The sequence below is a fragment of the Oenanthe melanoleuca genome, chromosome 1 (assembly GCF_029582105.1).
Source record: "Oenanthe melanoleuca isolate GR-GAL-2019-014 chromosome 1, OMel1.0, whole genome shotgun sequence".
Lineage (NCBI taxonomy): Eukaryota > Metazoa > Chordata > Aves > Passeriformes > Muscicapidae > Oenanthe > Oenanthe melanoleuca.
This window is the reverse complement of record NC_079333.1, coordinates 52,576,851-52,865,208: the sequence shown is the minus strand read 5'-3', so window position 1 is coordinate 52,865,208 and position 288,358 is coordinate 52,576,851. Positions and strand designations below refer to the sequence as shown.

The following is a 288,358-nucleotide window of genomic DNA, read 5'->3' as shown; positions in this document are numbered from 1 at the left end:
TTTTTGTTAAAGCAAATTGGTGTGACTCAAAAACTGCTGAGTATCCTTTATACCGGAACATCCTATTCAAAATATTAAAGGGAAAGCAAATATGCAGATTTCAGACTTATTTTTGATACACTGCTTTAGTCAGCTCTGTGTTCCTTTGAAGATATCTCAACCACAACCATCACAAACTGCCATGTTCATGGCCAATAAAAGACAGCTGTTAAGTATCACCAAACATTTTGCACAGGTTGAGGAGAACACATGATGGGGAAACAGTCTTGGAAAATACTTCATTAACAAGTATCAGGAGCTAAATGCTAATTCACCTTGGAGAGTTATTCACACTGAAATTATTCATAGTGTTGCCTGTATCTCAGTACATCTTGATTAAAATAGGCAGCTGACTCCCATTAGAAATAATTTGGGAATGGCAGTGATATGTTCATTTGAATCTCTTGCCCAAAACACTCTGGAGGTCAAAATTTGGAGTAACCAATGTGTGTCTGAAAAGTCCAATGCAATCAGCTGCCTGTGTAGATGACCAGACACTGACAGCAAACATCACAAAGAGAGAGGAGGACCACAAAGTAGCAAATGGTGGTAGTAAGTTCTCAGAAACCTTCTCAATTACTATCATAGTGACCAACAGATATGGTTAATGAGAGATCTTAATGCTTAAGAGAAAATGGTGAGTACACAGATAAATAACAAGGGAAAAAGGAGGACCCTGCTGATAAACATTTCTAAACCCAGGTCATTCTAGCAGGCCAATACAGCTGTTATAAATCAGTGAAGCACACAAGCATGTCACCTGGTAAGCCAGGAGGTCCAACAGCAGTTAAGGACAAATCCAGTGCCCTGCATCTTATTGCTAAGCATGATTTTAGCACTCCTTTCACATTTCAATCCTAGGACATAAATAGGATAAATAAGATTAGAAATGCTATCCCTGCTGCCTTATAGGAGAGCAGAATTTGCATTTCCAAACCTTGTGACATATTGACATGTTGAAGCAATAAAGATTTCATACTACTGAGAAATTGCTAGTTATTCCATTAGTTTTACTGTTTTGATTGCTTTAAGTCTTGGTCCCTCAGCTTAAATGTGTGCATAGTTGTTCACCTGAGATGCCCTCGCCCATAGAGAGAAATCCAACAAATGTTCAGGCTAGAGGGAATTCATGTCATGATGTAGAGTTTTACATTGCTGACCAGATCTTGGGTTTTCTGGAGAGTGGGTGCAATAGATAATAAAGGTTCACTGCTGTTCTCAAAACAGTAGAATTACTGCCATTTGAGGGGAGGGAGGAGGGGAAATGAGGGGAGAGGGGGTTTCTTTTTACCACTCCCACAATTTACTCAGCCTGAGCACTGTGCAGGTTTTAGCTTGTTTCACTTTCTCAGCATTCAGGGAATATACTGGACTAGGACTGTTCACCCAGTGATTTTCTGGCATGAGTAATGAAGCTGCAGGAAGCCATATGCTTTTTCTAATTATCCATTATCCTCATTATTCAGCTACTGTCTGATTATTGATTCAAAAAATCCATCTCAGCATTGAGATTTAAATTCAGCAAATTAAATTTTCAAGTTGCTTTAGAATAACCTAAAAAGAAAAAAGAAATCTCACTAGCCAGCTATACATTTATTAAGATAAATTACTGTGATCCTTCTGAGACATAAAATTGAAAGTAATGTGAAAAGTTAAAACACAAGACTTGGAGATACTTCCACCAATTTTTGCAATTTTTCCTGATGCTTCACGTCTACCCGGGACATTCACTCCAAAAAAAAAAAAAGCATTTCCACTCAGAAAGAAAGAAATAATTAAGGGGCTTTACTAGTAAACACAGAAATGTGATCATCCCACTCACACTTGTCAGACCTCATCTGAAGGACCATGTCCAGTTCTGATCCCCAAAACTCAAGGAAGATGCAGACACACTGGAGAAAGTCCAAAAGAATGCCATGAAAATGATTAAAGGGCTGGAGAATATGGCCTAAGAAGAAAGACTGAAGGAGCCAAGTCTTCTCTCCCTGAAGAAGAGAAGGCTTGGGAGGACCTCATCACAGTTCTCCAGTTCTTACAGGGTGGATAGAAAGAGGAGGGAGGATCTCTCTTCATACAGAGAGGAGACACATGGCAACAAGGCTGGGCTTCATCTTGGTATAAGAAAAATATTTTTACAGTGGTGAAAACAATCACTGGAACAACCTCCCTAGGGATGTGATAGAGTTCCCATCAATGGAGGTTTTCAAGATGTAATGAACTGTTGGACCAGATAATCTTCCTAGGTCCCTCCCAACCTGGGGTCTTCTGTGATTTGTGAAGAAGCACATAATGAAAGTTGTTAGTTAATGCAAGCATGTTTTCCTAAAATATCCTAAGCCATACCAATAAAGTCAAACAACTGTCATCAGTCATGAACTTTCTCCTCCCTCACACTGAGCATTCCTCTGCCACACTGCATTCTGATTCAGTGTCTAATTTTGACTGATGGATTGCTTTTCTACTAAAATGTGGAAGAGCTAATGGGCTCCCCCATTATAAACAGTGTGTTACAAAACACTCAAAGAAATGAGCATGCATCTTGGAAATAAATTACAAAAGTACAGCTGAGAAAGAGCTGCCACCATCAATGCAGAATACAGTGTTCTCTGGATGTGCAATGTGCTTCATCTCCTACACATGAAAGGATTTAACAAAGAGCCAAGTAGCACAGATGAGAGATGCTGGAAATGTACTAAAAGTAATTGCCCATCTCATTCTGTTTTCATGAAAGGGAAAACCAGTCCCAAACTATTCCTCTGGTCTCTTTGCTGAGTGTTGTATGATGAGATGTACCCAAAATGAGGATGGGGTGCAAAAACAATTTTCAGGACATAACAGGTTGCACTCAATTGCCAAAACTATGGCACCTTCTGACTCCAGTCAGGAAAGCTGTCCAGGATTACACAGCTGCTGAGTTGTAGCCATATTCCAACTGCATTCACCGAGATGACAGAAATACTCAGGTCTGGATAACTGGGACTAATCTCTCACCAGTCTGGACATGAATACTCTCTATATCATCCACTCATCCCTATGAGTTACAAAGAACATTCCAGAAAAATTCTTCCAAATTCTTGTTTAGATCCCAATTCTCCCAGCTAAACGATACCACTATTTTAAAATAACCATGGAAAAATATTACTGAGAATAAGGTGGGGAATATGCAAGCAACATTTAGTTCAAAATTCCTTTATCCTTTTCTTATGACCTCACAGGCTGTCAATCTCATTCATACTTTATAAACTGAGATTTCTAGTTTTTTATCTTTTTACAGGTATTTTGACATCTTTTCTGGAAGCTTTGTAGTAGTGTACAATGAAGTGAAGCCAAATATGACAATGAAGAGGTGGGGAATACTGGAAGGCAAGATATGAGTTGAAACCCAGGAAAGAAGCTTCTCCATGACCTCCCACTAATTTCTGATATCACTAGGCAATGTTACTCAGAGATGTTTGCAAATAAGCTGCACAGCACTATCCCAGTACATGCCATTCATGCTGTGTGGTGAGAAATAGAGTCATGCCTTTGCTACTAGAACATCTTCCTTGTACCTACTCAATGTGATTAAAAACCCAAGCTAAACCTACCTGGATTCCTCCTTAAGTCTTCACAATTGTCTTAAACAGACACAAAACTTTTACTCATCTTTCTGGACTCTGGGGTTGTACTAAGTTTTGATTTTTCAGAAAAGGAAATGCATTTTTTCAAGATTTCATATAGTAAAGATTGGTCCAAATGTATTTTCCACAGCCAGAATAAAGCACACATTTGTCCCTCTAGATTGTTTGCCAGCCTTAACTTGTAGTTTGGTGTCAGAGAGAACTAGAAATTATATCTTCCAGTGAGCAGTTTCCACAGCACAGTGTTAAGAAAACATTCAGATGTTTAATTGATTTCTGTCACTTTTCAGCTATTTTGCTTCATTAAGGATTTCCTCGGATCTCCAGCTTGTCGCTTCTGGCTCCTAAAACAATATTATTTCTCTTGGAGAATTTGCCAAATCTGACAAGAACCACTTGCCTTTCAGTGAAATATTTTATGGGTTGAACACTTCAATGGTATTGCTGAGAGGGCTCTTGAGAAGTGTTTGTTATTCTTTGCACTTTATTGATTTTATGTTACAGTTATATGGAGCTCTGAGAATAAAAACTTTTGCTGGAGTAAGCCTCAGCGACTTCCCACCTTGTAGAGTACCTTTTGATCATATCTTATTTCACACAGTCAGTTTTTCTGCTTGGAATAATATTTTTTACATGAAGTCAGATTTTCTTGACCTGGGTTTTTTTGTTTTTTTTTTTTTTTATTAATAGCATTTGCACTAGACAGTGGAAAGTCAGCAGAACTTTGCCAGTTCTTTCCACTGCTTTGAAAGGGGCTGACAATTTTCAGAGATTTTCATTTCTGCTGCAGCAATATAGCCATGGACTGACAGCTGGCTCTCCAGTTAATGCTTTGCAATGAACCATTTGAGCATTCATAGTTGGAGCCTAGAAACAGAATTTGTGGACATGAGATCTATCCTAACATATGCATAAAAGGTAAGTATCCATCTCATTCAATCAGCTGTGAGACAAAATATGCTTTTCTGAAAGTGTGGCACTCTTGCTTCATTTGCAAAACACACAGACAGGTCCCTCCCCAGGCTGTGCCAGGGGACACAGCTGCCTTGTGCTGTGATAAACCAGGGCCAGACTCTGGCTCTGTTCTCCCTGATTTTGCCCTGGAGCTGTCCTGAGACATTGCAGGTCTTTCCCAGTCAGCTTTTGTTTCCAGCATGGGCCCAGGGGAGCAGAGGAGGTGGGCAGAGAATGATGGAGCTTGGCTCAGCTGAATGCATGCACAGGATGGGTGTGAGGCTTAAGGCATCTCACATCTCAGAGGGACATGGGAACTGAAGGAGCAAGGGTACCAGAACAGGAACCTTTCTGGGGTGAAACCACCCAAGAACAAGTCCTAGCTCTCCAGAAATACCAAGCTGGCTGAGGGGCAAGGTAAGAAGTAGAACACATGAAGGATAGGGACATTCAGCTGCCCTGCCCAAAGCACCTTCCATCTTTTTTCTTTTATACCTCCCTGAGCTCCACTAATCTACTCTAGCCCTCTGAAACACTCCTGAAACAGGTTTCACCTTCCTCCCAAGCCACTGACATGGTGAACTTTGCTGCTGTCATCAGTGGGCTCTACACTCTCACCATCAGCAGCTCCAAGTCAGTCACAACCACAGTGCTGTGTGGCACATGGAGACATGGCAGGAAACAGAGGTGGGAGAGAAGTCAAAACTTTTTGGATATTCTGAGTGTCTTGGTTTCTTCAGCATAGTTCCTCACCTGTGAAGCATAACCCTTACACACAACCCTCCCACACACTGCAGAGCAGCCCCAGCTGTCCTCTGCAGTGTGTCCAAGCTGTAGGAGCTGACAGTCATCTGCTGTCCTCAATGAGAGAGAGGAGTAAACTTCCTTCAGATCATGGAGTGCAGCACTTTTTCTGAGCTCTCTTTTTCAGGAAATCCTTATTCTTTCCAATGCCAACACCTGTAGGCATTTTCTGCAGAAGAGGGAAAAGGCATGGATGGAGTGCAGTTTAACATCTGCAGTAATTTTGTCATGTAAGTGCAATTTAGTCAGAGGAGTTTGTTGAGCCAATAACCACACATCTATCATTCCAGATTGATCTGAAGTGTCCTGTAAGCTGTTCTGCAAGTTTAGATCAGTTCCCCAAACTTAAGGGTGCAGGAAAGTTTGAGATATCATTTGTTATCCTTCATGGGCTGTATTCTGGAGCCCATTGATGCCAAGCTCTTCCACCTTGGTGTGGAAAGCTACAGGAGCCCCAGCAGATCACTCCAAATTTTCCTTATTCATCTTCCTTCAATCTGGCTTGAAAGTGTGTAAAATCAATATGGGACTAAAGTAAACAAAACAGACATCAAATTTCCATATGAGATCACATCTTTCCAAATACCATCTTCCTCTAATAAGTCTGGGCAAAAGTGGGCCAAACTTTTCAGTCCTGTCTGTTGAGACAAGAAAGAAAGAAAAAAAGGCCAAAAAATCCTTCTTTCCTGACAGATTCAGTCCAATGCTATCACAAATTGCCTGCATTCCTAGATCCTATTTTGGCTGCCTGAGGCACAGAGGAGGTACTGACAGACCATGTCACCCCATACTACGAGGTTCATATATCTTGTTGCTTAAAGTAAAAAATAAGTTTGGGTTTTTTTTCCCCCAAAAGGGATACTTAATTGAGGTAATAAAACATTAAGACCAACTGCACATTGCACTTCAGCAACACTGATGAGCAGATCAATTTTTGCTCACTCAGAGTAGTGCTTTTGATTTCTTTGCTGAGGCTTCAGTTGTCTGAAAAAAAATGCATTCAAAAATTCCCAGGATGAAAGCTGTTGTAGCCATATTATACTTGTATTAAAGATGACAATGAAAGCATCTAGAAAAGGGGTACAACTTGTTTGTGCAGAAAAGACTGTCTGTGGGGACTGAGTGAGGTACTGAAGTGAAGTATCCCATAATCGGGACCTCTGTAACCCTGACATGTGGGTTCCAGACAAACCAGGTTGCTTTGACTCAACTCTATACACATAAATTCATGGAAGTATAAGTTTCTTTTTCTTTTAAATCCCTGTAAATATACATTTATTTTTCTTTAAAATCCCTTCTGGAACAAGAAATGTCACTGCATTCGTTTCCATTCCCCAAGTGCGGAAAGGAAGAGAGAACAAACAACATATGGCAGATGTTATTCGTACTGTAAAGGGCTGTTGGAAGACATTTAGATACTGAGTGCTAATTTCTATAAAAATCTTAATAGAAAATACTTCATCTATGGCCCAACAAGAAAGGTGTGTCAAGGCTTCCTTTGCAGGTAGTGCCTGATGCTCAGGGGGGAGGGAGGGTGGTCTCAGGCACCAAGGACTGCACAGGAACATCCCTGTTCCAGGAATTCACCATGTACTAAGAAGCTGTAGGTCAAGGGAGAAGGAAAATCATGATACAGCATAGATCTCAATTCTTTTTAGTATCCAGCAATATTTTGAATGTTATTATCTTGATTTGTCTTTTGAATATTGCCCTGACTATGATGAGATATTCATTTAATGAATAAATAAATACTTGCAATGACATAAATCCTTCAAACCAGTAATGCTGACTTTGTTTAATCTGACTGCCATTCCCCACACAAAACCAGTAGGGTTGATCCTCTTTCAATTGAAGTCAGCAACAAAGACCTAAAACTGCTCCAGAAGGAAGAGGATTAGGTCCTGAATTAGGATGAAGAACACTGTTCATTCACTTGTTTCAAACATTGCTCCTTCCACCATACCCAATATCATGTAGAATGGCTGAATTTTTCTTGAGCAGTCATTTATAGTATTAATGGGTGCCATAGTGTTCAAAATTTAATGCAGGTAGATACAGCAGTTTGAAAGCAGAAGGTTAACATTCTTGTTGTGTTCTTGACTTTTTTTAAAATTAGAACTTCCTTTTTAACAAGGAGATGCTTATGACTGAGCCAAGTGAGAATGGATGTACACAAAAGCACAGCAATAATTCTCTCCTGATAGCCTGGTCACTTGGAACAGTCAACAAAATAACCTTTCTCAACAATTCCTGTGTTGCCTCAGAGCCATGGTTAATAGCTGGGAGCCAAGCCTAAATGCTGGGTTGGAACTTTTGCCCCTTTCTTGTATCTCATAAAATTAGATTTAATTTCCAAACATTATCTTTCTGTCTTGAAAGAAACTATGGAATAATATGCAACTATTTAATCACTATGCTTAAAACTAGGGCAGTGAAAGCAAAGAAATTTAAACCAACATAGCAAGCCAACTAAAGACTGAGGCTAAAGAGTTTCTATCTAAAAGTCTTTAAGATTCAAAAGAGAAAAAAGCTAGATTATCTCTTTTTTTTTCAGATGAAGTCAGCAGATTTTCTCAGATCTCCTCTTTTGCCAGAGGAATTAATATTTCCTTAAGAAAAAGATTTTCACTGGATTTTGGCAATGTTTCTAAGTGCATCTCTGTTATTGCCAAAACTGTAATTTCTTCAGCTTCAGCTTGGATATTTCTCTTATGAATTTTGCATATTCTGCCTCAGAATATCTAGCATTATAATTTTCAAGAAATGTAATGACCCAAAAAAAGAAGAGTAGCTGGGAAGAGCCAAAACTACAGTTTTCTATTCTAGGAATTCTTCAAAATATCAAAGCAAGACAGAATTACTTATGATACTTTACTCTTTGAGTGTGGTTTGATAGGCAAAACATTTTACTGGATGCCAGGAAAATTTTCTAATACTGTGGTTGATAGAACATAAGTAAAAGCAATGTGCATCTACTCTAGCATTTGGGGACAGGAATACACTTTTAAATAAATTTCATGCTGATATCTATCACACTGCAATCCTGGGGGTGTGAACCCAATCCCTTATGGATGAGACAAGGAAAACCCAAACAAGACCACTGTCTTATCAATTTCAATCATTTATTGTACATCCCCACTTATTTTCTCACATGTAAGTGGCTGCCAACTGAGAATTTTTGAGCCTAGCAGAGGAATGGGAAACCTTGCCATGAGGAACAAGAAGTGCAGAATTTCTTCCCAGATATCTTTCAATATTTATGCTGTCAGTCTTCAGACCCACACAACCCAGCCATGTTTCTGTGCTGTTTATGGGATCTCTTCATGAAGAGAAGAGCATATTTAGGATCATACTTTGAGTGACAAATGGTTGAAGGCTGGGATAGCACTCAGAGAAGGCCATATATATATGTTGCACTGTCCATATGGTCTCCTCTGTGTATCTGCTTTTTTCTGCTGTAAGAGGTGGGCCCAGGGTCTGACTCAGCTTGACCACTGGTGTTACAAGAATTCCCAGTGAGCTCTGAACAATACCTCACCCTGGGGATGGTAGCTCCAGTCCTGGTACCATTGTCACTGCCTCTATCACAAAGCAGATGGTGTTAAAATCTCTGATTCCCTCAGCCTCTCAATTTTTGCTATATCCCACCAAAAAAAAAAAAAAAACAACCCAAAACCAAAAAACAAACAAACTAAAACAAACAAACAAAAAAAAGGCCTTGAATCTGAGGCTATTTTTCCATTGTTGATTTTGGAAATACATGGTGAAATAACTCTCTATATTCTCTAGTTTATTTTGGTTTTATAGGACCTACAATATTCATGATCCTGATATTTCTCCTTCTGTTAGAAGAAAGACAGCAAGCAAGCTAAGTCATCCACTATGTTTCTTTTTGCGTCCCAGGCATGTTTCTGAGCACTTTCACCACATTTGCCGTTTCAGCTGATCAATCTCAGCCTGCAGAAGTGACTGCTCACTCTATAAAATGAATGGATGAAAAGGAGGTACAGCTCCTTTTCTCAGAGGTGTTTGCCCACATTTTCCCTTGATGAATCAAAAGGAAGAAAATTCTCAGAGGGACAATATCAATTTGCTCAAGAAGTTTGTTTTAATGAGTGAAAATGAGAAAATGTGTCTTTTAGAGAAGATGAGTGAGGTAGCTTTGCTTAATCTATTTTATTGTAAACCTTTCTGTTTCTTAAATGAGCATTTTATAATTTGCCATTCCTATGACTGTAAGGCTGATATTTGATTTCTGTCAAAAAACTGCCTATATTGGCTGTAGGGCATTGGATTTGTTGCAGGAAGGAGAGATAAGAAGTCACTTCAAAGCAAAGAAAGTGCATTTGTTAAAAAATATTAGTTGCAGTGTTATTCACATACCCATGTGAGTGATCTTCAAGACAATTTTTATTAATTGCCACACTCTTTCAGAAATTGTCTTTTTCAAATATAAGAGATGCTTCTAAACTCAAACATAAAAATACTTTGAATATATTACAAGCATTTGGCAATAGTCACTTCACATTGGACAAGTTTCCTCCAAACCTAGTGGAAAAGTTTTGCTTTATTAGTCAGGGTCCAGAAGAAGCTGAAGGCTAAAATGTATTTGCACACATGATCATCTAGATTTACAAGGAACAGACCTATTAATAGTATAATTTACACAAAGACAGCTCTCAAGCAGAAGAAAGACAAAAATATAACAAAAAGAATTGTTTTCTGCCAATTATTTCTCCTTCTGGTAATTATAGTGTGAGAAAATAGATTGAGCTTGAACAAGAGCACACAAGGCTGAACACTGGGGGAATTTCCCTAAGTTTTGTCCGTGACAGTAATTGATGAGTGATGTCTCCCAGCCCTTACCTCAACTCATGAGCCTTCAGCTTTCTCTCCCCTGTCCAGCTAAGGAGGGGACTTACAGAGTGGTTTTGCTGGCTACCCAGTGTCCAGCCAGAGACAAATCACCCCAGGGCCACAAAGCCAACCAGAGTTCTGGAGCCCCTCTCCTATGAGGAGAAGCTGAGAGAGTTTGGGTAGTTCAGCCTGGAGAAGCAAAGGTGCTGGGGATATCTTACAACAGCTTTTCAGTACCTGAAGGGGGCTACAAAGAGAGCTGGAGCTCATGAAGTGACAGGGCAAGGGAGAATGGTTTTTAACTAAAACAGGAGGCATTTACATTGGATGTTAAGAAGAAGTTCTTTACTCAGAGGATGGTGAGACCCTGGCACAGGTTGCTAGAGAAGCTATGGATAACATTTCCCTGGCAGTGTTCAAGGCCAGGCTAATCACCTCCATGGGGCTTTGAACAACCTGCTCTAGTGGATGGTGTCCCTACTCATGGCAGGGGTTTAGAGCTTGATGATCTTTAAGGTCCCTTCCAAGCCAAAATATGCTATGATATTTGCAGCTTATTTTCCGTATAGCAGTGCTCCAGCAGAACTCTTCTGTCAGGATTGTGCTTGGCAAAGTTTAACACAGTTAGGAGCAAAAATTTAAAGGAAATAGCAGAAGTCTTAGAATTTACAGTCTTGTCTTAGTGTTGATTTACTGGTGTCTTTGAAACACAGGCATAACTACCTGATTAGACAAATCAGAGATGCACTTTGTTTACAGTCATAAAGCTGTTACCATTTGTTTTCTGTGTGTCTGTGTTTTGAAATTCACAGATGGAGTCATAATATTGGAGTTCCTGGAGGTCCTGGGGTTTCCCAGTGTGTAGCAGATCTGTTCATGTCAAATCTTTATCAGCACCATGCTGTGAACTCTGACGGGAACCAGCTTCAGGAGTTTATCAATATTATGAAACTAAGGGAAGATACCCTGCTGTTGAGCATCTTTCCACCACCTGCTTTCTGTTTCCATGCCTACATCTTTCAGAGGCCACCACTTGCTCTACTGAGATCACCACCAGGTCCTCCTTCATCCCAGGCTGAATATTCTATTGACTCTTCCTGACAGCTTCTCCCACCACCTCTCCAATGTTTTCAGTCAAAGTGCTCCTTCAAAATGGGATCTGTCGTGTATGGTCTTCTGTTCCAACAGGATATTGAGAACAAAGAGCATGTCACAGTGAGTCATCACAATCTGATGACAAAAAAGCCACATCAACATCCAACTGTCTGAATCCCAAAGGCCCAAAGACAGTTTCCATTTGTGCTCTCCAATAAGCTGCTTGGACAGAAGCCTTTGGGTACAACTATCACATGTTTTCCTGTGGGTTATTACCTCCTGTCAGGTCTCTGGGCATTAGCAATCACACCACACATCCCAGTTCACACAAAACATCTTTGAATGTCATATTCTGACATTTCCCAACGTTCTTTCCCACTGCACATTATCAACATGCTAAGCACAAAAGCCTGAATGGGCTTTTGTTAGTCCTTTGGAAGACTGCAAACCTCCTGTCTGCTAGTCTGGTCTCTGAAAACTTTTCCAGAAGGCTTGCAAGCTTCCCTTCAGTCCATTTCCATGGCTACTGATATTCTGCTGAACAGTCTTCAGACCTGACTGGGTCAGGTATCCAAATTTGGAACCTCTTCATCCTATTTACTATAAAATACATTTAAAAGGGTTCAGTGTAGAAAGCCTTTTGGCCATTGTATAGACCTAAAATGAATACAAGAATTTACACCATGAACATGCTTTTTGCAAAATAGCTTCTGGCTTTTAGAAAAAAAAAACCTAGAAAAACTTCTTTGCTTCAGATAGCAAATTATGTAAAAATGTTTCTATAATGTGGGGGTATACCACTCAGACCCTTTAGATTAACACCTATTTTGGCTATGCTGCTTTGACTTCATGCTCTTCTTTCTATTCTATCATTTTGGTAGGAGTTGCTGACAGGTGGATTGATGTGTTTGGTCACAAATTATCAGTGAGATTCCTCTGTGACTTCTTCATGAGGAAAGAGTGGAAGGTAGAAGCTGAACAGAATATTTTGGAAAAAACGGAAGTAAAGTTGTGATGAATATTAGGTGTACATTCTGGCAGAGTTCTCCTCAGTAAGATGAAACTGCTTTGAACAAGCTCCTTTCTGGGTTTCAGATAAATTTGAATTGGCCTGGTGAACACCACCAGAGCTTGCAGCAGCCTGCAGCTCAGTCAGCTAAGGTGAATGAACTGCCTGGAAGGAGAAGATTTCATTTAGCTGATCCTGCTCTTCCCTTCCCAAGTATTCTCAAAGGAAAGCAAACAAATAATTAATTACATATTCCCTAAGCAGGGATGGGTTTGGGGACATGCCATGGCATTCAGGACATGCCCAACACAGGTGGGCAGCTGCAGGGCAGGGGATTGATGATGAAGCCTGAGAAAAATGAATTCCCCAAGCTCCATCTCTTGCTCTTAGTTTACTGTGTCTTACAACATTTGACTGAGCAAAGGGAGAGCACATGTCAAACCACAGATGCCCAGATCCACCCAAGCTCATGCAGAGATCAAATCCAAATCACAAACATCGAAGATACTTTTGCTTTCCTAGAAAGAGGAAATATTATTTGATATGAGGTAATCATTCCTCTCTCTTAAAAGCTCCCAACCTGCCCAGAACAACACAGGATACACTCTGACACTTCTAATAGACCAGAGCATTAATAACAGGCAGGGACTAAGCAAACTCTCATCAGATTAAAACATTGGAAGACTTCCAGCAGATGCTTGATATGGATCTTGCTGAAATACATTTGACATAGACATACACTCCTGCTCAGCAAATGATATCAAAGTAATAAATTAAAGATGCACTTCACATTCTCCACTGTCTGCCTAATAAGTTAAATCACTTTAAAGGTCTTTATTTGCAAGGCCCATGACTGGCCTGGTAGCTTTATCCTGTCCTCTTCCCTTCCACTGGGAGCTGCACCAGGCTTGAAAGTTCAGTCTTGGCAGAGAGAGGCCAGCCTAGGTTTGGTGGCTGCTGAAGAGCCACTTCTGAGCAATAAAAATCTCTACTAGGGAAGAGTGTCTATTACTGAGTAGATGAATTGCTCATTGAATAGCAAGTCTTCACACTTACAGATTTTTTTTCTGAACTTAGAAGGTGAAGAAAAGAGTTGCCCTGGTTTTGGCTGGGATAGATTTCTCTTTTTTCCAAAGTAAGAATGCATCTCTAAGAGGTGACTTTTTCACCATCATATGTTTTCAATTAGATTTCAAAACTCAGCTTTGTGCCTCCATCTATAGATTCATAGTCAACAATTGGGGGGAAGTGAACTTCTCTCATATGCATTTTAGAATATTTATAGTATTCTACAAATACTTTTTAACATAAAAACAATACTACCAAGACTGATAACTTGTTATCTGTATGCAAAACAACAACAAAAGCAGTATTTATAATACTTTACACCCGCTGTATATGGACAAAACACTGCAAAATAATCCATAATTATATACTTTTATTGCCTCAATAATAAGAAGAAATGACTTGCATTGTCATTCCTTTACCATTTTAGCTATTACAGAAAGTACAAAAGGTACTGAGTACAATGTATATTTTTGTGAAGAAAATATCTGTCTTCTGTTTCCAAATACATCACCCAGTTGTCCCTTGTGTAAACTCTATGAGGCAGAGACAGGCACAAACACAGAAATTATGGACTAGGACACATTTAGATTAATTGCTCTTTGTAACCCTCCTCCCATTTTGGATTCAGATGCTTTAGAAGTCAATACAATAGCTGTAGGATTCCAAAGGGAAGGGAGACTGATGAAAGTTGAATTCATTTTAACTTCATTATACAACCTTCAGACAATTTCTGAAGAAAAATAAATTGATCAGCAAGCTGGAAGTGTAGGGGAATTATTGGTTTTTTAAACATATAGAAAAGAGAATGAAGGGAAAAGATGGAAGTTAAAGATATTCCAAATGTATTTTGAAGAATATATTTCAAAGTTACCTTAATACATATTACAAAGATGAGGTAGAGAGAGATGAAACACTGCAAAGGAAATGTACACATTTACAAGCATACAAAGAAATACATGCTGAGTGAGAATTTGCTAAAGGTTGTTGGAAATTACTGATTACAACTGAGATGGGGGAAAAATAGAAAAAATCATTTACAGAATATTTTCCCTAGTGCCCAAATCATCACAGTTCAGGCAACAGTATCAGTATCTGTTGTGCTGTAAATAAAACAGCCTAAACAACAAAACTGAGAAAGTTTATCTCAGAAAATTATTCTAATTTGTGACTCAGTAGTAGACATTTCAAAGCATCAGTATGCAAACCAAAATAAAATGTTGCAATGTTCCCTAGCACCTGTTTGTTTCATCTAAATCTGTTCAATTCCTTCTAATGACTGCAGTTTCAATCTTTCCACACAGTAATTCTCTCCAGCAGGGCTCAAACACCAGCCATCAACTTTGAAGCTTGTCAGGACAAATCTGTTTGTCACCTGCCCAGAAATTTTCACGTGGACTGGAGGTTTGTACAGATAGCAGGAGTGAGAAACTCTCTCATGGAGTTGTTTCTTCTTTCCTCTACTGTTGTTGCCTCCCCTATTTCCTTAACCATTCTGTAGATGCTTTGTTCTCACTGTTCTCATACTGTGAGAAATGTCAGATTTCTAGCAGGATGCAAAATATTTCAGAAGTTCAGGATGCTTTATCCAAAAAAAACCCAGATGCTCAGAGATCTTCATTAAGTCTTTTCAGGACTTTGTGACAGTCCAGCTATTATTCTGCAGAGATCCACATGTGGATTTACAGTGGGAGGAGAGTTAAAAGGAGCTTTCCTACTCCACATCACACTGTGAAACTACAGCTGTTGACTTGTCCAGCCCTAGCACAGAACAGCAGGATCCAGCACTATGCACTTTTTGGTTGTTACAGTCTTGTAGGCTATGCCCAGTCAGGTCAATGCTGTTGGGTCACGGCTTGACCCCATCCAAAAACCAAGCCCCACAAAACCACCCACTCACCCCCTCACCAGCAGGATCAGGGAGGGAATCAGAAGGGTAAAAGCTGGAAAACTCATGGGCTGGGAGAAAGACAGTTTAATAGGGAAAGCAAAAGCCACATAAAGCAAACAAGGAATTAAGTCACTGTGTCCCATGGGCAGGAAGGCGTTCAGCCATCTCCAGGACAGCAGGGCCACATTATATGTAATGGTGACTTGGAAAGATAAATCCCATCACTCCAAATGTCCCCCACTTCCTCCTCCTTCCCCCACTTTGTATATTGAGCATGATGCCACAAGCTCTGGAACATTTGGTCAGCTTGGGTCACCTGTCTTGGCTGTGTTTCCTCCCAGCCTCTCGTGCACCCCTAACTTCCTCACCAGTGTGTCAGTACAAAAAGCAGAAAAGGCCTTGGCAATGACAAAAACATCTCTACACTATCAACCCTGTGTTCAGAACAAATCCAAAACACAGCCCCATGCCAGCCACTGTGAAGAAAGTTAACTCTACCCCAGCACAGCTGCTTACAATCCAGGCTGCCTAGAAGTCACACACCTACTTTTGGCAGACACAAAGAGACATGAGGGACCTGCTGAGAGGTGCCTTTCAAACTGCAAATGCAAATGCAGCAGCATGGCTTATGGGCACGTTGGCTGAGCAGCATGCACAGGCAAGGGACCGTGCAAACATAACGTAGCCTAGAAGCATTGTGGGCTCATCGTGTTCAGGGCCATCTTCTGTCCTGTTGCTAAAAGCTTCTAATTAGGTCACTGGCACTGAAAAACAATCAGACAGTAATTACCAGCCTTGAGGAAGTCAGATTGATGAGCCGTTTCTTATGAAGTTGTGAGCTTGGTTTGAGAAGTGAGAGATTTTCAAAGGCTATAATGAACCTCAGGTTTTAACTGCCAGGCTTTGTTATAGAGCACATTATATGATTGTTAGCCCCCTCCCAGGACATTTTTGCTACTTATTCTTCAAGTCTCAGACCCAACAGAACACAGACAGTTGGGCTGTAAGGCTGCAGTTTATTTTCTAGACTTAAAATCGAGATTTGTGAGGATGTGCCATGTTGTTTTATCCTTTACGCCAGCACTAGTGTCAATCAGTTCACTAGATTTCATTTGACTTCAGCTACAAAGTGTGAGATTCCACCATCCAGATCGGTGAAAATTAGACCCTCTGAAGGAAGAGTCAACTTTGAAGAGACCAGCCTCCTGCATTCTTCCTCAGTATGGTACATTAAGCTGTCCCTCTGTGTTTGCAAATGTGTTTAAGAAGAGGAGAGGCTCTTCTCAGCTCTCTCAAAATGACAGGCTTCACATGAAATCAAATCCTGAAGTAATTCTGTAAGTCCCACATCAAAACATATATATTGAAAATGTTCTTATATCACTTTCCTAGCATCAAGCTTAACCTCATGTCCCACTGAAGTAGGTATTGCCAAGACACCTACTTAGCTCAAAGTGCACATCAGTACTCTCCTGAGTACAGATGTGTTTCTGCACATGCAGAAGAGTTTTCTTGGGTGGGATCTGCTAATTTTAAAAAATGTCTTTGTCTTTGTGGAAGTGCAATTAAGGACTGTAAGACTGTATCATAGAGCCTGCTGCAAAAATTATATGGCTTCCTATGATATCACTGGATTTGCCATTCAGCAGAACCTATGTTATCATAAATTTGTGTGTCTTTACAATCTAAAGGCAATTCTGCAGTGAAAAGGTTTGTCTGCAAAGTATCAAGGAGTACTGACTGTATAGACAATTTTTAAGTTACTCCTTGTAAAAATATTTTTGTCTGATGACAATTTCAAGAGTTGAAACAAAGAATTTACCAAAGTTCAGTTACAAATTTATTCTTTACCTGTTCTAAATGTTTGAAATAGCACATAACTGTAACTGTTCAGCAGAAACCCATAAAATTTTGCATTAAAGCAAGAAGCAATCTTTTTTTCTCAGTGTGCCTTCAGGTCTTACTTTGTTTTCCTGTAGCCTCTGACCTCACTTGTATTCAATATTTCTGTAGTATATATTCACACAGCAGCTTGTCCATCAAATTGATTTACAATACAGTAGAGTGTAAATAACCAAGTGATAATTTTCTATACTTAAAAAATACCCTGTCAAGGACCAAATTCAAAATCTCCCTGATGACAAAGGGAACATTTCTACTTTAACCACTGAACATTAAACTGATCTTAGTTATATTGTTCTGGAATGAGACCTACAGCCAATGTGGAAAAGTACAGGTCTAGCATTGAAAGGTACTTTATTTTAAGAGACCTTCACACATAAAATTTACACTCACTTTTCCTTGAGGAATGTCCTGTTGATGAAAATGTACAAAGCCAACATTCAGCTGCTCAGTCCTGGTCCTGTATAGCAGAAAAGAACACAAAAGTTTTCAGCAGCAGATCATAGGATTTCAACCATAGTACAGAAAGACCTGTACAATGACAAGGATCAGAGGAACTACTCATTGATTTTTCTGGCTAAATCCCCTCCTGCTCTCAAATGAAATATGGTGTAAGTCAGAGCAGAACAAGTTCATATTTTCTGTTCATAAATCCAGGACATATGCAAAGAGATTTTATGGCTATTCACAGTCAACCTCAAAGAAAAGGAACTCACTTCCATTCACATTTCCTTGAAGACTGTGTTATTAGAACATCTCAGATTTATGAGCTTGCAATTCTTCTGCCTCAAAATTGATTTACTCTGCTGCCTGACAATAACAATAATTCACATGGTGTCACTGAATCAATATGTAAGGCAGTTATACCCCAGAGTACTGAACTTTGGCTTGATCCCAAGGTTAATGAGCCAGATTTCTGGTGTTACTTCGGGCAAGGCTTTGTCCTACCCCCAGGCAGCTGAGAAGCATCAGGCTTCACACAAGGAAGGACTTCAGCTGAGTTTTTGCCATCAAATACTAGCCTCAGGCCTTGAAAAGTTGGAAACCAACTCTCTGCCACTATTACCTCTCAATTATTACTCTTTAAACCTAATTATCAGGTATCTAGGGCATCCCCACATACTGCCAAAGGAAATTAAAATTTTTCTACATTTTCTAAAGGGTGAAGATGAAGCAGTTCAGCACAGGATGTAAGAATATACCAGACAAAGAATGAATTTCTCCAGCTAGCAACTGACAATGCCAGTTTGCTGATTTTGAGACTGAGATTTTTATTCCATTCCTGATTATCTTTAGCTGAGGATATTTGCAAAGATTACTTTCTGTCCCAGTTAAAATGTAGAATTTGCATAGTCAGAGAAGTTGCTGTCATAGAGACTGTGCCCATTCAGAGACAGGCAGGCAAGAACAGTGCCCACTGATGTCTCTGTGCCCCCAAAGCAGCAGGTGTATTGAGATATTGTGTGCCAAGGTCTTCCCCTGCAGGCACCTTCTGCTGCCCAGTCCATCAGTCTGTGTGTGGTAAGAAGGCAGGTGACATATCTTTGCAAATTTGTTTCTGAAGAAAGAATCCCCAAGAGGTAATGTTAATCAACAAATTCAGGGTTGTGTGATGCTCTGTAAGTAAATTCACTTAACACCTTCCTCTGCTCCCTCACAGCTGTAAGTAACCATCAGGAAAACCTCTCTAATAGGCACTGGCCTGAACCATCTGTAATACTGTCCTAAGACAGTAATCCAACAAATTCCCAAAGTGACCTTTCCAGTTCACACCTTTATGTTGTTTTTGCTGGGTAAGCTGGTTAATACCTACACTACAGCCCAGTTACAGAGAATAATGATCACTACTCTGTGCTGTATCAATCAGTTTAAATGCTGGAAAAGGTTGTGATTTCTGCTCACTGACCTTTCTAGAAAAAGGATAATTTGTTCAGGGTTTTCTTAGACAACCCAAAGTTTTTAGCATTCTCAGTATTTTTTTCTGTATGGTTCCTACACATTCTCATCCTACTTTACTGGTACTTTTGGTATCAGTACTCCAATTGAAGTCTCACCAGCACAGTAAAGAGACATACATTTATTTCCATGTGCTTTGCACATTACACTTTTTGTAATACATTCTCAGAAAGGATCCAACTTATACTTCGCTCCAACTCTCAAATGCTTTTTCACAGTACAGCTGCACTGGCAGATATTTCTCATTTGATAGCAGTCTTTTACTTTTTTCTTTCTTAACCACAGTTCTTTGCTCTTGCCTTAGTTGAACTGCCTCTTGTTGATTTTGGATCACTTCTCCAAAATATCTAAATTATTTTAAATTAAATCTGGCCCATCAAAGTACTTCCAATTCTTATCAAATTTGTTTATTTTAAGAAGACTATAAGCATTTGTCAGATTCCATCTTCCAAGACATTAATGTCTGTACTGAGTAAAACAGGCAGACCTCCACAAGACTCCACTTGAAATGTACCACTTATTTAAGATGGAATTATTAATAGTTTTTGGAGCAAAGTTAATGCAATTATTCACCCCACTCATCATTATTTCATCTAGCCCATTCATGACTTGCTTATGCAAGACAGTCTTGCTCAGGTCAAGATGTATTGCACCTTTAAATTCCCCTTAATCAGCCATATAAATGTTTTAACATTACTTGTTCTAGACTAATTCATATTAGCTAACTTATATCACCAAATGAGTGTCTGTATGGGCCTTTAAATTGCTTTATTTAGATATGGTGCTCAGGGACATGGTTTAGTGGTGGACTTGGCAGTGCCAGCTTAATGGACCTCTTAGAGGTCTCTTCCAATTTAGGTGATTCTGTGATTCACTAGATCCTCCTTTTTCTCCTTCTTAGTGACCTGTGCAGTGTCCTTTTCTGGACCCCAGTGTGGAACTGAGAGCATCAATTTGCTCCATGTAACTGCACTGCTTGTCTCTTTCCACCTGAAGTCATGTAGCCTGTTTTTGATGCCTTTCACAAACCTCACCACTTGTCAGTTTGTGTGACAGCCTTTCTGTTCTTCCCTCTAAGCACTTTATCCAAGGGTAACAACAGCTACCCAGGGAACAGGGATCAATATTTGGGCAAGGACAAGTACATATTGGAGAACTTCACCTCAAATGCACATTTGTGTACCTTCTTTTCTCCCATTCCTGTTGTTTTCCTGTAACTTTTCCTGAGTTCCATACACATACAAAGGGCAGGCTGCTTTCAGCAGTAATCTGGACACAGGCTGCTGCAGATGAATCTGTAGTACTCAGCAATCAAAACACAGCTAAGGCAGGAAAAAATTCTCCAAATGTAGCTTTCCATGTAAATTCATGTTGGCAAAAATGAAGTTGCATAGGCTCATTTTTGAAATATTACCCTGTACTGTAAGCATGGAAATTTTAGCAATAGAGCCATGCCTTCTTTCTGGCCAGAAAGCATCTGAAATGGCAAAGGAAGGACATTACTGGCACAGAGTATGTTAATACAACTAGAATTTTCAGGCCAAGCCTATTATCTCTGCAATTCATTCTGTCAGTCTTAAAAAATTGTAAAATTTAATTCATTTTAAAATTTAAATCGTGCATTATGCAGTGGTTATATGAGATGTAAGCACCTAAAGTTTTGCTGATCAACAAGTCTTGAGGACTGGTACCAGTCAAACTTTTTTTTTACAAAGGTTTTACAAGGAAAAGAAAATATTTTGACAAACCAGAACCTTTATGTAGGCACATATCACTTGCAGTGAAATTTCATTCGGCAAAAAAAAGAGAAAAAGAAAGAAAGTCAGTCCTCTCGGGACTTCTGCCAATCAAGTTCTTTCAATACTTTTTAAACCACTTCAGACCAGGTTGGAATTTTCAGCTTGAAATGACATCTGCTTTTGCAATGTCATGGTATTAAAAAGCAAAAATCACTCTAAGCATTTTAGCGTTACCACTAAACTGAAGCACACAAGAAAATTTCCAAATATTTCTTAGCTATTTTTGTGGGAAACTGGCAGTTTTAGTTAAAAATAAATTTCAGCATTTTGCAAACTCCTGCAAAAAAGACGATCTGGTTCTCTTCTATTCTTCAGTGGGAATGCTTCAAATAGCATTTCAGTGTAAATACATTAGAAGGACATTCATGAACTCCAAAGTTTCAATTTCCTCAGCTAATCAGTAGCTTCTCATTTCTGATAAGCCTGTTGTGTCCCTCTCTACCTGCAGTTTTGTCAGTGACAACAAAAACTGACTGGGAGCTGGCCCTCAAAAGATTTTTGTTTTCAGTTGGAAATCTCAGGAAAAAAAATCAGTTTTCCTTCATTTGTGCTGAGTCAGACTACATCTTCACACACCTAGGACAATTAATTTCTAAAGATACTTTCATTCTTAGATTAAAGTTATTTAATTTAATGCTATAATTAATATCCTTTGTTCTTTGAACTAGATTCTATCTTCAAACATCTTTTCTTCCCTCTGAAGAGGACAAGGTACTCAGCCACCAATGAAGAGAGCAGCTCTGAAAAAAATACACAGGGCTGGGTTTGTAACACACAAAGGAGTAGAATATCCCATGTCTGCAGGACACAAAGTCCAGATTTGTAGACAAGGCTTGGACAACAGCACAAAATACCTATGACTACTTAATTTGCCCTTTGTTTGCTTGAAAAATTCTTTCCAGGCTCATTCACCAATTAAACTTATTTACCAGTGCTTTGCAGCTCAAGCTAAATTTTCCAGAAGTCTGCTATTAAATTTTTCTAACATAGACTTTATTCTTGTTTCTTTAAATAATTCTATTTTGAAGAAAGAACATTGCCTTTCATTTCCACAGAAAAGCTAAAATATAAAAATAAAATAAAATAAAAAGCTGACTATCAGCTATTTTTAAAAAGCAGAGACTAAAGCACAACTTTGATTTCCTCTTTTAAGTGGGTGGAATTAATTTTTCATGGGAAATGTTTTCTATTCAGACACTAGCAAAATATATTTAATGCTATTGTAATTACAAATTGATTCATTTCCATCCTGCTCCTATTGACACTCATTTATGCAACCTTCATAGGAAAAATAATAAGTGCTGCTTTAAATAAGCTGCTACAGTTTAGGCCTGAATAAAAAATCAGACAGGTAACAAACACAACTAGCTGTTAAAGATAAAATATGCAATTACTGCAAATAATTTTAGCAAGAAAATATTTTAGCAAGAAAATATTTCACCATATTTATTTGATATTCCAGTGACTGTTTAAACAACCTTTGCTGAGCACTGTTTTGTTTTTTTTTTTTATTTCTACTCCTGTTATGGTTCTGGCTGCCAAATGATGGTGAATCACCAGCACTGGGTTCAGAAGTTCAGACTTCCCCAGACAAGTGGCTTGCCTGAGCTGCTCACAGTACCTCTGCTGGCAACAGCAAGGGCTCTACCAAACAAAGAGCAAGGTGGAATCATCACTTCTCTAGACTAGATGATCTTGGTTTTCTTGGACCAGATGGTCTTTAAAGACCCTTTCCAATCCAAACCATTCTACAGCTCCTGAAGAAAGCAGCCAATACCAATACACAGAGCTTCCAGCAAAGGGCAAAACCTTTCAAAGCTGACTTTTGCTGCAATTGAGTGATGAGCCTTCATCCTCTTCCTTTGTTTTGATAACAAGCATCTTACAAAACCTTGCAAGCATTGTCCATTTTTGTGTAACTAACCTAGAGGTGCTTAAAACACTGTAAGTTCTAGAAACCTTGAACTTTAGGAAAGCATGAACAGCTATTCCTGTTGTCACACTGTCTCTCTTGACTTTAATCACTACTGGTTGAAAAAAGACCTTCAGTGTTTATTTGCTTGTGTGAATGCCTCTATTCACCAGTAACATGGCAACTTCCCTCCACAACTTCTCTCTCAAAACAAAGCAGAATTAAAAGTCCTTATAAGATACTTCAAAAATAGCAAAGCCTTTCTTCCCTCTATAAGAGTTGTCTTTGTCAAATCAATTCCTAACGCTGCCCCACTCTTGAATTTCCTGAGACTTTTGCAGGCTCCTTGGCAGAATAGGCAGGTGCAGACATTTTCTTTTATTACAAAAAGGAATACCATTGCCAGAAAATGGTAACAGATTCCCCTGGTAGATTATGGGATGGCACTGCAGCATCACAAAGGAAGGTGGGAAGGTTTCAGGGGGTTATAAGATCAAGATCTACATTGACAAATATATCTAAAAAGTATCTTGAGAACTGGCAACAAAAACATACCCTCACAAGCATACTTCTCACTTTACAATCCACTTTCAACCCACTTTACAATCCATTTAAGTTTACACCACTGTGATTATGCAAGGACCTGAGAAATCACACATGCATTTCAAGCATCCACCCCTGGGCCTCTGGCTGCTGATGGATGCAGCCTTCTGAAGGTATTTTTTGAAACTGTCTCTTGGGTGCTCAAGGGCATCTAAGGAAGCACTGCATACCCATGTCTGGGCACATGTCTCACATGGAGATATTTCACAACTTGCTGCACCACATCACAGTATTTGGTTATCTAAGCATTAAGTACATGTTTACAGCTGCTGATTTCATCAATGTACCAGTACCTTTCTAAAGGATTTAGATTTCAACACTTTCTTGAAATGCCTGGCTGAACTGAGGCTCATGAGAACTGTTTTATCAGAAAGTATCAATAGCAGGTTTGCTGAACTGTTTCCAACAAAAAACAGCCATGTAAAAGCCCTTTAGGCAAGCCAAGAACTCAGTGATGAGCCAACAAGGTGCTTTGGTGTCCATTCACACACTTCTTTCCACTCCTCCAGGTACGTCCAGAGCCCCAGGATTCCTTCAGGGGAAGTCCGCAGCTCACAAAAGCCACTAAACAAGCAGCTGGCTCCCCAGGCAACGCCCTGGCAGAGCTGCCTGCCCAGCACACACCACAGCTGAGCTCTTGCCCAGGGACACAGGCAAGGCAGCCTTCCCCAGCCACAGTGCTGCATCTTCCATCTTATCCTGGGACAGCAGAGAGCATCTGCTCTCACTGGATTTGCCTGTGTGGCACAAGGCAGGGAGAAACACCACCATTAGGTATGTTTCCTACTCAAAAATAGGTCTGTTCAGTTCCAGTTATGCCCTTGGTACTCCTTTGAAGGTCATTTCCATGTGCTAAATAACATAAAACTATTTAGCAATGCTGAATGTTTTAAACCTTTGGCTTTGAGTTTACATGCTAATTTAACACATCAAAGCACATGTTTTCTCAGCAACTGTAAAGCTGTAGAATTACCTTTACAAATGTTGCTCAGCTGTTTGAGTGCTGGCCCTGTTCCTTGTTGCTTTGTTCTATTTCAGTGCTGCTGACAGCAGCACCACATCAAATATTGGCCATTCCATCATCAGTCAATTCAGCTGTATAGCAAAAATTAATCCTGTTCTGGGAAGATTCAGCCAGCCAATACTGTCTGGGATTTTTTTTCCCTTATAGATAACCAAGAATCTAACATGGTGTACTACTCTTGTCTCACTCCCAATGAGTTGAAGGTAGGGATTGCTTCTTGTTCAGTGATTTTTTTTTTTTTTTTTTTTTTTTTTTTTTTTTTTTTTTTTTTTTTGTAGTACATCTGTGCTACAAATGCACTTCAGAGTTGCAAAAATTTATAAATCAAGAATTTTAAACTACAATAGATTTCTTTAAGGGAGGAGATTCTGGGAGCAGGGTTTGTCTCACCCATCTGTAATTTCACAGGCAAAGAAAGGGACTTGATCAGAAACCCCAGAATTCCAGATACAAGTGATGACTATCAGAATGCTCCATACCAGCTTGATGAGACCAAACATTAGGTGACATTTTCAGCTTTGCACAGGACTGGTTGCATAACACAATTTCTGTCCCTGAATATGCAGAGGCACAGAAGTTTTCAAGACCTGAGAAGGAAGATTAAGGAGATTAAGCAGTCTCTCCCCTCTTTCACTATGATAAAAATGTGTCTGTTTATCCAGTTCAGGGGTTTATACACCTGCAGACATAACACCAGGGTGTATTATTTACTCATTCTGACAATTCAAAATAAAGAGCATATTTCTCCTAAAGAGGCTTTTGCTATTTTTGGAAGTGTAAGGAAGATTCAGAAATTTAAAAATACAATGTGCCCTTAAGGATAAAAGTGAACTTGCTAGAAAAGAAGTGCAAAACCTCAGCTCTAAAATAGATGCACAAGGGAGAAAATATCTTGCAGAAAAAGACCTGTGAAACTCTTTAGAGAATGTCAAATTCTCAAATTGAATTCTCTATAAACTAATCTATAAATTCAGAACTATACTAACAGAGTTGGTCTCTTGTTATACTTACAACTGTGATACTTGTAAAATTCTCAAGAACTGTGAAAGCTGATTTGAGATAATAATTTCATTAATTAACTATACAAATGCTCCCTGGTGAGATAATAAAAAGAATTGGAAATATGCAACTATGACTTCATTGTTAATAAAATCTTTTCACTAGATCTTGGCCAATATAAGGAATCACAGACTCTAATTAAGCAAGATATTTGAATGTGTAACTTGGAGATATGAGTAGCTCTATTAGCTTCAAAGAAGCAACCTGATTGAGGAAAGATATTAATTGGCCAAAAGTGAGGCATATGATTGGGTAGATGAGGGCCATGGCAGATCAGATGACGTGTCTCTAGGGTAATTTCACCTGCAGTAACAGACCAAAGAATGGGTTAGCTCCAGACTAAGCTTCACACTATTCCAGCATATTTTTTGAAGCTCCCAGATCTGAATCCACCACCTCTATTTCAGCACATGAAACAGAGCTGCCCCTCCAAGATTCAAGGAACTCCCAGAAACTTCAGTTTCAGATTCTGCATTTCTTGTGCCATCCTGTACATGCTTTGAACTTCTAAAACTCTTATGTCACAAAGCATGTGACAGTGGTGTCCAGTGCTTGTGGGAATAGAATCCCACTAAGGTGGAGACTGAGGAGGGGAGGCAAAGGAAAGGCTTTGTACAAACACACACCTTCTTTCCAGGATTAGCTCCTATAAGAGGCAGCATCCACCCTAAGGTTCAAAATGCCTCTTATCCAGATGGGGACAAAAGATTATCACATTCTGCCTCTGAAAATCCTGTAGTAAAGATCTAGACCTAGGCCAGAGTGTGTGGGGGAAAAACAAATTAAAACAAACCCAAACCCAGCCCACAGATCAATTGGCATTTGTGGAAACAAGCCTATTTGTTTTCTTTCAGGGTCTGACCTCTCCTTTCCAAGAGTACAGGTAAGCAGGGCTAGCCAGGCACATGGCAGAGATGCTTTGCCACAAGCAGCCTCTCTTTATTGGACTCCAGTCTGAAATGGTGGCATCATCTTTGAAAAAGTGCTTTGTTTTTATGTAAAATAATTTGCTTGTATGACAGAAATATATGTAGATGCCAAAACTGAATCTAATTGTCTTGGAAAATAGGTCATTTATCTCCATTTTATCTTCTAGTTAATGGCATAAGTCTTCAAATGTCATTTTTCTAACAGAAAACATCAGAAGCTCTTTGCAGAGCCAATTAGCCCTAGAAAGACTTACCTTGATCCAGTGCAATGACAAACCATACAGGGCAACTCTTCTGTCAGTGAAGAAATTCAGATTGTGTCTTGAAACACCTTGGCATCCACAGATTATTGCAGAGTCATTTCCATGGCTCACTGAGGTTTAAGGAAACAGAACAAGCACTTTGCAGTCCTGTAGCTCTAATTTCTGCCAGGAGAAAAGCTGGCAGTGGTGGGAGAAGAGCAATGATACACAACAGTCAGAAATCAAAAGCAAACTCTGACCTTTAACCCCAGTAGCCAAAGAGAAAGGAATATTGTCAGTGCCCAAAAATAACTGTTTTCCTATCCCTGGTGGTCTTAAAGAGAAGAAAGAATTAGCCATCTGTTGCTAATGCTGAAGAAAATCCTAGCTATGCCATGTTTCAACAAAAAAATAAGATAAATGCTATTCCTTTGTCATAACTGAGTGGTAAAAACCCCTTTTAACTAAAGGGTGTTAAATAAACTTCAATCAAAATAATGTTCTCTGGGACATTGTATGTGGAGTTTCTCTATAGTCATGCATCCTTCTTGTTAATTTTATTTTTCATCCTTGCAAGAGGTGAGATGCAGACATGAGGCAAGCACAATTATGGTTTAGTGCAAGGAGGGATACCCAGAAAGCAGGGAGAAAGAAGGAGGCAGTTAGCTGGTTACAATGAGGAAAAGAGTACTGAAAACAGTTGAGAAAGAGAAACAAGGTAAATCTGAGTGGTATTTGAGAGAAAATATTTTTCTAATTGAGCATGGAAAGAAGCCATAAGTAAATCATAACAAGGGAGATTTTCAAATGTACATTGGCAGCTTGCATTGGCTGTTATATCTGTGAATTCCTGTGATTCAGGGAGAGGAGAGGGAGGAGATCCACTGGCTGAGGGAAGACCATCCCTACCCTCTAGGTGGGCACAGTAGCAGCCCACTGCTCCAAGAGGATTTGTCAATGCTGTGGATGGCTACACTAATGAAAAGCTTGTCTGGCAGGAGAAAAAGGAGTGATGCTCTACCTCCCCCAGGACAGAGCAAGGTGGTAATTGCTAGAGCTAATGAGTCCTGGCTCTGATTTCAATGGCATGTCATTATGTTGGCATAAACCCCAAAAAGGAGATGCAAACAGGGGAGAAAAACACGAAGCCAGAATATCAGATGCAAAAAATGGTTGTTGTATATGAAAACCAAGAAATATATGAATACATTACCATTAACATAATTAACATAGGAGCAGCACAGCCATAAACTAAGACAAATACTCTAATCTAATCCTGTAACTTTACAAGTGTGTCATGTAAGCAGCAGCAGTCCAGAGAAGTGAGCAGTAAAGACAGTTTCCTAATAGAACTAACTGTGTAATTCACTTGAAGAGATAATCACTGCACATGAGATTATCTTCTCTGCTGGATCTAAAGCACCAGTTTGCCCAGAATTCATCTTTCAAAGGGGAATATAGCTTATTCTTCCCAACTGAGAGGGAAAAATGATAATTTGGTTAATCAGATAATCATTCAAGCAGAAAAAGTCTTTAGAGAGATATAAAAACCCAAACAAGCAGTGGTCCAGGACAGACCAGGCACATGCAAGATTTACTCACTTAGTGCTCTGTCCAGGGATTGCTGTGGCATGGTATCCTAGTCTCCTTGCTCACATGAAGACTTTCACAACCATTTGGAATAAAATCTGACTTAAAGTCAGAATTAGCTCTTTGCAGGTGTCTTGAACCAGCTTGGATGGGGCTTGAGCAACCTCTTCCAGTGGAAGATGTCCCTGCCCATGGCCGGGGAGTTGAAACTCAATGATCTTTAAGGACTCTCCCAACCTAAATCATTCTATGATTTTATAGTTTTGTGATTTAAGTTGATACATGGCTTTCAAAGACACTGCAGTATATACTTGAAGAAGTATTTGGGCTGCAGGTTTTAGGAAAAAGAAATACAGAAAATATAACTTTCAGTAGTCCTACAGCCACCTTGCTTAAAGAAATTTAGAAGAGAGGAATAGTTTGGAGATACTAATGCTCCACACAAAAGGCATTCCCTTCACAATGGACATATTTAGAAAAGCCCCAGATGAGGCTGAGCTCAGTCAACCTATTCTGCCAAACCTGTAAATGAGCTCTTTCATGTAATGCAATTTTTACTTCAGTACATAATTCTGAATTGATGCAAAATGGGCCTTCAAAATATCTCCTGTTAGCAGAAATAGTTTTGATTATTTTTTATTGTGGTTTGAAATCTACATCTGCTTTATTTACTTCAGCTGATATTTGAATTTTTTTAGGGTTTGTTTGTTTGTTTTATGATTTTTAAATTTACAAACAAATTTGAGTGCTCTTGTTCTTTTCTCTCTGCTAACTTCCAGAAGGGGAAAAAAAAAAAAAAGGCATGTTAAGGAAAACAATTTTTTTCCAGAGGTATTATAAATAAGTAACTGAGTTTACTGGTAGGCTGTTGTGAAGAGAATACCTTAGTCCTCCACTAGTCATTGTTACTTCATTCAGCAGCCATAGAATGGTGGAAATCCACAGGGTTAAAACTCATAAAAACCAAATAGACACATTCAATCCAGTGTTTAAACTCCAGTCTTCTATTTAGCCACTGACCATCTTCTTTGGAATGTTCATTAGTGGATAGAGCCTTGCTCTGAGAGTAGTGCCCTTCAAAGGGAGCTCTGTGGGGCTGGTACAAAAGGTCCAGTGAGGATGGGTCTTTGTCTTATACTTTTTAAAAGGCTGGAAACTCTGTTCAAATGGGACTTACTGGTACCCTTGGGATGTTTGTCCAATTGTGGTGTGTCCTATGTGCACAGAGGGGGAGCCACCTGCAGAGCACTGGTCACCAGCAAACCAGGAAAGATCCTTGCAGCCATCACTGAGACATTCTGCTGATGAAAACTGATGAAATTAAAACCTTTACAAAAGCAACCACCTTACTTTGAAACCAGGCAGTCCAGGTTCAAACAGAGCATAGTCTCTGGGAGCAGGGTGCTTGTGACATCCAGTATCCCCACGTGGTTTCTCCAAATCTCCACAAGTCTCCTGTGCTGCCAGCTCTAGGATGATGGCTGGCTGGTTTAAGGCTGCAAAAAGTTACCTGAAGCAGACACAGTCACAAGTTTTGTTCATGGAATCTTAGAGAGAAAGGGCAATTCCAAGGTAAGGAATTTTACCTATTCTATCTTTTTCCTAATGTAGCCAGATTTATGCTTAATCTGGAATGTGTACTCAGATATGGAGCTATTCAGCAACTTCCTTCCAAAAGACAATTGCAGGCGATCTTGCTAATTAATTTCTTTTTTTTTCAACCAGGTGGTTCTTAGGAGTAAGAATCTACCCCCAGGGATGTCAGACTGAGACAGAGGTAGTCAGAAAACAGAAATAGAGGGGATTTTATGATATATTGGTTTTGTCCACCACCCTTGGTAGAATGTGTACTTCAGCTTCATAACCTCCCTTTTCAGGCTGCCCATGGTTTGCTTCTATTTTATTGTTGCTCTGTTGGGGGGTGTTTAAAAGTTCCTGCCAAGAAAAATGACATCTATGAAACACATTGAGATGCAAGCACTAGGGAATGTTTGAATAAATGAGAACCAGTAGTTAAAGGATATCTCATGTGTGAATAAAGGACCAGGGCACAAAAATTTGATGTTCTTGATGTTAAAAAAAAAGCCTCCAGCAGAACTGAAACAGAGTCCAAGGTCTTAAGCCAAAGCTTTCCAGCTTAATCACAACAGTGTCTTCTCTCTCACTGACAAATCCATCCTTTGAAATAGAGAAAAAATTATGTTGTTATGAAGCAGATCCTGGGGCTTTATCCTCAGATCCCTTTCCAAGATGACTGGTGAAGCTGAAACATCATGTCTAAAGAGTAGTGAACAAACCTAGGCAGTTTATCAAATATTCAAAGCATCCACTGAGACCCAAAGTTACATGTTTTTCTCCGTTTAAATCTCTCATTTCAAGATATTTTTCAGGTGTAGGTTAAATAACATCAACCAAATACAACCTAAACAGCACTAAGTGACCAGGTGCAAGCCATCAGATGAAGTTGCATGCTCAGAGCAAGGCGCCCTCATTCCACTTAGTATGAAAAAAACAGAAGAGGCACCTAATCCAAGAAGGCAAATGGCATCCTGGCCTGGATCAGCCATAGTCATGGTCAGGCATTAGAACAGGCTGACCAGGGAAGTGGTTGAGTCATCATTCCTGGAAGCATTTAAAAGATGTGTGCATGTGGCACTTACAGACCTGGATTAGTGATGGACTTGGCAATGTTGGGTTAATGATTAGACATATTGATCTTGGACATCTTTCCCAAGCTAAACAATTTGATGATTGTGTGATAATCTCAAGTAGCAGTCCTTCTACTCCTGTTTCATAAAAATCATATTATGCTACTCCAAGCTTAGCTTGTCCTTCAACTGATAACAACACAGCTCCAAAAACCATAAAATCAAAGAATTGTGTAATGATTTGGGTTGGAAGAGACCTTAAGGACAATTTAGGTCCATGCCCTCCCTGCTGTGGACAAGGACATCTTCACTAGATCAGGATGCTCAGAGATCCACCCAGCCTGTCCTTAAACACTCCTAGGGATGGAGCATTCACAGCTTCTCTGAGCAACCTTTGCCAGTGCTCATGTGGGGTTACAGTCACCCAAGAAGGTTTCCAGCCCTGAAGTACTGTAATTGTGTATTTTATTGTGTATGATATATTTTATTGTATATTACAGATTTGTACTTTAATTATGTATTCACCGAGAAGGTCTGTACAATGCTCAGGGGTCACCAAGAAACCTCAGAAGTGTCTGTGGACTACATCAGCAGGAGACTTCCTCAGTCTGGGCACAAAGGACACCTGGGTTTGGATTCAGGCACAAAAATGCTGCCCAAGTCACACTTGGGGTGTCTAAGATCTTCAGGGAATTTTGTGCTTGGCAGGTTTGGTGATGGGGTGAAGAGGCATCTTCCTTCCCCTGCAGCGTGCTCAGCTTGTCCCAGTGCTGGCAGGGGGACTGTTCACTAACCACACAAGGTTATTGTGCTCCAAGCACCTTGTCTTTGGGGAAATAGGATAGGAAAACACACAGAGCCTATTGCTTTGAAAGCAGCTGCAGCTAATTTTGGGCTTTCCCATTTCATATTTCTACTCATTTAATGTCATTCTAAGTGCCAGGTGCTAAGCTACCTGAGCCATGTACATGAAGGTGATGGTGACGTGTGCTGGCAATTAAGGTACCCTTGATCCTCACAGCTGAAGGGTGCTGCCCACGTGTGCCAGCCAGCACAGCAGTAGCTTAGCAACACTGCCTGCACCAAGGTGTGGACTTACAAAGTCCTGCTTGTTCTTAACAAAGAGAGATAGCAGAGAGACATAGTCGTGGTGCAATTAGTACACACCTGTCATTCCCCACCATAAATATCAGACCTTTCAACCAAGAAATGATGGGAATGATTAAAACTCATATTTACAATTAAGTAGACAAAGCAAGAACAACTTAGCTGGGTGAAAAGAAATCCATAAAACAGGCAGACACTGCCTACAGTAGTGTAATTATAATTAATCAATAAAAAGCCAGCACAGACAGGGAGGCTGTTTATTGAAACTATAGCACTTCACAGATCTTGCATTCCCAGCTCAAAAGCCCTTGCTATACCCAGCAGTATTTTACTACAGAATGTTATTTATCTTGCAAGGCACTTGAAGCAACATCCATTGTCAAAAAGCAGGCTGGGAAAATTACAGAGATAGAAAATTGCTTTTCTGCATTAGCACTCCACTGAACACTTTCCTTATTAAAGTAATTAGACATTTAAGACAAAGGAATGTAAAGCCCTTGAGGTGTGCAAATTTCAAATGCAGTTGACATGGTTTTGGTACACAATAGGATTTGATTAGTAGGTGCCACATCCAGACCCACTATGGAGCACGAATAACATTCATGATAACAAAATCCAAGATAGGTAAGCTCTTGGCTTTAGTGGTATTTTAAAATTCATTAAAAAAAAATAATGGATTGGGAAATATTCTTTAGTGGATGCATCCTGAGAATTTAAACTGGAGTCATAATATATAATGGTAATTTTGAATGGTGCTTGGCATGTTACAGTGCATGAATGCTGTTAGTGTAGCTACAGCTAGAGAAGTGACCTACTTTGGAAATGTTTCCACCTGGAAATTTTCTCTCTGGCATTGCAACCAAAGGACAAATCAAAAATAACAATCAGCACCCCTGTCAGCTTTCTTGTTTACCTTGGATAAAGTTACAGTCTCCCATGTATTAAGTGCAGCAATTGGACCTGGAATTGGCCAAATCCTTGACAACATTACTTAAAATATTCAAATGTTCACTGCAATTTTCACTTGCTAGTAGCTAGTTATAAAGTGTGTGATTATACCCCTTGGTTCAGTGAAGTGAGAGACAGTCATTCCAAGAAGGCATCCAAACCATTCACCCGTGTAGTTGCTGCAGGTAAAACTCTCTGCTCCCCAAAGTGGAGCAGCAGCTGCGAATTGATACAAATTGCTCAGAAAATGACCAGGCTCTTGCTAAAATTTAGCTCCAACACTTGTCAGCAAAGTGAAAGGCAAGTGCATTTACAACTCACGCCACTCCAACTGTTTGCTTCTTCTTTTAACATCCTTTGTTCTTCTATGCCTTTTTGTGCTCCTGTAATTAGGTTTCAGCAATAATTAAAACCAAGGAAAGCAAGGGCTTAGAAAATTTCCTGCTTTAATTGTGTTCCTGAAGCATAAAAAAGTACTTCATTTCTTCTTTAGGAGGTATAATAAACCCATAGTAATTGCTTACTGTATCATTTAACTATCCTAATTATTGCAATAAAAAATATAATCCTTTTCTTTCCTAGAAAACAATTAGGCAAAGTGAAAATGCCAGGAATGAGTTGGTATTTAGATCTACCCTGATGAATCAGCCACAGTTGGGGTTTTGATGTTCAAGGTGTGCTCCCCGTGGGCATCTGCAAACTCCATTTTGGAAACCCATAATAATGTCAATACAATGACATATGCTAGGTATGAATACACAGAGATTTCCAAAAATACATATATATATTAAAGGATCTTAGCTTCACATTGAGCCTGCTGGAGACTTCAGCTCAGGAAAGCACTTGAGCTCATCTGCTGGATTCAGCCATGTATCTAACCAGGAGCTGAATTCAGTACTGCTCAGGAAGACACCTGAAGTTGAACCCACACCTAAAATCTTGCCACAGCTGTGTTTCCCACTGCTGCCATCATGCTGGGAGATTATCTGGGCTCTGGTGGGGAGCTGGTGAACTGTGAAGCACAAACCGATCCCCAAAGTTTACTTGGACAAGGAGCATGGAAGTGTCTGCTGGATGTCCATTTAGGAAACAGAGCTCATTGACTAAAAGGCACAGAAAATGCTGATGAATGTTTTTCTAAGTGTGATTTTAAAATACCTTTTAAAAAGCGGATATAATTTTTTGAAGTTAATTATATGTATAAAATACAGAAATAGAAGAAGAAATTTCTTGTTTTCAACAGGATGGAGACACTGCATTTTGTTGTAGCTAGAACTATTATCCTGTAAAAAGGAAGATGAATATTTTGTTGAATGCTAAGAAGTAGTAAATTAAACATTCAGAGCATTAAAAAGAAAAAGAGCAATAAATTTCAAAATTTAAAGTCTGACAATTTGGCATCTGCTTGTCCAGATTACTTTCTCTTTTTTTGTGCTTTGTTGCAAGCTGCAATTTTTGCAGCAACTGATTAGAATTGCTCCTCTCACAGCAGCTGTGATCTGAGCTCAGACAAAGCTCCTAGAACTCATGACTCTCCACATTGTGCTCTATAGTGCAGTAAAAGAACCCCCAGCTTCCTCCACATGCAGATTTTATCAGTCAGCCCAGTTGGCTACCCCAGAGTGCTTGTGAACATACTTGACTGCTTTCTATCTCAAATTACATCCCATTTATAAAGCTATACATCATTATAGCACTTTATCTGCTATCAGGGCCAGATGAAACACATTTCTCCTTAAAGAGGGTGCTTACCTTGAAAAAAATTTTGAAGAAGGAGCCTGTCATAGAAGAAAACTATAAAGGATTTTATAAAAGACATCCTATCTGCCCATAAAGAATGTAAATGGTTATATTATTACAGTTGCTTCCCCCTCCATAAAATTGCTTAAGACTTCTGCTGAGCACTTTTAGGAGAAAGGAGAGGAGGAGGCAGCTCTACTCACATATGACTGAAATTATGTCATTACATTAAGATGTGTTCCTTAACACCTCCCCACCCTCCAGGTTCTTTTTTATTGTTTTCCTTCTGCCAACAAAGAAACAAGTCACCTATACCTTCTTTCAGGTTGTTTATCTCATTTATCCTCATCTTCCCACTATTCAAGTCCAGGCTGCCTCCAGTCCTCGAGGTAAGGCAAAGCCAGGTGTTTTTCCAGGCATAGAATGAAGAAAGAGGCCATTATAACTATTGCTTTCCAAAGTGCTTTCTCCTCTTTTTCCCCTTGAAAATTTATGAGCACAACATCCACTAAGAATTACTTTCACTGCTGGCTAACTCAAACCTGCAATGTGTTATTTTTTATGTAATTGGGTTTTTTTTTCTAATCTAGTTTTGAAGCTAGCCCTCTTTTTGAGCAGGAAAATGGACTTGATTCCTCCCAAAGTCACTTCCAAACTGAAGTATTCTGCAGTTTGGGTTAGTGCTTGTCTTGCTGAAGCCAGTGACTGTATTTCAGATATGCCTTTTTTTGGATCAATTACATGGAGAGAAGTGCTCATTCTAAGCAGGTCTGCATTAAGAAGAGCTGGGAAGAAGACAACGTTGAACAGCTGCAGCAACTTCAAGTATTTGTGCTAAACTTGTGTCAAGAAAGATAACATGCAACCTCCAAAGTGGGACTGTTATGAAATCTTTTCCAACCCAGTTAGCCTCTGCTTTAAATTCTTTTTGTTATAGCACAATTACATTTCATCCGTGGTGCTTTCCTTTTATGCTCTTTGGTCTTCATGAAAAATTAGACACCAATCTCAAACATAAACTTTCTGATGAAGCAAAGCACTTTCCTCTCAAATTGTTCACAATAAAATAACAATGCAGATGTTGCAGCATATAATGAGATGAGAAACAAGATGATATGTGTCCCTCATGAAATATTTGGTTTCAGTCCTTTTTAATAAGTCTTGGCTGGGCTGCATGATTTATGGTAGAAAGCATCATCCTGCCAGCTGGTGCTTTGCTCTCATTCACAGGCCCAGGCTCTCCTGTTAAACTAAGAGTGTTCCCTCATCTTTGTCTTCCCTGTCTCTCCACATATATCCATCCCTACTCTAAATCTTTGGGCAGTGCAATGCCCAGCACGTTTTGGCAGAGCTGTCCTAAGGCAGAGAGAGAGATGTTTTGTGATGTATGCAGGCAGAAATGTGACAAAGGTTGTGTGCCCCCCTCTGACAGACATCATCTGTCATTCAGCTGCAAAAAGCACCAGAGTAGCTGGAAGGAAGGGGGAGAACTGATGAACTGTACATGCAAGAAAGAGCATGCACCTGATGGTTCCTGCATTGAGCTCTTTCTCAGCTTGGAAAATTCCATGGACCCTTGAAACAGTGGGCTGGCAGTTTTTGAAGTCTTTTGTGCATACAGTTTCTTTTCTGATGTGCCAGCATTCTTTCAAACCACACTTGAAACCTTAAATGAAAAGTGCTGTTGTGTTGGAAACCCCCAATGTGAGAAAGGGAAAGTTCATCAGACCCTCTCCCTCCCCTGCCTTGGTTATGCCTTTGGCTGTAAATGATGGCAGAGGAACCCAGGGTTTCAAAAGCAAAGAGTTCCAAATACATTTCTGCTGCTTTTCTTACCATGCAACTCTGCAAAAATAGCAGATGGGAAGCAAGCCAGTAAATTGCTTTCCTGCTGTAGGTACAAGGAAGAGGGGAGAGCAGATTGACAGCAACCATCACTATTTGTGTGACAGCAACCATCACTATTTGTGTCACCAAACAACCTCTGCAGGAGATGCAGCCTTCACACCTGCTCCTACCCTGACAGTTCAGAATTTATCCTGTTTAGGAGGTTCACAATTATTTTGTGATACAAAAACAGATCAGTGCATTGATACAGACTCATCATAATTAATGACTTCAGCGTGTGCTGCTTTTGGCTGGGGTAGAGTGAATTTTCTTGCTAGTAGCTGTTATGGAGTTGTGTTTTGGGTTTGTGGCCATCAGAGAGCTGATAGCACAGGGATGTGTTTGTTACAGCTGAGCAGGGCTGACACAGGTCAGGGCCCTTTCTGCCTCTCACCACAACAGAGGGTTGGGAGTGTGCAAGGAGCTGGGAGGGGACAGCCTGGACAGCTGACCCCAACCAGACAGAGGGATCTCTTCATTGTCAGCATATAAATCTGGGAGGAGAAGTAGAAAAGGGGAGGATGTTTGGATTGATGGCATTTTATTTTCCCAAGACACTGTTACACATTTTCCTAGAACACCTGCCTGCCCATGGGAAGTGGTGAATAAATTCCCTGTTTTGTTTTGCTTTGCTTGCACTTGTGGATTTTACTTCACCTGTTAAACTGTCTTTATTTCAACCCACAGGTTTCCAGGCTTTTACTCTTCCAACTCTCTCTCCCAGTCCACCAGGAGAGGTGTGAGTGAGCAGCAGCATGCTGCTTAGCTGTCACCCAAGGCTGAAATCATGGCAGGAGAACCAAAATCTTTCCCTCATTCTTCAGGGTGTCATCTCCAGCAGCATCCACAGGCTCTGCACTTCTGCAGTGCTAAGATGCAAAGGCTGTCCAAAGATAAGGGGCTCTAATTGTACCCTGGAGAGGCCATAGGGCTGTGAGAGGTTCTAAAGTACAACATATACTATGTTCTGTTTACTCAAAACCAAATTATCCTCTCTTGTAAGGATGTAAACACTTGAGGAAAAAAATTTTAAAAAAAAACAACAAAAACAACCTTTTGCAGTCTAAAACTTTTCCCACACACATATTTACATGTTTATAGACAAATTCAACTGTTCATATCATAAAAGAAGTTATAAACTTCTGATGAAAACACAAAGTACTGGGTATCCAGTTGTATTAAATTCTTTCCCTCCCCTACTCCTCCTGGAGGAAACTTGTGGACTATTCTATGTGGTTCCAGTATGACATATACAACACCATGGTGTTTCTGCTTTCCCCTTTCAAGTTCCCAGGAAATAACCTACAGTTTTAGTATACCCAAAAAGCTTGGGGGAAAACAAAACAGATGGAATGGGATTAGAATTGTTCATGAAATGAAGTGCTCAAAGATAAACCTTTGGCAAGGCAGAGCAATTTATGCTATTTATTGGGTGACTAAACTTAAAATTAAATGCTATTTAAGTCCCAGTGCACAGAATGGTCTTTCACAGAAATGTCAGCAAATATATTCATGCCAGGTTTTTAGCAGTCGATTTAAACTACACCACAGAGCAAAGGACATTTTAAGAGTTACTCTGAGTAATGTCATGCCTTTTACCTCATACTTTCACCTAAGCTATTTCATTTGTGAGTTGATGGCATGAGATAATAGAAAACATGTAATATAAATCTTGCAATGTGTGCACTGGATGCCTTCTGAATGTGAATGTCACTGAAATTTGCAAAGTAGACAAATGCTTTAAATAAAAGTGTGAAGGTCATAAAAGGCCAGAGAAGCAGAGCAACAACTTCAGTTGCTTCCCAAACCCTGAGACAGAAATGGTTAAAGTTGTAAAAATGCATTTGCAGTTACTGCTGATTATTCAGTAGGACAAACAACCATGTAGAATCTGTTTGTGCCAGTAAAAAAGTGTCACTTCAGGGGAGGTCAGATCCTTGTGCTATTTCTAACACTGCATATTCCTGAGTCATCTTCTCTGCTGTCCTGTCCTTCTCATTTGCCCCTTACAAGCTCTTAATAGCTTTGCAGAATGCATTTCTTTCATCCAGTCAGAGGCTCTGCATGTCTACCTGGGCATCAGCACTTGTTTCTCACTTCTGATGATTTTAGCAGTCCTCTTACTTGCATCTTGTTCCTGCTTCCAGCTGCCTTGCTCCAGCCTATGGTGGCATGGGGTGAGGCTGAACAATAGTCTAATGTGCTTCTTTAGAGACTCAGCCCTCCTACTTAGCTCTGTGTTCAGCAGCTATCTGTCTGTATTACTTTAGGGCTTACATTCTAGATTTTAGTCACTTCTGTGATGTCTAGATAACAATACTTTAAATTTATTCTCAATAGCATTTGAGTCAAAACCACTTCATCTCAAGTACAGTTGTCATTAGTTGCCTATGCTATGCAACAGCTTCAAACTATTTCAGTGAGCAGGGAGAAATAAATGAAGATATCTAATCAATATAGCAGGCTGGACTTGAAGTACCTATCCTTTATTTAAGCTTCTTTGCTGACAGCCAGTGTTTTATTAATCTTAATCCTGAGAACTGGGGTAAGTTGAAAGAAAGTAATTACTGACATTAACTACACTTAACCAGGAAAGTATTCCCATACTGGGAGCTCTGCAGGAATATAGACACAATTTGAGGAACAAAGGGTCATCATCAAAAGGTGTTTCTCATTTGAAAAAAAACTAAAATATCAGCAATAAAAACCAACATCAGGATGCAAACAACCATGGAGAACACAACCCATGCTTGGTGACTGTGTACAGCCACATAACTATTTTCCTTCATACATAGCTCCCCATCTGGGAAATATTCTCAAGATCACATCATGCAGGTGAAGAGAAAAATACCAGGTGCTCAGATGTGTGACTTTTAGCCAGGTGTTATGTCAGTGCAATTTTCTCTGGAAAGGTATGAAACCACCACCTCCAGAGGTGGGCAATCCTAGGAGTAAGTATTTGTGCAGCAGTAATTGCCAAGCTTATGTTTGAAAGTAAAAAGACTTTGCATCATTTTCCCCCTTCTCCTCACCAGTGCAAAAGCAGAATTAGATCCTTATCCTGATATTTCAGCCATAGAAACACAGCCCACTCTGTTGTGGCTCAGCCTTGAACATGATGTCTCTCATAACAGCGTGGAGGGATTGCTGCGTGTGGGTACAGAACATAATAATTCTGCTAAGTATCTGTTTGCAGATCAAATCACACTGTGATTTGTTCCTCCAGAATATTAGTTTAGAATGGTGTAACAGAAATGCTTCCAAAATAACCAGTTACCTTCATAGTAATTTCCACATGTAGCTCAGACACAGGATTAGGAAAAAGATGAAGCTTGCCTGACCAGTGGTATCTTTGCCATAAAAAAATAATATTAGATTGTCTATGAAACAGTATCATAAACAGACACAATCACTGCAGTTACAGCACCCCACCTCTGTCGCTGTCTGTTTGGGATAGTTGGCTTTTTCTCCTGGTGTTTCAGGGAACTGGTGCCAGACAATACCTTTCCCATCTGAGTGCAGGCTGAGCTTGCACTGGTTATGAATGTATGGGGGTGGAATATAAATGAAATGCCTTAAAAACTGCTTGAACTCCCTGCAGTTGCATTTGTCTCATGCCTTTACAAACGACCTGTTTTACTTTCATATCACTGATTTTCCAGAGAAGCTGGAAGTCAACCAGGAAGGAAGGAAGGGTCCATCTTTGCACATCTGTAGCACAAAGAAGCCCTGGTGCCCATTCCTCTTCACTGTGGTACCCCAATAAACTGTGGCTGATGACAGCCTGAACAGAAAAGGCACTGGATGACTCACATTCCAAAAGGATCTGGAGAACTTCCTTTTTGTGTGGATGTGTAACAACAAGCTGTTATCCAAGTGCTTGTTTCTCTGGTAGTACCACAGGCCACAGCTTGGTGATCATCTAGTTATCTGGGACTGGGAACCAGCTGATTTGCAGAATTCAGTCCACAGACAAGGCTGGGAAACAGTGAACAAGATCATCAAAACTTAGACAAGCTCACATTTATTCAGTTTTACTGGGGAATTCATGTTTATGCATTTGAATCTAATGGACCACTTCTTCCAGTCCCCTGTGATCAGGCAACACTTTGAATGACTAAGACATTGGAAAAGATTTCCACCACACTGCAGCCTGTAGGATTCATAGAACCATAACACAATTTGAGTTGGAAAAGACCTTCAAGAACATCAAGTTAACCTAACACTGCCAAGATGTCCCTACATCTTTATCCATCCCGAAAGTTATCTACATTTATCAAATTTATTACACCTACAGCAGGGTCTCATCTCATAGCCTAGGACAGGTAGAATATCTTCTCTCTGAAACCACTCATCCCTGCTTTGGATTATAGAGGAGACTGAGAAAAGTGGTAGAATGCAGCTGCCTGACACTTATACAGAGCTGGCCAGCAAACTCTGGTCTTTACTTGTCATTAAGTAGCTGAATGTTCCCCCAGCTGATTGTTCCTCTCTTCCTGGCCACGCTGTTTATTGCCAGCTGTATACAGGAGCACAGCTCGAGCTGCTGCAAACTGAGAGATATGTGTTCATGATGTGGGGAGGACAGGGAGAGAGGAGGTTTGTTGCTGTGTTGGAAATAGAGTTATAAATGCTGATAAAAGCAAATTGAACATTACCTTTGGCAAAAAGGTCTTATTCAGTGTCCTGGTTCTCATGCCAAAGGCTGATAAAGAAACTTGAGGGATGTGTTGAAGCCATACCCACAAGGAGCTCAGTCCTGCAGTACAGTGCCATACAGCTCTGTTTGTGGAAAGCCAAGTTCCTACCTTGTCTGTGCACACAGGGCTAGGAAAATCCATGGGATGCTGAAGACACAATTTTCTTCCTCTCCCCGCTCCAGCTCTCCACATGCTCCCACTCACATTTCACACATTGTCTCACCATCCCTTCTCCATCTCACTGCTGCTGGCTCTCTCAGACCATTTCTAGTTTGCTGCCTGGTCACACCTGCAGGAAGAAAGAGTTAGGCTCTGCATTAGCACTTCCTGGGGCCAGATCTATGTGTCACCATGGGTGTGAAGTTCCTCTTAGTTAGGATAGCAGATCTGTGATCCTGGAAGGATGAGAACAGCAGCAAAGACAATTATCAGGCCTGCAACCCCATCCTTATGTCTGTAGCCTTCTGGACCAGAAAGCTAGAAACCAAATCCCTTCACCCATTGCCTAATCCCACAAGCTTCAAAGAGTAACAAGCCTCTCTCTCACTTCTGCTGTGTTAATAATTCTGTTTCTCCATATGCTGAATGTTTCACACTCATTCTGGGATCCAGGAACTAAAAAATGTTACACTTACATAAAATTTCAGCCAAAAAAAAGTTGGCATGCCACAGAAGCCAGAGCACAGAAGTGCCCTGCTTTGACTGTTGTGGGAACCAGGAGGGAAATATGAAATTAATATCAAACTTTCCAAAATCCCACATGGCACAAAGTGAGCCAGTTGCCCTACAGGGTAGCAAAGCTAAATTTAATTGCAAATTACATTACTTTCTGGAGGAGAATGCAATGATACTTTACATTATCCAGTGAATAAAACTGCCTGAAACACCCAACCTGATGCTTCATTCCAGCATCAAATGTTGCAATTGAACTGGACTCCATGTTGCAAAACATCTGATATCCTAAGTCACAGGATTTACCAGCTTCCATCTCATTTACCTTGTTTTAGTGAGAATGCAAGGTGCAAGTTCATTCCAGCAAGCCTAAGTCTTCCCAATTAGGAGGCTAATGGAAAGGCATGAGGTTCTTTAGAGGACAATTCTGACCTCCACTGAAGTGAGCCACAGTCCCTAGAGGAGCAGAAACAGGACAAGCTTTCATAAAAATTCCTGCGACAGATTAGGAGCTACTGTCTGGAAATAATCTAACAAATTCACCACCAAGAATTGTTGTTAGCATAAAATAGAAATGTGATAATAAAAAAAGCTACAATAGCATGTTTATGTTTATTTCTTACATCCCCACTTTCTGATTATGTTTTGTATTCTAAGTTATTCTTCTTTCACTCACCCTCTTCCCCTCCTTTCTGACATTCCTTTATTTCTGTCACCAGATGCCTCTCCAATTTCTCATGTTCTCAGGCACAGCTCTCTCCTCCCCTCTTTTTCCTTTTGCTGTGAAAGCTGAGGCTCTCAGCCTGGTTTGGTGCACCTCTTCCTTAACAGTGGTTTTTGGAGCAGTTTATGGAAATGTGCACTGGAGAGCACACAGTCCCTTTTCATAAAGCCTTGCATGGAGAAGGAATAGTCACAGGTAGAGTAGCAGGATGAGAGGTAAGAAAATTTTCTGCACAGCCATTGCCCCAAATGTGGAGAAATTCCAGAGCTGATCTCCACAACAGTTCTTTGCATACACAAAAAGAAAGAGGCACCTACACAAAGAGTATAAATTCACAGAGAAATTCAATTTTTCTCTCATCCCATGAAGTCCAAGGCAGGGTTCTATCCACTCACTGCCATTCACTCTCAAGCATGAGCCCTCCACAGTGCAGGATGAGTCAGCTTCTACATCATTCTCTCATTCACCACTTTTCTCATCTTCCTACCCAGACCATCACACTCAAAGACTTCCTGCTATGGCATTACAGGCACGCATTTATGCAGGATCTGTACAGGGCATACAATGAATCCAGCTCTACCATCCATCACCAGCACCTGGCCACTCTGTGGGGATAGCATCATTCTGGCAAGCCTTGAACTTGAGTTAATGCCATCATCCCTTGTTTCTCTGTGACCTATGAAACTTAATCAGATGGGAAAGATCTTCAGCCTGAGGAATTTACAGAATATTTCAAGAAGTTGAAAGCAAAACAAAGCATCTGAGCAACAGTGCAGCAGTGCTGTGGAAAACATTTCCCATTTCAATAAGTGGGTTTTGATACACACAGGCATCCTGGCAGCAGGTAGATCACACCAAAGGAGCTGAGACTGGAAAGTGCTCTCACCATTGTAAACAGATGAGACCATGCCACAGAGAAATAAGAGAAGCAAGGCAGAAAGGCTGGTCTTGTCAATGGTAAAAATGGACAGGGGTTAGGAGGAATAGGAAAAGGATGGAGAAGATAGAGAAAGGCATATCGGTGGGAAACTCTCAAAATTGTGGCTTTCAAGGTCTGCAAGGAAGAGGAACTCTAGACTAGGTCTATCCCACAGGAAAAAGGGTCCATCCACAACTCCACTGTGTCTCTGTGTTAAGTTACTGCATAACCTTGCAGAGTGGTGTGACCTTCTATCACCTTAATTTCCACCCAGGTGCTCCTGCTGCCAGTGCAACAGAGAGAAGAGACGAGGGCTGGTGCTTGGTGGTGGAAAGAACCATTTTCACCTGCCTCACAATGAGAGAGCCACTGTGTTTACCAGATGGATCAACACTTCCCTCTGCCCTCAGCTCATAACAAGCCCATCCTGGGAAAAGGGCACAAAACCTCTGCTGGCAATGTCTATGAACTCACCAAGAGACCCTGCAGTCCCCAGCAGCTTTGTGCCCTGTGTGCCTCAGGAAACTCCCTAATCCAAGGAGGCAGAATCCAGAGGACAGAAAGCAGAGAAGAGGCAGCACGTCACACAACAACACAGCACACCCATGGATGTGCCTTCAGCAAGGAAAAATGTCAGTGTGAGGAAACATTGGCTGAACTGGGTCCTTGCTGCCTCCACTGCAAAGCCTTATCATGGCATTTGCTAAGCCTAAAAGTCATCATGGAAATGACCAAAACAGAAAAGTCGGTGGAGCTAGCAAGGAATCATCTATCAGTACACATTAAAAATGAATAATCAGCAAAAAAAGGTTCTCTCTTCAATGAGAAGATAATGATGGATGGTCAGATAAAAAATTAGTAAGAAGACAGAAAAGAAATTTTCAGTCCCTCCTGCAGCTCAGCAGTCATAAGTCTTCCATTAATTTTAGTTACAGAGAGATGATGTATTAATTAGGCATTGCCCAAGGCATTACACTTTAATTAAATATCTATTCAAACTAGAAAAACAGGAAAATGGTTTATTTTCTTTCCTAATTCCTCATCAAGAGCTTAATATTTTCTTACATAATTTCAAAGAATAACACACAACTTCTATTAGAAGTGAAGTCTGACATCCTTAATGAGGCACAGAAATTAAATCACAGCCCAGAACTGTAGAATACATGGTTTACAAAGATTGGTTGCATGTTTAATTGAGAAACCATCAGCTTGTTTGAATAGTTGTATATTTTATATGTGATGTGAGCTGAAATCCCTCACAGTAGTTGAAATACCACGGTGCTTTCTGTGAGCCTGCAATTGCAGAATTGTGTAAATGACTGGTGCCATATAAATGCTTCCAGGAGGATCTGACCTGCTCCAAAATAATGAGACAGCCTGCCAGGTAGAAGCAGAGTTCAAATTGCTGGGATATGACTCAGCTCCTTCATTCCTGCTGCCCTTGGCTATAAAATACCGAAATTCAAAAGCAGTGGGATGAAATATTTCACATCTGAGTTGTAGGTGCTTGGACTAGCCCCCCAAAATGCCAGAGTTCCCTGCTAGAGCACAGAGAAGGTGTCCTCAAAGGTCTTCAGAGGAAGAGGATGATGCCTGCACGTCTGCCTTATCACTGACATCAGAGAGAGGGAATATCCCTGTGGAGATCCTCAAATTAAAATATAATTTGATCTTTGGGGCTTCCCCAATCACTTTACAGGAGTACTTTGCTATCATCCCTGTTCAGCAGAGGGCAGAGTGTCTCTGCCAAACAGTCTGCCCAAGAACCCTGTTCCTGCCTCTCTTGCCCTATATGCTATGAGATACTGTTAATCATCCAGAAATTATCTATAAGAGGAGAAGAGGAAGGCTCCTATTTAGAGGAATAAAATTGGAACTAAAGTAATATGTGTACAAGATGGCCAAAAGTCAGACTGCTTTATGAGCTGTTCATTGGTGGGGGGTGGGGGGAACCTGTAAAATAGTAAAACATTTTTACATAGAACCTTGTGAAATGGAGCCAGGAATCCCACAAAGACATCTACACAAGGCAAGTGGTGAAGTCCTGAACCTGAATTTTTACAGAAACCTTCAGTGCACTTTTAACAAGATTCCCCCCAGCAGGAACATGAAAAAACTTCAAATAGAAAATAAATGTGGCTCTGGCCGTTCTGTTCTCAGGGGGGGAAAGGGAAGGACAAAAAAAGAAAAAACATACATTCTATGTAGAAAAATTTCTGTCACTGGTTAGAGTAAAACTCTTCAGAATGAAAGCTGAAGAGGGCCTATCCAAGGAGTCTGGTTACAATGTCTGTGATAAATTGCATCTTTTCATACTTTGCATTTATTTTTGTAGTCAAACATCATTCATTTGGTCCTTGTGATTCATGCCCTTCAAAAAGCAGTTTGATTATTTGTGTTTATTCCTTAGTAGGGGGACTTCAGTAAAGTTCATGGAAAATAAACTAATATAGTGATTTGATCTTTTTGGATAACTTAATCAAATCTGTTTTTGAAAGCTGCATGTGAAAAAAACTGGCAGCTCAAGGCTTATGAAGAAGATTAATACATTTTCCACAACACATCAACCACTGACACTTTTCCCATGCATTTATCAGAAGGGAAGCTGCATAAAATCTTGTTGTTTGTCAGCCTTATTAAACCAGCTGACAAAGAAAGTCACTTGCCAGCAAAGCAGTTGAGCTCTGAAACACTCTGCGTCTTTCTGCAGCCATTGCAGTATTGTGAATTTTATACACACACACACACACACACACACATATACATATACATATATATATGTGTGTGTGTGTGTGTGTGTGTGTGTGTGTGTGTGTGTGTATATGTTTGTTCTCAATAGGGCTGGCCAGATGTATCGAGAAAAGAGAAAAGAAAATCAAGCAATGCCTTTTCTAAGATGATTTTATTTTATGAAGACACTATATGTGTGTATAGTGCACCTAGCCAGCAGGTTAGCTAGGGCTGCCCCTACTCCTTCTTGCTTTTGGTTTTCTCCACTTTCCCTGAACTTCTGGCTTTTCCCATTGGTAAGCAAAAAATCAGCTTCATGCCCCCAGTACTGCTCTTGTCTCCCTGACTCCAGGACTAGCTGGACTGACAGCAAGACCCTTCAGCTATTCTTCACCCTTATTCTCTCAACTACACTGCAAAGCATCAGTGATGAAAAATACCATAAGGCCTCAATAGCATTGCACAAAGCTTCAAATTAAGCAGAACAACTGACAGCAATGCCCATGCAGGATTATGTTGTGGTGCCATGACTAGGTAAGGACAGCCTAGAGTTTTTTGGAACCTGCTGGAGGGACTTCTTAGGTGCACCTGAGAGAAGTATTTATGCATCCTGAAGTGTCACTTCCTAAAATCTACATGCCTGCAGAGACAATAAGTCACTGGAGTTAGAAGAGATTGTGCCTACCTGGATCACAGTGGGAACTCATGCCTGTGTGGCTTTGCCCAAAGCACCTCAGTTTAAAAAAACTGCTATAAGACCACCATGGCTTTCCTGCAACAGTGCTGTTTTGATCAGACAACTTTTCAGAAGTAGAAAGGACCTGGCCATCATTACAGGATATCAGCTAAATGTAAATCCAGAAGATCTGTTCTGCACACCCAGAGGCTGAAAATCAGCACCAACAGCTGCACTCAGCTTCAGGAAGGATTTACTCACCTACTCACAAAATCACTATGTTTGTCCTCAGGTATAATTGTGTAGGTGATCAATGCCACTGAAAACTCAACAAGATACCATGAGCACTTGAAATGGAGCCATCTCTGAGTGAAAAAATAAGATTAGGCATCTTCATTTTAATCACTCTGATCTTTGAACCTCAGCAGATGTGGTGAGGAAAGAGTAAATTGAGTGTTGGAAAGTTTTCTTTTTCAAAGCTGATTGATCAAAAGCATGGAATTGTCTTACATGGAGATTTTTTATTATTTTTTGTTCTAAAAGGAACATCCTTAAGAAACAACTCTCTTGGCAATGACTTTGTGCAAGGAATTGCATAGTTAGGGATGTGATTGTGCTCTCTGTAAAAGTTACAGGAAAGAGGAAGAGAGACAACTCTTTCCTTTTGCTTAGAATATCTATTTTTAAAATTATCTACAACCTATAATGAAACATCCCTAATACAGGCTAGCACAAGAGTCACAGATGTAACAGTGCTTGCCTATTAATTTAATCAAACCAGAAATGCTTCTTGCTGAATGGAATATAGACTTGTGCAAAGGATTTTGTCAGATATTTGCAGAATTGTTAAGGTCATTCATTTGGACATGACCTCATTACACAGATGTCTAAGAGTTAAGAAACAGATTCCTTGCTATAAACCACATAATGCTTCAAAACTGCTTTTTTTACTGGGCATTGCTGATGACTATATCTAATCAAAGCTGCTTCTCCTCACCAGATGTACAAGAATCCTCCACTTCAGATGTATTATTTGCAAAGCATTAGGGATCCAGAATTAGATCAGCTGTTCTTGAAACAGGTACCATCTATACCCTTACCAATAAGGACACACTTTTCCCTCCATTTACCTTCCACCTCTGAACATTCTGTGTGGAAGTAAAACAAACAAAATACCTGACACGGCCTGCAGCATTTTTCCTCTAGTAACTCAGAAGATAGGAATTTTACTGTAGAGAGGTGCAAAACTTTCCAGGGCACATAATTATCATGGTTACCTCAGTTCCTTGTGGTCAACTTCAGATACTTCTTACAACTCTGATGCAAACATTTTTCCTTAGAAGTCAGATCCTCCAGCAGGTCACAGATAGAAAGCCTAAGGCACATAATAGAAATAGCTGCTGAATGGCAGCTTGTGCTTGTCCACACACATGCAGGGCAGATGACCAGTCTTGACCTTAAAAAAAATTTCCTTTTGAAAAATAATTAGTGAGGGGAGAAAATCAAAAACTAGCTAAATTGTGTCTAATATGAGAGTGATGACCTTGCTTTGAGAAGGAGGTTGCACTAAAGAACTCCAGAAGTCCTTTCCAGCCTGCATCATCCATGATTCTGTGCACAGCTCCTAGTGATACCTCTACTCCACTCTCAGGGATACTAGATACAAAATCAAGGAAATTCACCTCCAATCAGCTCAGAACAACTCTTGCTAGGCACAGGGTTTGCCAATGGAAATGAAGAACTGAGGGAAACAGATCCAGCTAATTAAGCCAAGCTATGGCAAAGGACGTGGAGCTTTCATCACTTGGAGCACATTTCCAAGAGTTAGGTCAGCTTGCAGCAGAGTCCCCTGACTGGCAAAAGGGTCAAGGGAGAGACAGAAGAAAAACTGCTCTAGACTTCAAGACTGCCCTAGTGCTTCAAACTCTAACACTGGTTAGTGTTAAACTCTAACACCCACCTCTAGGTTTCCTAGTGAAGGCAGGTCCTTTGTCTTAATTTGGCACTGCTTAGTGACCTGCAGTGCTGACCTTGCCAGAGAGGGAGTTGCATTTCAGCTACAACTAGCTTATAAGAGAGAAAATAATAAAGCTGCCTTTATTTGGACATACAGCATCTTCCTGAACAACAAAACAAAAAGATGATTCCACAAAATTAGCATGGCTTTACTCTCATACTGCTTTTCTACTTCAAGCTCTATTGTACTTGTTAAAGTTTGATCCACTGGAGAGAGCAAATATTTGTTTTAAGTGACAAATATGTGTTTTAATTAAAGTAAATTTAATTAAAGGATTCTTAAACAGAAAATGGCTTCTGCTTTGGTTCCAGGCAATGTAGAAAAAGATGTTCACCTCTGCAAATACTGTTGTTGAGAAAGCTTTCAAAAGGAAATAACTGAAAATAATTGTTGTGATTTAATTCTCTCTGGCAATTAAGGCAGCCACTTGTCATTCCATCCATACTCTTCCTTCTGGTGGAGAGAAGAATCTGAAAGAAAAGGTAAACCCTGCAGGTTAAGATAACAATTGTAATAATGATTGTAATGATGAGGAGAAAGAGAGAGAGTAACAGAAGCAAAACAAGTATTGCACAATATAATTGCTTATCACCCACTGACCAATGCCCCAAACTGAGCCTGGCCCCAAACAGTGATCAAAACCCTTCAGGTAACTCTCCCAATTTGTGTGCTGCACATGATGTTCTGTGGTATGATATTCTAATATACATGATATTGTGTGGAATATCCCTTTTGTCAGTTCAGGTCACCTGTGCTGGCCATGCTCCCTCCCAGTTTCTTTTGCAGTTCCCCACTGGCAGAGCATGAGACACTGAAAAGTCTTTGACTTAGGATAAGCACTACTTAGCAACAGCCAAAACATCAGTGTGCTATTAACAATATTCTCATACTGAATCAAAATCACAGCCCTGCAGCAGGCCCTAAGAAGAAAAAACTCTGGCCAATCCCAAACCTGGATAACAATCTAGCTGGTCTTGCTCACATATGCCACAGGTGGCCTGAGAAAAACTGCTGCATTCTTTTCTTGGAATAGCTTTTTTAAAAAATCAAGTTTTTAATTACTTCTCTTATTTTAGTAAATCTGTAAGAGGCAGATGCTTTATGCTCTGCTATGCCAGGGAATGCAGAGAGGACACATGAGCAGGTTTCAGGAGGAATGAAAACAAGCACCCAAGGCTGGGGCCCACCAAGCAATGCAGCTGCCATGTGTCTGCAAAGTGAGGAACTGATTTGCAATTCTCTAAGCCTTCACAGAAATATGTTACAAGGGCAGCACAGAAGATTAGAAAAACTTTAAGAAAAACTGAGATGATATAAAAAGAGATGCATGGTGGATTTCTCTTTTTTTTTTTTCCCTAATTCTTTTCCCAGTCTCACCTCACACGAGGAACTGAGCAGCTGCCAGCAACTAAAAGTTAAAGGTGTAAACTAAAGAGTTATCTCAAGAACACAGCTGCTGTGGAAAATGTGTTACTCTTGCAAAACTTTTGAGGAATACTAGTTTAGACCATCAAACTCATTCGGGTGCACACTTAGAAGCAGTGATGAATGCATTCACCTATATGCTTTGTCACCACAGGCAACAGAGAGAAAGCTGGGAAAAGGTTTAGGTCTTGTATTTTCTTAGCTGCCTTTATTACTGTTATTCTTCTGGGTTATTATTAGAGCTATGTTAGAAAGTCCAATTTAAGTATGGTTTTTCTGGACAGTCCAATCTGCCCTTGAATTGGTCTGGCAGTGAAGAGAGTTCACCTGTTACTAGTGAAGTGGACACCCTATGAAGAGACTCTTCTGATATCTTTTTCCAGCATCTTTCTGAAAAGTTATTGATTTCAGAATGGACCCTTGGATTCCAGTGTGTGCCTGACAGGTCAGGCACTGGTAGTGACATGTCCTGATCTGCTGGTGATTCCAAGATAACCCAAGTTCCCATCCCTCCACTTACCCATGGAACATGATTGCTTAGAGCCAGCTTGTTTCTTTCCTAGAACAAATTGAAACATGTTCTTAAAGTGTCCATTTTTTTAGTAGTAGTAGTATTCACTATTCTGAATACTCTAGTAATGTTTGAAAAAAGCACTAAAACCAGAAAGAAAACTTTGTAATTTCCAAACTAGTCAAACTATGTCAGCATGTACTGCAGAGCATCATTTTAAAATGACAGCAGTTTGTAAAGGCAGGGCATAGGGCCTTGTGGACTCCTCCACCCCATCCCTATTCAGGGACAAATCCTTATAACTGCAACAATGTCTTTTTTTTTTTCAACTTTTGGTAAAGAAGTAAAAGAAGTTCATTTCCTTCTCTTCCTCTTTTCTTTTCTGCAGTGCTTCAGAGTGAATTTTAGCATAGTGCAGCTGTATAGGACAGCAATTTCAGTGAGAAGTTTACAACAGATGGAAACCATGAGCTCCTTCCCCTTTCAATATCCTTATTTGGAGAACCAAGAGTCTTGCTCAAAACACAAAGAAAACAAGAATCCAGAAGAAAGTAGTCTTGTGCCATCAAGGGTGACTGGGAAAATGAAAGAGTAGCAAAATTCACCATGGTGAAGAAATATAAAGTGTTTTTATTAAAAATAAAGAAAGACATAAACAAAAAAAAAAAAACCCACAGAACAAACCCTTCTGAACAGTTTTAGGTGCAAAAGACTTCAGATATAGATAGTAAAAAAAAAAAAAAAACAAACAACCCTACAAGACAAATACACAGCCATGTGCCAGTCTATTTGTAACCATAAGAACCTAGATGAAGTCAACACAAAGTAAATAAACCCCTAAACTAACTTCAGGACACACTTCACTTCCTCAAGCACCTGTTGCTGCCCTAAGGGAGAACAGCTGGGGAGCACACAGCAGCATCCTGGGAAAGGTGCAGCAGACAACAGAGGAAAGTGCAGGATGCATTTTACCCCTCCTGTTTGCTTTCGTGCTATTAGTGTTTAACCACGAAATTTTATGGGGTTTTCTCACCTTAGGATGCTCCTCCCTCACCACACACACTGGAAGGTGCTCAGCCTGTGAGCAGCAAGTCAACATGTTGATCTCTCGCTGCTGCTCACAGAGCTCAGCCCCTGACACACAATGCAGGGCTTAAGCCCTGCCCTGGCCACCAAGAGATTTATATGGATCCATCATTATCACATCCACTTGTTCACACTACACCCCTTTGTGTCAAAGGAGCATTTTCCCATTTCAAAGGTGAGAGGAAAAGCCACAAGACAAGACACCAAGGGACATTAGCAAATTTCAAGTCCTCACATTGAGAGACTTAAAGTCAGACCATTGAGCAGTTGGTATTAAATAGCAATTTATATGCACAGTCTCCTGACCAAAGCTTCAGCTCTTAGCATGCTGGCTCTGACCCACAGTTCAGCTATCTAGAAAATAAAGAGCAGAGGAACAGGGCAAACTTGACTGAAAAACATTCACATGTTATATCGATGGCAGAGGCAGGGGCAGGATGCAGCTCTCCAAGGAAGCACTGGGGCTGTTGCTGCATGCTCCCTGTTTTGCCAATTGCACACCAGCCAACATTTCCCACAAAATGCAGTTTATAATCCCAACCTCATGGTCTTTTCAGAAAGTATTGCAGAGATTTTGTCTTCAAGGTTTTATATGAGAAATCCTGGAAAGTATGTATAAAGCATTCCCTGCTGACTTTCACTGAATGCAAATATAGAGTTTCCAGCTAGAATTAAACTCTTAATGCACAGATAAAATGAGAATGGGGAACACTTCTCCTAATATTTAGAGAATATGGAAATAACTTGGAATAATTCTACCTGGGTCCCTCACAGAGCATTAGTCTGCCACAGTTACACATACAGGTGGTTTTTGCACACCATCTGTATTTTTTTTTTTGTGGCAGACAAACATAAATATCTCCTGTCTTTCAGTGGTGTCTGCTCAGTTCTCACCATGAGATAACGTTTAGAGAAGGAAAGGATCCTAATGTCCATCCTGAAGACACTTCAAAGGTCTCTCAGCAAACAGATATTTGGCACCTCTGCATCCAGCATCTACCAGTGCTTGAGTTAAAAGAAACAAGGCAAGTGATCACACTTCAGCAATAACCCAAAATTTTACTCTTGCCTTTGCAACTGCAGGAGAGTGGAGGCTTTGCCTGTACCTCAGTGTATTTTTTGTGCAGATATTCTGGGATTTGTGTGCTGTAGTAGATGGCTTCTTTGTTCATCCATTTGAGTGAATAATACATGAATGAAGGACACTAGAGGCTCCTTGTGCCATAATGAAAATATGTCCATTATAGCTTGCTGATTGATTCTTGAACTTCAGCCTGGCAACCCAAACAAACAGGACAAACAGAGCCAAAAACAAAACCAAAGCTGATCAGTTGGCACTCCTCCACTGCCAGCCTTCCCAAAAGAGGGCTGACATGTATTATTGCTGCAAGTCTCTCTCCAAGCCCAAATCCAAAATTATTATGTAGACTTTGGAATGCTTTCAGTGATGCCTTATTATTCACAGACTTTATTACTGAATAGCATCCTCAAATGCCATTGTATGAACTTTGCATCAAAAGCATCTAATTATTCAGTCCAACAGCCCACTCGAGCACATAGCAACCTCTCTTCTTGTGTTTGCAACAAGAGAGACACAGGAGAGCTGCTTTGAACTGTCAGCCTTGGATTTCCAGGCTGCTTTAAAGTCCTAATGTGAAAGCAGGGAACTATATAATGCATGGCCATGGGCTGTCTCCATTTCGAATTTTCTCTGAGGACACTACTCAGACAACAATGAAAAAGGCAGAGCAGCTGTTGTTGCAAAAACTCGTCTCCAGGCTGGATGAAGAAGGTGCTGATCTCCCTCACTCTCCCACAAAGGAATGAACACAAAGAAGTTGGGAGTGCTCAGTTCCTTTGATGAGCCACCTGCACCATGGGTCTTTGTCAAAAAGAAAAAGAAGACCCACTTCCTTCCTAGCCATGTGATTTTTCTAACTACTCCACACTGATTGTGTCCTTTGGGGTGTTCAGTATCCAAAGCTGCTTGTTGTAATTCAAGTCATGCTACAAATCAAAAATGTAGCTCTGATTAATGGGTCAGTGAGCCCACACAGCATGCTGTAAACAAAACTAAGGTTTATAGTCCTTTTTGATTGCAACTGTGTCTTATGCCTCTTTTATAAAGGTATGGTCATGCAAACCTTGATCTTCATGCAAACTTTGAAGGTCAAACAGAGGATGCTGGTAAGCCATCCTCACTACAGAAGTGAGTCATTAACTACACTCACCTTCCAATATTACATTTTCTGCCAGTGAAAATCAAACCAGGGTATGATTGCATGATGTAGCACTTATTCCCTGTACTGCCCACAGCCAGGCTGCTGCTTTTCAGTCAAATATTCTTGCCACAGGATGCTCCTGGTGTTCTTTGTTAGAGGGAGCTCAGTACCTTAGGAGAATAAGAGTTGCCCTCCCTGTACATGGGAGCCTTGAGCAACCAGCAAAGGCCACAGGAGCTGCAAATGAGGGAGAACCTCCCTGCTCCTCCTCCTTCCTGACCTCAGCTGGCACCTGTGTCAGAATCAAGGCTTCCAAGCAGCTGTCAGCAGCATCTTCCTTCTGTGGAAACACCCAGCTTAGGGTCAGTCAAGGCAACAGCTCCTGAGCCAAGCCCTCATTCCAGCAGTGCACTCTGTGTCACATTTTGTGGCTTTGTCATCCTGTTCTACCCCTCTAGAACTGAGAGCAGTCAGGTTTTGGGTTAAATATCCTGATGGATGTAGGTGTTGAGGAAGGTCTGCTCTGGGCTGATAACACAGCAGCTCTCCTGAAGCAAGTTTCTGTCTCCTGCTGTCAAAATTTTCCATCTCTTGAAATCTGTTTATAGTTGCAGCAGTATCAAAGTGCAGCCTTTGTAGCCATCTTTTCCATGGGATAAATGGATAGTCCTGAGGGGATGCTTTTTTCAGTTATTGTTGTCTAAAAGTTTTAGCAGAAGTGAGAAAGGGGCAATATAGGTTCAAGTCTTCATAGTTTGAAGAGGATGTAGAAAACATCTCTTATTTCCTGACCAAGAACTTAAATAAGCTTTACTAATATGATATTTTCTCACACCCTCTCTTCTAAAGATCATAAAAGAAGGCCCCAATTTATGCACATCAAAGAGCAGGTGTAAATACCACAGTAACGGGTAGAGAGTTATTTCAGGAAGAGCTTCAGTTCTTTCTCATTTCCCCACTCAGACTGATGAAGGATGCTAATCCCACTTTGAGACACCCAGCTCTCCCTCCTTCCCTGGTTAGGTGCCACTCAGCCTCGTGAATTCCCCTCCTGGAGACATAGCTCTGCTCTGGGCACTGCAGCACTTGAATATCACACCATGAAAGTCTGCTTTTCACACCTTTCTTCAGACAGCCACAGGAAGAGAGTCTTATTTTTGATGCTAAAGATGCTCTAAAGTCTTCTGGCTTGAAGAATGTTGGCAAGGTCTACCAACCTTCATGCTAGAGAGACACCAGAATAGAATATAAAAATTCATGAAGTGGCTGAGAAATATAAAAGACTACTTTAAAAGGAAGTAAAGAAGCTGGTCTAGAAGAACATCACAAGCTCTTTTGGGTAAGTAGGTTCTTGCTGCATTTTTTTGAAAAATGCACTTTTTAAACATAATTTCCAGCTATCAGGGAGATAATATTATAAATTCTGACTTCTCTGAACAAAAATGGGGCAGGTGACTAAAGGATCTAGAAGATGGAAGAATCAACAATAAACTTTGTATCAACAATAACCTCTAATAAACACAGCAATTAAGCAAGAGAACTTCTAATATGTTTATATGAGCTGCCTTTCTCCCTTGTGCTGTGTCACAGCAATAGCTGCATATTTCCTGATGATTCTTTCCTTGTGCCTTCTTTCTTAATAATGCTGTGTCTGTGCCATGGTTTCAGTTTTCATTAATTTCCTTCCTTTCTCCAAGGGAAGTTACATTCCCACTGCCTCTTTTCAAAGCATGCATTAGGTTATTGTGCCCATAATCTCATTTTGCACTACTTCTTTTGGACTGTGATTCACAATCCCCTTGGAATGGAAGAAGTCTTTGAACCATGTTATTTAGCTCTTGCTTGGCTGCACTTAAATGGGAAAAACCTGAAGGAGCACACAGCCTCTCAGTCCTAAACTCATATCTCATGTAGTGCTCCACTGCATTATTCATAAATAATGACCTCCTGCAGTGTGGTCAGGAGCAGAGCTGTACAGATAATGCTGGGATGTGCCATGGTGGAACAATGAGCCTTCAGCACAAAAACCTTTAGAAAAAGGTGAACTGGAACCTCAGTGATGGACAAAAGTGATGGAGGGGAGAATAGTGGGGGTGCAAGAAAACAAGAGGAAAGGTAAGGAATTAAAATTAATTCATTTAAATATACAGGAATTTAATAATCCATGTTTGACTATTTCCTTCCAAGAAACCAGAGGCATGGGACTTCTCATTTCTTTTATAGACTGGGGATCTTTTATCACTTGAGTGAAAATTACATTGACTTTATATACAGAACCTGAGAAACCCTGTGTGCCACATAGCTCTAGCAGAGCAGAGTAGAAATCCTCCAGTAATACTAAAAGCATTAAAAATGGAGTTTTTTACTGAATAAAACATGACGATGAATAATGTAGTCTGCACAGTATTTCTTGTGTTATTAATTTGATGGTAAGTTTAATTAACTTAATGCTGCCCTATATTTTAATTTTCATTCTGCTGCAGAATCTCAAGCTGGAAATGCCAAAGGGCTTTACAGAAGTTTTAGAGAAAACACCGAGTATTTGGTGAGAGTGAAAAGAGGACAGCTGCAGTTTCTGGGGATGTAAGGCATGGGCAACTGTGCAGGAAAGTGGAGCACAGAATTTGGTACCTGGGTCTTCCAAAATCACCAGCTACTAAACAAAATGCAAGGATAATGTTGGGAAGGAAGGGGAATGCACACCACAGAATTTATTTCTTATGCCAGCTGCAGCAAGCTGAGGTAGACCAGAAGGATGTGGAGAGCCTCGTGAGCCTATGCTTAAGGAGGGTTCCAACTGAGATGTATGTTATTGGAGTCACATGAGGATTAATATTACAAGGAAAATTTACATTTCTGAGCCCAGTTTGGTGGCCAACTCATCATGAACCCCATGGAGATGACAGGTGTCAGCAGGCAGGAGGGCCTTTTTTATGAGGAGAATTGCCAAAAGGAAGCATGCTCTAGCAGCAGGGACTATCATTAATAAAATGATCTCTTCCCAGTTGCTTGGATGTGAGTGTCCTGCTGATGGAGCTCTGAGCTCCTGGCAGTGCTGGATCTGACAGGTTCTATTCCCCAGAGGATTTACTCACAGGGCTGGAATTGTCCTCCTGTAGCTCACACTGGTGTCTTTGGGTACACACATCCAGGCCCTAAAGGTCTGCTGTGGGGAAGATTTTTTCACTTGTTCTCTAGGCACTGAGATGCATCCCAGGAAGGAACATTCAGAAAATTACTTTTTTATCTGTATGTTTGTTTGGTAGGGCTCCAGCTATGTCAGGCTAGAGCCAGTCTACCCTTCCACAAAGGGCAAGAGCCTGACTGCCTTAAATCCAAGGAGGCCCAAGGTGGTCCAAGAGCTGGCATTCAGAAGAGAAGGGACTCAGGTAAATGCAGAATTACTCTGTGTACTCTATTCTAGCCATTAAATTTGATATGGTTCAGTAAATCTGAGTACACAAAATATATTTATGTGATACTTCAAATCTTTCTTAGATTTTCTGCTGCAAGGAGAAACACAGCCTGCTGTATTGCAGACCTGCTTTCTAGCAAACTTCCCCCATTTCTTCAAAGTTTTCATTGGTAAATTAAGTAGCTCTGCTGCTGGCTGGCTGCCAAGCAGCTCTTTACATTCACAGTTACAAAGCAGGATCTTCCTAAAAAGATCTTCACTGACAGCCAAGAAATTACTTCTGTCTCAAAAACAGTACATTTGGCTTTTTGAAGAACCAACACTTTTGCCCTGGTTTTCCAGGCTAGTGGAGCAAAATTACAGCATTCTCATGCACATCTGTCTTGCTAGGTTTTGATTCCCAGCCTTCATCCTTCCAGCATCACATCAAAAATGTTTGGTCCCCATGTTCGGCCAGTTGGTGGGTGTCTCTTCCAGGTCCTGCTAGAACAGCAGTTTCACTGTGAGGAAGAAAAGCCACCACAGTTGTCTCCCTGTTCCTCTCTGTCATGGTACAGACATGGCCTGGCTGCTACTTCCATGAGCAAGGGGATAATCAATGTGCCTGCTCTCAGCCAGAAAATAGTGAAAAGCCTCTCCTATTAATCCCTCATATGACTTATAGTTTGTACAGTATGAGGAAATATAAGGTTAAAAGCTTAAAAAATTGCAATTTGCTATTTCCACTTTGCCTTCCCAGGGACAGAAGACTCCTTCAGCTCTTGGTGGATTAATGATTTGTTTGTGAACTCTTTGAGAATTTAAGAGATCTGCCACAGCAGTGTGAGCATTTCCCTATGGATGAGGCATGACCTTCCCCATGCTTAGAGATCCTTCAGGAATGGGGGTGAAAGGGGGACCTGGGGAAGATTAAAATCCAAAGGGGATCCCACAAAGACCTTAAAGAAGGGTTTGAATACTAGCCTGTATAATCTGTCTTGGAGTGTGAAGTGTGAGCTAGACGAGCAAGCATAGCCAAGTACAGAGCAAGAAGGAAACATGATTTTGGAGTAAATCAGAAAAATTTCGTTTTCTCCTGTTTTAAATATATTTCTATAAACCCATATGACAGATTTTTCTGGGTTGGGTCCATTAGTTAGCTACTTTTATTTGCTTTAACTATAACCTGGCTTCACTTTTAGGGAATTTCATTTTCCATCAGCAGAGGGATTGACATTTTGAGGGTGTTCATGTAAAGATCCTGAGGTCTCTCCCAGACATCCAAGGGCATCGCATTACATCTCCACCTGGGCAGATTATCTGGAGGGCTTGCCCCTGCTCCAGGTATTAGGTGTTCTCTACTCCCAGTAAGTACCAGAGATGTCTCCAGGAAATGTGTTGAGTTCACAGTAAAACCAAAAAAGGGCAGAGGGCCTCCCTGTTAAAGATACTTAGCTACCCAGAAAAGCTGCCAGACACTGGTGGTTGCTGAAATCAAAGAGAAGCACTAAATCTGATGCTGATAGTCTCTCACATCACCAACAGGGACAGGCTCCTCTTAAGCACAGATTGAGGACAGGGGCCTTTTGGAAAACCCCAAAATGAGGCTGCTGCTCCCCTTGATCAAGCTCAAATTTACCTGCTGATTATCAACAGAACCAGGCACACTGGCCTCCTGCTGCTGAAATTGCTTTTTGTCTCCTGCTTGTCCCATTATGGCATCTTGCAGGTGCAGAGCTATGTGCTCTGTGCAAGCAGCCCTCACACCTTGAAAGCAGACTTTCAAAATCTGTAATGAATATGTTTTAACTCAATAACTTAAATAACCTCCTCATTTAGGGTCACTCTAGTATTAACTCCAGTGTGAGCAGTTTCCTTACACAGGAGATCTACCCATAGCAGTGCTTTGTTTTATGTATTTCAAGCCATTCTGTTTGCAGGGTTATAATAGCACTGGCTTTCCCTAAAACTAATGACTGCTGCTTCTTTTAAAATTTATAATTTTCATTTAGTTCCTTTTTCATGAAGCTGGTGGGTATTCCTTCTCCTCACCACTTCCACAGGAAGGTGAATAGCTCCCTCAAGTGCCCCATTCAGTCCTTCATCTGATGGAAAACTAGAGTTGACACTTTCCTTGGGAATCCTTCCCTCTGTTCTGCAATTCAAACTGCTTCTTATACTTCATCAGACAGAATATGAATCAAAAACATAGCCCAGGAGAGCAATTGCCATCCAAGCTGCAGCCTTTCCTTCTCTCCTGTTTACATGAAATAAAAATGGGGAAAATGCTCATCCTAAAGCCTGGAATTTTGAAGACAGAAACTTGGCCCCAAAGTAGGCAAAAAAACCCCAAAACAAACCACTAAGGTAATATTTATATAATTTTTTTCACTGTACATAATTTTTCTGTATCTTATTTTGCAAACTTTCATCTTGTGAAAGTGACATTACAGACATCAGTGGTGTGCAAATCCCACGCTTGAGGCTAAAGAGTCTTGGTTCAGTAGGAAATACTGTTAAAACAGATATGGCAAATAACAAATACTTTCAAAAAAATTTAAAAAGCTATTTGTTTAATTGGAAAAGAATTCTTCTTTTCAAGATTAATTTACCAGGGTGCCAATATGTTTTTACACTAAAATTCCTTTAACCCAACAACTTCAGAGGTTGCTCAGCATATGTCCTGGCAGGCTTTTAAAATATCTCCAAGACTGAACCTCTCTGAGCAACCTGTGACAGTGTTTGACCATTCTCACAGCAGAAAAGTCTTCTGTTTAAACAGAATTTGCTGTTTTAGACAGAATTTGTGTCCATTGTCTCTTGTTTTTTACCTAAGCACTAATTAGCCTGACTCTGTCTTATTTATTCCTCCCATCAGGTATTCATCCACGTGGATAAGACCCCTTGATCCATCTCTTCTCCAAGATGATGTGTCAGCTCTCCAGACCTCTTGTTAAATCAGAGATGTTCCAGTCCCTTTATCATCTTTGTGGCCCTGCTCCAGTATGTCCATGTCTCTCCTGTACTGGAGAGTAGGGGAGTTTTCCTGGAGCAAGCTCTGTGCTGTTCAGATACCCCAAATAAGGAGACTCTGCTTTTTCAATAGCTGTTGTGTGAACTTGGGGCTTTTTGTTTATTTTCATTATCACTCCCAAATTGACTCTGCTCAGCATGTGCATGTGAATGTCTCTGTGGATCAGACCTGGTATAATACCAAGAAAAGGCACTTGCTGACAAAAATCTGACTCTGGAATGTGATCAGAAGCTCAGTCTTGAATTCAGTCAGGATTTCAGTTGTTTGAACACGACAGAAAACGCAAAGGAGGCAAGTGTCAAAATTTCCTTCTGGCCGTAGTCATTTTGAACACTTACATTTGCAAGTACATTAAAAATTCATCTGAGCATCCTTGTGTTTGAGTCACTCAGCGTCATGTCATCCCAGCTCCTGTCTTGGGGTCAGTCTCTCTCTTCACAGCTGTCATGGTTGGACACAAAGCACCACACAGCTGCTCACTCACTCCCCATGTCAGGATAAGGGAGAGAACTGGAAAAGTAAAAGTGAGAAAACCCATGGGTGGAGATCAAGGCAGTTTAATAGCTGAAGCAAAAGCCATGCTTGCAAGCATAGCAAAACAAGGAATTCATTTACCACTTCCCAAGGGTGTTCAGCCATCTCTAGGAAGGCAGGGTTCCATCATGTGTACTGGTGACTTTGGAAGACAAATACCATGATTCCAAATGTCCCCCTCTTCTTACCTTCTTTCCCCAGCTTCATGTGTTGAGTATGATGGGACCCCTGTGGTCAGTTGGGATCAGCTGTCCAGACTGTCCCTTCCCAGCTCCTTGTGCACCCCCAGCCCTGCTGCCACTGGAACAGGGGAGACCTCAGCCCAGCAGCTGCTCTGCCCAGAGGGCTGCATGGACAGAGAGAACTGGAGCCAGAGGCAGAGTGCTCAGGCAGAGCCAGCTACTCTCAGACATGGTCACAGGTTCCTACACTGAATGACAAGGTGAGCTGGGAAAGCAGGAAAAACTTCAGTAAAATATTTGGATAGTACAACCTGAATATGATGCAGTTAAACCCAAGGGTCATCCAGCTGTAGTTCCAGTCTGCTCACCTCAATTTTTTCTGCATAATTTTCTTTTTACATCACAGTGGTTCTCTCTCAGAGTAAATCCTCTGTGATTAGGGAGTGCAGACTGGGTTTTTATGAGCAGTCTCAGGGGACTTGAGGGAATTTAATTTCTGCTGTCAAAGATGCTGAAAATCTGAGGGAGAAAATGAGCTTTCCTGCCTGCTAGAAACAAGGAAGCAGAAGGGATGTGTGTCATGGTGGAAGCAAGATCTAAAGTATATCTGCTCTGCTAACCAAGTCGAGGACCTCTCACTGCCCACCCTGATTACTTTTTAGGTTGCTGCCTTTCTGTTTTAGACTGCTCTGAACAGCTTTCTCCAAGATGTATCTGCCCTGAAGGAAAGCAGCCCTAAGAAGGGTCACTGCAAAACTATCCCTGACTTTTTATAATAAGCATAGATATAAACATGGAGGCCAAACTGTCTTCAGCAATGCCCAATCTGGAATACAAAGACAGTCTAGGATGAAATAAATGCAGTTTCATGAGGAGGTTGCTCAGAACCTCTCAGCCCTGAGCTACAGGCTTCATCTGGAGGATGGAGACAAATCCACCCCCACAGCTAGGAACATTCCACACATCCCATTAAAAAAAAAGGGAGGTCAGGGATGGTTGTCTTATCAGCATCAGTAAGGAAACAGTTCCTCACTGCAGTTAAACACAGAAAAACAGGGTTAAAGGAAATTTGGCAAGGTCTAACCCACCTCCTCTCTCCCTGTTTTTATAGGTCTCTGCAGGAAGGACCCAGCAGTGCCCCAGTCAAGCTGTGCTTGCCAGGAAAAGCTCTTCCCAGTATCTACTCACAACCTGAGAGGTTATGCTTTAAATCTGGTGCTCCTCATTCCATCTACCACAAACATGGAGAACAGATTATTCCTTAACAGCCTTCATAAACTTTGTATTGCCTCACACTTCCTCTCTAGCCTAAACAATTCCAGTGTTCTTCTCCCTCTCCTCCTAGGTCAGATTTGTCAGACCTTAGATCACTCATGTTGGCCTCCTCTTCACTCTCTCCCACTGAGCTGCATCTTTCCAGATAAGCTGGAAGCTGCCTATGTTACTTCACTGAAGATACTGAGTAGAGCAATACTTCTCTTTATTCATCCCTGCAGCTGCCATCTGGCCACTGGTTCTCTGGTGTTTGTTACCACTGTTCAGTAGAAACAGCTGGTTTTGTGTCTCAAATTTCACCCTTTAAATTAATTTTGAATTTTGCTCTCATCTTCAAGTCCACATGTGGCCCTTCCCAGATTTATACCATCTGTGCATTTAATGTGAACATCCTCCCTTCACAAATGCAGTTAAAGTTAGACCAGGATAGACCAGAGCATGACCTTGCTCCCTCTTGTGCAGGATGTTCTTCAGGGAATACACATTACCTCTACTTGGAGCAGTTACCCACCAGCAAGGGAGGCCAGGAGGGATTTTGGGTGAGACAGCACTTCAGAACCAAAGGTGACCTGGCTTCAGCTTTACTTTTAAGAAAGGACAAAGAAAGTGGTTGATAAACAGAGGGTAGCTGGGAGATGTCTTGACTTGTGAAGATGAATGCCAAAAATTGAAGAAAAGTCATCTGCAATGAAATGTGAAGAGAGCAGGAGCAGCTAAAACAAAGGGGCTGGGAAGAAGGCACTGTGTTCCTATTATTGTCCCACATCACTCCCTGGCATATGTTTCTTTTGCTCCCTCTTTATTCTAGTTTAATTGAAAATAAATGAGCAGGAACTGTGTATTCCCATCTATGTGCTATGGTTAAGTAATACAGAGCCCTGATTCCAACTAGGACACCCAAGCAAACTTCAACACAAAGATATGAAGGAAATGAATATGTGATGGTGTGGTCAAGCATACAAAAAAGAAGAGAGAAAACACTCTTGATGCCACATCATCTAGCACAAAACTCAAGCACACACTGAGATGGACAGGTCATGTTCAAGTGTGGGTCAATTGCTATAAAAATAAGCAATTCAGATCTCAATGGCCCAGTCTGTGCCAAGTCTTAGGTCAGGGGAGTTAAGTAATCATTTTCCCTTGAAGCACAGCCTGTGACTTCAAAACAGACAGCACTAGTGTCTAGAAGTTTAACCACACAAAGATAGGTGGGAAATAGGCATTTTTCTTTTGACCTGAGAATCACACCAACAACTGCTGTGTAACCTAATAAATATCAAAAAAAAATCCAAAAATCCAAACCAGGAACCTTTACTTTAAGGCACAGCTGTACATATTTAGGAGAAAGCCTTTTTTAACTTAAATGGGTCTTCACAACATACTTATTCCAAGTGAGCTTTGAAGAAACAGTCTTTCTGATGGCTGGAGCAACACATTTCAAGCAGGATCTTTCCACAGCTACACAAGCATCCACACATCCAGTCGGGCCCCCTCCCCAGTGGGAGGGGAGAAAGAACAGGGTGAAGAAAAGCAAAAGATTTCGTGAGCCAACACAGAGACAGTTTATTAAGTGCTGCAAAGGCAGTCACTCACCACCTCCCACAAGCAGACTGATGCCCAGTCATGGAACAGAGGTCAGCTTGGGAGACAAAATCTTGACAGACAGATGTGGGGGGAAAACAAAGCTACATAGAGGACACATAGAGGCAAGCTGCCAGAAAGCAGCAGGGAAGTCAAGGAAAAGAGCAAGCAAGGAGAGTAGTGTGCTTTAAACACACAGAACATGTAGTGGAGCCTCTATAAATGCAGGGAACTAAGACCAGAAAGCAGTCACACGGGAGGGGGTTGGGAGTAGACAGGTTTTTCCTGTTTTTCTTTTTTAAAGTAGAATAGTATCTAGCTGTAACAGTGTCTGACAGAGAGCTGTGCTGTACTGGCATTAGTTTCCTTACAAGAACACCAAGAACAGGAGCTGCTTTAAATCCATTTTCTTTGAAATGGATTTGCTCCAAGTGATTTTATTTCAAGGACCCAGTCTGATTAGAGGTCATGACTGCAATTCTCTTGGAGGAAAGGAAATGGCAGGTGTCAGAGGTAATCATCTGTGATCTGCAGACACTGCTCCTGGGGCTCCAAACTGCTACAGACCTGTCATGACAATGATAGGTTGAGGTCATGCCAGGGAGACCAGGAGGGCAAAGGGTACATCAGTCTTGTGACAGTAATGAGGGCACCATTCAATATCCCACAGCTGCATGTTTCACTAGATTTAGCTCCTTTTCTTTTGCTTTTTTTTTTTTTTTTTTTTTTTTTTTTTTTTTTTTTTTTTCTTGTTTCTATTGCAAGGACACCACTGCAGATCACTTACCTTTGGGATCATGGTAAATTAAAGGGAATATAAGGAAAAAAAGTGCTATCTTCCTGAACAAATTACATTATTAGTTCAGAGAAAAGGGACAAACAGATAAGTAAATACTGAAAATCACTGCTGGAGTTTGCCAGCCAGGAGCTTTAGGTCTTTCATCATCACTCAACTTTGCAAAGACCATGAATGCTGCCCCCCTGCCCAGCCATAGTGGGTAGACCCAGCCAAGCCAAGCAACCAGATGACACCCCACACCTGGTGTGAGTCCTTTTAGTGAAAAGATATGATGTTGCCTAGTTCAGGAAAGGTCAAAAGTGTAGAAACTCGTGGGACTGAGGACCCCCAAATCTGGCTTTGTCTTCAGGTATGATGTTATTTTCCAGTGAACTCCATTCTTGCTACAGCCTGAACTTCCCAAGTGCTGAGCACACTCGAAACTACCAACAGCTCTGCCAACCCACACCTGCTGCAAGCAGCACTTAATCAGGTAACAAAGCTAGCAGGAGCAGAGAGATACAGCATGCAAACAGATAAACTGTTCACAAATTCACATGTATTAATCTCTGCACCTTTATACATACACATGTACATATATGCACACAGACACACAATTATAAAACTACTGGCATGTTCTCACACTCAGAATATGGGTGAAGTATAAAAACAACAGTAAAAATACACAGTAGTTTTATGTTATTTGCAGTGAAGTATTTTATTCAGGCTGTACCCACTTGGATCCCTTCTCGTTTCCCTCGAATGTGGCAGAGACTGGCCACCATTGCAGAGAAAGGGACAGACTGGAAGATTTCAATCAGCAGCAGAAGCCACAGAAAAAACTGCAGGCAAACACAGGAACACAGATAAGGCCCCTCGGTGTTACAGAACTTGGGTGCAGATGGAGTACAAGTCCAGAAGAAAGTGAGAGCTAGAGAAAAAAAAAAATACTTAAACAAAAGAAGATTCCAAAACAAACAAAAAAAATCCAAGACTGTGAATTTCCCTTTAGGAAACTGAATTATCAGTAATGTTGGAAAGTCTAGCACATAGTGATCTAGGCTCTCTTCCTACACTCTGAATTTCTGCTTTCCTAGAGCCAAGGAGCTATTTACTGCCTGTGAAACCAAAGACCATCCTGAAATAACCTGCCCTGCAGACACATAAGACCACAACTCTTTATCAGGGAAAAACTATCCCTATTGTTATATATCTATTGCTTGCACACTTGCTCTGTCTCTTAGACAGCTTGAAGTTTCTTCTATTTTAACACATTAAATTTGGAGTCAGGTAGAAACAAATAAACCAAAAAAACCTTTGTCAAAAATCAATTTGCAGTAAGTTTTTTTTATTTAGATTTTATTCTTGTGAGTAAAATTTTTTACTGGCTTCGTATCAGCCACCACAATTGGGCAACTTTACTCCTCTGTTCCCTGTCCTTTATGGTAAAAAACATGATTGCCTCAAGATTTCCTGATCATTAAAGTTTCTCAGGTGTAAATGGAAGAGGGGGAAAAAGTCACAAACCAAGCAATAGAACTATGTGCATGAGCCCTTCACTAGCTTCTTGCACTTTACACATACTTGAAGAAAATCTTTCACTACATTTTAAGAATTGCTTAATTATGACATACCATATCTTACAAAACGAATAATCCCAATTGTCTTTTAAAAATGTAATTTGTTTTGCAGGGTGTTTCAGTTATTCATCTGAAATGAAAATAAACATTCTTGATGTGCTAAAGCTCACCTGCAGAATAGAAACTCCAGGGTGCCACCAGTGCCAGTTTTGAGTGGGTTTTGCCTCATTTGTTTCTACCTCTGACTAACAATACTCCAAACCCCAAACCAGTGCTGAACAGGTGAGTGTATTTGTGAGGCATCATTGTTACTTACCTAGATCTAACACCTTTCTGTGGCATCCCCTACTATGGCAGCATTTCACCTGACCCTTGAAGTCAGGCCCTGTGATGCAAAACAACAGAAAATCAATTTCAGTGATATTCACATTAAGTTTTGCAGTCAGTATGCATCAAGGCTGCCAATGTCTATCCAGGCAGGCTGGAACAGCCAGGCTTCAAATTAAATCTAGTGATGAACTCTTCCTTTCTCAGGTGTTTGGTACTTCAACTGCAGGCAACTTGCTGGGAAGAGAACAGCTGATGTCTCCTCCTCCTCCCCCTTGGCCCTAAGCCTCTGTTCACTAGGGAGGTCAAGCTGCACCTTTTTCTCTTCCCTATCTGCCCTCACAAGATGAAAACTATCTAACACATCTTTCTCAAAAACCCAGCCAGTACAGACATTTTCTTACACTTCAGCTTCCCTCAACTGGGGTGCAGCAGTTGAAGACACCACCTGCAGTGACAGCCTCTGTTAGGCAAAGAGGTTAATCAGGCAGACTGAAATCAGGATTTAGAAGCAAGCCTTGCTAGAGTGAGGCACAGGTTCCTCACTATAAAAGAGCAGCAATTCACTACTTTCTGCTGCAGTACCCACACAGCTCAAAGGTGAGCTACTGCTGCATATACATCCTACATTGACTTTCTCCTTTGTTTGTACCAGCTTGACATTTGAATTTAAGTAGTTATTTTTCAATAGTGTAGTCTTACCTTGCAATTAAGCCTCCATTAAATCCAGGGCTACTCTTTTACCTGCACATGGTAAGAAGCCAGCTAGCTATTTGAAGTTTAAGAGTTTCATTTCCATGAAATAGGAGTTTTCATCCTTGCTGCAGGGAGTTTTTTTCATGGTGTTAATATACAGCCTTCCCCCACATTAAATGCATTAGACCCATTAGTAGTTTGAAATGCAGCTTTATTCCCAACTCCTCCAGAGCTTCATTTTTTATACTTTTCTTCCTAGCTGCTCAACACTGGAATCTATCATAAGAATTGTTTCTATATCTATACTATCACTGCTTAAAATCCTACTCCCTGCTTTTCTATGAAGGTCAACAGTTTCACCAAAGTATCACAGTAGAAAGTAGATTAATACATTAAATAAAAATTGGTGGAGTAGAAAATACATTAAAAAATATTCAGTATTTTAGGAAGTAATTTAATACTTAATATTTAGGAAGTATGCTTGACCCTTAAGTTTCACCAGAGCTTTCTTCAAACACATTGGCCACAAAGTGCCCTGAGTCCAACACTTGGGGTTGCTGTAGAACACAAGACCAGCTAATTTCTGAATTTTAAGACTGGTAGTGGTTACATCACTCTTATGAAAAGATATTTGCTTTCATGGTATTTCAAAAACAGTTACAAAAAGCCTCCACTGGTAACAACTGCATCAAAAGACAGCAAATCATGTAATATAAACTACTGCCATTAAAATTCCTGCTCCTCTGAAGCTCTCATCTGTAAGAAGTTGTTTACACATTTTTCATGTTTTGATTACGTTGTTAGGAATTTTGCTTCTGGCTGTACAGACTAATTTTAGCAAGTCTCTGTTCCTACACACCTTTTGATTATTAACATTGCAATACAGTACTGGTAAGGAGGTTGTCTATAATTTAAATAGATTCTGATACATCAGCTTTGGGCCTTTAAATTATTAACTACACACCAAATCAACTAACATTGCTTGGTTGCAATGTGCTTTGATTTAGGCAAAACAGTCTGAAGAATGTTTAAAACTTACATGCAATTAAAAGGTCCCATAGCACCCTTATACCTTAATTAAAGCAATTTCCATATGCCTACTTAATTTCAAGATACTCTACCACCCATCAGTCAAGCCCCAACTCTGTTTATTCACCATGTGAAATAAAGCAGAATGTTTCCAGACCCATCACTGGAAAGAGCCATGCCTGACACCTATACACACCCGGTCACAGGTGTGTATGCTGTCCTGGTCACAGTCTTTCCTATTACTGGTCACACATTTCCCATTCTCTCATCCCATCTGTAACACCATCTGCAGCCCCTTACTACCAATTCCAAAGGGAAATTCCACTTTTTCCAGATAGGAAGTATTTGGACTACGAATCTCCCACAGCTATTCCACATCCATTGTTAAAGGAATACTATAGGCTTTAGAAATACCCTAATTGTAAAATACTGCTTTGACAAGTCTGTTGCTTGTAAACACATTACTGAGAATGTCAGTTATTTTACATTCCTCTCAAATCTGGACATGACTTGGCCATGGCTCCCTCTCCCTTACTCAACACATTTAACAATTCAAACAGGGTATAACAAATTCTGCATCAACAGCAGGATCTAGTTTTGCCTCCATTCCACCACAGATCTGTGTGAAAAGATAATTTCCATTTAACATTAGCAGTTCACAAAGATTTCAAAGTAAATTAAAAAAAAAAGAAGTAAACGCACATGCTAAAAATTAATTATATTCTCTAAATTATTCAATGCTTAACAGATGTATTCAAACCAGTCATCTCTGCAATTCAATTCAAGGCTACTGAACAAAAGCAATTCCAAGCACATCCACAAGGCCCATTTAGCATGCTGGATAAACAGCACACAGTATTCAGTTGTGAAAGAATAGTCAGGATCAAAAATAATCCAACCGAAATTTGGAGAGAGTTAAACTTCTGCTGATTTTCTTTACTACAGCCAAAAAAGATCACTGAAATACACCATGCTAGTATAAAGTTCTCATTTAATACCCCACTTCTTCATAACCACACAATTGATTTTCCCACATTTCATATAATCCTTTTGAGTCCTTAGCTCATAACTGTATGATTTCCTATTCTGAATTCCCACCACAGAGGCGGCTTCATTATTTCCAGATAAAACTATACTACCATTAGCCAAGAAAATAACATTTCAAACAAAAAAGCCTAAATACAAACAAAAATGAGCGTTCATTTGGAAAATAACCAGTAAATGGATCATCATCCAAGTTCCAAAGCCAGTGTGATGTGGAAATCAAGTCACAAAACTAAAGGGATTTTTGTTAGTAGAAGCAGTACTTCCCCAAGAAGTAACAATTTTCTGCATATTTATTTGTGCAGAGATGAGTTACATTTTAGTAAGATATTTTATGCATGATATATGTCCAAGCTTTTCAACAAGAGTTCACATGGTTTTAATCACACAATGCATTTCAGGGAAGAAAAAAATTAATGTGTGACTATACAACTTTACTCCTAAAAAGGTTTTAGTTTGCTGTCTTAAATTATGGCTTAATCCCTGACTAAATGCAATTTATCAAAATGGTAACATATAAAAGAAAGACAGTAAAAGTTTTGGGAGATATTTTATTAATGTACAATTTTATTAGCGATGTACAATAGACATTTTAATTCTCTATTTATCCTGTCTCCTTGAAGCTCGGTAAATGCTTGTTTGTATATAAAACTACACAATGCTTTTTCATAAGGACCAGAAATTGTGAAAATCTAAGTGCTACAGTATATTTTGTAGTGATTTAACACGTTGCCCAGAAGAGTTACCAGCCACTTCAATGAAGGACTTCCAAAAATATTTCTGATGAAGTTCAAATGCATCTGTTCATAAATAATGATTGGTTTGCTCATGTCCATTATACTGCTAAGTACAAATGTCTCCAACATAAAATACCGTTTCAATACATTTTTCCACATGGACAACTAGATAATCCAGTCATATTTACTTTTAAACAAGGCTAATACAAATTTACAAGTAAAGTAACTTCAAAATTTATTCAGAATAATTATTTTTTTCAACCAGAAGCTTTACTTTGGACAACGCAGAAGTATATTGCAAGTGACATTCTGCAGCAGAAGCTGGAGGCTTGAGAATAACAACTAAGAAAGAGTAAATATCAGAAATACACACTTTTACAAGAATTCTGACCATTCTGAATGTTAACATGAAAGACCAGATGCTTCAGTTTGTGCGCCTGTCAATCAAAACCTCCACACAAAAGAAAAATTAAAAATTTCCCACAGAACACAGTATTTCAGAGAATGTGTTAGACACTGGCATGACATTTCCCAGATCAAATTGGCAACTGAAATTTAACATCCACGTGAGCTTGTTTTGCTAAGCTTACTATTTCAGACAGCTTCACCACCTGAAAAACAGAAAATAAAGACTTAATTTCAAAACAATTCTCACTTGACTTAGCTGGATCAATCTTTTTAAACAAAATAATACCAGGGAATCATGAGTAAGATACTAGAGGGGGTTAGGGGTAGGATTACTATTTAGCTCAGTACTTCTTAATCACTTTTCAATGAAAGATAATCAAGTCTTCTAGAAAACATCTCATGGAGTTAAAAAAGTCTGCTTCTCATTTATAATGAGGTATCTTGATAAAATGCTAAGTTTTAAATTTAATGTTCCACCTTGTTATTTTGCAAGGTCTTGAGGTGGTCACTCAAGAAATTCTATATACCTAGAAGCCATTTCTCCCCTGAGTTTTTGTTGCAAGCATTTCTGGATCTTATTTTGATACCTTAAGAAGCCTCATCTTCTCCTGCATAACGACTCTAAATTTCTCTGAATTATTTCCTGCTTAGAATAAAATGTTATAACTGAGTAAGTGGTTCTTTGGGGAAAAAAAAAAATCCTAAATTTCCCCATGACACATAATCCACCAGGTATCTTCTAATTTTTTTGCTATACATTTCTGGTACAACTTTGTTTTCCACAAACAAAGCAAAGCAACACACACACACACAAGACAGCATATCTGAACATCTGAATATCTAATTATCTTATGAGGCCACATGATGATCAATTATAATTCATGCACACTGAAATACAGTGGTTGATAAAAGAAAGTGTTACATTGCATTTTTCAGCCACCTCAATTTAAGTAATTTCTCCCAATTAATAAAGTTAAGCTCTAAGGGGATTGGCTGACCTGATCATTGATCCAGTTTTGGTTTGTGAGGTTTAATAGCTTTTGACTGCATAGTTGTTCCCCTGACAAATAACGCACCTACTAACTTGTGAAATATTTCCTTCAGGCACTGGTAGCAATCGGCACTGGGATTTATCCTGAGCTATCTGTAGTTGATTGAATGAAGTTTTGACTTTTCACTACTCTGCAACAGATGCTATGTTCTGAAAAGAATATTCATAACCAGCTCTCTTACCATTTTTGCAGCTTCATCCAAGTCATCACAAGCAAGGATTTTGAGGCCACTAGCTGTTATCAAAGCTTTGGCATCATCAACTCGTGTACCTACAGAAACAGGTAAAATGCCATTCTTATTGAACAGGAGATTACTACTGCTACTACCTACTAGTCTCATACTTCTACAAAGCCTGTTCCAAAAGTGAGTTAATAAATCTGGAAAACAACATTACTAGTTAAAAAGCAGGAAGTCTCTTTATTAACTTGCCAATCCTCACCATCTAAATTCAACGTTTGCTTTATTTCTCCATTGACTTCAACTCACAGGCAGCTTGCTACACTGTATATAAGCTCAGTAACACCTGCCAATTAGAGAGAAATACATGAAAATACACACGAAGCACACTGACCTTGCAACCGTACCACAATAGGGACTTTCAGCTCCAAATCCTTTACTGCCGTAACGATGCCTTGTGCTATAACATCACATCTCATAATGCCACCAAAAATATTTACCAGAATAGCCAGTACCTAGAGAATCGATGACAATATTCACATTAAAAATGGCCAGAGACACATCAAATGAAAGCAGCACACAGCCTTCAGTCTAAGGATAATTCAAGATCTTTAACTGCATTAAGGAACTCTGCAAAAGACAGAACATTTCTGCTCTATAGAACACCATCAACCAAAGTACAGTACTGTAGAGTCACATACAGCAGAGCAGTTACTTTAGGAAATGGTATTTGTCAACTCTATCTTTCCATTGCTAACAGTACTCCAGCAGAAGTACCCCCACACCAGTAACTCCAAATACGGAAAACAGAATTTTTTTTTAAAACTCATACACAAGACCCTGTTTGCACAGTTTACTTAAAAGTCAACATGTGTAGAGCTAAAATATTTGAAAAACATTTTATTCAGGAGGATTAAGCCAGCAGTTAAGGGAACTCAAGTGGTAGAAAAAAGAAGGGTAGAAAGAACCATGATCAGAGATGAAAATGAAACAAAGCAGGAATCAAAATGGGTAGAGAGCCTTAGACAACAAAACAAACTCAACAAAACATTCCTGTGCAACTGGTTCACAAACAGTAACTTGGTTATCCTGCAATTATATGAGATAGTCTGATCTATCTCATCTGTGTGGCATTGTTCTTGGTCCTGCTATTAATGGGCAACTTAGACTGGTAAGTCAGAAGGCTGGTCCAAACAAGCCCTGAACTGACCCCTGAGTGCAGGCCATGACACCAGTGGGCTGCACTGCTCTGTGAGTTTCAGCACCAGGAATCCCAGCTATAGCTTTTTATTGTTTTATTTCTGTTTTTGTTTTAATAAAATAGTGTGCAATTGAAAGAAAGCAGAAAGGAAAAGTTGTCTTAACAAGTCTGTTTGGATACCCTCTGTCCATACATCAGCAGAGAATTTGCATTACAAAAACTTTTCCCAAATCAGCAACCCTCAGATGCTTCCTTGTTTCTTCTCTTCTCTCTGTAATTCAGGTACTCTGTGACTGTGTCCCTCATTGCTCCCTCAATTTGCTGAAAAAACGTGAAAAAAGAACAAGGCTTATGAGGATGGGCTGATGGAGCTGGAGGGGTTTAGCCTGGAGAAAAGGAGGCTCACTCTCTACAACTGCCGCAAACGATGTAGCAAGGTGGTGTTCTCTCTCCTCCCAAGAAACAAGGAGTAAGATAAGAGGAAATGGCTTCAAATTGCACCAGTGGAGTTTTAGATTGGATATTGGAAAAAAAATTCTTCCCGAAAAGGGCTGTTAATCATTGGCACAGGCTGCCAAGGAAGTGGCTGAGTCACCAACCTTAAAGGTATTTAAGACTTGTAGATGTGGCGCTTAGAGACATGGTTTAGTGCAGGACTGGGCAGTGTTAGACTTATGGTTGGACTCAATTTTAAAGGTCTTTTCCAAATGATTAAATGATTCTGTAACACTCTTGGAGCGTGTTACAGACCCTGCACTTCACAATAAATCTTTCCACTGAGAAAGAGACTAAGCTCCTCACGAATACCACTCATGATTTGTTTCTGGCCTTTTCCAAAGATGAGCAAGCAGTACACAAAATTGTGGTGCAAAAGCATACCATTAGCAGGTCTCACAAGTCATTCCCACCTTTTACAGCTGCCCCTTATTTTCAAAAACCCACAAACTGCCCAGTTCCCCAAGGATAAGCATCTCCATGTAGACTATCAATCCAGCCTTCATATTATTTTTGTGGGAAAGCCCTTCTTCTAGTTTCAACCAATTTATTATTTTAATAATATTCAAGAACTTCTGATAAATTTTAATAGGATAAATATTAAAGCCCTTCCAAGCCTCTTATGAAGTTGTTTTATCTTACATTACATAGAATCAGTACCTTAGAAACTTGCTTGTGCACAACACAGCAAATATTCATCTCTACAACTCTACAAAAAACACAGACCCAGCTGTAAAACTGGTCAAAAAAAAAAAAAAAAAAAACGGAAGTGCAAAACCAACTGAATTCTGCTTTCTGTTTAAACAGCAGACAGTGAGAGTTTGAGTCCAAGGTTTCTGGGAAGATTCAAATACAGCTGTAATTTCAACCAGATGACATGAAACTGTCTACTCACAGCCAAAAACCCGATTACTTAAAAAGGTAAAAAAATTCAGTAGATCATTAGGCCTCCTTCATCTGCACCAAGATTAAGCTAAGATTTCCACCTTCTTTCTTTCTAGTTCTGTGCTTATAAAAACATGTTTTCTGGAGAACATGCACTAAGCACTGTCTTCCAGATCATAGCCTGTTTTACCACTGTGTAGGACCTTGATATACCAACTCTTCCCTCACCTTTTTATCAGAGGTAATAAGCTTAAAGGCTTCTGTCACTTGCTGCACTGTAGCACCACCACCAACATCAAGGAAGTTTGCTGGAGTTCCGCCGTGAAGTTTAATTATATCCATTGTGGCCATAGCCAAACCAGCACCATTGACTATATGAGAATAAAGATAACATTTAGGAATTCAGTTTATACATACACTAGGCCATTTAAAATTCATTAAATAGTACATACCTAAGCAGCCTATGTTTCCATCCAACCCTATATAGTTGAGATCTGCTTTTGCAGCATCCTTATCTCTTTGGTCTTCCTGTGTCCAATCCTGCATATCAAAGATCTTCTTCTGACGATAGGCTGAATTGCTGTCAAAGTTTATCTTTGCATCCATACACATCACTGAAAGGGAAAAAACCCACCGTTACTAACCATCATTTAATATTAGAATACATGAATGTGTCAAAGTATGTTAAGTCAAACTTGGCATGCAGTCCAAACAAAGTTTTGCTAAAGACACATGTACCACTGTCAATAAATACAAGATTTTGTCCAGTTTCCCCATATAATCAGTTATGCACAAAAAGGGAAGACAACTGTTTCCTGAGACACTCTAAACCCAAAAAAGCTTACAAGCTGTTTGTTAAATCTTGGCAAATTTTCTCACATCACACTGCAGCCTGGAAAAGAAGTGGGAAAATGGACCACCATAAGTAATTAGCATAAAACCAATCTTTACAGAAGATCTCTCATTTGAGGTTTTTTAATCCATCTTAGTTTTTTCTTTTAGAATAAATATATGTAATGTGTGCATGACTGTAAGCACACAGAAACACAATGAAGAGGTGCCTGAGCTGGAAGTAAAAGTGCTAGGAAATAGCACAGAGAAGTAAATTTACTTAAGATTTAGCAAGCAGAAAACCTACAGTATTCTTTACATCAGAACTAAGTTTCTGTCTGTATAAATGTATCACTTCATTTCTATTCCTCAGTAAAAATGATATTAAAATAACAAGGCATGAGAAACAGATGGGAAAGACAGGTCTGTACTGATCACATAAGCATTATTTAAAAAAAAAAAAACAAACATGAAAAAACCACCCCAGTAACAGTAATTACACACTTCGATGAAAGAGACAGTTTCATATTTAAATTTTAAACAGTTGTATCTGAGTTCAAGTACAAATACTCTCTACAGGCTTATTTTTTGTAGAGTGGAATTGGTTGTGATTGAACATTAAATAACTTCTGCAATTGGATTGCTAAAATCCTGATAAACATCAAGATATTATTTAAACCCCTACAGTCTTTCAATATATCACACTCCATCAGTTATTCAAATACCTGAGTCATAAATGCAGAAGGCTTCTTGTAGTTGCTGCTATTCTGGTTATCATCACAGTACCAATTTCGGATACATGAGATGGCTCAAGTTTCAATTTATGAATTTTGAAAACACCTGATTTCTAGTAATGCCTCATTCTGGGTAAATGTGCTCTTTATTAAAAAATTTAAGAATTAAAAAAGGAAGTTACTTACACTTAAGATTGTACTTAGCAATTAAGAGCAGATTCCTACTATACTTAGATTCTCAAATTTATCTGCTTTATTAAATTTGTTTTTCAACATATCATGTTAATGCTAACTCCCCTTGCTGTATACAGATGAAATTTCATCAGTAAGAAGCAACCATGTCAAGATGTTAAATAAAGAGTAGGAATAAGAAACATTACCAACTCCTGATGCATCTTCCACCATAGGATTTATTTCTATCATGGTAGCATCATATTTCAGAAAGAGATTATATAATTTGATCATATTTTCAGCTGCTTCATCCACCAGATTAGGAGGAAATCCCATTTTCTGGGCAAGCTGAAAGTAAAAGAATGGTTATTGTTAACTCATGTTCGGGTGTCTCAGTTCAGCTATTATCTCAGTGTTATTTGAATTTGAAATGCCCTGTCTATTGGGGGAAAAAAACACTCTTCGGTTTGAACAGATTGTTTTCAATACAGAACACTGCACTTATCCTAAAAAAGAGCTAATAAAAATTTATCATGATGTGCCTTTGCACAGCTGTATAAAAGCTAAATAAAGTACTGCCATGCAGTTTGATTTACACTGATTCATCTCAAGATCTAGTTTTTTTTATCTAGTTCAAATCTGTTGCAAACAAGGGTTTAAGACAACTCAGCAGTTGAATGCACAGACCCTTTACAAAAATTAGAAGCAACCCTCCCATCCTCAGTAATGTGTACTTTCCCACATTAACAATTACCCTAACAGCTTGCTCCTTTTTTATGCCTTCTACTATATCAATGGGTTCCTTAATTATCGCCTCAGGATTCTCTGCAGCAACATCTTCAATATTAACACCACCCTGAGAACTGCCTATCAGCACAGGACCCTAGAACAAAAAGGAAAAAAAAGTGTAAGTACATTTATACCACACAATTGAAACTTAGTTCTTCCTATAAGATACTTCACAGCAATAAAACTTTATTTGTCAGAAAAAATTTTATTTGAGCATTTTTCTAGTATTCTCTGAAGAGAGTGTTACTATCTACTCAATACCTCCATACAAAACCTTTTAATACTTTCCAAATGTAAAGTGTATGTGAGGTCCACCTTCTTTTAACAAGGAAAAATATCCTCTATAAAGCACAGCAAAACAATTAACATCGACATCCTATTTTTAAATTTTGATAGAAAGATTCAACTTCATAATCACACACATTTTATCTTTCAGGTGTCATCAGAGAAAGTGTCACTACCTTCTCACCTCCATCTTCTTCACTCACTCCTACACAAACACAGATTGAATGCCAGGCACCCATTCATTCTTTCTGCCACGCTTCAACTCCAAGGACAAATGGAGGTCTGCAGAACTTAGTGATAAATTACTGCAAACCATACCTGCTCAGTAGGATCACAACGTTCAGTAACGAAAGTTATTGAACTGAAAGTAAGTCATAGCAAAACAAAACAGCCCAATTACTCATTAATAAAAAGAAATTAAGAAACCAGCACTTAAAACAGCATTTGCAGCTGAGTTTATTTTTTAAAAAGCCGAATCTCAACAAAAACATGAAGGACTCACTGCCATGGAACCTAAAATCTCTCCTCCAGTTCACAGTACTTGGATCCCTTCAATCAACCTTCCCTTATCACCACCCAGGCATGGATTATGACCATGGGTGTACTACAGCAGCATTTCCTATCAGCTGAACTCAAAGACTAAACAGCCTTATAACTGCTAACAATTAATTAAAGAAAATGTGCCACCAGTTCAGAGAACATGCTTAATAACCACACCATTCCTCTCCCATTACCATCCTTCCAAACAGAAATACATAGCTGGCAAATTATCCTGCATCTAATAACAAGGTTCAATTCAATGAACATTTTTGGATATTCTTATCTTGAACTATCAGTCAGCTACAAACTGACCATAAAATAACTCACTGTTCCATAGAACTGCCCAAAGTGAACAGTTTTGCTTAAAACACAAACCTCTACAGGTGAACAATATTCAAGTCATAGAGTCCCAGTTTCAGCTGACTATTTTAACCATTTTTCCCCTCCTTAAAGGAAAAGGTTTTCAACAACATCAGGAATAAACACTGTGTGCTATTCAACCTTCATACTTCCTTCTTTTGAAAGGCATTTCCTCATCCTAAGCATCCTATACAAGTTACAGTAATTACAAGCACATCTAAAAACATGACTTATACTGTCAGCAGTAAAAACAAAGCACATCCCTATCAAAAGGCAACAACCCACACAGTATGATCAATATGTGCTAATAAATTTCTTTTATGTAAGAGCAAGAACAAGTCATGAAAACATGATTCCCTTCTTTATCTAATTTGCTGCAATCAGTTACAGTAAATTTTATTTCCATAAGCATCCTTGCTTATTGCTTACACAATTTTAAGTCTAAAATCTGTTCACTTACAGCATTTTAATGCCACCTTGTGGTGCATACAGTAACTTTTGAATCTTCCCTGCTCTATTCCAGCACACATCACAACACAGGTGCCCAAATCACATAATTCAACACAACTGATACTTCCCTATCAAAAAACACTACAGAGGAAGAAAAATGAACAAATATTTAATTCCTAATATGGCTACCAAAAAAAGAGTAAGACTAGTTTTCTCATTCCTCCACAGGAAATTATTTCATTCATACTTAAATATCCCCTAATTACCAAAACCAGCACCTCTGCAAACTCTTAAGCATCTGAACAGACCAAACCCAGTTTTTCTGAGCTTCAGCAAATAAAGTTCCAAGATCTGTTCCAAATCTTGGCTTCATTAAATTAATTAGCAATTCATCTTCTATGCTCCAAATATAACACTTGCCTGTCAGAAAATAGACACATTTCAGTAACCACAATTGAACTGTAGCCTAAAAAACTATACAGCCACACATACAGCCCATACATGCAGAAAAGACTGGCTTTCATTTTCCTGAAAGCTTTGAAGACAGAACTCTAGGCCCAAATCTTCTTGGCCATTTCCTGGAGAGCATTAGTATAAGCAAGCTACTAACACTCTCAAAATCAAGAGACACATCACCGCACCTCTAGGAACCTTCACACATTGGAGAAAAAGTATACTGGATTTATGAAGGACCATTTGCTCTTCCACAACACTGTCTCTGATCTTGTTTCTGATACTCCAAAATAGGGTGTACATGCACATGCACATATATAGCTCTGTTTTTAAAATAAATTGCATAATCTGGTAGGCAAACGCACATTAAAACCAGAATGAAAATTATCCCCTTATTCCACCCATCTCCCCTTTGGCCATGTGTCTCTGAACTTCAGTTGAGGCTACCAATACCCATTTATTATTCTGTAAATTCAAATTGTAGCATTACATCTTTATAACATTTAAAAACAAAGTCAGTCATATAGTCAGATATACTGGAAAACAAAATTTAGCTTGTATACTTCTAATTTTCAAAAGCAAGTGAACAGTAAACAGTTTTATTTAAAAAAAAAATTCAGTAGTAACAAGTTAATTAGCTAACTTCTATTTCTAATATTACTCACTTGAAAAGACCTTTCCATTGTTATTGCAAAATAGTATTCTCTCCTGGGATATCTGCGCTCACAGATAAATACTTGGTTGCATATCCTGCCCTTCTCTCCTGTCTGCTTGGTAAACAACTTCTTTCCAATCATTTGGGAGGAGACAGCTTTTGCTTCTTCTGGACTAGAATAAAAGAAGGTCAGAATGTGACAAAGAAACTGCTGTAAAAACAGAAGTAGCATTAAAAAAAGTCTTATCTAATTTCTGTTATTTTAAGGTTAATAATTAAAACACTAGTTTTAAAGAAAGCAACAGGTTCAATCTATAATGTGAAGCATTGAAGTTTTTCCACTGGATTGGATAATTTAGAAAGAACTTACGAAAAAACTATTTTCACTCCTCCTTTGAGGCCACCTTCAAATGTTCCTTTTCCTCTACCACCAGCTAAAACCTGTGCTTTTACCACAATATCCTTTGAACCTAGAATGAAAGAAAATCCAAAAATTTGTCATCTGACTACTAAAACAAATTACTGACTACTAAAACAAATTAAATCTAACAAAGGAGAAGAAAGCAAGAACAAGATTATGGTCTTCAGCCATACCTGTGATGGACAGAGCAAGAACACATCTGCATGTAAATCATTCATTCTGGTTTCTGCTCTACAACAGCCAAAAACAAGCACCATCTAGCAAGGAAGTCAGTTTTTTAAAAGTGCAAGAGTAAAAGACCCTTCTTTACATAAAATATAAGGAAGCCTGCCAGGAGAGATGAAGGAAGAATAGAAGAGTCTTTAAAACTGGGCAGAAGTATTCTGATATTCTTAAGACAAAAAACATGAATGCTGAGGGAAAATGAGGAGTAATGGACTCAGAAAATAGGCAGGCTAAGAATTGCCCAAATAGTATGTTCTTTTGTTCTTAGGCATAGTCGCAGGCTAAATGCACCACTGCTCTGATCCTGGAAGACATTTCTTTAAAATGTTATTATTACACATTATAATATTTTGTCAACATACAGACATCCAAAAGAGTATGAGAAAAACAACTTTTAATTTTTCACAATCAGTTTTGGCTGTAACAGCATTGGACTAACCCTTATGCAACACCCGAGTCATTAAATGAGCAGATTACTAATGATCGGCAAATTGTTTTCCTCTAGCACTGCAAACTATCTACTTGATTGCATAAACAAGTTAGAGGTTTATTTGAGCAGCTATGCTTACAAGCAATTAAGCTGCACAGATGTACCTGAAACAAATTTAAGACAGTCCCAAGAAAACCATAACCCATCATGCAGAAAGTTCATTGTTCAATAAACATTTTTTCCCACAGCTCCTATTAAAAATTATTCTAAAACAAGAGGAAGTGTTCGGTCACACACCTCATCTACAGTGTTCCAGCAGCAGCACTGTCACACAATCTGACACAAGAAAGGAATGCTGATACACAGTAACCCAAGAAAAAAATTTGGAAACCAGCAGCTACCATAGTTTTCTACTCCGTATCAACAGTTGTGTCCTTGTATTTTGCTTTTGTGGCTTTGAAATACTGCTAGGCTTGTGTTTCAATGAAAAATAGCAGTTTCTGCCCTAGAGCAGATACCCACACACAGTTTATGCCAGCAAACACCACCAGAAGTCCCATACTGCCTCCAGCCCTCAGCCTTTCACTCATTTCTTGTGCCAGTAGAAGCACTTGTGCTATCATGCCTTGAAGCATACCAGAACAGTGATTCCCTGAAGGCAAATGCTCATCCAGCAGACAGACAGTGCTTCTGCAGATTTGTGCACCATGTGACAGGCACACAGGAACTTCAGTGAGCAGGACTTCAGCTTTCAGCAGGAGTAACAAATTGTAAAGCCTTAATATAGGGCACAAGAACACCAGTACAACTCATGTGGGCAGGCAAGCTAAAGGCCAGTGCACGAATCTCAGAACAAGTATTTGGTAAGCACCACATCTCCATGTTAATGGCAGTCAGCCCTAAAAGCACATATAAGTACAATAGCCTGAAAAAACTAAGAAATGCTTAGAAAATTAGGAGTAGATACCAATGAGAACAGGTGTCTGAAATCAGAACACTGATTTAGCATTAATCTGTTCAGGACAACAAAAATCTATACATTTACTAATACTACAGGTTTCACCTTCAACAATCATTTATTAACTAGACAGTGAGACAGTTACAAAGTCAACAAAAAAAAAAAAAACATTTTCACTTCTATCAATACTATTATCTATTTTTTTGTAAGGAGAAATTCTATAACTTAAGCTTTCAAACTGAGAGAAAGAAAGAATGCAGGCAAGCAGAAAGACACCCATGAAAAATACAATATTCTAATAAGCTTACTAAGAGGCAAGAAGGGTCATTGTCCTACTGTATCTCTGAAGTTTCCTGTGCAAGTGGAAAGTCCAATGATTACAGCAGATAGGCCTGATTAAAAGGTTCTGCTTTACAAGTTTCCATTTTGACTTTTGTCAAATCACATTAATTGTCACTTCTCTGCCCAATACTATCTGTAGCAGAGGTACTGCTTTCCACACATTACAGACACCTTCAGAACAACCAGACAAGCCTAATCTCTTCAACAGTAAAGGGCAGTGACAAGTTAGCAACACAAGTGTCAATCAAATTCTCAACTACCATTCAACTGCAAACTTATCCTGAGAGAGACAGGCCTGTAACTTTTGCTTCAGTCTGTTTTTTAAAGTTCTTGTACCAGAAAAGGTAACCCTCCATTTATAATACAAACTAATATTTTCTTGTTGCACAGATACAAAAATCTAAGTTCAAACAATACAGGTGTATTTACTGGCATTTAAGAAGAAAAAAGATGGGTTTCTAACTAAAAACAGAAGTGTCAACATAAATAATATGCTGACCCTAATTCTGTCAACAGAGCAGAGAATCTCTTCAGAGTACACTCTCTGCATTTCATTAGTAAGTATAGCTATGGGGAATTTTAACTTCAAAATCACGTTTTTTCAGCATTTGAAACTTTGAGTGTTGGAAAACACACTGCATGGAAATCAAAAGTATAACTATTGAAATGATTATGTGCCAGGAACCATCATACTTTCACTGAAAGGACCATATCAGTCAGGAGACTGAAGAAGATGTTTTGCTATTACAAAATATCTTCTACACAAATAATTCCTGACATTAATCAACTGCATCAAGTTCGTCATCAGCTCACAAGACAGGTTTGGTTTTGGCAACTCCTTAATTAAGTCAAGCAATTAAAATACAGAGGTCAAAATGTGAATGTGCTGGTTATGCAAGTTGATTTTAATTAGTGAATTGTCATCAACTATATGTTTTGATGCTTTAACTTCAAAGGAGTGAAGTGCTACAGAAGAAAGCAAAGACTGAAGAAAAATGTAAGATACAGGTGCCAGAAAAAAAACCCATTTGTCAGAATGTAAGTAAATGTTTGGTTTCTAAATTATTACTGCTGTTTATCTAGAGATTTTGACCAGGTAAGGAGGAACATAATTGAATGATTTTTTTAACACCTGGGCCATTTCTGCTTAAGTTTGCTGCCTCAGATCATCATCTATGTCCTAGACAACTGAATAAACACTCTGGTTTTCAGACAACCTAAAAGACATCAGGAACAGAAACATAATTACCAACAAGGAAAACTGATAATGGCAAAACAACCAAAAAAATGCTATAAATAAAAATATGACAGACATGAATTTTCACTATGACATAGACTAGAAAACCCCAAAAACTTAAATTAGACAGCCAAGCTGGGTGTGGCATACACTAAGGAGAAAACCATCCCAGCTTTTTGCCACAGTGCCTGGAATACATCTTTTAAGGAGCTAATAAAGGAACAGTTAGCACTTTCCTAGAAAACAATTGCACACATTCTACTAAGCTTTATTTCTGACTACATCAAGCCTAGGATCAAAAACTCTACTAATAAATCTACCCAGCTTTACACATTACTTTTTAAAGTTTTTATAACAGATACAAGTTGTATGTTTAAACAACAGATGGAAAAATAAATAGCAGTGAAAAGTACTTAAATAATTTTAGTAACATTGAAAAAAACCTAAGAGGTCTGAAAAAAATCTATTAATCACATAACTGTCAGCAGGAACACAGCCAAACCAATTACTGGAGCCATTCTGTAGAAAGCACACCAAAACAGAACACTGTTTATAAACCACAGGGACATGGAGCTGCACTGGACCTCAAACTCCAACAGAAACAGTAGTAGACTCTATTCCAGGAACTTTCAGTCTCCTTTCAAGAATTCTGATGTAGAAAGCTGAAACATTTTGCACTCACTCTCTCAACAACTTTTTATTTTATACAGCTTTATATTTTACTAAAATTTGACAGTCTGCCATGCACATAAAGCTGTGGGATTCATTACCTGAAAACGTGACAAAATCACCTGCACATGAAAGCAACTTCAAGATATTAATGTCTTAAAAAAAGTCTTACTTCTCAAATCATTATGAATAGAAATATATGCTATTAAAAAAACCCCAGACAAGCACAAAATATGTCACTGCCTTCCACTCAACTGCTACCAGAGGAAGGTACCAGGAGACATCAAAATTTGAGTTACAACAATACATTGCATATGGACATATGGAAGTGTCTCTTAACAAAAAGCAATGTCCATTTCAAATAGTGTGTGCTGCTTAGCTATCTGCATCATCCTGATCAAACATCTGTTCACCAAACAGTCTAGGTTCATTAGTCATGTTCTTGATAACACACACATAAGAGCTTCTCAGCCAGAACTGGTCACAGTGCTAGCTGGAATGCACACATGGCTAAGAGCAAACCATAAACTTGAAGGCAATCAAGGCATGCTGCAGTCTCTTATCAAAGCTTTGGAACAGAACTTACTCAGCTCATTTTTTCAAAATTTAAGTGAGATGCTTATGTAACACTGATTTAGCTACAGCCACAGCTACCAATGGTAATATCTGTTAATGAGAAGTCTGCATTTGCTATACATTGGGATAAAAACTTACCCATTTCTAAGGGAAGTATTTGGAAAAGGGAAAAAATCCAATGCCAAACTCAACCTTTAGTCAGAAATCTGCCCTGTGTAAATTTACCAGGAACATGTGGATCAACACCAGGGAAACTGAGCAGAGAGTATTACCAACTGTCTTTGTGATGGTCCAGACAAATATTTGATAAAACAGTTTAGCATATAAAAAGAAACAAAGAATAATTTCATATATACTGGCAACTATTCCTAAGCAACAAAAATAAACAATGAGCGGGTGGACCAAAAAAGTTAATTTTTTCATTCTGACAGAGATTTGTTTGTTTTGGTCTGCATTTTGTTGATTTTTTTTTTTAAAGTACTAAATGAAAGCCAGCAACTAAATGCCTACAAAAACAAAGAAATCCAAAACACCAGAGCAAAGAATAATATGTCTCCACTCAGAATGAGTTCTGGACATGTCTGAGTAATGCCTCAAAACTTCAAGCTCCTTCAGTGTGTGTTCTCCTTTTGGGAAGTTTTCCCTTCCTCATCTCAAGTACCAAAGAAAGCCACAGCACTGACTATACATCAACTCCAACAAAGTATCTGGCTGACAACCAGAAGCCCTGAATTCCTTTACCAAAGGATGCAACTCACACACTTCACAACTTCATCCTTTTGATCCCCAAGAAATTGCCCAGAGTCCCATACTCCAGATAAGAGGCATGCCTGTGATGTCACAGGGATGACACAGAGCTATAAACCAGCAGCCAGACATACCCACACTGCTGTAGGAGCCCCCTCTGAGCAAACACAAAATAAAGGAATCCTGACCTATGAGTTTCTGGGCTGTTGATTAAAGAGCCATAGAGAAAGGTTCGCTCCTTTTCCTCCAGCAATATCTGTTCAGATATTAAAGTAGAGAAAAGGGGCTTGATTTGGGAAGTTTTGATCATGCTATAAACTCACTCTTATCAGAAGGTAAGGTTCTGAAGTTTAAGCCATTCTCAGAAGTATTTTAGCAACTTCCTTGCATATTAATGAAAAGTTTACAATTTTGTATCACTTACTGTCTAACAGAAACAAGATAAAGAAGGTATCTGACAATACCTGGGACATAATGTCTGAAGTAAAAGCAGCTTTTCAATTCTTTTCTACATTACAAAGCAGCATAATTTGCTCTACAAGAAAAATTACCGTTTTTTCACATCTCATTTCTCACATTAAATCTACATACAAAACAGAAGTGAATCCAACAAAACCTATGATTTCAGGAATCACTATGAATGTATCCATTTGGAGGTGAATAGAGATTTGAGCATTTGCATAGGAGAAAGGAATATGACAACCAATGTCCTTCACTAAAACTTTGTGACAAGCCTAATATGTTTTTCCAGGGAGGAAAAAAAAATTCCCAGCCTTTAAACTAAGAAAACCCCCCCAAACCAACAAATCAACCAACCAAAAAAAACCTTCACCTTCTAACGCCTGACTCAATAGAAGCTGACTTCCATATTAAATCCAAATTTAACAAGATTTAACTACAAGACATTGTAGGTAAAGTGGCAAATTAACAGGCAAAGTCAAGTCCAAAATTAAAGCTCAATTCTAAATTAAGTATTTAAGCACCCAGCAAATGAAACTGGATACTTTTTCATCAACAAGCCAGGAATTTATTATATAACTACAAGCCATCAAAGTCCTCCCCTCCTGTATGAAGTAGCTGCATTCGGCCAGAAAGGCACACTCAAAAAGGAATACAATTTTACACTTCTTTTGTAGTCTAAAGAAAAGTATGGTTTGCATCTTCTGTTCTACATGAGATCTTGTCTCCACCAATTAAACTCTTCACACAAGATTTCCTCTAACCTTGATGGAAGCAGAAAGAAATCCAGGATTTGTACAGAGTCTATTACTCATCTCAAAGAAGTTTAAGTAGTTATATTAGTCCAAGCTAATAGAATTCATACCTGACCTACTCCTTCTTAACAAGAAGGTTGCTTCACAGGGAAGGCTCTCTTAAAGAGAAGGTATATTCAGAACTCCAAGCAACATCTTACCAAGCAAGACAGAAAAAATAGGTACAGCCTGTATCAATCCCGTGTCTATGTGTATATGTTCTTTTTAATATTATACCTATTTCTTTTGCTATTTTGTAAGCTTCATCTGGCGTATTGGCAACCACTCCATGTGGAACAGAAATGCCAGCCTCCTTCAACAGTCCCATGCTCAGGTATTCATGGAGTGATAGCCTCCTCTGTTGCTGTTGTTGCACTTGAAACCCATGATTATTGAGTATTCCTGGACTTCCAGCAAGTACCTGAAGGAAAAGAATAAAAAGGAAAAAAAAGAAAACAAGAAGAATGTGACTGTTGTGAAAAAGGTTTAGGTTTAAAAAAACCTATATATTAAACAAGTATACTATAGTGCACCAGTGCAAACACCTGAACATTTAATGCTACCCTTCCACATTAGTCATTCATATCAGGCCCAGCATTTGATTTTGTGAGGTTTTATTGGGCAGGGGGAAAGAGCTGGTGAAGCTACTAGTACTGACAAGGACTGTCACACAAAACAACAACAAATACAAAAGTTTGCTGCATCTTTTGTGTTTCACTATATGCAAATAACACCTTAATTTTATATACAAGCAAAGCAAGAAACCTACTGAATTCAGCTAATTTATTAACATAAATGATATCAAAAGACTCACGGTAAAAAGAATACAAAAGAAATTTACATACAAAACAAACTTTTTGCATTTATTTTTATTTTTTTAGCATGTACCACTGGCACAAGCACTGCAAAAATCTGCCTGTATTGGGAAGTTTTTAACAAGCTGGATTTTTTTAAGGCTCCATTTCACTTCAACTAAAGGAAACAAGCAGACGACACATGAGCTTTACTACAGCATTCCAAGCTAGCGAAGCGACAGGGCCTGGGCAGCCTCCAAAGGATTCCTTCTCCAAGCAGGACGTCCTTTCCTTGGCACGACCGCAGGGAAGGAGAGGCTGAGCGAGCGGCCGGCCCCGGGAGGCTCCGTGTAACTGGAGAGGGGCGCTCAGGGCGAACGGAGAGAAAGGGGCAGCGGCGTCACACGCCCTGTCACACACACCGCAGCCTCCCGAGCTCCTCCGTGTCACCGCTTCCCGGGGCCGCAGCCAAAAACAAGCCCGCACCCACGAATGGCACCCACGGGAACCGAGAGCAGAGGCTGGCGAGGTGCGAGCTGGAATTAGAGCTTAGCTGGCACAGCCCGACCCCTCCTAGGAGCAAGGTGACGGCGGAGGGGGAAACAGGGGGACGGGGCCGCTGGAAAGGAAGGGACAAGGAACCACGCAGGGAAGACCTGCCACAAGCAAGAACAGCGGCTGCGGGGGGCGGCACACCAGAGGTGAGCACAGGGCTGCCAGCCCCGCCGTAGGGCAGCGCAGGAGGGCGGCGGCAGCGGGCTGAGACGAACGCAGGGAGAGACCGCGATCACGGGCCCGGCCCCGCTCCAGCCCCGGCCCGGCCCACCCCCGCTCCCGAGAGGCCGCTACCTTCCCCGCGGTGGAACCCAGCGAGGCGCGGAGGCCGCTGCCCCTCAGCCCGGCCGCCACCCGGCTGCAGATCATGGAGGCCGCCATGGCCGAGCCCCTTCGCCCTCGGGTGCCCCTGGCAGCGCGCACGCGCCGCTCCGGGCCGGGCAGGAAGCGCTGGCGCGGCCCCGCCCCCGCAGTGACGCCCGCGCGGCGCCGGGAGGAGCGGCCCTGAGGGGTCGTTCCCGGCCTCGCCTTCTTCCCCCCCTTTTGGTTTTAATAAAGTTAGCTTTGCTTCGCGAGGGTCCTACATGGGGTGTAATCCCTCCACACAACCTTCCGACCGCGTCGGTCTCGGTTGGCACCACCTCTGTTAAAAGGGAGAAAAGGAGCACGGCTCCTTTGTGCCACGCCCACACTCCCGGTTCAGCCTCAGGATGGAAGAACTTTCAGTATTTTCACTCTGAGGATTACATTTTTTGGTTTCGTGTCTCAGGGTGTTTCTGTGCAACAGCGCAAACATACCCATTCTTCCATAAGACAAGGGAGAATTTTTTTAAGTGAAAGAGGGCAGGTTAAGATGAGATATGAGGAAGAGATTGTTGTGACGGTGTGAGGCACTGTCACAGGTTGCCCAGAGAAGCTGTGGATGCTCCATCCCTGGCAGTGTTCCAGGCCACCTGGTCTAGTGGAAGGAAGGTGTCCCTGCCCAAGGCAGGGGGCTTGGAATTAGATAATCTTTGGGTTTCTAACTATCACTGAGCACTAGTATATTTTGCAGCCCCTTCCCTCCACTCATCCCAGGCCCCTTCCCCATGCCACAGCCCCCATTTCTACCTCACACAGCTCCAGGCTGCGCATCCCACTCTGCAGTTCAGTGTCTGTACTTTTTCTTCAGTGGCCTTAACTCAGGTCACTGAGGAACTGAAACAGGGACAGGTGTCCCTGAAGAAACTACTGACCAGACCTTGTGATTCACAAGGAGGCAAAGCTTTTTCCTTGAAAACAAAATGGTAATTAGGAAAACAGCACTGGCCACTTTCAAATAGTATTAACATCAAAGCAAGATCTGATGTGAAGGAAAACCATGTTGGAGCTGTGATTCTTCTTGAGTCTTGTAACTTGAATTATCCAATAAATAACTGGATGAGTTCCCTCTTTTTGTTCTGAAACTGAAAATGCATTATCATAACTTCTCCTTGGGTAAGTATTGCAAAAGATGGAGTCATTCTGGTTGAGTTATTTTGCTCCTGGGCCTCTGCTGACCTGGTGTTATTGTCACCTGTTAGCATTGCAGTGAGCTCTGCAGAGTGCTTAGCTCTGCACCTCTGTGTGCAGACACACAAGGTAGGAGTACACATCACTGAACCTATAAGCAGCTGCAAAATTTTGATAGACCAATCAAGATTTCCCACCACAGCTGATAAAATATTTCTTCTTGCCAAGGGAAGGGAAGAAAAAGCACTTTAACTCTGTGCTCTTTCTGCCCTCTGTATATACAGTGGCTCTTCAGGACAGTACATGGATGCCATTTCCACATTCAAAGAAATCTAACTCCAGGAGACTCCCCAAAATGACCTCCGCCCTGGAAAGGATTTGCAACAACGTTTACAAGAGGATGTAATGGATCTTGGCAAAACTTTAAACCTTAAGCTTAAAAGCCCAAAGCTACTGTTCACAGAGAAGTACTGGCTGAAGGTCAAGAAACCAGACTTATTCCTGACTCAGCTACTTGCTGCTGCAGGGAAATTGGACAACTCTCTCTGGGCTTATAATTAATTCTTGGCTTAGCAAAAGGCTGTAAAACATTCAGATTACAACTACTACTGTATCTTCTTCTCACCAGGAGTGACTTATCCTTCCAGTTTCAAGATGAACATGCTTTCTACCTTATACATCAAAAGAAGAAATGTCACATGGCTGGCAATATTGAAAGACTTCTAGAAACATTGAGAAAGCTGCTGCCATTATTTATAGTCTGATACATAGCTGTATGGAGTCCTTTAATTATCTGGATGCTGTATTGTCTGATTTCCTTCTTGGCTGTGAAAACTCTGACTGGGACGGACTATAAAATTCCTGGATTTCTGTCTGATCACCAGTGCCACCATCTGGCTCGGACTGTCAGCACAAGGTGGTTGTAAGCCCAACTCAGAACCTTAGAAACAACAGTTCTTGGAAATGACACATTCACCTTTTCTTCACTTTGTTAGAGACACAAAAAAAGACAAAAAATCTTGGCTACAACCAGGAAAACTGGTTTATACAACCAGTATAAAATCACTCAGATTGATATAGGCTCAGTCTCATTCAATATCTGACCTGCAATTGCAGAGACTGCATGAGGAATGCACTGCAGGATTCCAACAGATATAGATGTTTTGCTAAATCTCCAGAAATAGATTCCATCCTATTCAAAGTTTAAAATTGTGAGATTTCTTGCTAAAGTCAGAATAAGATTTTTAACACAGGATCAAGGCCCTCTCTAAAAAACTGTATTTGAAACTATAAAGAAGCAGGGGAAAAGTACATTACAAATAAGATAGAAGGAGCCAAGGAGTTTTAACAGAGAACAGACAAATGATAAAGCATCCTGTTTGAGGCCAAATATAGCATTCTGGAAGGCTCAGGCATTATGACTAGACATGAATTTGCTTTATTATGAATTTATCACATTTATGTAGTGACAATAGTGCAGTCTTATTTATTTCCCAGATCTTGTAAGCTCCACTGGTTGATACTTTATGGTTGAAAAACATCAGGAGAGAGGGTCTTGCCAAGAACATCAGAATGAGGAAGTGAAAGCCTCTGCCAAGGCCATAAGTTCAGAGGGTAGGAAATTTCCAAGAAGAGATTTATCAGGGGCTTAAAAAGCATCCCAGTACCTGTGAAGAAAATCACCCTGAGCTTTCCAGAACATTTTTAGTTGAAGACAGGAGGGAAGAGCCCACTTTTTTGGTATGGTAGATGAGTAAACAGGTTTAGCTAAAGAGTCAGCCAAGGTCAGAGGAAAAAAACTGACCAGGGAGCAAAGTGAGAAGAATCCTTCAGTGGTGTCTACACTGCCTTACATTGCACGTCGTACATATGGTGAATTGTCTCTGCCTTGCTTGTCTGCAGGAGTACCATCATGGTTGTCTCTGGACAAGCTCTGGGTGTCTAAGGGGATCTTCAGGCACATCCAATAACATGAAACTATTCACTGCACCCATTTGAAATATGAACAGTTTATTCCATCTCTCCTCCAAGTCATACAGAAAAAGACAATCCAGGGTTCTTCCCTGAAGGTGTTCTGGTGTATCTCCTGCAAGGATTCTGACATCTGTGCTATCAAACAGGCATTTAATGTGTGCACTCTCAGGTCTGGATAGGTGCAGTTTTTTACAGAGTACAGTATGACCATTAATCACTAAAGCACCATCTCTTCCCAACCAGGGAACGCCGGCAGGTGAAAGGCTCAGTGAAAGCAAAAGGATTTGGTTTGCAAAAATGATCTTTCACATAGCTAAGCTGTGGAGCACCTTGCCACAGATGCTGCAAATGATGAAAATTTACATGTGCTCGAGAGGAGTCTTGGTAGGTTAAAGAAGATAAACAAGAAGAGGGTTAGCACATATACAGAAGCCACTTCTGCCTTGAGAAGTCACTAAGCCACAGATGGCTGTAGACTAGTAGTCTAAAACCCTGTCATGATTTCTTGCCTATTGTATTTTAGACATCCATTCTGGACCTCCAGGTACTATCCTAGATGGACAAGGAACAGACACTTTTTTTTTTTTTAATATTCTTCTGATTCAGGGTCCCCTGGGATTGAGTACACCCAGAAGTTTCATCGAAGCTGAAGCACAATCCATCTTCACCCACCTGTGAGTAGCCCAAGGTCACTTGAAGTGTTAAGGACAAAGCTACAAATAAAACAGAATAGTTTCAGCATCTCCACTCATTTCAATGACTCAGTCCTATCTGTACACAGCAAACAAGCAATGAAGACAGCACACCTGTAATACAGTTCTAATTTGTCCTACTGCTCTTGAACACACCATTATTCTCTCCATATGTAAATGTGATCAGAGGTTATTTATGTTTCAACATAAAAAATACGTATCACACTTTGCCTAACTTCCACTAATAACACTTATGAAGCCATAATATTACAGCAAGCAATGATTTATGGTAAAAGACAGCTATGTGGTGTCATGGAAATAATTCAGCTAAAATAAAAGTGAGGAAACAGTTAACAAGGTTACATTTTCAGTATCAGGGTTCAGGATAACAACCAGCTGCTTGAATGCAAGAGAAGAAAAATCTTTCAAGTTCAAGTTTCAGCCAGGGTGCTGGCAGGACTTTGGTGTCATGCACTGCTGTCACATTCCACCCAGTTTCTGAATGCCAGCTTTGCAATGTAAAATATTTAAATATAATCCTTACATCTTCCAGTTCATACTTCTGCTAAGCAAAAAGTGAGCATATAGTAAATTCCATAGCCAGGAAACCATGTGTGTGAAATTCTCAAAAAAATTGATGTTTTTTGCTTGTGTAGCTGCTTTTCAGTAAGCTGTTGTACACTGTATGCTTTTCTAACCCACTTTCCCTATGTGTCCTCTTCTTAGGGAACAGCCATGTAATAATTTTAATCTGACATAAATCTGGCCTGTCTCTAACATGGTTAGTCCCACCATTCTTGCTCCCAGCTGCTCTGACTCACTGCCTCCCTCATTTATGTACCTGAGCTGTAATTTGCGTCAGAGAACACATCCTACTAAAATCGTAATCTCTGTCCCAGTTTGCTGAGTCAGGTTTGGCTTTGTACTGTTTAATCTGATTGAACTCTGTCCCATCCCCTCCCGTGCCACCCACAGCATGCAAGAAAACAGATTAATGAAAAAGAAAAAAAAAAAAAAAGTTTTTTTTTTATTCAGATCAGCTCAGACATACAGTTCAATCAATAAAAGCCTTAGCATAATGAATGAGGGATTGGGCCTAAAAAATATCTGCCTCTTCCAGTAGCTCCTGGACACAGGCTGCTTTAAATACACTGTTTTGGCTGTTTGTCTCACAGTACTTTCTCAGATAAAATATTAATAAACAAGTTTACAAGCATATATAAATCATAATCTTGCAAGCTTTTCAGCATACTATGTGGCAGAGGACTTTGCTACTTCCTCATTCTTGGTTTATTCCCATATCCTTCTTCAGTGGATGTCTGTTCACCATCAAACTCAGAAAACCAGCCAGTATTTACCTCATGATCTGCAAAATCTGCTGCATAGGCATGTCCTAAATAAATCCTAGAATGAAATCAATAAGAACAGATTCAGACAACAAAATGCTTCTTTTCATACAGTATTCTCTGTATTAATGATCACAAATATAAGGTGAAAAAATTGAAACAAATCTAAACATCTGTATACAACCAGATTTCAAAACCTTAACAAAAACTTAGCCATTTTAAAGTTTTGTAAAAAGGTAAAACTTCGCATCTTTGTTGTGATCAAGAGGATGGTAGAGAGGAAGGGAAAATCTTGGCATACTAACTTGGATATGGCTTTTGCAAGATCATTGTCTTTTTAAAATGTAAGTACAGAAGTGATATAACTGATATGTCTGGTGTCTCATCTGGAGATTGAGGTACTCCAGCTGTACTGGGGAAACAGATACAAATGAATGAGCTTGATTTATGAAAAATCTCGCTACCTTGACAATTTGCCCAAGATTATTTACTATTATTATTTACTAATGTCAGTAATTCAGGGTGTGTCCTGACATTACAGTTAAGCAGCACAGCCAAACACTGTCAAAGGGGAAGCTTGCTTCTAGTACACCCAGCAATTCACTCCTGACATGCTCTTCATGCCAACACTGGTACCCATCTGATGCTGTAATGAGCCACTTCAGGCAGTTAAACCCCAGAAAAGTGATCTCAGAAAATGTGAATAAACTTCAGCCAGTTTGGCCCTGTGACCTTCATATTTAAATAAAAGCATCTGTACATAGATATTTTAAAACCTTACAAAGAAAAAAAAAACAACAACAAAAAAACCCAAAACCAACCAAACAAAAAAAACAACAAAACCCAACCAACCAACCAAACAAAAAAAAACCAAAACAAACAAAAAAAAAAACAATTTGAAAGGTCTGCAAATAAAAAACTTCTTTCTTGTGATCAAGAGGCTAAAGAAGGGGAAAATCTGACAACCTTTACAGTTGTTTATAAAGAAAATGAAAGCTTGTATCTTGTATTCTACATATCTCTGTAATTTATAAAAATGTAAGAATGAAGATTTGCCAGCAGAAACTTGTATTTCTTCTTTATCAGCCAGGAACTGTTATTCTGCCTGCAAACCTCTGCTCAGCTAAGCTTGCAGTTTCCTTTTTAAATAATTCCATCGTGACACTTCCGCGTCACTCTTCACAGACCAGAAACGGAAGGCTAACCGAAGAAGGGCCACTTTGTAAATTCTGAAACAAATCTGCGGTCAGGGACCGACTGGCTCCTTGACGTTCAAAAACCGAGCCGTATCTTGTTTTCAGCTGCCCTCATTGGCACAACGCCTTTTATAGTCCCGGTGAGCTCAGCAGTGGCTGCGCACTCAGAGGCGAGGGACCCGAGGCGAAGAGCAGGACAGGGCACCTCTCGGTCTGCAGCCTGCCCTGGCACTCGCCACCTTCCTCCCCCGCGACGTCAGCACCAGGCGCATCCCGCGCGCTCCGCTCGCCCCGGCCAAAACGCGGATCCCAAGCCCTGATTGGCGGATCCGCGGCCGGGACGCAGCCTCGCCGAGCGCCCGGCGCGGCCATGGGCGAGCAGGCGGCTCAGCCGCGGCGGCCCGGGGTCGGCGTGGGGGTGGTGGTGACCAGCGCCGCGCACCCCAACTGCGTCCTGCTGGGCAAGCGGAAAGGCGCGCTGGGCAACGGCACCTACCAGCTCCCCGGAGGCCACCTGGAGTTCGGGTAGGAGCCCCGCGCCCTCCCTCCCCGCCCTGCCCTTGCCCTGCCGCACCGTGCCCTGCCTGAGGCGGCCTGCACTCCCGTCCCTTGCCTTGCCCGCCCGCAGGGAGAGCCTGGCGGAGTGCGCGGCGCGGGAGACGCTGGAGGAGGCGGCGCTGCGGCTGCGCCACGTGCGGTTCGCGTCGGCCGTGAACGCGGTGTGCGCGTCCCAGCGCTACCACTATGTCACCGTGCTCATGAAGGGCGAGGCCGAGCCGGGCGCCGAGCCGCGCAACCAGGAGCCCGACAAGAACGAGGGTCAGTAACCACCTAGTTCCGAGCCCCGTGCCACGGGCAGGGACACCTCCCACTACATCAGGTGGCTCCCAGCTCCATCCAGCCTGGCCCTAAACACTCCCAGGTATGGGGCATCCACAGCTTCTCTGGGAAACAAAACAACTACTCAGGCAGAATGACTCTCTGTGCAACAGAGAACTTGTCTTTGCATTGGTATTTTCTATATGATCCATCTAGACTCGCAGAGGAAGAATTATTGTATCACAGACACAAAGAATATCCTGAGTTGGAAGGGGCCCCCAAGCATCATTAAATCCCATTCCTGACCCTGCATGGGGCAACCCCAGCAATCCCACTTGTGTCTGAGAAGGCTGTCCAAACATTCCTTGAGCTACAGAGCCTATTCCAGTGCCCCACCACCTTTTCCAAGAGAAGCCTAAATCTCCCCTGCCACAGCTTCATGCTGTTTCCTTAGGTCCTGTCTTAACCCTATATACTCTGATTTTTCTTCCTTTTTTTTTTTTTTTTGTTTCCTCTGCAGGCTGGGAATGGGTCAAATGGGATGAATTTCCTCCAGCAGATCAACTGTTCTGGGCCTTACGCTGTTTAAGAGAGCAAGGTTACAATCCCTTTTCAGAAGAGCTGGATCATCTAAAGGGGTACACGGGAAGTCACCAGTTGGAGTAAAAAGTAATTGTATGTTATGTAAACATAAAAGACATAAATCTAAAGGACAGACACACTTTTTTTGGCGTAGAAGAAAAAAATATATAAAGTGCTCACCCTGCCCGTGTGAAAATACTGTTTTTCTCAAAGAAGCACATGCCAACCGTAACAGTGCTTTTCCCATATTTCACACAACACTTGTCTCTCATTCCAGACCCATTTCTTGGTCTAGTAGTCAACAATTAACAACTGCTTTTGCAAAAAACTCAGTGTTTTTTATCTAGTTAATTTTTATATGGATGAACAGCCATTCGGAAGTTGGCACTAGCCAGGGAAGCTTATTGACTTAAAAGCAATTGCAACAAAACTTACTTGTTTAAACCCACTTTCCAGTAATTATTGGACCAATTTTAAAACTTAGCCTTGTCTCTTAGCTTCAGTTATGAAGCTACTGTCATGAACAAAAGCTACCTTTAATAGAAAGTGCCTTTTTTTCCTGCAAACAGCAGTATACACTTGAAAATCAAAAGAGTATTAGAAATGTGAAAAGATTGTAATGATTTATTGCAGGGAATGAAAATTCTCTGACCCTTCTGGCCAGTTGCTTTCATAACAAAGTTCTGTTTAGAGCCTCAGTTACACTGAATTTATTGCAGAAGTGTGTCAGATCTCTGCATTTGATCTCAATTTGGTATTGAACTCTTGGAATGGAGAAGTGCCTACTCTACTGAAACAAATCTCATTTATAGGTGTAGCTCCATGGCAAAAATCATACTTTGTGGCTAATAAGAGTTGTCAGTATTAAACAGCACAGATGGATGTAATTCTGTATGGCTGGCTATTAAGATTTGGTAAAATTGTGCATTTTCAGTTTGACTGATTAAATAACTGCATTGTTAGTGAATGAAATAACAGCACCCAACAGTACATACAAAACCAAGGAGTTCATATTTTTAATTTTTCTAGAGTCTGTAATCAATTTTGATTCTTTTCCAGCTGTAGTCACTAAGATATCAGCAATTGATTTTAGGATATAAGTTTTAAAGAAATCACTACTTGGCTCATTTTTTTTTTCTCAAGGTTCTTTTATGGCATATATCTTGTCTATTTCCTTTATATATACTCATTGTACAAAACTGTTGTAAGATATCTTTAATTTCTTTTGAATAAAACCCAGGCACAATACTGAGAAATTTAAATTGCCTGAAATTATGAATTGACTTCTCAGTTCTTACATCAGCTTGAAAGGTTTAAAGCTCTTCCTTACTTTGTACATACATTCTTTTAAATGGAGATGGCCTTCTTGCTGAGAAACAGAGTGATGAGGTATAAGGATGCTACTGCCCCTGGCAATCCTCCTGCTTAGTGTTTGAAGTATTAATTATGTGCAACTTCCCATAGGACAGACACCCATTCTCTGAAGTGAAGAAAGAAGCAATATTACACAGCAGTCTTGAAATGGGAAATATCACCAAAAAGTCCTTTGCTACAGTACCTTTGTAAAAAGCTTATAATCCTATTCAAAAGTGGAGATTTGCTTCCTGAAAGCATCCTTATGTACACTGAAAATTATTCCGTTCAGCTGTCAACAAAGAAGCTGTAGGAAGGGCTGACAGATGTCCTGTCCATCTGTCACAAAGAATAATGAAGAAAAAAAAATTATTTAGTACAATTTTAAATTTTAGAAAATATCTAGGTTCTGATGAGAGAACAGGACCGCTCTAAAATGCTCTGTCATGCAATAAATTCTTTCTTGGCATATTTTGTTAATGGCTATATTCATTCTGTCCCTTGTAAATACACAAGCAGACACTGAAATGAGGACACAAACAGTATCTCCATATGTCAGCATTTCTGTATCCTTTCTAAATTGACCAACTAAAAGACTACAGTGCATTACTGCAACCAGCTGTCAGCAATCCCCAACGTAAATAACTTTCTTTGTATGTATCACACATTCACATTTCCCACCCCTCCAGAAAATGTGGTTCTCAGTTGACTTTTGCTGCTAAGATTCAGTCTGTTCAACTAAGTCTTTACTCTGATTTTTGGTACTTTTGCTAAATAGGGAAATGTATTATGTACATATCTAAGCCACTGAATAACAGAACACTCAATTACCGTATCATGGTTCACTAAATTGATTGTAACTGACAGAATTCACCTAAAATGGCATTAGAGTTAGCTAGCATTGAGAAACATACTCCTGAACTGTATACAGGTTGGAGCACTGATGCAAGGAAACTGATTAGGATGCATCTAATACCCAGAGTTTGATTTTATGCTAAGCAGGCAGAGCTGTTGCCTTAGCTATTTCTTAGATGTAATACCTTAGATGTAATACATTGGTCACATTTAAATATTTTAATAGAGTAACTAACAACCCAGCAAAAGACGTGGTCATTGCTTCAGTTCCCTCTAATGTCAAGAAACAGTCACTCACCTCCACAATATTTCATTTGGTGAATTACACGATACAGCCAAAGAAGAGTTTTGGGTAGACTGTAACACTACACTACCCATGAGTATTAATTATATGTTTTTGTATTTTGTTTCAAGAATGTCCTTTTAAGTTAGAAGATAAAAGAGACTGGTGAACTGTGTCTGTGTGATGTGTTAAGAGAGAGGCATTTAGAAAAAAAATACCAATTCCATTATACAAAGCATTAAGAAACCACTTTGCAATATTGTGTATGATTCTGATCACATGTTTTAAGACAAAAACTAATGTGAGCTAGAAGAGGGGTAGGTAAGGTTAATTAGGATGACTGAGACAAGACACATGTATTGGGATTAATGTGAATTAAAAGTGAAAGACGTTGGAGATAAACATCCAAGAGGAAAACAATATTGAGTAAAGGTCATGTATATATATGAATAACTTTAGACTGTGAAAGAGGTGACAGTTTAATAACTCTGAAAATACTTCTAGAAGGAACAGCTGAGGTAAAACCAAATTTCTCATTTCTCTGAAAACAAAACCCTCATATTATGTGACTGAATGTGACTGAAGTCCTCCTTTCTACATCCTTATAGGATTTGTCACAGGTGACAGGATTATTGACAGCAATGTTTGAAAGATTACTTGAGCAAAGGAGGAATTACCTGATTCATCAGATACTTCCTGTGAGGAATCTACAAAATGGAAAAGGGAAGAGAATTGTGATCTGTGCTGCAGTGCAGAAGCCTGTAGCTGCCAAGAGCAACAGCTCACATGAGTTTTGAAATTTTATCAGAGAGTCACCTAAGAGAAAAGCAGCTGTCATAAAATGACTCCTTAAGCAAAACAGAACAAGGAAAGGAAAGCCAAGGGAAGTGCTTTTGGAAAGACAAAATAACATTGCAGCTGATGCAGGAAATGCAACTGCCAAAGTAAATTAATTAGTAGGTTCAAAGAAGTGAAAAAATACAGATGACAAGAACAAAACATCCTTGAGCACTCTGATCTGAAAGGAGTTAAATCTGCAGCATGTCCCAAAGTTGCCACCTCCAGGGTCCCAGGACACTTAACCAAGTATATGGGGCAGCCTTGTGGGTGGGCACTTGCTGCCCCAGGGTCTGCCCAGCTTTGTGTATACCTGGGAGGGCTCACCTGAAAAGCAAGGACAGGCTTTCCACTTCTGACTCCTCCTCAGCCGCTTCTAATGCTGACTGGGCATTTTGCACAGGGGAAAATGGAATACAAACTTCTGAAACTCAATCAGAATTCAACCACATACTGGGATAAAATGTGCTGAGTATTGAAGTTACATGGCAACTCATCTAAGATTCAAGTTTGGAAAATTCAAGTTAGATCAAAGCTGAGTTTATTTATAACAAATCAATCATTATATATTACAATAATTACAAACTCTTTTATTACACCTTATTGCCATATTTTTGTTCTTGATACACAGATAATCAAGAACATGGATCTAGGCAGTAACAAAAAAAGATACTAAAATTACAAACTTCATGTTTCATTTTTGTGGCATAGAAAAGGCTATCATCAAAAGAGTAAAGTTACTAACAAACATACAAGGGGATTCCCCTTACACCTTTTTTCCCAGGAACTTATGTTATCTAATGTATAGTAAATACATATATATAAATATATATTTACACATCTCTTGCAAACATACATTTACACAATCACTGAAAATCTGACATCTCTCCCCACAGCAGACAGCTCCCAGACATTTCTCCCAGCTCCCAGAACATCTAATAGGAAAAAACAATTCTATAGTCCATGGTTTAAAATTAGTCACCCTATTTCTGAGCCAGCTGTTATCTTCTCCCTATACAGGGCTGCTGGTGTAACAAAACAATATTGCAGTTTGTGACAAACAGCATCTAACCTACCCTCTCCACAGGAAAGGTCTACTAGGAATACTGTCTCCCTCGTACCTAGTCTGAGTCACTGCTGCTGCTTGAGGAGTCTGTTGACATAACTTCTACATCATCTTCATTCTCTTTATTGTGTCCTGGAGGCTCTAGCATGAAGTCATTACTATGATTAGGAGGTAGCATGTTCATTGACATATCACTTGACTGCCAAGGATACTGAGGAGCAAGCACATCTGGAAAAAAAAGAGGCATATTCAAGAAAACTTTCAGTTTTGTATACTGACAAATTCCAGCTCAACCAAAACTTCAATTTAAAATCAAAACAAATCTTGAAATCTTTTCTGAATTTTGGACAGATTAAACCCTCCAGTAACAGCTGGAAAACATCTCATGATGGAACAATTCTCTAAGTGTGAAAGTCTGCTCTGCCAGAGAGGCCCATTTATGTAGGTGGCTCTTGGTAACCCATAGTCAATACAGAGCTTTTCACCTTCAAAGCACAGTTTGAACTGATCTAGCATTCACAACTACTGGGAGTATAGAAAATTAGCACAGTCTGTCAATATGCAAAAAAAGATTAAAATATTAGATTTAAAAAAAAAAACATTCAGGCAGACCGTAAAAATTCAGAGGAAAAGCCTTTATCTGAACAAGCTCAGAATGGAAGCCAGTGTTTTACATTGTTTACACAGCTTCAATGCTAGAACCAGTCTGCTGTTAAACCAGGCTGAATGTGTGTGCTGAGCAACCTCAAAGTTTGGAGGCTACCAAGCAGTCCAGAAAGCCTGCACATTCACTAAGGACATCTCTGCAGGAGTCTCCAAAAGGACTAGATCCCATAATAAACATTCTCAGAACATGCCTCCACACACTAATACATTAAACATCCCTACTTAAAATGCAGTTTCAACTTTCTTGTAAATTAATGTCTCCCTCTTACCTTGACAGTCTAGTTATCTGAGGATTTAACCTGACAGAGGAGTCCAAGACTCAATTAAGAACTTTACTGGAGGAGTTTAAATATCACATTTTCCAGCTTCTCAAGGAAAATTCCTAAAATTCCTGAAAATTCCTTTCAGTTCTTAGAGAGACAGCACTCAAAAGTAAATGGATCAAGTCTGCATCCTCTAAGGCAAAGGATCAGCCAGAATGGGCTCCACCAAAACATACACAAATACATGCTTAAACTCCATTAGGAAGTCACAATCTTAACATTTCTGACCTCATTTCAAAAGGACAGAAAACCCATGTGGGCCAATCTTCAGCATTATTTATTTAAAATATATGAAGGTAACTGAGTTTTGTTTATATTGACTTAGCTATAGTGTCTGCAGTTTAGCATGAAATTTTAAAAAACTGCAATTTCTAATTACGTCTCTTTACTAGGTCTTCACTGCTAGGGAAGAACATTAACCACAATTTTCATTGCTTTACCTCTCACTTGGCTTTGCTAAGGGAAATGTATAACTGTTGTGAATCTATAAACAATAAAGAAAAACAAAACAAAACTGAGTTTTACTTACCTGGAAGTCTGCCTGCTGCAAGTGCATCCCCTGGTAAGTGTCCATTGACTCCATTGGTGGATGGGTTGTTCATCTGACCCAAGAGACCGCTTCTCATTTCCAGATCTGTAGGATATGGCCTACGTGGGTCCCCTTTAAGAAGAAAAAAAAAAAAAAAAAAAAAAAAAAAAAAAAAAAAAGAAAAAGAATGCTTTGAAATATTTAAAATTTGTCTTGCAGCATTAGCTTTAGCTTCAGAACCTAGTTTAATGACCAAAAAACGCCAGCAGTGGTAGCTTGAATGAGTAACAAGCATCACACCTGTTTATTAAAATCCAAGTCTGTCTTTCACTTGAACTTCTTTTGTTCATTCAGACTTGGCAGAAAAAGCATGTTAAAAATCCCCCCAACAACCCAAAGCAACTAAAACAAAACACCCATCATGTTTAATAGATATCTTTGCTCTACCTGCTACTTCACAGCTAAACAGCAAGGATAGGAAATGGACCAAACACATTTTCATTTTGGACAAAAAGAGTAGTACCCAAAATTAAAACGTCATAGTAAAAGTTCTGCTTCTGACTCCACTAATGTTTACTAACATTCTCTGAAAGGATATTTTAAGGGGCAAGAGGGAACACAACCAATCACATAGAAAAGCATTTAGCATACTTGGCTTTGACTTGTAATCACGGTAAACATTCAGGGGAAAAGGCAAACAAAGAGAACAGAGGACACCAGTCTGTTAATGAAAGCAGACAGTTTCATAACCTTTTGGAGATGTATGTGAAGTCCACGGGACTTTGAATATCCATCTTTGTTGAAAAATTAGATATAACAGCTGAAAACAATGTTATTCTAATAAACCCCGGTGGTTATTGCTGTATAAAAACATTTTAAGACCAGGTATTAACCATGACTTGTTAATAAAAAAAAATCTACTGTCGTAAACATAATAGTTACCTGGTACCCATGTCAGAGGGGCACAAACAGCATTGCTAGCACTGATCCTGTGGGCGTATTTAATTATTTCTTCAGAGGAAATGGCACCTGAAAGAATAGAAAAAAATGTTGCTGCATTCTCAAGAGACTGCATAATTTAAATGTTACAGAATACTGGCCACCAATATCTAAAAGACTGGGAATGTGATTTTGCCAAACATTAAGAGCCTGGTTCAAATGCAATGACTGTTTATAAGATTCTCAGACTATGCAAAGATGAGCTTTGCAGTGAACTGATTTTACACAAGTGCAAATGCAATATCAATAGTTCTTAAACAAGTGTACTTGACAAGCACAAAAAAATTGCTAAAACTTCAACTCCAGCTTTATTATACAGTTTTCTGTAGCAAAGAAGTTTTTTTGTTCATTTAGTAATTACAGACTGTACCCAGAGGAGTCCTTCCAAATATGTGCCTGTACAAGATTAATAGAAACTTTATTAAATTCCTTGATTTTCTACATGAAAGAGGCATAACAAAATGACAAAAGAAACTGTAAAAAAAAAAAAACCCAAAACAACCTAAAGATGCCTTTCCCCTCCAGGAAAAATAAAAAAAAAAAAAAAAAAAGTTTTAACTTGGTAAGTGCCACAGAATGGCAGGAATTGCTATAATTACAATCTAGTATCACCAGCTAGTCAGTCCTTCAAATACAGTGCATATACACACAAACATTCTCTTCCTTTCCTCAGCAAACTTCCTGGGACAATTTGGTAAGGCACTTAGGTAATCAGATATACTATTATCAGTCCAAGAAGACTACTGAGACACTTTCATATTAAAATACATTTGCCACAAAAACATAATTCAATCCTGCCTTTATTCTGAAGTTTACTGTTTCATAATGAAATGGAAATTTGTTTACACACAAAGCATCTGAAATCTGCGATAGCAGAATTTAAAAAATTAAAAAGACCCAATTTGAGCTCACTAACAACTTTATTTAGAATAGCATTTACATAGTATGTACAATCATGGATACTCACCTTTTCGTGCTTTTTCAATTGATTTCAGTTTTTCCTTTGCTTGATAAACAGCCGTTGCCTAGTTGTAAAAAACAAAAACCACAAAGTAAATCAAACCTTCAATGCATCTTTAATTTATAAACGTCTACATAAAGTCAGCTCTGTGAATAAGCCCTTTCATTTAATTGCATTTTAAAAGAGAAACTTCCATGAACATTTTCAAAATACATAGAAATAAAGTAGATTTAGAAGAAAATTAGCATTAAAAAAAACCTTAATACCATGATAACTAAACAGTGTTTGACTACTGAGAAAAAACCCAAACCACTAAGCTCTTATGAAGTTTTAAATATTTAAATCTTCTCAAACTAACACAACAAACACCACTTTGCCCAGAACCACCTTTTCAACCAGAAGATACTCAAAAGCAAACATATCATTATGAACTTACCAGTATGTGCTCTGCTTCTTTCAGCTGTTTCTGCAGCTGCTGAATATCATTATCCCGCTTTTCTACTACCTTTTCTAAAAGCTGCATTTCATGATGGATTTTCCCCTGATCAACTGCCAACTTCATTAGCTCTTGAAACTCGCCATCTCTCTGAATCAGCAGTTCCAGGATCTATTGAACAACAGTTTTGTAAAACTTTTAATTTGGCTAGAGTAGCAACACACCCTCAGTCATGCTACAAAGAAGAGCAAATGGCATCCATAGGAGTATTTTTGTTTGAATGAAAAATTAAATAAAATTTCTTCCTGTTTGCAGAAACAGCCTATGAAGCACATAAAAAATGTGCAAATAAAGGTGCAAAAATGTACACATAAAAAAATCAGCAACAGGAGAACCAATAATGCCTTTGCAGAAGGGCCAAAGCCCCATCATGACCATTAGCTTGAATATAGACAAGAACAAAGGGAGAAAGTAAAAACAAACAAAAGAATGAAAAAAAAAAACCTAGAAGTGAAGCATTATGCTTACCCAAAGAAACACAATTCAGAAAGTCAGCTTACCTGGCTCTCCTCTCCTGGTTGTGGAAGCTTTTGGTTTCTTGAAATTGCCAGAATTTCAATTAGTTCCCTGAAAGGAGAACTCCGTTAGCATAATTTTCTAAGGCATTACCACATGAAGTCATCCCAAAATTACCAGGGTACTGGTATCATTATGAAGGTATCTGTGGATCTGAGTATTTTATTTTTTATAGTACAGTGTGGGCAGGGATTTTTCAACTAAGAAAGTACATTTTTTAATTTGTTATTTGAACTCATGAAGCCCTCATGTATTTAAACTCAAGAAAGGTGCTAAGTTTCTGTTAAACCATAAAAGACATAAGCAGAAGCTGAGGGAAGAAACAGCATAATGAAGTGCACTCATCCCCTTCTTCTACCACCTTTGTTTGTTGGAAGAGGATCTCCACTGTTTTAGTTCTCCACTTTTCTCCATTTTTTCCCCAATACACTTGTAGTTTAGAGCAATTAAGTCTACACTTTCAAATACCAACAGAGTCTGTTATGGAACCACTTTTACAACAAGTATTTCCGCAATGGTGTATTAGCTGTGCAACAAGCACACAAAAATAGAAAAAAAAAAATGGTAATATTCTGGTGCTAGCCTAGAAGTGCTTCTCAAACAGATCTCTTGATCACTGTTCCCAATATCCAGATACTCTGCCACTGTTCTGAAAAGCCAGCAAGAACCTCTGGGTACCACAATGCAAAAAGGCATTTTCTGCAAATTCAGCGAAATTATTTGGCTTCTAAGGCACTGAATGGCAGTTCAACCCCAGGCATGAGTAACTGCCTATCTGGAGACTCTGTCCTTAGAGGAACTGATTCTTTACTTGGTGTAAAGCAGCTCAGTGGGGTGTGTGAGTAATACAGCAGTGGGGCCAGAAATGTCTAAAAAAAAACCCCAGTAAAGCTCTAATCTTGGTCTATGTCTCTTGGTACTCCTGAACACTACTATGATTTTAAACAATTAGAGAATAAAGAAACTTGTCACTGTCAGCTGACCAACACGGAGCAGTAGCAAATAAAATCCATTTTAAGTAGGTCAGCTACCACCACCAAGGGTGATGTCATGAAGCGCTGTAATTCTACCCTGTGCCAGCCAGATAATGCACAGATGTAGATTCAAAACTATAGAAAAGCTACAGATTAGACATCTGGCTTAATTTTTACCCCTAGCACCAAACCAATATGGTGACTGAGAAAGGTCTAGTCCCAGAGTGCTGCAACACTGCTGATCAACAGGAAGATTCCTAAATCAAAATTCTGCTCTGGGTTCATTGTGGTAGAACACTAGTTCCAGCATAAAAAAAAAAAAAAAACAAAAAAAAAAAAAAAAAAAAACACAAAAAAAAAAAAAACAAATAGAAACTTAGACAAAGGACAAGTTTGTTTTCATTTTTCTATAAACACATGTTTTCCAGCAACCCTTATGTCATAATAAAATCTGTGACTGAGGATAAAACTAAACCAGACACAAGAAGACCAACTCACCAATAGCTTATCCTACTCTTGGTAATCATTGAGAAAGCGAGCCACAGGGATAGCACAGGTTATTCCCTCTGAAAATATTTTCCTAAGATCCTGGTCTCCCTGAAGTGTGGAAAATAATTAGGTACCCTCTAAACTTACTGCCAGCTGTGCCTCCACCACATGGTTGACTTGGATGGGGATTACCAGCCTGGACTCAAGACCGACCATGGACTGAGTATCTGAGCATGTCTGTCACGCTGAAGACGAGCTCTGCAGCCTGCTTGGGGTGAATGTAGCACTAATACAGGCAACGACCAGAACAGCTTATGTCACGCAACACTATCTATTTCTGACTTAAGCATAATTTTTAGTGACTAATAAAATGCCTAAAATCGGCGTGTGAGTGTGCACTTCACAGGAAACACAGGTGTGCACCAAGCGAGGAAGGCAAGCGGGAGAAAAGGAAGCGCTCCTTCTCTGCGCAAAGGGGAGGCGAAGCACGGCCGACGCTTTCCCAGCGGGATGAGCGCCGGGAAGCACTGCGCAGGGCCGGGCCGACCCCCGGCGCAGCACCGGCCCCTCTCCCGCAGGAAGACAGCAGGGAAACGCGCACCCGAGCCCGGCCGGGCCAGCGGGCCCATCGCCTCCCATCCCATCCCAAGCTCAGGGGCTCCCGCTCCGCCGCCGCCCCCGCCGGAGGCGCCGCGCACGCACCGCGCCGGGAGCCCTCACCCCGCCCCCGGTGCCCCGCCGCCACCCGGGGCCGACGGGGGGCCGAGCGCGGTACCTGGCCAAGAGCTCGAGATCCTCCAGCGCCGCCAGCAGCCGGTCCCGGGTGCTGCTCCGCTCCCCGCCTCCCCCGCCCGCCGTTGCCGTTGCCCCGGCCCCGGCTCCGGCTCCCGCCGCCGCCATCGCGATCCGGGCGAGGCCCGAGCGGGAACCGCCCCCCGGGAGGCGCGGCGGGCGCGCGGCAGCGGCAGCGCCCCCGGCGGCCGAGGGGCGAGCGGCAGCGGCGCGCGCATGCGCGGGGCGGAGGGGCGGATCCTTCCCGCCGGCTCCGGGGCCTGGCGGGGCTCCGGGGACAGGGGTGTGAGGGGAAAGGCGGTAGCTTCTGCCTCATCGGGACTAAATGCGCATCTTCAGCGCCCTGTCTTGAGGCCGGGTCGCCGTGCTTGTTGCTCTTTGAATTACAGGGTCGTTTAGGTTGGAAACGACCTCTGCGATGGAGTCTGAACAGCACCGTCAACTAGACCACGTCCAGTCCTCCCTTAAGCACCTCAGGGATGGTAACTCCACCACCTCCCTGGGCAGTCAGTCCCTTCCTATGTTTAACCACTGTTTCTGTGGACAAAATCTTGATGACGTGCTACTTAAACCTTGCCCCACCTGGATATACCATTCCAACTGGAACGCATTTGTGGATTCCCTGGGTCTCCACAAAGAGCCTTCAGATGACACTGATGTGTGCTAAAGACACAGAAAACAGGATGCAGGTGAAGTGTGTGCAACTGAGTTACATTTTCAGGGGTTAACTCACTTTTTGAGGGTCTTGGTGTCCAAAAATCCCTCACGTGCCTTTGATTGGGAGGATGAAATCACAGAATCACTGGAAGGGTCGGGTTGGGACCACAGGGTCCCAGCTCCCTGCTCAAGCAGGGTCATCCTAGAGCACACTGCACAGGATTGCATCTGGAAGGTTCTTGATATCTCCACTGAGGGTGACTCCACAACCTCTCTAGGCAATTTGTTCTAGCTCATGGTCACCCACACAGTAAAGAAGTTCTTCCTCATGTTCATGTGGGGATTTTGGTGCATCAGTTTTTGCCCATTGCCTCTTGTCCTGTTGTTTGACACCACTGAGGAGCTCCAGGCTCCATCCTCTGACACCTCCCCTTCAGACATTCATATATGGCATTTTACTGACAACTAGAGGTTAAGTGTCTGATACTGAAAGCATAACAAAAACCTGAGCTTTAAACCAGACCAAGCCCAGGGTTTTACCTGGGCTGGCTATCCCATATATGACCAGAGGCAACACTGAACTCCTGACACTGCCCGTGTCAGGCAGTGTGTCCTTGAAGGCTTGGTGTACATCACAGACCTCTACACACAGTGGCTGAGGCAGGTAATAGGCACAAATCCTGCCCCCAACCCTGCTATAACCTACTAACCCAGTCTAGTTATAGTTAAAAAGTCCTGCTGTGTTGTGGGGGTTTTTAAATGCTGCTCTATATGGGCAGGTAAAACGGGCCTCTGCTTCTGGGTGGAATCACAGTGAAACCACTGGAATTTTTTTATATTCATGAAAGTTTCAGTAATGTGGAAAGACCCTGAGAGGCCAGGGTGGAGGGAAGATGAGGGAGTACAGAGTGAGAGCTAATCTGGGGCCAGGGTTTATTAACCAGGGCAAGCACTGCCACAGAACAACAGGGAGCCCCAGACCTCGTGTCCTTCTGCTGTCAGCAAGCAGCTGCCAGTAAACAGCGATTTTCTTCTCCCCTGATTAGAGAAAGACCTACATGAACAATAACATCCCTGACTGCTCTGATAATTACTTTGATTATCTGTTACCTTCTGCAATAAGTATGTTCCTGAGAAATTTACATTTATTTAAAGAAGAAAAAAAAAATACAAGAAACTAATTAGTCAATAATTATTTGAATTGTGATTTCAATAAGCAATTCAACATAATGGGATTTGTGATAAAGCAATGAGATTTGGCAACTCTGAGAAAAAACCGTTGCCAACAGGAGTTATTTAAAATTCCTTTGCAATGCCCAACAACCCTCAACATTCCGATTGTAAATAGTTTGGGAATTATGTTTAAACTGCATAGCAGATAAAATCTCATCACATAATTCTTCCTTTTGAATAACTTTTGCTTGCTTTTTCCCCCTCCTCTATTTTCTTGCACTTATTCAGGGAAAGATGTAATCAGTGATGGTGTCTGGTTGTGCATCCACTTCACTGATTTGTTAGTGTCTGTATGGGTGCATAAATAGAAAGAAATAGCAACCTCAAAAACAAAGCAGTCCTTCCACTAAATCATTTTCTTCCTCATACTCATTTTGACATCTGAATTATTTAGACTTGAAGTACTTCTGCTATATTTCATGGCAATAATGCTGGTTTCACTTGAGCTAAAAGCTTGCGGCATTAATAGGACACCCAAAGTTGACAGATGTGCATATTGGTTATAAGATATTTCTGTAGCCTGATCTTTCATTCTCCTTGTGCCTGGGAGCTTGTTCCCTCCCTCTTGACAGCAGCACTACTCCCACCCAACCAGGCCAATATCCCCATCTTTCACTTTCACCCTTTGCTCCCTACTCGTCAAATTTCTGTCCCTCTTCCAGGCAACATGGACAACTGTCTGCTTTCTACTGCCCAGTCCTTTCCTTCTCCTTGCCCTGGCAATGCAGCCATGGCTGGGGAGTGCACTGGAATAGGCAGAGACTTAATTGTGCTCATGCTTCTGAGTGGGAGGACAGGGTGAGACCAGAGGTATCAGGGAATGCCTGCCTGTGCCAAGACACAGAGAGTCATTCAGACCATGTCAGAGGGGTCATCTCCTTCAGGACAAAGGGAAAGGCTGAGTGAAATGGGCTCATGCCCCAAACTTGTCCCATGGGCTGATTACTTTAAGACTGAGTGAATAATTTGCTGAATAGACTTCTGAAGCATTTGCCTATTACAACAACAGAGCCTGTGTTCCCCCAGTGTTGGTTCCTCTGTTCTTCAGTGGTTTTTGCCTTCTTTCCCCTGGGTAAACTTTTTTCATAGTTGTGTTGGTTTTGAGCCAGACCTGCTTCTTTAAAGATCATGCCCCTCCTGAATAACTAAGCATTGTTCTCAATTTTTTCCAGTAGTCTGAGAACATTTTAGTTTGTGTGGCCACACATGGATCTTTGCACAGTGAGTTTATTAGACATTTCAGAGCTCTTTCATTTCAGATTGTCTCTTCAATGGCATACTGAATGTATTGTTAAGAACCTGCTAGCACAAGTAAAAATGGCTTATTTTATCTTGTTCAATTGAATCTTAACCTCTTCCAGAATGGGCTTCGAAGTGATGATCTGCAGGGCAAACTGATTCCTCTAAACAGGTCTAGGAGCAGCTGATCTGATCTAATAGTTCACCAAGGCCAAGAAGCTGAGATGTTGCTAATTTGTCATGTCAAAACTGCAGATTTTCACCCGACCTTAGCTCCTCCTTAGTGTTTGCCATGTGGTCCATAAGCCACTTCAACTCAATAACCAGACTGAAGAATATTTAATTTGGGAGAGGGTGTTCATTTCCTTCTGTGTTACAGAGTGAACTCTAACCTATCATATGGAACCATGCCTTCAGTGCGTGGCTTTAGTTACAACTAATTTCATGGGACTGTGGGCTAGTGCTGAAAAGTGAAGTCTTCCCCTTCTCTTATGCATAATTCAGTATAATTCAGACCTAGGATTTCTCTAGTGCAAAGCTTTTTCTTCCAACATAATATTGTGATTCCTCAACTTAAGGTGTTCCAACCTCTCTTTTCATAAACTAGAACATGAGCTGTAGAGAATCTCACCAAGAAGCCCAAAGCAGGCCTGTGCTTCAGTTAAAATCTGTGTTTTTTCTGGGCTACAGTGCTTTTCAGCTGTCTCCTAATTTAGACATTCCAGACACTAGACATCAAGTGTTCAGTTGGCAACAGCTGAATTTACCACACCTTATAATAATAACGAAAAATACTGACTACAGAAGATACATAACTCCGGAAGGCTCTCACGACCATGTGTAATAAAGCATTGCAATCACTATAAATAAAAAGGCAGGAGGATAAGCAAGGAGAGCATGAAGTAAAAAGGACAGAACAAATACTCATTTCCTCTTCCCCTAGATAATGTAAAAATAAAATTATTTCTGACAAATACCAACTAAAATAGAAATCAAACATCTTGAGCACTGTTTGGAAGGATTTCACAGCTGTACTTTGGTCTGTGAAGATGAATAATCGTCCCTCATTTATCAAGATGTCTTTACACCATTAATATTTTGAAATGTGTCTGATAAATCATGCATTTCTTATTGCTATTTTAAAAGAAATCTATGTTTCCCTGCTCACTTATGTTGGATAGCGATTTTAGACCAATGAAAAAAGACAGGAAATGAAAAAGGTGGCTTTGCTTAACTGGTGTAATTTTAGAATAGGTTATAGATGAGATAAAAATAGATAATACTATGAGCCAAAACTTATTTTTGGGGGGGAAGGAGTGTGAAACACTAGTACATATGGCCAAAACCAGAGTTTGGTATGCCATTCCAGACTGTTTCAGCACAGAATTAGCTCTGCTTTGAGCTACATTAAACTTTAGTTACACTGATTTCTTCTGGTGTAAATTTGGGCACAGAGCCCTCAAGACAGGAAGTCACCCAGGCAGAAAGCAGTCCTTGCTTTCAATCTGCTGAAGGGCTTGTGGGGACCAGTGCTGCCTCTGAAGTAGGAGGTGTTGAGTGGGAAAGAGAACCAAAATTGGCCCTGGATAGTGAGGGGAGGGAATATAAAGAAAAAAAGAAAAAAGAATGTCCTTTGAAAAGGAAAGCTTGGCCACTAGAGATATTCACAATCCTGCCAAGTCTTCCCAGGAATAAAGGAAAATTTGAAGGCAATTAAATATGAGATTTTTCCCTCACCAAGCTAAAAGTTAATGCTGACTACTTCATGAAATAAAACATGCAATTAGAGATAATGAGACTCCTGGGGTAATCCCCCAACACATAGTAATTTTGAGACTTCATTAAGTTAAACTTGTTTATTTTGGGGAAAAAAAATCTCATTTTCCTGGTGGCTCCTGCTGTAAAGTGTTTACCAAAAACTACTGGGACACCCACACAAGCTTCTGTAGAAGCCAGGCTGAAATTTAGAGTTGTTTACTTCCCCTCACAAAAAATCCAAGGGCAATGATGACAGCTGCAGTCCCAGCTCTCCCACACGCTGAATTCCAGCTAGGCTGATAGGAGTTGTAATTTACTTAGAACGAATCTCTTCCCACATCTCCCTCATCCTTTTATTGTGCCCCATTGCGTGCTAAAGATAAAGCTGTCATCTCTTCCCATTTAGACTAGGTCACCCGTCTTTTAACTGGGTGAGTTCATCTTCTAATCTCCAAGATACTGCTCAGATTTTCACCTGCTTAATGCAACTTCCAGACAGGTTTTCAAATACCTGCAGCTGACATCAGCATCAGCTTCTGTCCTGAGATTCAGGAAGAGCAGAACACCCACCAGAAATAGAGGTACCTGGCTTAAATTAGTTGTGAGGGACAAGTTCTAGGGTAAAGATAAAATGGAAGATTTATTTAGAAACCTACATGAGCAAAAATGAAAAAAGTAGTTTCTTTCCTAGCAGTTGGAGATGGGCAGAGGTAAAACTCCTTATGAAAGAAAAGTCTTGGGAGAACTGAGGAAAGTTTTTACTGGCAGCTGAGAAAACAGTATGATACACTATTCCAAAAGCAATTACAGAATTACTTATACTCAGCAGCTAAGTAGGATCCCACGGGACATTCTGAAACCTAACAAACTACTAACAGTGCTGGTTCCATGTGAATTGAGGGGAGAGTTCATAGCTATTAAGCCTGGGAAAGAATACAATCAGTAGTGGTCTGTCCTTTGTGAAACAAGCCTTTCGTGGATCTCTACTTCAGGGCTCTGCCATTTATTTGAATATTAACATATCATGCAGAAAGAAACTGTGCTGTCATTTAAGTGCTGGCAGAGTTGTTGTGTCTGTAGATGAGTTGTTCAAGGGTTAGTGGTAGGCCAAGTGAAGAGTTGTTTCTGTAGTTTTGATCATCCACAAGCATCCACAAGGTGCTGAAAGCCCATTGAAAAGACATTCTTCAGAAGTGATTCACATGGATGCTTTCAGGTAGCCAACAGAGCACTTTAGAGAGTCCCCTTATCTGCTTCCAGAAAGGATGAAGCCACTCAACAACATTGTCATTGAAGAATCAGAGACCGTGTCTCAAAGGCCAGATTGGGCACCTAATCCAGCTGAAGGTGTCCCTGCCTCTGGCAGGGGGTTGGAACTGGATGGTATCAAAAGTCTTTACCAACCCAAACCATTCTGATTTCTAAGATGATTACTATGTTAAATTCACACCAAACTCCCCTCCAGTGGAAAAATCCTAACTACAGCTCATGTTTACTCATATCACATCTCCTTTTTAGCTCAAACTGCAACATAGTACTGACATAAGATCTTTAAAAGCCATGCAGTCTTACCATGCCACCTTGTGCTAGATAGGTGGCAGTCAATGAAAGTAATCTGATAAGAGTTCATACATGATTAAGATAAACGTATCCCTGATCCAGGGTATTTTGAAATTATTCTGAATTTCTTACCTGCTTAATGTAAACTTCTTGTGCTAGGACTTGTTTCTTGTGCCTTGTAAAGGCACAGAACCTTGCTCAGCCCCATGCTGCCTGTCAAAATTTCATATGTCATGCAAATGACAATGCCAGCATTGGAAAATACTTCATTAAAAGCTGCTTTACAGGCATGAACTTGAGCACATAAGGCATATATGCTAAATGCACATTGGAATGCAGAATATGAAAACCAACCTGTACAATCTGTCACATCTTTACAGGCCTTGAAAAGTGTCATGACAGAAGAATAATTTACATGTTTTCATTTCTCTTAACCTCACCGAATGTGTTTCATAATGCCTGCCTTGCCCTGCCCCCATCCCAGTAAGAGCTGTGTAGTCACTACCGTAGGGAAGGAATGTGGCCAGGCTGGGATTGCACATATTTCATGTCCCCAGGTGCTTCATAAATGACACTTAGGTTATCTGGTAAATAAAGCTGGCAATTTAAAGAATGCCATAGGAGTGAGTTATAAGCATTTGCAGGTAGTGTGGCAAGGAGCTCACCTCAGAGAACCCTCTTACTCAGTCGCTCACTCCTTCCCCCACAGTATCCCTTGCGCTTCTAATTCTCACTTGTCTCTGATTTTGTTCTGGTTACTCAGGGCCTGAGTCATACACCTTGAAATAGCAGTCACCCTAATTTCCAAATTCAAGGCTCAAAGACACATGAACAATGATGGTACTTCAAGAAATTAAGGTCCAATTTTGCTAAGGGTTGACCTTGTGAAGCATTGAAGGTTTTTTCCCTCAGTTCAATAGCATGGCTGTCCCTGTGTTTAGCTTTAGACTTTGGGCTCGTTGCTTGCAATAAAGAATGTATTTAAGATGTTAGGTAGATTATGGCCTGAGTATACAGTACCTGCCAGATTCCTCTGTCTTGCAGGACAGAGTAGCCGAGAACACATTTGTGCTAGGACTGCTCAGGTACATTTATTCTAGATGCTGATAACTGCCAAGTGCTTCTGCCTTCCAAGCTGTGACAATTTGTCCTTTAAAACAGTGTAGTTCTACCGTTCTTTGAGCATTTTCACAAGAATGGAAGTGCATTCAGCATGGATGCAGGCAGGATGTTTATAGAATTGTAGGCAGTTGTATGAACTTTTTGGGTTGCTTCTGATGCAACCCGTGCTGTAAAAATCCTGCTGCAGTCACCCAACAGCTCCAGCTCCCTACCTGGCCAGTGTAGGTGACAAATTAGTGCTGGAGATGGCACTATGCTGTGCCTTCCCTCACAGCCCCAGCTGTACCTTTCTGTTACCTTCAGCAAAATCAAACAATCTCCTGGGGTAAATACCAGAACACAGGAGTGCCTCTGCAGTAGTCCCAAGTCCAAACACATATCTGGTATGTCAGGGTGAGTGAGCCTTGGGTGTGCACCAGTCTGTCCTTTTGTCTCACCCACCTCTTTGCACCTTTGGTTCTTGGGAAATATACTCAGGCCAAAAGACAACCATGACACATTCCTCCAGACCCAGAAGCAAAGAACACAGTGTTAGTATTCCAGACATGCATTCTGCATGTAGTTACATGTCTTGTGTTGGTTTAGGGACCTTAGGCCTTCTTTCTCTGTTAACTCACAGTACCTGTCTTATGTATTACACAAATATATATAATACAAGTTTTAAAATGTATTTTTCAGGAAACATTTCATAAACAGGCTTGTTTTTGTCTCTGTGAAAAGGCTGTCCTATCTCCATGGGATTTCTACTTCTCTCAGGCTGTCAGATGCCTGCAAAATTGTCCCTTGCTTCTGAGAGACCACACAAAGCTCCTGACTTGTGAATTCACATGTGCCACTGGTTCTGTCATCTTCCTAGACAAACAGTTGCCTCTCTCTCAATCCAGGTCCTAAGGTGCAGTTGCAAAACAAAAGACTATGCCAGACTCTGCAGAGATAAAATCCTGAATCCATAATACTCCCTTCTCACCAAGCTTCTCTTCCTGGCCTGAACATAAATGTTGAGGAAAAAAAAAAAGAAATTATGAATTAAATAGTAGCCTAATGCTACAGAATTTTGTGAGCAAGCACTCAACACAGATTTTTTAAGATTGTTGATGTAATTCTGTTCGGACACAAGCAATTAGAAAAGGTTTCAGAGTTTGATAAATTCTGCCATTAAAACTTCAAAATCTTAAACCTTAAATTTCTTGCAGAGACTGTAGTTTTGCCCTTTTTTTACTACTATTTTAGTGCCTCTTTATTGCAGTCCTTATTACAAGTGTTTGATGTTAATCTCATGTGCCTGATTACCTCAAGGTTTGTTTTTATGAAAACAAAATGCTGTGGTCTGTTTCTGTTTGTTTCTGTGTTTGTTGCTGCTGAGCACTGGCAGCAGGTTAGCTGGAGAAGTCATGCAATGTCCCTAGTTTCAGACTGACCTCTGGCAATCCTACCTCCTGCTGGAACAACATTAAATGTTCACTTCTGAACACCTGATGGGCACTAACTTTCCAGAAGTAACAGTATGTAGGAAGGGACTCTAATTCTCAGTCACATCCCATTTCCTCTATCTTTTGGAGAAAATATGAGCTTCCATTAAGAAGAGAATTGAAAAAGTCCTTTCCAATTTGAAGTTTCACACATACAGAAGAATATGCTAACCAAAGTTTCCTGAAAATAAAATGGAAAGTGATGTGGAAGCTGAAGTAACTGCACGTGCTATATTCAAAGCCAGACTGTGAATGGGTTTCTTGAAATATCAAATTCTAACTGTAGAAAAGCTGTCAGAATGCATCACATATGAACATAGAAAGACATTACAGTCTGCAGACAGATGAATATCTGTTATGAGAAAAACAACCCAACTGGCATGTAGAGAAATGCTTGAAGCTTCCTTTGTTATGACTACAGTAAAAATACACATCTATTTTCCTGGAATAACAAAGCATTCATTCTCTCTCCTGCTTGGAGCAGTTGGGCATTTGCAGCATATTATTAGCAACAGTACAAATGTATTGTTCTTTAAAAAAATCAAAGAATTTAGTAAGTAAGGAGAATTAATACTTTACCTGTAGCCTTGCCTCAGGAATTATGTAGTTTGCTTTAAGGAGTCACTGGATTTAAAAAACTGTAATCTGTGCTGAAAGCAAGAACTGGTACCCAAGGCCTCAATTTCTCAGGGGAGCGCCTCTATAATTAATGCACAAATCTGGGCTTCCTATTATTGCTTGTGCTTTTCCTGGCTTTGCAACTCTTCATTGTTTTTTTTTTTTGGTTTTTTTTTTTTTGTTTTGTTTTGTTTTTTTTTGTTTTGTTTTTTTTTGTCTAGAATTCTCTGCTGTAGGTGGGGATGGTCATACATCTTAGCCTTGTGGCTCTGGTTTAAGAAGGTCTCTTTTTGGGAAGGGAGCTGCAGGTTTGAACAGTGTCCCTCTCAGGAAAACTCTCTTTTTTCTTTGACTGGGTTATTTGGTCTGACTGAGATAGAGTTCCTTTTTTTTCCTTAGCAGCCCTCACAGTGCTGTGCTTTGCATTGGTAGCTGGCCAGGGTTTGGTACCACACCAGTGTTTTGGCTACTGCTGAGCTGTGCTCTCCCTCTCACATTCCTTCCCCCATCAAGGGGCAGGGCATGGGGAAGATCCTGGGAGGGTACACAACCAGGCAGCTGGCCCAAATTAACCAAAGGGATATTCCACACCATATGGCATCAACTCAGATAAAAGAGCTAAGGGAGAGAAGAAGTGGGTCCACTTGTTATTCCAGAATGTTTGACTTCTGGAGAAACCACTATGTGTGTTGAGGCAAAAACTTTCAGCTGTTTGGTTTTGCTTTGCTTTAGTAAATTGCCTTGTCTCAACCCGTCCTTTTCTCTCACCTGTTTCACTAGGAAGGGGAGTGATAGAGCAGTTTAGTGGACATCTGCCACCTAGCCAACATCTAAAACTACATCATTATATTTCCTTTACTGTCTATTCCTTTACCTTCATTTCTTGATGTCTCATTTGATTTCCTTTCACAAAATTTTCTTTTTCATGAAAGGAAATGAAATCTTAAAAGTTTCAGTGAAAATCATATAATGAAATTTTTGCTCATTTCAATGCACTTCCTTCCTTTCAATTCCTTTTCATTAGTTCCACTTCCCTTTTTCCATTCCTTTTCATTAGTTTCACTTAATTTCAGAATTTTTGTTTTTTCCAATTTCATTTCATGTCCTTATACTTCCTTCCCTGTCATTCCATTACACTTCCTTTCTTGATTTCTCATTTCATGAAATGAAATGAAATGAAGAACTTAATTTCACAAAGCAAAATAAAATTTCACTGTTTCAGTGAGGACTTCATGAAGGGAAATGAAATCTTGAAATCAGAGAATGAAGTGAAATGGAAATACAAAGAAGGAAATATAACGACATGAAATGAAATTGGGAAACAAAAAATCCTGAAATGAAGTGAAACCAATGAAAAGCAATGGAAAAACAGGAAGTGCATCAAAATAAGTGAAAACTTCATGATACAGTTTTCAGTGAAACCTTGAGATGTCATTTCATGAAAGAAATTGAGAAATCAAGGAATGGATGGAAAAAACAGGAAAGGTAATAAAACAACATGAAATTGGAAAATGTGAAAATTCTGGATGGAAATGAAATCTCAAGGTTTCTTTGACAATAATTTCTTGAAGTTTCAGCTCAATTTGGTTGTCTTCCTTTCTCTTCAATTCCATTTTGTTGCTTTGACTTTACCTCAGAATTTTCCATATTTGACATTTCATTTAATGACATTTGTATTAGTTTTGCATGGCATGGCTTTTGGTGTTTAGGGGCCACACAGTTGGCTTTTGTGAGAAGCTGTTGACCATGTCCTGCAGAGCCAATCCCTGTTGGCTCCAAAGATGGGCATGCTGGTGTTCAAATCTGGGCCAATTAGAAGTAGCAGCAACACCTCTGTGATAACATAATAGTTATGACTAGAGAAGAGCAGAGTGAGAACATGTGAGAGGACAACTCTGCAGACACCAAGGTCAGTGAAGGAGGGGCAGGAGGTGCTCCAGGTGCCAGAGCTGGGATTCCCCTGCAGCCCCTGGTGCAGCCCCTGGTGGGGCAGCAGTGCCCCTGCAGCCCATGGAGAATCCATGGGGATTCAGAGATCCACCTGCAGCCTGTGGAGGAGCCTATGGCAGAGCAGGTGGATGCCTGGGAGGAGGCTGTGGTGCAGTGGGAGACCCCTGGAGAGAGATGCCCAGCTCCCATGCTGCAGCAGCCTGTCCTTGGAGGTCTGAACCCCCTGGAAGAGTGACCTGTGCCACAGCAGTTTGAGGGGCACTGCTGCTTGTGGGAAGGACTCATATTGCAGCAGGTCACAGGGAGCTGCTGCTTGTGAGATGGAGTCATGTCAGAGAGCTCACAGAGAACTGTCTCCTGTGGGAGGGACCCTACGATGCAGCAGGGGAACAACTCCCCTCTCTGAGCACTGAGAGAAAAACCACAGGTGATGAACTGACCAAACCCCCATTCCCTATCTCCCTGCTCAGTTGGTGGGAAAGAGGGAGGGGTTGGGGCAGCTAAAGTGTTTTTTCAAGAGCTTATTTTAGCTCTCATTATCCTGCTCTGATTTTATTAGTAACAAATTCACCTTATATCTCTAAGTCAAGCCTGTTTTGCTCTTGATAGTGTCTGGTGAGTGACCTCTCCCTGTCCTTGACTCATGAAGCCTTGGTTAAATTTCTCCCCTCTATCCAGCTGCAGAGGGCAGTAAGTGAGCAGCATCCAGCCAGTGTCAACCCACGAAAACTGGATATTCAAACTATTGTCTCTTTTTCCTTGGAGGCCACTTTTCAGCAGGACACATTTATATATAACACAGGTTAGATTTTAGTTAGGTCAGCTCCTTGAGCATAGTTCATCTTCTGGTTCCACTGGCACCAATGCTATGGAAAACATAAGACTAAAACATGCAGGAAAAGAAGAAATGTGTGAGTAAGGAGGGAGGGGAATCGGGCAGCAGTAGCCCAAATTTAGAGCAACTTCTGCTGTGCTGGAATCGTACTCCAAAGTACAGTTTGGCCTGTTATCTGCCCAGTGGGTTGCCATCATCCATACCTCCTGTAAAATAAATCTGCTTGAAATGCACACTGAGTCCCAAAATAAATTAGATATCACCCACTGTAGGGTTTTGGAATTTAAAAAAAAAAAAAGGACTTGGCAATGAACAAGACCCAAAGGTGGGGGTTCATGTGTTGCTAAATGCAATTTAACAGTTTGCTGCTGCTGGAAGGGGGCTGCTCATCTTTTTTTGTCCTGCATTTCCTCCCACACAGGCACATGCCATTAATGCTTGCCTTGCACTAATGCCAGTTTGTCTTACACTTAGTTTTAAGAGTGGGTCAGTTTATCACACTATTCACATCAGAAAACAAAGGCAAGCAAAAAAAGCAAGTGGTCTCCTGAGCTTAGGAGCATTCTTGGTCACCTGGCATGTTTGGCTGAGTTCCACACCAAGCAATTCCATGGAAGGAGCAGGAGGCTGTGATGGGAGCAGAAGGGTGAGGAGGAAGATGGGAATAGCATCACAGCCTGCTGGCAACACCAGGCTGTTAGGTTGGTCCAGTTTGCTGCCAAATTGCAGCCCAGTTCTTCTTGGGCTCTGCTATCCAAAACATATTATTAAATACATGCAACTCCTATGTCAGAGCCCTGCCAGACTATTACTGCTATGCACTCAGGGCCAGCTGAGTTTGCAGATCCTTATGGATTCAAAAACCAGCCTTCTCCTTGGCTCTTGCTGGCAGCCTAGGCAAGTTGTGGAGAGTGCTGCAATGTGCTTCCCCTCCAGGAAATTCTGCTTACTAAGGGAGCAATCTAATTATGTGCTTGAAACTTCTGGAGAAGTATCAGCAGCCCCTGGAGGAGAGCAGCAGGAATCCAGATGCTAGGCAACAATGGTAGGAAATGCTGTGATGGAGCCTGCGTTCAGCAGGGAAGAGTGTCACTTAAATGACAAAATACCTACTTGAGAACTTCCTCTCTCTGAGCAGCAGTCTAGTGGTTCCTTTGTTAAGAGGACTTGACATTTTGTTCACTGTCAGGTCACAGGCAGCTGTCATAAGGGGGCCAGCCTCTCTCTGCTGGGATTTTTAAACCAGCAGATTCACAGGTCTGTTTCATAGGTCACAAGTCTGGCCTTTTCCTGTTCCCCAAACCAAAGTGATTTGAACTGGCCAATTGTCAAGCAGAGGGGAGAGCTTTTTCCCCCTGAGGAGCAGCAGGATACAGTTTGAGTAATAATAATCTACAAAGTCTTACACATTCTTTTGAAAGAAAAGCAACAACCTGTCCCTGAACCCCAGATTTCCAGTTAATAGTATCCACTTAGAGCAGCTGAGAGCCACTGGGATTTTGTGGAAGCTGTGGTGGAGACACAGGAACCTTTCCTCTCCTCCCACATGAGCTTTCCAACATCCTTCACAGTGAAGTCGATTTGCTTCAGTGAAAATTCCTCTGTGCAGTACATACACTAGTTCCTACCAACAGCATCTGTTGCTGAGTGTTGTGGAGTATGCAAGGAGCCATAGGAACCTGAGACCCCAGATTATTCCTCACAGAATCATTCAATTTATGCTGCCAAGATCTTGAAAGAGGATGTGTGCACTTTCTGACAGAATTTGGAAAGGGCAGGTATTTCAGTAACATGGCCAGGGATTTCTGAAGAGGATGTGTTCTGAATTTCTTGGTAGGGGTGAAAGAAGCAGGTCTGAGTCACTGGTGGTGCAGCAGAGCTTCCATATTTTCATTTGTGAGGGTGGTTTTATTTTCTTCTTCCCACACTTAAGCTGCAGTGTGCATGGTTTTTACACCCTGTTTCAGGATCTAGATGTGCAAAGGAAGATGATTTGTTGTGGCTGCATTCAGTGCCTGGTGTGGAGCCTACTTTCTGAGAAGACACTTGCCTTAGGCTTCAGCATGAGTCTTCAGATATGCTTAGCATTAAAATGTGGTTAACTCAGTTTCTAGCCCGGCTGAACTTTGACAATTAAGAAGGACATTGTGCAGCAAAATCAGACTCCTGTGTTTATTTCTTTTTAGCTTCTATGGAAATTATGATGATGCAGTCTTGCTCTGAGCGTATGTGCTCTTGTGTGTCTGTCTGTCCTCCCTCTGCAAACAACTTCTGGCCAGTCCAAGCCCAGCTTTATTCAGAGACAGCAGTTTCAAACATACTGGGTGCATACATATATCAGGAAAACAGTTGAAAATAGTAGAGGGAAAGCCTACTGCCTTATGTGCAAGAAAAGTACCATCTTAGGTAAAAGGAATCTACACAGGAGAGCAATATTATATATCCCAACCTTATAAAGAGTTTTACTTAGAGGTCACACCATTATCAGATGGTGGAAGATCCACCATACATGAAAATGAGTTGGAAACCAAGTTTCAATTGCTGTGTGGCATATGGAAATACTTGATTACTGAGTAAAAAATAAATACTAATTTTGTCTTCCACTCTTTCCTGCTCTGTTGCTTTGCTGCTTTTGCTGCAGGCCTGTAATCTAGAACCAGATCCTGTGTGACTAGGAAGTGGGGGTTGATAACTATGCATACAAGGCTTAATTTTAAGAGAGTGTTCAAGGAGTATTTTACTTCCTATAGTCTTGTACATCTCATCTTTTTTCCTACATTGGTTAGGTTTGAGCAAGTCACTGCATGTTTGGAATGCCCTTTGCCAAAACAATAAAATATATTATCCTTTTAGGACATATATATCCTATATTCAGGAAATACATTATCCTATAGGAAATATTATTTCCTATAGGTGAATCCAAAGGCTCTCTTAGAGAAAAATACAATAAAACTCTGCTAGCTTTGAAATTCTGGTTGGATTCTAGCTCCTTTCAACTATTCATGCATCTCCTGTCTTCTGGCCAGGGCCTTACCTTCCCCAAATCAAATCATTTACAAGACCAATTTTCTGATTGAGGATACAATGAAGAACTAACAGAAGTATAATATAGATTTCAGTTGCCAAAAGAAATAAACTGAATGTTGTAAAGTGCATTCCCAATGGGTTTTACTGTCTGTCTGTGTCTCAACCACAGTGTGTCAAACCCTGAAGTATGCAAGTAACTCTGGCCATATAAATAGCACTAGATCTTCAGAGGTCTGTGGCTTCACAGAATAAATGCATATGCTATGCAGAGACTGCTGTTGTAATAATTCCTAATCATATTGTAGTTTTACATCAATGGTACAACATACTAGATTCATCAGTATGAGTTACTCTGATGACTTCAGCACATTTATTCATGTTAGTAGCCAAATGCACTGCTCTCCCTGTACTGGTGACAAAGACAGTAAATGTCCCTTGGAGCTAGAATTCAAGCATCCAGACTATTAAGCTGGAAGAAGGATCCCAGCAAGGGCTCCTGTGAGAAGGCTCTCCTGACACTTGTGCTAGGGTGGGCAGCCCTTGCCCAGACAGCCCCTGGATGCTGTGTGGCAATCAGTCACAGACCATTTGCACCGTGCAGTCTGGATGCAGCCACCCTGTTTGGGGAGATAAGAGAATTTAACAAAATGGGTAGTCACAGTGGCCCTCAGTGGGGTCATAAGCAAATTTAATTTGCTAGCATAGGCATAGCCTTAACATCCTTCAATTGATAAAATGGATACAGCTAATGTAAATTAGTGAGGAAAGAAAAAAATCTCTTTTAAAGCCTGGCTATTTGCTACCCTTGCTTATCCATTTTGTTCTTTGAAAGATGATTTTAACATCAGTTCCTTCTTCACCTTTGAGGCCCAGCTGTCAGCATTTCCCATTTCCACAGCTCACCCTTAAATTAAGGTAGACTCCTCATGCTCACCCAAGCAGCAGTAGTGTCAGCAAGTACTGCAGAAGCAATGCAGAGCCAGAAAGAAAGTTCTGAACTCATCTTTGGCAGATTTAAAAGCCTGTCATCCTTCAGTGCAAGAACGAGCCTCTGTAAGTGGAGATTATCTCAGAATGCATTTTACATTAAAATTCAAACACTGTCATAGGAGGAATATGCTTTTCTTCTTCTCTTTTTATATTTTTTTTCTGAAAGGAAAACATTCTAGTGCATATTTTGATTGCTGTTCATTCTGATTCTGATAAAAATCTGTGAAGGAAGACTCAAAATAACAAAATACTGTTTAAATGGGGCAAAACTTGAATAATTAAGAAGTCAAAATATGTTTTTATTAGTCAAGGATGTATTAATCAACAGTTTTAAACATGTTAAAGCCTTTTAAACATGTTAAAGCTGTTTAGTCCTCAATGATTTTTCACTCTCTCTCTTTGTTGCTTTTGTTATATTGTCAAAGCCTAGAGGCCTAGGGTCCTCATTGGGCTCACATATAGAACTTATGCCTAATGGGTTTATCTTTCTTTCAAAATGTTTGCTCAGCTATGGTTATTACTCAAATGATGCAAAACTATGATTATATATTTAGGATTATCCAGGACAGATGGTCTTGAATCAGTTCAGTGTGTTTTGTTGTTCCAATAAATTACATGCTTTAATTAACTAAAATCTCACACAGAGGTTTCCCTATCAATTTTCCATAGACTTCCTTAGCCTTTTAAATTGCAACAGCAGCCATTTCACATTCAGACATTCAGAATATATATATTAACAGCATCTTTCATGGATAATTTTGAAGCCAAATGCAAATCAAGCGCTAATAGACAAATAATTATTCTCCTGGTGCACTTATCTGATTATGAAAAAGAAAGCTGACTTTGTCAGCATTCCTTGCTTTGCTGTAAAATATTATTACTCTTTTACAGTGGAAAACAGTAAGAAAAAACACAGTTTAATCTTTAATTTTTGAAATCTGATATCAGGCAACTTGTACCTTCCAGGTCTGTTTAAAACTGTGGGACCAGAGACATCAGTTCCCAAAATGTATCCTGGCCACATTTTAAATACATATGAGGATAAGGTACCATTTTCTCCCCCTTCCTGCATCCTGTTTTTCACTGCAAGAAAATTCAGGTGTATGGGAAAAGAAGGCTCTACAATGTTCTCCAGTTGGTCTCCATCTGAGCACAACAGCAGCGAGGACAGGGATGGAAAAAGACAGAGGAGGGACACACTCTGAAACCCTGAACATTGCCTCATATGAGTGATAGTAGACATCCAGAGAGAAAAACTTCCATTAGTGCCAGGATAAAGGAATTTGCTGGCAAGTATGGGACTGGGGAATTTTTCTTTTTTTATTCAGGGTTATGGTCTTACTCCAGCATCATTCTTTCCCTCATTACTGTTTGATTGCTGCTACAGAACCACTCTGGATATTATGATACTACATATCTATATTACAGTTGCAAAATAATACTCTGTGCAACTTCAACTTTCATTTTTAGAAAGCACCTTGTGATATTAAATGTGAGAAGTCAACAAATTTCCTTCCTATGATCAGTTCATCTGTAACCTCTTTCTACAGCCACATTGTCACTGTACCTGATACTCACCTATAGAGGACTCTTTTTTCAGATTGTATTTTCATTATTAATCTTCCTTTATGAGAAATATTTCAGTTTCTTTGCAGCAGACTGGCATTTTTTCTGGGATGTTTCAAGGGAAGCTAATTTACATCAGGAAATTGCTTCAAGGTGATCTATCTGGGACAGTAAAAAAGTTTACATACTCTATATTTGCTTTGTAGACATATTTTCTACTTTAGTGCATCTCCTCTGGCTCACAAGCATCTCACTTCCATGACCAGTCTTTGCCTTTTTCTTTGTGAGTGGGCAATAAATTTGTGATTGCCAATTGTGTCATCCAAGTAAATTGGGAGGAAAAAGCCTTTACAAACTTATCTGCTGGAGACTAAAAAGGGCCAAGGCTGGCTTACAGCTCTGAAGGAAAAAGTGCTAAGGGACAAAAACAAGTCCTTTCTTTTCCTGGAGATACTGCAAAAGGACTGCTCAGAATGTCCTTCCTTCCTGAACAAGGTCAGTTTTTTCTAAGTAGAAAACCTGTTTATTATCTGCCATGTCCCAAGTTGGACATGCAAAATACTTCATTTACCACAGAGGTGCTCAGAATCAAGTCAAGAGACACCATGCAAAATCTGAAGTGGATTGAACAAAAGCAGGAATTTATTAACACATCCTACTGAGACATCCTACTGTGTTGACTGACACTCAGATTCAGAGCTACATATGTGCCTGGTCACAAGACAGGCAAAACATTGCATTTCTGCAAAAGTCCACTTCTCTCTTCCCATCCAGCCTTGATCTCAGGCAGAGATTTAGAAAACAGGATTGCATCAAAGTCAGGAGTATCATGTGCTTGAAGTGCTGCCACATTTCCACCTAGCCTATGGCATAGCTCTCATTACACAGTGGATGTGGCTTTTCCTCTTTCTCTTTCCTCTCTCTTCTGTCTATCCAATGACTTTTTTGATAATTTGGACAGATTAGGCTTACACAAAACCAGTTCAAGTGTTCTACACAGCCATGTCAAATGTGTGCACTGAATCTGCTAATGCCAGAACTCAGAGATCTCCAACCTTCCTGCCCCCCACATCTCTCTCCCAGGAAGGCTTTCTCCATAAACATCAGTAAGCTTGTCATTATATACTGTCCCTGAAGAACTTCATTACACTTCTCAAAACTACCCTTTTTGGAGAAGAGCTGACAAGAGTGAGGAGCTGCCATGCAGGTCTGTCAGGATGCCTGAGTTGTTGTCCTGTCTTGATTTGTCTGTTTTGGTGTGTTGTCTTTGATTTTAGACTTAACTGCTTGGTCCCAAGAGGTAGAGACCTTGTGTCCTGTGTCTGTACAGCACTCAGCACTACAGTGTCCTGTGTCCATCGTTTCAGGTTTCTAAAAATGGATGCATTGATTGATCCTAATTGCTCTTCTCCATTTCTAATGGTTTACCATATTTTGTGTAATCCTACTCTCCCTGTCTGAGTATGAAATTATACTCAGAGCAGCAAAATCTTCAGGGATGGAGAACAAAAATCTATTTTCTTCACTTCTCATTAATTTTTGGGACTACACTGTGTTTCCTCAAAGTCCTACAGAGGACGTTGATGCCCTAGGTCTATGAAAGTGCTGTAATCACACTGTAACAGGCCACTCAAACTTACTACTCCCAAGGATTTTTGCTGCTTCACCCCACAATGGGCAGCCTCTGTCTGTAGCACATACTGGCAACAGAAGTCTCCAGCCAGGTCTGCCTTTCCTGTACCTGTTCCCAAACACAAGATAGACAGCTTGAGATGTTACTGAAAGCATAGTCTTGCTCCAGTGCTGGTGCTTCCCGAGGCAGACATGAACCTGTCAGATGAAGTCAGCTGTAACTACAGTGTTAAAAAAAGTTCATGTGCTGCTGTTTGGTAGCAGTTCTGTAGTGGAGAGAAAGCTGTCTGAAGCTGTGCAGTTCTGGATGTGTTTTAGTAAGAATGCAAGTATATACCCAAACTGAAAGTGTCAGATTAGAAAAATATACAAACTGTTATGTAACAATAATGCAAAAGAATCTTGGAAAGATACTAATACCTCTATGTTTTCAGAGAGAGAAAAATGGGACATACATGGGATATGGGGGGACAGGCCATGTGTGCAGGGTCACAGTTTTGTGGAGAAATGAGAAATTGCTCCCTGTAAACTGTCTCTTCAGCATCTGTTCATTCTGTTGTTGCATGAAGGTGCTCCCAAAGTACTGGACAGATGGAATACAACTTGCCATCACTCATTAAAAAGTTGCTGTCCAGGACATGAGGATATGCTCCCCTAGCAGAGCATATCCTCAGTCTCCCCTCTCCACAGTGACACTCGGCTCCCCAGAGGACATGGATAGCCAGGAGGCAAGTATACATGTGTGGTGGCTGTAGAAGTGTCAAGGGTTAACATTCCCACATGACAGCCTGCCCAGCAACTCTTTCCACCCCAGTGGCTGAAGAGTCCTTTGAGGACAGCAGGTTCCTGTCTCCAGCCTCCTTAAGGCAATGTGGGGGAATTTATGCAAAGGGAGTCCAGAGGAACTGATTCCTGAACACCCAGCTTAACTGGAATCCTCATTTGTCTTACCTCACTCTGTGAATCTTAAGATTTTTTCCTTTTAAAGTCGTCTTTCATAGTGTATACAAAACACCCCCTGTATAACACCTTCTGTTTCATGGTTCCCTCAAGCCTCTTTTCATACCTAAGGCACCACATGGTCAATATTTTATTACTCTGCTGGTGGCTCAGAGTCCTTCTTCACCTGCTCCTCACTGAAAATATGCTGTAAACACTCCCACCTGAGATATGCACACCAGTGTACCCCAATTTTTCTGCCAGGATCTCAGTTCTTTTCACATGCCAAATGCTCTCTGCCCATATAATTTTCCCTTGGCACTAGCCCTCCTACCCAGTGCAAGGATTTTGTCTTCCTCTTATTTGTCCCACTCTTGGGTTAGTTGACCCCAAATTTCTTATGCTAAAGACTTCATGTCCTTTCTATCTGTGCTAAGGATTTGATGCTGTTTTTTTCTTTACAATTGAGGCTCCTTCCACTCCTTTCCCTCCCTAGTTCCATAGCTGGAATCACACTCATTCCCCCACTACTATTAAGAGGTTTATTTCTGTCTGAGAGAGAAATTATTCCAAGTGTGGACGTGTCCCAGCTATGTTGACAGAACAAAGAGGATGGATGAGCACTGTTACCTAGGAAGGTGTTCATGGATTTTTGGTTCACTATACATTTAGAAAAGTGCCTGGGACTGTAGTTCTGATAAACATAAGGAAAAGGTCTTTTATCCTCTTAATGTTTTGTTTCTCCTTCATTATTAAGCAATTATTAAAATCAAGAGAGTTCTGCGCACTTGTGCCAAGAACACACCCTGAAACTTGAGAAATAAATGAAAACTGTGTTCAGAAGTTGTTGCTTTGGAGAGGGCACAGGTATCTGACTGACTTGAGTGTAGGGCTCACAAACTCAGTCTGTGACTTGTACAGAACAGAGGAGAAAACACAGTCAAGCAAATATGATAATGTGACTTATTCAAAGATGTTTTCACACTGACAGACATCTCTTTAGGTCTCCTAAACTAAAACAAGCTGATAGCCCCCCATACATACTGAGAAAATAATGATATACCAAAACATGCCTACAAAACAATTTTTTAATAAAATACTTATTATCTTCTTCTTATTTTGGGTTTAAAACTAGCATGAAAATTGTCTTAATCTCTACACTCCCAGTCTCATTAAACTGTCTATTGCTCTTTTTTCTCTGGATATTTATTTTTGGCTCTTCTGTCATTCTTAGTTCATATTTAGTTATGTTTGTTCTTGTTTTTCAAATATGAGACCTACTTCTATTGTCTTTACTCAGGCAATTACTTATTGAAAGCAAATGGCAATCTTACTGGGGAAAAGGCAATAGAAATGACCCATGGTTTTCATATTAGGATTGTTGTGGTTCCTGTGACAAGCTGCATGATGGTAGAGATTTCACCAATACAAAAGTAGTCTCAGATTTCCCCACAAATGACTGATTAATATTACATTTCCATTAACAATCTATGTAAAGAATCTATTGCTCATAAAATATATTACATTTAACATATTTTTAAAGCTTTCTATTCAGAAGGGCCAGTATTATTTAGTAATATGATTCTTGTGCTATGCAATATTGAAGACTGAAGGAAAACTAACTGATTTGCTGGCAAGGTACATACGTTTTTACATATTTTACATATTTTGGTGTAAAAACTTTGACTGATGATGTCTACTTGTCAATCATTTGAGTGATGCAATTTCTGTGATAAAACTATTCTTCATTGTTGCTTCCAGAAATGGCCATATGTTTCATGTTATATATTTTTTATTAATCCTGAAAGGGGACTGTAAAGTCCTTTTTTAGCAGAGTGAAGATGGATGGTTTACCTCTAAGGCAGTCAAGACTCACAATTGCACATCTTCAGACAATGCTCTTGACTTCAATAACTACAGAACAAAGTCATAGGCAGGAACACAGATTTTTTTTTTTTTTTTTTGGTGTCTAAGCCTCCCCAGAGGAGAGAGTTGAGAATTCTTAGATTGAGACTACAGTTTTTTCTTTGAGTCTTGATTTTTCCATACCAATTACTATTACCTCTATCTTTCCTGAACAATTTATCTCCCCAGGGCAGAGTCAGAGCCACCCTGCTCAGGAGGTAGGTAGTCACCTTGCCACAGATTGTTTCTACCCTGTGCTGGTGCCACCAGTGCTGTGTTATGGCACATAGAGCAGATTTTCCTGAGAAACCAAGAAATATCTCTTTCATTCTTTCAGTTCTCATTCTTGTAATATCATTACCCCTCTAATCAGCCTCAAAAATATAAAGGAAACTTGATTTGTTAGCTCTATAATCTTAAATAATCCTGAAGAGAAAGGTGTCGGACAGAGATTGCATGTTATTTAATTTTTTGTCTCTATAATAAGGCATACATTGAGGCTTTCTGGGGAGTAAACACATTTGCTCAAATGCATTCAGGATTTGAGAAGGTGGTCCTTTAGGAAATTTTCCTGAAGGAAATTTTAAAACAGGTTGAAATTATTGACAGATATCTCTCTTTGGCCCAGGGACAACATTTAACAAGCAGTATGCTGCAGCCTGCTCCAAATTCTGCTGTGATTATAACCCATGATTTTAAATTCTCTTCTCTTCTCTTCTCTTCTCTTCTCTTCTCTTCTCTTCTCTTCTCTTCTCTTCTCTTCTCTTCTCTTCTCTTCTCTTCTCTTCTCTTCTCTTCTCTTCTCTTCTCTTCTCTTCTCTTCTCTTCTCTTCTTGAAATTGTGAGCAGTACTGAAAAGTCTGGGCTGCATGATGTGAATGAGTTGTAGTCTGGGGATGTATGCTTATTTCTATACTTTACTAGAATTGCAATACCATAAATGAAAACTCCCTCATTCTGAACATTCCTGGGGACATCTTTCCTTGGTCATATTAAACCAAGTGACCTTATTGAACTTACGGTTTCTTTTAAAATATATATAAAATGGGGTGGGGTATTTTACAAGTTTGTAAAGTGAGTAGAAAGGTAATGTCCAAACATCTTAAAAACTTATCTCAAATGCAGAAGTAAAGACACCTCTGATTACTGCCATTGTACAACTGGTGGATTCCATCCTCTGTTAACTGTATTCTCCTGCAGCTTCTCATAATTCATGTTTGCTGCTCCTTCTGTATTGCCAGAAAAAAACAAAAACCAAACCCCCAAACTGCTGTACACATATATCCCAGCATCATGGCCATTTTTGCACAGAGACACACACACACTTGCCCCCAGCATCTTAACTGCCAGACTGAGGATGTCAGTTGCAATAAGAACAAGGTTTTGTATTACATCCAAAGTGAAGTGACTGTGGCTGCTGCCTGCCAGGAGCCCTCCCACTGCTCCTTCCCCTTCCTCCCCCACCAGCCAGCTCTGGCTGCTTCCCTGGAGGCAGCTCTAGGGATGGTGCAGCTGAGCAGTGAGAGGCTCAGAACTGATCCACTGAGAGCTCATCCACCAAGCAAGGGCAGTCAAAAAAAGCAGCATTTTGCCCTTGGATCCAGTTTATCTCTGATCATACCAGGGCCTAACTCATAGGAAACAATGGGGCTGTCACTATAGCAGATAGATTCAGTTATCCAAAATTGGTGTAACATGAAACTTCTCCTGAAGATACCAGGTGATGTTTTAAGCAGGCACATCTTCGTGCAGCCTAGGAAACCTTCCTGCTGTTTGGGAAGGTTTGTCTGAAGTGTGGCAGAGCAGTCAGCAGAGAAATTAACCCTCCAACACAAGACATGGTTTAGTGTTCTCTGAGCAGCATCAAGAGTTAACCACATTGATACCTGTTTAAACAGAACAGAGCTATTCATGCTTTGCAGTGTGTAACTTATGCAGCTTTGCAGAAGTATATCCTAAAAACCATCAGTTGCAAGGTAGAATTAGTCTTACATTATCAGGCTGGAAAAGTCAGCTCTTCCCTTCTTTGTGGAATGCTGGCAAACACAGAAGAGATTTGAAAATCATCAAGGCCAACAAAAGCTGGAGGGAGCAAAAAAAACAAACCAAACCAGAAAACATCAACAAAACCCCAAAACCAATTTTAAAAAGACCTTGGCTGATAGAAATCTTGACAAAATTGGTAAACAAGAATTTTGTTGCAACCCCACACCACTGACATTCCATCCCTGCTTACTTCAAATGAAGGATGCTAGCCTTCAAAGATATCCTTCAAGCATCCTGCAAGGATGCTATCAGAATGGTTTGTACTGTAGGAGTGCCTAAGGCAAGTTAACTGGTGTCAAAAAACACTGTGTGCATGCTCACGCTTTCATAGGGTCTATGAAAAAAGACAACCACATGTCCAGAAAAGCCAGGGGAATGTAGTGATATACAGCAAATGTGGAGAAAGGGATGAAAGCAAGAGTGCAGAGCAATGCTAGGATCAAACTAGTCAGGTGAGCAGCCCATCACCTCATTTCATCAGGGCTGTCATTTTACCTGCACATCTGTGCACAAGAGGCTGTATCCTGGGTCCTGGGATTGCAGAGGAACTGTAGCAGTCGGGTCTCACAGTGTGTGAGTCCATCCAGCAGACTTGAGGGTTTGGGTGTAACTTCATCTTCTCTCATGTAAAGCTACTGCTTGCACAAGGAAGAACAATGCTATAATAACATAAAATGCAAGTATGTGAGATCCTGGTGATTTGGCTGGGAAGTATGAGACAAGGTCAACTTTACAAACCTGTGGTGACCCAGCTGACAGAAATAGTTTTAGCAGTGTTATGGGCTTTGATGGACAGGACAGTCCTTCCTTGTATGGGTGAGCCAAGGTCAAAGACAAGAAAGATTTGCACCAGTAGTGAAGTGTAGGACCTGCCATAAGAACTAATAGCCAATATGGACAGGGCCACGTGCCAGCCAGAGAAGGCCTGGAAGGCCAAGTGAAGAAGTTCACGTTTGATGCAGCAGAAAAGGAGACAAAAAGACAGGTACAAAAAAATCCCCAGGCCTAAACAAAAATTTGAGACTATGACATTGTCTTCTAGGATATACTGTAATAGACCAAGCTGGATTTGTCCTTAATTTCCTAAATCTGGTGTCCTAGGGTAAATTAGTGATGTGCACCCAACAGTCCTGGAAATCTTGGGTGTTTATGGACAAAGTGAAAAAAGCATTAGGATCAGCTCAATAAAGCCTAAAAGACAAAATACATTTGCAGCATGTATTAAAAATGTATTAAAAAGGGGGGATAGCATTTGCTGGGCTGAGAAGGAGAAGGAAGGAGCTGCTAGAATAGTAGAGGACAAGGGCTTCCACACAATTTTTATTTCTGTGAACAGAAATGAGAGAAGGAAAAGAGCTTAAGGGAAAAGAGAGTGAAGCCTTCAAGGTTATTCCATGTCCTTAGCTTCCACAAGAATTTTTTGTTTCTGTATCTGATTTAGATTATAAAGTCCCTAGGGCAGCAATGGTCTTTAATCTGAGTCTTTTTCAGTACTGGCCAAAGGATGCTTAATGAGCAAATAAAGTGTTTTGATAAATTTATATGAAGATTTCTCGTCTGCTTTTAATAGATGATACCAGTTAAGACTGACAGGATCAGCTTCAAGGGAAGAGCAGAGAGCCCTTCCACTGCCTTCAAACAAGGGAGGTTCTGGTTCATGTTGCAAACAATTCTTTGAAATTAAGAGCATGCAATTGGGAACTGTACACACAGGGACATTTCTGCATATTGCATATGGCAATTTCACACCAGACAAACTGCAGACGCAGTCAGGCAAGCTGCTGCATCTTGGTGGACCCCAGGGCTCCACGTGGGTGCAGAAGCTGGCCATGCAAAGCAGCTTGCTGGTTAAGGCATAATTCATTGCTGTGGTACAGCTTACTCACTCTAAAGGGCTTTATTCACAGCAGGGATGATTGAGGTGCCGGGAGGCACAAGCCAAGTTGAAATAGATTTGTCAGGCTTATTTCATGCTCTGTTGTATTGGCTGCATTTTAGATAGATTTTGAAAATTATGCTATTTCTAAGATTCAGATTACAGTATTGCCTAGAGATTAATAAAAATTGGAGATTTTGTTCTTGATTGGCTGTAAATGTTGGGTTCAAAATTCTGTGAAAACACTAACAGTCTGCAATCCCAAACATCTGCAAGCTAAAGAATGGCAGAGATTTATGCACCATTTGGTTTGCCAACTTCAGCAGGCTCTGGCATATTTAGAAGAATATAGAGGCTGAGAAACAGACTTGCTCATATGGCTTTTAGTATGTTCTCTTTCTTATCTCATTCTGTTTAAAATAGTAAGTGCCATCTTTTCCTTTCTGCTTTAGCCTTCAGGAATTTAGGTTGTTCTTTTTGTTTTGAGTTGTTGAAGAGAAGGTAGACTCGCGGGTGGTAGCAGATTTACCTTGTGATAAAGCTAAAAAAAAAATGCTACCATGGCCATATTCCTCCATCTAACAAAAACATACAATCTGGAAAAGAATTCCCATATCAACACATTAAGAAATGAAAAAACACCCCTCATTTTGCTGATAAAAATGGCATTCCCATTTTGTCACTAGAATTATACAAATAAAACTAGTAGCCTTACCTGTGTTCTAATGTATCTAGGATTTGGGTAAGTATCTGGTAAATGAAACTTCTCTCAGATGAAGCTGAGGGGGCTGTGCAGAGAAGACAGGGGGTGGAAGGGAGAATAAGGCAGAGAGGAAGAGCCAGCCACGGTGTGAAAAGCCTTGAAACAGTGCAAATGGATTTGAACTTCTGGCTAAGAATGCACGCTGAATAAATGTCTGTCACAGGACCAACTTCTGCTTGTCTCCTCCTTCCCCCAAGAAATGAGAATGATATGCATATTTAGACAGATAGATATATGGATATATATAGAGAGATATAAAATTGGGAAGAGTGGTTGAGGGAAAAGTAAGACATACCATATCACAATGTTAGGCAGTTAACAAGAAACAAGGAGTAGCAGAAACAATTAAAAAATACCATGACACGATATGGAACTTTCCACTTTCAGTTGCATTGAAAAGCTTTATGAAAGAAACTTTAAATTAAACAACTACATTCTCTTCACTTCAAAACAGTGTCCTTTGTCAGCAGACAGTATCAATATTTAACAGCTCCCCACCAGTTTTACATGTTTGAATCTACAGATATCTAGAACAGGCATTAGAAATTAATAAATCTGGTGTAAGAGAGAGCATATAGGCTGATTTTGAATCGGAGATGGGTAAGCAGAGGTACCACTAGAAGCATTGTGACATTTTATGACAGACATCAGAAAGAGAAAACAACTTCCAGTCCTGATAGATGTAAAAGCCATTTTCCACTCAGGGTAAACAAGGAATCAATGACTTGCCCCCTTTTTAGTGTCAGCTGAAATAATGGAAAGCATGTGCCCAAGGACACAGACAGATCCAAACAGCGTAGGTCATCTGTTCCTGGGAGGGGTCTCAATATCCAATTCATGAATGAGGCAGGAGACTGAAGGCAATGAAGACTTGTATGTGAAAGAAAAGGGACAGAAATGAGAGAGAATGAGAAAGTAATCTGGATGTAAACCTACTTGTCTGAGAAAAAACAACGCTGTAGTTTTGTGAGATGTGATGGGCTGATTTACCTCTTGGATCTATGCAGAAGTGGGGAGATCTTCCTCCCCACTTCCCCTTTCCTCCTTGTCCCTAGTCTTGCAGGCCCAGTGTTCGTGCTGGTATCTCTCTGAACTGACGTAACTCACCAAGCAGGCAGAAAACGAATACAGAAAAACACAGATATGCATGGGTTATACATCTAGCACAGGCACTGGATGGAAGTGCTGGTGAAAGGAGGGATGTCTGAAGAGTGACACGAGGTGGATGATGAAGACAAGAGAAGGAAGAGGTGAGACAAGATTTCCATTTGGAGGAATGGAGCCATCCTACAGCTCAGCTACCTGCGAAACCACAGCCTGAAAGCACATAGAAGCAAAGCACAGGAAGCTGGGAGGTCCTCCTCATGCTTTGGTCTCTAATAGAACTAATCTTAATATCCTAAATTCTCACTAATAAAAAGGTCAGAACTGGCAACACACAAGAGTGCTGCTCTAATCCAGCTGCAGTCACCTCCATGGTTTGTAAACATGATTCAAGAGGCAGACAGAGTGTATTTGATCTGGAAAGATAGGATTGTATGCTGCCTGGGGAAAGAGTTAGAAGTACTTTGACACAGATAATAAGATGCCATGCCTTAGCCTTGACTGTCTTTTGCATACCCATCTCCCTGTGAGGAATATCTGAAGATGTCATTAAGGAGAACAAAGCAAAGCAAAACTCTGAACTACAGCCTTTGCATACTAAATATTGTCCTGAATACACAGTGTGCCTGCACAGATTCGCTTTGAAATGGGAGCAGAGGTGTCACCTGGTGCTTTTCTCAATCTGGGAGTAAGACAATAAAGTCCCACTTGTACGGAAAAAAAAAATTAAAAATCCATAGTAGTAGCCTGGGAAACTGTAGCTTATGATAGCTTTATTAAAGTACTTTATCGTTTTCATGAAGAATGCTGAAATACTTTTAATGAAAGTTCCTACTAAAGTAAAACCTCCAGGGTCATACCAAATATAGTCAGAAATGGTCTAGGGAAATCTCTGTATTTTGTCTTACTTAGAGTCCATGACGTTTTCTACTTCAGTGAAATATCTGCAAATAATTCAGTGAACCTCTGCTGAATTTTGAGGTAGTTAGATCGAATTCTTGGAATATCTGGGCAATTTACAGACTTGGGTGCAAGCTGTGCCATCAGCTGTTTTATCTTGAGAGCATATAAAATTACTATGATTTGGTTCGTGGATTTTATATCTTCATTAGAAAAAATACCCTTAAATTATCTGTAGATCTTTAAATACTTTAGGATGATAGGATGAAGCAGGTTAAGTTAGCTTTTCTGTTAGTCATTTTAAGTCAATAATTTTAAAGGACGTTGATGATGAGGTACAAAGCATAAGGGCAATTCAGTCCTGGTGCCATCTAATGCTCTAGGGAGAAAGACCAGATTTCGACTAAGTCAGCAGCAGAGCACCCGCTGAATTGAAGGACTGCATTTTGCTTGCCTGGTGTCTCTCACAGAGTGACAGAAGCACTACTTTGCCAAGCTCTCACCAGAAAATCAACTCTACCCAGATGAGTCACCAAAATTAACTTCTTGGAGTAGGCTACAACCATATCCCGAGTGCAAACTCGAATATCTGCATCACACAGTTTTACTGGAGAGCACCCTGCTGGGATGGCGTGCTGAGTTCACTGAGTTCTTGCCCCACTGCACCGGAGAGGAAGGGGGAAGGTCACACCTCCACTTTCCCCGGCGCGCCTCGCGTCCTTCCTTCCCCAAGGGCTCAACAACTGGTGGATTTCACCTCCACGCTGCCTATATAGCATTTTGGGGATTTCCTTCACCGACAAAAGGCCTAAACATTTTCTTTTCGCAAAACACCCCAAATTAAAATGGCAACCAGGGAAATGCTGGCACTGCCCGGGGTGAGCCGAGCCGCTGGTGCCAGCCGTGCCCCCGGGAAGCAGCGCCGGCAGCGCGTTAGCCCAGCGCTCCCCCATGCACAGGAGCCAAGCCCGGGGCAGGGGCATGGGGCCCCAAGGGTCTCAGTGCCACAATCCCCGGGGCACAGCCAGGCACCGACTGCGGCGGCCCCTCGGCTACCGAGCCCAGAGCAGGGGCCCGCCCGGCCAGAGCCCCCCGCCCGGCCGCGCCGGGGCACGCCGTGGGCGGAGGGCGAGGCCCTGCTGCCACCACCTCCCCTCTCTCCGCCCGCCCTGTCAGGCACCGCCTCCTCCTCCTCCTCCTCCTCAGCCGCCTGACGAGGGGACCGGGGTGGCAGCCGCGGCGAGGTAGCAGCGGGGGGGTGGCAAGGTAGGGGACAGCCCGCGAAGCTCCGCCGCTCCGGGCCGCTTCTCGTCCTCGTTCTCCTGCGTGCGGGGCGCTGAGGACCGGCCATGGTGAAGGTGTCGTTCAACTCCGCGTTGGCGCAGAAGGAGGCGGCGAAGAAGGAGGAGGAGAACAGCCAGGTGCTGATCGTGCCGCCGGACGCCAAGGTGAGGGCGGCGGGGGGACCGACCCTCCGGGGCCGGCGCGGCGGTGCCGGGCGCTCCGCTGCACTGCCCGGGCAGGGGAGCGCGCCGGGGACGCTGCCGGGCTCCGTGCGCCCCTTGCCCGCGGCGGGGGCCCGCGGTCGGGCCGGGGAAAGGCTGCGAGGCGGTGCGCCCCGCCGCCCCATCGCCTCACGCTTCTAAAATGGCTGACAGGCAACCAGCTTCTCGGCTCCGCTTCTCCCCACTCCGGGAATCTCTGTGGTGGTTCCGTTTTTCTGTTTGCTCGGTTGGGGGTGTTTGTCGGGGTTTTGTTGTGGAGGTTTTTTTGTTAGCCGCGTGGACCGCGGCCGCCTCGGCTTTCAGGGCCGGCAGCGCTCCCGCAGCCCCCCGGCGGTGTCGGGCCGGCGGTGGGGCTGGTTTGTGTGGCGAGGGCGGGTCGCGGCTGCTGTTCCCCCGCCGCCACCCCCCCGGCCGGCTGCTGGCGAGCTCCCGGAGCCCGGATGCTCCAGGGCAAGGCAGCGCTCGGGGGGTGAAGCTGGGGCTTCGGCCGCGCTTGTGCCGCAGCGTGTTCGCAGAGCCCGGTGGCTGTGTGGGTCGGGGAACTTCGCCTCGGAACTTGGGCTGGCTGGAGTAAAGGAACAAAGAGCTGCCTCCCCCCCGCCCCAAAACAGCGCCCGAACTCCCGGCGCTGCTGCCGCCTCCCCTCTGCAAACAGCAACGAAGGAAAAAACACCAGCGGCTTTTAAAGTTTTTGAAGTGCAAAACTGTCTAGAATATAAAGGTTTTTGGTTGCAGTTTCTGTGTTCCCGTAATCAAAACCAGTTTTTAATTCGGAATAATGTAGTTTGCTCTGAGCTCTTTTAGAAGGGAATGAAAATTTGAAAAATGGCCAGCAGCACATAAACAGTGTCTTGCTGTTTTCATTTGCTTCATGGTCTCTTGTGCATCAGGCCTCTGAATTACCAGATTGACTCTTCAAAAGTGATAGTGTTTATTAATTTCTTAAATCTTTGTGATTAATTTCTGTGTGAAGTTGTGCCCTGGTGCAGGTTTTGCTGTGATTCTGCTGGGGCCGGGTTCTTCACCTGCAGAACCCACTGTCATTTCACAGCCAAGGGGAACCAGAAAGGTTCTTCTAGTGACATCTCCCTGATACAGCAAGTGGTTAAATTTCACGCTTCTACTGAGCATACTGCGCTTTCAGATGAAACTCTCACCAGAGTATTTAAGTCTCTAGAACAGTGTGCCACAACAGACGAGACAGTATTGTTCCTCAGATTGCCTGCAATTATGGGAAATCCATTAGGAGCTCCGTGTTCCTAGAGGAGTGCTATTATCTAGAAAGTAGTTGCTTCCCCTAAGCTGTAGAATTCCCTTCCCGACCTCAGGTTTGGTGGTCAGTTTGACATCAAGAACATAAGCAAGACACAAGCTACGTGTTCCAGAAAATTGATATTTCTTATTAGCTTGGAATCCAGACCTGCCCTGGACGATGTTTGTTTCCAGATAGCCTACCAAATTTGGCTTGTTTTTCTGCTGCTAAACAAACAAAATACATCTGGCTAATTGTACACTGGGGAACAAATCCTCCTGACCCTGTCCAGATACTGACGGAAGCATGTTATTTGACTATGATTTCCTTAATGTGGAACTGTAAATTCTAGCAGCTGAGGATGACATACAAAATCTGCCTCGACTTTGCTTTCCTTGTCTAGAAATGAGACTTGTAAACATTTATTAACCAGGTCAAAAGGCAGCCTGATCTCACAGTAGCTGCTTAAAAGTTCTTGCACTGCTGTCAGGGAATGAACACGCCTGAACAAAGCTTGAAACACTCCTAAAATAGCTTGCTAGGAGAGGATGCTCAGTACAGATGAAAATTACAAAAACAAGCGAGCACTCTTGAGGGACGAGTCTTTGACATTCTCCTTGACACATTTCTATCTTCTGTCTGCAGAACTGCAGACCTGCACCTAACAGTGCAAAATTCTCTTGAGTAAGCTTTTTTTGAGCTTTTGTGTTTTAGAGCATCAATAAAAGCAGGTCTGGTACAGTAGCGTTGTGTGTAGTTTTTGTAGAACAGGCTGTGCAATCCATGCAGGATTAACAGTAGTGAAACAAACAATGCCACGTAGCTCTCGAGGTGCTGTGATTCTTCAAGTCTGGGAGCTTATTCTCAGATCTTGGGGTGGGGGGGAAGGAACTGAGGGCCCTTGTAAAACTTGATACCTTTGAGGTAAGTGCAAGATCCACTCTTTGAACTTTGCCTTCTAGAATACAACTGCATTAGAAACAGATCTTCCCACACCCCTCCACAACTTGAATTGCCTATGCAGCTCTTGGGAGGAAAGGGGACAAAGTAAACCACATCTGACAAATGCATTATTCATATCACGTTGTTGCTGGAAAACCCTTAGCTTCAAGTGAGGTTTGAAGGCAGTGTGGGAATGTATATTTGAAGAGAGAATTCTGGTAGTCTGAAAAAGGTCACATCTCCAAAACAGCATATATGGGACATTGGTTTTCCCTTCTCCTACATTGTTTCTGTAGGAAAAGAAAGAAATCCGGATCACAGGTGTAAACATGAAAAATATTACAACATTTTATGAAGCTTTCTTTTACGAACAAAGTCCTGGGAGGTACTCTGGACTGAAGTAAGGGGAAAGCCCTAAGAAGAGGATCAACAGAATTGCACTAACACAATTTTATTACAAAAAAAAAAAAAAATACTTAAAAATATTTCAGCTAGAGATACCAGTAAACTAGTTGAGATTAATGAATAAAGCCAAATACTCTGAAGCATCAAGAAAATAAAAATTCATGGAACGAGTTTTTGGGATAATTCTTTGACAGTCTCATTCTGCTGCTTTTCCCAGCACAGTGCCTTGAAGACTGCCACTCTGCCATTGCAGGATTACTCTCAAATACATAATCTTCCAAGGACTTAGCAAAGAGCATTTGCAGTTAAAATATGCTGATGATACAGCATAGAAATACTCTGATCTTGCCAAAATTTGCAGATACTAATCGGAAATTAATCAGGGAAGGTAAGACAGGAAGAGACAAGAAGAGTAGGGGATGTGTCACAGAAACAGTCTTAAAAAATGGTTTTGCAGAAGGCAATGGTCTTATGCTTTAGAGTATGTTACTTAAAAAGGAGTTGAAAAATCTAGAGTGCTAATCCTGTCTCTGCATAAATCACTGCTTGGTATTATGGCATGTAGTGAAAGTCTCTCCATAATTACTGTAGGCAGCCATTACAACTCTGTTTCTGTTGTTGTATGCCATAATTCTTGGCCAAAATACAGAATACTCCTAGTGAAGGGTCTTAGGCCACATTTCATTTTCCATTTTGCTCATTGTCTTTACAATAGGGTGTTTTATGACCCAGTTTCCCAACAGACAAACAATGTGCGGTATTTTAACATTTCTCCCTACAATAGATCTGTGGAGAGCCAAAGACGGTTCTGAGCACAGCTGAAGTCTTCAGACATTTTATAAAGGCCATTCAGTAGATTAAGCCTCCCAAAAATCTTTGTTCCCTCAGTGACTCGGGCTGTTGCTCCCCTCTGCCAGGCTCAGTGGCAACCTTTTAAATGTCTTTTTGGGGTGCTCAACACGGTGCATCTTTACCACATCCAGCTTTGTGCACGGAAGCTGTGGATTCACACATAAATATTGTGGCTGACCTTTGGTAGAGAGTTCAATGTGAAAGTGTAAATGTTAAGAATTTTAAAAGCAGCAGCTTTCTGCATTTATTCCTTATAAGAACATTATTACTGTGACCTTTAAAATTAACCTGCTTTTTTTCACTTTAGTCTTTCCCAAAGCATACTAAAACAGTCATTTTTAACACAGAGTGAAGGGATCCACCTAGGAAATACTGTTGAGCAAAAACTAATGAGCACTATTTTACTGTGTAGAAAAACTCTCAGATTTTGTGTAATTTGTGTTAAATGTTTCTGAAATAAAGGCATTGACTTTACAGGTTTTTTACATACACATATCCACTAAAAATATTTTTAAGTAATTTACTTATTATTTTGCTTATAGGAAAACAGGTTTTCCCACTTTATGGAATGTCTCTGAAACTGGGTGGTTTAGGATTATTTTGTTTGATTTTAATTTCTTTTTTTATTTCAGAAGTTTCCATATTTTCTTTATAGGCTTTCTCCAACCAAGTTTTTATAACCCTTACAGAAGATGCCGTTGGGGAAAGAGCAGTCTTTGCATTTTCCTCTATTTTCTGTGATGCAATTAGGTCATGAAATCAACCTGCTTCTGCTATCTGTCAGAGCATTGTAGAGATTAAGACGTGATTATTTAAAAGAGGACCAGAAGTAAAAATCCTAACAAAGTGAATTCCCTCCCTCTTCTCCCAGATGTTGCTAAAATTTTGATGAAAATTCACCAAACCATAGATAAGAAACTCTCCAGTTTCTTTCTTACACAAAGAGTACCCAGGGCTTGTTCTGTTATTTTATTTGACTTAATGTGTACCCAAAAACATAAATTAGAGTAAATTGAGTTTTATTGAACAAAATTTGTGTAACAAGGGACTTCTCCAAAGGAAAAGAAGCCTCTTGGCTGTTATCTTCCCCTGCATTCTTTTACATTATGAATTTGTGCTACTGGTTAAGTAGTGCAGCTTCCTGAAAATAAGGTAACTGTGGTCTTGAGACTTTTGGCTCCTAAAGATATTCCTTAAAAGCTGCCAGCAATTGAGACAATACTAAAAAACCAAGGTCTCTCAAAGTTTGTGGTTCTCCTCTGACAATCTCTTGCTATTTTTAAGAGAGTTTAGGGGTCTGGAATTACGAAGTTCAAAATGTGGTCTGGAGGAGCTTGTGTCATCCCCCAGCAATGGACATGAACCTGTGGGACAGAGGAGTTCTGTCAGTGCTCAGTATCTGACTTCCTTCTCTGTCTCTCATGACTTCCCGACCTGAATAACAAATACAAAGCTTTGGTTGAGAAATGCAAGCATTTCCCAGAAGAATGATATTTAATGTTTCAAACAGGATGTATTCTGCCAGACCTTTGTGATAACTGCTTCATCAGTTGTTTGTATCATTCACATTTTTGGCTGACTGAGCAAGAGCTGATGGCTGTATCATACAGCTCGTGTGAACTCAGTGCAGGGATGACTAGAGAGACAATGGGAATACTTTCTGCAGTTCTAAATAGTTTCTCTTCAGTTTCCCAGACTTTCACTTGGCTGAGACCCCTTGCCCTAAAAATGTGTTTGGAGAACTTTTTTCCCCCTTAATATCATCATATGGAAAAGTCTGTAATTAGACGATGCTTTATTTAGTGCAGTATCTAGAAAAACTAACCTGCACTGTCATGTATCTTTACAGTAAATGCCAGAAGTACTTCTCTTATGTTCATTCCTGTCTTTCTGTGCTGCAATGCTCTTGTTAAGCTTCAAGAAACTGGTTTAGATATTAACATTGCATATTAGTATGAAGAATACCACTTAAACAGAGGCTGTTGAAATGAAAATTCTGTTCAATTGGAAAGATCAAGTTAAATTAGTTAATTTCTGAAGATGTGGATCAAAATGAAATGCTGAGCTTTCCTGTGGAAATCGTTTGACAGAAAATTTTCTTGGAATCAGCAGTATTTTCAAGGGAAATAGTTTCAACTCATTCCATTGTAATGAATATATTTAATCCAACATGTAAACATCTATTTCAAGGAAAGTTGAATTTCAAAATATAATGTGTATGTTTTTCTTCTGTTAAGCACTTTAATGAAATGTTTGCAGTTGCAAATGTAACCTAACAGTTGTGTTTTATAGACTATTTTCTATTTTCAAATCTATTATCTTTTTTATTTGTGTAGGTTTTTTCCTTTTTTTTCCTCTTATCAGCATTTTAGTAAATGTTGATGCTAATAGTCTTTGAGGAGGTATTTAAAAATGGTAAGCATACTTACCTTCAGTAATGTTTTCAGTTAACTGTTCTGCAGTTGTGATTTTGGAATATTTGTCAGCTTTTTATGTACTTTTTATCCAATAGTCAGTAGCTACAGGCATCAGATAACTCTTTATAAAAAGAAAATGGTTCTCTCTGTGGCTCTCGGGAAATACCTTCAAAAGTAAATACTGCATTTTTAAGTCCCAATAATTTTAAATTTTCTTTATTCTGTACTTCCAAAAACATTATGACATTTTAAAAGTGTTTTAAAACGTAACTACAGCTGAGATAAGTAATTATGTGTTTTGTTACTTATTGCACAGATTCCTTTTTTTTTCCCCCTATTTTTTTCTCTCCATTCTCCTCTTACACTGTGATTGACAAAGGTTAGCATTATCTGCTTTTAGTCTCTTGATCTGTATGAATAATACAACATTCATTTTCTAACTGTTTATGTACTGCTTTTTATCCTCAGTGGAAATTAGCTTGAATCTACAGATGAAAAGCATGCTAATTTATAAAATTCGGATATATCTGTCCTAATTTTACAGATGTGGTAAATCAGAGGAATGAGATAATTAATAAGATGGAGCTCTGCAATGAAGTCAGAAATGGTTTTGTGGCAGACATCATGTGGTCTAGGTAGGGTTTGGGCCACAATGGACATACAGAAAAGCCCTAGGTCCTTCCTGAGTGATCCATGTGTCGTCTACAAGCAAGGGTCCTCTGTCCAGCTGTACAAAATTCATCATGACAAAATGCCAAAGTCATATTTGCCCAACTGTTATTATAGAGATCCTGGCAAAAAATAAATTGATGTCTTGTTTTTCCTTTCCATGTAGTGTCAGAGTGTGTGTTGTGTGTGTGTGTGTGTGTGTACACAAATATTTTATCTAAATTTTTCTAAAGTTTATATATTATTAAGTATGCAATACATATAATTTCACATGTATATGTACATAAAAATAAAACCCACAGGCATTTTAAGAGTAGGGTTCCTTGAATGCAAGACCTTATTTTATTTTGTCTTTGTCCTAGGGTTCAGCAAACTCTTGCTTTGATGGCAGCTTTCTGTTCTTTTGTGGGTTGGATGAGATGGTGGAATGACTGTGGAAAACAGCACACTGGGGAGATCATAACTGGGAGGGGTCAGTGATCTCTGGGGTGGATCTCACATAGTTGCTGAATCACTAAGGCCTGGTTATTTATTTATTTTAAAAGATTAAGCCTACACAGAAATAGAAAACACTTGCATTTGCACATTTGAAAATGCAGCAGCCTTTGTAGGGTGTGAGGCCAAACACGACTCTCGGAGGCTGCTGCATGGTGCAGTGAGTTGTCTTGCCTAAGGTTTGCAGTTTTGGGGAGCTCTTGGTGAGGTGTTTGAACACTGCCAGGTCTGTGATCCTGCTGGGTGTGATGCTGCCAGGTACTGGGCACTGGAGTGTGTGCTCCACTTCAGACTTTGAATACTCCCATTGCACTGAAGCCCTTTAGTTTGTTAGACCACTTTTGCCTGGAAAAGGGCGTAATTAAACATCAGCCTTCTGAGGTCAGCTCTCCTGTGCTGATGCTCATAACTGCTCCTCATTAAATGATATTCTGTATTTGCATATAGAATGGTTTCCACTCAGAGAACGGTGCTTGCTGTGCAGGTACAATGCATTCTAATTCACTAATACGTGCATTAGCAGAGTGTGTTTAAAGACAGGGCTGCCATTCACAAGAGCCTCACCAGGCTACAGTAATAGGCTGAACAAAATCTTACGAGTTTCAGAAATAGCAAGTGCCAAGTCCTATACCTGGAGCAGACTCATCCCAGCCTTCAGGATACACAGGGCACCACCTGGCTGAGAACCTGCTCTGCTTGAAAAAGACCCAGGACAGTCAGCTGGAACACTGGTCACTGGAATCATTGAGTGCTGAGAACTCTTTGATCCAGAAAAAGACAGCAACAAACTGGTGCGAGTCCAGCAGGGGCCACCACAATAGTCAGGGGCTGGAGGTTATGCCATGTGAGGAGTGGCCAAGGGAGCAGGGCTTGTTCGACCCAGAGATGAAACTGCTGCAGGGGGCACTTCACAGCAGCCTCCCGGTGCCTGGGGAGGTGACTGAAAAGACAGTAGTCTTAAACTTAAAAAGGAGAGCTTCTAACTGATAGAAGCAAAATATTTTTCAGTCTTGAGGAGAGCCGAGTGCTGCTGAGGAAATTACCCAGAGAAGCTTTGAAGTGTCAGTCTTAGTGGTTTTCAAACCCTGACTGGTCAAGAGCCCTGAGCAGCCTAGACAGGCTTCAGAGTCTACCCTCCTTTGAAGCAGGACTACAGACCTCAAGAGTGGGGTTTGTGATGCTGGATTCTACTTTTGAGAGAAACTGAGACATAGTCTTTGTAACTTGCTTGAGATGGCATACCATCTGTGGCTGAGCTGGGAATAGAGTTATTAAATTCCGAGGCTCAGTGGTGCATATGTGCATGCTAATGAGATCTCTTGGGTGAAAGAGCCAACACCACTTGGGAAAATAGCCTTGAGAGAAATCTAGGTTAAACTCACATAACGTTCCATCATACTGATGTCTGAGAATCAGGCAGTCATAGGAAAAAAGAAATTTCAGATATAAGGAGTGAGCAGGGTAAGGAAGATACTGGGATTGGAACAGTCAAGGTCAAAGAGATAATTTAGTATTGATCCATTTTAAGTGGAATAGGAACCTTCTAAGTTGCTGTTTTCAAACACTGATCTAATTCAGGATAAAGATGAAAGAAATACTTCATTAAAATTGTAGGTTGATTCAGTGTAGTTTTTGCAAGTATGGTAGAATGTAAGTCAGTTGTAAGTCAAAAAATGCAGATGGGTAAAGGGTTTATTTTGCCAATGTTAAAATGAAGCGTTTTTCAAAATTTGACAGTTTAATGAAATGCCATGTTTGGTATGCTGTAACTATAAAGGGTGTGGTGATTTTGTTTTCAAAAAGCAAACTGCATTCTGAAGAATGTCCTGTATGACTTCTTAGGTTTGATGGGCTTTGTTTAAAAAATGAATCCCTGTTGCCAGATACCTATGCAAGCTTTCCACCTGCAGGTTTTAACTTGTAAACTTGCACCAGAACACTTCTGTTTTCTTTAAATATGTGAGAAAAGGTAAGTGTGGAATGCAGAACAAATTTCCATCATTCTAGTGTATGAAAATGTGTAGATAAATTCATCAACATTAATATATTTTCTAAATAAACCTGATTTCTACCCTGAGCATCCAGACATTTAGAGGCAAGACATTTTCCAAATGTAGGTTTTGGTGAAGTTTTCATGGCGGGGAGTGGGGAGAAGGCAGAAGAATCATAAAATTCTGAAATAAAGGATATATGGAGCTGTACTTGTCTAGCACAGACCCAACTCTCCTGGAAGTTTGTTTGGTTTTTTTTTTCTCCTGTTAATGAAGCAAGTGGTTGGAGTTATTTCTTAGTTCTCACCCTGTATAGTATTAGTGTTATTTAAAAACTGTAGATGTGTATCACAGAATGGCTGGCGTTGGAGGTATCTGGGCCAACTCCCCTGCTCTAGCAGGACCACCTGCAGCTGATTGCTTGAGACCACCTCCAGTCAGCTTCTGAGTATCTCCAAGGATGGAAGACTCCACAACCTCCCTGGACAAGCTGTTCCAGTGTTTGGGGTCATGCAGGGAAAGAAGTGTTTCCTTGTGTTCAGTAGGAGTACAAGATGTATTAGGATCCTGTAGTGCTAATATCTGTACAGAAAGAGATGCAGGAGGACAGTCCTTGCCCTGAGTGTTTGCAGTGAAAATGCAGGCCACGAGGCACAGGAGTGCAGTGCTGGTTCATGTGGCAGGGCAAAGTCCAGAGCAGTTCTGTGGCTGTAGCCCAGCTCCTCTTCACCAGAGCGTGGTGATGAGTGGTTTATCTTGGGGCAATGGTGAAGGGAGGAAATGGAGATAAGGTGTGCCCAGTTACTCTGCGCATGGCAGATACCAGAGAACTCTGCTTTGGGTGGGGAAAGATATAGGGGGCATAGGCATGGGATAAGTGGCCAGAGAAGGAAATTGGTAGATCTTGAAACTGGACAGAGAAGAGAAACAATCTGGGGAGCACAGTTTGAAAAAAACAGTCAAATGCAGTGTGTGTACACTTGCTGTAGACAGCCTGGGATGAGGATATAGCCAAAAGTGCAGGTGAATCACCTGATAAAAGTCTTTGCCTGGTCTAAAAATACAACTTTCAGGCCATTTAAGTAGCCTGTCACTTTCTAGTCCACTTAAGACCAAAGCTAATAATGACACATCTTAGTGCTACTTCAAAATTTAACAAAAACAGCAATTTGAATAGTTACAGGCTTTTTCCTTCTTTACCTATCCTCTTTAATTGTTGACTGCTATCAGATTCTGCAGTCTCTTATCTCAGAAATGAAGACAATGTTTAGGTAAATCAGAATTACTCATGTTGGTTGGGAGTTGCTGGATTACTCTTCAGGATATGCTTCTTTTGTTGTCCCTCTATCACATAGCTGTGAATGAACTGCTGATTCCTGTCCTTAACATTCACTTTGCAGTTGTAATTTTCCTTTACTTCTTGCAGAAAATTTGAGCTCTTCTGTTCCAATATGTTTCTGAGTTTTATTTCCTGCTCACTTACTCTTGCCGGTTTTCCAATTTTTGTTCTCTCTTCACCTCTATCTCTCCCAGTACATGCAGCTGAAGCTACCTTCCTACCCACCAGCACTCATTCCCCTTTTAAGATGATATTGAGCTGACTGCTTATACTGATGTTTTTATTCTGTTTTAGTTACAGTGTTTGAACAATGAAATGAGTCATTTGACAGACACCTTACATTTTAATAAAACTCCCCCATTATTTCGTCAAAGATAACATTCAACCAATTAAAACAACCTTGGACTTTGAACTTGTAAAGCTCCTGGAATTTAGTTTCTTCTTACTTCTGGATTTCCTAGTGCTGTCTAAAAGATTTTGTTTTTACAATACTATTTCAAAGACCATATACAGATACGAGAAACAGAAGAGGTTAATAGTACCAACTGCCTAATAGATAATTCTAATTGATTAATCTCCTTGGTTATTCAGGCTATGTGACTACAGCGAACAGCAGCACAATTTTAAGGTTGTGTTTTCATTTTGTTCTTTAGGCAGAGAGCCTTTGGTCAGATGGACAAATCTCTGTCCATCATGACAGATGATGATCAGATAGCAACTGTGTATAAACAGCCATAGCTTGTTTTCCAGACAAGCGAGAAATCTTTGAAGCATCTATTGTATATAGAGTGGTTTTTTCCAACTAGCAAGTTAAAAGATGATTGTACTTAAAATTTAAATTTAATTTTATTAGTAAGCATAAAATTGCTGTTTTAGAGGCAGATCAGTATGATCGCCTTGCACATTCGCAGCATCTGCCAAGTGAGGAGTCTTGCAAAAGCCTGCCTTAATTTCCCATCTGCAACAAGTAATAAATAGAATACCAGGCTTGGAGCAGGCTTCAGGCAGGAATACCATTGAAGGAATGCAGAGCTCTTTCTAAATTAAGTTTGTTTTAAATTGACTTTCTTTTGTGAGAATTTTCTACAGATGTCAGATTTACAAATCAGGTTAGGCGAGCCTGACCAACAGAATTCTGTTTATACAGCCATTGGTCAGTATTTTATTTAAAGACTTTTTAGCCTCTCATTAAAAAGCACTTCTAGGGAGTCATCATTAGCTTCCCTTCTTCCTGTTCCACTAATTAAAGCTGCAGTTAGTCAATATTTGCCTTCAGGAGCCTCAGTCTGTCCCACTGTGTTCTGTCCATCCATGTGAGCTAAGTGGCACACAGAGGACCTTGGAGGAAAACTGTTGTGGATAGCTTCCAGCCTGTTCTACCCACATTAACTGTAAGCTTTTATGTATGTGTTTGTGTATACATATTAGATGTTATTCTCACATGCATAATTATGGATGTTTTGTGTATTATGCTGCAGACATTTTTAGTAATGTTTGTAATACTTAGTAATGCTCTGCATCAGCTTTTTCTGTGGATCAAAGACTGTTCATTCCAAAATACATTTTCCCCTCCCAAAATTATTTTTATTACTGTCGTATCTATTTTTAAATTTGGGACATTATCTTTTGCATAGCTGTCCAGCAGTCATACAGTATTCTGGACTTCTCACAGCATGTTGTCCATCATATCTGGTTTAGATAGATGTGCCCTTAATTTCTGCAAAGGAACAAGGTCTGATAATCTTCTCACTCATTTTAATACGAACTAGACATATGCCTCCTAAGATTATAGACTGCTTTACTTTTATAATGTTAAAGCAATTATATTCCACTATGTACAAAGAGCCACAAGGGGAAAATCTAAGTAATTATCAAGTCTAATTATACACTTTGTGGCTCAGTATTGGAGCTTCTTAGAATACATTTGTGATATTATCCCAAACATGAATTTTGCCATTCTGAAATTCAGCATTTATTAAAAACAAAAAAAAAGGTAGCATTAAAATGGAACCGAGAAGAGCAAGAGAATATATAGCCACTAGCCATTAATAACTGCTAGTGTTTGCGGGTTTATGGGGTTATTAACTTTTTTTATTTAATTTACTGCAGAACAGTTAATGCTAATTGTCATAAAAATGTTCTTGTGAAGATCTCTCTGTAATTGAGAGATGTTCTGGTAAATAGTACATGATATTATGTGCCCATTTCAGGAGTAGTTTTAGTAAAAAGGCAGAGAGCAGCTTTTGCATTCACTGCTGTGTTCACCAATGAAGGGACCTGTTCTGAAAACTGCGGTCATCTTGTCACTTCTTTTTGAGAAGACTCTAGATTTGAATCTTACTAGTCTCAAATAATAGTGAGTTTAATACTTGTTTTCATTCTGAAAGGAAAATTGTTACTGCAGAGGTTGAAGCTATTCAGGTTGGGAAGTTCTGAACCATTTAATTTCAACACTGTAGGATTTAGTGTACAAGTGGCAGAGAGATGCTTCTGTTTCATGTCTTATCCATGGGAAATAGGCTAATCAAATGTTTTCCAATTAGAACAATCAGCTCATCAAGGGAAACACGCCAGTTTTGGGCCTGCATCCAGTTCCTCCTAAGGCATTTTGCATCAGAGATGTACTTTGTGGCATCATCTTAAGGCTGAGGATTCACAAGGGAGCTGAAAGTACATGGGGCAGCGATGGAGCAGAAGAGAGGAAAGAAAGGGACCAGGACAGTAATGATTGTTTATTACGGTTCACAGAAGTAGAGAGGTGTATTTTTAGAGGTCAGTCTTCACCTCAAGTACATGATGCTTTCTTCTGTGAGGTATCTCTGGCAGTGGAAAGCTGGCCTAGAGAAAAATTAGTCATTGTGGCTCCAGTCTCATGTTGTGCTCTGGCTTCAGAAGTCAGTGCTGCTGCCGGGGAACAAAGTGCAGTTGTAACCATGTGGGGAGAAGTGCTAATTCAGCACTGTCCCTCTTAGTGGGGATCTGCTTTCACTTAATGGGGTTTTTTTTTCAGAATATGAGTCACCTGGAAGGAGGGTGAGCATCCATTGCACTTTCTTCTCTTGCAGTGCAGAGGGTCAGATTTATATAGCAAGAGACAAATTATTCTTTTTGGTCAATACAGCCCAAACTAAGCTGTCATGGCAACAATACAAAAGCTTAGAGAGCTTAGCCATAGGTCAGCTACATATATAATTTGGCTTCAGTACATTATTTATATTTTAATTTAAGCTGGTTTTAAACTGCTTGATAATATACTTAGTTTTCAGGCTAGGAAGTCGATTCTTTGTTCTCTTTCAACAGCATAAAATCTTTTCAGTGTTGTCTGTTTCAGGTTCTGCATGTGCTAAGGTGCTGTGCTTTTATTCATTCTCCTAAGCAGGAGCCTAAACTGAGCTTGAGCTCCTGCTCTAAATTTGGTGGGCTGTTTTTGGTAGGCAAGGGACAAATCAATGATAGGCAAATACAAATACAAAACAGCTTAATGTGCCACCACAAGGAGCACCTTGAGAAATAATAATGATAGCCTTTACCTGGTGGTAAAGGATGAAAGAGTTATATTAAACCTGTTGTTTACATCTGTCATCTCATATATCAAAGCAAAATTATTTAAGGTGGAATAGTAATTAACTTGTCCTTCAGGTTCCTCCTGGCATCATAGAAGTGTAAAAGGTTTTTTTTCTGATTATTTTTGTGGCTTGTGGAAAATTGATCTGACATTAACCCCTGTTTCCAGGTAGGTATTCGTACTCTGTATGCCTTCCTCATAATTTGCATGCATGTATTCTTAGTCTTTCTGGACTTACAAAATAATGATAATTTCACTAATGGACATTTCTGGTTGAAGTTTAAAAGGTGTGGGAGTTGAAAGCAGCACTAGGAAAGAATAAAGATACTCTTTATATTCTTCACTAGGTAATATTTTGATATTGTATCCCAAAGGTAGTTTGCTATCCCTTTTTCTGGCTTTAACTTGGAACGGTTTAAGTGACAACAATTATAAAAAAGTTTCAATCAGGTGTCCTGTATGCTTTGAAATATCTAGGGAAATAGTTACCTAATGATACAGGGCAACATAAAAATAAAAATCCTTGGTTTACCTAGTTTAGATTTATAATTGAGATGATTTATAGAAGAATCCACAGTGACTCTCAGCCTGACCCGAGAGTTAATTAGATTAGCATGGATATTATGTCCTATTCTCAGTCTTTGCAAAGAGCCAGGTTAAAAATCAGGCAGCTAGTAATCCTGTAATTTTTTACACTGAATTCCTTAAATAATTGGTATTCTAAAAGTGTTATAAAATTGTTTCTTGTCTTTACATTGTGTCTTTTCAGTTCACAGCAAATGTTATTTTTCTGATTTCACTTTGCCTTGTAATGTATCCCAGAAATGTTGGTTTGAAGGGGCTTCTGGAAGTCATCTGCTGCAGCCTCTCTATAGTAACAGGATGGCTGCCAAAGCAAGATTAGCCATGGCTTTCTCTAGTTGAATCTTGAGAACCTCCAAAGATGGAGATTTTGCAGTCTGATTTACTGTGATATTTAGCAATGAAATATCTTCAGTTTGACTCTAAATATTTCTGAATCAGATTTTGGGAGCTGTTGCCTGGCAAAGAAGCTGCATTGCCACTTCTGTATGGGAGGTAATTGAAGTATACTGTAAAGGTGGATTTTACATCACTTAATTTTAGCTGCATATGAATTAGGTACCTACTTTGTTAACCAAGGAATTTCCCTCTATAATCAGAGAAAAGAAGTAAGTCCCTCCAAAATGCTACTTATCCTTCTCTGGGATGGCTGAGTCATTCCCAGGAAATGCCACTTTCTCCCACTGTTTACAGGGAGGGTCCCCTTTCCATTTGGTGTCAGACTTGCTTTAGCCAGATAAGGGGAATTCCTTAATTGGGCCAAGGCAGCTGGGTACTATGCCCACACCTTTGTTCAAGTGGGGTATCATCTCAGTGAAATGGAACAAAAAGACCCAACACATCAGGCAGAACATTGATTAACAGCTATAGTTGTCAAAGCCTTCTCCAGCGCATCTGTCCTGCTCTTCCTCAGTTTTCTGGTTTGGTGTTTTTTTGTTCATTCAGTCATAATGATTTTGTCCTGGTTGTCATTCTATGTTATTGTTGTATGGTTGCAAAGGGGTAATGAATTTCTTTGTATTTATTTGAATTCAAATGTTTTCTCAGGATTATCCCACTTGGAACAGGGTAGCACAAAGTTGGATTTTTTTTTTCCTTTTTTACTTTGTATTTGAGTTATACAAACATTTGAAAGAGGAAAGATCATTGTAATGTGCTGATAGAGGAAAGATTTTGCAAGCAGCAGTTTATTGCTTAGGATGCCTGTGGGGATTGCATGGTTATGCAAACTAGTGCCCTAAAGGGGGAACATCCTGTCATTCCTTCAGTATTACATGAACAGCAGATAGAGGCATGGCAAATGCTGTTTTAGAGCAGAAAGCTTCCTTAACAACAACTTACAAAGCACCTTTATAGTTTTTCCTTCCCACCCTTGCTATTATGCCAGCCAAGTTGTGGTAAAGGCTGTTTTGTTCTGATGGAAAAACATAGGAAAGGATGTATTTTGCTCCTCTTACTACCTTTGATCTTTTGTTGGTTCTTCAGGTTCACTTATATTGCATATACTGAGGTAAAAAGGAATCTGACCTTTCTGAGTTGACTTCCTTGCTCTGCTGTTGTTGCATGGAGGTTGCCTGAGAATGCATATTTTTCTGTCTGCAACCTGGGAAATGGCTCACTGTGTATTATTAGGTATCTTGGGAGATTTTGTTGTATTTTTCTCTCAAGTCTGCTGATTTAGTCAGTGATGATGGCATTTACTAAATCTCAACTTAAATAGACTTGTTTTAAATTTTACCAAATAAGGTAAGTTTCTAAACACTTGTGCTGAAGTGTGTACAGCCTTTTCTGGTGAATGCAGTGTTTGCATTTGCTGGGCCTGAAGTATCTGCTGTCTTCCCTGCCTTGGGAACAGTCTGTTGAAGGTCCCTCTCTGATGCCTTGCAGGACCCTGAGGATGCTGTGCCTGTTGGACAGAGAAGGGCCTGGTGCTGGTGCATGTGCTTTGGATTGGCCTTTATGCTGGCTGGTGTGTTCCTGGGTGGTGCCTATCTGTACAAATATTTTGCATTCCAGGTAAGTCGCATATTCATTAGAAGAGGGCTGTTTTTCTCTGTGGGAAGAGGAGCAACAGACTGTTCTTTTTGTGTTACATTTAGAAGAGGAGGAACAGACTAAACCAAAGGAAATAAACTATTTTTTCTTTCCAAAACTTCGTGTTTTCTAAAGGCCAGAGTTTTGCCTTCTCTGAAGTTACCTATCAGCCGAGGAGGGCAGAAATGAAGCTGGCAAATAAAAGAGGGAAACACTTTTGAAAACCTCACTTTGCAGAGGAAAGATTGTATCTAAATAGGACTTGAGTTTAGGAACCCTAGTGGTGTCCCAGATTTTTATCTGCTCTTTTTTCTCTTTTGTAGTGCCAAATACTGGAGGTGGATTAACCCGTTGAAAGCCTCCTTGTTTGATCCCAGGTTTCTGCTAATGTGCAGGAAAGGGACTGCTTGTGAAAGCAACATGGAGGCTCTCCCCTTCCCTAGCCTCCACATGGATAAGAAATATGGGCCCTGCAGGGGACTTGGGAAAAGTACAGTCAATGTGGTTTAAACATGCTCCATCAAGTCTAATCCACACTGACAAGATTAGACCTCTAACAAAATGTATTTTCAGTCTTTTAACAAATGGCACTGCTGCAAGAGGAGCTCTGTGAAGGCAGCAGTGCCAGGGAAATGGAGCATTTACCTGAAAAATGGGAGATCTGAGTTAAATATTGTCTCCCTTGGGGGGAGTTGTCACTGGGCAGTGCTGCATGTGCTGGGCTGTTGCCCAAGTGGTGTGAGCACACCCTCCCTGCTTCAGAAACTGCTGGGGTTGCAAGATTACAGAGCCAGAAAGCAAGAGGGTAAACAAAACATGAATCTCTCTACCCCACTGGTTAGTACACCTAATTATAAGGTAAAAATTCGTGTTCCTGTCCCTAATAGTGGGACTGTTGCTTTTCCCCCATTTTAATAGCTGCTAATGTGGAAAGCCAAGTGATTAAACTTGAGAAATTCTAGCTGAAGTTGCGGTTTTTAGTCTATTTGGCTATCACATTAACGAAATTTACAGAGGAGCAGTAGTGCTGCAAACGATGATGCTTAAACAGCCCAGCTTATCCCGGTGGGTGGTTTAACGAGCTGAGGAACTGAAGGCCGGTTGCATTTCTAATGCGCATTTCACCCGTGCTTAGCACTGCGTGCTCCACCTTTCACCTGCCAGTGAGATGAAACTGAAAGTGCCATTTAATTCAAACCTGTGCTGCTTGTTTATGAGTCAGATCTGCATTAAAGGAAACATTCAGGAATTGAGCTGACATTGCACTGAAGAGACGTTTTCAATGTAAAGGTTTAAACTGATGCCCTGTGCATATATGCGGAGTTCTGTATTTCTAAAACCAACTGAAGTGTAAATTTGGTACATAACTTCCTCTGACTTAGAACTGTATTTTACACTTCACTTAGGTAGCCTGCCATATGTACTGTGGCAAAAGGACACAAATTAGTTATTTCAATTTCTCTTTATACCTTTTTGTCTCTTGAAACTATTAAAAAATTATTTTAGAAACTTACTTTCCAGACTCTTGAAGTCTTGTAAATCTAAGCAACTTCACAGAATAATTGAGTTTGGAAAGAAAGTCTTGATGTCATCTAGTTCAGCCCTCTGCTGCAAGCAGGACCAAATTTGGAGTTAGGCTTGCTTTTTAAATGTGATTTGAATGACCAGTTTTAATATTTTTAATTGTAATTTTAACTACAGTTAGATCATACTTAATATAATTATTATTATTAATATAGATGTAGGAACTTAATTGTCTTTCTAAAAATACATGGAAGACTGGATTTTAAAAACCTGCTTATGGGATCCTTGAATTCAAGGGAAGAACTCCCTGGGAATTGAGTGTAATTGAGATTTTAGCCATGGTCCTGTTGTAGATAGCAACTGGCTCCTGCTTTGGTGTACGAATCAAAATTAAAGGCAAAAAATTTCATTTAGTCTGACAAGTTTTTCTTGTCTTTGGTGCTCTGAGAATATTACTTCTAAACTTCTGTGTTACTGATCTGTTTGTTGCTGGGTTGTTGACTATTTTTAGCAGGGTGGCGTGTATTTCTGTGGAATAAAGTACATTGAAGATGGCTTACGTTTACCTGAGCCTGGGGCAGAGGCTCAGAGTGCTCGCTACCACACAATTGAGCAAAATATTCAGATCCTGGAGGAGGAAGATGTCGAGTTTATCAGTGTGCCAGTCCCTGAATTTGCTGATAGTGATCCTGCTGATATTGTCCATGACTTCCACCGGGTAAGAAATATGTCTGGAGAAGTTGAAAGCATTCAAAACTTGATAAATGTTTCCCCTCAGTCATCCTGAGAAATATACTCCTTATTTATTGCGGTGGGGGAAAGCAGAGGGTTGGAGGAGGTAGCAGAAATGTTTTGATCAGCAGCAGGCTGCAAGCAGTTATTAACTGGGCATAAAGTACAGCATGATACAGTCATCATCAGGTACTGTGTAAACCACCATTGGCAAATACAGTTCTGTTTTTAGAAAGGGAAACATCTTGGATCTATTTGCTTTCCTTAGTATGAGAAACTGAAGAGAATATTGTTCTTGCTCTGCTGAGTCCACTGGACCAGAATTTGACCAAATGCTGCGGTGCCAAGGGAAATTTGGCAAGGGCTGAGGTAGCTTTGACATCAGCTTGGAGGGGCTGATAGCATCTGATGTCACTGGGTGTGTGTTCAAGCACTCCCAGAGGTGCTCTCCTAGCATGGCTCAAACCCCCAAAGCAGCAGCAGAAGGGAAAGGACCATGGAAGACAGCTCATTTTCCAGATGCCACAGGAAGCCAAAGTTTAATTTCTTTGTGCACCACAGGCTACTACAATTCCTAGAGGCACTGAACTAGGGTTTCAAAGCTGTCTTTCTTTTTTTGAGAAATAACCTTGATTGATAGCAGTCATGGTAATAAATTTCTGTTAAGGCAGTTGACAGGCCTACAGCTCTCAGAGTTAAGAACAGCTGTAAAACAATTAAAAGCCTTCGTTTTGTGTATCAGCATGGTTGGAGCTGTCTGATGGCAATGAAATGTTGTACAGCTGGTTTTCAGGAAGCTGAATCTCTGTGAACATTTGAAGACTTTGCTGAACAGCTTTTTTTAAGCTAGGCTGAAAAAGAATAGGGAAGTGTCCTATTTTTTTATGCAAACTTCAGAGTTTAAAGTGCTATCTATCAAATATTCATAGCCAGATTTGGAGGAAAACATTGCTTGCACAAGCTATGTAATTTAAATAATATTGCAGAATTTCTTTAGGGAGCTTCTGTTAAGAGTTAGAATAAAGATTCTAAAGAGGGAAAACTAGAAAATGAAAAAAGAAATCAGCATCTAAGAAGCAAGTAAGAACAATGTAATATTGGAAATTTACTTTTTGATGTGATAAGTTAAAGGCTTTGCTCTGAAGGTCAGTGCAAGGGTCATTTGCCATAGATACAGCACTTGCTCCATGTAATGAGATTAGCTGCACTGATGATTGCTGTCCTGGCATTATTTTGACTGCTAGGCTCCTGGTGCTCAGTATTTTATATACGTGCACAGCCTCAGAGCTTTCAGCAGCTAGAGATAACGTCTTCTTTAGCAAGAACAGGTGCAGTAAAACACAGCTCAGTGAACAGAGCTACAGGATTCATCAGGGTAATTCCCTCAGCTTTTTATCAAACGATGGCAAATACTGCAGTTCAGGTACTGTATAAAGATAATAATTCAACTATGAATAATCATTAACCTTGCAAGTCAGTAGTATTTATGAAACTAAAACTACTTTCATTGCATTATCTGTAACAATATTTTTTCCTTCTGTGTTTTGTTCTTACAGCAGCATTTCCTTTTTAGAGTATTTCAAAATAAAAAAGCATGAAGATTAGAGCCAGGTTTTTGCCCCGTTGTTTCACAGTGAAGGCACTAGGCATAAATGAATTCTGTACTTGTTTCCATAACAGCTCAGGTACACCTTTGTAGTTTCCTTGCTTAGTGCATTTGAGCTCCTCACTGCCTGCTGCCTTGCCCAAATCGTTGTCGAAAATGTAAACTATCATCAAGGCTGCCCTTTGTTTGTGCATTTACTTGCCCTAAGATTGGAGTTTGTTGGACAGACTTTACAGTGAACAAAAGAATAATTTGAAGAACAGCACAAAGCAATAGCAGCTCAGCAACGTCTGTTTTTCAATTTTCTGATCTTCTTGTTATTTTGATTAAAATAAATGTTTTCTCAACAGAGACTCACCGCCTATCTTGACCTTAGCCTGGATAAGTGCTATGTGATTCCTCTGAACACTTCAGTTGTTATGCCACCAAAAAATTTCCTGGAGCTGCTCATCAATATCAAGGTATGATTAAATCACAGTTTGTTCTTAAGACAGGAACAAGTAGAAGTTCTTTTTTTTCCCTTCTGCAGAACTCTGACATTCACACAAGGCACATGATCACTAGAGGTTCTTGCAAAGAGAAAAAAAGTCTATAACCTGCTTAGACAATGATCTACAATCATGAAGGAATCATTAATTCAGAGGAAGGCAAAAAAATATAATTTTCTACAATGCTATAAATTTGGCGGACAAGGCCATGTAAATGTGGTGTAGCTGGACTCTTTGGTTGTAGTCTGTGTTTTTTAATTTATAATCCATTGTGACTAAAGCTTCTATGAAGCATGTGTGCACTGGACTAAGACTGGTTAGCTGAGAGGCATGAAGTAGATAAGACTGGGAAATCCTTTTAACAGGGGCATTGTTTAAAGTGTTGATCCCTGGGATTGGCCACTTCGATCCAGTGGCTTGAGGGTGATGCACATGAGATGTGTTGGATCTGCTGTGCATTTTACATAATGTGTGCTTTCAGTTGCAGATTTAAATAGAATTTACCTTAGGTTCTGGCCTTCTGGTTTCTTCACAGAACAGCAAAACAGTCCAGTGGGGAAGAGAGCTGATGAAATGTCTCTAAGATTTGGGGAGAATATTTTAATATTTTACTGAGCTTTTGTAATTTTAGAACAGTTACTTCATCTTTGGGTTTCCATCTTTCAAAAAAGGCTTTGGAATTAGCACTCCAGGCAGCATTTTAGCCATTTCTGAGTGGTTAGTATGTATAAATAAATTTCATGTGAAAAGTTACCACAAGTAAGTCCTATGCTGCTTTTTTGCTTCCTATTCTGAGACTGGCTATTTAACCACACTTTCATTTCCTGTACATAAGGATGATGTGGTGTCTGTAAAACTCAGTGACCCCATGTTTTCAGACTTTGTCTGTACTGTTTTCTTTCCATTTTTAGATCACACAAATTTCACTATTAAAATCTGTTAATTTCCTAGTTTGACATTAGTACTGAATCAAATATGCTTGCTTTACAAGTAAGAGGATAACCAGGCATCACACATTCAGCTGAAAATCTGTGCAAAAGCAAACAGTTTTGATTGTTGTCCCCAACAGTGGGTGCCCTAATTTTATGAGACATCTGTTTAATTCTCATTGTATTAACAAAAAGCTGTGGGCATTTGATGTCGCAGAAAATCAGGCTAAACATTTGTAACTGGAATTTGGAAAACTATGCTGCAGATACTCAAAGTGAGTAAATACTGTCCTACAAGTCACACTGGTTGCACCAGCAAAAAAAATGTATGAAATTGATGTGGTAGTTTCATTGAAATGAGCTCTGAATACATGCAGAGGGCATTTTATGAAAATGGAGGAGCTCTGAGCTGTTCTGGTGTCTAAGAAACGCCTTAATTTTAGCCTAAAGATGCACATTTCTATATATTGATACAGTTTGCTTCAATGTGCAGACATGAAAGGCCTCCTTTGTTTCTTTGAGAAACAAAACTGAAACCCAGATGTATTTGCTCATCCACGTCGTTCCTGCTGCTGAGCCAACTGGCTAATTTTAACTCTACGCAGTGCACAGGAGGTCTCAAAAATTATATTTGTGGCTGTGCTGGATCCTAGCACTGGATAATTGCTCCTGCAGCAAATGGGCAGAGGAGATTCCTGCATGAGTTCCCTGTCCCACCCAGGGAAGACTGAGAAGGCTGGGTTTGGAGGTGAGCTGGGAGGTCCTGTGGTTTGCAGGGCATGAGCCCAGGTGTGTCTTTGCAGGCTGCTCCCCAAGTCCTCAGCACTGCTGCCCACCCTGCCAGTGCCCTGCCTGCTGCTGTGCTCTGGCACTCCCTCAGGGCTCCCTCCTGAGACTGGAGAGACCAGGAATTAATATACAGTAATTTACAGAGGTTTAATTACAAAATAGTGAGTGGGATAATTTGGGAGAGTGATGTTTGCTAAGCTGTTAAAGAAAAAAAAAGTTGCTTTTTCCTCATAGTATATATTGAAGAAAATATTCATAGTTTATTCGTTCATGCAAAATTTAAAATGAATTCTATACAGTTCCTTCTCTCTGTACTGGGAAGAATAGCATTTAATCAGCTTCACATTTCACTGAAGCTGAAAAGATGATCTTCTTTCACAGTGAAAATTTCAAGTTGTTTATTGTGACTAAAAAATGTAGAGATCTTTCACAATAGAAGGTGAATTTGTTTTCATAATAAGTGATCATTTTATTTTTAAAAGAAAGGAGCTCGTTCTATCCTTCTATAAATTAGAACCACTCTTAACAGGATTTCTTAGTATTTTTAAAAATGGATGATTATTTAATAGTGGTGGCATTAAAAAGCTGGCTGGCAGCTAAGTTTGTGTATCTTCAGCAATGTACAGTGAGGTGTGCACAGAGCCAAATTCCTCCTTCATTTCATCTGTGGCAGAATAATACTGGAGGGACTAGAGAGAGCTTGGGAAGCCTTTGCATGCCATTGTGGCTCTCCCCTTTTTCAGTGTATTGCCTTGAAACACCTGATGTCCCACTTTGGCTTTGTAATACCTTTCCATATAAACAATTGTGGAAGTCACATAATAAACTACAGGGATGGATGGTCATGTCTTGGCTTTGGTTTGAGAGCAGTGACCCAGGCTCTCAAATAAATTCAAGGCTTCCCAAACCCATGGACTGCAGCTGGACTATACTGCAGCTGGCCTGCTTCATCAGCAGGAGTATCTCCATGTTGTTCCCACTAAGGTCTGGTGGGCTGTTATTAATTAAGTGAAAACTTTGGATGATATGTGCAGAACCAACCGGTGACAGTGTGTACCCCTAGAAAAAAAACCTGCAGGATGGCAGTGGGTGTTAGCATCAATGGAAATTCTGTGACCTTTTTGAATGTGATTGTTACATGTTTCTGTACTGTAGTGAAGTTTGCACATTTAGAATGAAAATTTGTGGATAATACGTATTTTGAAATAATTTGAAGATACGTTGAAGAAGAAATTACAAAATGTTTCTTATGTACCCAGACCATGAAGAGATGGCTTTTGACTGAGCTGCTGTGTTTTTGTTCAACAGGCTGGGACATACTTGCCTCAGTCCTATTTGATTCACGAGCAGATGATTGTTACTGATCGCATTGAAAACGTGGATCAGCTGGGATTCTTTATTTACCGCCTGTGCCGCGGCAAGGAGACCTACAAACTACAGCGCAAAGAAGCCATGAAAGGTAAACGCTCCCCCCACGGTCTTGTGTGTTGGCAAAAGCTTCAGTGGTGCCTGAGTGTGTTCAAAGAAAAGGCTCTAATTCAAGGGCTGCTTACTGCACTAACCAGCTCTCTGGGCATCTGATATTTTCCTGTGTAGCTGCGGAAAAAGTCATGTCATGGTGTGGAAATGCTCAAGGCCCCAGTGACCTAGGAGTGCCAGAATGTCTGTTTGTGCATGGTGTGTTTTCTGGAGCTCAGGCATTCATTGATGCTCTTCTTTAATCTTGAACCCTAAACCACTCACCCCAAACCAAAGAAAAATCTTTAAAGTAGGAAAAGCTTTAGCCTTGTAGTCCAAATACAGAATTGGAGGTTCTTCTTGTCATTAAAGCCATCTATACATTGCTACACATCTTCCTATTTGTGTCAGTGAAATGTGAGGAAGAGCTTGTCTTCACAGGAAAATTGTCGTGCTTGGTACTTTTTTATGGAAAAATGGTTGAAAAAGATTATTTGCAAGAGTCTTGAAAAGCTATTAAATACTGTCTTAAAATTTGCATTCAGATGTTCCTCGGATTTACTTTTTGGTGGTTTGTGGTTTTTTTTCTTTGTTTGTTTTTTGGTTGTTGGATTTATTGTTGTGTAATCTGCATATGGTGCACAAGTGCACACCAAAGCAGTTTAATTGCTTCTGTCATATTGACTGCTTGAGAAAACAAAGAAGAAATACATTTTGTAAAAGCAGTTTAGATTGATGTTTGAAAATTAAAAGGTTTTAATAGCAAAATCCAATGAAAAATTCAGTATATCTATCCTGTAGTAGTAAATGGTGAGCACAGATTGGCAGTGAACATGTTTGCCTACAATTTGGTTAAATTCTGTCTTTCTCTGATTCCAAGGTAATGTTTAAATACTACAAATCTGCTCATTCTTTATGCACATAGCAGTTTATTCTATTTCTGTTCCCTCTTTCACATCTCCATAAGCATTTTTACAGATGCAGAGAGAGGGAGATTGGGAAGTGATCTGAGTTAAAAGCTAGCCAGTGGGGGGTTTTGGCAGGTTGGTTTTCATTAAACCAGTACTGGGATTTGGTTCACCACTTTCTCAGGATCATTCCCTGCTAATTGATTTTCTCCTTCTGAATGTGTGCCTGTGTGTGTTTTGTTGGAGGGGAGGATTGGAGAGGAGTAGTTCTGATTTCTGGTGACATCTTACCTTAGCAAACATAAAACTTCTGTCTGTGATGTACCTCAGCCCTCTTTCTCTTGACACTCTGTTGTTCTTTACCAATTCAACAGGAATTCAGAAGCGTGAAGCTGTCAACTGCCGAAAGATTCGACACTTCGAGAACAAGTTTGCTATGGAAACACTCATCTGTGAACAGTAATGAGGATAATACTGTTACAGGAGACTGAAAAAGTACAGTATGACCCCACCCTTTGTATTGTGTGCAGTGATTATTTTTTAAAATCTTATTTTATGTAAGTAGTGGACAGGGCTTTCTTGCTGAACACCTTTCATACTTCTCATCTCATGATACATGTAAAATCAATACATTTTAGTTTTCTCCTTATTTTCAGGTGTGGTGTTCTTATTATATTTGAATAGCAATTGTATAAAGACTTAGTTGCTAGTGCATTTCATGTGAACCTCAAATACTAGGAAGAAGAAGAAATCTTTGAAATATCCAACAGTTTTTAAATAAGTAAAATTGAAAAAAATTATTAATGTACAAATGGACTGCAAGAGCTACTTCTAACTGTAATATTACCTGCTATATAGTTTGTTACAGCTATAGACAGACCTGTATTTGACTCTCCTAACCAAGTGCAATTTGTTTTGTTTTTAAAATATTGTCATATTTACCTTTTTGAGATTGATTTCTGACTTGATGTTTTAAAATGGCAAGTGTTTGCTGTAACAATCTTTTAGAGAATTAAGAAGTAACTTATGTTACTAACTTGTATATAATCCATGTATGTGCAATGGAAAATAAACCTTATAAACCTCTTTGTCTAAAAGTCTTGTGTTTTCTTCTGCTACTACTGGATTACTTAAAAATAATCCAGAGAGGCCTGCAGTTAAAATTAATGCTTTTCACTTGAAGTGCTGTTTCTAAAGATAGAATAGATGGCTGAAAAATGAAATATGAACAGAGAAGCATGCTTTTCTGTCCCTTTTCAGTTAAAGGCAATACTGTGCTGCTTGTTGAAATTCTGGATGGGTATTTCCACAATACATATGATCAGAGTGGAGGCCCAAAGCTGATCTAACATGTTAATGCCTGAAATCCCTGTCCTGAGTATTTGTCAAATGATGGGCATCATCCAGCATGGTGCCATGAGTCAGGCTGACCAAGCTGAGAGCCAGCAGTGTTCACTACCTGCAGGACTTTGCCATTCCCTTTGTTCCCCATTGTGGTGTTCCTGCCAGCCTGTGCCACTGAGCTTTGCCAGGTAATCTGGGGCTTGCTCTAATATCACCAGTACCATTCTCTATCTTGCCATTTACACTTTAAACTGCTATTCTTAAAGCAAGATGGATTTTATTTTCTTCTAATGCAATTTGGATCCTTGTAATGCCAACTCTTCTAAGGGAGAGTGCAGAATAAGATGTATAAGGTGAATAAGATGTACTTGCTGTTTTGAAGCTGTTGGCAGGAAAAAATACAGGACAGAGAAAAAAAGGAAAATCTCCCCCTAGATCCACAGGAGAGCTTCCATGACATGGGAACTGACTTGTCTTCTGGCCAAATTTTGAGCATTTATTAATCAGAAAAGTAGGATTGTTTATAGAATAATTGCATATTTGAAAAAAACCCCAAAACAATAACTGTTTAAACCTATTTTTAAATAATATATACCATAGGTGTCCAAATCATTTGTCTTAGGTTAATTCAGTCAAGAGACTTTATTTTCCATCTTTTAAAGGATCTTTTCTTAATACAGTGGGAGGATGCTTTACTGTTTTTAGAGCTATTATACAATCGTAAACATGCTATGATCCAGCTTCCTGCTATTGTGAATATTTGGACTGAGATAAAATAATTTGTTTTAAAGGAAGTTTCCTTAATACACAATACTTTTTTTTTGTCATTTGCATGTGGCTTAATTTACAGATTGGTCCTGGTGTAAGTGCATTATATGTAAAATGAAAAGTTTAACTGCTGTGTTCCAAAGCTGGACTTTATAAATCCCATTTTTGATGTTGTATGGCAATTATGAACTTCAAATAAGGCTTCACATGCATACAGGCTAGATGTATAAATTGTATTTACATAGCTGCACTTCAGTATATGTGCAAGCAAGCTGGAAAATCTGCTGGGAAAACTTTAGCTACAGACATCCAGGATGTTGCAATTGTGTGCTTGCAACAAAGGTCAAGTATATGTCAGCATGAGGCTGCTGGTGCGTTCTTTGGAGCCCTGGATGACGCAAGATTCACGCTGAAGTACTTTTAAGGATGTTTTCTACCTTTTCAGGAGCATTATGTTCCTATTTTCCCTAAGTTAAACATGAAACTTGTTAATTTGTAAGCAAGCTTCATCTGGTCTTTAACTTGTTTTCAGAATAAAACTGAGTAGCCAAACCTGGTGATCTGTGGTGTGCCCTTTAATGGAAACACCAGCAAATGAGGCTGCTGAAGGGGTGGTGGTGCAGGGGGAGAAATAGATTTGTTCTTACAGACAGGAGGTTTCTATGATCATGCTGTATGCCCTCCCCAATAGCTTTTGAGCCCATTGGAAGGAAATTTACTTGGATGAGCAGTGTGAAGATCAATGTGGGGAAAGAGAGAGAAACTCATGTGCACTGAGGAAAAGTTTCCAGCATGTTTGTGTAGGAAGACAACCTAAAACACCTGGAATGCAGCTCATGTTGGAACTTCTGCCCTCTTAGACCAAGTCAATGAAGTGTGGGACACAAATACATGGAAAGAAAGAACTCTTGGAGATGCTTGAGTTTTTTCCTTTTAAAATAATAAAGCATAATAAATACAAGTTTAATAATATTTAAGAGTCTAATAAACAAAGATAGCTGTGCTGCACTGTACAAACCACAGTGAATTCCAGAAAAGGATTAGTGTAAAAATGACTTCATAGGACAATTATCTTTTCAAATAGTTTTAAAACCCCTCATAAAAACAAAATCAGTCCTAATGCTGAGACATACTTTATTACTGAAGCAGCAAAATCAGTATCCTGTGCCACCATGTTTAGTTGGTGGAAGGGGCTGTGTTGCTCTCTCATGGGTCCCAAAGAGCCTCTGATGTTCAGCTGGTCTTTACACAAGTAAAGTTGTTGTGAGCAGTCAATGTGATTGATGTAATCTGAGCTTGCAAAGCACAATAAAAGCTCCAAGGCCTCTTTCCTTCAGCTAAAGTTTTGCAGCTTAAGTAAAGAGGCACAGGGCAAGTTCTGGCATGAAGAAAATCCTTTGGGTCTGCAAGACTGAAAATGCAAGAGTTTGGTTACCTGATGCCTGTCAGGGTGTGTACATGCGATTGTTCATATGGGTTGGGTGGGAGGATGGAGGTCTGACACATCAGTGTTAGCAAAAGCTTGTGGTTTAGAGACATCAGCAGAGCTGTACTCTCACTGACATTGCTTGTTCCAGTGGTAGGAGGAGATTTTATTGCAATGGAGGAAGAAACACAGAAGAGCTTATAGCGCTGTTGTCACACCAGGAGTTTTTCTGGAATGCTATACACAACTGTTTTCACCTAATTAGGGTATTTCACTGCCATGGATTAGTAAAGAATGTCTTTCTCTTAGACCCACTCATAGCAAAAAGAAACAAGGTCACGGGTTGGTTTAGTTCAGAGAAATTCCTATGCTCAGTCACTACAGGCTATGGTTGCTAATTTTCAATTGGTTTTCAGGTTGTTGCTTAAGATTAATTTGATTCCTAAGAATCAGGAGAGTGCATTCTGCTTCTTGTGGGCTTAGGAAATCTTGGAAGTGGAGGCATGGGAAACATCCTCTGTGGGGAGATGGCCAGCAGCACCACAGGGTGTTGCCTGTGTCAGAGCACACTTTCTCATGTGGTGAGAGGAAGCAGAACTTGGGACTGAGAAGGACGGGAAGGGACAGATTGCTGCAGGGTCTTAAATGTGGCTGTGTAATTGCAAGCAACAAAAGGGCTGTGGTTTACTTGCTGATCTTTATTTCATTGCCATTGGCAGTACCAGCTGAAATGAACTGCCCTACAGAGGGGATGCAGGATGCCCTCCCTGCACCCTCTCTGGGCAGGATGTACCCAGGGCTTGAAGGGCTTTGCCTGCTGAGGACACAGGGTGGTACCTGTGTGACAAAGCACAGGGTGTGATGCAGCTGTGCATGCAAGGGCATGATTTATACTGATATCCAGAAACCTTTGTAAGCAAGGAAAGCCAGACAAGGAATGATCATTTTTGTCTGATGTAATTGCACTGTCACTGGGGCTTAATCTGATAAATTGCATCAGTCAGGGATTTTATTTTTTAGTACCCTGGTTCTCAGCACTGATGCAAATCTGTTAAAACAGACACAGCTCTGACAGTCATTCTCACAGAGAACAAGAAATGTGGAAGGTCCATATAAGTAGTTATGATTCTTCTATAAATAGATAAATACAACTGCATAGAAAGAAGTGACACTCAAGTCTGAAAGCTTTGATCAATGCAAAACTTCTCTGATGTCCAAGCAAAGTAACTAGAAGTGTCTGTGAAGGGTTGAGGTTTTGCACATAGGAATCATTTACATGCAGCCATTTCCCTACCCAGTGACAACAGTGGTGTCCTTTCAGATCCCACTGGCAGTTTGGTCAAATGCTTTATTGGTAGAGATTCCTGCCTTAAACTCATCACTGCAGTCCTGTGAGTCCAGCAGTGCCCTATGTAGTGCTCTGACAAGAGCAAGCCACAGATGTGTGTAACTGTGGAGGGAAAAATATTCTTTTTATTAATAATGTCAGTGTATAGAGAGAGGCTTTGAGCTGTTAGAAGTGGCAACATCTGACAGATACCTCTCATCTTAAAGAGAAATGAGTAGAAGATTATTATGGTCCCTATGGATTTTACATCCCTGTAGAAATACTAATTTACAGAAATGGTTTTTACTCTTCATATCTTGAGCTGTAGGAAACAACGTAGGAAAATGTGTAGGAAAAAATGACACGGGTCAGGCTCATCACCACCAAGAGGCACAACCAGTCAGTTTCACCCCATCACCCCAGTAAACCCTTTCCAGCTTCAAAGGCAGAGCTGATGCCAACACAATCACAGTGAGGTGATGCTGGGGAGTGCAAAGGCCTGTTCAAGCCATGGCCTGAGTGTCCCTGAGGCTCTCCTGCAGGGAGACACTTCACTTGGGTCTGCCTGCTGCACCAGGTGCTTCTCCAGCGAGGCTCTTCTTAAGGCCTGGGGCCTGCAGGGCAGCAGCTGGTGAAGAGCTGGCCTGCAGGTCTGTCACCTCCTTGCTCCTGTCAGCACTTGTGCTGGGGCTTCAGAGGGACAGCTGGGCTCCAGGTGACACTGGTGGCAAAGGGCTGGCAGTGCTGCACTGTGAAAGGAATGTGAATGCACAGAAAAGGCTGGCCAGGAGAGGCTATGTCCTCTCCCTGGTTAACTCTGCCTGTTAGATGCATGAATATGGGTGTGATACATGCAGACATCTTTATAATCCTTCAGTTTTACAGCCTATGGGCTTTATTCAAGCAGAAATTCTGCCAATACTTAGTATTTGGACTAATATCCAGAAGCTCTCACTTTGGTGGGTTTTAAAATGCATATGTTTTGGTCATGCAGCTTCAGAAAACTGATTTTACTATAACTGAAATATTGGCTTTTATTCCCACTGGCAATGACTATTAAACTACAGCAAGAGTTTTGAGTGAAAAAAAATTAAGATAATAAAATTACCTAAGGTTGTGTAGCAGCTGGAAACAATGAGTCAGGATTGCCTTAACTGGACAATGTTTCACATATGTCCATGACCTACACTCTAAAAGCAGTTGTAGCAAGATGTTTAGAATAGTCAGGTCAGATGCAAAACTTATCGTTAATACTTTATTTTTATTGCAGTGTTTCCTTTGCTTCTTTTTTTTTCCCCCAGTAGGAGTTGATTTTTTAATTTTCTTTGTAATTTTGTTGAAAAGTCTAAAGGCTTCATTTAAAAAATGTTTTAGAATACATGATTAAAACATTCAAATCAGTACATCTTAAAAGGAGAAGAGGAAAAAAGTGCAGCAACTTAAAATATGGTTTTACACAAGGATGTGCCTTTCTTTAAAAGTAAATACATATTAACTCTTCTTACTTCAGTTTGGATGTAGTTACTATATCCAAGGTTTTTGGATGGATTATTACAAGTTATTGTTGCTTGATTCATCTGCTCCCTCCAGCTGTAACTGGAAGCATTCTGAAACTATATTTTGGTTTATGGAGGGGAGCCCTAAGAGCCTTGCTTGATTAAAAAGTGCATAAAATTTGACTTCAGAAGGTTTTGGTGCACTAACAAATAAAAAAAATTAGTATTTACACTGAGGCTGGTTTGTGAACTCTTTAAAAGGAGCAATGCACAGAAGGCCATGACACAAATTCTTTGCCTGCCATCTGGCCGATGCAGGGCCTGGCTCTAACAGCATGTTACAGCAGCTGGGAGGGAAACCACCCAGGAGGGTGTGTTTCCTTCTTGCTGACAGCTGGCGTGGCCTCCACTGGCTGTGACCAAGGTTTCTGAGATGCTTTGCTCTCAATTTAAATTCTTTTGTGCTCTTAAAGCCAGTTGTGAGGAGAAGGAGATGGACTCAGCTGTGGTTTAGGGGTTCAGCTTACTTTTCCAAGCTGGTCTGTCTACTTGTCTTTGGTCAAGGGTCGATGACAGACAGTCCTAAACACCAAACTTTCCACAGCATCTGGTACTATCTGTATACAAAAAGTATTTAAATGTGCTTAGAAGCAGGGTAAGGTTACTGCCACAGTTTTACTAGAATCATAATCAGGAATGTCCAAATGCCACTACAGTCTACAACTGAAACATTTAATTTGGAGTTTATGTACTTTGACTTGTTCTGCATTCTTACTTTCCTGTAACTGGTTTAATTCTAATTATAAAGCAGAAAGCCAGACACTGTTCTCCTGTTTTAAGTTAATGAATATGAAGGAAAAGCCTGCACAAATTACTGGAATGTATGAATGTAAAAATACTAGTGAATTTTAATTGTAGAACATATTAATGCTCATGCTGGTTTTTGTTTGGGTTTTTCTTAAATCCAGAGTTTTGACAGCAGTCTCACTAGAAATAGTTGCTTTACAGGCAAATGCCAGGTATGTGCAGGTAGTAAGAATCCTTACACACAAATATTTTTCCTTTTCTAAGAAGTTGTCATCATGTAAGTCTGAAAATAAATGTGCTTCTTTGGAGTAGAGTTGGTCTTCTAAATATGAATATGCAATTGCAGACAACAAAACAGATTTTTAAGATCTTTGAATCAGGGCACTGGCAGTTTGAATCTCATTGACTTAAAATCCAGATGCCCACAGCCTGAACTTACATTAAGTGTAATTTTACCGCACTGTGTTAGAAGTAACACGGATGAATGTCAATTAGGACTTGATGAATGTCAGACTGAGAGGTCACTGAAACATTTAGGTTGGAAAAGACCTCTGAGATCCTCGAGTCCAACCTTTGACTGGTTACCCACCACTTTGTCAACTAGACCGTGGCACCAAATGCCATCATGTCTAGTTGTTTCTCAATCACCTCCTCCTGGGATGGTGACTTCACTGCTGCCCATGGGGCAGCCCATTCCAATGTTTAACACTGCTTTCCATCATGAAATTCCTCTTGATGCCCAACCTAAACCTCCCCTGGTGCATGCCCCCTTGTTACCTGGGAGATGCCTACCCTCACCTCACTACAGGCCCTGCTCAGGCAGCTGTAGGGAGCAGTAAGGTCTCCCAAGCTTGCTTTTCCCAGATTAAACACCCCCAGTTCCCTCACAGGACTTGTGTTTCAAACTCTTCCCCAGCTCCTTGCCTTTCTTTGGACTTTCTTGTAGTGATGAACAGGACACAGGTGAGTTGTAACTCCACCAGTGTGGAGTACAGGAGCACAATCCCTTTACTGCTCCTGCTGGCCACACCATTGCTGATCCAGGCCAGGATGCCCTTGGGCCTTCCTGGCCACCTGGGCACACTGCCTCATCTCCAGCTGCTGTCAACCAGCACCCCCAGGTCCTTTTCCCCTGGGCCACTTCACAACCACTCTGCTCCCAGCCTGTAGCGCTGCATGGGGTTCTTGTGGCCGAAGTGGCCACAACACTCTGGTTGAACCAGCAGCCCTAAAGGATCTGCAATTCCTGCCCTGCACCTGCACAGTTACCCTGCAAGGTTATACACAGGCCTGCGTTTCTTCCCACCTCACGGAGCAGACGCCCGGCTGCCGGACTCGCTGCGTACCTGCGCCGCCAGGCCCGGCGGGGCCCGGGCGGGCCGGTGAGGCCGGGCCGCGGCGCCGCCTCAGCGCCGGGTCCCGCCCCGCGGAAGTGACGGCAGGGTGCCGGTGACGCCGTTTTCCCGCGGTTCGGGCGGCGGGCGGGGGCCGGGAGCGGGAGCCGGCGGCCCCTGGTCAGTGCCGCGGCGGCGGGCGCTGCCGGCAGCCGCTCCCGCCATGCCGCCCAAGCCCCCGCGCAGGGCGGGCTCCGCCAGGACGCAGCGCCCCAGCCCCGACGGCGGCTCCGCGCCGCCCGCCGCCCCCCGGTGAGCGCCGCCGGGAGCGGGCGGGGGGCGGCTCTCGGGTCCGGGGGTCCGGGCTGGGGGGCGGTGGCACCCCGGGGCGGCTCCGGCACCCCGCGGTCCGCTGTCCCCGCTGGCGATGCGTGGTGCTTTTCCTAGGCTCGAGGTCGGCGAGGCGGACTTCGTGGTGCTGTGTGATGCGCTGAAGGTGTCGGAGAGTGTGAGGGAGAAAGCGTGGAAGACGTACGAGAGCTTGTCGGCAGCGGATGGAGCTCTGGTGAGTGTCTGCTGCCCTAGCATCCGTCGCTCGGCAGTTCTGTCTGTCTGTCTGTCCTGTGCCCAGCTCCGATACTGAGCCATAACTTCGCTGCCGCGGCGGCCGAGCGTCCCACAGCCAAAGCTCACGCAGTGAGACTTAGCGTTTCCCACACTGAAGTGGGATGTGTTCACATCTGTGTGAGCTAGCTTCTGTAGACTGCCCTTTTTTTGTTAATATTTTGTAATAAGGGTACGTGCTCAGGAGTCCTTTTAGAGTACTAACAAGTGGCAGTCAAAAACAGCACCATGCAATCAGCTAATGCGTCGAACTGCAAGTTATTTCGAATATGTCTTAGTCAGCTTTACATGTAGTCTTGTGTGTTTCTGTGTATTTTTTTTCTCCTCTGCATCCTTTATGAGGCTGCAGAAAGGGTATGGAGATTACTATTGCAGAAACAGGAACTTTTTTTTCCTATTGCATAATGTTAACCTGTGCTTACCATTGAGGCATTTCCGTTCAAAGTTAGTCATTGGGCATGTGTAAACAGATTATTAAAATGTTAGGCCCTTTCTTGATTTTTGCTTTTCCTTCTCCTCAGTCTCAACAAGCTATCTCAGAGAACAGCTATAGTACAGCTAAATCATGGCAGAAGCTTTGTTATAGAGTCAGATTCAGTTTTATAATACAAAGCTGGGGTGTTATTCCCACTGTGTGGACTTGCATTGATGTACGTGTTCTGACTTCTGCTTACCCTTCTGCAGCTTGAGCTGACCTGCCACAGCTATGCTGTCACTGCTAATAATTTGTTATCTGTGTTTTTTAAACTGCACTGTGGATATATCAGGTCTTGATGCATTCACATCACAGAGTAATTATAGCATAGAAGGGAGACTGTGCACAGCTCTTTCAGTAACAGATACAATTTCTGGTCATGAATGTTCATGGGAAGCATTTACCTAAAAGCGTAGTCAAGTTCCCTTATAAGAATTAAAACAGGAGCAGTCCCTTGTCTGAAACAAAAACATGTGTCCCATGTCTGAAACAAAAAAATGGCAGGTTTCAGTATAATCCTGTAAATGTCATTTACAGGTAAAGTTTTGTTTTCAGTGATTATTCCTTAGCAGTGGCCAGATAAAATAGATTGTGTTTGAAACCTTTCAGCATCTGAAGATTGCTTCCTTTACCTATTCAGAACCAGACCTTCATTATGATATATAGCTAATATCTGTTTTGCACTTAGAACTGATTGCTGAGAGCCTTTCAATGTACAGAGGGAAAAAAAAATTATATTGTGTTTCAATCCAAGGCCTTTTCCTCAAACTTACAGATGTGTCTGCAGGATGTTGAAATGAGTAAGCTGTCTAGAGTGTGCCTCCATGGGAACCTGGAGGGTACTGGAGTTGCTACTTCTAGCTGAGAGCAGGCTTCATCTGGCTCTGAACTTCAAGCAAATTAACAGCCTGGCTAATTGCTGCTTCTTTTCTCAAGTCAAGCTGTTATTGTGAGCCTGGCTTCTCAGCATGACTACCTCAAGTTGCAGGGATTCAGGAGGAGGCTGCTCTTTTCTTCCCTCTGGTAAAGGTTTTATGTTGGAGGTGCTGTCCCAGGGTTTTTCCTGCAAGCACCAGCTGCATGTGTTTTAATCAGTGAGGTTCAACCTGTTCAATTCTGAACTGGAGCAGAAGCTGTGTAGCAGCTTTCTGTTCTCAAGCAAAAAGTTAAACAGTAGGCCACAGACAAATACCAGAATACTTCAGCAGTGTAGGTGGTTTGACTTGAGGAAGCTTAAATCACAAGACTGCTGGTGGAAATAGGGGTAGCATCTAAAATCTCCCTCTCAAGCCATTTACAAACTACAAAGATCTGACACCTTGCCTTTCTTGGCTCGCTGGCCTCTTTTTTTTTTTTGTGGTTGATATTAGAATTGTGCCTGCCAAATCTGAGGATGTGAAGGGCACTTGTAGTGGTAACTGGGAAGCAGCATGGCCCTGACCTTAGGTACTGTGGTTACTGGCAGATACTCAGGGTGCAGATGTGGGTTTGGATGTGGTCTGAACATCTGCTGTATCCTTGCTCAGTGGATGTTTAGATACTTGAAATGAAAACATCTTGTAGTACTGTCCCTTTTGAGTCGCTTAGGGTGCATGTGCAGAGGCTCTGCAAACCAGATATGTGTGGCTTAAAAGTATAAAGCAATTATTTTTGCCAGACATATACACAAAAAATTGCTAGAATATAGTGACCTACCAGCCTAAAATGTGCCTATACTTAAATGTGAGACATTTTACTGGCCAGGCAGGCATTAGCCAGGAGGAGAGAATTTGTTATCTGCTACTCCCTGGAATGAATGCCAATGCCCACTGGAGCCACGACTTTTTTTTCCTTCAGGATGTCAAACCTTTCCACATTGATATTTTTTTCTTTTGAGCATTTGAGCTACTAGTGTGATACTGTGAAATTTCAGCTTTCTTATCTTGCACTTTCTTTCCATGCACTGTAGCTTTCCTTGCAGTGCTCTCCAGTTATCTGTTTCCACAGCATGTGAGTCAAGGATATACAGCTGCAGCTTATTGCAGCTGGGCTTTAAGTCCTTGAAATAGCTGAACCTCTGTGAGGGGTGTAGAGGAGAAGAAAGATGACAAGAGAAAGATGATAACACAACTTTTCTGGAAAATGTGGCTGACCTGTAGTTGTAAAAAGTAGATCTGCAGAGAGGGATTGTTCAAAAGCAGCTGTCTGCTAAATATGGTGGTGTTTTCCTTCATGGTGGAAGAGCATTAAAGCTTTCCTCTGTGACTGCCAAGTTTAATGACATTCTTCTACAATAAAATGGTAACTCAAAATCTCTTAGAACCCCAAATGCTGAATCAGCACTCTTGGTGTGTGGGGAGGAGGAAAGTGTCTAATGTATAATCAGAGAGATGTTTCTTTTTAAATTCTTTTGATATCTGATGACCTCCCACACAAGCTTATTGTGAACATGGAAGTGTTTATCTAAACAAGAGCTTTTCATTGGTGTTATACAAATATTTTTGTTCTCTCTATCATTTCTTTTTTTTATCAAACCAAGCTACATAGATAAACAGAATCTTTTAGAGTTGTAGTTTTTAGTCTTAGTTTTAAAACTTTTACATGCTGATTGTTGTTGGCTTAACATTGGCTCTGATCCTTGCTTCTCTTGTACTCGTAATTTTTTGTAACTCTCCTGAAATCTGTATTATGAACCAATAGTGCTTGTAAATTCTAGATGGTACGAATAGATTTAGCAGAATTACTGATGTACTTTTGTGAGCAGCATTTGATTGTTGGTGTAAGGGATAGTAGAAGTAGTCCAGGAAGCCATACTAATACTGCTATGAAAAAGCTCAGGGTGTTTGTTATGTTCTGCTACTGTTTATTTTGGTAGAGAACAACAAAATGAGAATCTGAAGTAGAATATGGGGTGATATAAGCAGGAAAAAAAAAACCTTGAGCTGAATTGTTGCTGAATACATTGGAAAGAACCTGTGTGAGGAACAGATGATATGGTGACTAAATTGGAACCAAACTTCTCCAAAGAAAATTGAAGTGGTTTAGGAAATTGATAGAATTTGGAGTCTGCCAAGGCGTAGGGTCTGGTGTGCTTCGAGCTCATCGTCTTAGTTGGCTGTAATGTGTGTTGCGTGGGTAGGAGCTCTGTTTTTTTTGTTGGCTGTTCATAGCACTGTTTGGGAAATGTGGCTCACTGTTCTCCTGCTGCAGCTCAGCTGTTCAGACTTAGGAATTCCTGAGCCGTTTTTATCAAGTATTTGTCTAACTCGCTATTAAAAAACTGTCGTGGTGAAAGATCTGCAGTCTGCATGGTTAGGTTTTCCTAGTTTAGCTTTATTTGCCCATGTATTTTCCCCGCAAGTACTGTACTGTTTCTGTTAAGATTCAAGCCAGTGGCATAAAATTCTGTACCAGCTAATTCTGTACCCCATGAGAAATGTATTATTGCTGCCTTTTCCCTCAGAAAGTCTCTAGCATATGAAGACATTTTAGGCATTTTTTCTTGCCTCTAATTATCTTACATCCTGAAATTTTCCCCCACTGGTGACTTACACTGGTATACAGATGCTGCAGAGCACTTGATTTGTGCAGGAGTTGAACTGCTTTCTTAGTGAGGAAAATGTACAAGGTAAATTGTAACTTAAGTTGAGGAATGAAATAAAGACAATTTAAATATGGAAGATTGGTCTGTATAGACCGAAGAGTTCATGTTCAGCAGGCCGAGTGTCCCCAGTCCATAAAATTTCACATTTAAATTAAATTAATTTCTTTTGGTTGTGGTTTCTTATTAAAAAGAGAATATTTTAATTGGCAAGCCACCTCATCCTCATGTTGAAAGACAGAGAGGCCTCTTGCTTTTGGCAAAAGCATGAAACACATATGAGCTAATAAAGTGTTTTCTGTCTAGACTTTGTCTCTAATTTGTAGAACTGGAGCTGAACTAAATCAGAATCCATTGAAGCTTTGTATGGATGAGCAAAATTACAGATATTTTAGGATTCTCTGTAATTAAAAAAAGAAGAGAACTGAAAGTCCCAAAACAAACAAATCATCACCATGGCCTCTTGCTGATGATATTCAGTATCTTAGCAGCAGATGCATTGCTTGTGTGTGCCCTTGGACTTTAAAAGCTCAGGCAACTGGTACAGAGTTTCTTTTTTTACTCTTCTTCTGCCTATCCTGGGGAGAGATTGATGACCCCTCCACTCTCGCTACATGCAAAAGTGTAATGGGAACTTTGCATATCAGATGAACTGCTTTAACTAGTTCAGTTCTTTCCATTGACTTCACTACTTTTAGTTACTATTGTGTTTGAATTTTATCTCATCTGTTTAGAACTAATAATAATCTTCCATCCCAGAAAACGTTTAATAGAAAATCTAAAACTGGTATTGCTGAAAAATGGAGGGTCTGCTTTACACAGAACTTCTTATATGTAGACAGGAGTTATAATGGTCACAATTTTTTTTTTTCCCCTGGGATATTTTTCCTGCAGGTTTTTGTTCTGAACAGTTTTCTATAGTAACAGCTTCTTGAGTCTATTCTCCAGTCATCTTCTACCCACTGTATGTAAAGTCAGAATGGTTTGGGTTGGAAGGAACCTTTAAATGTCATCTTATTCCAACCTCCCTTCCCTGGGCAGGGGCATCTTCCACTAGATCAGGCTGCTCAGAGCCCCATCCAACCTGGCCTTTAACACTTCCAGGGATGGGGCATCCACTGCTTCTCTGGTCAGCCTGTGCCAGTGTCTCAGCATCCTCATAGTAAAGAATTTCTTCCTGGTACCTGATCTAAACGTGTTCTCTTTCTGTTTGAAGCCATTCCCCCTTTTGTATTATTACATTTCCTTGCAAAAAGTCCCTCTGCAGCTCTCTTACGGCTCTCTTAAGGTACTGGAAGATGCTGTAAGGTCTCTCTGAAGCCTCCTTTTCTCCAGGCTGAACAATCCCAACTCTCTCCAGCCCCTGATCATCTCTGTAGCTTCCTTTGGACTCTCTAACAAATGTTGTACCATCAAGCTAGTTCTGTATATTGATGGGAATGTAGTAACTGAGATTTTATTTTAGGACATTCTGTGTTTTCCTCTTCGAAAATCAGGTGCTTGGTATTTACAGTGAGACATCCTATATCCCATTTGATTCAAGAATCCATCTGTGTTTGCATATTTCTCATGTGCATTTCCCTTGACCTTCTTTTACACAGCATCATTTGAAGTTTCTATTCCTGGATCACTTTTGTAGGCTGTTATCAAAATTGTTATCAGTGTTGGCAGAAGAGTAAACATCTCTAACTGCATACTACAGCTGAGATTTCCTGTGACCATCTCTTCCTCAGGACTGGTTTAGCACTGGAGAGCCTCTGGAGTCAGAGAACAGAAGTTATTTCTCTTAGTGCCTTTAACACCTTTCAGCTATATCTAGAAAGAAGAGAGGCAAGAATCCCATTTTAATCCCAATAGTTAAGTGTTGGATGAGCATTTTAAGCCAATGACTCCTCCCAGGTTGTTTTCACTAGATTTAAATAAACTAGTCATCTGGTAAAAATCAAATCTAATAAAAGTAATGGTAAGTCCAGAATGAAAAATATTTTGAAAGATTTTTTGTAAGAGTTTTAGATCTTTTTCTACAGAAAACTATGTTGATTCAGCAGAACTGACCTACATTGCCCAAAGTTGTAGCATTGGTTCCTTGGAATCCTAAATAAAAGATGATCAAAAGAGAAAGTAGTCTGCATAGATTTCTAAATGTTAAATATTCTTAGGGCTGGTGATTGGCAGATAAGCTTTTCTTCATGATGAGTTGAATTAAGGTCACTGGAAGCTGTCCTACTGAAACTGAAGGACAGCCAAGGGCAGATGTTTAACTGTTGTCCTGCCCATTTTCTGTAGTGATGCTGTATCAACAAAGATCTTGAGTCACACTGGTGAATAAGAAAACCCTTAGAAATTAATTCCTGACTATGAATTTGTCTTCATTTCATTCCCATGCATTCAAGTCCATCTGAGATGAATCATCTGCTTTGGCTGTAAACAAAGCAGAACAGTTGGAAGGAGTGATGCTACTGTGTTTTTTGTTCAGCAGTCAACATCATTTATATAGGAAAGAAGTGAACTTGGGAAGGGGTGAGTACTTATGAATGTGACTTGCCAGGAAGACATCTCCTTATCTCTTCTCTCCTTCTCCTACCCCATGATGTTTTTGTGTTCTGGATTCAGCTGGAATAAAGCTGATTTTGTTCCCAGTAGCTGGTGTAGTACTGTTTTGGATTTATGTGAGAATGTTGACAACACTGGTGTTTTAGTTGCTGCTAAGTAGTACTTGCCCTAAGTCAAAGACTTTGCAGCTTCCCGTGCTCTGCCAGAGGGCATGCACACAAAGATCTGGAGAGAGCATGGCCAGGACAGGTGTCCTGAACTGGCCAGAGGGGTATTCCATACCACAGAACATCTTGCCCACTATATAAATTACTGGAGTTTTGCTGGATGCTGATAGCTGCTCAGGGATGGGCTGGACACTGTTCAGTGTGTGGTGAGCAAATGTATTGAGCATCACTTGTTTCTATTGGGTTTTATGCCTCTCTCTATCTTTCATTTCCATTGCAATTATTATTAATGTTGTTGTTATTGAGGCATTTTATTTTGTTCCAGTTATTAAACTGTTCTTTTCTCAAGCTGTGATCTAGTTTCTCACTATCCACTGCAGGGATAGGAAGTGAGCAAGCATCTGTGTGGTGCTTAGTTGCTAGCTGGGGTTAAACCATGAAATTATTTATGGATTAAAATCACCGAAATCTTCATGCATGGCTATGGCAGATACCTTATCTTCTGAGAAAACTGCAGTTTACCTGTGTCTTTGATTGTTTTAACCAGCAGTAGCTGGTGGGATAGTCCCAGTCTGGTGTTCTTTCATGTTTTCCTCTCCTTCTCTCAGCTGTATTGTAAGGCAGGCATGCTCAGATGCTGTTCACCTTTTCTTTGCTACTAGGAAAAAAACCCAACCCATAATCATTTTATCTTGGGTTGTGTGTAATTTTTCTTGTTAGGCCAGCATTCATCCAACATCTTGTGTTGAGGAGAAGGTGTCCAAAGCATCCTGTACCATCAGTGATTGGTGTGGGCGTAGTCCTAATACTGGAGTTTGGCTCACTCTAATGGTTTGAGTCTCATGGATTGCTAGGCTGCCTCTGAGACTGCCTTCTTGTGTAATGGTAGAAACAAATGAGTTGTTACCCCCAGCCATACTGGACAAGGAGTTTAAAGGTCATTCTTGCAAAACCAGACCTCGGTCCTATCAAATAAACCATTGCTATGGCCAGAGCTGAGCTAGGCTGCCCAGGGAAGCTAGGCTTGTTTGGATAAGCAACAAACCAGGAACAATTTCACCAATTGGTAGCACTCAGTTCTCCTGCCCTACAAAATGTTGTATTTACAGGACAACATCATGGTCTGAGTTTGCAGGAGCATGGAGTGAAAGGAGCTTATTTATTAAATAAGGTCAGCTGACTCCAGGGTCAGGGCTGTGCTCAGTGTGAGTAGTCATTCTTCTTAGTGGTTCAATATTATTAGCTTTAACCTTCACAGTTTTTATATCCCTTTATATATATCAATAAATGCATCTCAGTCTGTTAATAACTTATTTTAAAATAATTTTCTCTTGTGCAAGGAGTCATGATTTGTAGAAACACTCAAATAGGAATGCAGGAAGAAAATGATGACTTGAATAATTGTCAGTAACCACGTTGTTGAGGGTGACTGGTTAATTTTGCATTGAAGCCTGTTCTATAACTCTTAACAATTGCACTAGCCAGTGAAAATTTTTGTTCTTGGACAAGGCCCTCAGCCAGTGTTCTCTGATGTATACTGTATATAAAGACACAGAACAATTGCAAAAAAGCAAAACGTTGGCAGTGTTAGTGAACTTGTATCATTTATGGGCACAGTGCCATTATTGGTCAAGGTTACAGTGCTGACTAAGCAAGGACATGAGTGGATGCTGAAGGTGCAGACGATTTTGGAGCAGGTTTGGAAGACCACATAAGATGGAGTGAGCTAGGTCTGGTGCAGTCTTACTCTTGCTGCCTTTGGGAAACATTTTTTAGAGTGAACAAGCACCTGCAGCTCACGGTGTTGTCTAGGAGTCAGCTAGGTGGAGTGATCAGGGAAAGGATAAAAAAGTCGAGTGGGATAAAGCTGAGTGGTGTAGAAAAGCAGGAATGCAGTGTTTCTGTTCACTTGCTCCTGGTGCTCCATTTCACCTCTGTCCTCCTACAGATGTCCTGTCCAACCTAGAGCTGCAGAGAATGCCTTCAGATCTTGCTCCTTTGCTGTGGGCCTGGGTGGTATTTTATTTACAGGGATGCTGTGTGTCTGAAAAGTATTTTACAAGTTGGACTGCACCCATGCCTGGTTCTGTCTTCAAGATATTTTTGTTTCCAAAACTTGGGATATACCTGCTTAAGGGGTGTTCCATGCTTCTACAAGTCATTGTTCTTCCAGGTTTTCCATTGAGTTGCTGTTTTGGTGGAAGGGTATTGGAATCTTAAGTGATGCCTGTCTGGCTCCAAGTGAGTGGCTTCATCATCGGGAGTTCTACTCCATGTGGATGCCATGTCTGTCATTGTAGGTTGACTCCTTTTGATGAAGGATGGTTGGTTATAACTTGAACCTTCTAAATAGCAGAAGACAGACCTTAAATGTAGATGTATGGTAGGAAAATGGCTGGAAGTGCTTGTTACTATCACACTTTACTGAGCAGAGATGCGTTTGTGGTTCAGCAGTGATGAGTGTTTGACACAGCTGTGCTCATTTATGAGTGTTTATTGCTTGTCATTGTAAAGATTTCATTTATGTTTTTATGGCTTGGCTTCTTATTCTTTAACTTTCAGTCTTTTGTTATGGTCAAATATGGTAATGTAAGGAAAAAAAAAGGAATCATGACTTCTGCTGTGCATAAATATTCTATGGAACCAAAGCTTGTATTTCAAAGCTTTGCTGAATTAAATAGGTATCTTGTACTATAGGAGTAAGAGTTGAAATGCTTGGTTTTTTACCTGTATTGTAAAACTTGGAATGGTTTTCCACTGTCTAATAATTGGCTGTCCTAATCAAATGTTTGTTTGAGGATGTGTTGTTTAACCATTTCTAATCATGTTTGGACAAATTATTGCCCTCCGTGCATGACCCGTTTTTATTGATGAATAAAAACTTTTTCCTCTCTTTTTTCAAACAGGCTTGTAACAAAAAGAAAAAAGAAACATGGGGAGTATGTATCTTTATTGTAGCAATTGATCTGGATGAAGTGACATTTACTTTCACTGAGCTTTTGAAAAGTATAAACATGAGGTAAGTGAGTTTAAGTATGTGAATTTAGATTTCAGCTATTAACTTGTCAACATTTTTATAAAGACAGTGTTTTTAAAGTATAGTGAATCTTTGTGCTTCTCAGACTAGTTGATTTGACAGTGAAGGTTACTTATGGAAATTATGATTATATTGGTAACCTAGAAGTTCTGCTGTCTTCTTTTAGTTTAGAGAGCAGTGATACTTGTTTGATTCATCTGTGCTTGGCTTTGGTTGTATCACTCATCTCGTTCTTGCTCTCCCTAAAGTGTTCATCAGTTTAGGTCAGTGTAAATTGCATTTAAAATATTTCTTTCTTTCCCTCTCTTATGATTTTCCAGAAAACCTTTTTCCCAGCATTACACTTAGGCTAAATCAAGAAGTAGGGGGAAAAAATGTTACTCTTCAAACAGTTTATCAGCATGCTGCTCTTTCTCAGACATTTCAATGCCAGGCTAAATTTGGTATTTTCATACACCCTTTTTGCTAGGAGAATGTTACTGTTATATTGTATGTTAATTAAGTTCATAATGCAGAAATTAATTAATTATATAGTATCTGCTGTGAAGGTAAATTTAGGTGGGAACAGCAACCTTGTGTTAAATTCATCCAAGGAAAGAATTCCAGTGCCATCTGCCTGGGAGCTGTGCTGTGCATGTGTCCTGCATGCAGAGGAGCAGAGCCTTTTGATTCTCTAGGGCAGGAGGCTAAGTCCTGGAAATAACCTCAGGCCTGGGCCAGAATATCCTTTTCCTTGAAGTCATCTATCCTGGTTAGACTTCTCCTTGCTCCCTTCTACCTTGCATCATCTCCCAGAGCAGGGTCAGGTCCAGTGTTTTGACTTAATCTCTCCACTGTTGACTGTCTTGGAATCACGTGGCTGAAAGCCAGTTGCATTTGTGTAACAACATTCAGCATGTTCCACCCAAATTCCACAGACCAGCTGAAAGCTGAGGGACTTTTTCCCTTACAGTTTCAAAGAGTAAGCTGTTACACTGCTGATTGTGATGCAATACTCAATTGCTTGTTAGCCCTGGGCTTTTTCTCAGCTATAAGGTCAAATTTCTACTAGTCATCCTCTAGAGCCTTCAGATATATTGGAAAGATCTTTCATTCCATGTTAAGAGTTCTTAAATGAGCTTCTGACTGGTTTTGTATCTTGTATCTTTAATCTGACAAAGATCAAAAAGTCTCTCAGAATTTTATATTCTGATAAAGGATCAAAATATATTTGATACATTTGAAATAGTTGAAAATATTCAATAGCTTCCTCCTTTCATTTTTAGCAATCTGATCATTTTAGTTATGAACATGACAAAATGTTTCCTTGATGGCCACAGCATTACATGGATGAATAGGGAGAACTTTGATCCCTGGTGTAATAATATTTTCAAAGAGTGGAGATGTTTTGCTGAAAGACTTGAACTGCTGTATAATTTAATGCATTCATCACCTAGGTCGGTCTTTAGCATGGATGGAGCCAAGATTCATGTTCTTAGATTAGTAGGGGTGTTTCTAAAGCAGAACAGGAGAGCTGAGAGGTGTGTGTTGGTATTTGTGGTATTACTAGCAGCACAAGAACAAAGGCATGTCTGGTTAGCAAATTCTGACTTTCAGAGATAATATCTATGCTAGGCAAGAAAATTTTCCTTCTGTAGTAGAGCCTGTATCATGAGATACCTCTGCTGCCAGGTTGAACAGTATTCCTGTGTCTGGAAGATGTAAAGTGAGGCTTAAGGTAAGCAAGTAATGTTTCCCAGGGCAGGGGTTCAATCACTAGTAACAGTTGACTAGACTGGAGTCTAGTGAAGTGAGGCAATGGGTTTTCATGGAGATGTGTTTTTATCTTTTCTTTTTAAAGAGCTATTTCAGAATACTTGTTTTCACAAGTTATGATAATGTGTCATCTTTTTTTCTTTCTTTTTTTCAGTGTATGCACATTTTTTCAGTTTCTGAAAGAGGTGGATGTTAACATGGATACTGTAAGCACTAAAGTTGATAGCACTGTATCAAGGCTGAAAAAGAAATACGATGTATTATTTGCACTATACCACAAGTTTGAAAGGTAGTGTATGCTTTATCATTTTGAAATTGATTTCTTTGTCTGTCAACATTTAAGTATTTGAATTTTTCAAACTGTGTGTTATAGGAGCCCATTTAAACTGTGTGTGCTAATATTTGCAGAACAGTGAAACTGAGCTGTTTACTTGTATTAAATAAATACCTCTTACATTTTACTCCATAACTATCATAATGCTGTGTTAAACAACCCCCTTGTTGCAGTACAAACAGTAGTAAGAGTAGCATGAAAAGTGATTGCTACTCACTATAAGCTTTTTACAGATATAAAGAGGATTGGTTTACTATCTAAATATTTTTTTATTAAACATTTTGCCTTCTGAATCACAAAAGACTCTCAAATATCTCTTAAATATCCTTTGAAAGGGGTAGGAGATTACCCTTTGGTAGTTTATAGAATGAAGGCATAGATATCCTAGTTTGTTTTTGCATAAGCTGATTTTTTTTCTTGAATTGGTATGTACCTAAAATAATTGGGAAGCAACATTACACCACAAGGTTTGCAGTGACACTGAAGAAATACTAAAGATTTTAAATCTTTTTGCCCTTTTATAGAGTGTTTTGTGCAGCTGCAGCACACTTTGCTGTGTTGCACAAAACACTGGGTAACAATGTAGGTACAAATCTTGTCTTTCTGGAAGAAAGCAATTTTATTATAACTAGTTAAAATAGTTTTGCTTTCTAAGCTTTGACATGAGTATGCAACACAACAACATTATTTCAGGCTTGTCAGGGCTATAGTTGATCTGTACTTAATCTGTTCTTTGAGTCAGCTTTTGTTTTTTAAAGTTAGAAAAATGTTTTGGGAAGTGGTGTTTTTTTTTAAACTATATTGAAGTCAAAGATATTGCATAGTTTGCTTGCAGAAGCATGTTCAAAAATAAGAATCTGTTTTGATTTTCTAGGACTTGTGGCCTTATTTATCTGGAACAACCTAGTAGTGAGTAAGTTTGATTTTCCTAAATTGTGTTTGTCAAGATAAGATGTAAAACATGATGGCATGTTATCTTTTAACCCTTCAGGACTGACCTAAGTCGTAGTGTGCTGTGTGTTGACTTTACATTTAGTGTGGACTTTAAATTTTAATGAGATGATGGGAAATGCAGAAATTATATATATGTTACATATATTTCTCTATAAATGTGATCTATACATATTATGTATATTATATGAGTGTATTTGTATAAAAATAAAAAATATAAAAATATATAAAATATAGATGTATGTATGTATGTATATATAAGTAGATATGTATCATATTGTATTTATATATATTTTTATATATCTATCCCTCCTCCATCAAGTACTGCCACCCAATAGGGTATGTCTCAGCATGGTGGAGATGAACATTTGGATGGAGAGTGAGCTTCCTAATCACAGCAACAAATGAGTGTGCTGAAAGGTGCCTTAACTCCCAAATGAGCTTGAGTTCATGCTGTGGCTGGAGAGTAGGGCACTTTCTTTTCTGAGGATGAGGCCGATATTTCCTGATTCTTGAATGGCTTTACAGGAACTTAAGTTTTTTAAATGTGTAGTCATAATTACAGAGGGAATGGAATGAGATGTTTAGTAAACTTAACTCTATGTGAAATAGAGTTAAGCATGTTGTTAAATAGTTCCATAGACTGAAGCATGTTTTCAGACATTGTAGTTTAAATTGTTGCAGAGCTATCAATGCAAAGTATTTTTGTTTCCCTGCAGGATTTCTGCTGAACTCAGTTCTGTATTAGTCCTAAAAAATTACTGGATTACTTTTTTGCTGGCAAAAGGTGAGTTTTGGTTAAAACACAGTAATTTTGCTGAATATTTTAAAAGTGAGTGAGTTTGTTTTACATGTCCAACAAGATACTAGGATCCTTAATACAACTAAGTATTGTACAGACCCAGAATGTTTTGATTGTATGGCTTTTTTTAACTGCTTAATAATATTTTTTTAAATGCAGTTTGGCTGTTTTTCTCACTGATATACTTTCTATATATAAAGATACAGATTTAAGCTGTCTAAAATTTGTATGATTTATTTTTGTTTTACTTTAAACACCGCAATTCTGTATTTAAGTCTATTCTGAGGTGCTTTGTAGTTTGCCAGCATTTTAATAATGAATAATTAACTTAAAAAACTGGCATGTTTTTAAAAATTAGCTTATATATATATTATAAATATATATAATTTAATAAAACAAATTTAATAATGAGGTATTATAGTAAGTTCTTGAAAGCATGTCCTTTGAATGTTACAAATCTTTCTTGAAAAGGTGTAAGTTACAGCTAATGTTGAGTGATGAAACGTTTATAGCAGTCCATGGAGTTCCTGTCTCATTGAACTCCTACTAAAAGGAATGAATCACACATCTCAAGTGCTGCTTACTGCAGGTGTGTGTTATCAGTGAAGTATATGCATCTCTGATATCAAAATCAGACTTGGGTCAGCTGAATTTTGTGGAGCTTTGTCACTAGAAGTCTCCAAACATAGGCATAAAGCAAAACCCACAAGAAGTCTTCTAGCCTGCCTTTTCTTGAGAACAAAGAAAGGTAAAATTAACAAGAAAATAGTAGGAGCTTCAGAAGAGCCTGGATAACGCTTGCTACTTTTTATAGAAAATAAATACGAAAATTGCAACTATAAGTAGAGCACAGGTAGATCTGTACCTGTTCAAAATCACTATCAACTTCCTACAATTTTCATGGCAATGCACACTGTCTTGAGATCTTCTCTCTTGGCCCTGTAGATCTTCTCTGGCATATGAGTCATAATTTGGGAAAAACTGAAATAATGCAGCTTTAAAAGTGCTCTTCATGCTATTACTTGTGTGACTTTTAAGTAATTTCATAAAAATCTGACAGGCTGAGCCTACAGTGTGATAGCATGTTTTGAATTTCTCTTCATTGTATACTAGTGACTCCTGCTTTCTGAGTATTTAGTAGCTTTCAAAAAGCTTGCATAAGACCATAAAAAAAGAAAGCAGGGAGGAATTACACAGAAGTAAGCAGTTATTCTTCTACAGTAGAAAGGAATGAGCACTGAGGGCAGGATTTTGTACACAGTAATTTTATTTTGTGTGTATGCTATCTCTAAAGCCATGAACTGAAGTGCCATGAGTTTTAAAATCAATACCCTTTAAAGAACATTGGCATCCTATATGATGCTTCCTGAATTTTAGTGTTAGTGTTCTACTATATGAACTTCTAAATCTTTGTTTTGCAAAATTACTTCTAAAATTAAGTCAAACATTCTCAAAAAGGTTTTCTTTACCCTTTTAAATATTTGCAGGTAAAGTGTTGCAAGTGGAAGATGACCTGGTGATTTCTTTCCAGTTGTTGCTGTGTGTCTTAGATTATTTTATCAAATTGTCACCTCCTGCTATGCTCAAGGAACCATACAGTAAGAATTTTTTGTTTTTTTCCATTGAAGTAGAAAGTAAATTTATTAAATTTCTATTAGCCATGCTACCATTCATAGTTAACATAATAAAACTTCTTGAGTCTTATTGAGTCTTATTTTTCTGTTTTAGTTAAATTTACATGATAATGAACTTGAATTAAATTTCCTGAATGTGGCAGTATGTTTAATATAATTTTTCCTATGTCCTCTCCCCTTTCTAGTTGTTTAGGAACTTGTTAAAACAGCAAGTTTAATTTGGTAAAATAATTCTGGTTCTGGGTAGATTATAGCTGAGAACTATTATTTAACTCTTATTTTATTGATATACAGTATAACAGGATGATATATAGTGTAACAGTATGATAACAGAAGAAATGTACAAGATACTGGACTGTACAGATATTTAAAACAAATATACAGTGGAAAGCAGCTCAAAAGAGTAGAGGTGAAATGTAGACAGCTTTGCTTTTGTTACAGCCTGTTTGCTATTGCAAGTGTCACTATTTTAAGTAAAAATATAATGGGTCTTCTCTTTAAAAATTTCTGTTCATCAGTGAGTTTTTATCCATTAGCTTTTTATACCTAAAACTTGGAAAACCTCACTAGAAAGATAGAGAAAGTAAATATTTATTGCAACTTTCAAACATAGAATTCTATTTGAGTTAACTATTTTTTTCAGCAAGCTATGGTATTAATGTACTGAAATATTTGAGGCCATAGGATGTGACTCACACTTTTTGTACTAATTAGTTTACCCTCTAATGGGTTAAGATGCAACCCTAGTATATTTAGCCTAAATCTATTTGCTTTATTTCTTTCTTTGGCAACTAAACATCCACCTAGGTTGTAATGTCATAGAATAGATAAGGTATTTACTACTGTGTTCTTTAAATTCTGTTTTGGAGGATATTTATCTGATCTAGTGAATATTTGTTGCAGGTAAGAACAAATAACCTTGCTCTTATTCTAATGTGAATAAAAGGGGAAAGGATGGACTTAGGACAAGCAAATCTTGCTTTCCCCCAGTACTATTTTGAGTTTAAATTTGTCCTTCCTAGTAGGATAGACATATATGTTGCTGCTTATTTCAGGTGTTATAAAGCAGATCCTTTTCAAAAACTGAATTGAAACTACCTGGTTTTGAATTCCATGTTCACACTGATTTATTTTTTTCTTAGTGAAACCATGCAGAATAGGGGCTCATTTTTAGGAACAGTTTGGTTCTGTGCATCATATCTTGAAAAAAAATTCTGCTACTTGAGACTAAATTGCAGATGTGAGTGTGACTGTCTTAAGTGCAAAGCACTGGATTTCTGATGTGAAGCTGAAGCTGTGTATGAACTGTCAAACAGCTCTGCATTCTTTGAGAGAATAACACAATGCATTGTTCAAACCCTCGTGACCAAGAGGCTTCATGCTGTGATAAATGATGTCAAGCTTTATGATATGACTAAGGCTGAGGGAATTAAGATGCACCCACCTCTGCAGTGTAGTTTGCCAGAGTTTCTCAGAGCAGTTGTCAAATGAAAATGAAATTACAGGTGAGAAAAGCATGCTGATTGTGCTGTCAGATTTAAATCAACAATATTTAATCATATTAATGTATGTTATTAATATAATTCACATATTTCAGACATTTAAGTCATCTATTTTGAGTTTAACAAGATGAAATGTTTTTACCTTGCTCTTTTAAGGTTTTTTGATACTTTGTTTTAGGTGGACTTATTTGTTTCTGTTTGTGTGTCTGGGGATATTTGGGGAAAGGAGGAATTCCCTCCAAGACCATATTCCAGGTTCCCACCATCACTTAAGTCCTGCGTTGATTTATTGTCCTTCAGGTTCTTGTTTTATACTTCTTTAAAAATAGAAAAGTTACTCATCTGTGAAAAGGCTTTCCTAGCTTTGCAAAACAGATTCTCAGTTAAAGCTACTTGCAGGAAGTGTTGTTACATTTACATTTTGTGTAGAGTAGCTTCTTAAAAACAGAATGTCCAAATACTGATGCAGGAATTTAAAAATTAACTTCCCTTTCATATAGGTTTTCTGTAATGAAGGTTTCTTACCTAGCTGAACGAATGAAAAAAAAATATATTTAAGGGGAAGACCTGAAAAAGTATATAAGAAGTAGAATCTTCTAGGTTTAATAACTTAAATTTCTTCTTTCTTAAGATGTCCCTAACCTTGTGATGGTTCTGAATCTTTCCAGAGTCTTCTGTGTCTGCAGTGACTGTAAATGGTTCAGCTCGCACTCCAAGAAGAGGTCAGAGCAGGAGTTCACGTACTGCAAAGCAGCTTGATACTGACACAAAAATTATCGAAATCCTTTGTAAAGAGCATGATTGTAATTTAGATGAGGTAATGCCTGCACTTTAAAGTCTGATAGATCTTGCTGCTAGACTCCATCTGGAATATGTATTTATTTAAATGGTCTTTTTAAAAAATGTCGTTGTTTCTGCCAGGTTATTTTGTCAAGTAGTTACCTTCAGTAGTGAAGGTATTTTACCATTCTATAGTTTTTCTAGTCAGTAGTTTAAAAAACAGACAAAACCCACTCAAAACAAGCCCTTTGATATGGGTGATAATTTTGCCAGGGTAACTGAATTGTGAAGAATACAATATGAAGTTACAGGCTGATTGTAGCATGTAGCATATGGAGATAGTTTCACAGCTGCATCCCATGATGAGAAAATGTATGCAAAAAGCACATTGGTTCTGTGGGAGATCTTCAAAGACCCCATTCACCTTTTCCTCTGCTGTTAAATCTATTTCTGTGTAAAAAGGACTGATTTTTGAATATCCAGATGGATGATGGAAGCAGAAATGTGAGAGGGCTTGCAAGAGTGCAGTTCTTTTCCAGTTCCATCACTTAGTATTCCAGCAAAAGATTGTATTTGCATGCTTACATATCACTATGTTTTGGATGTATAACAAGTTTTGTTCTTGCTTTACTGAAAACAAACCACAGTGCACTACAGAAATATCCCAGTTTCTTGATTTAAAGATGTGAAAGCAATGTATGCATGGCTGACTCTCTACCTTGCTAATGTTACATTTTTTTCCTTTTTTTTTAGGTCAAAAATGTGTATTTCACAAGCTTCATTCCTTTCTTGAATTCTGCTGGTATTGTAGCTTCAAATGGGCTACCAGAGGTAAGTGAAGGAATTTAAGATATTTTGGTGAGCAGACCCTGGCTGGGTGCCAGGCACCCACCAAAGTCACTCTTTTAACTCCTCTCTGCAGCAAAATGGGGAGAGAAAATATAACAAAAGGTTCATGAGTTTAGAAAAGGGTGGGAGAGATGTTGCTCACCAAATACCATCACTGGCAAAACAGACTCAGCTTAGAGTGTTAGTTGAATTTATTGCCCACAAAAACAGAGCAGGACAATAAGAAGTAAAATAAATGTTAAAAACACCTTCCCCCCCATCCCTGCACCTGGAGCATCCCCTGCCCCTCCTTCCCCACTGACCTTGGTGACTGCAGAGATGCTCCTTTCACATACTTTACATTTCTTTTCTCAGACAGCAGTTGTAATAACTTTTTCTCTTCTTAAATATGAGGCATTACTATAATTCCTGGTTGGCCCAGCCTTGACCAATAGAAAGGGTCAGTCCTGAAGCCATTAGGATTGGCTCTGCTGGACATGGGCAAAGCTTCTAGTAGCTTCTTGCAGAAGCCACCCCTGTAACCCCCCTAGCTACCAAAGCCTTCCCATGCAAACCCAATACAGACAGTTCAACAACTGTGTTGTACTTCATGCCAAATTGCCTAAGATGCCCTTTACCCATTGGTGGAGTTTTAATAGGTTCTTCTGAAATCATCTAGCAAAATGAACTGTTTTTTAGGAATGTGGGTTAGCAGGGATTCCAGTATTCATAAAGTATATCTATCTTATACAGTTGAATTTAATAAATTAATCTCCTGAGGCTAAGCCAGGCTTTGCTCAGAGCAAAAAGCTTTTGCTCCAAGCAAAAATTCAGTGTTGCATATCCATGACCTTGGTAAGGCCATTCATCTAAAATATAACTATTACAATGTTAGGTCTCTGAAGTCACTCTATAAATGCTTAAAGTCTTAAATTACACAACTTAATTTAAATATAAATGAGACATGTTATTGTAGTGTTGTTGGAAAGATATCAAGAAGATTAGTCTCAGTTTCACAACTTGGCAGAGTTTGGACTGCTGTGTCTGTGCAGAATTACTTTCATCTTGCTGAGCTGCTGCCTGGATGCAGCAGACTCTGCCTCTATGCAATTGCATCCAGAGTGCATTTTAATAGGCAGCTTCTTGCAGTGTGTTTACATTCATCATTCTTAAAAGTGTAAGTTTAGCTGTGTGTCACCAATAGATGTGGTAACCTGAAAATAAGCAGCTCTGATGCTGATCAGAGCAATGAGTCTGCAGGGTTCAACCAAGTTTATCTTCTGTTCAGTGTCATAGTGTATTGGGTGGGGAACAAAGTAGAGGACTCACTGAAGATCTTAATCTCTTCCTAAATTAATTTCAGGGTATCAGTAACCTGTTTAGACTTTTTAATTTGTGTGTATGTATAGTTGGGAAACCCTAAATGAACTTCCAGGGAAAGGCATTATACAGCTTATTCTCAAATCAGAGGGTTTTCATCCAAGGCTGCTCAACTTAAGCAAAATATCAAAATTATTAGCATAAGACTTGCTGGTGAAAATTTTACAAAATGAAGGATTAGAAGAAAAGTGCAGTCACATGATCTTTGCTTCTTAACCTTGAATGCCAGAGCAGAAAGTTAGAGCTGTATTTCAGAGGTAGTTGGTTCATACATATCATCAACTAACCAATAATCATGGATGACATCATCAGTATAATAGCTAGGAATGTGGTACATTTAAATTGATTTTCATAAAAAACCACTGAGCTTTTGAAGAACTTTAATATTCCTTCCAAATCAAGAAAAGCTTTTGAGGCTTGATGTTGGTATTTTGTTTGTCTTTCCCATGTGTTTACTAGTCAGGCTTTATGCACTGATGAATAGATTGATGCAGAACTCTTATTTTTGACTGAAGGTTTCTTCCAAGTTGACCCAGTACAGCCATCTTGTCTAAGAGTTGCTGGGTTTTTTTAGAAATTTATGAAATACTGAAATGTTTTAGATGAAAAGAATGCATGAGCCATTAAGAAGATAATGAAAAAACAAAATGTAAGTCTCTACGTTTTTAAATAAAAAGAATAGCGATAATGAGAATTGAAATATAATCTTTGGCTTGATAGACCTAATCTGAAGGTTTTAATTGTGAGATCAGTTTAGAGCAAATCCATTTGGCAAAGGTAAAGAAGAGGGTAAGGAGCAAAGCTCTGTAGGAGGTATTTGCAGCTTTCTCTCTTGAGCCTGAGAGGGGACTAATTTGGGTTCATATGCATTGGTGCCTGTTTTTCTAACAGGAATTTGCCAGAGCACAGCATTGTTTAATAAGTTTAAGGGCTCAGGGAGCAGATAATTGAGGTGGCTGCCTACTTTAGGAGCACAGCAGCAGATTTGGAGGGCCAGATAAAAAAATTGCAGACTTCCTGTTAATGTTAGTCACTCAAAGTAAATATAAAAAGAAGTAATTAAAAAAATATTTAAAAAATCCAATAAACTATTCCATGCAAAGTGAAGTAATATCAATCTGGGATTTAGTCAATTAAGAAACTTTTAACAGTTACTAAAAAATCTACAGTGTGGCTATGAAATAGCAAGTCTATTTTTGTAGCAATAGGCATATCTCTTAAGAGCTATTCCAGCACAAATATATTAATATAAAAAGAGGAAACTCCTACTGAGAAAAAGAAGGTGTGAGTTTAGGCCTTGTTGTCCAAACTAGCAAAGACTGATTGACTGACTGAAAGCCAATTGCTCAGCAGTTCAGCTTCTAAGAACAAGCATTTTACATTTCCTGCCCTTGGAGACATCCCCTTTTCTGGAAGGTAAGATTTAAAAATGTGGAAATGTTAGTTTGGTTTGTAGGTCTATTTGCTAATCTAGCTATTTTTACAGTGCCAGGGCCTACATTTCATCAAAAAGTTCTTAGGATCTTGGATTGTTTTCTCTTATAAACAGTGATTTTCCTGTGGGTATGCTTCAGCTGTTGTATAAGAAGTAACTTTGTGAGCTCCAAGGTCATTCTTTTAGCATTTCAGCATTGTAATCATGAAGTAGGAATAACTTATGTTATTCACTAGATTGTCAAACTTGTTCCTGTAAAATAAACTTGGGTTTTTTCCAATGTCTTTTTGAGGTTGAAGTTATCTTGAAACAGTATGATGAGCTCTATCTCAAAAGCAAAGATATAGATGCGAGACTATTTCTGAATCACGACGAGACTCTGCAGCCTGATGTCATAGCGTGGTAATATTTCCATTTACTGCTTTCATTCCCTAACACAGGATGTGAACTTGTGTTGCTCTCTGCCCCCTTGTGTTATAAATGGAGATCTCTCTATCCTGTTGACCTAGCTTTGTAGTTCAGCTAAGGTATTTCTGGCATCACCAGCCTTGCTTTATGTCATCACTGAAATAATTAGGGAACATATGACTGACTGCCTAAAATGAGTTGGAGGCTGTGCTCTAGCTCTTACTCTGTGCAAGGCCTTGTCATCCAGGGAAATCTGAGGAATCAGGAGGAGCAGGCATGTCATGCTAGCTGATTGGATGTGCTAGAGATGGTGTTATGGCTCTGAGCCAGCTGGCGCTGAATGGTTTGAGTGGTGGATGCCTCATCCCTGGAAACTCTCTAGGTTAGGCTGGTAAGGGCTCTGAGGACCCCCATTTAGATGAAGATGTCTCTGGTTGTTGAAGGTGGATGGAACTGGATGGCCTTCAAAGGTCCCTTCCACCCCAAACCATTCTATGATTGTTTATTTTTTCTTTCAGTCACTTACATGCTAGAAATTTCTGACAATTCAACATCTCTGTAATTTAATGTGAACTTACCATGTGAATCTGAATTTATCTATGCCATGAAAATACACTAATTTAAAACTGGATTAAAATGCAACATACCATCTCTACATGTGAATTAAGCTGTTTGTAAATAGAATTCTAAAAAATAAAAAAAGCTGTGAAGGAAACCTTAGAGTGTGTCTAGTCCAGCATCCTGCTCAAAGCAGATCTACTTGGGAGTTTAAACAACTGGAGTAATTGGACATCTAGATATTCTAAAAATCTGTTACACATTTTTTTTCTTCAGATTAATAAGTCTTTATAGAAAACACTGTCTTTTGAATTGTATTAGTCTTTCATAAGTTTGTTTTCCATTTCTGTAGCTCACAGTTGGAGAGGACACCACTGAAAAACAATCCTGATGAGGAAATCACTATTCCACAGACTCCTGTTCGGTATGAGTTCTCTTGAATATATTCTTTTTTTTTAATATCATAGCTAGAAATATTCATCTTTAAAGTAGTCTTTTTTTAATTTCCAAGGAATTGTGGCCTTAATTTTGTTGTTTTTTCTTGTAAACTATACTGTAGTTCTGATCACCAATACTTTTTATTTGTAGTAGATATAAAGCCCTCTAACAGTGGGAAAGATGCTTCCTTAAAGTTCTTGACATTAAGAAAGTCCATGAGTATGAAGTTTCTGCATTGCTAAAAATTTGAAATGTTCTAAACCAACTTTGATCTTGAGAGAAAGTCTAGTGATATTTAGATTCTCTCCATCCACACTTGGGCTTTGCTTTGATTTTTCCAAAACCGATTTAAGGCAATTCTTGTGAAGGCCTATTCACCAGCCCTGATTCTGAGCTGTAGTAAATGTTTTTCATGAAGCCACGGAAGTGTCAGTAGATGGCAGCAAAGGTTTGATCACTAGCTTAGAGTGGAAAGTGTATCATTTTCTCTCCCTGATTAAACAGAACCCTGTATAGTATATACTGAAAACACCATGCTTAGTCCTTTGAATTACCTTACAGTGTCCTATTTCTGAACCTAGATTCTTAGAATCTGATTTAAATCCCCTGAAACTGGAGAGAATTTAATAATTTTTATCAGTGGATTTGTATCTGGTCATTTATGTAGAAATTAGTATATAAAAAGGGTGTAAGTACTAGTCATGAGGATAATAAGAATGCATTGTATGTTTTCATTTTGTTTTTCCAGTGTCCTCATGCTTTTCCTTGTCATTTAGGAGAGTTGTGGCAGAAGTGATTTTTACTAATACCTTGTAAAAAGTAGATTAAAGAAAAATGCATCTTACTGCTATAGTTGCAATGATTGAACACATTTTTGTTGGGTTTGCACTTATTTGACTGGTGATATGAGCCAAATTTGGGTTAAATGATACAGAAATTTAAAACAGCCCAAATGTAGTGGGTCTAGGGCTGGCCAAACTACAGTGCACCCACTAGAATTATTTTCTAATTTTCTGCTGCAAGATAAGGATTAGGAGGAGAGCAAAGCAGGCTTAAAACTTTAAAGGGTCTAAGAAAACTTTATTAACAGAACTAAAAAAAAAAAAATCAGAATAAACCTTCAGAACACTTCTGCTCCTCCCAACCCTTCTTTCCTTTCCCACTAACAACATAAAGAGGCAAAACCTGGAACTTTCAGTGAGCTTACCACCTCTAAAATAGTCTTTTTTTTGGTTCACTTAGTGAAAAGAGTCTCTCTTGCCATGCCATGGAGGCTTTTCCACAAGAAACAGTTCTCTCATGGTTTTAATTTTCACAAATAGCAGCCACACAGAAAATCTGCAATCGTGAAGTCCCTCCCACGGTTTGGTAGTTTTCCCACAACTACTATCATGAGTCATTTCAGCTTATTGGGGTACAATTTTAAGGATGAGCTGTTCTAGTATAGAAACAAAAAGTTCTCTTCTTTTGTCTCTGGGAACAGAGGTTTTCTTCTTTCATCCTGGCACGAGATTTTTCATCAATTTCATCTCTCTCTGTTCAAGCTTCTCACTGGAGCATGGCTACTTCAACATTTGCTTGCTTCAACACAGGTGCCTCTGTTCATTGCTGTGGCTAGAGCACTACATCCCCCAATGCATTCCATGAGTTACAGGGGGGTAAAAAAAAAAAATCTAATGCATCAATTATATCTTCACCATAGCCTTACAAGAGAATTTCAGCCCAAGACTAAGGCTTCTTCTCATTCTCCTCCCATCTGGGATTTGACTCCTTCATTGACCTCGGTGTCTCCATGTTGTTTTCTTTGTGTCTTCACCCTTCCCTTTCTCGCTCACTTGAGAGAGGATTGATGTCTGCAAGTTTCTTCTGTGTATTCTCGTCTGGGCCTGTGGATGGCCGTGTCATCTCTGCCAGGTGTGGCTGCTCTTGCTGCACAGCTGTTTTCTGGCCCCTGCCATGTTCAATTCCAGCCTCTGGAATTGATTTTTCTGCATTGCCAGCAGGATGGCTCAAGGCTGGAAGCGAGAGAGTTTTTCCTGGGGCTTGTTCATATTTAAATGTGATTTCACAGAGGTGTATTCAGCTCTCTTAAATGGTTTAACAGGGTGTCGGTATCCAAAACTAGCCAGCCGGTTGGTTCTGTCAGTTCCAAAGGAACCTGCCAAGATCCTTACAGGGAATCACTTCTGTAACTCATGGATTTTTTTTTCTGTAACTAAAGCCTAAACTAAACACACAAAATTCTACTTAAAACCAAGAACCACAATGAAAAATTCAGGAAGTAACAATACCAGAGAAGAATCAAACTATTTCTTAGGTATTAAGACATTCTTTATTCTTTTGGTTATTAAAATTATCACAATCCACATGTATTGTTAGAATTCATAGTAGTTAGTGCAGTGCAATAGATTTTCCCAAGTAGCTTGTTTGATAACTGGAGTGAGAACTGAAATCATAATTCTTTTTTGTGTGGATTTGCTGTTCAGTTTCTGGCAACTGTCAAGCCAACCTTAATGCTTATTATGCACTTTATTGTGTTTTTCCAGAGCGGCAATGAATAACATTCAGCAGTTGATCATGATTTTAAACTCAGCAACTGATAAACCATCAGATACTCTCATCATGTACTTCAATGTAAGTGACTACAAAGAAGATTTGTGTAGGATTCTTGGAATTATCACTCAAGCAATATATACACCTGTAGATTTGATGCAAATGTTTTTGAAAAAGTGCATTTTAATTGAGTTGGTTTAAATGTAATGAGTCATTTTAGAAAGTACTTCTCTAACTGTTGTGTACTGGAACCTTTTAAGTGCTTAAGTACTTTAGTTACTGAGCTACATATTAAAATTCTTTTATGTATGTATTGAATGGAAAGAAAAGGAGTGTAAAAGGGAAACAAAAAAGAGAAAAAGATGTACAGCGCTCTTTTAAATACTCCATTTTTATTTATGCTGATGACCTTATTGAGAAGTATTAACAAAGGGAAGCAGGACTTCTAATCATTTAAATTATTGAAATGTTTTTGAAATATTTCTTTGCCTTTCCTTCCGCGAATTTGCTTCCTGTACTTTTTTTAGAATTGCACAGTGAACCCTAAGGATAGTATCCTGAAAAGAGTGGAAAGTTTTGACCACATCTTCAAAAAGAAATTTGCTGAAGCAGTTGGACAGGGATGGGCTGAAATTGGCTCACAGGTAAGTATTTGGGTTGAATATCACTCGCTTGAGCTCTGTTAGTTAGCACTAGCTGGTGTGAGACCTGACTTACTGACTGTCCTGTCCTGGTTTGAAGGACAGGTATCTGCCAATACAGGCAGGAGCTCCTCTTTGAAATGGAGAATGTAAACCGCCTCCCTCCAAATTATTATAATTTTGAAATTAAGGGGGTCTCAGGCAAAGATATGGGAATTAGGAATAACAGGTCTTTACTAGGAAAATTAAAATAGAAATACAGTATTATAAAGAACAATCCCAAAACACTGGCAGAGTCAGAATACAACCTGACACCCTGTCAGTCAGGGTTTTCGTAGCAGTCCCATTAAATGGTGGCTACAGTCCTCCTGCAGTGGCAGATGTGGTTCAGCTGAAGCAATGCTCTTGTAGAAGGTGCAGTTTTCCTCTGAAGGTCCAGAGATGATGTGGAAAGGTCCAGCTTTCTTCTGGAATCCAGTGCAAAAACAGATAACTTGGTGTCCAAAATCTCAGTTTTTATCTGGGTAGGAAAGGCTTGGCTCCTCCCCCTGGCTGGAGCATCTCCCAGTGGGATGATGTAATTTTATCAGTCATACAGTGGGACTGAATGGCCCAGCAGCAGATGATATCTTCCTGGAGGGAGGATGGGGTTGTGGAAAATATGAAGATGATTGCCCTGCCTGGTTTTAAAGATGCCCCATTAGCAGACAGTATGTGCCACGGAGATAAGGAATCACTACCCCACCTGGCTTCAACAGATGTGGTAGAATACACATTTCTAGCCACATCAACCCAACACAGTCCTCATTCAGTGTAGATCAGTAAAGGTAAAAAGTAACAGCATGCTTTTCAAATTGAGGAAGCACTGTAAAGATAGTATTTAAGAAATTCCTCTTAATATGTAAGGAGCAATAGGAATTGGGTGGAAATATGTTGGAAGTACTTTACTGAAGAATGGAAAATTTTTTTTGGGCAAAACACTTTAGGTGAAACATATATTTACATTCATTAGGCTAACTTGGCCTAAAACTGCCAAAGGTGACTCACTTCCTTATAAAGTCAGGAGAGCAGCTGTGCTTTCAACAAGGATTTTGGAAAATAAATCCAACCAAGTTTGTACTCGACAGTCTCCTTCCTGTCTGTCAGCCCTGCTTTTTATCCTGTTAGCTGTGAATCAGTGCGAGCACAATTCATGTTGTTGCACTTGGTTAAATCTTCACGTGGTTGGGGCAGTCACACACCTTTGTAGCCCTTGAGGCCTCTCCAGTGTTACTGACCAGTGGAACTGGGGACAGTAACTTGTTTATAGTGGCTCTGTCAAAAACTGGGATGTTCTGCATTATTAAAACACTGTTGTATTCTGTCAAAACATCTTGTAATATTCCTGAATTTCTCATTCTAACAGAGGTACAAGCTTGGAGTGCGTCTCTATTACAGAGTAATGGAGTCCATGCTGAAGTCGGTAAGTTTAATATTCCTATTTTAGTACTGGCAGTACCTCTAGAAATACTAAGCATATTTACAAGTTTCATCTCATTTATTTCAGGAGGAAGAGCGCCTTTCAGTGCAGAATTTCAGGTACTTGTCCCTAACTTACTTTTGAAGTCTGCTATTTGAAGTCTTGGGTCAAGTACTAATAACTTCATTTCTCTTCAGCAAACTTCTGAATGATAACATCTTCCACACAAGTCTTCTGGCATGTGCTGTTGAGGTTGTCGTGGCTACATATGGCAGTAAGTTAAATCTGAAGTCCTTAATTGCATTTTACTTATTGATAATTATTACATCTATTCTAATATAGAGTAAATAGCAAAAAAAAAGGCCCAAAATGCAAAAAGCAACTCACTGAAATGTCTGAGCTAGCAATGATTCAATAAATACCAAAAGGAAAAAACATCAAAGGTGGAAGAATGTAGAATATGTGATAATTTTAATCTGTTTTCCCTTCAGGAAATACTTCACAAAGTGACAGCACTGGTGCTGAAACAGACTTGTCTTTCCCATGGATTCTCAATGTATTTGATTTAAAAGCTTTTGACTTCTACAAGGTGATCGAAAGCTTTATTAGAGCAGAGCCCAGCCTAACACGGGAAATGATAAAGCATCTGGAACACTGTGAACATCGAATTATGGAGTCTCTTGCTTGGCAATCTGTAAGTAACACTTTAAAGTAGAATTTGCCCTTGTATAGTGTGCTTACCTAGAAAAAAAGAAGTGACACTCAACTTTGTGGAATAAGTTGTGATCTTGCTGAGATTTGATTGTAGAAAAATAAATTAAAAGAGCAAAACAGGATTAGTTATGGCATGTCTTCTGGCTTTAGAAAAAGGAGCATATCAGAGGAAGAAGTCAACATAGGTCTGCTGATTTACATGATTATAAGACAGCATCATCTTACTAGTCTTGAACAAATCATAAGGGTAATACCCTTAACTGTGTTTTGGTACCAAAATCAGCAATAAATTACATGCTTTTATTTGAAAGTTAATTTTTATCCAGTTGCTATTCCTACTTGGCAATAGGGCCTAAGTTCTGGGCATCTGATATGTTTGCTAATAGTACTTAAAATAATGTTTTGTATTGTCCTTTGCATTTCAGTTACTTTAGTATTTTTGGATGCCATTAAAATAAAATGCTGGAAGGCTGAATTGTTTTTTTTAGGCTGTATTTCAGTAAATCAAACATTTTTTTCTTTTCATTGTTTGTTACTTATAAACCAGGAATGGCTATTTATGCCATAAAGCAGGAGACTATAGAGGCTGGTAATTTTGACCAGAGAGACATAAAGCAACCATTTTAGAACTGATCCCTTATCTTTTAGTTCTGGAGAGGATGGGGTATTTTAAGAGGCAGAGAGGCAGACACTATTTTAGGAAATTTGCAATTATTCAAAAGGTATTTGGGAATTGTAACCTTAAGAGGACCAAAGGTAGAGGTGCAGAGCTACCTGTGTTTTACTCTCTACAAGCAAGAAGTGGCTCCTGCTACCTTCTCCAAACCAGCTTGAAGCAATCTTACTGATCCAGCAGTATACTATATCCATCAGTTTCTACCCAAAAACTCAAACAAGGTATGCAGGATAATCTAATTTAGACTGGACTTTCTGGAAATAATCTGGACTTTCAGACTGGAAAATCCAGAGGGTTGTGTTTTCAAAAATGATGGGCGTTGCAGGCTTTTGTGAAACAAACGATAATGTCAGCGAGCACAGGATTACTTTTTTTTTTTTTTTTGAGTGCTTTAATGTTTTGAGTTTCTAGAGGGACATGTTTGGTACTATTTTGGGGTGGCTGATTTGAGTGTTATGGAATAGTTCAGTTGGAAGGAGCCTACAAAGATCACCTCGTGCCCTAGGAGGATGTGGAGTGGAGCCCAGTGGGGGGGATGTAGAGATATGTGCATGAGGTATCCAGGGGCCCTGCTGTTTCACCAACCTCCATATCACCAGGTCTGGGTCTTCCCACACTCCTGACAGTGAGTGTCTCCTGTTTTTGGAGGCTTGGCCCCAGAGGGCACAGCAGGTTTCCCTTAAAAGCTGAGGGCTGCTGTGACAACCAGGACAGGCACCCCAAGATTCCATTGCCTGCTGTGGCTGTCCATGAGGGGAGGAAGGGCTGTGAGCTGTACATGGCAGAGTGCTCAGGGGAGGAGGAGTAGTGAAACATTATCTGTGCCAGACTGTCTTGCTGACTCTTTGGGTCACTGCAGCAAAGGACTTGAAGCCTCACACAGACATGTAAAGACCTCAGTCCTCTAGTGCAGAAAATCTACCCCTTCCTCACATCTGAATATTGGCTGGTTTTGTCTGAAAAGTTTAGCTTATTAGAAAAAGGAGAAAATACTGGCATGGCTGACTCAGGAAGCTGTTGAGGTATCCCAGAAAGGCTTAGCTGGTGAACAAAATAATGGTTTACTCTGTTCTTCTTCTGGGTATTGCCTCCATGCAATGATGTACAAGGTTTGCAAGTGTCTGCTTAATTAGCAATTCCCTCAAGAATAGGCAGGCAATTAGAGAATTGTATTTCATACTAGTAAATACCTCTGAACCTCCAAATACTTGATAAAGGAGTAGAGAAAAGCCAGATGCCTTCTTACTCCTAAAGAATGTCTCACCATAAGTGATTTCTTTGGGTTAATTGTAAACAGTACAAGAAAGATGGAATCTTGAGAAACTTCAAGTGTCCTCATACGATTAGAGTGGGGTTTTTTGTTGTTGTTGTTTTTTTGTTTGTTTGTTTGTTTGTTTCTGTTGCTGTTGTTTCTTTCCCCCTAAAAATGTTAAAATGAAGAAGAAAAGCATGGAATGAGTACAGCTTATGCAAAAAAAACCCAAAAACATCTAGCTTAGTAAATAAGAATATAAACTTCCAAAAACATTTATTTACAAGTATTTCCTTAATACAACTTTGATTTCCCCACTTACTTACTATGTGTTTTTCTTTAGTTCTTGTATCCTCCACACTCCCAGGCTGTTACAATGCTTGTGTGCTTCAGTTGTTGCTCACTCTCCTGTCTGCTTTAAAAAGCAGGACTTCAATGAGAGATTTAAAAGGATTGAGCAATTTAATACCAAATAGCTTGAATTTATTGCAGTTTTACTTGTCACAGAGCTTTTGTGAGGAGAAATGCCTTGTGTAATTTCTCTAAGAAAAAGTCTCAAATGCATCTGACCTTTACCTGACTTGGGAAGCTGCATCAAGTGAATGTTTTTTACTGTTTTCTGAAGATAATATACTACTCCTTAGCTCCTCATTGTGAATATGTTTATTGCTTTTGCATAGTTAGCTGATTTAGTCATCTGTGCTTTAGGAAGGAAATGAAACTTTTCTAGGTCATCCTTTCTTTTAACAAAAAAAAAAAAAAAAAAAAAAAAGCATAGCTAGACAAAATAAAGGGTGGAAACTAGTTTAAGGTTCTTCTCAATAATTCTTGATTTTTAAAAAGGGGCAAGTACATACTGACTAAATCATGTGAAAAGTACTTCCTTTTTCTTAAATCCTTATCAAACCCTGAAAGGAGAAGTCCCTTATAACCACTCAGATATTTACCAGTGAGGTTATCATGCTTCCAGATGAAGATTGTGTGGAGATCAGCTTAGAATATGTTATAATAATAATGTTAATATAATAATAATGCTGAATAATTTTTATTTGCAAAATAGAAATACACTGTACAATATTCTTTCTTTACTATGAATTTGTGCTTACAGTATTTTGAGCACTATTTTGATTTCATAACTTTAAAGGGAACTGAAATTACTTTAGACTCAAGGATGCTGAATAGCCTTTGCTTCATTTTTATCATACTTATAGAAATATGATTTAAACTCTTCCATAGTTAAAATCTGTTTCCTATGAAAGGGATAGCTTGTTACCTGCCAGTCTGGGAGTTCATGTTCAGCCTTTTCCATAATTCTCTCAAAATTTGACCTGCCTTGTGGCCACCCAAAAAAGTAATTGTTTTGAATATCTCAAATGAATATTATGTGAACAAATTCCAGAATATCTGAATTTCCCTTAGAGAAAGCCCTGTCAGCTGCCATGTCACATCTTTGACTGAAGTATTGTTGCTCTTTGCTGCAGTTTGTTAGGAATAAACAGGGAAGAACAGGTTTTCAGGCAAGCAAATCAAACACAAATCCATCTGTCAGTTTTCAATCTGTTTTGAGTGAAATACTATCTGTGGGGTGTTTTTGCTGTGTCATTCAAGGAAGTAAATGCCTGTGGAGTATCTTTGTTGTATCTGAAAAGCAATCCAGCTGTATTTCCCTGCCTCTCAGCTTCCATTCTGCTCACAAGCTCTGTCTGAATGGGGAGGTACAAGCAATGTACTGTGTTTTTCATGCTGCTGCTTAGAGAATGTGTTCTTTGCAAATGCACTTTCACATGTCCAGTGTTGGGGTAGTGAAGGGGTCTTGTTCTTTTGCACTGGAGTTGCAGGCCAACTGCAGCCTTGTCTGAAGGTAAGCAAGTTAGAGACAGAAGCACTCCACACTTTCCTGGTTAGCTCTACAGACCATAGTGTTCTGTTAACTTGTTGGCTTGTCCATGTGGGCACTAGGAGTATTCCAAGGGGTATTTCTCTTAGGACTGGAGTTTTAAAAGGTTATGTGGTAGCTCTTGCTGTTAACAGGGATGAGGGTCAGCTGCATCACCACCTGCAACCCTCCAAAAGCTCAGAAAAGAATGTGATGGTTCATTGTGGCAGGCTAGAGGGAATTCATTCACAGCCTGCTTTGGTCTGGTAACGTCAGCTGTGGTTTTCATGTTTGTCTTTGTGTGAATAACAAACAGATGTGAAATTAAAGCAGTGCATTGCACTGCAGCTGTTGACACTGCAGCCTTATTTGGCTGTATTTCTCTTTGATATGTGGTGTCCTAATTAGTGTTTTTATTTTTCTAAGGAAGGAGGAACACCAGTATTGATATATGTTGTGATTTGGAGTTGTAGTATGTTTTGGAGTTTTAATGGCCGATGCAAGATAAAGACGGCTTCATGAAGTTACTTCTCTTAATGCTTAAAGTATGAGTAGAAGTAGACAAGTGTGCTTTGCTTTATTTATAACTTCTTTCATGTAGCATTGCCTAAACTGTGCTCCATAATGTTTCTCCTTTTTAAGCTTCTTTTTTGTGGTTTCTATTGTCAATTCCACATTTGCCGTGAAACCTACAGTATTGTTTTATCACGCAGCATTGATTTAACATAACTCAATGTTTGCAATAAGTATTTGTCAACTAACTGTGTAGTCAGTGTTTATACTTAAAAACCTCATCCCACACCAAAGACTTCTGTTGGATTTAAATTATGCAGCTCAATGTAGCAGAAGTGCCTTCGTGCTCAAAACCATGTGTTCCCAAAGAATATATTATTGCATTAATATGACAAACTCACTGAGCTGGAATAACAGCAGACCTACTTTGATCATTCATTAAGGAAAAAAAATTAAATAATATGTTTAAGATTTGTGTAAAAAGCATTAGACAAATCCAGGTCAGGGTAAACCTGCTAGCAGTTACAGGTCTGCAAGTGCTTCTTCCTACTTTGGTATAGTACAGGCTTAGCTATGCAGCCTCCTAGTCTTTGATTGTACAATATTTGTTTTTACTTTGTACACAGTTATTGTGGAGCTCACTGTTCTCAAGTGCTTAGTGCCTTTCTTTGGAGGTACAATTTCAAATTAGGTTTCTGTGCTAATTGTAAGGAGGAGTTGAGCATCTAGCAAGGAGAGTTAATATATTTTCTTGTGGTTTGTATCCTTCTCAGTAGGGATTTCTGTTAGGTGTGTCTGAAGTCCTACAGCTCCTCTGGAAGTAGGTTAACAGCATATGAAACATATGAAAAATCCTCTTTGGTTTTGACATTTTGAGTGATTCCTTTTCAATGGAAGAATTAGGAATGGTCGTATTGTTTTGTTAACATTTGATATGTTACGTTACTGGATAAGTGATTTACTGTTGTATTAAAATAATGAATCCAAAATCTTTTTGATAGGAAGCCAAGTAAGACCAGGCAGCTGGGTGTTTGGGGCTGAGTTTGTACTACTGGCCTCAAAGGGACAATAGTTTGGGCTTAAGTATTGCCCCACAGTCATCAGGGGTATCCTTGATAATGTGTTCCCTGGCCTGTTCTGGCATTTGTCAGCTCTTTTCTGGACAATGCCTAGGCAAGATTTGAGGCATGATGCAGCTCATCAGGGACTATTTTCAGCTTCTGGTATGGATTAGCAGTGGAGAATTGTAGTTATGTGGGTGCAAGCTGAGCTTTGCCATTTGCCCTTGGGGCCTCAGGACAGGCTGTGGCTCGTTGTGTTACCAGCCCCAGATGCAGTCGTGGGTTGAACCACGAGTGACTCCAGTGCTGGCAGATGAGTCACGCTCATGTTCCTGTGCTGTCTTCCCCCTGGGCTGCAGGACTCCTGTGCGTCTCTGCACAGCAGCTGGCTTCTCTTGGGACAGCTAGTCCATGTCAGACATACTCCTTTCATGCCTGCTAAACTTTGCCTTTACTCAGATACAGGAATACCTCATTTGTCAATGAGGGACAGCCTTAGGCACAAAAAAATTGCTGAGCATGTCCAGAGTGACAACATCTGCAAGCATGCTCACTGGCAGGATGCAGTCTACCAAGGGAGTTTCACTGGTGTAAAGGCAGGCACCTGAGGAATTGCAGGCATCAGATTGCTCATGCAGACATCACTTATGTCTTGGGGGTTTCTGGAATTTTGGCACCTAGTATCTTGTCTCAACTTGGAAGTTGTGATGAGCAGTGATTTTTCATATGGAATTTTCTAGGGTTTTTCTTGCAGGGGACAAAACATGGTGAGGTTCACCAAAGGATGGCTTGTCACATGCTCACCACGCTCCTTTTGACAAAGTTACACTAGGAGTATGCAGCTTTAACCATCAAAAAGGAACTGAGAACATATTTGAGCTTTTCTGTCTGTACATACTAAATATATTTCTGCTTGCATCATGAGTGTGTTCCAGAAGCATGTGGGATGAGGGAGGTCACGACCACCACTGCTCCTCGGCGTGATAGTGCTGAAGGCTCATACTGATTCTGCTGCATGTGCTTTGAATTTTTTTTAAGGTTAGGACATTTCAGTTGTCCCAGCTGTGATTTTGCCTTTATCATACAGGGCACATTTTTAGGAGTCTGTAAGATGATTGCTTTTTGGGTATTTATGAAAATACCACATAGTGTAATAAAATATATGAATATGTTTATATGCTTTTTTATTTTGGCTATATATATATATATATATATATATAAACACACTCTTTAATAACTGCTTAAATAAAATATGTAAGTGTGTTTATTCCAAGCCTTTCTAGTACTCCTGAAGTTTCCTTTAATGAAAACCAGGCTGTGCTTTTTGAGGGTTGAAACTTTTATCTGCCTTAACAACTGAAGGCAAATTGAAAAACCAGGAAGAATAGTGAATTATAGTCTTCACTGTCTCTCCCATCACTTTGAAAATCTTCCCTGCCACTCCTATTTATTGTGAAGATGACTCAAGCTGTTATTCATGCTTGGGTGTTACCATTTGAGCAAATCCTCTAGGCTACTAGAAGAGAAGCCAGAATATTTAAAGCTGAGGTCCTGTGTTTCCTGCTTTTGTCTGTGTTGACAGTGTTCACTTTTTGGTAGGCACTCACAAAGTGTATAAAGTACTCAGTAGCACTGGAGGATTTTGATTGTGTTAGCAGTGTTAACAGGTTTATCTGTTGCAGGTATAGCAAGTCAGCCCAACCCTTAAGATGCACTTGCTTCAAGTACAAACACGACCAAAGGGATTACTAAGACATGGCAACTATGCAGAGTTTTGATTCTGTGACATTTAGGTGCCATTCTTGATTAAGAATTTTAAGCTTTTTCCTAATGTATCTACAGCTTTAAGGTATAGAGTTTCTCTAGTTAGGGGGATATAAATCCTACCTCTATAACTTAGATATTTAGGTATCCACTATACTTGAGACAGAGCTGTACTTCCAGGAAGCAGTTCATTCTATTTTAAACAGGTATTTTATAATGGCATTACTCACTTTCCACTGTCATCTGTCTCAATGACAAACCTAAGCTAGATCCATAGTTTTTGTCTGTTAAGGTTAGTAGGAGCAAATCATATGATTAATTCTGCTTTTCATAAGTGCATTTATCCCTTCCTTAAAGCATGAAAGGGAGATTAGCAAGAGGTAGTTGTGTAATTGTGCCTAGGTTTGCTTTAGGTGGCTGCTTGTGCTTGTATCTTGCCTGTAACCACTGCTGTGTTTTCACATGGGGGTCATGTACTCAGGCTGTGTCAGGATCTCTCTGGTTATAGATTTACAGCTGTGACAGGGAGCTGGGATTTATAGGCTGTGCTCAGTGGAGCTGCCAGCTCTGTTGGTGCATCATAAAGATATCTTACTTGTCTGTACACCAGTACCAAGTACAGGTTTAGGCACAGAAATAAGTCTGCACTAACATGATAGACTTTTCTTTAGTCTGTTTTTCTTTAAAGTTGCTTTATTATAAGTAATAAGGAATAGTGAAATAGTTTTATAGGAGTCCTTGCTTTTCAAGTTGTTGGGGTTTTAAAATTTAGATTTTTTTAAAAGTTATTTTAAACTGTTCAATGTTTTGGTGATCATATCACAGCTGTAGGAATTTGATTTTACTTCTACTATGTTTCTAGGTAGTTTGGACTTCAGCTTTTCATCCTGCAACACTGCTATATCTGCATTGTAAATACCTAGTAGCAATGTTTAAAGGTTGCCCATGAGGGAAAAATATGTTAGAAATCAGAGAGGTATCTAGTCAGTGCTTCAGTTTTGTAAAATCTTGCTGAATTGTTGCAAAGTTGGCGTGACTCTCCTTAAATACAGAAGTAAATAAAGCTTGAGGTAAAATCTGTGACTCCTTGGAGTCTTTGTTCCTTCCTTGGTTGGGACTATACTGTCTACCTGTGTAGTTTTATAAATCTCTGTAGTGAAACTAGTAAAATGAATAGAATGAAGTTCCATTTTGGTTTTTGAAGTTTTGTTGTTGTTGGTTGGTTGATTTTGTTTTTGTTTTGGTCTGGCCTTTTTTATCTGAGCCAAAGTCCTGAATAACTGTCACAACCTTTTATTACTATTTCTTTCCTTATTGCTGTGTCCTGTGATTCACTCTCTTGATAACTTTTCTATGGAAGGTAAAACTATTCTATGTTAAGAAGCAAAATGGGTGCCAAAAACATTCTAATGGGGAGGTTTGGGTTTTTTTTCCCAGCTGGATGCTCAGTTTTTAAGCTCTTGAGGTGATACTAGCATGTCAAACTGTCAAATTATATATTATTGGAAGATGTTTTTGTTTCTGTTCTTGCTGCACTTTGTTATTGCCTGCATAAAAGCACAGGGTTTGAGTTGCTTTTTTGGAGGTCAAATAAATGCTTTTTTGGAGGTCAAATAAATGCTTTTGCGCCTGCTTTTGTACTCTGTACATATATATATAGTATGTCAGTTATGTGTTTGTATCACTATCTTACAGTAACTTTCCACTTTCCAGTAATAAGAAGCCCTTGTGGGGGATGTGGATGCCCCTGTTCACAGCTGTTGAGTTCCCCATCCTCCAGAAGGGTAATCCCTCTAGCTTTGGTGAAAGCTTTTCCTCTGGTTGGGTTTGCCTGTCAGAATGAGGTAGGTGCAAGCCAGTAAATGCCCGTGTTACAGCTGGGTGTGGAGCCTCTGCAGCTGCATCCCTGGTGTTCTCCTGAGCCCCTGAGCAGAGCCTGGAGGTTCACCCAGGTAGACTCTGCCTGGTCTGAACTTGGCTCGGGTACATCCCTGGGCTGCCAGCGCCCTGTGCTTTCCCTCTGGGAGTCACCCTGCCCACAGCAGAGCCCGTGCTTGGCACACTCTCTGCCTGCCTCTTGCACCTTCCAGCAGCTGGGAGGAACTCACATCTTATCTGAACAGCAGCCAGTACTGATCTTTTATTTTTTTTTTTTTTTTTTTTTTTTCATCTGCTACTCAGGGGAATGTATGAAATACAATAACATGCAGTATTTGTAGTTAACTGTCTTTCACATGTGGGAAGTGTGAAATGACTTAAGTAGACCAGCAGTTTTCAGATTTGATTTCATTAATTAAACATATTTTTTGTTAAGCTGAAAAGGTACTTCTTTCACCATTGGTATTCTCATTTTTGTCCATGTTTTGCTATGTATTTAATAAACTTTTCCAATTGACTTCCTTTCATAAGACAGCAGTATTTGCAGAATCCATCTGAAAAGCAGAGTTAACCTAACCACAGTTGTTTTCATGTGAGGTAGACTTAATATTATTCCCAAGATGGTTGCATTAATTTTGGGTGCCTCCTGTTGCTAACATTTTTTAAGAATTTTGTTCTCTAAGGCAGGAACTCACTGTTTAAAAAGGATGGAGCAAGGGGAAATATTAAAGCTATGTGTGTGCAAAAATATTCTCTTTATCTTATCATAAAGGGGTTAGAACTTCTTTCTAGAGTCCTTCCTTTGTGATGGCTTGTGGTTTGATTCTGAGGTTTGAACTACAGAAAATTTACCCCTTCTTATTGCTGGGCAGCTTTTAGTTCTGATAGAACTAGACTGGGCATTCTCTAGTAGACAGAGTAGAAAAAACTCTTCTTAATTGAATTTTTAGTTTTCCAACAATGTGGTAGGTTTTATAAAAGACCTGAAAATGTGTGAAGGGTTCTTTTTGTTTGTTTTAAATTTGTGGTAAGTTCAGTTTTCTTACGGGAAGAGCTGGGCTTGTTTTATGAGCAGCTGAATGACAGGAACTGGATGTGTGTGAGGTGATAAATATGAAAGGCTTCAGTATCAAACCAGAGTTGTCAAAGCAGAACTTCTCCATCCAGCTTCTTGCAGAAGTATTAGACTGTGCAAGCTAGGCTTTCTGAATTTGCCTCATCTTAAATGAGCCCTATTGAGAGTGTTCTGTAAATGTGCTAATGCAGTGATAGTTGTGTTTAAACAATGTCTTCAATATTCTGGTAATTGGATAACAAATGCAGCCCAGGCACTTCTGTCTTCTAGATTTAGAATCATTCTGATCTACATTTTGCCTTAGCTTTTGAAATGTATCTTCTTTCATTTTGTCAGTGGTGCTCAAATGCCAGGAACCCTGAGGTCTAAATTATAATAGTCTAGCAAAAAAGGGAACTTGTCAGGATTCACAGGTCTGCCTAGATGCAAGAACCTTGTAATATTACGTTTACTGCTGGAAAAGTATGAACAAATTGATTTTCATTGATAAAACTCTTAGAAAATAACTTGAAAGAATAATTAAGGCTAGAGGATACTATGCTCAGGTGGGATTTTTCAAAATCACCAGTCTGAATGTGAACCTCACTGGGTTCTCTTATTTGTACTGAGTTCTTTATGCAATTCTAGAACTCTCATCTTTATGGTTATTATGGTGCTTGAAAGTACAAGTGAAAATTTCTTTCTCATTTGCAAGAGATGGCGGAAGACTATCTGATCAGGAGTGATACGGAAAGACTGAATGACATTTTAGTGCTCCCTGCCTCTTTCCAATGCACTAATGAATCCATTAAGTTGTTTGGGTTTCTTAGTTTTGTTCCCCCTAGCACACACCACACAGTGTAAACTTTTTACTGCTGTGAACATTAAAAAATTTATGCACGTTTACAGGAAGTCCGAACGAGCTCACAGAAGAAAATTTTTGCTGAACTCACAAATATATCTGTTATATCAGAAAGTCCTGAGATATGAATGATGAAGCACTTGAGAAAGCCTTGTGTGCATCTCCTACTGTTATCTTGTTCCCCAGACATCCAGCCTTGTCTGCCACTGGAGTCAGGATTGTAGATTAGCTGCATGTTTGTGGTGTGATCAGTACAGCTATTCTTATCTTTCACCTGGTCTCAAGAGCTCTTTTTCAATTTTTGCATTTCTGTGACTGAGGTTATTTCCTTAAGAAACAAAAGCTTCGAGGTTGGTTTCATTTAAGAATTCCTTACCTGCCTGAAGTATTTTCTATAGGGTTTTTTTTTACACACTTTAGATGAAAAATATAAAGACATGTTTGACTTGGTATTAGTATTTCTTTGAATGTCAAAAATTTGTACACTGAGGTAAAAAAATAAAGCCTGACATTCTGTTCCTGCAAAAGCCAGGATTAAAACTTCCAGCTGAATACAGAAAGTATAAAACAGGACATCTTTTGATTTTGAAGTAATGATATGTTGAGGTTTACTGCAAATTTTTTTCCTTGTCTTTTGAAAGTGCTGGTTAATTAACTAGTTATCAGTATCTACCTGCCTTTAGATCAAAAACATGCTTGGAATCAATTAAATTTGCCCTGCTTTTATTTTTATAGGAAGTGTGCATTTTCTGCAGTCTGTAAATGAGGGAACCACACTACAAAGAAAAAGTTTTCAAGTTTTGATCTTAAAACTGATCTCCTGGGTAGGCATATGACTAAAAATAATGCACTTTTAGGAAGTACTGGTTTTAACACATTCAGATCCTCAGGAGCTCTGACAATGTAAGCCTTTTTTTATTTGAAATGTCTTGGCATGACTTAGGAATGTAATTTCCCATCTAGATTTTACATTTAAATTTTGTCATAAGACAGAACTCCCAGAGACAGAAGAGTTGTTATCAAAGTCAAGAGCAGAGAGAGGGAGTGCATCTGTTGAGGAATGTACCAGCAAAAGCATTGCTCCATCCACAACTCTCCAGGATAATCTTGTTGCAGAACCAGAAAAGGCAGAGAAAACCTCATCCAATCCTGAATAGCTGGTACCCTGTCTTTATATCAGCTTGTTGTGGGAGGTACAATTTTACTCCCCTTCTTCTGAATCAGTCAGATCAGGAATTTTTTAAGTAATGGTCTGGTTCTCAGCATTACAGATGATGCTTTTTGACTGTATTGGTTTGTTTTTGTTTTTTTGTTTTTTTTTTTTTTTTTTGTTAGGATATTTGTTATCTTTTGTTTGGATTTTTTTTTCTCCTGTGAAAAAGTGAAGATGTTAAATAATAAAAAATTACAAAGTTTCCTCAAATAGCTTCTGAACACTGAGCTATTAACTGATCAGAAAGCTATTGTACTGTGTTGCATTATGCTCTTTCAAAAAACAGAAGCTGCTGCCCTGGAGAGTGGAAGAGTGAGTGCAAAGACAGGGCTACTGTCTGTGCTTCTGCAGGCTACTGGAGGTAATAAACCAAGGAAAGTTTGGTTTAAAGGGGAGCACTCATATATGTGGCTTTGTCTGCTTGTTCTGCTTTTAAGTCAGTGGTGGGCTTTTATTTTTCCCCTGCAATTTGGTAATCTCAGAGTAGGTTCTGTTTATCAGGGTGAGGCTCTGGGGTGCTCACTGCTGTAGGGCAGAGGGCTGTTGCTGAAAAAGTTGTCACTCAGTTGAGTAACAGCCTTGGCAAACTCAGGGGAGTAGTGCCCTGGAAACATAGTCCAGCAGTGATAGTGCAGGGGCTTTTGTGTCACATTTCTTGGAGGGACTCTAATATTAAACACACCCCCTTAGAGAGACAGAAAGGCATTGAGACTTTAGAGATGCATATGTGGTTTTGGACTTTGGATTTCTCAGTAACATATGGAAAACAGAGAATTTCTACTCATGCCAAGATTTTTGTGCATTTTTTGGAAGTTGGATACGAATCAGAAGAGTTTAGGATTCCCAACAAAGATAATTGCTTATTTCAGCTGTTATGCAGACATTTATATCTAAGCTATCTGTGTAGCTCAAGCCCATACTATTTGAATTTTCTTTTCATAAATTGTATGTGGATAAAGATTGAATTTTAAATTTAACAGCACTTTCAATCAACATTAGTTCCTAGCAGTCATTGAGTAATTCAGTTTCCCAGTAATATGAGGCAGTGTATGCTTGATTTATAACAATTAAACAGAAGCTTTGCATAGGGAGATAAGTTCATCCAGATAACAACATATCATATAGTTTGATGGCTCAATATGTATTTTTTCCAACATTGATTCACTCCTCTGTATACAGCCCTGGTGTAAAAATGTCTCAGTGCTGTATGTGTGTTGTAGCTGACTGCCTTAAATGCAAATTCACTGAGACTCAGTTCTTACTCTTGACTCCATTGTGTTTGGGAAGGAAAATACAACACTTGTTTTACCTTTTAAATTTTATTTTATTTTACAGTGATGTTAAATTAATTCTGAGGAAAATGTACACAGTGTTCTAGTAGCTGGGAAGCATATATAGCAGGATGTTTTAAAGCAGTTTTCTCTATGTATTCCTGTTTGTAACAGTATATATGTAGATACCTCCTTTTACATGGTGTTGACATATCAAAGTGTCTTGATTAATTTTGCCAGCACATAGCCCAAGTACTTTATACTTTTTAAAGTTTGAAAGAAAATATAATTTGAAGTTTTAAATGCTCTTGTTAAAATGATTTCTAGGATGCAAAAATTGAGAAGTTACGCTCCAAAATTACTCTATCTTGAGTGTCTTTATGAACACCAAATAGTTTCCTGGAAGAAATAATCGACTCGATGCACATGTTTATTTCTAGTTAGAAAAGGTCTTGTTTTTCTAAGAAACTATACTTTGAGATAAAATTGACTTATTCAGAGGATGTTATTTTCCTCAAAAGTCATGCTGAGTTTAAGAACTCCTCACAAAAGAGGTTAATAAAATGGTACTGTACCTAAAGCATTAACTTCAGACATCACAAGTTACTTTGTTTTAATCACACAGGCTTCTGAGAGAGAGGTGAGAAGAAAAACCAGTTTGTCTGAGACATTTCTAAGCGCTCTAAACTACCAGGAGATTTAATTGCTTTATGGGGGCCAGGCTTGTAGAGAGAGCATGTATTTTTATCAGATAAACCTGGGAGAAACAAAGTTCTTTAACCCACTGATTGAAGCCTCCTGTGAACATAATGGTCCCTGAGAAGGAAGGTGTAGGGAAAAAGACAGCTGGGGAGGAATAAGAGAGACAAGAGGAAACTGGCAAAGACACAGTAGCTGAAGATATGACAAAAAGGGGGCAATTTTCCTGCAGTGTGTAGAGCAGGTAGCTTCACCCCCCATTCTCAGTAACTTGGAAACTGATATCATTATTAAATTGAGCAACTGTTTTAACTTCAGGAAGAAAACAACCTACTTTTTCACTTGTGTTTAACTTGACAAACAGTCTTTGGACTTTGGTTAACCTCTATACCCAAAAGTTCATTTCTAACATACAATCTGTCAGAACAGACCTTTGACATAATTTTTTTAAATACTTCTTCTGTATGCTGTTATGCTTAACACTTTTACAGCCTTATAATAAACTTTTCAGTTGTGAAGGAAGCACAGCCTTTACATATAAGAATATATGAAGAAATGTGTAGGCTTCTAATTCCAGTTTAGTCCCAATAGTCTTTTGATGCAGTTTATATTGTAGAGTCACTATCAAATATTTTCATTTTTATGGTCTGAAGGCTGTGTTGAATGAAGCTTTCTGAAACTGGCCTTTCAGAGAATCTGATGTCCCGCGGTCTGGTGGACCGGTTCTTTTTTATGGAATTTTGAATGGTATCTGATGTGAAGTAATAGACTATGGGGTCAAAGCAGCAGTTTGAAACAGCGATGCACAGAGTGATGGGGTACATAGTCCTGACTGCAGTCACCACTGAGCAGTTGACCCAGGTCTGTGTTCTCATAAGGGAGTAAAGTATTAAGGTAACGTTATAAGGCACAAAGCAGAAGCAGAATATCACCAAATGGACAAAAATCATTTTGAGTACTTTTTTCTTGCTTACTTTATTCCGGCTTAACGTAAGTGGTTTATTCAGGGTCCGGAGGACCATAGTGGAGCAGGTCACGTTCAGGATGAGCGGGATAAAAAACCCCACAGTTTCAATGAAGATGACAATCCGGGATAGGTAGGTTTTCCACGTGTCCTCTGAGAAGTTTTCGAAGCACGTCCTTTGCTCTGTATTGTTCCGGCGGTTTGTGGACTGGAAAAAGCTTGCTGGTGTGCTGCCTGCTAGCACGGTTATCCACACTGCAACACACACAATCTTTGCATTCCTTTTGGTCCGGAGGGTCTTGGATCGGAAGGGGTGTACTATGGCTAAGAAGCGATCCACGCTGATGCAAGTCAGAAACAAAATGCTCCCGTACATATTTGTATAAAAGAGGGTGACAGAAATCTTGCAGAGAATGTCTCCAAATGGCCAGTTTCTGGTTACAAAGTAATAAATCCTGAAGGGTAATGTAAACACGAAAAGCAGATCTGATATGGCTAAGTTAAGCATGTAAGTTGTAGTCTCGTTTCGCACTTTTAAAGTGCAAGTGAAAATGTAGATCGCTACACAGTTCGCTATGAGGCCGAGCACAAACACCATGCTAAAGATACACCCATACAAAGTATATTTAAAGGAGTCCTCAGTGGAACAATTAGAGCTTACCATTATAATGGTATGTCAACAATTCCTGTGATTTGGCGATTTCTCTGGTATTTTTATTGCAACTTTTTTGAAATTCCAGAAGAACTTGCAGGTCAGATGTATTTGAACGGTGTGCTTTGGAAGTTACTTATGCTGTGAAGCCTCGGGGAAGGAAGATGAGCTCTGTGGCAGGGGAGTACATCTCCAGCAGAAATCACCGGGAAGTCCTCTGCCGAGTGCTATTTGTAATCACATAGCCAGTCTGCAAAAGTCAGAAAATGCATCATTTGTGGCAGATGAGGTCACCCCACAGCTTGCTTAGTTCCATTTCCCACCTCGATTCAATGAAGCCATTGTAGGACTTTCTGCCTTACTCTGGGCTGCAGATTGTGACGGCAAAGCCTCGTCCATCCGAATTCTCTGGGAGCGTGTGCTTTAGGAAACGATTTCCTGGCTGCTGCGAAGTGTCGGCACTTGCATTTCCCCCTCTCCCTCCTTTCCGTGCAACAAGTTTGTCGGCTGGCTGGCCGGCCCCATGGGGCGGGAAGCAGAAGCAGGAGGGAGCTGCTTGCCGGGGCAGAAACCGAATTCCAGAGCGTGTTTGTTCCTGCAGCCCACAGCCCTCGGCGGCTGCTGCCAGCCCAGCTCCTTCTGGAGAGCGGAGCAGAGCGCCCAGGCAATTTGTAGCGTGACATCACAGGAAGAAGAGGCCGGGCGCGGAAGAATGGTTTCAGTTTGGTTTGTTTGCCTTCCCCTGTGTCTGCTGTACCTTGCAGATGTAGCTTGTGGAGTGCTGCAGCTGCCTCTTAACTCTTTCCATGCTCCCTGAGAGGTCCTTTGTCAATGCTGCTGGGGTCTGGAAATCTTTCTCTTCAGTTATGACGAGACTTTGCAGTGTCTTAAGTAACTCTCGTGCCCTTAAGTTCCTGTTTTTCTTTGGAGATAGTAATTGTGGGATTTTATATAGGATTGAGCTAACATTGTGCCTTTTGTTAATAGCTTTGCTTGTGATGGAGAACACATTAATCACCAGAAATCAGCTGAGTAGTTCTGTCTAAATTCCCCCAACACACCAGTACAAACCTCAAGAGGGACAAAGTAACACTGGTAGGTAATTAAACAATTGCACCTAATAATCACTAAAAAAGAGAGGGTTGCTGTTGGATATTCACAGGACTGAGATATGTTGCAGTGGGAGGGGAGATTTTTTTAACTTGCATATTAGAAAGCTCACCCCAAGCTTTATTCTAATTAAAAAGGTGGTTCTTTTAAAAAAAAAAAAACTACTCCAATTTTTTTTTAAATGCTGTGATGCAGAAAGCATTTTCTTGAATATGTAAGCAGAACAAAATGCATGTAGTGTACTGTGCAATTGGTTCTGGTAATTTCAAGGGGGACAGTTACCACATATGCACAAAATACTCCCATTAGTCACTGATAATTGAAACAAAAACATGTTGTAACTAATTACATTGTTAAGTAAATATTAAAAAAAAGCAGCTCTTACTGCCTTTAGGGGCAGCTATGAGATAAATCTCAGTTTAGACAGACTCATTATTAAACAACAACTTGGATAGACTCACTTCTGGCATCAAACCCAGTCTATTTCTAAGTCTTAGAATAACAAATCTCTTCATATCTGGCTGGGTGGCATGGTTCTTTTGAACTGTATTTTAATCAGTTGCGCCTAAGCAAGGCTCTGGGCAAAACCTTTCTAGTCTGCTGTGAAGGAGAGTAAATAATAGCACTTCACAGGATTTTGGCAGAGTTTCTTAATGTAAGGTATGTCAGATGAAATTCAGAAACATGCAAAAGTGGGTCTTGCTTATTTTATTTCAAGTTTTCTTTATAGTCGTCTCTGAAATATTTTCTCGTTGATTTTGAGGTGAAATCAAGCAGTTTAACTTCAATAGGCTATAAGCACAAGAAATTTTTATGACTGTTGAAATTCATGCTTAATTGTAAAGCATAGTGCAACTTGGGCTTCTGAGTCAGTTGGAAATGAAAATGTGAGCTTGGCAGATCTCTCGTGTCCAGCTTAACATGTAGCATAAAGGTTTTCCTGGCCTTTCTCACAAAAGCAGTCATCACACACTAAATTTTGTTTCTGTTGCTGGCAACCTTGCATGGTAAAAGAAGGGTTTTCCTGCAAATGTTCTGCATCAGGTCACAGAAGCTCTGCTCTCAGTTTTACTGTTCAACTTTGTTTGCACAGGAAACCTCTGTGGGGCAGGCTCAGTTACTGGAATGAAAATCCCTGCAGTACAGAAATTTAGTGTCACAGGTCAAAGCCTCAAGCAATAATTCATATTTAGAGAAAAACTAATGGCAATGAGTGTGTATCTCACTGATTAGAACTTGATTTGGCATTTGGACAAAGGCGTGGGTGCACAGAGGCAGGGTGGGATGTCTGCTCCATTTTCCTACTGTAAATGTGCTTTAAAGCAGTGGAGAAGGTGCATCCTCAGCATTTGCTCTATCTGCCAGAGCTCCTGCCTTGCTGTGGCTCCTTGTTGCTGCTCCTGTTACAAGTGTGGATACTACTCAGAACTGTATTTTAGGGCTTTATGGCTGGGTTGTCATTAGGACTCTCCTGCCCTGAACTCTTCTGGTGCAGTACAGTACATGCACTTTGTGCTAATTGACATTTGTATATGTCCAGAAACAGCATTCAGCTGCAGAGTTTTTCCACCTGCAGATGGAAATGTGAAACCCCTGAATTACAGGTTTTTCCTTCCCTTCTTTTTTCAGCGAGGAGAGTTAGGACTGAGCGGGCAGGCTGAGTCATTTCAGTGTAGAAGTGTGAACAGCAGAGGCAGATCGTGTACCCACCTTCTTAATTTAGATGCAGCTGATTGTTACCAAGCAGTGTGTTAATTTGCGTGAGCTTGTCCAAGCTGAAGAACCCGTGTTAGTGCACTGGGAGCAGCTGGGAGTCAGGAGTGGCCTCCCTTCTGGCCAGGCTCCAGCAGGAGCAGGGGGGAAGCCTCATTTCAAACTCTTCTTTTGTGAGATCGTGTTTTAAGATGCTGGGCTTTGTGCTGACAGGTTTGGAAAAGACTTCAGTAAATTTTAAGAAGTTTAACAATTATGGAGGAAGAACTGTCAGGATAATGGCCTTGCTTATACTCCTTCACCACGGGCCATTTTCCTCTGGGATGGGAAGGAGGGGGTAGGCAGGAGGAAGCAGCTGCAGGGCGAGCCTTGTGCTCTGAGGGTGTTTTTGTCTCCAAAGGAAACAATGCTGTTGCTGCAGGGAAATGCATATGTGAATCTGTCTGCCTTTCTGCATCAGAGATGGGAATGAGTTAGGACCTGTCATTTGTTGTAGTGCTATGTGAGCAAAGCCTGCATTTCTATCAACAGGCTTCCTGTGACTCGTGAAAAGGCACCAAAGGCAGAGTAAGAATGGGTTCCTTAGAGCCAGGAGCTGATGAGATGCTTGAAATCATCTCTCACTTCAGCAGCGAGAGAGTTTTTTGCACTGCTTCAGGCAGTTACCACATAATTCTGCTTCTCTGTGTTTAGATACCTGTTTAAGTGATTTTGTGTGGCAAACCTGCTCCACCCCAGAGGATCAGAAGGAAAAGCGTTTATAACCTTAGTAGTGTGCTGGGAGAGTAGGACGCTTCCTTCCTCCCCATGATGCCACAGAGTTGATTACTTGCTGTCATTTAGGACATGGGGAACAGGATCCCTTAAATTCAGAACTCCAATTTGAGTGGCAAAAGAACATTTCACTGAAGCAAAACAAGTATTTGAAGACTTTCCGGGCTTTTGAAGTTATGCTGACCAGTGTTGTATGTTCCTCTGGTGGTACCCTCACCTTCAGAGCTGGAATTAAACCAAAATTGTGGTCAAAGGTGAAATTCATTTGAGCTTCTCTAATGTACTGCATTCAGTTTGTAATGATGCTAATACTGAAAGCTCTTTAGGGGGAAAAAAGCAACTTCAAGATTAATAATATTGTAATAAATTCTTCCAGTGTTTCCAAGGCCAGAGAATGCTCTGTTAAATGAGGTTTGCCTCTGTTAAATGAGGGTTGTCAGGTGCACAAAATTCTCTGTGTAAGACCATTCTTCAGTAACTGCTGTTACTGCTTTCGGAGACACGCCTGTGTCATGGTGCAGGCATTTGTTCTCACTTTGGTTAAGCAGTCTTATGCAAAAGAACTTATGCTGTCTAGTGCAGAGAAGACAAACCCTGGCAGGACAATATTTTCTTTTACCTAAGTATTGTTATTCATTTATTTGTTTTGATGGGGTTTAGCTTTTTTTTTTTTTTTGTCTGTTTACTGGAGTTTCTCTTTGAACATGTACTGGAAGGAATTTATTATAGTTGAGAAGAAGGGCTAAAAGCCAGGAGATCTTTTTGGCTGTGCCACAGATTTTCTGTTCCAATCCTGGCAAAGTTTTCTATGACTTGGCCCTCAAGCTTCCCTCCACATAAGAGCTCATTCACTTTCACATTGGGATGTGAGGCTGTCTTGATCTAAGCTAAATAAAGTTTGAATACCTTGGATGGAGAACTCTCTATTAAATATCATCTTGAGATAATTACAGTGGCTACTAAATGTGACAAAAATATAGACAGATTAAAATTCTGTATTTTTAGATTAGATTCCAGCCAAGCAAGAGGATCAATTAAGAGACTTCATTTGTCTCATCTCCAGAAGTCTCTGGAAAACTAGGTATAGAAGAAGCAGGGCTGGGCATTTTGACCTTCTCAGCTTCTTTTGGAGCTGCCTGCTCAGCCACCCTGAAGTCACTCTAAGACTGTTTCTGAGAAGTGGCTCACTGCTGTCTTAAAATGCAGTGATGGTCTCTACCTAGGGAGATAGAGTGAAGCTGTTGCAGCACTGAAAATTCCCTTTTTTTCCTGTGTTGGAAAAATACAGTGGTAGGCAAGTCTTCAAATGGACATTATAAAACTTAGGATGAACAGAATATTTTTTTCTAGCCAGCTTAATCTTTTGTGACCACTGCAGAGGCCGTTAAAGGCTCCTCCATGTCAGGAAACTTGTTAACTTAATGCATATGAAATCACACATACCAATTACAAGTAAAAGTTGATTGTGTAATTGCTTAAAAAGGGAAAAAGATGCTCAGAATGAGATTCCAGACATCTTCTTTCTGCATTTGAAGTGCTTCTGCTTCCTCTTAAAAATTGATTGTTTCAGTTTCCTTTATGAGAGACACAACTGCTCCTCTCTGTCTTGTAGATAGAAGAAACAATTTCTCTCCTTCTGTATGAGTTTTTAGGCTGCTAGAGTACTTTTTTTTTCCCTTGTAGTCTTGGGTTGATGGTGTTAGTTTAGTTGATCTCATGGTAGGCTAGTAAGGTTGGATAATGTGAAATCTTTTTGAGCTTTAATCTGTAGTTTATTTGGTTTAAAAGGGATGGACTAAACAGCAAAGGAAAGGATCACAGAGATTAAAAGCTTGAAAAGTGGATATTGATGTTCTTCAGAGGGAAGAAAAATGGAAAAAAAGACTATAAACAATCTTAACAACATGATTTTCAGTGGATAGGAATAAAATGAAAGGAATCTCTAAGATGTCAGGTAGGAAGAGAAATGCCTTAACTAGAACAAAATACCTGAGTTCCTAAACTCTTATTTGCATTTTTTTCTAACTTAAAAAAGTGTTTATTCAGTTACTCTGCAAACGTGATTGAAATAACATCAATACTTGAAATTTCTGTCTGCTGTAGATGCAGGAAATAAGTTAAATGCCTTTCCCAAACACTCTGCAAGTTCTGGCTCTCCTCATTCTTGTTCTTTCTAAGTCCCAGGATTAAAAATTCAAAGTTTGAGCTGGCAGAAATTTGCCAGATGTTCCATGGCTAAATTTTTTTACTCAGAATACTTTTCAAGTAAAACATGACTGTTTTGAGAAAATCTAAAATAAATTTAAAAATCACTTGCTATAGTAAGCAAATATTAGAAATTATAGGAAAGAAGAAGCCTCATTAATTATTTTGAAACTCTTCCAAGCATATGGGATGAAATGATTGGGGTAACAGAACTTGTAGAATAGCATCTGTAATTTGTGTAGTTCTAAAGCAATTGCTATTTTTCATATCTTTAATGTAAGTTTTTGCCCAACATATGTTCTCTAGGCAGGATTAATTAAGGTAGTATGGTTCTGTGTCAGAATTACTGGTATTGCTGCACTGGTTCTTGAGGATATGTTTTTCTTTTCATGCCAAATTACTTGCAAATACTGCATTTGTTTGCAGCTTCTTTCAGTTTTGGCCAAATGGGCTGACTTTATATACAGGGGTTTTTAACCTCTACTTGTCAGAGGCAGCACAAAGCCCACAGTCACATTCCTATACTGCTTTTTATAATGTATAACATTATGAACTTATTGAAAGAATTTGCCATAGTCATTCAGTAAGATTTATATGAGTTCATACTGTTTTAAAAAAGCAAAACCCCATGATATTAATTTGGTTTCCTTCACAAACCCAAAGAAGTAACATAAGTAGTTAAGGGGAGGGAGAAAAGTTTCATAAGAATTATTTAAGCTGGTGAGCTAATTAGTTTAGATAAATACTGACATGAAAATGCTTGTCGGGGAAAACTGCTGCCAAAAAGCAGAACTTGGGCTTGATTAATGTGAAGAACTATTACTTTCTAAATGTGTAAGTCAGCAAATAACCTCTTTAAATTCTGCATGATAAGATTACTTAAATGATTATTTAGCATATCATTAGTACTGGTAAACAGCAATTACAAATACTTCAGCTGACTTTCCCTTACAACTGCTCTTTCCTTCCAGCCCTGAAGTTTTATGGAACCAATTTGGTACTTTATGAGCCATTTTACTACACTGTTGACCACATTTAGCAATTGCCTTTTCAATATGGCATACACATACACAATCAACTAATACCTAGAACATAAGAAAGGAAGTGTCAAAACTTTGGAGGATGGACAAAGGTCATGCTTCTCATGTGATAATTCAAGGTTTTTTTGCTGCAATCATAGAGAAATGGAGTGATGCTTTGAAATGCAAAACATAAATGATCCATTTTCATTGAATCTCTGTTGATAACCTTCCTGGAAGTGGCATGGTGTTTTTCTGGGAGAGATTAGTTTGACCCTGGCAGGAGAATGGAAGCTAGAACCCACATCTCATGCCCTGAGCAAGTGCTCTTGTTATGAGGGATTCTTATCTTTTGCTGTAAGGAAATGCGTCCTCTGAAAGAAAGGTGCTCCATCTGGTAGTATTCAAGCCCATGGGGGGATGGGGCTATGAGCCACCTGGTCTAGGCAAAGGTGTCCCTTCCTCTGGTGAGGCTTTTGGAACTAGATAATATTTAAAGTCCTTTTCAACCCAGACCATTCTGTGATAATATATTTAGCCTCAGAAAAAGGTGCTACACTGAGAACAGAAACTGCAGTTCCTTGTATCCATGATGCCAGGTACCATGGATATCCTGGTATCCATGAGATATCCATGCCAGTAGTATTTTGTTCCTCCAATGGAGGTGTTAGAGGAAGCTCCAGCTAGTATTGTGCAGCCTACAATGTCCTGCACGTCCCTTGCTCAAGTCTCTGGGTTTTGCCAAACTTCCTCAGCTGTTTTCTGTGGTGATTTAGTAAGTAAGAGGTACCTGTTGCTGTGGAAGGATCACAAAGGTTCTACTTCTGCTCACAAATGTTACCTTAACTTTCTCTGTATTTTTTTAATTCCTTAGGTTCTAATACTGTTTTTTATGCTTGATTTAAACAGTTTCAATGTGGGCTGTTGCTCAAAGTAATCCTACTGCTGTCCATTTAAGCTTCTCTGCTTCTTCTCTTGTGCTGTGTGTACATACACAATCAGCAAATGAGGACAACTATTTGGTTTAGAACTAATCCTAACAAATACATAATTTGCAGTCATAGCTGTGCTAATGCTAAAGCAAGGGATAAGGCAAAAAGTGCAGATGTGTAACTTGGAGAAGCACCAGCGTGCTTAAACTGATTTAAGTCAGTGGTGAAACTGTGCTGGAAGTGTTGTGGCAATGTTCAGCTTTGAGGTTTTCAAATCTGTATTGTTTTGACTCTTGGCTAGACATTAACCTAGTGTTTGGTGGTGTGAGGTTTAAAAGCCTCAGCTAGGCTCAAGAGTGAGATCCATGCTCATGCTCTACTACCCTATAATTTATTTTTGTGTAAACTGTTTGGAATAATGATATTTATAATGTAATAAAAGAGAGCCATGTATGCCTAATTGATTTTTCCACAAAGGATGATAAAAATGAGCAGAGTTGTAGACATAGTATGCATAGTCATGCTTTCTTATATAAAATTGATGGGGGTGATAAAGGATGACAGCTTTCTAGAGCTTTGTTAGAAAAGCAATTGTTATTGATGGATTTCATATTTTTCATTTGTATTTTCTAGCAGGGTATTTGTAATTCAATGAGATCAGGGAAACATGTTTTGATCATTTGTCAATTTTACTGCTTTATTGATATGTACTCTTCATGTATTGCCTAATGTAATATTTCTTCATTGATTTATTGATTCAGGGAGAGTCTCATAAGTTCTTTCTATGTACATGGTGCAGTTTTTAATTATATGCCAAGGTCATATAATTAAAAGGAGCAAGTGTGGCACAGAGGAGGGAGGGATCAGAGGCCATGAAATTTTCTTAAATTTTCCTTCCTTCCCCTTCCTTCCCCTTCCTTCCCCTTCCTTCCCCTTCCTTCCCCTTCCTTCCCCTTCCTTCCCCTTCCTTCCCCTTCCTTCCCCTTCCTTCCCCTTCCTTCCCCTTCCTTCCCCTTCCTTCCCCTTCCTTCCCCTTCCTTCCCCTTCCTTCCCCTTCCTTCCCCTTCCTTCCCCTTCCTTCCCCTTCCTTCCCCTTCCTTCCCCTTCCCTTCCTTCCCGTAGAAAGCTCTGTAGTATCTTTTACCCCTTTTAATAAGGACATGCAGTGACAGGACAAGGCAAATGGCTTTAAAGTGAAGGAGGTTGGAGTTGGATTAGGTATTAGTAGGAAATTCTTTACCGTGAGGATGGGAGGCACTGGCACAGGTTTCCCAGAGAAGCTGTGGATGCCCCATCCCTGGAGGTGTTCCAGGCCAGACTGGATGGGGCTCTGAGCTACCTGATGTAGTGGAAGGTGTCCCTGCCTATGGCAGTGGGTTGGACTAGATGACCTTTAAGGTCCCTTCCAACCCACAGCATTCTGTGATCTGCCTCAGTACTAGCTGCAACAGTTTGAGAGAAAGCAGAGTGGAAAAACACTTATTGATTGGTAAAATAGTAGATTTATACTATTACTAAAAATATGAAATAGGTGAATAGGTGAATATGAAATAGGTGTAATATTAAAAAAAGTAGGTACCAGTGCCTTCCACGTTTTTTGTTTCACATGTGATAAGACGAGTTATTGGAAAGTTCGGGGTTTTTCTATTGGGTTTTGTACTATTTTGTATCACACTGTCAAAATTCAATTATTTATTTTCAGCTTGGGGAGAAAGTTTTTGGGGTTTTTTTGTGTTGGCTTTTTTTTTTTTTTTTTTTTTGTTTGTTTGTTTGTTTGTTTGTTTGGTTGTTGTTATTTTTTTTTTTTAATGAACCCTTAAATAATAGTCCAAGACCTTTTTTTAATATTCTCTTGTTAATTTGATTTCCAGTGCAGTCTTCCTTGCCTCTGTCATGCTGCATTTTGACTGATTGTTAAATAACTGCTTGTAAGTAGAAATGCTGAATTGGAAATATCTCCTTCAATTCTGCCAACTGAGCACTCAGGAGCTCTGCATATGCTTCTGCTTCAAAAGCCAAGCACAGCAAGGTGGCTGCCAGGTCTTGTCTGCCTCGAGCTCATACCAAGGTATAGCTCAACTGAGCTTGAGATAATGATAGTCATACAAGTATTGGCTTAAATTGAGATCAAAACTCTTCTCAGAGGGTAGGTTTCTACAAAATGGTGTGACACAGATAATTTTGCTGCAGCTTCAGGTTTTTCTTCTTTGTCGTGTCTAATTATCTTCATATTGAAATGTTTTCCAGAATTGATTGATAAATCCATCACATAAAATGGTTTTCATGCTCATATTGTAATGTTTTGTTACAAAACATGGTATATTGGTTTTGGACCTCCAATTTGTGCCATTTTTCTCTTCTAGATTATATGAACTGCAATGCAAGATATTTATAGTCCTTTTTTTCCTTTGAAATATCACAAGCAGTCTGCTCATAATGGTTTGAAGACATGAAACAACCCCTACCTAGTATTATCTTTTCTGGGGAATTGCTGTTTCTGTGCATGCAGCTTGGTCACATCCTCTGCAGATTATCTCTTACATCTTTTTTTGCTCAATCCATAATTGGTTGACTCCTTGGTTACGTTGCTAGAAGATATCCTCCTGCTCTTTCAAAAACTGCTGTCTGCAAAGTTTCCTGGCACACTTACTGCTTTTAGGTTGATAAGAGAATTGCTTATGGTACATTGTACCTAAATTTGTCCAGCTAATGAGAAATTGGAAAGAACACAAAACTTGAAACCGAATCATGGACTTTAACCAAACGTCTCAGAAGCACTTTATTGACCTGCTTCCACTTGTACTTGTACACTTCCACTTGTACTAAATATTTACCAGAACCACTCTTCATTGTTGTTCTGAGGACTGGGACTGTGTAAATGAAACTGATAGAAAATGCAATGCAGTCCTATGGCAATTTGATTGTTTCAATAGTAATGACATAAATAAATAGTCTTTACCGAGAAAGGCATTTTGTGACCCAAAAGGTCCTCTGAAGAAAGTAAGTGTTTGAGTGCTATTTTGCTAGCCCCAGAGTAAGAATTTTCCTGCATAGAAACAACTATAAAACTGTTATTTCTAGTATTGTGTGGTGTTAGGTCCCTTAAAACATCTCTCCTCTACATCTCGTGCTGAAAATCTTTACATGCTGTAGTTTTTTTTTCACAACTTAAAGCTGTTGCAAAAACTTTCAACCTCAAGATTTTTTTGTTGATATATTGTCATTTTGAACAGTCAAGTGGTTCACATCAGGTGGGTTTTGGTTTATTGTACACAATTTCCTGTGTGGATAGTGGCGGAAAACTGGTATTGATTCAGTTGGTTTTGGGACCTTTGGCTCTTGCATAAAAATCTTGAGATTTGTCCAAGAGTTAGTCATACTGAAGCCTGGCTGACCTGTGAGCTAGGTAATAAACTTGCTATTTACTTCAGATACAGATTGTTCCTGCAGCAGCACTGACAGTGCAAAACACAGATCCCTCTGGGACATGCTCGTAGCAATTATTTTGGGGAAAAAACATGTGGCAAATGAGCCTAAAATTATATTTTCTTCGATAAAGTTCAGCAAAAAAAAAAAGCAAGGGTTATTGTATTTTGTAGTGCTTTGTGTACCTGTATGTGCAGTTGTGTGAACTGAGCAGAAAAACTGCTGAAGGTAGTGGTGCAAGAGCTTCAAACTGTGTAGTAGCAGCGTGCCCTCAGCAGTTTAAACAACTCAGTTGTATAAAAACATAGTTTGGCTTCTAGACCATCTTTCAAAATTCTTTTCTAAGTGATTTTTAAAAGTTAATCTCACAGGCTTGGCAAACACGAGCAGTCCTAATGACCAGAATTTGTTTTTTCCCTTCAGTATTCAACTGGTGATTGGTTGCAAGCCACAAACCAGTAACTGTGTCAGGAGTTCCCTATTTGCCAAGCATTATCACTGATCTGTGTAATGTTTTTGAACATAACTAATAGTTTTAGTTACTATGTTGACACAGAAGGTCTATCATCCTTGTGGTTAAAAAGTGTTTTCACAGAATTCCTTCAGCATTGCTAGGAAGGGTACTTCCATGGTGCTCTTGAACAGTGAGGTGGGTTCCATGGACCTTTGCTAAGAGATGCTCTAAATCATAGACAATTGGTTAATTGGTCTTCAGTTGGTGAAGAGTAATTTCAGGAATGGAGGAGCTGAAAAGCATGGCATTAATTATTCTGAAATAATGTCTTATTTCTAACAAGATTTGCCAGAGGTCTTTCCAGAGACTTCTGAGGAAGAGTAGATTATACAAAGCTGTGAGGAGAATGGATTTACAGCGTCATTTAAAGCAACAAAGTGTAAGATGTATATTCAGGCTGTGGCAGCCTGGCTTTCCTTTTCTGGAAAAATTTGAACTCCTTTATTACTAGATAAAAAAGTTCAATGACTCTTAAATGCTTGAGATGAGTGGTGTGGGAATAGGACTTGCATTAAACATACACACACTGTAAGGAGTTAAAATCAAATCTGCAACTATTCTTAAAAGAATTAAAGTGTTAACCCTGTAGTTTTTAATGCTTTTCTTTATAATTTTTTTAAGAACAAGCCCCAGTGCAAACATAATTTATATAAAACAACTCGTATGAAATTAGGACATGATCCTTAATTTTGTTTTTTTGGTTTTTTTTTTTTTTTTTTTTTTTTTCATGATCAATAGTATTTCCATTTAGACCGTGAAGTCTACTTTGTTTTAGCAGGTCTGAATTATTTCACAATTCTGATAACTAATTGTCATGTCTGAAAACACAGTTGCAAGCAAAAGCCAACTTTCTGGGCATGCAATTGCCCCTCGGGAAAGAGGGTTGGAAATAGCTTGTGCTGATCCACGCCTTGCACTTGCATTCCAAAGCTGTCAGTTCTAAACTGACTTTGTTTTGCCTTGCAAAATCACTGCCATCTTTTATGGCATTATGAAGAAGAACATGTCTTAATATTATGTGTTGTATTGACTGGTTTAATAATTTAAAAGCAAGCAAAAGAAAAAAAGAGCCTGAGGCAAAAAAAACCAAACCTCAACATCCGAGGGACCATGGCATTAAGACATATACATAGTTAAATGCTAAACACTGCATTAAAATTTAATATGGGTAGATAACTACAACCTGAAAATATATTAGGAAATTATTGCCAAGAATAAAAACATAAAGCATATAGAAAACAAAGACAAAAGCAGGTTTTTTTTTTATTAGTGAACTACTAATAGCACTGTTTAGAGTAATGCTGCTCAGGGCTTTTCTTTTGTGGTCAGTGGAGTACGCCCAAACCCCAGGGTGGCTCTTCCCCATTTATAAGAATTGAAGGTTTTTTTTTAAATCTTTTCATGGAAAACAAAGTCCAGTTAAACATGTAGTTGGGATAGAGCCAATACAAAGATTGGGAAGCTGGGAAGCACCTGTGTGTCCTGTAGTTTCACTGTAGCCAAATAAAGAATAGCAAATAAGAAATTCTGCCTATTTATTCCATAAAAGGAGCTTTCAGATGGGGAAAAATCACTGCAGATGCTTGTGGTGGAGGCGTTGCTGTAGGGAAGCATCCTGCAGAGCCACTCTTAACAAAGCCCCAGTTAATTCACAAAGTTTAGCCTTGGAGAGTTAGTTAGCCCTGGGTATTTTGAGAGGGAACCGAGTCAAATTTCAGTCTTATTCTTCATTCTGATGTCAGTGGCCTTCTGACCCTGAGAAATTTTAAGTCTTCATTGCTTTCTTGCTTTTTGCACTAATAAAATGGGGTTTCTGTAGCCATCACAGGGAGGTGTCAAATGAAAAGCAACATTTTACTTAATTAGTGATACTTATTCAGTGGCTGCATCTAGTAACATTAATCACTTACTGAGCATTAAATTTAAGTAACTGCAAATCTCCTTTCATGTTAAAAGAATGCATTGTAGGTCATCACCTAACGTGGTCATCATCTTAAGTGCTGCTTAAAAGCTTAAAAAGCAATATGAAATTTGTAAAAGATAGTGTGAATAACATCGCTTTAGAAATGAGTTCCTGATAAACATTCCTGTTCAATTAAGCTGGGCCCAGGGGTTAAAGTTCTTTTGTGACTATTACTTAGAGGAATGGTAATTGCCTGGTTAATATGATGTTGCATTTCTCTCATTTGAATGTTGAGTATCGAATTGTGCGAGTTTGATAAGCTTGAAAACGCCCTGGAAGCTGCAGGATGCACTTTGAATTCATGGAATAGAAGTGTTTTTAATGTTGAAGTGTAAAGAAGGAGACATGGCTGTAATTAAACCCATAGTTTATAGTGTGGGGGGTAGTTGCACTTGAGAAAACAAATCTCTTTGTGTTTCTGCATTGTGAGGCATCAGTCTTGTCAGTTCAGCACCTGCTTCTCCAGCTGCATGGCCATGCACTTGGAAAGGTACCCATGATAGTGGTGGGGGTCCCTGGGGAAAGAGCAGAGGGGGCTGCACCTAAAGTCTGAGAGGAAGGTGGAAATTGTGATCAACAAAACACCCACTTTAAATATCACCAGGTCTGAAAGCTAAGTAACCACTTTCTGCTCGTGCAGCCACAGGGCTGACAAGTTTGTGCAGCCAGCCTGAGTGACAAGGCTGTGGTTTGCTGAGGGACATGGAATGGAGCTTTCTCACACCCTGCCATTGCTGGTGCTGGCAGCTCTGCACTGCTGGGGCCAGCTGGGTTGTAGCACTCTCTTTGTCTTGCCACCTTTTTAACCACAGCATCTGTTAGTATTTGTGGGAACCAAGAAAGTATATGGGACTCACTGCATCTTGCCGTTCAGGCTCTATGGGTAGATGTCTCCACACAAAGAATATCCTCTTGCTGAATGTAACCCATCTAACTGATGGCAGCCAGGTCTGTACAGTCCTGTCAGATGAAATTCCACATGCCAGTCAGGTTATGGAATAGGTTGTTGTCAGTAAATGCACAGCACCCTGTACTTTGTGTTGTGCTCTGCTCCCAGCCTTCGTGCTGTGGCTGCCCTGTCCTTACTGCTTGTTCTGACTCTGTGATTCTCTGCAGAGCAGATTTTAATCTGGGTTTGCTTTCTCTGTTAGCTTTCTGATGTTAGGTGATTTACGTGGAGGTTGACTGAGGCTCCAAGTAGAAGAGGAGTGGAAATGATGCAGAAATAGGCAGATCCCTTCTGTGTGTAGCAAACTGCTGTCCCCCTATACCTTACCTAATGGAATCACACTTGGAATAGAGTGAGCAAAATTGGAGCAGGACCTGGAACTGCTGGTCTCAAGTGCTAGCTCAATAATAGTAATGTTTGCTTCTCTTTCTAGACCTCTCATTCCCTTTTATCAACCCCTTTTCCTCCTTCATTAAAAGCTATACTTTTCCAGGCATTAATCACTAAAATGTGAAATTAATGAAGCAGGGTTCACTCTTAGTCAAGATTTCTCAGCAATGATTGCTCTGGGAAAGAAATTTGGATTCCTCAAAGCAAAGTGAAGTGCTGGTGGGAATAATAAAAAAGGAAGAGGCCAAGTGGCCAGAAGAATAAGAAATGGAGGTCATGTGCCTATGTTTCCAGCAAAGGCAGTGCTAGAAGAGACACAAGTGAGAAGTTTGTACACTAATAAATGAAGGGAAAAATTATGCAAACCAGCCCAAGAGCTGAACTGGTTGAGAAATGATGGAGAAACAACTATGTGGTTATGAATCAGTAACTGATGTTTTTTCTGCTATGGCTGAAATGGCTCCAGTATATCCAAAATCATAATCTTAAAATTTCAGTGCGAAAAATTATAAATCTCATCACTCTCATCTTGTTACTCTGAATTTTTATTTGATGTACTTAAAAAAAAAAAGAAAAAAATAAAAGTGTTCTTTCTTTAGAAATAGGTCAAAATGAGGAATGTCTTGGTGCTAGTTTTAATTCTAGTAAATCTAGTCTAATTTTACTAGGCCATTTCCTATTGCCCTAGGCAGGTGATGCTGCATGCTTTACGTGCATGCTGTGCTTCTGTTCATAGCTACAGATTTTTCATCTCTGCAGTGCATTTTAATACTAAAAATTTGGAGGATCAAACAGACCATGAACCATCAGACAGTGCATTGTGTACAAAGCAATGAGCTGACAGGTTTTGCTGCTTTCTTTTGGGGTGATCATTTGAGGAAAATGCTGCATGTCTGGTTTTTCCCACTTCATCCTGAATCTTATGGACACTGCTTCCCCTGCCTCCCACTCTCAAGAAGGCACATATTTGCTACTCACATGTTCCTCTCTTGCTTCAGGAGTTCTGATGCTGCACTGCTGAGAGGCAACATTGTACTCAAGCATGAGTCTCCTGTTTAAAGAAAATAAACAAGCCATCAATCCTGTGCTTTCAAATTTATTTATAAATATAGTGTAAAAATATTTTCCCATGTAGTCTTGCTGTCTTAGCATAATTCTGCTCTCTGTGTGACACACAAGTAGGTAGAGATTTTGTTTATGCAGTACTGCTGTTTATTACTAACATCAGCAGAAAGCCTGATGTAGTTTCAGCCAGAACCTCCTCCATTCCACTTACATTCTCTCTGCATCACCTCCTACCTTGAGCTTAGTTTCAGATGTATTGCAGAGGCCTTGGTTAAAGTATTGATAGCCTCAAATCAAAATAGGGTTTGCTTTGGGCCATGAGGGCAGAGACTGAATGTATCCAGAGTCACTCTTAACTCTTTCCAGAGATGGCTCTGGAACATTACACTGCAGAGACTAAATAGTCCTCAGTGTAGCTAATGACTGTGGTTTATATAGTATCAAAATATTGGGTAGATGTAGTAGAAATGGATTGATAGTAGGTACAGCAGTAACTTTCAGTCACCAATAGGCTGAGCTTTCCTTTAGCTGTTTTATGATGGGTTTTTCTGGAGGTTGGTTAGTTGGTTTGTTTGGTTTTGGATTTTTTTGGAGGGGGGGGCGGGGTGGGAAGATTTTTTTGTATTGTTTTGTGGTTTTTGAAATGTGGCCTTTTATGTGTTTTCTTGTATTGATTACTTTTCAGAAATGGCTTTAATAGGAAGTAGTCAGGGACTCTAGAATACAGCTAATACAACTGGTTCAAATCTTCAGTTAACCTATATCTAATGGACTGCTGTTGAAATGGGAGAAAAAGCATTTGATGTATTAAATAGCTCAAAGTTAAATGGCTAAAAATCTTCTTGTGAAGTACGAGTGTTCTGAAGTACTTCAAAGCTTTAATCTTCTGTCAGGGTTCACATTTTGGTGGTTGGTTTTAGAGAAGGAACAAAATTCATTCAGAGTGGTTGTCTATTCTTAGTGTGATGTAGGATTACACTGCACTAAGAATCCTGTGATTTTTGCAGGGGTCACCTCTTTTTGATCTTATCAAGCAGTCGAAAGAGCGAGAAGGCCAAACTGATCAGCCTGAACCCACTTCTACTCTCAATATGCCTCTCCAGCATAACCACACTGCTGCAGACCTGTAAGTGAATGCCTGAGGTCTAGGAAAATGTGAAGTTGGTATCACCCTTAATATTCAAATCCACCTGTATTCTGTTTTCCTACTTCTTAGGTTTGGTACTTAAGTCTTGTTAAACCATTTTATTGGCAGATATTTATTATGCATAAAAAATTAAATTAAATGCTGAAATATATTTCCCCAGCCCTATCAAATTTGTAATTTTAAGCTGTTACATTACTTGCCTAGCCATAAATAAATCTCTGTATCAGGTGTTGGGAATAACAGGTCACATTAGCAATTTGTTTCTTCTAATGGGGAAGAATTCCTGCAAGTATTATTCATATAGAATTCTTCCTTCATCCTGTGATGTTAAATGCTTAATATATGTTGAACCTCCAGCTACCTTTCTCCTGTGAAATCTCCTAAGAAGAAGGCATCTGGACCTCCTCTAAGTGCTACTTCCACTCCAGATGTTCAACCTGCTGTGAACCCTCAAACACAGAAACCACAGAAATCTACCTCCCTCTCTTTGTTCTACAAAAAAGGTTTGTTCCTTCTGCATGTGCTGACATTGCAAAGCTATCTCTTGTTTTATATATTTTTTTGGGTTTTGGCCCTCAGCATTTCTGAAAAGTTCATTGTAGAATCTGTTGTGAACATCAGACAAACCTCTGGAAGAAAGGGCAGAGTGGTGCCAGCAGGTGGTTACTGTGTACACGTGGCACTCCATGAGTTCAAACTGAAAACTTACCTGTCCTGGCTGTGAGAATGTCCCCATGGGCACAGAGGGTTCTTCTGTCATAGCATCCTTTTCCAGCAGTGGCCATAAAGAGAAGTCATGTGAAGCTGAACAACTGGGCAGACATGGATGGTGCTTTCCTAGGCTTGATTTTTGTCCAGCTTGGGGGGTTTTCTGAACTTTTTGTCCTGTGTCTGCTTAGTAACTCTCAGCAGATTCACATTCCAGGTGCTTGTTCAGGCTCTTTTTGAAGTGCCATAGACACACGTGTGCAGCGTTGTTTGGTGTGCTTCTATGTGTCCATTCTCTCTTGTGTGAAAATCTTCTCCATTTATTTTGATCTTGGCTTTTACTACCTTCATTTAATTAATGTCTGGTAGATTTTTTTTCGTTGAAGACAGTGAACAGTCCAGTGTTGTCCCTCCTCCATTGCATTCCTTTATTTTGTATGCTGCTGTTACTGCAATATCAGTTTATTTTTCTCTGTTTCTGAAGTGTATCTACTGGCCTATCGTCGACTCCATACCCTGTTCCTTCACCTTCTCTCTGAACATCCTGACCTGGAACCCTTGATCTGGACCCTCTTCCAGCACACACTGCAAAATGAGTATGAGCTAATGAGAGACAGGCACCTGGACCAGGTAACAGGGACAAAAATGTTTTAAAAAGCTTAAAAATACTATCCTGAACAAAATGTTCCTTTTACATTCTTTAGCCATTAGGAATTGTACTGTGAGGTTTTTATTGATCTACTGATCACTGAAAGGAGAACTTAGTTTAGACTGAATCCTGTCATCTCAGTTTTTTAAGCACTGGCAATTACTTAATATGGCACCTTCAAATTCCATTTTCAGCTACTTTCAAAATAATGAAGACAGACTTCCATTTCTAATAATTTACAATAAAATATAGTGATTTTTCTTTGTGAAGACAACATGCATGGCTGATAAATTTTTTGTTATTCTAGTCTAAAACTGCAGTATGTGGTATGAGTTTGAGAAGGTAGTATCAGTAAGTTGGTTATCACATAAAAATGGAGGTAGCATTATGTTGACTTACATTCTGGAAGCTCTTTCTAAGTTGAATTGCCTGCTAGTTTATAAAGCACAGTCAGTAATAGGAAGTTATTTCTTAACTTGAAATGAAGAAGCTGAATTAATTTTCTGCATTTTCAGTTGTCTCATTTTGTTTCTTCAATAGATCATGATGTGTTCCATGTATGGCATATGCAAAGTAAAGAATGTAGATCTCAGATTTAAAATAATAGTTTCAGCATACAAGGAGCTTTGCAACACAAATCAAGAGGTATGGAAGTTCTTAAATGTTATTCCTCTGTAAAAATCTTAAAAACTAATTATTTTCCCCAGAAATCAAAAGAAACTACACTTGAACATACAAAAGAAAACAATTGCTTCACTGCATCTTCATTTTGTGGAGGAGAAAATTGACTCTAATGCTAAATATCTCTTTTAAACATCTTGCATAAATAGTTTGGTAATTCTCCTTAGAAAACAAATTTCATTCCATCTTTTGAAAGATACTGAATAATACTATATGATCCTATTTGGAGTTTAAATGAAAAATTTATGTCTAGAGATAACAGGATTTTTAAAAGCAACACAACCTTTTTGAGTTGTCTTACTTCCATGGAGCATTAAGGGAAGAGATTTCCACAGAAACTTTCAACAGAAACATTGATACCAAATAGAGATGTATGGCTTTATATCAAGCAGTTGTATATGTATTAAAGTTTCATTAACATGAAGAAGTTCCTTTCTTCATAGGAGCTTTAATGTACTGAAATGTTTGCACAGCACAGTAATGAAATCAATAGAAAAACCCTCACCAGTTAATGGAACTGTAGCATCCTCTCAGTTGCAGAATTTCTCATAGTTTATTTGTGGATCTTGGCTAAACTCCAGACTTTTGTCTCCAAGCCTATAGAACTGTTTTATCCCCATCAGATCAGTAATGAGTTTTTTAGCCTTCCAAGGCATTCACAGTAGTCTAGACTTTTTGACACGTATATGTGAAAGCAAATCGTTCTTAAATTTGGAAAATGTTAGAACTGTGTTCACACCAAGGGGCTGTGCCAATTAATAAAGTAGGTGCTTGTACTGGTGTTCAAACACATTTGGAAAAATCCCCAACAGTTCAGAGATGTTACAGTGGCTTGTATACAACCCATGTACCATCCAGCTCTTAATCCTACACAGACTTTGAGTCTTTATGAGACTTTAGACTTTATGAATTTATGAAATTCCTTTAATTTTTTTTAATCTGTGTATGATTTTCTCACCCCATGCAGACTTTCAAACGTGTTCTTATCCGGGAAGAACAATATGACTCCATCATAGTCTTTTACAACTTAGTGTTTATGCAGAAGCTGAAAACAAACATTTTGCAGTATGCTTCCAGCAGGGTAAGCCATTAGCTCTGTTCATTATTCAACAGACTAGAAATATATAGGCAATAAAACCTTATGATTATTTTATTATTTTTATAGCCTCCCACTCTGTCACCTATCCCACACATTCCTCGCAGTCCTTACCAGTTTTCCAACTCTCCTCGGCGTGTCCCTGCTGGCAATAACATCTACATCTCACCTCTGAAGAGCCCATACAAATTCTCTGATGGGTTTCAGTCACCCACAAAGATGACTCCAAGGTCTAGGTACGTTGTTGACAACCATTTCTTTGACTAAGGTATTTGGGGGATTTTAGTGGAATCAAATTGGAAAACTGCACAGTCTGCTTTGTCACTAGTCTGTCGCTATCATATCATTTCTGGTTAAGGGTTTTTGTCCTGTATTTGGAATATTTATTCATCACTGAATGCTTTTCTGTTATGCTCAAGGAGGTTTGTTGTTGGGTTTTTTTCCCTTTTTGTTTCCCTCCCACCAAAGAGAGGAGTTTCCTGACCTGGTTGCTTAAATGTTGTTGGCTATGACACTGCGTCACACCCCTGAAAAACACAGATGAGTTTTGTACGCTTCTTTAAAGGGAAAATACTTCTTTTGCAACAACAAAACAATTTGTTTAGCTGGCTGAACAGACCATTTCAAATTGTTGGTTACTAGTTCTTAGCAGATGAGGATGTGAGTAAATGTACCAGTTTCCAGTGGCTTTTCAGACTAGAATCAAGTGAGTCCCACTGTGCACAAAAGTTTAAATGTTATTGTTTATTTTTGGTTGAAGTCCTGCATGATTTTGATTAGCAAACACCTAAAGAGAGAGGACAGCACCTAGAGATGAGAGGATGATTGTCTGGGAACCCACCACTGAAGGGTCTTTCTGCTGATACAGGTCAGACTATGGGGGCCTCTGATTCTTTGAAGCCACAATTTCATTTTTCTCTCTGTGTGATTCAGTTCATTTGGTCATTCAGTATTCACTGGCTCAAAGAGAAATGTCTCAACACAGTAAAGCACAGTATGGATTTGCACTGTTAATGCAGAGAGGTAATGCCTTGTGCTAACCTGTGCAAATTAGTCAATGCTTCTGTCATTGCTAAATGTAGCTTAAACTTCTCTTCTTCGTTTGGCAGAATTTTGGTGTCAATTGGCGAATCATTTGGGGTGAGTTTTAACATCTTTGATGTCTGGTCTTAAATGCATGTAACTTTTGGAGGAATGGGATATAGCCTGCTCACATCTCTAGAGCAGGCCAATGATGTATCTGATTTAATATAGTAATTATAGGGAAGTTCTGTTAACTCCTTTCAAATATCCAGACTTCACCTTCAAAATATGCCTGCATTTTATTTTAATTGCTTTGGCACTAGATAAGGGTTCTTAAAACTCCAGAGTTTTAGAACCCCTAATTTTTTTGTGGAAAGTTGGAGTGGTTTCAGGATTTATTGGCAATTCTTTCCCTATTTTCTTGTCACTTCAGACTTCTGAAAAGTTTCAGAAGATAAACCAGATGTTGTGCAGCAGCGAGTGCCAGCTGAAGCGCAGTGCAGAAGCAGGTGCTGCTGCCCCGAAGCCACTGAAGAGGCTGCGCTTCGATATAGAGGGGCAAGACGAGGCAGATGGAAGGTGAGAGATTGTCCTGGGCTTTTCAGAGATCTGGCATGTAGTGGCTCTCAGGGCCTTCATCCTAACTTCTTCCTGATATCCCATCTTGTGTTAATTCATGAGCTTTAGCAGCTGTATCAAATGAGAGATGGAAGCATGAAGCTCCTCAGTTACGTGCTTTGATGTCAGGAGCAACTCCCCTTGATTTAAAGTTTAGGTTATGAAAGTAAAAAGTTCTTTTTATTAACTTAACCTTATACTTACTTTCTGCAGCAAACACCTACCCCAGGAATCCAAGTTCCAACAGAAGCTTGCAGAAATGAGTGAGTATTGCTTTTCTCATAATCTGCACAGCACTGAGTGCCTTGGATAAAACAGTTTGGGCCCACTCAGATGAAAACATAGCTCAACACAAATGTGATTTGGGTAGCTTGCTTAGCTTTTGTATTTGCTGCAATTAATCTTGAAAATGCAGATTACAGAATGGAAATTTATGTACACAGGAAAACCATATGTAGGTTTTTTATTGCTTTGCTTTTATAGGCAAATGTCTGAGACTGCTTTTTCTTCTACTGTGGGTCAGCATTTCTTTCAGATCTTCTGGGATCACTTTTCTGTTTTGAAATGAAACTCAAATCTAGCTCATGAAAAACAAAACGGCCCCAACCCCACATCTGAGTTGTATTTTCCACTCATGAGAAGGAGCACACTTGGCCTGGCCAGGCATTCCCACTCTCTGAGAGTCTGAGCTCTGCAGCTGAGCAGATTTGCCCATTAAACTCTTAACGTTGCTCATCAAGATAGGTAGGAGTGTGGATGCAGACACCTCTCCTTTTTTAAGGCAGGGAAGATGTTTCAGTGTTTCCTTGTGGCAGAGGTTAGGGAGGAGAGCTCTGTCTCGTGTCCAGTGGTGTTGGTGTGTGCCACTGAGGGGAAAAGGCATTCCTGGGCAGGCTGTCTCTGGGATGTGGGCACTGCTCAGCCCACAGCCTCTGCCTGCCTACCAGGCGAGATTCCTGCTGTGACACAGACCTTCTGCCTGCCTGCAGGATGGAAATGGACACAGAGAGGGGACAGAGACAATGAGAACTGGAGTGAACAGGTGGAAGGAATTTCCTAAGAACTGTAAGACTGAGCAGGAATGGCTGAAACAATGCAAAATTAGGTGTTCATCCTATAATGAGGGATTTGGTTTGTTTTCAATAGAATAATGTACTTCTATTCCTGGTGTCATTACAAATTTTTCTAGTAATCAGTCCAAAGTAATTATGAAAAAGACATTTCATTCTTTTTGTTTGTTGGGTTTTCTTGCAGCATCTACTCGAACAAGAATGCAAAAGCAGAAGCTGAATGATGGAAATGATACCTCAGCCAGTGAAGAAAAGTGAGATTCTTCTCAGGACCAGGGGCTGCACTGCTGGCCCTCTTAAGATTGTTTTTGTTTTACAGCCTTCATTAATAGAGTTGCTTCTTTAGTTGCTTTTTATTCCAAACTGCTAGTTGAAAGCATTTGTACTTTTTAAATTGTTAAATGTTTTCCATGATACTTTGCCTTATGATGTAGCATACATACAATTTAAGCCACTGAATTTAATTTATATATTTTTTGAGGATTTTTAAGAAGTCTTGGAAAGTGTCTGAATTCCTGTTTCAGCATTACTGATTTAAGCCAATTCAGTCTTGTTGGATTGAATTTTTTTTATGTCTAAAGATAAAACGTTAGCTAGAATGATTTGAAATGCACTAATTTTGTTTCTTAGATTTGATTTTTAGATTTTCATTACTTGCAAATTTTGAAAATGGTGGGCCAAGTAGTGCAAAGATTTGTCTCTGTTCATAACTAGCACATCAAATTCCCATTAAATTAAACTGGACAGCAGCTGGGGCCTTGCAGAGAATGGGCCTTGCCTCAGGAGTACAACCTGAATTCAAAGTGAACTTAATTTTGTAGCCTTACTACTGAAACCAACACTTTTTGTAGCATTTTGTAGTTTTGCTTCCCCAGCTCTCACCCCAGTGTCATTTCAGAGGGCAGTTGCACTGTCCTTCAGTTTGAATTTCCTGGAGTATGAATCCCATAGAGATTCCTCCCAGAATCCCACACTGAATCTTTCCAGAAGCTGAAGTTTCTTCCATATGCAGAGTCATTGATTTGCCCTTTCTTATCTTGGGAAATCTCAAGTATTAAAAGGGAAAAAAAACCAAATGAAACAACATACCTAAACCATACCTGGTACACATGAGATTTCAAAATTCTAATGATGTAGAATTTTCTTGATTTCTTCAAATTTTCTCCTAATTGCAGCCAAGCCAAACAGCTTGAGAAACAGCTGGAAGCTGAGTGTCTGCAGTTGGGTTCCAGGTAAGAGCAGCCTGGTCTCTAAAAGCACAGGGCATCTCCCAATGCCTTACTGCAGGATCTGCAAAAACCTGACCGTGGTGAACCCACGTTGGGAAAATCCATCTGCCTATACTGAAAAGGCAGTTAATTGGGCAACTTGTGAATAGTTGCAACTAGCAAAAAACCCAAACAAACCATCCAGTACTTTCTGCATCTTTTGTATTTGTAAGTTTCTGATTCAGATACTGGAACTTTTCTTGCAACAACAAAGTTTTGTTAAAATAGCTGATTAACAAAAGCACGTTTTATTTCCAGTGGATTAAAATATAAGCAAATAAATTGTCTTGCTTTAAAATTACCCATTTTAATGAAATTTTGCTTTTGCAGCTACTTAAATTCAGAACAGGTACAGTAGAAAAGCATGCTATTCATGACACAACTGTTTTAAACAAATGCTTTCAAGGTAGCTTATTAACAGATTGTTTAGCTGATCCTAGAGTACTTACAGTAGGAAGCTTTGTAAAGATCCATTCTTGTGTTGATTCAAAGTTAACCCTAGAACTACTAAAACTTCTACAAGCAGCAAAAACTGTAAATTAATTTTAAAACAATATTGAGGGGTTTTTTAGACTCAGTATGGCTTCAACTTTCTTACTGTAAAATGCACAGAACTTTCCAGAGTACCTTACATTTATTTTCTCACTTTTTGCAGTTTTACAGACAGGATATATGTTAACATTGGGGTGCACTGACTGTAAGCTCTGTTAGAGCAGCCCTTTGGCTACAGGGATGATACATAGTCCAGTATCTAAACAGATTCATTCTTTCTTTACTGTGACAATGTATTTTTTTTATTCAGACTGAAGGCTTTACATCAAATGCACAATATTATTTTATACAACTAATCAGTTTCTTGCCTTTCAAGATAAATAAAATAGCTTTTAAAGGATTTATAGTCAGTGATTTTCTTATATTAGGTGATTTCATATGGTACCTATCCAAATAAATATGTATTGAAACATACGGCATTTTGTTAGATATGGAAATTTTACTGTGTTTGACAGTGCTTTTCTTAGAGTGAGACCTTGCTGTACTAAAAATGGCCTGGAATATTGAAACTGTTCCAGGAAAAAAGAAAATTTGGAATCACAGCAGAAGCTGGGCACAAAATCTGATGGCCATTTTAGATGCTTAACACCATGCATCAATTTCTGTAGAAAGCTGAAGCCCCGGGTGTAAGATGAGGTCAGGTAAATTGCATCCTTTAAAGGCCTGTTTCTGTTTGGTGCTTAAGGGAATTGAATCTATTGGCTTGGCTGTGAAGCCATCTCAAGGTGGATGAGCTGACTCCCAGTCTCCATTTGATGTTTATACATTAATCTCTTCCTGCTGTCCACTGTTTCCAAATGCTGAAATAGTTTAAAATGTAACAAGCTGGTCATAACATACATTTGCTTAAGAAACAATGATTGGTATTCTGAGGACCATTTTATTAACCATAGTTTACTAAGTCACCAGGGCATTGATTTCTTTGAAAGGTAGAAATACACTTGAAGAAATTCTCCAGCTTACAAATGTGTTGTCTGGTCACAGTGATTTCCTGAAGAACACAAATAGCCTTCAAGGTACATCTGTGAAATATTATCTGGTTTACTTTTTTTGCCCCCCACACAGTCAGTTCAGTCTACAAGCATTATGCTTTCTTCATTTTTGCTGAAAAGAAAGGAAAAAATCCCACTCAAACTGTTTTAAATATTATGGCATTTTTATTAATGGTAAGTTTGTATAGAAACAAAAAAATCATTTATGTTCAGGCTGTAAACTTTCTACATCATTGGGGTGGTGGCCAATGAATCCTGCCTCTATTGGGGCAAATAAATGCTTTGTTTTACAAGGAAAGCCCATGGAAAGTGTTCAGGTCATATAAAAACCCAGCAGTTTACATAGTTACCAAGCATTGTAACAAAACTCTACAGCTGGGTACTAGATGACAATGCAGTGGTGGCTTTTAGCTTCAGTAACTTAGGAGAACCTTCAAATGACCCTACCCATGTAATTTCTTTTTCTTTCCAGACTCCTTTCTGGAAAGTGAACATTGCTCTTTATTTAAACCCCAGACACAGTTTCTGCTTGACCAGACTTTTGCTTTTTAATAAATACATTTTCTCTCTGGTATCCTAAAACAGAATAATATTTTATTAAGTATTTAACCTGCAAGATCCACAAACACAAGGTTGTTGCAGACTATCTCACAACAGTAAAATGCATCCCTTAATTCTTCTGAAATTTCCCATGGTTGGGTTTTGAGCATATTTACATCCCTGCACCCACATTTAACCACACAAGCCAGTAAGAGTGTTTTTTTTTTTTGAACACATGCAACAAAAAATAAAAAAATTAAATAAATAAATGTTTCTATGAATGTAACACTATCACATCCAGGTCAGATGATACAGAATAAAAGCCAATGTTGACACATCAGACCTTTAGAATCACCCTCATTCAGTTCAGAGCTGCTTTTTCTCAAAATTACAGGCTTTATCAATTATTCTGAAATTGCAAGTAGGCTTTAATGTGTATTCTCAACACAAATTTAACTAAACTGATCTCCTCCCCCAGCAAAGTTGTGTTTTTGATGAATCTGCATTATGTATTGGAAAGGTTTTGACCACTTCTGTTTGAATACAAAATACTGACACAGCTGCTAAGAATGGACTTAACGCTGATGGAGGAAGTCGTACTCATCACTGAGGGGGTGGCAGAATGTGCTTGTTAGGAGTAGAAGACCCAATATATTTCTAGTGAGAGTCTGAGGCAAATGTCTCAAACACAAATAAATATTTACCACAGCATTTTCTAAAATACTTGCTCATCACCCTCTTCCTAAGTAAATTCTGCTACCTGCATACTTCACCTTTCACTACACACCCACAGGGTCTGAGGTGAAGGGGGTACTACTCATACTCCTTTCTGAATATGTGCTGATCTTCTCCCTCCTACTCTTCCTCAAGGAACAGGATTGTTTGAGAAATGAGCCTCCAACAGCTATTTCCACCTTAGGCATGAGAATATGTTAATTTAAGGGAATTAAGTTCTTAGAAACCACATGTGAGGACTAGAAAAAGTCATTGAAGGATGCTGTGGCACAGCAGGGATCTGCAGGAAGGTTGCATGACTACTTACATTAGTGTACTGAGCCTGGTAATCCAGCTTTTTGTCTTCCCTAATCATAAAATACTGCAAAAGGCACTTGAAGTCACTTCACTCAAAATCTTAATTTCTCAGGGTTAATTCAGTTACCTGTTAGAAAATTCAAGTAAATGCACCATGAGCTCCACATCTTCTGTAACAGGGCAAACCTCCCTCTGTGCAGCACTGGGTGGGCTTTTCACCTTAGCTCACTTCAGCCAGCTAGAAATGAGGCATCTACTCTACTTTAGCCACTGATGATCATGCTGGGAGAGAGGTGTCCAGAGGGCAGCTCCTCTCTCCTGAACAGCCCTGAAAGGAAAGTAGTGTGGTCACCTTGCAGCTCTGACCACAGGAGAATCTGAAATGCCATAATTGGACAAGATACCTTTATCACCATCAGGAATATAGTGTCAGTTCACTCTTACAATTTAATGAATTTGAAGTTACTACTTCAAAATCACCTTTTTCTCAGTTTTTCTGAAGTTGATCTGTCTGAGGAGAGAAAGTAACACAGGAATAAAAAAGCCTAAAGAGGAACTTCCTTTTCTTGACATCTTATTTGGGTTTGTAACTAGGTGGTTTTCTTAGCAGTAAAGCTCACAGTGTGACAATTCACATCCAGACATACTTGGTGGGTGCTTCCATTGGGGTGCCAGGGACCATGCCTGGTGTAATGGAAAGAGAGATCCTTTTCATTCAGGCTGAATAATGAGATGTGCTAGGAACTGAGAACTGTAATATCCTGCTGAAGCTCCTCATAAATAAACACCAAGTGAGACATACTCTCCTACAAATCAGGAAGCCTCTCATCCTAAAGAACTTATGTTATTTTACCATATAAAACAAGTTTGTATCTTCACTGGATTATAAAAAGAAGCCCACTATGGCATATTAACTGAGTTTTGAGACAAAAGTACACTACGAAAGTTTTGGCAGCAAACAGGTCACTGTCCCATAAAATCCAAACAAAGACTGTTTAAAAAAAAATTAAAATTAGACAGACTAGATAATGAGAAGCTTAGTTTGCTTGACTTTGAGTGGGAAAGGGTAGTTACTGCATCAGATTTTTTGTGTTAAATTGTGGCTGTTGGCAATGAACAGTCACCACACAGCTACACTGCAGCCATCCTTACAACAAAGCCTACATGTCAGTGGACTTCTACACACTCCCTAAGTTGATGGACGCAGACTTTCCTCCCAAACCATTGCATATTCTGACCACGAAGTTCTCCAAAGGAAAAGTATTTCCAGAAGGGAAGATGATGTGCTCTTCAGCTTGGTAGTTAGACCTCAATTTCGGAATGCTCCCACTCTGCTGGCTTTGCTAATGAAGTTTTTCAGGAGGTCATGGTCCATGTCTGCAAAGCCTTGAGTTTGTGTAACAACAGTCAAATGGTTTATGCAAAACCTGAAGCAAAATTCTTCCAAGTCCTAGAAACAAATTTGAGTAATTTGTAATATGAATGACTGATAAAATTATTAACATTATTATTTTGTTTCAAATTTCTCATTTAATTAGCAGAGACTATACCAGATTGTTCCCATTATCAATCCCTTTTCTAATCCTTTTGATGAGATCACAAATGATAGGATGAAATTTGCTCATACAAAACTATTCAATAAACCCCCTTTGAGAAAACAGGAGTAGCCACCTAAATCAACTTTAGAACTCTATAACATTTACTAGAATTTACTACATATTCATTAGAAAAGTTACCAACAGGTGAAACCATCAAATTGCCCCAAACAGAACTAATAGAGCATCAATAACTCCTTTCTTGTCCTCCCTGCACTGCACTCAGTAGTGGTCCTGTGAAAAACAGCAGATAAGGAAGTCATGCTGGAAATGACAGCAAAATACAATGAAAAATGTGATGGTGCTTTTGAACACAAACTGCATGTTAGGATACATGTGTCTTTCATGGGAAACCTAGGAATTGTATCCCTCTGTCTAATGGGATTCTCAGATAGCACAACAGGTTCTGTCTTCTGGTCTCGCTGTATGAGGATGATGCTCAGCTGTTCAGCACAGGATGGGTACAAGCCCTCAAGCCATACAACTAGGATTGCATGCAGCAAATTCTTCCCAAACTCCTCAAACAGTGGCAATCCTCTCCATGCACTGGCTCAGTCTCCTTTAGTTGGACCTATGCAACAATTTGCTGTGAAGAAAAATTACCTTCTGCAGGCAGAGCTGGAGCCAGTGGCAAAGAAGTCAGAATTGATCCATAAACTATAAACTCTTCAGGGGTTACAGCAAAAAGAGTAACCCATACCAAATCGATTCTATGTTAACTACACAAACATTGCAGCCTGGGATTAATAGTAGAAAGATACTCAGCAGACGACCAGTGCATTTCCTTTTGAAAAGTTCTCCATAGATTCTGTGTTTCAAGATGCAACTAAAGAGTAAACTCTTTAGCAGAAAATATCCTTAAAGAAGAAATATGGTAGAGCAAGTATCTCTCATCAACAGCTACTGGGAAAGTAGAAAAGGAATGAGAATAGAAGAAGCAAAAAACCAGGGGAAATAAAAAAAGTAGACAATCAAAGACAGTGCCACCTTTAGTTCCAGCAGACTTCTGAAATGCTACTGTCAGAACCTGAGCTGCTCTACAGTCAATGTGCAAACTTTTATGCTAGTTATAATTATCAGCAGCTAATTTTTCTGGTGCTGGTATGAAGAGGACTATAGATTATAGAGAATCCTGGTCACTCATTTTGCAGTTTCAAATGATACTGTCTTTTTTATTCAGTTTTATAGAGGATGATTAGTTTAGACTTTGCTGCAGTGTATATGAAAAATATGTTTTAAAATAGCCTGTAGCAGAAACACTTTGTATTTTCTGATAGGAAAAATTATTTTCATGCATCTTAAATCCTAACAGATGCATACAGTAATCAAGTCAGTCTTCATTTAATTTGCAATATGAATGGTATGTCACACACCACTATAATCTTTCACCTGCAATGTTCACATTTAATTAAAAAAAAATGGAATTCTCTCTTTTCAAACATCCAAACATCTTTCATAATCCTTCTTTTGGCAGTTTTCTACTGAAGTCTTGACACACTGCACATGGTTCCCAAACCAGGAGATACTATATTAATGTAGTACATTAGAAGATCCTGGTTTATTCCGTGATTCCTTAGACAGAGGATACGATACCCCCATGTCTTTGATAAAGAAATCGTTGCTGCCCTTCCATCCCTTTCTGAGCTATGGGTGTAGGGAGGAGGGCAGCAATACATTCCTGAGTTTGGCCCATGCTGCAGCTAGGACAGGGGAACCAATTTATCATCCGACAACTGTGTTAAACTGTTACATGTTTTGAACACTGAATCATAGAAGGAAGAGGAGGATAACATGTATTTAGTTATCCAGCCAATCCCTTTTATTGTGTGTCAGGTGTTATGAACTCTGGTACTTTGTCCAGGCTAGTTTTACTACTTCACAACACACTTACATGTATCTTTAACTACTCTTTAACTACTTCACTAATACAAACCAACCAAAAATAGTTCTGCTTTGGAGACATTAAAAAAATGTTGAAAATCTTGTAAGAGGAGCAAATACAGAATAAAGTTTCAATGAAAAATCTGCCGTTAAGAGAATCAAACCATTGGGTCATGCCTTCCTGAAGAGTTTTCCCTACTATGCTGAGCTTGTATCAGCCCAGCTTTACACTGAAAGCACAACTCCAAATGCCTTGTAAATGGCAGCTCATGATCTTACTATCTACTAACCTCTTGTTATCCCTTTTTGATGCACAGAACTCAGACTTCCATCCTCCTCTTTGCAACTCCTATCCAAATTAATCTCCTGTAGTTTGCCATCTCCATACAGCACTGACTGCTGCAACATTTTTAACTCAGTGTTTGTTTCAGTCTCTTCTTTCTACTTGCCTCCCATGCCTGAAAGGTATTTATAGCAATGTCCTCTACATCTAAAATACATAAGGAGACTTTTTGAATAATAAAACCCACCACAGTTATTTCCACAATTATCACAGAGCTAAGAAGATGAGAAAAAGAAGACATCTTTTTATTATTTGTTTACCAAAAGAGCATGGATAACAGGTTGAATGCTAGTGACTCATTCCAGAACCAAGGGCAGACCAGATGACAGGATATGGGGCGAGTATTAACAATAGATAATTTGATGTATGTCAGCATAATTAATTGTAAACAGTACTGTAAAAGTGGATTTTTAATAAAAGCACAAGTGTAAATATGCAGGGACTTTACAGGCAACTTCTTCCACTGCCTGTAAAAGTCAGCACCATAATGACTGTACCAGACACTGGCAGACAAAATTATCAGATGGAGAACTCAGGGAGTGAAAGGGCAAAATCCAAAGGCAGAGATGTAAATGGCAGTGAGAAATTTCCATGTCATGCCCTGCCATGCAACATGACAAGGAAGGAAGCAGATTAAGAACCCTGACTCACAAAGGCAAGCTAAAAGGGCAGGAAGAAAACAATAAACTGGGGTTTTTTTAGTTTTTATTTTACACCTTAAAAACGGGAAAACAAACATTAGTTAAGCCCAAAGGGAAATTACAGTAATCATGCCTCATCAGTTAAACACAGTCATGTTTACATTAGGCAGCTTCATTTCTCAGAAAACAACTGCTTACCTGAAGAGAAGTTCTTACCTGAGCTTCGTACTTGACAGCAGCAGAAAGAAGAGCAATGGCATTCTCTTCACAAATGCCTTGTTTGATCGTTTGCTGGCAAAGCTTTTTCAGTCTGTTTTCTCTGTACAGTGTTGCCAAATCTAGCAGCCCTGTGAAAATTTATACAGCTTTAACTATTCTGGTGCAAAATATATTAGTGTCTTTTCAAATTAATCAATTACTCTTTTGTTTTAGGCAGAATTAATCAAAGACTTGCTCTGTTTTTTTACCCTAGATGATGTGTGCATTTTTAAGGTCCCCTACAGACCTTTCAAAAAAGGAACCATTTTATTACTATGCAACTGTTCTGTTTTCCTGTTCTCATTCTGGACATCAATTACTGTTTTATGTCCTCTTAAATTCATGCGGGGAAGAGCTCCCTTTTCATTCAGGGTAAAAAATCACTACAGCTACTCAAACAAGTGAAGTTTCAGGATGGCATTAGTGCCTTTCTAAATAAAAGAAAGTTCTTAATAAGAGCAGCAATGAGTTCTTTCTGAAAACTTTTCACCTTTGATCTCATTGCATGCCCACCACTCATTCTCCTTGGGCATGTTTCCTGCTACTGCAACCTTTCTTCCTGACACCTGCCAAACTCAAGATTTAAGTGCTAATGAAACTAAAATTAACAAGCCCTGCTTTCCTTACTCTGTAATGACACACAGATTGAACTTCTCAGAAACAATAATCTGGAGTAATTTCCATTTGTGGCAAATACCTATTGCATCTTCAGGAGGGAGCCTAATGTTGTCTGTATACAGATATTCCAGGAAGGCTCGGTAAACAGGATAAGAAAATTCACTCATTTCTATAATTTCATCATCATTATTGAGTATGGAGCGAAAATGTTCACACCTACAAAACATGAACAAAGATTGTACACTGTAAAGAGTTAAGCTTGAAAAATGAGCTGCAGCAAGAAGTTGGTAAAAAAATCAGATCAGTCCTAACAGACTAAATATACAATCAAATGATTTCTTGCTCTGAACATGTTCATTGTTTAAGCCTTATAAATCTCATATATATAATTCAGAATTTTATTTCTGTTGTTAATATTTTATGGCAGGCTCCATTTCTACTTACAGTATCTACAAGGATTATCCATCTGGCTCTGATGCCATTTTCTTAAATACATTGTACAATAACAATCAATTTTATTACCTGTCTTGTAGCAGATAAAATTTACAATTAACTTAGCCATTTCTGAGATTTGGCCCTGATTTCTCCAGCATTTCCTAATGAAGAGGGAAATTATTAATAATTTTAGATATAATTTATTCCAGTGTCAGACTCCATACACAATTTAGCATTAATCATTACATTCAAGGATTAAATTATTTAAAGTGAAGACACTCTCACTCAGATCTTCCATCACCTTTTTCTTACAAGTCTGCATATTTTTGTGACACAAAACAAAATACAAAGGACAAATCACTGCCTTTGGTAGCTGTAATCTGCAACTTCCAGGTCACAGTAATTTACAATGCACTGTAACTTACTGTTCCCTAAAAAGCATCCTAACATGTGCATTGTTTTCAAAATTTTTGTCAATAAAAATGAACATCTCAATTTCTGATAACTTTTCCTACAACAACCACAATTTAATAGTACTTCTTTGTACTACACTAATTTGCAACTCTCCCACACCTGAATTTTCTCTTCTTTTACTTAAATTTTCCTGTAAGAAGTAGGATGGGTTCCCTTTAATGTCTCTGAGACAAAACTTCGACATAAATGAAAAATAATTATTTAAATAATTACTTAAGTTCTTCACATTTTACTGGCTATTGAAAGAATTTTTTTTATCTTAGTATTTTGGGGCTTTTACTAAAATAATGGAACCTCTTGTCAAATTTATAAAGAAATATAAGTCATTATCTAGCTTCTGCCACATCTTTTACCACATTCTGGCATTGGGAGAGGCAGACAAAACCTCATTGTTTTGCTTCCCCATGCTAAGTAGTGGTGACCAAGCCATCCATACAGCATGAACCAGACCTTGGGAATGGCCTGTGCCCCAATGGCACCACACAATGTCAGAGAGAAGGTGGCACACATTGATCCCTGAAAAATTAATAAGTAAGTGAAAACAGAAATCGGTTAGCACACATCCTCCAGTCTGCAAAGCATCTTGGAGTGACTCATCCTCTGGAGTGTCTGTCTCCCTGTCACTATCCCCCAGCAGACACAGCCCAGACTCCCAGTTCTGGCTGGCTGAATGCAGAGCTGGCAGATCCCACAGGCACACTGGGATGTCTCTGTGCTGCAGGCAGTGCTGGCTGTGGACTGCTCCCACCAAGCTGGGTGTTGCCTGACATTGCTCCACCACTGCCAGCCAGTAACCACCAACAATGGGCTCCAGGTCAAGAACAGGAATAGAACAAATGGAAAGAAGCCCTCATGAGCAGTAAATAAATGACTAAACAATGAAAACGAACTTTTGCCAGCACTGCTTTCATGACAATGCTCCAGAAGAGGCCAAATGTTGGAAAACATTTAAAATACTTTGATCCAGTTACATCATGAGAGTAAAGCTTAATTTTACAGATTGTGCCTGATGCTTTATTATTCCTTCATAGTATTTTGGTAACACATATATGTAAACTCATTTTAGAATTAGACATGTTAATAACGATGAGGTCATTCTGTAGATCTGCTTACATCAAATCTCACCATAAAGTGGTCTTAACCTGTAAAAAGTTGCAAGAACAGAAAAAAAAGCCAGCTTAGAAGTCAGACCCACTGATAAGAATGTCTGAAACACATAGAACAAGGAATCTGTCATAAAAGGGGAAAAAAGATCATCTGGATAGCACCTAAAGAAGTTGCTGAAACAACTGAAGGGTCCTGTGAAAGGAAAGAGTGCCAAGAATAAACATAATCCCTCAAATCATTCTGGTGGAGGAAATCAAGCATATAAAGGAGGAAAAAACAGATTATAACGACTGAGAAGACAGCAGAAGGAAGTGAGCCTTTTCCTTGGCAGAAAAAGGTTATTGGAAATAAAGGACAATGCCATTTAGAAGCACAAAGGAAGATAAATGTCAGATGGAGGGAAGTGGAAAGACAGGCAGTAAAACAATGTTTGATAATTACAAAAAGAGTAACAGTGAAGAACAGCAGATGAATCCTTGGCTCAGGGAAAAGGGAATTTTTAAGAATAAGTCAAGAATTTTTTTCAGTGATGACTCAGCACAGTGGACTACACTACATAGTTAAGTTTATACAATTTATACTTTTGTTCCTTACCTAATTTTGAGAAGAACTTTATGAACATGAATGTATTTTCCATCCACTAGGAACTTCAGGTCTGCAGTTTCAGGGTTGTCAAATTCCTTCTTTAGTGACTGGGCTACTGTTAGATGGTCATCAGGCTCTAGAATAAATAGGGGACTTATCATAAAGTAGTAAGCAATACAAATATCTCCGACAAATACAAATATCTCTCTGCAAATACAATATTCTGGGTATCTGTCAACACTCTTAATAAATACATCTTCTTAAGGCTAGCAAACCCCCCCAGGAGCCTATGTGTTCTGTATGAGCCAGAAAAGCAAAGAAAGGACAGCTTTATTCATTCTTTTCTAGTTTCCTGCTCCAAGCAAATGTCTCTATTAAAAAACCCGTGAATTCCACTCCTCTAACTCATCTGTATAAGGCTAGGAAAAAAAAAAGTTAACAGTCTCAGAAGTTACACTGCTCCATGTGATAGAAAATGTTATCAACCATTACTGAGTAAATTATATCAAATTAAAATTGTTAGTTATTATAAGATCCTAAAACGATCAATATAAAAATCATAATAAAATTTTCTGAAATGCTTCCATGAGGAGACATTATATTACAGCAAAAATGAAACTATTACAGAAACAACATATTGGTTTGCAGTGAAACTGCCCAGTGCAATGTCCCTAAAAGTAAATACCAACACTTACAAGTTTATTCTAAAATAATAGCTTTCCCTAGACTTAAGGATGTTAGAAGCACAGTGTGTTCAATGTCTGCATATTCCTGTTTGTGCTGTATGTCTGTATATCCCACTGTGCACATATATTTGCACTATAAAATTACCAAACAGCTTTAAAATTCATCCATTATCTGCACACAAAATTTTTACCTCCTGAACTGATCCGAATCTCCATCACATAGCCCCAGAGAATCATCATCTTTAATACCACTAAAAAAATCAACAACCCACTCCACCCCCAAACCTCATTCTTAATTGTGACAACATTTTATCTTCTTACCATATAAACACACATTATGGGTTTACATAGATCTTGTAGGTCAGTAATTAGTTGTTCTCTACCGAAAATTATATAAATGCTAGGTCCTGTAACCTATCAAACTAGAAATTAGAACAGTATTCTGCTGGAAATGGAAATACCCTCTCCACAATCTCTAGCAAAAGCTTAATATACACATACACTTTGATATTGTTACACTTCATTTAGCACAGTCATTTTGCATTTCATTTAGAGAATGTCAGGTATTCACAATTTGGGTAGGTACAGATAAAATGGAAAGAAATCAAATATAGTGATGATTAAAAAAATAAACTCTGAAACAATGGTACTGTAAAATACTTTGTTAGTTCTTATTTTGTACAATGTGTGGTTTGTTTATTCCGACCTCTGCTAGCTAAACAAGTAAGCATTTTAACAACTAATGCAAAGCTGAAACTCTTCTTCAAAATTAACTGGCAATCCAGATGTTCACCAAGACACATCTCCAGTTGTTTTCTACAGCCATTAGAGGAAAACTGAATATAGTGGGGCTCAGCTTTGAAACTCTTAGAGGGAAACCAGATGCTTTTATTTGTTACAGCAGTGAAAGGGGAACTGGAGGAAGGAAATGAAGAGGCAGTTCCCACTGACAAGGCATAAAGCCAAGAAAACTCCTTAGCAGCCAGTGCTAAGAATTGTATCAGAAATGTTAGAACTGCCATGAACATGGAGAGAATGGGAATGCCTGGGTGTAGAAGCACCAAACTAAAAAGGACAGAGAAGGGGCTGTAAGCATGGCAGATATCCATGGCATATACTTCAGCAGATGTAGGATCCAGGACACAGCTGCCTGAGGATTCTCACCAAGCATACATCAGATGACAAACAACAGTGAGTCAGCCCTGACAGCTTGCCAGGGTGGGACAGGATGAAGAGGCAAATCACTCTTAGCTCCTGGAGTGTGCAAAAAGGCACAACTGAAACCAGCACAGAGTCACCCAACTAAAAACAACCAGGAGAGACATGACAAGGGCCTGATAGCCAGCATCCCTTATCCTGTGTCATCACAAGAAACTCTGCTTGAACCTCCTGAATAGTGCCAGGATGCTGGAGAGACTACTTGACACATAAGAAAAAGTGGCTTTGAAAATGCATCTGAAACTTGTTTTGTTTAGAAGTAAAATAACCTTTTCCTGCTGTAAGGTTTCACTTTATACTTTGGTAAAAGTTGCTACAGAGTTAAAGTGCTATTTCCAAAGGGACTAAGAAGTCAAGGTCAAAAAACCACAAAATAAACAAACACACAAACTCCCCAAGAACGACAATAAACAAAACCCCAAAAACCCACAAAAAGCCAAAACAAACAAAAAACCCAAATGACAGAAAAACCCCAACAAACCAAACAACACCTGAGCAACTTTATTAGAAATCATTATGGGATTAAATTGCAGTTGAAGAATAAGCTCTCTGGTGTGTACATATATATACACACACACACACGTATATATAGTATATAGCCAATGCTGTATACTTAGCTCTTTCTAGTCAAGGCCAGCAAGAGAGATCTCAGTGCTCATCAAACATCTGAACTCCATCAATTTGTCTCTTCAGAAGACCAGGTCATGATCACTTATGACAAGACTGAGTGCTTGTGGCCAATTCAGAACATGATTATTTGGTTCCCTCAATTTTTAGGAGTCAACTTAAGGGCATCAAAGAAAGCTTCAGAGTTCCTAAACTTGAATCTCCAAATTCAAATGTAGCTTTTCCACCCAGAGACACTGGACAGTAACATACAGAGGTTACACAAAAAATTTCTCCCAAACCTGAGGCATTTCCCCATAGAAATAAGCCGCATCAATAAAACAATTATTTAGCCCTGCCATCAGGCTTTAGCAATTTTTTACAATTCCAGATTACCACTTACACACATGGAACATTTCATTATGACTACGCTTCCCAGTGTAAATTATTGTGAGAAACTATCTTTAGGCTTCAAATACACGCAACTGTTTTATGAACCCATGATTCTACCTAGAAGGTGTCAGAATAAAGGAAGATTTCAGCTCACCTACGGAGAGCAGGCGCCACATGACAGCAGGGGTGGCGAAGCAGGCGAACACATCGTCGGTGCAGGCAAAGTGGGTGAGGTGGGGGAAGGTGACGGACTGGCCCCGGCACTGCCCCCACATGTACACCTGGCCGCTCTGCGTCTTGGCCGCCGACGTGTGCGCAGAGTGGCAGGCGGCGATCTCAATAACTCTGCATTTGCAAGGAAAACAAGCAAAAGGGAAAAAGCAAGTCATTCCCATCAAGAACAAAATGCCTCCTGTCTTTCTCTAGTACAAAACATCCTTTTAAGCAGGCATGCAAGCAAGAATGCTTTCTGGTCATACACAGCAAAATTAAAAGGGTTGGCAGTGTTTCTGCAAACAGCATGCACTCCAAGTTTCCCTTTGGAAAAGAATCTCAGGAGTGAGCAGCCAGTGCTGCAGCAGAGCCCTGCCACAGCACATGCTCTGCTGACCCCTCAGCCCTCTCAAGCAAAGCTATGATGAGTTTCAAGTCTCTGAATGTCCTTGGTGGTGCTGGGCAGTGAGATGAGTGGCTGTATTAAGCTGCAGAGAACAAATACTTGGAGTAGATGAAGCAGGAAATGAGGAGGCATTAAAAAAAAATTGCATTTTGGTTAATAATTCAAAGATCATGAAAGTATTTTTTCTGTTTGCTTATTGGTAACAGTTATAAACCAACAAGTTAAACATACTTCTTACTCAGATAATTATTATTACTTATGCTTAAAGGACTTCCACTCGGAAAACTAAAATTTAGAACCAAACAGCACTTAAATCTGTTTCTAAGTGTCTTTTAGCTAGGCTATGTCTCTAATCCTGAGGTTGATTTAGGACTTCAAAACTCCCACTGTGTACAGCATTACACAATCCACTGTTTTGCAGTCTGAACTACTGCTTGTTTACTTGTGTTCTCAGCTGCCTGGGGATAATGGCAGGGAAACAACTTGTTTAAAGCTGTATGCACAAATCTTGCAGGCTTTTGTGAGGCAATATTTTCACTAACACCAAGAATTTATATTCTGATCAACAAAAGGCAAAGGCAGAGTGGAACATTAAGAATTGTATAAAATTTTTATTGTAACATTTTAACTGTGGCTAAAGTGTCTGGAAAAAAAAATCAGTAACATTTGAAGCAAAAACTCAAGTACACACAAAGAAACAGCAATGTTCAAGATCAGGCCATGTCTCATTGCCAGAGCAGCAACACCACTTCCTCACAATGATGTACTTAGACACAGGGTTAAGAAGGACATCCCACTTTCCTTCTTATTCACAAGAGGAGCCCAAAATCAAGACTTCTGATCATATACATGGCTTTACAACAGCAACAGAAATAACTGCCCCACTATCCTTCGAGGACCTAGAAGAAAATATTTAACTTTTCTCTCTCTCCTGGGTTATGAGCCAGATTTAACAGCAGAAATAACAAATTGCAGATGTCCACCCTTCACTTTTTCTGAGTACACTTCTTGTCAAAAGTAGCATATTAAAATACAATTTCTATTCACAGACAATAAAGCTTTTATTGTTGATTTCAAGCAATGAAACTACACTACTGAAGAGAAACTGTAATTAAGGCCTGTAAAGTACAGTGTGAGTTGAAGCAGAAAATGGCATATTCAGTCTCAGAATGTTCAGTTTCTCTTTCACAGGGATGGTTATGGGGCAGATTCAAGCATTTCCAGTGAAAATTTTGTTCACATTTAGCAGATGAACCACTGCAATAAAATCACAGGCTCCTTCTCCCCCCGCAAAAATAGATTAAAAATACCATAATTTTATGTAGTTCTTCTGTGAGTATGTCAACCAATGTCCGATTGCAAGACTGTAAGTATTACCTGTCCTTATCCACAATAACTGTTGTAGGGTAAGACTGGTTACTTTTATTCCCAGTACCTAACTGGCCATATGAATTGGCTCCCCAGGCATATATCTGACCTTCATCTGTTAGCACTAATGTATGTGCATAGCCACAGGCAACCTGTAAGAAATAATAAAAAGGAGAAAAATCTCATTGTTATGTAATAATAAGTTAATACAGATAGATGCATCTTATGCTATGGGTTAATGCCATTGATTCTATACTAGTGTAAAAATTACAAATATAGGTAAGTTTATTTAAAAATGGAAGGAAAGTAGATGAGGTGACTTTGGGGAAAAAATTATCAATGAGAAAGCCTGACAGATATTCTCAAGAGCAGAGCAAAAAGAATAGCTGTAAATTTAGAAAGAAGGAAAACTATATGACAAATTTGACCAATATGCAGAAAACTGAAGATTGTCTGTCTTGCATTGACCTTGCTCCATGGGCAACTGCACCAATACGAATAGCTTTACCACTGGAAAAACAGCTAAGGTCTCCCTGACTGATCCTCCCATCCCTGACTGACAGCCACACAAAACTGCCTGCCGCCTGTGCCAGCTCTAGTGCTCTGCTAGAAGAACTCCCTAGATGTGTTCAAGGCCAGGTCCACTGGAGCTCTGAGCAACCCAGTCCAGTGGAAGGTGTCTCTGTCCTTGGCAGGGGGTGGAACTGGATGGTTTGTAGAGTGCTGTTCAACCCAGGCCATTCTGTGATTCTCTAAACTTACATCACTGGAAGAAAATTCTCATAGTACAGTCTGAGAACCACACAAGATAAGCAACAAGAACAATGAGCAAGGACAGAGTGAGAAGAGACAAAGTTCTCCATTTTGATGGCAGCACACAACTGTATCAATTTATAACCTCCCATGGAAACCCCCTGGGTCCTGCTGAGCTGCCTCCTCACATTAAATTGTTCAAAAATCCACTTAATATAAGCAGCACATTCCCCTCATACAGACAGATACAGTGGCAATGCTACCAGCAACATTCTTGCTCTGCAGGATTTAATGTAACTTAGTAGAGATAGACTGCTACCAAAAACAAATTTACATTGTCCCTAACTAACTCACCTATCTTTATATGGTCTACAAAGATACACCATAAACACATATTCCACTGACATCCATGAAGTATGTGAGGTACTTTAAATGAAATAAACCATCAAGTTATTTACTGAGTGGAGATCTATAACATGGTATTAATCAATATCAAGTAAATGAAGTGGATGGAAATAGAATCTAAGCCAAACTTGCTGGAGCATCCACTCTCTAAATAGAAGAATTAATACAGGGGAACATAATACTCACTTTATTATGTTACTATACAACAGTAGTTGCTACCAACAAAGCTACTTTCTACATCCTAGGCACTGAATGTAAAATTATGTCATTAAATTAGTTTATTTTAAAATACTTTAAAAATCCATAGCTTTCCTGAGTAAATGCAATATATAGCATCCAAAGTTCAAGATGCTCTTGCAAATTTTCATTAGGTTACAAAACCGATGGTTCCTAACAGCTTGTATCACTTTTCTGACAGCATCCTCTATTTTGCATCAATTAAAAACTGTCAGTATAAGTCTTGCAGTCACTTTAAATACTTCTTATTAGCCAAAAGAAGTTACCAGTTTGCTAGTTACACTGGTGGCAGCCCCACTATCTGGTAAAGTGCAACAACCTCCAAATGTCAAGACTAACTGTGGAATCATCCTAAATGTTAGCCAAATGCAGTGGGAGGCAATTTGTTCAGACTCCAAACACCAGTAAGTCACTGTGGCTGGAGTGCAGGTCTAAAACGAAAATTAGCTCGCATGACAGACAAAATGCTAAACTGCAGCATTTTTCCTGAAAAAAAGGCAGGGGTCAATGAAGAATGAAATATCCTAGAAAGACTCTGTTATTTATTAAAATAACAGAAATAATTTTTAATTAACTTTCACAGGAAAAGAAAGAAAATAAACATTTCTAATGGTATAGCCATCTTTAAGTAAAATCCTGACCTCACTGAAGTCAATGGCAAAATTCCCACTGAACTCCACAGGGTCACAGTTTCTCCCCTGTTGGCAGAGGTCCATTTTAGGACACGGGTTTTTTATTCTGATGCCACTTTAAACAAGTCTCAGTATTTCCCCCAAAGGAGCATGTGCTGCCTGTGGGGCTATTGCAGAGGCTCCTGGAGGGTTGGGGTGGAGCAGCACAGACGTACCCGCTGCACACGAATGCCCTGCAGGGCTGCGATCCGGCACGGTGTGGGCTGGTTGCCGCTGCTGCCCAGCCCCAGCTGGCCATTCCCATTGTACCCCCAGACATAGACCTTGGAACAGAGACAGAGACTTTTAGCTCTTTGCTAATATGAACTTATTTTTTTGTTTGTTTTAGGTAAACACAAACATATTCACACACATACCCATCCATATCAACACATATACACACACATGTTTTTCTGTAAAATGCCTATTACATGCTCATCTAGAATTTTTAACTTCCACATTCACGCCCTTTAGGAGCTAGACTACATAGTACTGTATTTTAATATTATAATATGAAGAACAGAAAATCAGTGATTCATATGGCTGCTTGCCAGAACAGAGTAAATCCAGCATAATAATTCCCATTTCCAAAGAGCTGATTTCTCATTCCAAAATCTTTCAACAGAAAACACACTAGAATAGGTATTGAATGGAAGCTATGCACAACAGTTTGAGTAGGCAGCTTTATGCCAAATATAAGAAAAAGGGAAAATACTGAGCTCTGATAATTTCAGTGATGTATGTTTTACTGCAGTCAATAGCTACTTAGCTCTAAACTCAAGTGTTTGGAAAAACAGAGCTAGCAAAATGTATACTGCCCAATATCCTCAGCTAATATGAACAAAATTAAGAACTCTACAATCTCTTTGTATCTTTGCAAAGAGGATAAAAAAGTATGAGAGAGATTCAAGAAGTACTCCACTACAACAAATATATACAACATACTTTTTTTTCTCTTAAGATGTGTGAATATGAGCACTAAAAATTAAAATACCATTCAGTGATTATTCTCACATTCAATGATTATTCTCACACACAATACTTCAGATTCTAGTATAGACAATAATTTATTTGTTTATGAATGCTGAAGACAACAGTGGTATAATAACAAAGGTTTTTATGAGCAGTATAAGTAGCTAGACTTGAGGGAGTCTAGAAATGTAAGCTTCCTTTCTGAATAATAACTCTTTACTACCAGGTTTGAAATTATCTACATGCCAGGTTATTACATGAAGTAAAATTCAGTCCAAGTATTCACTTGAAATTTCTTACCTCTCCATTTTCCACCACAGCCATAGAGCACATCTGTCCACAAGCTATATTCACCACTATTTTATTTTGTAGGCAGCTGGTAACTCTTCGAGGAATTGGTTGATTTGCTGTTGAGCCAGATCCAACCTGGCCCGAGTTATTATAACCCCATGTGTATACCTGTTGCAAAAAAATTGTCATCAAAGATGTCTTCATAATATACAGTTCAAAATATACATTCAAGAGACAAAAAAGCTGTATGAATAAAAAACTGTATTTTTATGTGAAAATGGGTATATTGTTTTACAGACCTAGGAAGACAAACAGATTTACAATTGCACCATTTCTAACAAAAATATGCCAATCTCAGTATTTATATATTCCATTCTTTTATGTTCCTCCACTCAAAGGTAAGAGGAAACATGATGGCTGCAGTTAATGCTGGAATAACGCATTGCTACTTTTCCAGAACCCAAACTAGAATAGCTAAGTGGCACAAATGGCACCTCAAGGCAAATTCCAGGAAACTTTTTACTTTAGGAGGTAAAATTCCTTACAGTGAATGTGATTTACATTAACATCAGTTTTAATGCCATTAAGCACTTAGAGTACAGCATAGGAAGGAACTGCATAACTTGTTACAAGCAGAAGTGGCACAAAATCAGTGCTCTGCACACACTCCAAAACAGCTACACCCTCAGAAGTTTCAATTTTTTGGAAATATTTGTGTTACATCAGCTCTGTGAGTATTGTAGGAAGCAAAGTCTAACGCTATAGGTGCAGAGTGTTTTCCTGTTTCTCCCATACGTGAGTTTCATTAAGAGAAAAGAGATTTTGGTTCCCACTATACTCACCTCTCCATCGGAGGTTAACACCATAGAATGGTGAGAGCCACAGGCAACCTCAATGACTTTCTTGTTCACCAAGTTAGTAGAGACTTGACATGGAACAAAACCATGATTTGTTGTACCATTGCCCAGCTGACTATAAGCATTATGACCCCACGTGTACACTTCTCCTTCTACAACAAAAATGTAAAGAGCGGGTTGAAAAATCTCTACTTTTCCAATGAGTACACAACATAAAATTACAAACCAGAAAGTCAAATTCAGTAACAATATGCATACTTAAGAGTATAAATACATATATGACTTATGGGGCTGTTCAGCCCATGGGTACACCAATGCTCACATAATGTTGACCACAAATACAAAAGGGTAGTATCACCATAATCATAATAAAGGAAAACATACTGCTGCAAGAAAAGGGATGGTGTAATATAGAAAAGAAAAGGATGAAATGACAGCCAGGGTCCCAATTTCAATTTCTTTGTTACTGACAATCAATCAGAATTTCTTGTCTTAGCCTGGCACTGTTTCCCACTTTGGAAAATTCAAATAATAAGCTTTAACTCCCTTACAATATGCATATTCCCCAAGAAGGGTTCACTCAGAACTACAAAGGCAAAATGTGCTATACTAAACCAATACTTCTCTATAATAACTGGCTAAATTTAATTACTTTATCCTATCAATAGTGAACAACAATTTCCTCAGTTCACCTAAATTGAATGTAAATTTCAGTAAACATGTGAAACATACAGCACAGAAACCTATAGGAAAGTGAAAATGACAATAATTAACACAATAATTGTGTAACATACAACAGTCCTCTAAAAGGTAGGTTAAAAAAGGCTGTGCTGAAGAAAAGCTATTAATGCAAATGGAGTTACGAGTAAAAATCAAGGATCGGTTCTGGACCTGTTCTTTGGCAGTACTTCATCATCAGGTTAAGGAGTATGCGTGTGTCAGTGGGATCTGCCAGTAACAAAGCTAAGAGGAATACAGATGCATACATAAAAGAAGCATGCAGAACAGTCTGCCATGAAGACTGGAGAAAATGATGGAACAAAATTGAACATAAAAGAACACAATTCCTTTCACCTACTTTTAGTCATTATCTAGAATACTGAAAAACATTTCCTCTCATTAACAGAATAAGTGTGAATATCATCAATTAGGCTCTAACAGAACCACACTAGGAACATTATGTTAATATTTTTTCCTCAAGAGTAACATACTTAATTATGAACATAAAAGTCACTACCACAATGCAGATAATAGAGTGTCACTACAGGAAGCATGAAGGCTGGAAGGCAACATAATGGGCTTTTAAAGAACATCCAAAACTAGGTACTGGAGGGAAAAGATGCATTTTAGCTGAACGACAGTGTTGGCACAAGAACACAGGGGCATAATGTAGCCACTAATGCATTTCAAGAGCAATCAGAAGTTTCAAACTTAACTGAGAAGTGAAAGAAAAAACCCTTCCAAAAATAGTAACAAGATCAAAGTAGGACTTGAAAAACTTTTGAAAATGACAAGCTAGCTGACATGTCATATTTGCCAATTAAAATACTTTTGACTTAACAGCACAGAATACTCAACTCTCTCTCTTATGTTACCAGCCCAGACCTTTCACACCTGATGCATGAATTTAAGTGGATGCTCTGAAAAAGCAGTATTTTTCATTCAGATCACACTTTACCTTCTGTAGCAAGAACAACGTGAGGGCCACTTCCATAACTCAGGCAGGCTATCTTTTTGCCACATAGGGAATCTAACCTCCTTGGCTCTATAGTGCTCTGCATGTCTCCTGTTCCCAAACAGCCACTGCAGTTCATGCCAAGCACAAAAACCTGTAATAAAATAATTATACTCATAACTTAGGATGCAAAAGAGAACCTCCTCCAAATGTCAACTAGTCCACCCTCGTGCTCAACAAAGATCTAAACAGATCAGTTGACTCAAGGCCACGTCTAAAAAATTCTTGAATATGTCCAAGGAAAACAAATCTCACAACTGCTTCAGGATTTAACCCCTCTTATGGCAATTTTTCCCCAATACAGATTCAGAACTTCCCATCCTGCAGTTTGTGTCCACTGCTTCTCATCCTGTCACTATGCACATGCAACAAATGTCCAACTTCTCTTTGTTCTCTCATTGTGGTGGGAAGCCTTAAATATAAACTGAATATGTTTCAGTAGCAAACAAAACAATTGGACAGTTTTGCATGCAAGTTTCTTTAGCTGTACTATTACTACTGGGCTTCAGAAAAAATATGATATATAACTGATTAAACATGTCCATGTTCAGACACACTCTTGGACAATTACCTCATCATTTTCAGTTGTATACAACACTTCATTACCAGCACTGCCAAAGACACAGGCTTGACGAATTAACTTGATCTCTTCTGAGGAACAGAGAGAAAAAATTGGCCATTTCCCAACATCCAGCATCTTCAGGGCTGACAACAGTGTTGCCTCCAAGGCCTAGTATTATAAAAAAATGCTATCAAATACCTGAACAGAGAGAAATATATGCCTTTGCATAGTAAAAAATTAGATAAACACCACCTCCTTTTTCAGCCACAGACCAGTATTTTAATTCTACAACAATACTTGAAAGGAAGACATTAAATAAACATATAAAATATATAATGATATAGAAATAAAGGACCTGCATTTGTGGAGAAAAGTACCATGTAAGAGATTAAATGGTGAGGTTGCATTTTCATTATATTCATACAACATAAATGCTGCCTTACAGAATTCAATATACAGTGAATTCTGTAAGACAGCATTCCAATATAATGCGTAAAATGTATATTCAAAATTTGAAAACTGTGTATTTTCCCTTGATGCTAAAATTGCTCTTAAAATAAGAGACCATAAAAGAAGCCTGCCCAAAAACACACTTATCTTTGAGAAATATACGTATTTGTTTTCATGTATGTATTTTCTCTACCTCCAAATTATACAAAGATGTGAATAAACTCTAGTCTGGAGTCTGAAGCATTTTATATCAGCCATAAGAATATTGCTTTTTCAATTACTATCACTGACTGTGAAAAAAATATACACAGAAATATACAAAACATTAGAAAAATCAAAACCAAAACTCTAAATTATTTAGACAAATACCAGCTAATCACACATTTCTTTATTATATATTTCTGAGGAGGGGAAAGAAGGATTGGCCATCTTCACAGGAAAAAAAGTTGTGGTTTTGATCACACCAGTTCTTTCCCCATCTCCTTGCAGCAAATAACTGACCAACTTCAGCCAAATTTGCAAGTGAAAAGGAAGTAAGATTCTGCTGACACAATCAGCTTGGCAGCAGGCAGCTGGACAAACAGACATTATGTTATGAAATAAGTCACTGAGCAAGTAGGTCCAAGCTAATCCTAGCAAACACTGTTCCCTGTGACACGTAGCAGGGTTATCAGGGATGAAGGACTAGAATCCATATGGAATCAGTCTTGGTTCATCTGCTGTTTGCAGAATAATTTCTTTTATGTCAAGAGGTTACCATTTATTCTACAGAGAATTTTAGGCCCTCTTAAGATATGATAATAAATACTAAAAGCATCAGAGACTGTTCTTCCAACTGCATCAACAAAATTGCATCCCACTTTTGCTCAAGACTGAAGAAGCCTTGAATTCAAAAGGACAGCCAGAGTGTCCTTCAATTTTACAGATTCCTTTATTGGAATAATGTATCAGTTTCTTTATAATGTGGACTCTAAATTCCAAGTGCTCAATGGGTCAGAACCCAGTTGCTTTTCTGTAACCTCGTTCTATAAAGCACCCATGTCCTACCCTCACAATTAACAGGTCAAAAAAAACCAAACAAACTGTAGCATTTGTTAACACTAAAACAATATACTGAAAGAAAAAAATCCCCAAATACTCTTATAAGAAGCACCCAAGGAAATACTTATTATACTGATTAAATAACAAAAAAAAAAAAAAAACAAAAAAAAACCAAAAAAAAACAAAAACAAACAAACAAACAAAAAAAAAAAACCAAAAAAAAAAAACAAAAAACAAAAAAACCCAAAATACAACAAAACAAAACAAAACAAAACAAAAAAAAAATTATCAGACAAAAAAATTCCATAATCTAAATCTTGTCTCCGGAATTATTAGTTACACTCAACTCAGTAATAGATATATTCTTCCACTTTTTAAGACTTTCTCACCTCACACAGTTCCACATTATATTTTGTTTCAAAAATATAAAAACCAGCTTAAACTCTTAGCCTACCAATATTTATATCCCATAAGTGATCAGTTCCCTCATTATATTGTACAAAGTCATGAAAGACAAATTTAGACAGGAATCTCAGATGTTATATGAATAAGAAAGACTTCTTCAGCTAGTATCATTTCTTCTATCTAGAACCTTTGTTTTCTGTCTACCTTGAAAAGTACTTGCATGCACTAAGCTACTGCTAAATGGAATGTTTAGAGCAGAGCAGTACAGAATTCCCAATACAAATCAACACTCTGACCTTGGCACTGACTCCTTGAGGAGGAGGTTCATCCTCCATATGGATTTCTGCTTGTGTCACCCTGCAGAGAGAAAATTGTGGTTAAAGTCATTATATCATATTGGTGCAACAATTCTTTCTGAAACTATGCACACTTAATATTAAGCCAGAACTATCTTCTTCTGTGTGTGGGGTGCTGGGGAACAAGAAATGCAAAGCTCTCTCAGTTTTGCTTTTATATACAAGTGTACTGTGATCATTGAGACTCTGTTCCTAAAATATTCATTCTTGGACAAAACATTGTTTTAAAACAAGTAGGAAAATTAATCAGATTGTGATTGGAAAGAGAGATGTTTTATGAGCACCATACTCCAATGTCTTTTCATTGCAGTACAAACAAATTGAGAACCTTCCTGACATAATGCTTTAAGACATTTCTTTCAGCAAAGAAAAAGCACACTGCTCAGAGAATTCAATTTCTGGCTTAAGCCTTCAAATCCAATTATTTCAGTTCCATTCTGAAACCAATGTTAGAAAAACATTTGTGTCTTTTCAGGTTTACTGAGAGCTGCTAAAAATTTCAATCTGCTTCAGAAATTATTATCAGCCCTGTAAATTACCTGTATAATTTCTATGACATACATTATTAATAGAAACAGATTTTCAAACCAGATGTTTCTTCACAAATATGCACAACTTTATTATCCTAAAATTATTTCCTAACCTAAAGCCACACAACTCTGTTTTCAATAAAACTACAAAAACAAGAATCAGCTCTGAATCTGTACAAGCCTCTTTCACTACAACAATCATGAAAGTTGTGCACATCATTTTCTTTGAGGTACATTGGTTCAGACATAGCTGAAAATCTGTTTACTTCTCACATAAAATTACATGTCTGTAAAACTCTAACTGTAGGCAGAATAACATCCAACAAAAAAGTTACCATTTTACTGAGTTAATTTTCAGAGCAATGCACATTAAAACAAGTAACAAATGTAACTGCATAAAACTACCTTACTACTAGACATGTCTCTTATGTAAGACTTCATGCCATAAAACCTAATCCGATTACATAAAATAGATTAAATTCGTATGACTTAAGTATTATAAATGTTAATGATTCAACATGTAATCTACGGAATAAACAGACAAAAATAATTTTCATGAAACAAATAAAAACCTGAACAATTGCTACATCTTGCCCATACTGAATATGCACAACTGTTAAGCTTAAGCTTCAACAAAACCCACAAATCTACACACACAAAGTGTGTTTCATACACCCAGTCTGAGACATTAAATGAAGAATTCAGCTTATGTGTGAAAGTCCACGGTGACTTTGAGTTTAAGAGTCGAACACACAAACTGATACAACTGGAAGCTAACTTATGTTCCCTTTAAACTCGAACAGACTAAAGGGCTGACTCAGTCACCTACACATCAATACTGGTATTTGAGATGACCTTGGGGATCCCTGACACCAAACAGTGCTGGCAGATATGATACAGGACCCATGGGATATCCACATATCCATGCCAAGCTGGAGCAGCAGCCAAGAGCTAAATGGCACCAGACAGTTCTGCCTGTGCAGCTGAGCAGAGCCCTGAATAAGCAAACACAGCCATTTCCCAAGCTTTACACCTTCAGGGAAATGCGGGAACTTGCTGAACTCTTGCGGTTAAGCAATTTCTTATTTTCTTCAACATGCTTCTTCAAACAACAAGAATGCAACCATTTGATTTTGTATACATTATCTCTATTTAAAACAGAAATAAATCCCCAAATGAAGGCCTTTGCCTGTACTACTGAACTGTTCTGAAACATTTAATTTCAAGTATGCCAGTGGTCCTGCTGTGAAGCTGATTACTGAGGCCATCCAATATTTTGCAGCATCAATTTCCAGCACTCCCTGGCAATGCTGACATATGATACCCACTTCTTGACCATCCTCAGCCTACACTCAGATCCCAAGGGAATAATTACTAATTGAATTTTCTAGCTTAAACAAATGTAGAATTCCATATTTCCTTCCTCAAGCCATTTGCTACAAAACTGATACCCATGATTCTTCAGATCCTAGTATTTCACTTCAATTGCATCTGTGTAGACAAAAGCATAGTTTCATTTAAAAAGCAGTTGATTTGGTAGTATAAAGATACCTTATGATCTAACCACCTCAGTTAACTAATAAAAAGTGATCCACTTCATTACTTTTCAGACTCCTGATGGTTTTGCCCTGACTTTTCAATAACAAAGATCAGTTACATGTTCTCCCAACTCAAAAGTTAGAATGTGTTTTAACTTACAAATAACCATGAGAAAATTACCCTGCAGCTTCATTTTCAGTTTGCTCTGCAAACATAGACACCTTATTTCTGAGCAATCCCAGAGGAGTACACAGGGTGACTCAAATTATGTCAGTTTATTCTTTTATTCAAATTCATCTCTTCTAATAAAAGTACATATAGAGTGACACATAACTATACCTGCAAAGCCGTTCTTCCTAAAAACCTATCATTGAATTAAGAGAATATATTCACCTGGGGATCCCAAAAATTAAGACTAAAAAATTTGAGCCTATTTAAGAATCATTCTTGTCCATAGACTTTTAACATATTAGCCATGACTCATATTTGCCTATTTGCAAGCATTTTCCTCCAGAAAAATAACCATTGTCAATGCAGTCAAGCAAAGAAAAAACAGTATTTTCATCAAAAATGAAAAGACAAAAACCTGCATACTTGAGTAAATCAGGTACAAGAGAAAAACATATCCTAGCTATTTCAGACAAATTACTGGGTTTGTCTCCTAAATATAATATGTACACAACTGCTACAACCCCTTACTTTCAAGTAGATAGTCACTACATTTTTTAAAAATTCAATACTTAAGAAAGTAAAAAAGGTAACAAGAAATATTTCTCATGCATTAAAACTTTTTATAATTTTCACTAGCTTTGTTTCCCCCAAAAAATTCCTAAGTGCAGATCTAAAGGAGAAAACATCATTATTATAAACATCCATTTCTTAAGGACTTGCACTGCTTCTGGATACAAAAATATTTGTATTAAACTTCCACAAATCTCTTATCTGGAATCCAAGTACAATTAAGAATCTGGACAGCATACTCTGGCAATCTGACTTTAGGTCTTGGCAGCTAAAAGTTCTGGCCCTTGCTTTGGTCCAGCTGCCACAGATCTTCAAGTAAGATACATGTTTCTGCAGTATACATAAGATTGAGCTAAAGAACATAAATACTAATTCTAGAAGCCAAGCTTCATTAGCAGTCCAAGACCATTTAACCCTAAATATTTAAACAGGTTCACTGACTCATCTGAATGTAAACATTCTTGTAGGTTCTCTCTCTAGGAACTTGGCAAGCAAACAAAAATTTTCAGAACTCCATTTAGTATTTCCTCCCACTTAACTTGAGCATTTATGAATCTCATCTGCTGATTCAAAGGTCTGTCTGCAGCTTCTACTCCAAGGACTCTAACCACAGGCTTAGGAAAGATTACAAAGAAAAAGGCACAGAGAAAAGGGACTCGATGAGACTTTTGAAAAGGAACCTAACCTTCACTGATATTCCTGATTTCTCAGCAGTTTCCAACCAGAGTAGTCATTACATGATGCTAACTTGTCCAAGCAACTTAGCAGGAGAGATCAGGTCAGCAATATTGCCAACATGTACTCCTATTGAACGGGTCACATTCCTTTCTAGGAAGACTATTTTCAAAATTATCTTCCTTCTTCATGTACAGTGAAATGCCAGTACTACACCCAGTGGTGACAATAAATTGACAGAACTCAGCTTGTTCTTCCTTCCACTGATGTAGCATTTTCCACTACCAAGAAGTTGCAGATCTTGACAAACAGTGAGTGGTTGTTTTTCTAACTCCAACTGAAGTATAATCTTCTTCCTTTCTTGCATCATGACACCAGACTGTGAATTCTTTGCTCCTAATGCAAGTTCCACTGTGTATTTACTCACAACACAAGAACGTCAGCACACAGTTTAGAGGCTAGATTCAAGAAACTCTTTATTGGTTCCACCTCCAGAGACAGAACTTCAGCCAAAAGCATCTTGTCAGACACCACCTCTCTTTTGGCATGACATCCAGCTCCACCTGTTGGCTCCAGGGATGGACCTTCAGCATGACCCCACTGAAGTTTCCAGAGGTTCACATGCAGAATGCATATCCTAAGTGATGGTAAGACAAGTGCTCATGTTAAGTTTCTTCATTTTTCTCATTCCTGTGCCAGTTACTTTTTCCCCTTTAAAAATGTCTATCAGCATCATTGATGTTAATGGTGGATTGTTGACCAGACAGCAACAAGAGAGGAAGCAACTGGAAAAAATCATCATCACCCACAAAAAGGAAAATCTTTAAAGCAGAAATAAAAAAAAATATTTCCAAATTCTGCTCTCATTTTAGAATCAATCTGAAAACATAAAACCACACCTTTGGCTATCCACCTACTTGACTTCAAAAAAAAGAAGATTTGAAGAAAGTGGCTTGCAACTACTGAGAAGCTATATAACAAACAAATGAAAGACAGAAATACAAAGGCAAGAAAACAGCAGAGTTTATTAAAGAATTAAGCCTCCAGTAGACTTACTGAAATGCCAAAGTGAGCAGCTAAAAAAGCCTGATATAGAAAATGTCAATCAAAACACACTTCCACTTAAAAGTATTTACACTTCCTTCTACACATGCAAAAATACCTTTTCAAGGCAAACAAGTGTTTCAGATCGTGGAAACAATGCAAGAACTACTTCAGGTGCTGAAAAGTATTATAGAAAGATTCTGGAGTCACTTTGACATAATTACTGTTTACTTCTCCAGTAAAAGGAAAAAAACATAATGAGCATTATCTCTAGACCTTGAGATGTGTTAAAATAATCAAACATTTTGTCAGACAGTCTCTTGAGAACAAGATGTCATTCCTGCACTGCAATCTAACCTAATGTAATCTAATGTAACCTAAATCTACCCTGAGGTGCTAAAGAAAAACATCTGCCCACAATTTTGATATGGCTAATCCAAGATTTTCAGGAAATTAACTTGAAAAGCTCCTTCTCTTTGGTGAATTGTTACCCAAACTTCAGTTCCTGAAATCCATACAGAAACACAAACATAATAAAATACAACTGATGCAATTGTTGGCTCTTGCCTATTTTATAATCTACATAAAACTTCATTTACCATACAATTGATTTGGTAGAATTTAAAACTTATCTTCATTTTGACCTTCCAACATGAGAGGTCACAGAACCAGCCTTAGGGAAACAAAATTAATCCAAAGATTCAGTTTAAGAAAAAAAAAAAACCAAAACAAAAAACTTTCTTAAAAATATTGACCAGGCAACAGAACAAAACCATTCAGAATAGTGCAGTAAATATACAAAAGAAACAGCTTTTTTATTATTTTTAATAAAGTTAAGGAATTGTAGTACAGAAAATCTTAAAGCTTTAAGAAGCACCAACAGGTCAGTTGTCCAGGATAAACCATGTACCAGCTTCAGATGTCAGGTGGCATTGTACCTGCATGTAGGAGCCTGACAAAGTCAGAATTTACCTAGAAGCACACATCAAACAGGTATTATACACCTGGAGCTAAAAATTCTGATCCTTAAAACTCCTAATCTTGGCTGCATACAAAGATACTGCACGTAACAGGAGAGAGATAAAACAGTAAATAGAATGCGTATGAGAAAGTTACCCCACTACCTCTACCAATAAATTACACCAAATGTACTGTTCCAGTCTTCTGATACTGGAGCTGCCTAACATTAAGTGGCAAGAGCATGGGATCTAACACACAGAGGTTTCCCAACCCTTAAAAAATAATTAAGAGACAAAATATTATTCTTTTAAGGTAAAAGTCTGAGCATCTAAAATTAAATCTACTCACTGCAGTAGCCCACTCCAAACTGCAACAGGTGACATGCACCATGATGCCAAGGCCATTTTACCTCAACTTTACCCCTCCATGGTATTACTCCTATTATTGTTTTCACTTACATTATTAAAGAAGGTTAAAAAAACAGTTATCTGTTAGATTTACTTTTGCTAGTTCTTATTCTTGAATTGGCACTTTATCTCCTCATTTTCACTTTGCTTAAATATCCTTTTTCTAGTCCTTATTTCTAAAATCCTTTTGGATGGTTAGAAGTTGGTTTTAATACACTTTTAAAAAATATTTTTTGGATATAAATTCCAAATGGATTGTACCTTTGGAACAAACCAGTTTTTTACCATCTTTACTTTCTAGGGCCCTCAGGACTCCTGCACAAACAACATCACTAATTAATCCTCTTGATTTTTCCAAGTTTACCCTTCTAAAACTGAGAATTTCAAAGCTGTTTAGTCATCTATTCTATTTCTATTTATTTAATCTAATTAAAAATGCGATCCAAGATCACAAGCTGACTGATGAACCATGTTTTTCCCAGAATTTTCACACTACTTACCTGAGTGCAAGTCTGAGGCAATTCAGTGCTTATTTGGCAAGCTGACAGCAGCTATATGTAAGATCCTCTGGGTTGCTGTATGTCTAAGTGATGCCATCATCTGTATCCCTTGGTTGTTCAGCCTGGAGAAGAGGCTCCAGGGAGACCTCACTGTGGCCTTTCACTACTTAAAGGGGGTTTATAATAAAGAGGGAGAGTTTTTACACAGGCAGATATTGATTGGACAAGGGGGAATGGATTTAAACAACAAGAGGACAGAATCAGATCAGATCCCAGGAAGAAATTCTTTACTCAGATGGTGGAAAGAGCATAAACAGTTAGTTGAGAAAAGTTGTGGATGCCTCATCCCTGGCAGTGTTCAAGGCCACTGGATGATGCCAGGGGCAACCTGGTGTAGTGAATGGCATTCCTGCCCATGGCAGGGGGGTTGGAACCAGATGATCTTTAAGGTCCCTTCCAACCCAAATTATTCTGTGATTCTACAGTCTAAGAAAGAAATCCACCTGTGACACAATTCATGACAGTCTCTCTCAGTAAGTGATATTCTTATGCCAATCCAACTCTTGTGGAGTATAGCAGACACCATCAAAAGCTCTTATAACTCTTGTCTCAAAGCAATGATACACTTGACTCTTTTTCTTTATGCACACAGTCTCTTCCTGCTACTTTATGGTCCATCACATCATTCACATCCTGCATAATTCTGTCACATTTATTTCCTATATCTGGACAGTATTATCCCTTCTATCAACACTAAGCAGGATGATTGTTTCCAAACGTTTCCTTTACCCTGTGTTTGCTTTCACATCCTCCAACATGGAATCATAGAATGATCTGAGTTGGAGGGGACCATAAATACAATTTTGTTCCAACCCCTGCCATGGGCAGGGACACCTTGTCCTAGACGAGGTTGCTCAGAGCCCCATCAACCCGGCCTTGAACCACTCCAAGGAAGGGGCATCCTCAGCTCTCTGGGCAACCTGCTCCAGTACCTCACCAACCACAGTGAAGATATTTTTCCTAACATCTAATCTAAATGTATTCCCTTGCAATTTGAACTTGCTCCCCATTGTGCTATCATGACACTCTCTTGGAAATAGTCTTGCTCCATCTTTCCTGTAAGCTCCCTTCTCCTACTGGATCGGTTCATCAACCCAAATGGTTTCTGATGGTGCACAAGCATCGCTCCCTGCAGACCTCACCCCACTCCTAACCCGAGTAAAACCTCTTTGCTGACCGTGCCTGGTACTAGAAGCTTCACTCGCCCAAGGAAACGCCATGAAACCCTCCCATCTCCCACACAACAAATAAACAGTGTTTGATTTCCAAAGTATTCCTTCTTTTCCTTTAAACCATGAGGGGTTGCCAAGCTCGGCCCGCCCGTAGTGCCACCACCATCACACCTCGGCGCACCTGAGGGCAGCGGGCTCCGGCACCACAGCGAGGGGACTCCGGACGGACAGACTCACAGACAGACACACAGACACACACACCGCCATCCCCGCTATCGGCCATTTACAGACAGGAGCCTGAGAGCGAGGCCCGGGGGAGCGCAGCCCCAGCCCGGCCCAGCACACGCAGCCCGGGCGGCCGCGCCCTGCCGGCTGCCCCAGCCCCGCTGCCCACCGCGGGCCGCCCGGGGCAGGGAAGCGCAGGGAAGCGCAGGGAAGGAGGGGAGCCAGCCCCTTCCCTTCCCTCCCCTTCCCACCCCCGCGCTCTGTAGCTTACCTTCCTTCCCCGCCGGCGGCCGCGGCTCCTCCCCCGGCCCGGGAAGATGCTGCCGCGCTCAGGCGCCTCCTCAGCGCCGAGCCGGGAGGGCGAGGGGAAGGGGAGGGAAGCGGCTGGCACCTCCCAGGGATCCACCCACTGCAGCAGGAGCCCGGGGAGCCGCTGTGCTCGGAGCCCGGCGGGGACGGGCCCCGCGGCAGAGCTGTCCCCACAGGGCGAGCCGGCAGCTCTCTTCTCTCTCGCAGGGCCTGCTTGGGGAAGAGCCGTGCCCAGGGCGAGCACGGCAGCGGGGGAGACGCCGGCGCTTCCCCCTCCGAATCACAGAATCAGCTTGGGAAGGAGCTCTGGGGTCCTGAGCCCAAGCTGTGACAGCTTGGCAGCCGTGGCAGCTAGACCGGGGCGCTGAGTGCCACATCCAGTCTTTCCTTAAACTCCTCCAGGGACGGTGACTCCACCAGATCCCTGGACAGCCCGTTCCAGGCTGTGGCCTGGGCCAAAATACCCGTGTCAACCACACACTGAGAGACACATGGTCAAAGGGGAATGACAAATACTGCTATTCCAACCTACAATCATGTATTTTTTTTTTTTCCCTAAGGAAATGAGGGGATATTAAGCATTCTATTTCTCCTATGGCTAATGTTTAAAATTAAGCACCCCCAAAGAGGATAGACTTGGTAAGTTTCCCTAAAAGCAACAACCTGGCTGTTTTGCCCGGTTGTGTCTCTTGCCTTGAATGTGACAATTGCATGCTATTTTGCTGTGAGAAATAATCAGAGACCCTTGCTGCCATACCCGATGATATTGTTACATTTATTGCGGTGGAAACCTTATTCAGAAAGAGGAAAATGGCTCTGGAGCTAAGGAACTGGCTTCCTATGGAAAATTAAATTCCTTTATGACCTAGGCAAGGTCTCAGTTTTTCTTGTGGGAATAACAGCTTTACAAGGATGTTTTGACATTTTAAAGATTGATGTACTCAGATGCAAGCCTTTGGCTGTCGATAAATGAGGTTTGTGTAAGTACCTGAAGTTGCAGAAGCCCTGCCCTTAGAGTTACCACAAGAGCAGAGGTTCTGTATGTTCTCCATACTTGCTATGCCGCATGGCAGTCTCAATCTATGGGCTACATATGCCTTTCATCCCATTCTTCACCTATATCACACATGAAGTGCCTGCAGTACTGTGCCAGCTACCAGAGCTCTTCCCTGATGTGCTCCCCAATGCATGAAACCAAAGAATCACAGAATGGTTTGGGTTGGAAGGAGCCTTAAGGATCATCCACCATGGGCAGGGCTGTCCTCCACTGGACCAAGTGGCTCAGAGACCCACCCAGGCTGGCCTTGCTGGATCTCAGGTGTAATAAAATACCTGATGATCTCAGCCAAACAGAGTGGGAGCAAAACCCAGTGGAAGCTGAAGCTGTTACTATTCAGACTGGCAGTAAAGCAAAGAGTAATTGTCCCCTAAAACAACTGTGTGTGCTGATTCTTCAGTGCATATTTTAAAGCAACATTGGATATTTTTCTAGAAGTTATTGCTATTTGACTCATGGAAGTGCTGTGTACTGCTGAAAATCACACTTAGCAGCAGTGGAACAAGTTTTGATTTTCTGGAACAAAATGCAGTTTGATATGGTGAAGTCTCTAAACCTAGAAGGAATAATGTGGATCTACAAGCAGAGAAACTGCTTTCTGAAACATTTAGCTAAAAGATTGAGTTCAGTGAACAACAGCTGAATGCCAGAGGATATAGAAACGAAAAAAACTAATTTCATTCATGAATGTGCCAAGACAGGAATCAACGGTAATTGAAAGGTAATTTACATCCAGTAATTAGTATTTTAGACGAGCTATTAGGATGCTGCATATAATTCTACTATACATTTTGATAGGGACGTTGAAAATGGGATAGGCTGCATGAAGATGATCAATGGTTGAAAATGAGACATAGCTAAAGGGATTATTTGTTTAGCTTATTGGAAAGACTTTAAAGGTAATTGCAGTTTATAGCTTAGAAAATATTAGGAAGGTACTGAGTGGCTTTTTAATTTAATGGAAAAGAGATAACCATAATAAGAAGCGGTAGAGATATATTAAAGCCTCAGGAGTTCAAACTAGAAATGGTACACAAATTTCTGACAGTGAAAGTGGAAAGTTGCCTCCATTATTTATGCTTTCAAGTAAAAACCTCATCCAGTTATTTCTGCCGTTCCTTACATGCCATTTGTTGAACTCCTGTGTTGCTTTCTTCCTTTCATTCAAACTGTCCCTAGGTTGTTTTTCTTCTTTCCTAAATGGGATGCCAAATTTAGAACTCAGCAGCAATGAATGGAAGGGAATTGGAATGGAAAGGAATGCTCATTGCAGGGGGGTTTGTCTCGATGACCTTTAAAGGTCTCTTCTAACCCACAACTATTCTATGATTGTATGATTCTGATATGTGCCTGTCTCATCTTACAAGCAGTTTGAAGTTCCTTCCAATATTGCAATTAATGGCTAGGATGATTCCATTTCTGTTTGACAGAAAACTGACAAGGACTGATGGTGCACTGCAAGGCAGTCCAATTTTGTCTTATACAGTAGTATCACATCATTTCAAAACAGGTAAACCTCATACTGGGATGTCCAAAAATAGGATCTTAAGACAGAAAATAAACATTGCCAGGTTGTGAGAAAATGCTGCTCCAAAGAGCAAGAGAATTTTTGATCACTGCATGACCAGTAAAAATATTGAAGCAAAGCAGTTTCATATTTGGCAATAAGGAAAATTGCTTTCACAGTGATAAGAAAGTTGGGAATTAATTTCCCAGTGAAGTTGTAGTTTCCATGATTTGAGCTTGTAAATCAAAATTAAAGTAACTTTTTTGATCCTAATTCAGGTCATGAAAATTGATCAGATGACCTATTGAAGCCCTTTCCTCTTTTAGGATTCTATCATTAGTTCCATTGCACAAGAAATTAGTTCCATTGTAGTTTTCATGTACAGGGGGAAAAAAAGCAATAAAAGGTATAGAACCTACTGTTAAAATAGGAACAAATAAGTTTTTAATCACAGCAAAATGTCAAAGATTATTTCCGTTTTAGTGGCTGAATTCCCTTAAAAAAGCCATTATAGTTCACTGTTCTTTTTTGGGAGGATGGACTATTTTAAGAATAGAATAACAGACTCCAAGTTAGACATCATATGGCTATAGAACAAATCTAGGAAGAATCCTCTATTATGTTTTTATATTCAGCAAACTCTTATAGGTTGATCCTGACAAGTATTTGCTTATATTCAAATGCCAGCTGTTGTGATTTTGTGATACTACCCATAAATTTGCAACAAATCAGAATTTTCCTAGTTTTGAAAAGTCACGATTATGGAAGTATAATTCTTTATGATTTTTATTTTGAGGAAGTATTTCAACAGATAATCCCTAGCTCCTCTCCCCCTTGATTATCATCTTTTGTTGCCTTCAGTGGTACTGTTTTTCAGACTAATTAATATATTTTGATCTTTTCCAGATATTTAATTGAAATACTGTTTCACTATCTGTCTCAGTGAGCAAAGGATCGAAGTTCCACAACCTCCATGATTACATTGCTTAGCTATTACAAATGAAACGTTTACTTTGAATTATTTTTAAATCTGTGGAGTACAAACTTCAGTGATGTCTGTGTAAATTCTGAAAACAGTTCTCTTTCAGAGTTATATCATACTATGCACAAAGAAGAAAACAGGAAAGAAGCTAGATCTGTGACTATTGCTGTTTTCTATAAGCAGTGTCATTTAATTCCTTGCAAAGATGCTATTTCTAGCAGCATAGATATTCTTTTTCCCACAAAAAATGCTGCAGACAGGAAATGTTTTGGATAGTGTAAAAACATTTCCTGATAAACATTTTATCACAGCTTGATAACCATTTCCTGTTGGTAGGATTTGTTTTAACTATTGACATTTTGTTTGCTTTCTTGCTATAATTAACACACATATGGGATCTGGCTAAGTGTGCTCATCCTGGTAAACAAAGGTTTTGACAAGTCACACATTTAATTATAATGTCATACAAGATTTTATATTGTCCTTTTCCCTTCATTTCAATTTCATCTGGAGTAATAAATGGAAGGGCAATACACATTCAGCATTCTGGGAACGGGGAATTCCCAGAAGGGTGGAGGTTCCTCAATATTCCAAATAGAGCATTGTCTGCTGTGAGCTCAGTGGTTTCAGTAAGCTTCCAAAATAACTTTAGATGAGAATGTGGGACTTCATGTAGGATCTTGTTGTTTAATATAGACTTGGACTTGAACTGACCTGAGGAATACCAGAAGAAATTTGTCACTTTCTAGGCAGCTTTTAAATCTTGTCCTTTCAAGCTAATATTAAAAGAAGACTTCATTCAAGAATTGTGAAATGAATCACATTTTGTAGCTGCCAAAATATCTTTTCAGTCAGCAGAACCACTTTTGCCATTTCTGTATCTACTTTTGTGCTTCCTTTGTAAGTGGTAAGAGTATCACTTGCATGCAGCTCAGACTGGTTCTCAGTCACACAAAGATTGGAGGCATTTTTGGCTATGCCTCTGCTAAACTGCAGGTGGCCAGGACACAGCCTCTCTTCCTGCCTAGACACAGCCTAGCTCATGTCCATAATATTTAGTGCTGTATTCCCCTTAAGATCAGATTGGCCAAACAACACTACATATCAAATTGCCTGGAGCTCTCCTGTGCTGTTTCTCATCCCATGGCCTTATAACATAACTTGCTTATGTCTGCAAGGCTTTTTATCCAGTTCATTGTATTTGAAAGTGGCTTTTTATTGCCTATTGTTTACAAGTTTCACTTCCACAATTTTCTTTCCCATAGTTATTTTTTTAAAACAACCTAAATTTTTAGGTCACTTTAATGAAAGCATGTAATATTTGAGGGTGCAACACCTGCTGAGAGAGCATTGAGGGAGTCTGAGGCTATCGCAGAGGGCAGACTTGGAGCAGGGTTATCCACAAAGCCCATTGGGAATGGTGTTTAAGTGCACTACCCTTGAACTGTTCTAGCTGGCACAGGCCAAGTCTGCTAACCAGCAGCCTGGGTGATCAGGGCTCAAGTCATCAGGCATGAGGAGTTTATGCAGTCTAAGTAACATTTTGTCTTAAGCTTTATGTCTGTTGGAAAGGCCTGAGGAAGGAAGAATCTGGAGATCAAGGCTTTGGGAAAAACCTACATGCGTAGGGTTGAAAAAAAATTATTGGTTTGTTATCTATAACTAGTTTTGCATGGTCATCCTGAATGTATTCTTGGAAAAATATCCAAGGAAACAGAATCTGAAAGGTGGTTACAAAGAGTTGATCCCAATCATGCGCTGTGCTGACTGCACAATCTATTCAGGCATCTGAAAGAAGGTGACAATGTAATCTTATGTGTTACTCACTGAGGATGAGTGTAAAAATATGAAGTGTTTGTGGAACAGGAAAATGAACTCACAACCTCGATTTATAATTCCAAAAGGAAACAAAATTGGTTGCACTGAATCCAGTAATGGTGAGGCTAAAGTAGATTGATTTTCTATTATTGGACTCTAGCAATAAATAATAAGTAAAGCAAAGTGAATGCTATTTATGGACAGTGTATTGTATCCATTGTCATCATCTGCTCTCTGGGGAGCAGACATCTTAGCAGACATTGCCTTTGACCCTCATGAATAAAGCAGTTTCCTGCACTAAAAATGTAAAATTTATGGTAGCATGTATTTGATGAGGTGTAACATTTTTCACTAAATTGCCTTTAGTTGTGTAACTGTGTTGTTGAAAGACAAAGTAATTGCTAATTTTAAGCAAATGCTTTAGCATTGCTCTCAAATGTCTTTCTGGCAAGGAATGTACACAGTAGCCTTGTAAGAGGTAATGACTTATATCTCAGGTTTTGTGGGATTTATATTACTTAGTGCAAGCAATTTAAAAACAGCCTGCATTCTTTTTGTTGGAAATAATTTGCAAGTCACTCTATGGGCTGTTGAAAAGCTAAATAAAATCAAGTAATTGCTTTTTGGATATGTATTAGAAAGAATGTTATAGATGATAGAAGCATCTCATTTGATCAGAAGCCAAGAGCAGTGTTATATTATTGATGATTGCTATCAAAATGTGAACTTATAAAATTAATTGTCAGAAGAAGATTTTTTTTTTTCTTTTCAATGTACAGCATTAATCCTAATAGTTAAAAAAAAAAGTAGCTTTCCTCCTGCAATTCAAGTTTCAGAACTTTCCATTTTAAGATTCTGGAAGTGCTTAAACTTTGCATGAACAAGTCCAGGGAGAGCACTCATCTGAGATTGCTCATGAGGGTCTCCTGCTGAGAAATCTCTGAGCTCTGAATGTTCAAAGCCTAGGATAATATTTAAAGGAAGCTTCATATTTACTTACCCTGTTCTTTTCTAACTCACTGCCAGAGAACACATTTTGTTAGGAGGCCTGACCCTTTATGGCACTTTTCCCATTATGTGTCCTTATGTAGAGCGTGTTTAATTATGTGTCTAGCTTTTGACATTGCATAACACTGACATGCACTTTTTATTTCCTGTGAGGAAATGCTCAATGCTTTCTGGGATTGGAGTCTTTTTTTGTGTGTTTTGTTTTTGATGGAAGCATTGTTGCTGTTTGTTGATGTAAGGATTATTCTCTGTTAAGGTCGGAGGGACTGAAGATTTTGGACAAGTATAAGAAACTCCATGTATGACCAGCTGGGCAGCCAGGCATGCCCAAACCCACACTGAATCTAAAATGGAAGTGTCTTATATACGACTATACTAAAGCATACAGAAATTAATAGCTTTAAAAAGAAAGCATACTAAATGTTCTGTATAAATGTTTAGCAGCATTGTAGTATTATACCATATGCCCATTATGAAGTCTACTCCATATATAGATCTTGATACACTTAAAATGCTACACTGATCTATGACACAGCAGCTCTAAAGATGATTTACAGAGCACCACACATAAGGGAAAGAGATGATCATGTTTATTATACAGCAACATCAAAAATTAACTGAAAATTATAAATGAAGACAAATCAATTAAGCAACAAATCTGGGTCTACTTGAGGAAGTGATTATGTTTTGTTTTCCCCAAAGTGATGTGTAGCCATTAGTTCTTGAAATACATGGGGAAAAGGAAAATAAACAAGTTGCTCAGAGGAAAAAGCTGGAGCTATAAACTGGACACGGACAATTTGAGTTCTCAGCTTCATTTGAAATATTCCTGAAACACTTAATCTTTCCCAGTGACAGGAGTCTTTGGATCACCACAAGGTTTCAATGTTCTTTTTTGTAGCCTAGGAAATTGTTCACACTGTGCTTCACAGCTTTTTCATATGTTTCTCTAAGTGCAAGTCATGGTGTGTGACAATTCATCAGTCACCCTGTCAGTTTCTTTTCCAATGGAAAAATGAAGATGGTTCTGAAAAACATGATGGAAACTCTGCCATTCAGGGGAGCTTTTGCTTTTGAGAGAGAAGTTGGAAGAATAAAGAAGCCTTGCCAAAATGTCCTAATTCTAATGTCAAAAACCTCTAATCTAAGTAAAATCAATTTATTGGAGTAATAGATGTAAATAGTACTTTACAGTTTAGCAATGGATCAAAATAGTTAATCTCAAATTCTTGACTTGCATGGAAAATGAATTACACATCTTTTTTGTTCCACTTACCTTGTTTGTCTTTAAGGGCTATGGTTTTTCTCTTTTAGTGCTACACATTTTTACACCACATGTTCAACAGTATTCCTTCCCTTCTCCTCCTCAACCCTCTAACTTTCCTGTATTGTAGTCTTCAAATCTCACAAAAGGGGTGAAATTACTTCATTTGAATCTTGCCTCTGGTCTGGTCATTAAATGGCCAAAGCAGGGCTCTGACTACCCCACTGCAATACAAAACCCACTTGTTAAAACAATAGATGCAGAAGTCCAGGAAGCACTTCTGATATGTAAATCACATTCCTCAGTAGAGTGCTTAGCCCAGACCTGTAATTAAGCACCAAAGCAGAATTACCATTTCAGATGTCACTCCTCTTTGCTACTTCCTCTGGGTCTGGCCGTCATGCATAAGCACTGTGTGGTATAAACAAGTCTTGGGGTCAAGTTTGGGGCACATAACTCTCTTAGGCCAGTGTTCAAGTGATGGTCAATTCCACTTCTTTCAGTAGTAGAGGTCACATGGTTTTGTGCTCACCCACAACTTTACTTATGGTTATGGTGTTCTGTCATTCACTGTTTTGAGATAAAGACAGAAGAGTCCCAACTGGTCCTGACTATCCAAGAAATGTGTTGGAATTGGCATTCTCTGGAAGAACTCTAATCACCCTACGTTAAGTAACTTATTTTTCAAGATCTTGTAAGATCCTACAATGTTAAACATCCTTGCTCTGAACTGTTTCCTCTCTCTTCCTTTTCAAATCCAATACAGAGACTAAACTCTGTAAAATGCATTGACCAAAATCACAAAAGGTTTCAGGTGCAGCCAGGAATGTAAGCAGCAGAACTGTGGCCCACTTTAGCTGCCTCATCTAGCCAGTGCCACCGCGCTTTTCTGGGCACCATCCTTGTAGCAGATGGAAAGGATGTGAAAAGAAAGGCTCCCTTGGACAATGTCTACCAGCCAGGAGAGGCTGGTACTTTGTGTATTCAGCTAGAGAAACTCTCTAATGAGACCAGTTTCCTCTCTGAGGAGCGTTCTCTTTCCCCAGGTAAGGAGAATATTTGAATTTCAATAATTTCTGAAAGAGCACAAAAGCCTAGTTTCTCAAGGACTTGATTGTATTTCCCAAACTGAGTTCAAATGCCATTTCCAGACCTGTTTGCCTGTGCATCCAATGGCTTTCTCTCACCTGGCATCTGGGCCAATGCAGATTCCAGACCTGACCTGTGTGATTGCACCTGAGAGAAGGAGGTCTGACTGAGATCACTGTAGGCAGTACAGGAGACCTCTTTCCTGATGTCAGGAAGCCAGATTTTGTTCCTCTTTCGTGTGCATTGCTACTTTCCTTTTGGGATAAGATGGACCAAGCAAACCCAAAGAATCCCTGAAATGACCATCTGGAATGTGCCCAGCACACCAGTCTCTCCTTGTCCCTGTGAGTGCTGGTGAGGATGAAGAACAAAGGAGAACTACAGCCTTTCAAGAGGGCCAGTATCCAGCTGGGCTCACTTCCCCAGGACACTCATGTCTGAGACTGGGCAATAGGTTTTTGGCAGGTTTCATAACAATGTGGAATCAGGAACCAGCATTCCATCCATATCCCAGCTTCAGTACATAAGTTCTCCAAGTGAAGTGCTTGTCACTCCTTCCCATGCATCCTTAATGGAAGCACTACAGTTTTATGTTTTTGCTACAATAGTTGAACCAGCCAAGAGAATAAAACAAGATGCCATCAGCATTGCAGAATTTGCTAAGTAAACAAAAAAAAATCTAAGACGCCATCTATTTTGCCAAACAGATTTAAGGGAGCACATCAGTCACTCGACAGTAGACTTGCACTTAGCACATTTTAAAATTTTTTTAATCTAATTTGGAACTGCTTATCCATAAAAATTCAACAGCTGCCCCATACACACCTTTCAAAAAAACCCCTCACCTGAATTAGAAAAAAGGAATGTGCTGTTAATGGACACAGTAACATTGCAAGTTGTGATTGGTATTGTTGCTGTAAAAGAAAACTTTGCACTGGAATATCACGTATTAAGTATTATTCCAACCACATAAAAATTTCAAGTAAAAAGCATCTCTAAATCATTAATCAGATCCCCAAGATGCTGGGTGCCATTTGTTGCCAGATAATGACAACTCCTTAGAGTTGTGGCCCATCTAGCATTTTAGGGGATGTACATAGAATATGTTCAAGAATAAATTTGGATTAAGAGTCTTAGGCACAATGTATTTCTGGTACCTGATGCTCAAGGTTCAGGGGTGCACACCAAACCACAGCATCTCAGTCTTAAAAAAAATTCTGAAGATGTCTTTATATTTTTGCTGCAAAACCCAAAACTTCAAGCATTTCTTAAACCTCTCCCTGAACATCTACACTCCTCTCCTCCCAATTTAGGGCTGCTTATGCTTCCCATCTACCTTCCCTGACAGCAGGGCCAGTGTTCCTCCAGGAAACACCTTGGAGTGATTTGTCATTCATCTGTGTGTTCTTAGATGGTTTGGAGAGGTCAGGCACAGCAGGGCTGGTCTATAGGGCTGGCAAACACCTTGAGAACCCCCTGACAAAGCAGTATGTTTATCTCTGGACATACAGTTTAGGCCACCTCAGAAAACTTCCACAGGTTTTTTGTGAACAAACAGAAAGTCTGGTCTCAAGGCAATTCAAGTTTGCTTTTGAAGAGCAGTGCTGAATAATGAGGCAGGATGCAACTCCTCTCATTATTTTGGTGATGCTCACACTGGACTCCAAAGTGTTTTGCTATATCTCTCCCTGCACCCATCATATTTAACATAGCTTTGAATCACCCCAGTGCTTATCAGTTTGCAATACAAATGCAATTGCATGAGTGCTACTGGAGTTGTGTGGCTACAGGCAGCACAAATGAAACATGAGGGTACTTAGGTTGAATACTGAAGATTATTTTAATGCTTTGTGTTCAGACCATGAACAGGATTGTATAACCTCATTGCCAACATTTTCAAGATGATTTAGTGAGCAAGGAAGTACTTTAGGGCTTCCATTCAGTAGTTGTAGGATCACCTAACTTCAGGCATGACTGTGACATGAAGGGTGGCTACTCTGCAGCTGCAGGTGGTGCTCCAGTGTAGCATTCTACACTGTATACAGACACCATGGAGCAGCCAGCCAAGAGGAACAGTGCTGAATGTGGCTCAGTCCTACTTAATTGCATTCCTTATTGTCCTGACCTGTGTGTTATTTCTTCCAGATGGAGCCAGTCAGGTTGCTTCAGCCACAGAAAACAATAACTATCAGGAGAAATTGAAAGACAAGAAGTTATCATGAGCAAATTGCACTGAATCAACAAAGAAAACATCAGCTTTACTTAGAATGTGTAACCTGATGTCTGTGTTTGTCTTGTCTCTACCACAGCCTACATTTCAGCTCTTCTGACTACTTCCACAAAGGCAATTCCCAAAAAACCCTTTTGGCCAGTGGAGCCATGTACAGTTTTCTATAAAAGCATAAAGGAAGGAAGAATGAAACCCAGTGGTCTCTTTTACCTTGTAATGACAGCAAAGCAACCATAGAAGATAGTCCACATATCTCAGCCCTTCCTGGTAACCACCATTTAGTTTAAAAGTCCCCTGTGTTCCTCCCCTTAGAGAAATTGTTAGGGAGAAGGAAAATTTGCCCTCTGGTTCAATGCTTTAGTGTTGCCAGGACACAGGTCCATGCAAACAAACTTCAAGCTCTTTAGGGCTAAGCAGTAATTATCCGGCTTTGCCAGCTGACTGGTTGACTTGCTGCCAGGGGACTGAAGCAAGGCTGGAGACTTCTAAGCATATTGCCTGACAAGAGACAGAACATGCAGCAGGGATAAGGGCACAGATTAGCACGGTTCAGTGGACAGAAAAAGAAGCAAAATGGGGCTAAATGGGGTTTGGTCAAAGTAAAAAAAGTCACTGGGTGCAAGCTTCATATAGAGAATCCTGAGATGGAGCTATTCAAATTTCAAGAGAGGTTTCTCCCAGCTGCCGTTTGCCAAAAGTATTCCCTTAGTGCAGTTTTGTCCCCCACAGAGGCTTCATGTATAGAGAATTGTTCTTCAGAATCTCTTTCTTTGGCTTTTATTCCCCCTTAGTGAAATTTCTTTCTAAGACCTATGGTTACAATCCTATCTAAACCAGTTCTCTTTTATCCTCTACCCAATCTTACAAAAGAAAACTTTAACTTCTTCTACCTTTTTGAATCCATATGGCTAATCAAACCTGAAATTTAACTGAGAAAAATCAGTTACAGTGAAGCAAAAACCGAAACTAATACTGGTTTGCCTTTGTAAGTACTAAATTAAGGATGAAGCTTAACTTCAGTATCACAGCCTAAATTTCGGAATCTTTAAATCATATTTGAAGCTTCAGTTTGTTCATTGCTCTGCTTGAGCAACAGGAAACTTGACAGGATGGAGTTCTATTGAGCAAGATAATTAGGAATTAACATATGAACCAAAAAGTGCTGTTCAAATCTTAACCTTAATCTTCCCAGATCTTTATAAGCACCCATGAGTCCTTTCTAATCAGTGAGGAACAATGCCCATTTTGAAGGGTGATTTAGTTTACTTTAGATGTCTCCTGTAGGACAAGGTGAATTAAATCCTGGCAGTGGCTCTTTGTCACTGCTAATGTAGTTGGAATTTGGGATGGTGACTGGCACAGCAGTCCTTGTTTGATAGGGTAAATCCATCACTGGTACTAGGCTTCCTAGGAACGTGGCTGTTTACAAGGCATCAGCATGACCACCTGCTGAAATGCACTGAGATTTTGGGAAATATTTTGATACTTAGAACTTGAGGTTGTCTCTTTGGTGTTGCATGCAACACTGCAGTGAACTACAAATGATATCTGATGCTTTTGGCTGATTTTCAGCAGGACAAATAAATTTATGTCATACCTTTTTTACTCTGATCTGCACAAAGAATTAAAAATATCTGTTCTCTCACTCCATCAGGAAAAGCTGAACATAATCTTTGAACCCACAGGTTTGATTTTAAATTGATAACTTATCTAGGCATTTAAATTGCAGTTAAGATATTAAACAACATAATTTTAAAAAATCTTGATACCTGTTTAGAACATTGACATCAAAAATAAAAAGGCATTGGATATTATTAGTTTCACTATGTACTGGGTTACTTAAAATACAAATTGCTTTCTGAAAATTCCCAGGCCTAAATGTTTAATTATTGATATCTATTCTTGTCACTGACTAGCTCTCTCTTTTTTGGTCATGCTAATAATAATCCTAGTACTGTTTCTCTCTCTTCCTATTTCGTGGGTGCTCCTCACTGTCTAAATCTTTCCTGGAGTTTTAGACCAGCTTTTCTAAAAAAATAAAGTCCATGTGATCATTTGCTGATGTCTTCCCATCCTTCCCCTCAGCAAATGACTTCTACATTTCTTGTCCTGTTTCAACCAAATGAAACAGAGGGAGAGAGGTTTTCAGAATAATTACATCCTTCTAGACCTGTGAGCTAGGAAGAGGAAAGAGCTGGACAAAAAGCTCTGCTGATGGCAAACAAGCAGACCTCGGTCATGACACTGCTTTTGCCCCAGTATGCAGTTATTTTGGTGGTCCTTGGAGGACTCTTAGGGGGCTTGGGGGGAATTTGGGCTACTGTAGGATGAGCACTTAAGTGCACATAAAAGGAGTGGAACCAAATCAAGAAGTCTAATTTATCTATTACTTGTGTCTTTCATGAATCATGTTCTCTGATTTCCCTGCCTTTTTTTGTCCCCTGGTTTGTTTTTCTTTACTTTACCCTGTTTAAATGAACTGATAAGAGCTTTCTAAGCTTGTGCAAATATGCAAACAGACGGAAAACAGAGTCCATTTGACCTTGGTTCACTGCCTCAGAAGAAGCTTTTTCAGGGTGTTTTTAAGAAAAGTATGTAAAATTCCAGGAAAAGTGATCTGTGATCTCAAAGTTTTAACCTAAACTCCTTGAACTCAGAAGCAGGGCTGCTATTTCTGTGCCAGAGAATGACATACACTATGGATACACTGCAATTAGCTTTACATTTACTCACTACTTGTAGAAGCCTCAAATGGGATTGTGACCTCTGAGCTTGATGTTTTACAAATGCATGTGTGCAAGAGGCAGAATGAGATACAAACCAGAAGCAAAGAACATTCAATAAAGTTTTCTATGTAGATTAGACATGGCCAAGAACTTTTCAGCAAGGCGACAGTCAACACAAAATGCCAGCTATCTGAAATGAAAACTCCTTTTTGTACAAATGCATTTGTTTCAGTTTTGCCATCTGCATGTGATAGGAAGAACTCCTGGACTTGATCTGCCCTGTGCAGAAACCTGTTGCTGTCTGAAGAAACAAACCTCTCTGGAAGTTCAGATACTGGGTGATGAAGCTCAATCCTGAAACTCTTACCATGACCCCCTTCTCAGATGTCCTGCTCATGGAAGGATCCATGTGAGCCTGGTCATGGCAGCTTCTCCTTGGGGTGAGCTACCCACAGCCCTAAAATGGGCAGAGCAGCATCTGCACTCTGGGGCTTGGGCTCTAACTCTAACTGGGATCTCACTGTAAGAAAAAATTATCACTTTGTAAGGAGGAGGTCATGATGCATGCTCATGATTTTGTACTAACTGGATAATACCCTTAACCTTGTAAAGTTTTTAAGACTCTAGCACAGAAGAGCCTTTATCCCACCTTGGCTGTGAAAATTAGATGTTTTGAAATTCCTACTACATTACATCTTGAGGAAATTGAAAGAGAAATATAATATTAATAATTAATATGTTTTTTACTCCTTATCACATATAGGCCCTGAAATTTATCTCTTAAAAATCTGGTATGGGGATGGATTGGGTAATTTGCTGAGTAGCATAGACTCAAAGAAACATAGAATTACTTAGGTTGGAAAAGTCTTCTGAGAACATTGAGTCCAGCATTGCCAAGTCCATCACTAAATCATGTCCCCATGTGCCACACCTACACATCTTTTAAATATCTCCAAGGATGGTGACTGGGGTTGGTGGGATCAATACATCTTCCAGTAGAGTGCTACTGGATTTTGAAGCCTAAATACCTTTTTTCTATTGTTCTTTTCTAGGAGTACTTACAGTATTTTTAAATTTAAAAGCTTGCCTTTTCCCCAAAAAAATGGAAATAAGCTATTTTTTTTTTCTGACAGTCCAATAGATTGTAATTGCTTCACCCATCAGAGAATTTTATGTTTTGAACCACAAATTGTAAGGCAGATCACTGTGTTTGGACTGATGGACACCCAGACTTGCATTGAACCAAGGGAGATGGTGTGATAAATGAGTTTCTGACCTCAAAATTTACATCTGGGTTGGAAAAGAAAGTCTGAGGCAAAATTTGGAGAAGGAGTTAGTGTGGATTAGCCTGTTTAAAACAGAGGGAAGATTATGGAGCAAACTTCCTAGTTCAACTCCTCTTTGTGCTGGCAATTTTATTTCAAGGAGTGGCAGAATTATGTCCCACTCCCACAAAGTACAGCAGACATTGGCTGATTACTGCAAAGTAAGACAATCTGCAGACTAATTTTAGAT

General features: G+C 39.6%; 7 protein-coding genes across 9 annotated transcripts; 3 read left to right on the top strand and 4 right to left on the bottom strand.

The window, feature by feature from the left end:
* Positions 1-70,350: 70,350 nt before the first annotated feature.
* SUCLA2 (succinate-CoA ligase ADP-forming subunit beta) lies at positions 70,351-88,721 on the bottom strand. The gene is made up of 11 exons (XM_056502132.1): positions 88,542-88,721; positions 87,136-87,319; positions 80,411-80,510; positions 80,051-80,213; positions 77,263-77,391; positions 76,718-76,856; positions 75,225-75,386; positions 75,001-75,143; positions 72,586-72,706; positions 72,195-72,283; positions 70,351-71,164 (listed from the first exon to the last, which is right to left on the bottom strand). The coding sequence occupies exons 1-11, from the start codon at positions 88,626-88,628 to the stop codon at positions 71,090-71,092; spliced, it is 1,392 nt and encodes a 463-aa protein (XP_056358107.1). The 5' UTR covers positions 88,629-88,721; the 3' UTR covers positions 70,351-71,089.
* Positions 88,722-94,934: 6,213 nt separating this feature from the next.
* NUDT15 (nudix hydrolase 15) lies at positions 94,935-97,619 on the top strand. Its single transcript, XM_056502119.1, has 3 exons — positions 94,935-95,471; positions 95,575-95,765; positions 96,286-97,619. The coding sequence occupies exons 1-3, from the start codon at positions 95,317-95,319 to the stop codon at positions 96,429-96,431; spliced, it is 492 nt and encodes a 163-aa protein (XP_056358094.1). The 5' UTR covers positions 94,935-95,316; the 3' UTR covers positions 96,432-97,619.
* A 2,554-nt stretch (positions 97,620-100,173) lies between these two features.
* MED4 (mediator complex subunit 4) lies at positions 100,174-107,617 on the bottom strand. Its single transcript, XM_056502105.1, has 7 exons — positions 107,470-107,617; positions 105,216-105,282; positions 104,656-104,826; positions 104,226-104,283; positions 103,202-103,288; positions 102,260-102,391; positions 100,174-100,969 (listed from the first exon to the last, which is right to left on the bottom strand). The coding sequence occupies exons 1-7, from the start codon at positions 107,592-107,594 to the stop codon at positions 100,797-100,799; spliced, it is 813 nt and encodes a 270-aa protein (XP_056358080.1). The 5' UTR covers positions 107,595-107,617; the 3' UTR covers positions 100,174-100,796.
* Positions 107,618-137,787: 30,170 nt separating this feature from the next.
* Positions 137,788-164,242, top strand: ITM2B (integral membrane protein 2B). Its single transcript, XM_056502180.1, has 6 exons — positions 137,788-138,123; positions 154,577-154,705; positions 156,759-156,965; positions 158,936-159,046; positions 162,100-162,250; positions 163,532-164,242. The coding sequence occupies exons 1-6, from the start codon at positions 138,025-138,027 to the stop codon at positions 163,618-163,620; spliced, it is 786 nt and encodes a 261-aa protein (XP_056358155.1). The 5' UTR covers positions 137,788-138,024; the 3' UTR covers positions 163,621-164,242.
* A 7,534-nt stretch (positions 164,243-171,776) lies between these two features.
* RB1 (RB transcriptional corepressor 1) lies at positions 171,777-241,214 on the top strand. Its single transcript, XM_056498722.1, has 27 exons — positions 171,777-171,971; positions 172,107-172,224; positions 181,965-182,077; positions 184,005-184,139; positions 185,059-185,097; positions 185,855-185,922; positions 187,425-187,535; positions 189,742-189,890; positions 190,607-190,684; positions 193,789-193,898; positions 194,815-194,886; positions 197,447-197,534; positions 197,981-198,097; positions 199,500-199,556; positions 199,641-199,672; positions 199,751-199,827; positions 200,045-200,247; positions 233,070-233,188; positions 233,567-233,712; positions 234,402-234,547; positions 235,107-235,211; positions 236,215-236,328; positions 236,413-236,579; positions 237,453-237,483; positions 237,800-237,945; positions 238,198-238,247; positions 239,239-241,214. Exons 1-27 carry the CDS (start codon positions 171,883-171,885, stop codon positions 239,310-239,312), a joined length of 2,754 nt encoding a protein of 917 aa, XP_056354697.1. The 5' UTR covers positions 171,777-171,882; the 3' UTR covers positions 239,313-241,214.
* On the bottom strand, positions 213,944-216,651 carry LPAR6 (lysophosphatidic acid receptor 6). Its single transcript, XM_056499159.1, has 2 exons — positions 216,365-216,651; positions 213,944-216,252 (listed from the first exon to the last, which is right to left on the bottom strand). Exon 2 carries the CDS (start codon positions 216,012-216,014, stop codon positions 214,992-214,994), a length of 1,023 nt encoding a protein of 340 aa, XP_056355134.1. The 5' UTR covers positions 216,015-216,252; positions 216,365-216,651; the 3' UTR covers positions 213,944-214,991.
* Positions 241,215-241,938: 724 nt separating the features above from the next.
* Positions 241,939-273,242, bottom strand: RCBTB2 (RCC1 and BTB domain containing protein 2). 3 transcript variants are annotated; one of them, XM_056498857.1, is made up of 14 exons: positions 271,397-273,057; positions 268,496-269,122; positions 264,941-265,001; positions 262,758-262,916; positions 262,130-262,280; positions 260,437-260,603; positions 259,604-259,762; positions 258,508-258,615; positions 256,275-256,417; positions 254,433-254,623; positions 251,385-251,511; positions 248,854-248,990; positions 248,115-248,245; positions 241,939-244,888 (listed from the first exon to the last, which is right to left on the bottom strand). In XM_056498857.1, exons 3-14 carry the CDS (start codon positions 264,977-264,979, stop codon positions 244,748-244,750), a joined length of 1,653 nt encoding a protein of 550 aa, XP_056354832.1. In that variant the 5' UTR covers positions 264,980-265,001; positions 268,496-269,122; positions 271,397-273,057; the 3' UTR covers positions 241,939-244,747. The 3 variants fall into 3 exon arrangements, with proteins under 3 accessions (XP_056354832.1, XP_056354919.1, XP_056355007.1); XM_056498944.1 differs by having other exon boundaries at positions 272,810-273,057; XM_056499032.1 differs by lacking the exons at positions 268,496-269,122; positions 271,397-273,057 and adding an exon at positions 273,125-273,242.
* Between the last annotated feature and the right edge of the window lie 15,116 nt (positions 273,243-288,358).

What these genes read in the sequence shown, in the direction of transcription:
- SUCLA2 (XM_056502132.1), bottom strand. Translation starts at nt 88,628, where the DNA reads ATGGCGGCCTCCATGATCTGCAGCCGGGTGGCGGCCGGGCTGAGGGGC. An exon ending in GGAGTGAAAATAGTTTTTTC is followed by an intron (nt 80,214 to 80,410) that starts GTAAGTTCTTTC and finishes CTTTTATTCTAG; the next exon opens with TCCAGAAGAAGCAAAAGCTG. An exon ending in AAAAGGAGCAAGCTGTTAGG is followed by an intron (nt 76,857 to 77,262) that starts GTAATTGTTAAT and finishes TTTTACTTTCAG; the next exon opens with CTTGCCCAGAAAATGGGATT.
- NUDT15 (XM_056502119.1), top strand. Translation starts at nt 95,317, where the DNA reads ATGGGCGAGCAGGCGGCTCAGCCGCGGCGGCCCGGGGTCGGCGTGGGG. An exon ending in GGAGGCCACCTGGAGTTCGG is followed by an intron (nt 95,472 to 95,574) that starts GTAGGAGCCCCG and finishes GCCCGCCCGCAG; the next exon opens with GGAGAGCCTGGCGGAGTGCG. An exon ending in GGAGCCCGACAAGAACGAGG is followed by an intron (nt 95,766 to 96,285) that starts GTCAGTAACCAC and finishes TTTCCTCTGCAG; the next exon opens with GCTGGGAATGGGTCAAATGG.
- MED4 (XM_056502105.1), bottom strand. Translation starts at nt 107,594, where the DNA reads ATGGCGGCGGCGGGAGCCGGAGCCGGGGCCGGGGCAACGGCAACGGCG. An exon ending in AACCAGGAGAGGAGAGCCAG is followed by an intron (nt 104,827 to 105,215) that starts GTAAGCTGACTT and finishes GTTGTTCAATAG; the next exon opens with ATCCTGGAACTGCTGATTCA. An exon ending in CCCTCTGACATGGGTACCAG is followed by an intron (nt 102,392 to 103,201) that starts GTAACTATTATG and finishes TTCTTCTTAAAG; the next exon opens with GGGACCCACGTAGGCCATAT.
- ITM2B (XM_056502180.1), top strand. Translation starts at nt 138,025, where the DNA reads ATGGTGAAGGTGTCGTTCAACTCCGCGTTGGCGCAGAAGGAGGCGGCG. An exon ending in ACAAATATTTTGCATTCCAG is followed by an intron (nt 154,706 to 156,758) that starts GTAAGTCGCATA and finishes GACTATTTTTAG; the next exon opens with CAGGGTGGCGTGTATTTCTG. An exon ending in AGCTGCTCATCAATATCAAG is followed by an intron (nt 159,047 to 162,099) that starts GTATGATTAAAT and finishes TTTGTTCAACAG; the next exon opens with GCTGGGACATACTTGCCTCA.
- RB1 (XM_056498722.1), top strand. Translation starts at nt 171,883, where the DNA reads ATGCCGCCCAAGCCCCCGCGCAGGGCGGGCTCCGCCAGGACGCAGCGC. An exon ending in CAGCCTGATGTCATAGCGTG is followed by an intron (nt 193,899 to 194,814) that starts GTAATATTTCCA and finishes CCATTTCTGTAG; the next exon opens with CTCACAGTTGGAGAGGACAC. An exon ending in TTTGCAACACAAATCAAGAG is followed by an intron (nt 235,212 to 236,214) that starts GTATGGAAGTTC and finishes CACCCCATGCAG; the next exon opens with ACTTTCAAACGTGTTCTTAT.
- LPAR6 (XM_056499159.1), bottom strand. Translation starts at nt 216,014, where the DNA reads ATGGTAAGCTCTAATTGTTCCACTGAGGACTCCTTTAAATATACTTTG.
- RCBTB2 (XM_056499032.1), bottom strand. Translation starts at nt 264,979, where the DNA reads ATGGAGGATGAACCTCCTCCTCAAGGAGTCAGTGCCAAG. An exon ending in CTGTGGTGGAAAATGGAGAG is followed by an intron (nt 258,616 to 259,603) that starts GTAAGAAATTTC and finishes CTCTGTTCCAAG; the next exon opens with GTCTATGTCTGGGGGTACAA. An exon ending in CTGTCAAGTACGAAGCTCAG is followed by an intron (nt 244,889 to 248,114) that starts GTAAGAACTTCT and finishes ATTTGTTTCTAG; the next exon opens with GACTTGGAAGAATTTTGCTT.